Source organism: Anolis carolinensis, chromosome 6, assembly GCF_035594765.1.
Source record: "Anolis carolinensis isolate JA03-04 chromosome 6, rAnoCar3.1.pri, whole genome shotgun sequence".
NCBI classification, from domain to species: domain Eukaryota; kingdom Metazoa; phylum Chordata; class Lepidosauria; order Squamata; family Dactyloidae; genus Anolis; species Anolis carolinensis.
This window is the reverse complement of record NC_085846.1, coordinates 116240309-116500083: the sequence shown is the minus strand read 5'-3', so window position 1 is coordinate 116500083 and position 259775 is coordinate 116240309. Positions and strand designations below refer to the sequence as shown.

At 41.9% G+C, this 259775-nt stretch overlaps 1 protein-coding gene, 1 long non-coding RNA gene and 1 other non-coding gene across 4 annotated transcripts; 1 reads left to right on the top strand and 2 right to left on the bottom strand.

Annotated features, from left to right (window-relative positions):
* Positions 1–16489: 16489 nt before the first annotated feature.
* pth1r (parathyroid hormone 1 receptor) lies at positions 16490–180881 on the bottom strand. Of its 2 annotated transcripts, XM_062984114.1 has the most exons (13): positions 180388–180881; positions 71496–71601; positions 56038–56148; positions 55538–55656; positions 50771–50865; positions 49007–49193; positions 44724–44877; positions 36324–36384; positions 34385–34451; positions 31501–31595; positions 21931–22072; positions 19957–19998; positions 16490–17118 (listed from the first exon to the last, which is right to left on the bottom strand). In XM_062984114.1, the coding sequence occupies exons 1-13, from the start codon at positions 180463–180465 to the stop codon at positions 16702–16704; spliced, it is 1674 nt and encodes a 557-aa protein (XP_062840184.1). In that variant the 5' UTR covers positions 180466–180881; the 3' UTR covers positions 16490–16701. The 2 variants fall into 2 exon arrangements, with proteins under 2 accessions (XP_062840184.1, XP_062840186.1); XM_062984116.1 differs by lacking the exons at positions 50771–50865; positions 56038–56148; positions 71496–71601; positions 180388–180881 and having other exon boundaries at positions 55538–55629.
* On the bottom strand, positions 37439–37522 carry mir460a (microRNA mir-460a). The gene has a single exon (NR_129977.1). It is a non-coding gene; the product is annotated as a microRNA mir-460a (primary transcript).
* A 13322-nt stretch (positions 180882–194203) lies between the features above and the next one.
* Positions 194204–205705, top strand: LOC134292545 (uncharacterized). Its single transcript, XR_009999790.1, has 4 exons — positions 194204–194283; positions 195422–195491; positions 201540–201600; positions 204305–205705. It is a non-coding gene; the product is annotated as an uncharacterized LOC134292545 (long non-coding RNA).
* The last annotated feature ends 54070 nt before the right edge of the window (positions 205706–259775 follow it).

Sequence of the window (259775 nt, the reverse complement as noted above, 5' to 3'; positions counted from 1 at the left end):
CCTCCTTTAGCAAAGAGTGCTGGGACATCACCAATCAACAACCTCATAGATTCCAAAGCCTTGAATCCTAGCAGTTCAAGTGGTGCCAAACCGCATTCACTTGGTGGCATAGATGCAGCCATAGTCGGCGTATGGTGGTGTGGACAAATGAGTCTGGAAGCCAATTCCATGCTGCATGCGCTTTGCTGGGCTTTCCCTAATGAATGGCTCCTGCTGACCAGCTGCCTTTGGATCCAGGAAGGGAAGCATTTTGTGTTTCCATCCGGCTGCAGCTGTTGAAATGGGAATGCTTGCCAGATCGGTAGCTCAAAGGTCTAAGCGGAGTTCAAGCACATGGCTTAGATGTCAGCTTCTCTCTCCAACAGATTCACATTCAAATCTCTGGTCTTCTTTCTTTGCACCACTGGCCATTTGGGGTGTTGGATGGAGTGAAACAAAATCCCCCCAATTACACCATTACTTGTGCCAAAACTATGCCATAATGTTGGAAAATCAGAGTTTAATCATAAGACTACAGCTAATCCTTTTTTAAACACTACAATAAGAGATGGTAGCACACAACAAGGGATAGACATATGTTTAGCTTTTAAATCCTGCAACAAGTGAGCGGAGGAAATGCGCCTTTGTGAACACTACGAGGACTGGGAACAATGTACAGTATTTTTAAAACATTACAACAAATGATAAATAATAATAATAATAATAATAATAATAATAATAATAATAATAATAAAAAATCTTTATTTATATCCCGCTTTTCTCCCTCACAGGACCCAAGGCAACTTACAACATATTAAAATCACATAAACAACCATCAGAGTGCATCAATAATACAAGCATAATAGGATAAACAGATTAAGAAAAACAACTGCAGTATACATTCAAGTTAATGAGACATCATATCGAGACCTATATTGCGCTCTACTCCAGTCCATAACACATGATATTCCTGTCATTCCTGATTAATTTTCTTTGCTAAATGCCTGATTAAAAAGGAAGGTTTTTAGTTGGTTCTCAAAACAGACAAGGGAGGGAGCTGTTTTCATTTCTTTTGGGATACATCATTCGCATATTGAGTGGCAAAGAGAAGTGGGTAATACATTTATCATCATCATCATCATCATCATCATCATCATCACAACCATTATTATTTGATACACAACAAACAAGATCACTATTCTGGCTTTTGTATTGGATCACACATTGGACACTTCTCAAGTGTCTAGGACTGTGTGATGTATTGGCTAATAATGCGTGTAGATCCGAGTAGGGTGGCCATTTGCAACTGACAGGTGGTGATTTTGTCAGCACTGATTGTTTTCAAGTGCAGGTCAAGGTCTTTAGGCACTGCATCCCATGTGCCGATCACCACTGGGACCACCTTGACTGGCTTGTGCCAGAGTCTTTGCTGTTCGATCTTTAAATCCTCATATCATGTCTTCTTCATCTTCTTCTTCTTCTTCTTCTTCTTCTTCTTCTTCTTCTTCTTCTTTAGTTTTTAAACACAACAAACTATGTAAAGGCATTTTGAGTTCATCTACACTGTAGAATGAGTGCATGTGACACCACTGCTCAATGCTATGGAGTCCTGGGAGTTGTAGTTTGACACAGTCTTTATCCTTCTCTTCCAAAGAGATTCCCAAGACAACATTGCATTGAGCCGTGGCAGATCAACATTAGTCAAACTACACTAATTTTATAGTGTAAACTCATACAAAGTCTTCCAAAACTGTGCCATTTAGGACTATCCCCAAACTGTCCCCTAGACACAGAAATAGCATTTTCTGCTCAAACATTTTGCAGTTGGGAAATTATTCAGTGTAAAATTCAGGTGAGCTATTATTCGTGCAGAAAAATAGTATCTTTCTGAGCAGAAACGTATATTCCTGCACAGAAATACGATTTGCTGCACCTCCCCAAACTAAAAATCTCAGAATGGAGTCATGGCAGTTCACGTGGTATCAAACTGTGCTAATTCTACAGTGTAAACACACTGTTTCATTAAGGAGCAAGCAATGAAAACAAATTAATTGGGAGGCACTGTGATGTGCATCAGAAACAAACCACTTTTGGACAGTAACTCTCTAAGCCCTGTGGAAAGTTGGACAACCAGGTGGACAATTGCTCTTGCCGTGAGTTGATTCTTAGGATGGAACAGGATACCAATTTCTGAGAGACGGCAACAAAAGCACCCCGAATGCAATGGCACAGGAGATTGCTAGTATGCCTGGGTTAAGGTCAGGGAGCGGATCTGTCATTCAGCCCAGCAGTAGCCATATCATTACAGGGTTTCTTGTGCATGGGCAGAGTTGGAGGGACAGCTGCTGGATCTCATGCTGCCAGAATCTGCCTCACTATGCATTGAGGTCTGGACAGCATTTCAGATCATTGCCAGCTCTGATGTGATCCAGTGCCTCTGACCGGTGAGAAAAGAATTCTTGGAATAATAGAATTCTAGAACTGGGAGAGAAGAAACCCCAAGGGCCATCCAGTCCAACCCCATTATTCTGCCAGGCAGGAAGACACAATCTAAACACTCTTGACAGATGGAAATTTAGGTTCTGCTTCAAAACCTATGGAAATGGGGTTGCCACTGAATTCCCAGGCAGAAGATTTCACTGTCAAACAATGTTAACAGTAAGGAAATTGGGTTGCTGTGGGTTTTTCGGGCTTCCTGGCTATGTTCCAGCAGCATTCTCTCCTTACATTTTGCCTGCATCTGTGGCATTCTCTGAGGTCTGTTGGAAGAGAGGCAAGTGGAGTGCATTTCTGTGTTCTCAAAATAGTAATTGATAACCCACCTGGACACAGAATATTATTGGAGAACATCGAAATGCTGGGCCACTCTGACAACCATTATGTCAGACGACACAGAGAAGCCATTGAAATCCACATGAAGCACGCAGACAATTTCAACAGAAAGGAGGAAACCATGAAAATGAACAAAATCTGGTTACCAGTATTAGAAAACACCATAATTAAGACAGTAAATAAAGAACACCACTCCGAAGACCGGGGAACACCAGATAGCAAACAATCAAGTGTCAGTTAGCACCTCTCAAACAGAGGATGTCTCCAGGCAACAACAGCCAGGCAACCTCTATGCAGATACCCTCGCAGCTCAATGCTATTCAAGTTTGCTAATTGCAACATTCACACTTGCTTTAAAGAGATATATACACACTCCACTTGCCTCACTGCCAACAGGCCTCTGAAAATGCCAGTCGCAGATGCAGGTGAAACATCAAGAGAGAATGCTGCTGGAACATGGCCATACAGCCCAGAAAATTCACAGCAACCTGGCCATGAAAGCCTTCAACAATACAACAAGGAAGTTCTTCCAAATGCTTAGGTGAAATCGCTTTTTCTGCAGTTTGAATCCAAGGATGCATCTAGGCCAATGATGGCCAACCTATGACACGCGTGTCAGCACTGACACGCCTAGCCATTTTTGCTGACACGCTGCCGCATGCAGATTGATTGGATGACTAATGTCTTTTGTGGCCAAATTTGGTGTGATTTGGTCCAGTGGTTTTGTTGTTTACTCCATGGGAATTATGCACATTACACACACACAGACACAGACACACGCACACACACAATCATTCTATTATTATAATATTATTATTGTAGTATATTATTATATTATTACTATATTATTATTATTATTATTATTATTATTATTATTATTATTATTATTATTATATTATTCATTATTCATGACTACATTGAAACTACAATAGAGAGAAATCAGTATAGAAATTGCAAGAGGTACCATAGATTGTTGTACATGGAAATACAGTAGAGTCTCACTTATCCAACACTCACTTATCCAACGTTCTGGATTATCCAATGCATTTTTGTAGTCAATATTTTCAATACGTCGTGATATTTTGGTGCTAAATTCGTAAATACAGTAATTACTACATAGCATTAATGTGTAATGAACTACTTTTTATGTCAAATTTGATGTATAACATGATGTCTTGGTGCTTAATTTGTAAAATTATAACCTATTTTGATGTTTAATAGGCTTTTTCTTAATCTCTCCTTATTATCCAACATATTCGCTTATCCAACATTCTGCCGGCCCGTTTATGTTGGATAAGTGCGACTCTACTGTATTACATCAATCCTATGTTTTGGGAGAGACAATCGCAGCAGGAGCTTAAGGTACTGTTGAAGGCTTTCATGGCTGGAATCACTGGGGTGTTGCATGTTTTGCAGACTATATGGCCAATGTAGCAGCATTTGCTCCTGACATTTCTCCTGCATCTGTGGTTAATGGCATCTTCAGAGGATCTGATGGTTGTCAAGCAAGTGGAGTACACTACATCATTGATCTAGGTCACAGTTCCCCAAAGTCCCATTTCCAAGCCTTATTCTCCCCGCTCTCCCCTTTAATGGGTAAAATGAGCCTAATGGGGAAGAAAATGCCCCAGCTGGCAGAAGAGTCTCCAAACCGTCTTTTCCCAGCTTCTGGAGATGCTTGAATGGTGCTTTCCTGCCCTCAGGCCTCAAGAGGATCCTTGAAGCAGATGGCGGAGGAGAAAGAGACTATTCAGAAAAGAGCTCTGTCCCAAGGCTGAGCTTGTTTAGCTTATGTGGGAACCATGTCTACTTGGCTTCTCCACCAAAAATGCCCCTGGCGAGAGGCAATGGGTTTCTGTGTCCTCCCAGGCACAGAAATGGGTCACAACCACAGAAAACTGGTCCTTTTCCATTCCAGATCAGGCCAAGAATGACCCCTTTGGTCCAGAAGTTGGAAGTCTACAGGAAAAGGCCATCGTGACCCAGCAAGAGTCAGGGCTATGGGAGGCAGAAATGTCCTGAAAGGGGGGCAACTCTGTGTTGTGGTCATCTCTGAGCGGTTAGACTCAATTTAACCCTCTCTGGGGGAGATTCCACCAAAATGCAGCAGAGTAGCAAAAGCAAAAACTTTCAAATGCAGCAGGGCTGTGGCGCAGCTGGCTAGTAACCAGTTGCTATAAATCACTACTGACGGAGAGGTCATGAGTTCGAAGCCCGGGTCGGGTTAAGCCTCCAACCATTAAAAAAAAATATAGCCCCGGCTTGCTGTTGACCTATGCAGCCCCGAAAGACAGTTGCATCTGTCAAGTAGGGAAAATTTAGGTACGCTTTATGCGGGAGGCTAATTTAACTAATTTACAACACCATAAAACTGCCAGCAAAACATGGGGAAAAGAATGAGGAAGAACAGCCACCAGTGGACAGTGAAGCAACAGCTCCCCCTGTGGCCGGAATCGTGAAGCTGGAAAAGATGTTAAATGCCTCTGTGTCTGTCTAAACTGAATGTTGTTTGTCTGTTGGCATTGAATGTTTGCCATATATGTGTTCATTGTAATCCGCCCTGAGTCTCCTTCGGGGTGAGAAGGGCGGAATATAAATACTGTAAATAAATAAATGTAAATAAAATACTTACACACGGTGAGCAAAGCGAAGCCTTTGACCATTTAGGATTGCCATGGACTGCAGAGTCTCAATAAAAGTTCAAAAAGTATTTATTCAGGTAAAAAGAACTCCATTGTAGATAGAAAGGCTTGGGAGCTGTCTAGTCTACTCTAGACTGGTTTCTAAGGAAAAATAAGAAAGGAAAAATAACAAACATCTAAATAGTTACATCTTGCCAGGAGAGATGACAGGACGTGTTGTTAGCTTGAAGAACAAAGGGAGAAGAGAGAACCCAAATGGTTCCAACCTCATGGTCCAGTTTATTGGGGCCATAAAAGACATTCTGACCAATGAGAAGTTAGTGTCCCTGGAGAGTCACATTTCTACTAACTTCAAAGTAAGGGATGTGACGTAAACAGGATAGAGTGAAACACAGTAGAGCCTGTCTAGGCATGCTTTGGAAACAGGGAAAGGATTCCCTCAATCTAACTCTATCATCTATCTGACTACATCTAGACTTGAATAGTCCAGGATGATTCCCAGCACTCTGAACACTGGCTCGCAATCCCATTCAGAGCTTCTGCCTCTTATCACACTTTGCCCCCATCTTTACAACTGAAAAGCAGGTGGGATGGGAACCATCAAAGTTTCCTTGTCCTGTTTCATTGCCCAATTGTCCGCAGTCTTTTGTATCCTATAGAGTTTCATGCGGAACAGTAGTATCCCATGGAAAGAAATGGCTGTAACATAGATCACTGTCTTTTATATCCTACTAGCTTTGCCTGGCCACGTGTTGCTGTGGCTTATGGGAATCCTTCGTTGGCCAAGTGGAATAGCAGTGGATAGCCTTGCAGCCTCAAAGCCTGGCCGTTTTCTGGAGTAGCTGGAGTAGCACCCTCGATTAAAGAGCTGCTGTGAAGCCTGGCTACTTCCTTTGTAGGGGAATCCTTGTTTGGCCAGCTTGAGCTGCACTGAATAGTCTTGCAGCTTAAAAGCCTGGCTGCTTTCTACATAGGGCATCCTTGCTAGGCCATATTTGGTGTGATTTGGTTCAGTGGTTTTGTTGTTTACTCCATAATAAAATGAACATTACATTTTTAGCATATTGAAAATACCTCATTCCCACACCTTCATCATGAACTTTATGTAAATATTGCTTAACATGTTTATGTTTTATGGCTTATAGTTTCAATGGTTTAATTTATAGTCCTATGTTATTGTTTTAGATGTGTGATAATACTGTTTTTAATCGTATGTGAGGCATTGAATTTTTGCCATTTATTTGATGTGAACCGCTTTGAGTCTCCCAGGGGTGAGAAAAGCGGTATATAAATGAAATAACAAATAAATAAATAAATAAATAAATAAATAAATAATTTTTTTATATACAGTAGAGTCTCACTTATCCAAGATAAACGGGCCGGCAGAACATTGGTTAAGCGAAAATCTTGGATAATAAGGAGGGATTAAGAAAAAGCCTATTAAACAGAAAATTACATCATGGTTTTACAAATTAAGCACCAAAACATCATGTTTTACAAGAAATTGACAGAAAAAGCAGTTCAATACACAGTACTATTATGTAGTAATTAGTGTATTTATGAATTTAGCACCAAAACATTGCAACATTTACTACAAAAATAATGACTACTAAAAGGCAGACTGCCTTGGATAATACAGGACCTTGGATAAGTGAAGCTTGGATAAGTGAGACTCTACTGTATATAGATGGGGTTTGGGGCAGAACAATAGGATCCCATGGAAAGAAGTGGTTTTGAACTGGTGTCAGTCTCCTTTAATGTAAGGAGCTTTGGTCAGGGCAAGGGATCTCTTGGTTTTCGGATATTATTGTTCCTCCTTGATTAATAACAAAAAGTCATACTGACCTTGTGATGAATGTAAGAAGAATGTATTGTTAGCTCTTAGGTTTCCAAGTGTGGGTGTGATGGGGAGGCAGAACTTGAAAATGATATAAGTGGAGTGATTCTCTACTCTTAAAGGGACAGTCACCTATGCTTTCCCCTTTCAATGTGATGAGATGGCTTGGTCTAAGTATTTGAGAAGGTGTCACATTGAAGAAGGAGGGCACAACGGAACCATGGATTCAAAGAGCAGGAAAAGAGATCACACTTAACATTAGGAAGAACTTCCCAATGTGTTGTCGAAGGCTTTCATGGCCAGAATCACTGGGTAGTTGTGAGTTTTCTGGGCTGTATCGCCATGTTCCAGAAGAATATGGCTTCTGGAACATGGCCATACAGCCCGGAAAACTCACAACAACCCAACTTCCCAATGTCCATGTAAGGAGCTAATAACGACTGCCACCAATTTGTAAAGATGCAACCGCCAAAGACTCAGGGAGGAGACCTTTTACTTTTTTCATTCTTTCTTCTTCTTATTCACTTTAGATGGTAGCATAACTTGGTTTATAATATATGCGACAGAGGCTTAGATGTTGGAAGAACAATAACAAGTTTATTCAGGCACAAAGCTTAGTGGTTACAATGTTGTTTCTCACTTGAAGGTATTTTTATTAACAGTTACAATACTAGAATGAGATGAGTCAAACTCCCTAAAGTGTCACTTCTTTTACTTAATGTAGTTAGAACTTCTTTTTCGGGAACTTTTAAACCGCAGTCACCCCTGTGATATATGATCACAGATTCTCTGTGCCTTACCAGGACACAGACTACATTAAATAAGTCACCAAACTTATTTTAAACCAACTCAAAATGAACAATTGAGTCTCCTTGATCCCCTCAACCTAGGATCAATCTTCCCTGTGCCTCAACAGAGCACAAACTGACTCTCTTTTTAAAACTCTGCACTTCTTCAACAAAACGGCAGTTGGCTCCGCCTACTTCTCCATGGCAACCAGCCTCTGAGTGCTGAGAGGCAATAACTGTAATACTTACCCTTTTAAAACACAGACACACAATTAAACATAACATCTGTAAACCAAAAATTCGTACTTCATTACAGTCCAGAACTGTATGACATTGCAATATGCTACTGGCATATGTCTGGCAGAAGGGACCTTTGGGGGTCTCTTCCAACTCTAGGATTCTATGATTGTTGGCTGGATGGGCCTCTGTCAGGAAAGCTTGGGTTGCGTCATCCTTCCAGCCAGAAAGGGGTTGGACTGGATGGTCTCTGGGGGTCTCTTCCAACTCTAGGATCCGATGATTCCACTCTTATGACTGTGAACCAAATGGGGATGCTTGACATCATACCAAAGAACCATCTGCTTCTGCGGAGGAGACACCAGAAGCCTTCTGACCACAGCAGGACTGTGGTTTATTGTGAAAAGAAACTAGGGATCTCTTGTGTGCCTTTCCACCCATGGAATCTATGACACACACCAAGCTTTCCCCAGCAAAGTCCCTTTGACTCCAAGCCCATGTCTTTGGATGAATTTAATCTGTTTTCTGAACCCAAGGATTTGTTTTGAGAACTGAAATGTAAACAGAGCTCGCAGCCTGTCCACCTGAACATCCACACCTGTGGATGGTCTATTGGAAAATATACACAATGAATCATTTTAGAAGTTTGGTACCACTTTAGTTGCCCCTAGTTCATTCCTGGGAATGGTGGTTTTGTGAGGGCCTTAGAAGTCAAATGCAACCCCTCTCCCCCACCAGAGCTGTGGCCATTGAGCTTCTGGCAGGGAATTGTAGGTCTCTTGCCAAACTACAAATCCCAGAATTACATAGGATTTAACTATAATAGTTATAGTAATATTTTGGGGTACCTTGACACAGTAGAATGAAAGCAGTTTGGCACCTCTCGAACTGCTATATGCCATAGAATTCTGGAAGTTGTAGTTTGGCAAGTTATTTATTATTTCTTAGTTTGACAAGTTTCTGCTAAAGAATGATGAGGCTTTCAAGCAGAGGCTGGATATCATCTGTTGGGAAGGTTTGGATGGTGTCTTCCTGCACAACGTGGCCTGGAAGACCCTTGGGGTCTCTTCCAGCACTATGATTCCACCAAACTATAAATCCCAAGATTCCATATTATTTAGGAATAGTAGTTGAAGTGATATTTTGAGGTCTATCTATGCTATTGAAGAAATGCACTGACATACAGTAGAGTCTCACTTATCCAACATAAACAGGCTGGCAGAATGTTGGATAAGTGAATATGTTGGATAATGAGGAGGGATTAAGGAAAAGCCTATTAAACATCAAGTTAGGTTATGATTTTACAAATTAAGCACCAAAACATCATGTTATACAACAAATTGGACAGAAAAAGTAGTTCAATACGCAGTAATGCTATGTAGTATTTACTGTATTTACAAATTTAGCACCAAAATATCACGATGTTTTGAAAACATTGACTACAAAAACCTTTGACTACTAAAAGGCAGACTGCGTTGGATAATCCAGAACGTTGGATAAGCGAATGTTGGATAAGTGAAACTCTACTGTACCTCAAATTGCTATGACTCCATGCTATGGAATCCCAGGAGTTGTAGTTTCGCAAGGTCTCGAGCCTCAGCAAACTACAAATCCCAGGGTTCCATAGCCTTGAGCCATGGCAGTTCAGGTGGTATCAAACTGCATTAATTCTTCAGTGCAGATGCATCTTAGTCATTGTGCTGTATGGACACACTTTGGATTTGCTTTCTGTCTGAGTCCAGATTGAATTTATTTCGGTCTGCCATTTATTTTTTTCCTCTCCTTAAGTCTATCTTGAAAAGTGGGCATCCAACTAACAAAATTTTTGTTTCATTTGAAGCGAGAAAGTGTAGTTAGGCTCCAATTCGAACAGCATGGCAACCCACTTTTATTTTTATGGACGAAATTCACAAAAGCATGATACTTTCCAAGCTTCTTCCAGTTAAGAGCTGGCCTTCCGTCACGGAAACCCATTTAGGCAAAGGCACGCTTTTGACAATTTAATAGCCTTGCTCATTTGAGAGGTCGAATTTGGCTGCGTTTTTGGGTCCTGATCAGGAACAGCCTGCAAATGGACATCACCCGCACCTCTTTCACAATCGAATGACATTTCCTCCAGCAAGCGAGCAATATGGTTCTCATCTAAAGCTGGAAACAGGTTCCTCGTGGCAATTACCAAAGAGAAATCCCTTCTTTGTTTTTATTTATTTGTTTTTAGCAATCTTTCTTTCTCTCTTGAGGAACAAAACTTTGTAGATGTTCACAGATGATATTTCGGGATGCTTTGCTCCAGGAAAAGGATGCAATTCAATTGTGGTTTTCCAATGACACGAAAGCTTCTATTTCATGAATGAAACAATGGATTGAAATATTTAGGGGTGCATCTACACCATGCATGGGCAAACTTCGGTCCTCCCTCCAGGTGTTTTGGACTTGAACTCCTACTGGCTGTGGGAATTGTGGGAATTGGAGTCCATAACACCTGGAAGGAGGGCTGAAGTTTGCCTGGATCTACACTGTAGATTGAATGCAGTCATCATAGAACACAAACCGGACATGAGCCATCAGTGTGATGCGTCAGCTTAAAAGCCCAATGCAATTCTAGGCTGCATCAAGGAGAGTCTGGTGCAGGCATGGGCCAACTTGGGCCCTCCAGGTGTTTTGGACTTCAACTCCCACAATTCCTAACAGCCGGTAGGCTGTTAGGAATTGTGGGAGTTGAAGTCCAAAACACCTGGAGGGCCAAAGTTGGCCCATGCCTGCACTAGTGTCTTGATTGAGGTCAGACTTCACCTGGAAACAAGATTATAGTAAGTCCCCATGACCTTCTTGCAAGCAAATTAGTCCAATGTGAACTAGACAATGCAACTATTAGGTGGATCTAGAATTGGTTAAGCAACCGAACCCAAACGGTTCTTCTCCCCAATGGTTCCTCTTCTTCATCCTGGAAAGAAGTGACCAAGTGGAGTGCCATGATGAGGGTCCAGTCCTGGGCCCGGTTCTGTCCAACATCTTTATTAATGCCTTGGATGAAGGTTTAGAGGGCAGGCTGATCAAGTTTGCAGATGGGACCAAATTAGGAGAGCGAATACTCCAGAGGACAGGATCAGGATTCAAAAGGACCTCAACAGATCAGAGAGCTGATTGACCAAAACTAACTCAGTGAATGTCAACAAGGACAAATGTAAGATAGAAAAAATGAAATGCAAAGATATAAGATGGGTGATGCCTGGCTCTACAACAGAACATGTGAAAAAGACCTTGGAGTCCTCGTGGACAAGAAGTTGAACATGAGCCAAGAGTGTGATGCAGCATCTAAAAAAGCCAATGTGTTTTTGGGCTGCATCCCAAGGAGTCTAGTGTCCAGATCAAGGAAAGTCAAGGTGCCTCTCTATTCAGCTTTGGTCAGACCTCTTTACCAGGAATCACACTGAATCCAGTTCTGAGCCTCACAGTTCAAAAGAGATATTGACTCTAATCTGGAAGGAATCCATTTGAGGGCAACTAAAAGGATACAAGGTCTGGAGACCATGAATCCCTCTGAGGAGCGTCTTAAAGATCTGGGCATGTTTATCCTGCAGAAGAGAAGGTTGAGAGGAGACATGAGAGCCATGTATAAATATGTGAAAGGGTGTCACAAGGAAGAGAGAGCAGGCTTTGTTTCTGATGCCCTGGAAACTAGGACTTGCAACCATGGGTTCAAATTACAGAAGAAGAGATTCCACCTGAACATTAGGAAGAACCTCCTGACCATAAGAGCTGTTCAACAGTGGAACTCTCTGCTTCAGAGTCCAGTGGAAGCTCCTTCCTTGGAAGCTTTTGAACAGAGGCCAGATGGCCATCTATCGGGGGTACATTGTGCTTTTCTAGTATGGAAGAAGATCGATACCTATTGATCAATGTGAGTAGATCAATAGGTACCACTCCGGTGGGAAGGTAACGGCGCTCCATGCAGTCATGCCTATGGCCACATGACCTTGTAGGTGTCTATGGACAATGACGGCTCTTCGGCTTAGAAATGGAGATGAGCACCAACCCCCAGAGTTGGACACGACTGGACTTAACGTCAGGGGAAACTTTTACTTACCTTTTAGCATGGATGAAGAGGGTTGGACTAGATGGCCATGTGGTCTCTTCCAACTCTATGATTCTATGATTCTATGAATAATAATAATAATAATAATAATAATAATAATAATAATAATAATAATAATAATAAGTTTATTTATATCCCGCCTCCATCTCCCCCGAAGGGGACTCGGGGCGGCTTACAGCAAAATCGGATACAAAACAATACAAAATAAAGTATAAAACATCAGAGAACAAAACCAATAATAATATATACATAGCCCTTTGACCGGTTCTGGGCAAAACAATTCAAGAAGGAGATGGATAAGAGGGAAGATGTTGGACTGAATGGCCTTTGGGGTTCCCTTCCAACTCTAGTAGAATATAGACTGCCTTGCACAGTGGCGGAGTCTCCTTCTGTGGAGGTTTTTAAGAAGAGGTTGGATGGCCATCTGTTGGGAAGGCTTGGATGGGGTCTTCCTGCACGACTTGGACTGGAAGGCCTTGGGGTCTCTTCCAGCGCTATGATTCCACCCATGATAGGCCTTTGCAGTGATGGTGCCCTGTCTCTATGATGCTCCTATTTTCTCTCCGGCAATGAACATTTCCGTAATTCTCTCCAGGGAAGTTTATACCATCCGAATCCAATGAAGGAACTTGACCCGTAAACATTAAGTCGTGGGAGGTGGGAAGAGACCGTATTGTGCCAATTTGTGATATTTGGACACATAAAAACAATGGTAATAGGCATCGTAATGTTGATAAACACGGGGCATAATCAAGAGAGGCATTCGCATGTCTTCATCCTTGGAGCTGAACGGTCCCCCAGCTCCGCGTTGTTCCATTGCCTCAGTCCTTGCATCACTTTGTTCCTTTTTAAACCTGAGTGTCAGCAGATTCCTTGCGCAGAACCCGCAAACAACAGCCCCCCACATTGCTTTGCTTTATTACCGATGGATGTCACGGGTTTGTAAACAATTCTTGGTGTGTTTCGCTCAATCCTTTCCAGACACATGTTGTTCATTGCAAATCATCGCCTTGCAAAAGAAGGGAGAAGAAAACCCACCGTGAGTCACGAGTGTCGCATCGCTGCGGCTGACCGAAACATCCTTTGCCTTGAGGGATCCTTCCGATGACATCTTACCTCTGTTTGGGGTGCAGCCATAACCCAGGCCACATCTACACTGTAGAATCAATGCAGTTCGATACCACTTCAGCTGCCGTGGCTCAAGGCTATGGAGTCCTGGGAGTTGTAGTTTGGAGAGGCACCAGCATTATTTGGCTGGCAAGGCTAAAGAGGATTTAAAACCATGACTTCTAGGATTCCATAGCATTGAGCCATGTTGGTTTGAAATGATTTCAAACTGCAACAACTCTATCTATCTATCTATCTATCTATCTATCTATCTATCTATCTATCTATCTATCTATCTATCTATCTATCTATCATGTATTTATCCATCCATCCATCCACTTATTGTATTATTTCATACTGCAACATATCTATCTATCTATCTATCTATCTATCTATCTATCTATCTATCTATCTATCTATCTATCTATCTATCTATCTATCTATCATCTATCTATCTATCTATCATCTATCATGTATCCATCCATCCATCCATCCATCCATCCACCCACTTATTGTATTATTTCATACTGCAACATATCTATCTATCTATCTATCTATCTATCTATCTATCTATCTATCATCTATCATGTATCCATCCATCCATCCATCCATCCATCCATCCATCCATCCATCCATCCATCCATCCATCCATCCATCCATCCACTTATTGTATTATTTCATACTGCAACATATCTATCTATCTATCTATCTATCTATCTATCTATCTATCTATCTATCTATCTATCATGTATTTATCCATCCATCCATCCATCCATCCATCCATCCATCCATCCATCCATCCATCCATCCATCCATCCATCCATCCACTTATTGTATTATTTCATACTGCAACATATCTATCTATCTATCTATCTATCTATCTATCTATCTATCTATCTATCTATCTATCTATCTATCTATCTATCTATCTATCTATCTATCTATCATCTATCATCTATCATGTATCCATCCATCCATCCATCCATCCATCCATCCATCCACTTATTGTATTATTTCATACTGCAACATATCTATCTATCTATCTATCTATCTATCTATCTATCTATCTATCTATCTATCTATCTATCTTGTATCCATCCATCCATCCATCCACTTATTGTATTATTTCATACTGCAACATCTCTGTCTATCTATCTATCTATCTATCTATCTATCTATCTATCTATCTATCTATCATGTATCCATCCATCCATCCATCCATCCATCCATCCATCCATCCATCCATCCATCCATCCATCCATCCATCCACTTATTGTATCATTTCATACTGCAACATATCTATCTATCGATCGATCTATCTATCTATCTATCTATCTATCTATCTATCTATCTATCTATCTATCATGTATCCATCCATCCATCCATCCATCCATCCATCCATCCATCCATCCATCCACTTATTGTATTATTTCATACTGCAACATAGCTATCTATCTATCTATCTATCTATCTATCTATCTATCTATCTATCTATCTATCTATCTATCATGTATCCATCCATCCATCCATCCATCCATCCACTTATTGTATTATTTCATACTGCAACATATCTATCTATCTATCTATCGATCTATCTAGCTATCTATCTATCTATCATCTATCATGTATCCATCCATCCATCCATCCATCCACTTATTGTATTATTTCATACTGCAACATATCTATCTATCTATCTATCTATCGATCTATCTAGCTATCTATCTATCATCTATCATGTATCCATCCATCCATCCATCCATCCATCCATCCATCCATCCATCCATCCATCCACTTATTGTATTATTTCATACTGCAACATATCGATCTATCTATCTATCTATCTATCTGTCTGTCTGTCTATCTATCTATCTATCTATCTATCTATCTATCTATCTATCTATCTATCTATCTATCATGTATCCATCCATCCATCCATCCACTTATTGTATTATTTCATACTGCAACATATCTATCTATCTATCTATCTATCTATCTATCTATCTATCTATCTATCTATCTATCTATCTATCTATCATCTATCATGTATCCATCCATCCATCCATCCATCCATCCATCCACTTATTGTATTATTTCATACTGCAACATATCTATCTATCTATCTATCTATCTATCTATCTATCTATCTATCTATCTATCTATCATGTATCCATCCATCCATCCATCCACTTATTGTATTATTTCATACTGCAACATATCTATCTATCTATCTATCTATCTATCTATCTATCTATCTATCTATCTATTATGTATCCATCCATCCATCCATCCATCCATCCATCCATCCATCCATCCATCCATCCACTTATTGTATTATTTCATACTGCAACATCTCTGTCTGTCTGTCTGTCTGTCTGTCTGTCTATCTATCTATCTATCTATCTATCTATCTATCTATCTATCTATCTATCTATCTATAATCTATCTATCATGTATTTATCTAGCCATCCATCCATCCATCCACCCACTTATTGCATTATATCCAGGGTAACTTATCTAAAGGGCAATCATGACCAACCCTTGGCTCTTTCAGTGCTGAAACATGGCACATAGACAACCCCCTTCTCTTTGAAGATTGACTATAATGAATGGCTTGTAAACCCAGTATTTCCTTCATTTTCAGCCGGTATGGCAAACTGTGATGGGGCCTGGAGATGCCACCACCATGAACACCTTGGGGTGGTGGACCATGGAGCAAAATGTGTGATCATCAGACAGCTGGCCTACATTCCTCCATAAAGCTTGATTCCTGGTTCCAAAAGACAAGGGAGGAAGAAATTATTGTCTATAGGCCTTTTGTTGATTTGGTTGGATGTTCCTTTGAACTTCTTGAGAAGCTCTTACTTGAACATCTAACCGTGTTCCTCTCTCTCTCTCTCCCCAAACCCCATTGACATCACTGTCTCCTTCTCTTTGGAAGCTCCTAGCAAGTAAACAGCACTCACACCTCAGGTGGACGTAGCCAGTTTTATTGCTACAGCACACACAGAAAGAAAATAACACTACTAATTTCCCATGTCCCTCCAGCCCCTTTCCTGGTGCTCATCCCTCCTCCCCTTCCAGTCCCTTCCACAGCCTTCTCCAACTCCTGTGAGGGATTTCTCCTGATTGTGGCTTCCTCACAGGACGGCTCTCCTCCTTCTCCAGGTTCTCCTTCCTCCTCCTTCAGGTGTGTTCGCAGGGGCAGGAGTCAAAGGCTTGCTCTTCCAAGCTTTGAATTGTGTCCTGACACTCTTCTTCCACAAGTATGGTCGGTTTGTCTCCGTTGTAGAGTCCCGAACCGTTGAGGTACTCCTCGTCTTTGTTATACTGTTCCGGCCCAGAGGAAGGCAAGGAGTTCTCGGAAATGGAGCCGTTTTTGACGTATCCGGGCAAATTCCGGTGTCCGTTGACCGAGCCGGGGAGGAGCCTGGTGTTGAGGTGGAGGGCAATGCTCCCGCCCCCACGGGTGGTCACGTTCGTGATGCTGGTGTGCGAGACCATGGGTCCGTAGCTGTAGGTGGTGCTCCCGCTGCGGGCTTTGCGCTTGAAGTCCAGCGCCAAGGTCCACCGGCTCCACGACTTCTTGATTTCGGCTTGAACCTGACAAGGACAAGAAAGAGAAAGCAAGGTTGTTATTATCAGAGAATCATGGGGCCGGGCTGTGGCGCAGGCTGGTGAGCAGCCTGCTGCAATAAATCACTCTGACCATGAGGTCATGAGTTCGAGGCCAGCCTGTGGCGGGGTGAGCACCCGTCAATTTTTTTAAAAAATAGCCCCTGCTCGTTGCTGACCTAGCAACCCAAAAGATGGTTGCATCTATCAAGTAGGAAATAAGGTGCCACTTATAAAGCGGAGAGGCAAATTTAACTAATTTATGACGTTGGAATGAGGAAGTGCCGTCAGAGTGGATGATGAAGCAGCTGCTCCCCCCTGTGGCCAGAATCGAACGTCCCCTCAGGAGAAGGTTAAATTGCCTCTGCGTCTGTCTCTGTCTCGGTTCTATGTGTATATGGGCATTGAATGTTTGCCCTATATGTATATAATGTGATCCGCCCTGAGTCCCCTTCAGGGTGAGAAAGAAGGGCAGAATATAAATACTGTAAATAAATAAATAAATAAATAAATAAATAGTGTTGGAAGAGTCCAACACACTTCTCTCACTCAAGAAAATTGTTGCACCCCAGCCAGAATTCACCTTGCTCTCAACACTAACCAGGAAACTAAAATAATAGTAAAACAGTTTATTGACAAAACACATATAAAAAGGAAAAATCACCATAAGAAACAGGAAAGGCAAAATCCAAGAGTTAATAGGGGGAAAATAGTCAAAAAAATAGTTAGCCAAACCAAACTGGCAATAGAAAAATTCTCCAAAGGTAATAATCTAAACAGTTCAAAGCTGCTTCATAAAACAAGGTACAAAATGTCAAAATCCAACATGAGCATAAATCCCAAGACACAAGGACCAAAACATGAACATGAACCCAAAAGGCAGACCATAAAAACTTCTTAAACAATGCATCCAAACTCCCAAGATCTTGGACTAAGACATGAACTGGAAACAAGGCTTGAGATCCTCACTGTTATGCAACGTTGCCTGATCTGAAGTCCCAAAGAGACACTTCTCTGATTTAAAGACCGCAAAACATGAAGTCACTTCTGTGACCTTGACTTCCTTGCCTGTGAGATTGTTTATGTTTTTCTTTCTCAGGATGTCTTCTCAACCTTCTCAGTTTGATTGATTCCTCCCTAAGATCAAGTCTGATACACCTGTCAATCACGGGTGTTCTCTTGGGCAAGCTTTCTCGCCCATCTATTTCTTTATCCGGAGTTGCTATGCTACCAGTAGGTGAAAGGTCTCCACCAGGCGCTGCATCTCCCTGTCTGATTTCACTTTCAAGCCTACTCTCACAGACAGAATCTTACTCTAAAATCCCCTCATTTTCCTCACTGACGGAACTATCCACCATTCTCAGGCTCTGCAATACCAATCCCCTTATCTTCGGCTGGCTGAACCACAACAAAGACACAATTCAAGCACTCTGGACAAATGGCCATCCACCCTAAGGGACATCCAGTTCAAACCCCTGCCATGCAGAAAGATTAAGGGGGGTCTATGTTCTACCTGAGTTGGAAGAGACCCCCAGCCTGACTCTCTCTGCCATTCAGGATGACACAATCCAAGCCCTCTCAACAGATGGCCATCCACCTCCAGAGAAGGAGGCTCCATCAAACTCCCAGGCAATCTACGTGCCATGATCAAATAGTTTTTACTATTAGGAAGTTCTTCCTAATGTTTAGATGGAATCACCTTTCTTACAATTTGAACCCATTGCTCTTTGTCCTAACCTCCTGAGCAGCAGAAAATAAGCTTGCTCCATCTCAATGTGACCTCATTTCAGATATGTAAACATGGCACTCAGGTCTCATCCTTATTTTCTCCATATTAAACACCTCCAGCTTCCTCAGAGGGAATCACAGATTCACACTTGGCCATTTTGGTGGCCCTTCTCTGAACACCTTCTGCCTTGTCCATCTATCTTCTTCTTGAAGTACGGTGCCCAGAACTGGATGGGATATTCCAGGTGGGGACCAACCAAATTATGGGATGCTGAGCAGTGGAAAGATTGGATGGTGGTGCCAAGTTGGAAAGAAATTGGGAGATGAATGATTTTTTTTCCTATCATTGTTTTACTTTGGCCATATCATGGGAAGGGTTGGCTCACCAGAAATGTCAACAATCCTCAAAATGGTGGAAGGGAGCAAGAAAATGGAACTCTTTTACAGATGGATAGACGCCACTAAGAAAGCCACAGGTGCCCTGAGTTTGCAAGACCTGAGCAGAGCGATGGAGGATAGAATGAGTTCCTCATTCATGGCTTGAAGTTGACTTGAGAGAAGTTAAGCACAACAATAAGGCAGAAGGCACTCAAAAAAAAGAAGACCGCATGGCAGGCAGATGATTCACCGAGACTTTGTAAGACCTTAGTAAAGGTTGAGGAAAGGGAGACTTGGAAGTCTCTATTCATGGAGTCACCATAAGTTCATGGCAACTTGGAGGGAGTCAACAACAAAAGTGAAATGTCCAACAACAACCTGGAAACTAGGCATATGATTTTGCATTCCTGCTTGCAAGGATGAATACACACAACCCTCCACATTTGCTGGGGTGAGGAGCACACGACACACATGAAAGTGAGAAACTGCAAACAAAAGGCTATATTTCTAGGTCTTCCAGTATGACTTTCAAAACGTTTGCCTTTATCTTCAACAGTACACAATATCCTATATAATAATAATAATAATAATAATAATAATAATAATAATAATAATAATAATAATAATAATTCAAAACATCCAGTCTTGCCTTCCTTTGCTCCAGGAAGAGAAGACTGCATGTTGGGTTGCAATACTGTGTTTGGCTTCAAAGACACTTACCTCCCCATTGCAAAAACAATAGATAATGGCGACGAAAAATCCCTAGAAAGAAGAAGAAGAAAATTAATATTTATTTAGTATTTTTGGAAAATTGAAATCTCCATAATCTTTTGGAGATTTTATGATCTTTGGAAAGGCATGACCTTGTTAGAAGTCATAATCTTTTGAAAAATGATGCCATAACCTCTTGGTAAAAGCACGACCTGTTAGAGTTATAATCTTTTGGGAAAATGGCATTCGTGCAAGGCAACTAGGTTTCTCAGTTGTTAAACTGATGTACCTAGGTATGACTTTGAACTGTTAGCTATGCCAATGCACAAAAACACAGAGTTTCAGAAGTGTTCTTTTAGTGGCCGCAAAAAGTATCTACTCTTTCTTAAAATATATTTGCCTTTACATCATGCTATCAAGACACAAAAATAAGCAGACTTTTAAAAAATTAACATAGTTGGTTTACTCACAAACTTCATGTATTTAGCATACAGGTACTTTGCATATGAATCCAGTTACAGATAGGGCTTGAAGTAGGTTCTCTGTGTAAGTAACACAGGGCCTCTTTCTTGTAATTAAGAGTCCATAATCTAAAGCATCTCTCTGTTCTGGGAGTCTAATAGAGTCTCTGTCTAGTCTGAAAGTCCAATGGAGTCTAAACTGTCCTGCTTCTACTGGCATCTGAAAGCATCCTGTTCCTACGGAAGCCTAAGGCATCCTGTTTCTAAAATGGAGTCTGAGTCCTGAACAAGCCCAGATCTGGTCATGTGGTCTGCAGCTCCTCCCACAACATAGAATTAAGGAAAATTACAAACCAATACACACATCTACAATACAGTAAGCAATTTGAATTATATACATAACAAACAACTAGTGGAGGCTGGGGAAGGTTGCTATTTCCAACAAGCATGACCCAAAGAGAAACTCCAACAAGAAGACAGGAGTGAGAGAGTAGGAAATGTTAGGTAGGGCTTTCTCTCTCTCTCTTTTCTTAACTTTTCTATCTTCTTTGCTTTAATTCAATCTACACCCACTTTTCTATCTTAGTTTAGATAAGGAAAAATAAACCCCCTTTTAACGTCATAGAAAACTTTTCTGTATTAGATAAATCCTGAAGAAAACAATAACAAAGGATGTTAAAAACATCTACATTCTATTAATTTTTGTGACAGACAGTCCATTTGTATTAGATCTAACCGTTTTAAAATCCAATAATCAGCTCCCAACTAATCTTGCAGCTGTGCACATAAGAAAAAACATTTTATCTTGATTTGCATTTAGTTTTGCACTTGTTATGCCCAGTAGATACATTTCTGGTGCCAAAGGGAATTTGGTTTTTAATATTTTCTGTGTTATTAAATGAATATTGTTCCAGTATCTTTTAATTTCTTTACAAGTCCACCACTGATGGGGAAAAGTTCCTATTTCTTTCTCACACTTCCAGCATTTGTTGGATAATCGCTTGTTAAATGTTGCTAATTTAGTGGAGGTGTAGTACCATCTGAACAACATCTTATACCAAAGAGATGCTAAACAGAAAACAGATTGGACTGGTTTCCAAGATTTTGTGCAAAATAGAGGAACAACATTAACAATAAACCTATCCGATGTATGAAAAGCAAAGCAGAAAGTGAACTCGAAAGAACAATAGAAGATATTTTTTCCCCTTTTTTATGGAATCTGTCCTTCTTTTCTCAAGAGGACAATGGGAAGTCAACCTTGCCCCCCTTTTTTCTCCATCTCCTTTTTTCCTGTTTTTTTTCTTTCCTTCTCTCCCTTCTCTTCACAATGTTCTCCCCCAATTTCACTGTAAATATAACTTATAACACAATAAAAACTATTATTTTTTAAAAAATCTACATTCTAGACCCATTCTTTTATCCTTCCCTATACTCTAACACAGAAGGAAAGAAGAATCCTGGAGGGCAAGACTTTTCACAAATCAGGGCTTTTCCTCTGCAAAAATGTGCACACCACCCATACCTGGAAAGAGTTGAAGAGCATTTCATAATGCATTTGGATTTGCCAGAGGATCCCTGACACTTCGGTGTACGGCATCGCCATGAAGACAATGTAATGGACTCCGAAGAGCGGCATGAGGACCAGCGTCGATTTCAGCAGCTTCCTGCAGAAGGGAACACAAGGAGGAGGAAGAATGAGAGACTCTGGGTTAGTCTGTTTTTGTTATTTACTAGGTATCTTAACCATATGCCTCTCTTCAAGAACAAGAAAAAACAACAACAACATGTCAGAGTATTTGTAGCGCAGCAGTAGTTGGATGGAAGCAGTGGAACGCAGAACGAAGAGACACTCAGAAACATTGGTAAAACTATTTACAAAGTTTTACTGTATGCAGCAATAATCAACACAAACAGACTTGCAGACGACAGACGAACACAGGACTGTTCTGTTCTCCAACAGAACTTGATTCGAACTCTAGGCAGACAGAACTCAACTGAACTGAACTGAACTGATGCAATCGTTATGCACAAACACTAGTGTCTGGATACTCCCTAGTTCCAGCCACAAATCAAGATCATCATAGCTTCTTGGCAATTAACTCTTTCCACACTATGGTACAATCTGGATGTTGCAATCAGTTGCAATACAAGCATGGCACACATTGCATTTAAACACTATCAATACACAATTCCCACATTAACACAACAGACACAGAGAGCTCATAGTATTGTCTAGATGGGCCCCAGACAAAGCAATTTTGCTGTAAAATTGTGCCTTTTTGCAAGGTTTGCATGCAGGAAAACCCAGGTTGCATCCACACTGTCAAAAGCATGCAGCTTGGCACTGCTTTAACTAGCATGGCTCAAAACGCTGGAATCCTGGGAGCTACAGTTTCAAGAAGTCTTTTGTCTTCTGTGTCGAACTATGAATCCCATTATTTGTGACCCAGCCATCAGAAAGATAAAGCTGGTCATTGCGGTCAGGGAGAGATCTGGTTGGTTGGTAATGCCATTCGAGGTGCCTTTCTCCATACCTTGAACTTTACAGAAAATAGCAAAATGTACTATAGCTAGGAACCATAATGATGTTAGTAGTTGAGTGCTGGTCTCTGGAGACTGGGATTTGAAACCCACTGGGTGGCCCTTGGGCAGAGCACACTCTCTCAGCCTCAGAGGAAGGCAATGAAGAACCTCTTCTGAGCAAATCGTGCCAAGACAACCTTGCCATTGGTTTGCCTTCAGCTCACCATAAAGTGGAAACGGTTTAAAGGCACACAACAACAACAACACTATAGGTAATACTAGATAATCAATCAATAAGCAATGAAAGCCATGCTTTAATGATCTGCGGTATCCAATGCTTGCTTATCATTGAGTCTATAAGCTTGGCAAGCTGCCTTCTGGAAGCAGAGAAATAATTCCCAGTGTGATTTGGTTAAACCAAGGCACTTTGGTTAAGTGAACTGCATGTAAAAGATTTTAAAATTTCCCCATACTTCTCCAAGAAACATATGCACGAATAAGGCATCAAGAGAGCCATGTGTTGCCCATTCATCTGTCTATCACCTGCCTGTCAATCTGTCTATCTATCCTCTCCCATCTCTCGTTTACTCAACAGCCAATTAAATCCTATCGTAGTTTCCCTTCTGAATGTCCTCCTGTCTATCAAATGCAGAAAAGGCTTACTTTCCAAACACTGGGTTTTATAAATAGCGCCTTTGGCTTTGCAATTCTCCTCTGCCTTCAATATAGATTATATATATTTTTTGTTTCCAGCACTTTACTGCCAGCAGACGAACATTGCAAGGGCATGAAGGTAGCAATTGCTTTGATTTGACTATCTTTACCAAAACATACGTTCGGCATAAATATATTTAATGCAAGATCAGAGCGCTTTCAGGAATCATCCCGAACCAGGGCCAAGGGTTGTCTGGAGGGGTTCCTGCCCGTCCTGTCTCCCCGGGCATCTTCCAGCAAAACCTTTATGATGAGAAAGTGGCAAGTCTTTTCTTTCTAACAAGCTCTGGACAACTGCCAGTCTTGCCTTGGTTGCCTCCAGGCATTCATTCATAGCACAGGAGGCTTCAGCAGGTGAGAAATGCCTCCTAATGAGCCACAGCCATTGGAGAGAGTGCTCTTGTTGCAAGAGAACCCGCTCTCCAATTTGGCTGGGTTTCGGAGCTCAAGACCCCCATGAAAGTGGGAACAATTGTGAATAATCCCCTTCTTTTTAAACCTGGAATCAACAGGTCTTCCAGTGGTCAACATCCGCTGGACAACGGGAGCATACAGTTGACCCTCCACATTTGCAGGGTTTGCCAATTTGATTACACTGTGTAACCCAGGGGTCCCCAAGCTAAGGCCCAGGGGCCCTCCGAGGTCATTTACCTGGCCCCCGCCCTCAGTTTTATAATATAATAAATTGTATATACATATAATATTGATAATAATATTATAATGTAATACAATATAACACTAATAATAATACCGTATAAGAATATTAATTATATATTCTATATTACATATAATACTAGCTGTGCCTGGCCACGCGTTGCTGTGGCATTGTCTGGTGGTGTTGGTGAGAAATGTTGAGGTAGTGGTGGTAATGAATGTCTGTTGTATGGTTGTCTTTATGTTTAGTATGCATTTGGTTGTTTGTGTACTGTGAAAGTGGTGAGGATAGAGGGGGTCTATGTCCCTATGTAGTATTGTATAGTATTTATACGTTGTCCATGTGTTGTGAATGCTTATTATCCAACACATTCACTTATCCAACGTTCTGCCGGCCTGTTTATGTTGGATAAGTGAGACTCTACTGTATATTTAAAATCTTATATTATCTGCTTAGAACTGGATTATATGAGACCCCCTTCTACACAGCTGTATAAAATGCACACTGAAGTGGATTATATGGCAGTGTGGATTCAAGAAAATCCAGTTCAAAGCAGATAATATAAGATTATAAATGGGTAATATAGCTGTGTGGAAGGGCCTTGAGTCTACACTGCCATATAATCCAGTTAAAATCAGATAATCTGTATCTTATAGGCAGTGTGGAAGAGGCCTGAGGCCTAACTGTGCCTGTCCCCTGGGCTGAGTAGGTTGCTAGGAGACCAAGTGGGCAGAGCTTAGCCCTCTAACTGGCATAAAAACAATAATTCCTTTCCCTCTAATTAGGACTTTATTTTTCTTTTCTTTTTGTTGTATCAACCTAGAGCCGTGGATGATGGGTTGTGTTGTCAAATTTTGAGGTTGGGGGGCCTGTAGTTTTGTTGTTTTGTCCGCTGCCCTGATGCCATCACTCTTTTATATATATAGATTACTAATAATATTACAGTATAGTGGTATAGTTCAATATAATAATTATATAATGCTAATATTGTGCTATGCTAATAATATAATATATTGTATGTACATATAATTTGTAAGCCACTCTGAGTCCCCTTTGGGGTGAGAAGGGTGTGATACAAATGTAGTAAATAAATGCAGTAGATAAATAAATAATAAATAAATACATTTTAGACTTAGGCTCGCCCAAAGTCTGAAATGACTTGAAGGCACACAACAACAACAACAACAACAACAACAATCCTAATTAACTTGACTATCTCATTGGCCAGAAGCAGGAGCACACTTCCCATTGAAATCCTGATAAATGTATGTTGGTTAAAATGGTTTTTATTTTTAAATATTGTATTGTTCTTTCATTGTTGTTGTTGTTGTTGTTGTTGTTGTTTTTTAACTACAAATAAGACATGTGCAGCGTGCACCGGAATTTGTTTGGATTTTTTTTTCAAATGATAATCCGGCCCCTCAATAGTCTGAAGGATTGTGGACTGGCCCTCGGCTTAAAAAGTTTGAGGACCCCTGGTGTAACCCATTTTTTGTTCCTGGGCACTAAATGTCATATCCTAATTCGTTCCTTCACAAAAACATGGGAAAAGTTTATTAAACTGCCAAAGTTTTGTTCTTGAGGGAGTGACATCCTTCTACAGCACATTTTGCGATACTTTTTCAATGAATATCTCACAGCGTCTCAAATAATTCGACCTAGTTTGTGGCAGCCACAAAAACGAAGTTCCTGGAGCAGAACAACTACAGTAGAGTCTCGCTTATCCAACCTTTGCTTATCCAATTTTCTGGATTATCCAACGCAGTCTGCCTCCTGCCCGGATCCACAGCTGTTTCTCTAGGCAGCAAGGACTGATCTTTTTACACATTTAATTTCCGACAATGTTGTTACTGTGAGTTCATTTTATGAAAATCTATCTTTATTTGTAGTCAATTTGTTAGTAGCCAATGTTTTGTAGTCAATGTTTTCAATACATTGCGATGTTTTGGTGCTAAATTCATAAATGCAGTAATTACCACATGTTACTGCTTTTTCTGTTGATTTGTTGTAAAATCATAACGTAATTTGACATTTAATAGGCTTTTCCTTAATCTCTCCTTATTATCCAACATTTTCGCTTATCCAACGTTCTGCTACCCCGTTTATGTTGGATAAGTGAGACTCTACTGTACTTTCAAAGGAAGGACCATATTTTCAAATCAGGAAGATTAAATTATTCACATTTTGTTACACAGTGTTATTCATGGATTTGATTAATAAGTTGTCTTTTTTGGCTAATGTTATTTTACAGCTTTACAGGAGAAATGAAGGAAGATGGATACCTGGAATATCATTTGTTAGCTTCATGTGTAAGCAATAACTCTAATTCTTGATGGAAGAAACCAGTCTTTGGAATGGAATAGAAGTAGAAGTTCATATTGAATATGCATATTGAATATGCACATTGAATATGGATCAAGATGTGAGGGGAAGTCCTAGGGAGGAGGGAGCAATCTTCCTTTTTGCTGTCCTGGAGAGTAGGATGCAATGGAACAAGGGCTTCAAACTACAGGAAAGGAAGGAGATTCCACCTGAACAGACGGAAGGACTCTCTCTCTAACTGTAAGGAGGGCTGTTCAGGAGTGGAACTCTATGCCTCAGAGTGTGTTGGAGGCTCCTTCTTTGGAGATTTTTAAGCAGAGGCTGAATGGCCATCTGTCGGGGGTGCTTTGAATGCAATTTTCCTGCTTCTTGGCAGAATGGAGTTGGACTGGATGACGCATGAGGTCTCTTCCAACTCTAGGATTCTATGAATGCTCATTTGAAGCACAAGTGAGTACCAGAGAGAGTGAAAGCCAGGAGCGGTTCAACCGCCAGGCAAACTAGGCACTTGACTGTGGCGCCATCTTGTAGGGGGCACCATTGAGGTGCTCCCGGGTGCGCGCGCATGCATGCGCACATGCATGTTGAGGCGCACGCGGGAGCACCTCAATGGCGCCCCCTACAAGATGGTGCCACCTTCCAGCTCGCTTGGGCCTCCCGGGCGGCGCTCACGCTCTCAACCTGCTTCAACTGGTGGAAGGAAGCCTCCTTCCACTGGTTGCCGCTCACGCCACCCGGAAGGCAGGCCCATGCTGGCATGTGCTTGCCCCGCGTGCTGGCGTGCGCGCTCTCCAGAAGGCTGCCGTGGCCTCACCCACAGCCGCTGCTGCTGCCTCCTCCTCAGAGGTTGTGAAGTCTGTATGAAGCAAGGCAAGTGGGGTTTATTTATCTGTGGAATAATGTCCGGGGGGGGGGGGGGAGAAAGAGCTCTTGTCTGTTTAAGGCAAGTGTGAATGTTGCAATTGGGCAGCTTGATTAGCATTTAATGGCCTTGCAGCTTCAAAGCCTGGCTGCTTCCTCCCTGTGGGCATCCTTGGTTGCGGGGTGTTAGTTGGCCCTGATTGCTTCCTGTTGTTCTTTATTTAGGCTTTTCCTTAATCCCTCCTTATTATCCAACGTTTTCGCTTATCCTACGCTTTTATTTTTCAGTGATTGGTTTGGTGGGGGGGGGGGGCAAAATTTCTGTTCGCCTACACTTGAAAATTACCTTGGGCCAACCCTGGTGAGAGCACTTAGTTTGTCACTGCGAAATCCCATGCAAATGCCACAGACCCCTAAAGTATATTTCAGAAAGCATAACATGGGAGAACTGGAGTCTTTTGGGTGGAATGGAGATAGAAATTCCACACATGGCCGCAAATTGCCATTAGAAGCCCAAGTGAGTGCCAGAGAAAGTGAGGCCACCCAGGAAACTGTACGCTTGTCACTCTGAGATTCCAATGGAGACAAAGGCAAGGGCTGCATGCGAATGCCACAGACCTCCAGAGCGTGGATCAGAAAGTACGGCCGGAGGAGAAGGAGGAGGAGGACATCTGGTAGCGTTTAGAAGCGGTGCTCCCCGAGGGGACGGGATTTGACTGGAAATGATGCTGAGGAGGAAGAGGAGGAGGAGGGAGGGGATGCCAACGGCTGCCGTGGCACCGCATGGAGGCAATTACCGAGGGGGCAACCACCGCCTTTAGGGCCCTTCGTTGGCAACTGGCCGTCGTTCGGAGCCGGAGAGCTGGAAAAACACTGTTCAGGACCAACCGAGTGCATCCAAACCATAATTAATAACAAGCCTCAAAGAGCATGAAATAAATCGGTAGGTAAATAATAGTCCTCCTGACCACGCTTGGGCTTTTTTCAAGGCTGGTTGCAAACTGCAATCTTGGGCATTTTTCAGATTGCTGCCTCCCTCCCTCTGCCCATCCGTCATTCTCCAAATTAAATCCTTTCTTTGCAAATGCTCAAGGTTTGCTCCAAGCCCCTGGCTTTCTTCTCCCGCTAAAGCAGCTCGTCACATTTGACAAAATGGAGCTTTTGGCATGGATGTGGCCCAACAGAGGGGTTGTAGGTTGGGTCCTAGAAATGCCACGTTCCCGACGTCAGCGGCGTCTCAAAGCCAGAGCCGGCGGAGATCTGAGAGGCCGATGACAGGTGTCGCTAGACATTCTTGCAGCGCTGTGTGGCGTCTCGAGGGAGGCCAAAACCACTTCTGAAGAAGCCAGCGTTCTGTTTTGACCAGGGCCTGGCATTGGGGAATCCAGAGCCAAGGGTTTGGTCGCTCAGCCTGTTTGTGAAGCCCGTTGCTTTCTTCACAGCCTGCTTTACCTCCACTCAGAGTTTCCAAAGGCTGGATTAGTCTGAGAGAATTCCTGGGTTTCTTCAAATAGGGAACAATTGTGCCAATTGAATGTCTCTCTTCTGTAATAAACTCCAAAATAACCAGCCTTGTGACCATGTTGTTGCGTGCCTTCAAGTCATTTCTGATTTATGGTGAACCAATCCCTTGGTTTGCTGAGGCTCAGTGCACTCAATGCAGCATGAAAGCGGCTGAGATGGAAATGGATGATTCCGTGTGAAGACCGAGAACTGGTTCAAGACCTGAATGGTGCCAAGATGCACCAAAGTTTGGCGCTGACCCTGTTTCAGGATCTGCAGTATCGTCACGGCTGCGGGGGATTCTGGATTTCTTCCCACTCTTTTGCTGCAATATGCATATGTAGATCATTGAAGTGGTTTTGCCACATAATGTGTTTTACACTTAAGCATCCCAATGCACATTACATCTATTTTGGAGAATTGCACAGTCTTGCCTATCCCTAAAGTGTGTTCCTGTGTGTGTTTGCACCGTGCATCATTTGAATGCCATGTTTTTCGAGATGCCTTCAATCCACATTATGGATTGACTTGCCCAAGGTTACCCAGTGCTTGCCAGTAGTGGCAAAACATCCTGGATTCATCTGGGCTCAGGCTGTGGTGCAGGCTAGAGAGCAGCTGCAATGAGTCACTGCAATGAATCACTCTGACCAGGAGGTCATGAGTTCGAGGCCCGCTCGGAGCCTATGTTTGTCTTGTCTTTGTTCTATGTTAAAAGGCATTGAATGTTTGCCTATATGTGTAATGTGATCCGCCCTGAGTCCCCTTCAGGGTGAGAAGGGCGGAATATAAATTCTGTAAATAAATAAATAAATAAATAAATAAATAAATAAATAAATAAATAATAATTAATGGATCACTGTTTGTCCACACAATGCATAGCAGCTTCCAGTGAGTATCCAGCCTTTGTCCTACTTTGAGCAAAGTTGGGAGATGTTTCAAAGTTTGCTGGAAGCTCCGGAGTAACTCACAACTTTGAGGCACCAGTCAGTGGGATTTGGGTCTGATTCAATCCTTTCTCCGTGGGTTTGATTGTACCTGCGTCACCGCTCCTACCCAGACCATTGCAGGGGTCTCTGTCAACACCAGAATGGGGTAACCATGGATCTGTGATGAATGGATTGAATGAATTGTATCCTTAGGGTCTGGCTGGGGCCTGTCAAGGTCTGGCAAGGCTGAAGATACCATCCCAAAAATGGAACTTGGAAAACTGCATTATGGAGAGCAAGGGAAGGGAAGGATTTTATGAACTGTGGCAAGAAAGGTGCTGATGAGAACTGAGCACTTTGGGTGCAAACAACATATGTTTATATAATCAAAGACAACAGCTTTTTAAGTTAAAGAAATTAAACTTCTTTAACTTCTTTAAGACCGGGCTGTGGCACAGCTGGTTAGTAGCCAGCTGCAATAAATAAAGGTTTTTGAGTTCTGTTATTGATGTTTTAAAAGGTGCTTTTAGGATGTTTTTAAGATGTTTTTTAAAGATGTTTTTAAGATGTTTTAAAGATGTTTTTAAATTGTTGATTTTAGCCGGTTCTTGTAAGCCGCCCCGAGCCCTAGGAGAGTGGCAGCATATAAGTTTGAAAAATAAATAAATAAATAAATAAATCACTACTGACTAAGAGGTCATGAGTTCGAACCAGCCCAGGTCGGAGTAAGCTCCTGACCATTTAACAGTCTAGCTTGCTGTTGACCTATGCAGCCAAAAGACAGTTGCATCTGGCGAGTAGGAATTTTGGTACCACTTATGCGAGGAGGCGAATTTAACTAATTTACGACGCCATAAAATCTCCAGCAGCGTGCAGAAGAATGAGGAAGTATTCCATCAAGGACTCAGTGTCACAGTGAAGCAGCAGCTCCCCCTGTGGCCGGAATCGAGCATACCCTCATGAAGCCGGAAGTTGGAATGTTAAATTGCCTCTGTGTCTGTCTATATATGTCGTATGTCTAGTGGCATTAATGTTTGCCATGTATAGGTGTGCATTTGGGGTGAAAAGGGCAGAATATAAATACTGTAAATAAATAAACAAACACATATCTGTTTTGGAATTGATGAAGCTCCATCAGGTCTGAGTTGAATGACAGAGGTTATCCAAACAACCAAATAATGGATTACCAAAAACTCTACATAAGAGACCCTTTTCTTTATCAATTGTGTGCCAGATCTGCAGGGATGCAGCATTTGAACACTCACCTCTCTTTAGAGCATTAGGCCTGAATGGAGGATGATGGTGAATATGAATGTATGGATGAATGTTGGAGTAAATGTGATGTTTCCCCTTTATCTGTGTAACTAACTAATATATAGCTATTATAAAACCAGTGCTACTTTGGATATACCATGCCATCTTGTAATGTCACCATCTACAGCCATTTGAATGTATGAAGAATATGCAACTACACTGATGAATTGATGCAGCTTGACACTACTTAAAACAACCACGGCTCAATGCTCTTATCTCAGGCATAATTGGGACCCTTGGGAATCCCTGCCAGCTCCACAATCCCACCACTTACCTATATTGTTGCCTTGTATCACATCTCCCTGCATTGGTTTCCCGGAGTTTGGTTGCAAGGACCCGGATGATTTTGATAAAAAGGATAAAATTTGCCTGGAAGAGAACAACAGAGAAAAGAAGAAGAAAAGGAGGTCATTAGAGTTGGAGAAGATCCGTATAAACTGCATTTCAGGTTATGTTTATTCACGGTCCTTCCAATTTTTTACTGCTCTAGACATAGAACGGGGAGTGCACAAAGTATTAAAATAACTGCAAACAATAAAACAATGGGGAGCTAGCCAAACATAAATCCAAAAAAAAAAATCAAACAATTATTAATTTTAATAATAAAATAAGACCACTTCTTTTAAGGGTTTTTTCAGCAGAGGCTGGATGCCCATCTGTCGGGAATGTACTGGATGACCTTTGGGGATCCCTTTCAACTCTAGTGGATATAAACTGCCTGGGAATGTGTTGTCTCCTTCTCTGAAGGGTTTTTAAAGCAGAGGTTGGATGAATGTCTATCCATCAGGATGGATCGGATTGTACCTTGGCAGAAGGAGTTTGGACTGAATAGCCTTTGGGGTTCCCTTCCAACTCATATGATTCAGGGTATGTTGGAGTCTCTCCTTCTCTGGAGATGTTGAAACAGTGAATGGATGGCCATCTGTGAGGAAGGCTCAGATTGTATCTTCCTGAATGGTAGAAGTGGGGTGGATTGGATGACCTTTGAGGTTCCCTTCCAATGCTATGATTCAGAGTATGTTGGAGTCTCTCCTTGCCTGGATGTTCTTAAAGAGAGATTGGATGGCCATCTGTAAGGAGGGATCAGATTGTGTCTTCCTATTTGACAGAAGGAGGTTGGACTAGATGACCTTATGGTTCCCTTCCAACTATAAGATTCAGCATGTATTGGAGTCTTTCCTTCTCTGGAGATGTTGAAACAGTGAATGGATGGCCATCTGTGGAGAAGGCTTGGACTGTATCTTCCTGAATGGCAGAAGTAGGGTGGACTGGATGACCTTTCAGGTTCCCTTCCAACTCTTATGATTCAGAGTGTGTTGGAGCCTCTCCTTGCCTGGATGTCCTTAAAGAGAGGATGGATGGCCATCTGTAAAGAGGGATCGGATTGTGTCTTCCTAGTTGGTAGAAGGGGGTTAGACTAGATGACTTTTGGAGTTTCCTTCCAACTATGATTCAGGGTGTATTGGAGTCTCTCCTTCTCAGGAGGTTTTGAAACAGTGAATGGATGGCCATCTTTTGGTAGGGATCAAATTGTGCCTTCCTGAGCAGCAGAAGGGGGTTGGACTGGATGGCCCTTGGGGTTCCCTTCCAACTCTTGAATTCTATGCCATATAGGACCTCCATGATTGTGGTTGGCTTGAACAGCAATGTCATCCTTTGGTGAAGACAATCCCCAAGAGACGTGCCCAGGAATTGTTTGTTGAGAGTTTTCCAAAAGCAAATGAGTGACTGAGGAGGAGCCCTGTGGCAAGCACTTTGTTTAGTCTCTGAGCTTTTTTCTTCATTCCCAAGTGGGCCTGTCATCTCCCCCCCCCCCCCCCCCCCGCTCTCCCTTCTTTTCAGGCTCCAGTTCTTTTGCATGGCAAGATTTTCCTTTGCATCCTTTTCTTTGGGGTTGGGGAACACAATGCTTTTGCACCGAAGCAGAGAAAGAAAACGAATGCTGAGCTCCGTACCAGAGTTTGGCAGTTCTGCGCTCGGGTGAAATGAAGCAAACGCAAGCAAGATATGAAAATTACACCTTGCCTGCCCTTCTCAATTGCAAATTTCAAAGAAGGACTGAATTTGGAGTGAGTCGATGCACTACAAGAAGGGCCACCGCACCCCAAAACTCAGAAAAGTTTCTTCTAGTTGCAGGATTTGGAGAATCTGGTGCATCTAGATCAGTCATATAGGCAAACTTCGGCCCTCCGGGTGTTTTGGACTTCAACTCCCACAATCCCTAACAGCCTCCCGGCTGAAAGAAACAAGGCACCCTTTTTCAAACACTTCTTTCCATGAGACCCACATGTTGGGGTTTGTAGATGACTGATAGAAGCTCTTACATGTGCCCGTGAATCCAGAGTTGCCGTGCAGAATGATGCACCACTCAGCCTCGCAGAACAAATAACACAGGAACTTTTACTGATTCCAAGAGATCAACAGAACAATGGTATTTACATTAGTCCCTCTGTTTGCTTAAAAAAATCAACAGTTATAGGCAATCCTTTCTTAGTCCACGAGTCTGCTTCAGTGAAGACCAGCAGCAAACAAGGCCTCAGAAATAGTCAGGCCTCTCTGAGTACAGAGCCATCTTCTTTCCAGCAAGTACTCAGTCGACTCAAGCACACACACAGAGAAAGCTGTTCTAATTGGTTCTCCAGCAGCAGGATAGAAACAGTTACAAAACCAATTCCCCAGGTCCTTGCAAACTCAGCTAATCGGCTTCATGCATTTGATTTTCCAGTTAATACACATATCTTTGCAAACCATGACATGTGGAACTGTACAGCACTGCACATGTCAATGAATGGGTGTTGTTGTGCAATGCAAATATGCAATGTACAACTGTGATGCAGAACTCCTGTGCGCAACATTGTTATTTCTGCTATTCCTCTTCTGCTAGCAAAATCTGTGTGTTGCACTATGATGCATAATTCACCCCACTTGCAGAACAAATAACACAGGAACTTTTACTGATTCCAAGAGATCAACAGAACAATGGTATTTACAATAGTCCCTCTGTTTGCTTACAGAAATCAGCAGAAATAAGTGTAAGTAATGTCATGAAAATGTATTAAGAAGCAACCATAAAATAATGTAAATTCTATTTTTTTTTAAAGTGTGTAGAAACGGGGGCAATCCAGTATGCGACGAGGTCAAGAGCCTGGGCTACTCACCATCACAGCTGCAAGGATGGGCACCTGAATGAACCACTTGAAGTAGCCAGCGCTCAAATCCCAGCACCTGTGGAAAGGCAAACAACCACACAAAGTTTGTAATCCGTGCTTTCAAACTATAGTGTGCAACAATACTGGGGACCCAAGCCCATAACCAAGGGGTCAGTTTAGGGGTTCAAACCACCCACCAAAATTTTAAGGTCAGGTCAAAAAAAAATCTGGTTTACTCATAAATTGTCGAAGGCTTTCATGGCTGGGATCACAGGGTTGTTTGTGTTTTCCTGGCTGTATGGCCATGTTCCAGAAGTATTCTCTGTGGGCGAAACGTCAGGAGAAAATACTTCTGGAACATGGCCATACAGCTCGGAAAACATACAGCAATCCTGTTACTTATGAATGTTAATTGGTGAACCAAATCTCCCTGACAAGTCTATGAGAAGCAAAAATGAGAGTCGTTCCAGAACTGCAAGCACGATCTCAACCAAATTTGGATTGTTCACACTGACATTACATACCTTTCTACCAATTTAAATTGCAATAGTAGCAATAGCTGACATAGTGGAAGCAATGATAGTGGAAGCTGCCAAAATGTAAGAGCCGGAAGGCAAAGCCTAAGGCACAGGATGGGACAGGATTTGACCTGAATTGGAGGAAACTGTGGAAACTGTGACATTTGCCACTGGTTCATCTAATCCAAGGAAACCATGGAATAGGGGCAAAGAGAAGGAGCTGTGTCACTAGACTTTCTATGAAAAAGACTGTTTCTGATGAGCAAGTGAAAGCTCGATTAGTGCAAAATTTACATGCTCCATGGTCAGGGTATCTATTTCCTGTGGATAAGAAGAGGCATCTAAGGTTTCAACCCAAATGGTTCAGCAGATTTCCATGTCTAGCTTGCTCATTGCATGTACAAGGTGCGCTCTGTAAGTACGGTGTGGTGTTTGGAGAAGTTGGGGATAAAGGTGCTCATCAGAAGCTTGGTGCATGGGTTGCTAAACCATTGGTGCGATGGAAAGATGTAATAGAAATCTTCAACATATACCAAAACACAGTGTTCCATCAGAACAACTAGTGCTTGGCCGAAAACTTCTTTCTAATTCACATTGGAAAACGTTTTGATGGAACCCATCATCATGATAAAGGAAATGAGAAGAAAGCAGAAAGAAACAGAAATAAACTTCTGCTAATTATGGAAACTATTGTCCTTTGTGGCCCACAAGAATTGGCTTTAAGAGGGAACAATGATTTAGGACCTAACACCTTTGCACAATGAGGGTCATTTTGGACTAAATGGCCCATGAGGTCTCTTCCAACTCTACTATTCTATGATTCTATGATTTCAGAGCCTTGTTGAGATCTCCTGCCAGATCAGGAGACACGGATCCAAAAAGTCATCTCAGGGAGGAAAAAGTTTCAAGCCATCCCAATTTTTTTTTTCTGACTACGGACCTATTCCTTCTGTGACTTTCTAGTTACCCAGGGCACCATCAGAAGGACAAATCCAGTCGTTGCTAATGGTTAAATTGTGAAACTTGTTGCCACAAGTTGTAGGGAAAGTTGCCAACTTGGATAGCTTTAAGAGGAGACTGGATAAACCCATGGTGAAGGGGACACTAAGGATTGTTTCAGGGTATATAGCAGGCATGGGCAAATTTTGGCCCTCCAGGTGTTTTGGACTTCAACTCCCACAATTCCTAACAGCCGGTAGGCTGTTAGGAATTGTGGGAGTTGAAGTCCAAAACACCTGGAGGGCCAAAATTTGCCCATGCCTGGTCTATAGGACCCCTTTGTTTGGGAATCTCTCTCTTCATTTTTAACAGGGATGTTGTTCTCTTTTGCTCCACTCGAGAAAAACTTTCAAGGATTCCCCAAGGAAGAAGGAAGCAGGAACTTAAAAGTTTTTTTTTTCAAAAGCAAAAATTAATTTACAAGGACTTACTCTGTATCGGCTACCGTTGCCCGTAAGGTGGCCCAGACTAAGACGAACACAGCTGGCAGCCCTGGAAAGAAATGGAAAGAGCATCTGTGAGTATCCATCGTTTTCTTTTACCTTGTCTTTGGTTGCTCTCTCAGCCCTAAAGTAGTATTTCTTTTTGCACATTTTGTAGCCCTCCCCACTGTTGCTTGGAAGTTACACTGATTTTTGTCAAAGTTGGTAGAATTCGGAGACTTTCCGGAATAGCAGAGGGTTTAAAGAGTCGCAAAAGCAGAGTCCAGTCCATAGGCTGCCCTTTGCCAATCCCTATATAATCATGTTAGCCGGACTCCTATTGATATCTTTTGCATGGAATAATAATAATAATAATATTAATAATAATAATAATAATATCCTGGGTGCTCACTTGGGAGCCGTAGAGGGTTTAAGGGACCATAAAAGTGGTGTCTAGAGGCCAAATGGCTTGCATTTCGCTCATTGTTGGCATAAATGCATTAGCCAGAATCCTGCTGGTATTTTCTGCATGCTCAATATCATCATCATCATCATCATCATCATCATCATCATCATCATCAATCTTGTATGATTAATATATTATATCTAATGCACACAACAACAACAGTATCATCATCAATATCTTGAATGCCAAGTGGGAATAGTAAAGGATTTAACAGACTACAAAAATGGAGTCTAGAGGGCAAATGGCTTGAATTTTGCCCATCCCTAGTATAAATGCATGTGCCAGAATCCTGTCACTATTTTTTGCATTTTCAAGTCGTAGTAGTAGTAGTAGTAGTAGTAATAATAATATCCTGCATGCTCAAGTGGGAATAGTAGAGGGTTTAAAGGACCACATGCCCAGAGACCGTTTTACTCAGCTGCACTCTGCATATTTTTGCCCAGTCATGCATTGACTTCCACACGTGAGCAATGCATACACCCACAATTGCACAACACTGCCATTCAATGTAACACTTGCATAGCACAGCCAATGGGTAACTTGGTTGTGGAGTTTGAAGCTGTGTGACCCCGATGTAGGACTCAATCCAACGCTCTGCATCACACACAAATGCAGAGACCGCCAAGCAGAAAAGATCTGACAGTTGTGCCGCCGATGTTGACTTCTATAGCATCCACATTGTATGCGCTGTGCACCTCCAGTCCATACACACAGTGTGTACAATGCAGGTCCTATAAGGTCAGGAGATCTCGGAGGAGAGAAGCAGGCACCACATTACAGAACTGGATGGCTGTCTCACAATTTTGTTTCCCAGGATTGCTCTCTACAGATTTGGGAGGAAGATCTGAAATGTGGCTCTGGAGAAATGAAGAAACAAATTGATAGGATCTAGAGTACATCCAGCCTCAGTTTCCTTTAGATTCTTCTATGAGGGCATGGGATCCACTCCCTTTGGCCCCTTCCTTCTTCTTGGGTGTGTGGGCATCTCTTCTGTTGTGGGCACAGGACACCAGTGATGACCAGGCACTTCCTGTGGTCATCTGGGAATGAAGATCTCAAACAGATGGTAAAGTCCAGCGGGGCCAATGAAGTCTCGTCCTGGGTGGACCACAAAACTCTGACCTGTTGTTGCTGTGGGTTCATGATGGTGCCTTTGGTCATCTATGGGGCCCGTCCAGAGCATTTCTGCTCCAGACAACATCGGATGAAGACTTGCTCTAAGATGACTAAACAGTGGTTGACGTTCTTTGGATACAGTATATCATGAGATTGTTAGATTGACAATGCATTGTTAGATAGAAAGAAATGCATTGGCAGTGATTCCATTGTGTAAAATACAGTTCTAATGGACATGTGGTCACACATCTGCAGAATGTGGCTAATGATGTATTTATTATTTAAGGGACATGCTGAAAAGGCTGAGTCATGACCATGTGGCATTCATGACAAAGGATTGCATCGTTCATTTGTTCCTGGCTGATAACAAACCACCAGACAGGTATAAAAGAAGGCAAGAAATGTTCATTCTTTTTCTTGCCAATTTCTCTTGCCATCCGTCTATTGCCATTGTGTCTCTTGACTGTGTCTGTTGCCAACGTTGTGAGTATATTGCTGTATATGCCAGTGACTGACTAGATCAGGGATTCCAGATGGGTGTACATATCTGTATATAGAGCAACGGGTCAAGATTAAAAGCCTTCTGGTATTTTGGATGAAAACTGAACCTGTGAGTTTTTCTAAACAGTGAGTGGAACAAGGTCAGACTGAAGGGACCATAAGCCAGAAAATAGTAAACTTTTGCCTATGTGGCTTTGCCTCTGCATATGCCCCTCCCTTCCTGTGAGCTGGTGCCTTTCTCCAGAAAGTTCTAAGGAGAGAAGAAAGCTCAGAATAAACAAATTAGGTCACTAGTATCACTTGTGCCAAAGTAGGTGTGGAAGGTGAGGAAGACCCTCAGCCATTGGTCAAGTTTAGATAAGCCAAGGTATATATTCTTTGTTAGGTGCAACACACATTGTGGTAGCCATTTGCATTGAAGTGGGTGTGTGAGAGGCTGTTCTGCCTTCTCATAGTTATGGTAAAAATAAATTTTGCTTTTTACATCTCTCACGAGACTGGGTTTTCTGCCTGATTTCCCTTCTGAGCCAGGACCCTTTGAAGGTAATTGTCTTACAAGACGTCACAGTTATACTCTGCTGATATGGTTGGTGCTCATCTCCATTTCTAAGCCAAAGAGCCGGTGTTGTCCTCTGCAGTATTTGTATTTTCTTGCCTCTGAAGCATTCAGTCCAGTGTGCAGGGTTTCCAGGGAAGGTGTGATTGGAGAACTATTAGTCACGCACCTATCCCAGGAGAGAGATGGCATGACTTGTTGGAAATAGATAATAATGCCTTGTAAAATGAAAGGAGGTAGGAAAAGTGAAAGGATATTTTGCTAGAATCCATCAACGAAACCAGAGTCCTGAGTCTGTAAGATATGATGATCAAGAGTGGAAGTCTCCTTCTGAAAGGATATATTTTCTAACATTTTGCAGAAGAAAACCAGGACACAGATAGCCATGCAACATCAACGTGCAATCATGGTAGTAAAGGTAAGGTCAAAGATTTCCCTTGACATTAAGTCTAGTCATGTCCGACTCTGGGGGTTGGTGCGGTCTCTCCTCCATTTGGGCCAGAAATTTCAGAGACCTGGAAACCTTAGAAAGCTTTTCGCTCCTCAGTTTCCCACCCCAATTCTTAAAGAGTTTGTTTCCCTTGTGAAGTCCTTGCCAGAGATATAATCTGCACAAGGCCTGCACAGGGATGAGATAAATGGAGCTCCTTCTCGGTTTTACAGCGGGATTTTCACCCCAGAACCATCTGCCAAAAACTGGCCTCAAATGTGACAAGAGTGCAATTAGTATTAAATGAATGCAATTAACACTCATCTCCCTTTTTTATGGAGACGTGGGTGTCACACCGGACAGTAGCCAAGAAGCTCTGTATCTGGCATATAGCCTTCAATAAACAGCTTATTTGCTTATATTTTGGGGCTCCAGTGTGGTTCTGAGGTGCCTATGTAGCCTAGGGGTGCAACATTCAGGGAGATAAGGCAGAATATAAATAAAGTATAAGTAAGGTAAAGGTTTCCCCTGACGTTAAGTCTAGTCACGTCCAACTCTGGGTGCTCATCTCCATTTCTAAGCCAAAGAGCCGGCGTCGTCCATAGACACCTCCAAGGTCATGTGGCCGGCATGACTGCATGAAGCACCATTACCTTCCTGCCGGAGCGGTACCTATTGATCTACTTACATTGGCATGTTTTCGAACTGCTAGGTTGGCAGGAGCTGGAGTTAACAGCGGGCGCTCAAGCCGCTCCCAGGATTTGAACCTGTGACCTTTTGGTCTGCAAGTTCAGCAGCTCAGCGCTTTAATGCACTTCGCCACCAGGACTCCTATATTATACTACTAGCTGTGCCCGGCCACGCGTTGCTGTGGCAAAGTGGTGGTGGTATTGGTTAAAAATTGTTGTGGAATTTTTATTTGACGTTATTTGTATTTTTAAATTATTTGTATTGTAAGTTATCTTTTTATTTATTATATTTTATTATTTTCTTGTATTGTTTTTAGTTATTTTCTGTTATTATAGTATTTCATTGTATTAATTTTTTAGTGTTTTTAATTATTTTTAGTGTTTTTTATTATTTTTTATTGGGTTGCTAGGAGACCAAGTTGGAGGAGCTTAGCCTTCTAACTGGCAGCAATTGGCTAAAAGCAATTATTCCTCTCCCTCTAATTAGGACTTTATTTTTCTTTTCTTTTTGTTGTATCAACCTAGAGGCGTGGATGATGGGTTGTGTTGTCAAATTTCGAGGTTGGGAGGCCTGTAGTTTTGTTGTTTTGTGGGTCGCCATGATGCCATCACTCTTTTATATATATAGATTATTATTAGTTTTCAACTGTCCTGATTTGTCAGGAACTGTTTGGATGAATCCTCTGCCATCATGTTTAAAATGTCCCAGTTCTTCTCTTCTCCTTCCACCTTTGCCCTCAGATTGCTTCAATTGCTGCCAACTGAATTCAAAAAGCAAAATACTCTTTCCCTTCCCTGTAGGTTTAGGCAAAAGCAAACTGTTGCAGCGTCTCCTTGCTTTTGTGTTCTCCTTCATTCGTAATGTTTGGCTCCAAAATGGTATCGATTGCCAACATGTGGCCCGGTTTTCATCTGTGAAATGTTGGCGAATATTGAAATTGTTCTAAGATTCGGTCAATTGCAAGGAGGGCGGATTTAGCAACGGCTGGCTACGGACCAAGCCGCTGTGTCCTGGAGCCGAATCTTGGATTCCCAGATGGCTGGCAAGTTAACAAAGATGTTGACATTTTCTCGGTTGAAATCTGAGCACCAAATTCTGGCGCTGGAGTTGTTTTCATTCGGGGGATTTGTTGACAAGGTTAGATACAGTTTCCTGGCAGGGATCCTAAGCCAGGCTTGCAGCAGGTTTCTTTATAGCAAATGCAATTTGATGGCTGGGAAAAAAGTAATTGTTTTAGTGGATATGAAGAGGGTAAAGTGGCCATCTGTCACACCCCAATTGGTGGCCTTCTCAGGAACATCCATTTGGACTGATCTTGGAGAACGGATGCAAAATCAGGTTGGTTTTTGACCCGATTTGGAACAGCAATACTTTAATTCTTAGGCAACTCTTCCCTTTGAACAACATCCACTAAACAAGGGAAGGAAAAAAAATCTTCCATACAGCCCCAGGGTCCTTTTCTGATTATTTCATTTTTGGCATGGTTTGTGCCTCCAAAACAAAACAAAGCCCATCCAAAACATTCTCCGTCATCCCTTAGCCTTGTGTTATATGTATTTTATGTGTTTTCTTGTTCTGTTTTAATCCTGTTGTACCTTGCCTTGAGCGCAAGAAGGCAGGTAATTAATAATAATAACAACAATAATGATACTTACTTCTCTCCTCAATGTTGAGTGGTACAATGGGTCACTGATATTAAAAACCCCTGGTAGATACCCAAAATCTGTGTATGCTCAAGTCCCATTATATATATACAGTAGAGTCTCATTTATCCAAGCCTCACTTATCCAAGCCTCTGGATTATCCAAGCCATTTTTGTAGTCAATGTTTTCAATATATTGTGATATTTTGGTGCTAAATTTGTAAATACAGTAATTACAACATAACATTACTGTGTACTGAACTGCTTTTTCTGTCAAATTTGTTGTATAACATGATGTTCTGGTGCTTAATTTGTAAAATCACAACCTAATTTGATGTTTAATAGGCTTTTCCTTAATCCCTCCTTATTATCCAAGATATTCGCTTATCCAAGCTTCTGCTGGCCCGTTTAGCTTGGATAAGTGAGACTCTACTGTATATTCATTTCTACAGCATAGGAATGGATATCAGATGAGATTTTTTCAACTTTATTGAATGTTTAAACTCTTGTTGTGTTATCTATTAATTATGTCGTGGCCAGTTTTATAATTTTTAAATTGGATATGTTTGTGGTGGGATGATTATGATTATTTTTATGCTCTGCAATGTTTTTCGTTACCTGTTTGTTTGCCGCTTTGCGTCCCGATAAAATAAAACAAACAAACAAATAAATAATATGGTGTAAAGAATGGTGTTCCTTATATAAAAATAGAAAATATATATCAAAGTCTTCTTTTCTTTCCACTGAGATATTTTCTTTTTTTGGGGGGTGGGGAGCAACTTGGCATTAACTTTATTTTATCTTCAGTATAATTTTAAGTACATAAGAATGCCAAGTTCTTGCATGGGAGACCACCAATTAATCTGGTGCCGTAGGGGCCGCGGTGGCACAATGGCTCAAACCCTTGTGCTGCTAAACTGCTGACCTGAAGTTTGGCAGTTTGAATCCGCTGGATGGGGTAAGCTCCCGCTGTTAGCTCTAGCTCCTGCCAACTTAGCAGTTCGAAAACATGCAAACGTGAGTAGATAAATAGGTACTGCTTTGGTGGGAAAAGGCAAAAAGACACTCCAAGGAGTCATGTCAATGAAATGACTAGGAGGTGACAGCATGGAAATGGAAATGGAGAAGAGTATCTCCCCAGAGCCAGCGATGAGCATCGCTCCCAAAGCCGGAAATGAAAGGAGAAGCCTTTGCCTTTGTCTGTGTATGTGTATCTCGTTGTATTGTAACAAGGCATTGAATGCTTGCCTGTATCTGTTTACACTGCTCTGAGTCCCCATGGAGAGAAGGATGGGATATAAATAAAGTGTTGTTGTTGTTGTTGTTGTTGTTGTTGTTGTTGTTGTTATTATTATTATTATTATTATTATTATTATTATTATTATTAGGTGATATTTCAGAAGAAAGAATGGGCAAAACCAGTTCTGAGTCTCCCTTGCCTAAGGAAACCCTATAGAATTCATTGGATCCCCATAAGTCAACAGTTTGAGTTCAAGACAAGACTGTGTCCAGACTATCAGCAGCATTCTTTCCTAAAAGGGAATCTTGTCCATTTTAGTTCTCATCTTATTGTTACTTTGCAATATTCAAATCCCCGTTTTCATGCAGCTGCACATTTTTGGCCATGGAGTAATGTCTATATTAAGTCCACATAAGATGAGTTCCATATGAGTGATGGCTGTAGATTTGGGTGTAGGTTCTCAGGCAGTTACATATCACCACCTCCAATGTAGCACTTGGCAAAATTGAATTACGGAAACAGAGCTCATATTGACAAATACGTTCTTAGATGAATAGTATTGGGGTTCATCATAAGCATGGTGCAACACAAGCAACACTTGATGACATAGAAGATGATCTAGCGCATGGCCATCCCGCTGTCGTCCTACATTGCCATTTAAGTCTCTTCCAAGGGTGGAATTAATTGCAAGCATGCATCCAGCTTGTTCCAGAACTCATCTTTTTTGGTATCAGTGCAGCCAATCTGTGGTGCATAGCATGAGATGATATGGGGCCAGGCTGTGGCGCAGCTAGTTAGTAGCCAGCTGCAATAAATTACAACCAACCGAGAGGTCATGAGTTCGAAGCCTGGGTCAGATTGAGTGCCGACCATTAGATAGTCTAGCTCGTTGTTTACCTAAGCAACCCGAAAGACAGTTGCATCTGTCAAGTAGGAAATTTAGGGACTGCTTATGCAGGGCGGCTAATTTAACTAATTTACGTCAGCCTGTGTGCCGGCAGATGAGGAAGTACTCCATCAAGGACTCGGCGTCACAGTAGATGATGAAGCAACAGCTCCCCCTGTGGCCAGAATCGAGCATACCCTCATGAAGCCAGAAGCTGGATTGTGTTAAATAGCCTCTGTGCCTTTGTCTGTGTGTGTCGCATGTCTAATGGCATTGGAAGTTTGCCATGTATATGTACATTGTGATCTGCCCTGAGTCCCCAGTATTAATAAATGCTGCAAATAAATAAATAAGATAGTATGCAATATCTGAGTTGGATGTTTCTTGAAGTCCATGTGTTAAGCTCCACATCCAAGTATTAAACATCCCAGTAAAGTCACGTGAAATGCTTTGACCTTGTCAGAGTAATTCGCAGCGTAGCAGCAGTTGTATGTTGTCAATGGAGCGCAGAACGAAGAGACGTCAGAAACGATGTTAAAAATATATACAAAGCTTTACTTTACAAAACAAACAGAATTGCAGACGAACACAGGCTTGGCTTTCACTCTAGGCAGACGCAAACTCAGAACAGAGAAAGATCTCAAGTGAACACAATCAGTAATGTACAAACACACTTGAGTCTGGATACTCCCAAGGTTCCAGCCACACATCAAGGTCAACACAGCTTCTCAGTCATTAACTCTTTACAGATTATAGCATACTCTGGATGATGCAACCTGTATGCAATACATGCCAGACACAAATTTCATTTAAACACTAACAAAACACAAATCCCACATTAACAGACCTATTGATAAGGACGGAAGGTGAACGGAGACTCACCCCAACCGAAGAAGGTTAATCCCCAAAGATACTTCTTCTCCGAGAAGAATGCCATGAAGATGAGGCTGTGGAGGTAGAGGCCTTCCACCAGGATCCAGTAGTAGTTGGTGGCCAGGAAGTAAAGGAACAAGGTCACGGCTACCTTGCAGCCCACCTGCGGAAAGAGAGGGAGGGGTCAGACACATAGTCTCTGGGCATAGGAATGCTGCTGTATGTCTATGCAATGTCACAGACTTATGGAGATCTTGGGAAAGTCACAGTCAAACCCTTCTGAACCAATCTTGTCAAGACATCCCCAGAGTTGCCTTAGGGCAGTGATGGCCAACCTATGACACGCGTGTCAGCACTGACATGCCTAGCCATTTTTGCTGACACGCTGCCGCATGGAGATTGATTGGATGACTATGTCTTTTGTGGCCAAATTTGGTGTAATTTGGTCCAGTGGTTTTGTTGTTTACTCCATGGGAATTAAGCACATTACATATATATATATATATATATATATATATATATATATATATATTCATTCTGGAGCCTCCGGTGGCTCAGTGTGTTAAAGCACTGAGCTGCTGAACTTGCAGACCAAAAGGTCCCAGGTTCAAATCCGGGGAGTGGAGTGAGCACCCGCTGTTAGCTTCAGCTTCTGCCAACCTAGAAGTTCGAAAACATGCAAATGTGAGTAGATCAATAGATACCGCTCCAGCGGGAAGGTAACGGTGCTCCATGCAGTCATTCCAGCCACATGACCTTGGATGTGTCTACGGACAACGCCGGCTCTTCGGCTTAGAAATGGAGATGAGCACCAACCCCCAGAGTCGGTCACGACTGGACTTAACGTCAGGGGAAAACCTTTACCTTTACTAATATCATTCTATTATTATTGTAGTATATTGTTATATTATTACTATTATATTATTATTATGTTATTCATTATTCATGACTTCATTGAAACTACAACCGAGAGAAATCAGCGTGGAAACTGCAAGAGGTACCATAGATGGTTGTACATGGAAATAATTTTAGTAAACAGTTTTTGATTTATTAAATAGTTATATATTACAATTGTATATTTTTGTTATTTAAACTATATATATTGTGAAATTATGGTTTTACTTCTCAAAGTGACACACCACCCAAGTCATGCTAGGTTTTTTGGTGAATTTTGACACACCAAGTGCAAAAGGTTGCCCATCATTGCCTTAGGGCAGAGGCGGTTCTACCACCAGGCAAACTAGGCACTTGCCTGTGGCGCCATGTTGTTGGGGGCGCCATCGAGGCAACTCCTGTCTCCTGCAGCAGAAAGGAGCCTAGGAAGACAATATGGTTTTTGGAAAGCCTGTGAAGTAAGTATTGCTTATCTTACCTAACTTGGGTGAATTAATTTAATGCATACACACTTATTTAATTGAATGTTCATTTTCTACTGTTACTTTTTAATTTATGGAGCTTGTTTTAATTCATAGGTGAGCCACTTTTGTCCCCATTTATGAGAAAGGAGGGAAATTGTTAAATAAGTCCTAGTACCTTCATTTATAAGTAGAGTTTCCCGAGGATTAAAGTTTTAACACCTGTATGCAACTATTTAGTTTAGCAAAGATATAGAATCTACACTTTCTAATGGATGTGCAAGGCAGAGATGGCAGTAATGAATGTCCAGCACTTCTGGAAAATGTCAGTTTGAGAAAATCTGACATACATTGTCAGAAATAGTTGTACTGATTCAGACTACTGGGTCATCCAACTCCTCCTCTGTAGGAAGTCTAGGAAGCAAGGCAAGTGGGGCTTCCTCCCTGGGGGCATCCTTGTTTGGGGGGTGTTACTTGGCCCTGATTGTTTCCTGTCTGGATTTCCCATTTTCAGAGTGTTGTTTATTTAGGCTTTTCCTTAATCTCTCCTTATTATCAAACATTTTTGCTTATCCAACACTTTTATTTTTCAGTGATTGGGTTTTTGGGGGGGGGGGGAGGGCGCCAAAATTTCTGTTTGCCTACACTTGAAAATTACCTTGGACCGGCTCTGCCTTAGGGTCACCATATGCCAGGAATGACTTCAAGGCATACAAACGACAAATACATAGAGGAACTTGAGGCATGTATGCTTGGAATGTCAGGCTCTAAATACATACAAATCAAGCCATATTATGCATTGGATAAAAGAAGGATGGAAACAGGTTCACCTAAAAGCAGCCGAGAAAGAAGTGTGAGATTTGATCCACAGTGCCACCTAGCGGTGAAGGCCACTGGGTATCAATTGATGTTGGGTATAAAATATTACGTATTTAAGTAACGCTAGGACTGGGTTGCTGTGAGTTTTTCGGGCTGTATAGCCACGTCCAAGCAGCATTCTCTCCTGATGTTTCACCTGCATCTGTTGCTAATGGCATCTCCAGAGGTTCTGTTGGCAGTGAGGCAAGTGGAGTGTGTATATACCTGTGGAATGTCCAGGGTCTCTGTTTAAAGCAAGTGTGAATGTTGCAATGACCAAGCTTGAATAGCATCGCATAGCCATGAATTTGCAAAGCCAGTCACTGAAGGAATCTGCATAGAGGTTGCCTGGCTGTTGTTGCTTGTAGACATCCTCCGTTTGGGAGGTGTTAACTGGCCCTTGATTGCTTGCTGTCTGGAGTTCTGCTTCTGAGTGGTGTTCTTTATTTACTTGGTCTTGGTTCTGGTTCACACTTGCTTTAAACAGGCAAGGTTTCTTTCTTTCTCCCACCTTGGACATTATTCCACAGGTATACATAAAACTCCATTTGCCTCACTTCCAAAAGACCTCTGAAGATGCCGGTCACAGATGCAGGCAAAACGCCAGGAGACAATGTTACTGGACCATGGCCCTACAGCACAAAAAACTCACAGCAATCCTGTGATTCTGGCCATGAAAGCCTTCGAAATAATAATAATAATAATAATAATAATAATAATAATAATAATAATAATAATAAAGAAAAAAGTTTGGATCATTGATGTCGCCATCCCAGGTGACAGTTGCATTGACGAAAAACAACAGGAAAAACTCAGCCACTATCAGGACCTCAAGATTGAACTTCAAAGACTCTGGCAGAAACCAGTGCAGGTGGTCCCGGTGGTGATGGGCACACTGGGTGCCGTGCCAAAAGATCTCAGCCGGCATTTGGAAACAATAGACATTGACAAAATTACGATCTGCCAACTGCAAAAGGCCACCCGACTGGGATCTGCACGCATCATCCGAAATACATCACACAGTCCTAGACACTTGGGAAGAGTTTGACTTGTGATTTTGTGAAAGGAAATCCAGCATGTCTATCTTGTTTGCTATGTCATACAATAAAATAATAATAATAATAATAATAATAATAATAATAATAATAATAATAATAATAAATCACACAATCCTAGACACTTGGGAAGTGTTTGACTTGTGATTTTGTGATATGAAATCCAGCATATCTATCTTGTTTGCTGTGTCATACAATAATAATAATAATAATAATAATAATAATAATAATAATAATAATAATAATGTTTATAAACCCTTTCACCGTCTCTGCCAAAGAGTGATTGTTGCCTCACTAAACTACAACTCCCAAGATCTCATAGCATTGAGTCATCCAATTCAAGTGGTATCATGCCGGTCACAGATGCAGGCAAAACGTCAGGAGAGAATGCTACTGGAACATGGCCATACAACCCAGTACTTCTGGCTATAAAAGCCTTCGACAACACTAGTAAAAGGTAATGGTTTCCCCTGACGTTAAGTCCAGTCGTGACCGACTCTGGGGGTTGGTAGTCATCTCTAAGCCGAAGAGCCGGCGTTGTCCATAGACACCTCCAAGGTCATGTGGCCATTGGCATGACTGCATGGAATGCCGTTACTTTCCAGCTGGAGCGGTACCTATTGATCTACTCACATTTGCATGTTTTTGAACTGCTGGGTTGGCAGAAGCTGGTGCTAACAGCAGGTGCTCACTCCGCTCCCCAGATTTTAACCTGGGACCTTTCGGTCTGCAAGTTCAGCAGCTCAGTGCTTTAACACACTGAGCCACCAAAGGCTTCGACAACACTAGAACTGCGTAATAGTTTCAATTGTATGTCTGTGACATTTTCTGCCCAAGAATGGTGGTGCATCCATAGCATTGAGTTAGGGTCATTAAAGTCGTGTCCAACTGGATTGATTCTACTGTGTAGATGCACCTTTGGATCCAGACTATGGGTTTATCTGGGGATAAGTTTCGCACCGTTGTCCCCTTCTTGTTCTATCCATGGCACTTGGGTTCAGGGCAACAGGAAGGTGACACTCACAAGGGAAGATTTGTCTGCCGGAGGCGCCTCGGTGATGGACTTAAAGTCCTCTTCTGAGATGCGCTCCGTCTCCTCCAGCGCGGAGCCCGAGTAGAGCACGGCGTCCTTCACGAAGATGCTGATGGCCCGGAGCATGAAGGAGACAAAGAGGTGCATGTGGATGTAATTCCGTGTACAGTGCAAGCGCCTGGAAGGAGGAGAGAAGCGGAGAATCAGCATCAAAAAGGACCACTCAAGGTGTCCCTTAGTCATGAATGTCACAACCCAAAAATGCATCCATAAGATTTCTAATCCTGAGATGGACAACTTTTGCTTCTGTGGTTCACATGGCCCATGTCCATCTTGTTCAGGCATAGGCAAACTTGGTCCCTCCAGGTGTTTTGGAATTCAACTCCCACAATTCCTAACAGCCTACCGGCTGTTAGGAATTGTGGGAGTTGAAGTCCAAAACACCTGGAGGGCCCAAGTTTGCCCAGGCCTGAGCTTATTCATATCCTTCTTGAATTATCTTGTCCAGAACTGGACACAAGGTTATTCTAGATGAGCTCTAACCAAAGCAGAACAGAGTGGGACTAAGACTTTTCTCCATCTAGACACTATACAGCCTGGGTTGCTGTGAGTTTTCCGGGCTGTGTGGCCATGTTCCAGAAGCATTCTCTCCTGACGTTTCACCCACATCTATGGCAGGCATTCTCAGAGGTAGTGAGGGTATATGGAGAAACTAAGCACGGAACGTCCAGAGTGGGAGAAAGAACTCTTGTCTGTTGGAGGCAAGTGTGAATGTTACAATTAATCACTTTGATGAGCATTGAAAAGCCTTGCAGTTTCAAGGCTCAGCTGATTCCTGCCTGAGGGAATCCTTTGTTGGGAGGTGTTAGCTGGAAATCTTTTATAGAGAGGTATTATCACCAGATAATACCTCCCAGAAAAAGGATTCTCCCAAGCAGGAATCAGCCTGGCCCTGAAGCCGAAAGGCTATTCAATGCTAAACAAGGGGGCCAATTGCAACATTAATACTTGTCTCCAACAGGCAAGAGTTTCTCCCACCCGGGACATCATTCCACAGATATACAAACCCCACTTGCCTAGTTTCCAGCAGACCTCAACAACCTCTGAAGATGCCTGCCATTGAAGTGGGTGAAATGTCAGGAGAGAATGCTTCTGGAATATGGCCATGAAAACTCACAGCAACCGACCATGAAAGCCTTCGACAACACACTATACAGGCTGTCCCTGAGTTACAAACAAATCTGGGGAGCGGGATGAGCTCCCGCTGTTAGCCCCAACTTCTGCCAGCCTAGCAGTTCGAAAACATGAAAATGTGAGTAGATCAATAGGTACTGCCTTAGCGAGAAGGAAGGTAACAGTGCTCCATGCAGTCATGCTGGTCATATGACCTTGGAGGTGTCTACGGACAATGCCGGCTCTTCAAATTAGAAATGGACATGAGCACCAACTCCCAGAGTCAGACACAACTAGACTTCATGTCAGGGGAAAACCTTTATTTTTACCTACATATATGATTAAAAATGTACCTGTTAAAAATGTACTTAAAAATGTACCTGTTCTGACTTACATACAAGTTCAACTGAAGAACAAACCTACAAAACCTCTCTTGTTCGTAACTGGGGGACTGCCTGTACTTTTATTGATGTAGCCTAGAATCGCATTGGCCTTTTCAGCTGCCTCTGCCTTTGCCATAGATGTGCACACATCCGCATACATGGATGAAGAAATGATGGAGACGGAATTGAAACTGCTTACCTGAAATAGCCCAGGATAAGAACAGCAATGGTTAGGGAGGTCAAGGAGATGGAGTAGCCCACAGTATAAATCACATAGAGGCGGTGGAAGATTTCCTGCAGGAGACATGAGGGCAGTTGCTTGTTTTTTTGTGACTTCAAATCAACTCCAACTGTGGCTCAGTGCTAAGGAATCCTCTGAGTTGTAGTTTGGCTTTCATGGGCACAGAAGGCTCCAGACCTTATCAAACTACATCTCCAAGGATGGAAGTGCATCAAGCAGTGTCCAAATACACTAATTTTACCTGGCAGATGCAGATCAAGAGACTTCTAAATGGACCATAAGCCAGAAAATAGTAAACTTTTGCCTATGTGACTTTGCCTCTGCATATGCCCCTCCCATCTTGTGAGCTGGTGCCTTTCTCCAGAAGGTTCCAAAACCAAAAGTTAGCTTGAAATCAACAAGTGAGGTCACAGGTATCACTTATACCAATGATGGGCAACCTTTTGCGCTTGGTGTGTCAAAATTCACCAAAAAATCTAGCATGACTTGGGTGGTGTGTCACTTCGAGAAAAAACCCGTAATTTCACAATATGTATAATTTAAATAACAAAAATGTATAATTGTAATATATAACTGTATTTAATAAATCAAAAACTATTTACTACCATTATTTCCATGTACAACAATCTATGGTACCTCTTGCAGTTTCCACACTGATTTCTCTCTATTCTAGTTTCAATGTAGTCATGAATAATGAATAATATAATAATAATATAATAGCAATAATATAATATACTGCAATAATAATAGAATAATAATAGAATGATATAATGATAATCTCTCTCTCTCTCTCTCTCTCTCTCTCTCTCTCTCTCTCTCTCTCTCTCTATCTATATATATATATATATATATATATATAAATGTAATGTGCATAATTCCCATAGAGTAAACAACAAAACCACTGGACCAAATCGCATCAAATTTGGCCACAAAAGACATAGTCATCCAATCAATCTGCATGTGGCAGCGTGTCAGCAAAAATGGCTAGGCGTGTCAGTGTTGACACGCGTGTCATAGGTTGGCCATCACTGACTTATACCAAAGTAGGCGTGGAAGGTGAGGAAGACCCTCAGCCATTGGTCAATTTTGGATAAGCCAAGGTATATATTCTTTGTTAACTGCGCACATATTGCGGTGGCCATTTGTATGGTACGGGATGCATTGAAGTGGGTGTGTACGGCTGTTCTGCCTTCTCATGGCTATGGTGAAAATAAACTTTGCTTTTTGCATCTCTCACGAGACTGGGTTTTCTGCCTGATTTCCCTCCTGAGCCAGGACCCATGAAAGGTAATTGTCTTACAAAATAATATTTCTGGTGTTGTATTGGCGCTGGAGGAGAGCTCCCCACACTCGGATATCTAACCTCAATCCGATTACATCAGAATCCCCCAAACCTGGGAAGTAGGAATGTTTTCCTGGCCGCATTCCCTGCCGGAGCATGGAGTTTGCCAATGTTAATCTATTCAGAAACTAAATAAACACTGGAGGCAGCAGCTACAGCCGGTGGAGCTTGAATGGTGCATGTGAGAAAGAGAGAAAGAGAGTATGCTTTCTCCTCATCCAGTTGCTGATCCTTGAGCATTGCAAAAGACTACTGAAGGCGGGTGCAAAATCTATTAGGATTGGCCCATGAAAACTGAAGAGCACTCCTACTCCACTCATGGTTGTGTAGAAAAAAAGAAACATAGGATCATAGAGTTGGAAGAGACCCCCATGGCCATCCTTTCTAGTCTATTGTTTGATGCAGCATCTCTAACCAAAGCATCCCCAGCAAACATTTTAAACATCAAATACTTGTTGAAATAAATAAGTATTTACTATCAGCAGAAGGAGAATCCGAAAACCATAGTTGGAAGGGACCAACCCCATCTTGCTCTGTAGGAATGCACAACCTAAGCCCTCCCAACAGACGGCCATGTAGCCTCTTTTCAGAGAAGGAGATTCTGTTGGACTCCAAAGCAGAATAGAGTGGAGTTATGACTTCCCTCAACACGGATATTATAATCCCATGAATGTAGCCTAGATTCGCATTGGCCTTTTTAGCTGCTGTATCACAATGTTGACTCATGATCAACCCGTGGTCTACTAAGACTCCCAAATCTCTTTCACATTAATCTATGTGCCATAAACTGGAATATCTCATGAAAATTATATATATAGTAGAGTCTCACATGCAGTCATGCCGGCCAAATGACCTTGGAGGTGTCTATGGACAATGCCTGCTCTTTGGCTTAGAAATGGAGATGAGCACCAACCCCCAGAGTCAATCATGACTGGACTTAATGTCAGGGGAAACCTTTACCTTTATCTAGAGTCTCACTTATCCAACCTTCGCTTATCCAACGTTCTGGATTATCCAACTCAGTCTTCCTCCTGCCCAGATCCACAGCTGTTTCTCTAGGCAGCACGAACTGAACTTTATATGAATTTAACTTCTGACAATGTTGTTATTGTAAGTTCATTTTATACAATTCTATCTTTATTTGTAGCCAGTTTTTAGGAGTCAAATGTTTTTGTAGTCAATGTTTTCAATACATTGCAATGTTTTGGTGCTAAATTCGTAAATACAGTAATTACTACATAACGTTACCGTGTATTGAACTGCTTTTTCTGTTGATTTGTTGTTGTATAACATGATGTTTTGGTGCTTAATTTGTAAAATCATAACATAATTTGATGTTTAATAGGCTTTTCCTTAATCCCTCCTTATTATCCAACATTTTTGTTTATCCAACATTCTGCCGGTTGTTTATGTTGGATAAGCGAGACTCTACTGTGTATATTATATATATATAAATATTGCACTTCATACTTAATCTGCTAAGACTCCTAGACTCTTTTTACATCCCCTTCTCTCATCCAAGTTAAACACACCCAGGGCCAGAATATCAAAGCAGAAAATCCCACAATGTGTGGTTTGAACTGGGTTATCTGAGTCCACGCTGCTATATATTCCAGTTCAAAGCACATAATGTGGGATTTTATTCAGCTGTATGGAAGGACCCCCAGTTCTCTTAGTGATCTCCATCACACTACAGCATCTATCCACTTTAAATCTAGTTGCTATTTCCTCCAGAATTCTGGGGTTTGTAGTTTAGTGAGGCCTAGGACCTCTTTGGCTGAGCATTTTAAAGGCCTTTTTCTAAACTACAAGTCCCAGAATTCTGCAGGAGGCAGCAACCTGATTTAAAGTGGATAGATGCTCTAATGCAGGGGTCCCCAAACTAAGGCCCGGGGGCCGGATGCGGCCCTCCGAGGTCATTTACCTGGCCCCCGCCCTCAGTTTTATAATATAATATATTGTATATACATATAATATTGATAATAATATTATAATGTAATACAATATAACACTAATAATAATACCATATAATAATATTAATTATATATTCTATATTACATATAATATTACTAATAATATTACAGTATAGTGGTATAGTTCAACAAAGTAATATATAATGGTAATATTGTGCTATGCTAATAATATAATATATTGTATGTACATATAATTTGTAAGCCACTGAGTCCCCTTTGGGGTGAGAAGGGTGTGATACAAATGTAGTAAATAAATGCAGTAAATAATAAATAAATAAATAAATACATTTTAGACTTGGGCTCACCCAAAGTCTGAAATGACTTGAAGGCACACAACAACAACAACAACAACAACAACCCTAATTAATTTGACTATCTCATTGGCCAGAAGCAGGACCACACTTCCCATTGAAATCCTGATAAATTTATGTTGGTTAAAATTGTTTTTATTTTTAAATATTGTATTGTTCTTTCATTGTTGTTGTTGTTGTTGTTTTTGCACTACAAATAAGACAAATGCAGTGTGCATCAGAATTTGTTTGCATTTTTTTCAAATGATAATCCGGCCCCTCAACAGTCTGAAGGATTGTGGACCGGCCCTCAGCTTAAAAAGTTTGGGGACCCCTGCTCTAATGTGATGAAATCCTCATGAGTCATAAAGTCTTTAATTACACAAGGTAACATGATTTTTGTTCCTGGGTTATAAATGTCATTTCCTAATCAGTTCTATCATAAAGACATGGGAAAAGTTTACTAAACTGCAAAAACTTTGTCTTTGTGGCAGGGACATTATCCTGCAGCACATTTTGCTCTAGTTTTTCATTGAATATTTCATCCTTGAGTCTCACCCAATTCAACCTAATTTGTGGCAGCCACAAAAACAAAGTTGCTGGAGTAGAATAACTACTTTCAAAGTAAGTAACACACAATTAAATTGGAAATAAGACTTTCAAACCAGGAACAGAAAATGTTTCCAATATGATGAATCTAGGATGCCAGATAACAACAACAACAACAACAACAACAACAACAACAACAACAACAAACCCAATAAAAAATCTTGGTTTTTAGGCTTGTTTCTGGGGTTCTTTGGAACCCAATTTAGAAAATGATATTAGACGGATCACATCAGCTCTAGTTTTTCAGATAAGGTTATCATGGTTTTCTATGGGCAAGCCGACACAGACTGATAGATACCATATGTTATGTATCTCAAAAACTAGAACAGATGCAGGAAAACTGGTGCCATTTTTGGAATCAGCAGATCAAATATACTCAGAAACAGGGATAACATTGGAGGTACCAAAATGTGTGTTGGCCATTGTAGCAGTAGTAGAAGTAGTAGTAGTAGTAGTAGTAGTAGTAGTAGTAAAATGCACAATGGGAATATTGCATTTCCATTTCCCATACCTTTTGCCTTGTGTCAATGGGGAAGAACTTGGCACATTCACTGTAGTTGGCCCAGGTGAGGTTGACGCTGGGCACCTGGACCCAGCTCCCATTCCGGTCACACTGCCGGTGGGCATGGCCTAAGGAAGGAGGCAAGAAAATGAGAGTTTAAACATGGCAATGGGTCAGAGATTAACTTCCTGCTAAAGCTTGGTCCATAAACACAGCAGAATTTGGTGGGCAGGAGCCAATGGGATCTCAAAATGGAAGAATGGTGCCTTTTCAGCCTACAAGTATCCAAGTGTACTAATATGGAGTCATGGTTTGGGCATTGGACTATGACTCCGGTGACCAGGGTTTGAATCCTTGCCCAGCCATGGAAACCTATGGTGTGACCTCAGCCACAGAGGAAGACCATGGCAAAGGTCCTCTGAACAAGCCTTGCCAAGAAGACCCCATGATAGGTTCATCTTCTTTGGTCTGGCTGGGTCAAAATATCTGCCCCACATCGAGGGATTCACCTTTGTGGTTGAAGTCAAAGATGTAATCTGGGCACGGCATGGAGACCAATGTCCCTGGAGCACTTTCCGGCCAACAGATGAGGGTGTCCCATTCTGGAACACAGTACCCTTCTGCAAGAGAAAAACAGAGAAGAAACAACTGTGATGATAGAACATGGACCTGAACCAGAGTGGAAACGTCTTCAAATTCACTACAATAGCCAACTGTTAGGAAAGAAGGGTAGCCACGGAATCAGACATTTTTGGCCACTCTTGATGTACAGTTGGCCTTCTGACTTGGGAGTTCCACTTTTGTGGACTTATTTATTCATGCATTACAGTCAAATGTTCTCTAGGTCCTTCAGTGTGACTCTGTGATTAATTTCTGGTGGAAACTGAGCACAGAGTTGTGCAGGAGAACCTAGCACTTTCACAGAGAACACTTCTGGTTATTTGGCACAATCTTGTGATCAACTCCCAGAAAACCTTGACCAAACAGTTGTGCTGGAGGATTTAGAGATCCCTATAAAACAAAAAATGCATTTTTATTTGCAAGTTTGCCACTTTTATGGGGAGCTTTTGCCCTAACTCCAGTGAACACGGGGACTGAGTGTATTTCATGAAGGAATTACCACGAAACTCATTCACTGGTGAACAGGTGAAATTCAGCCTAGCATTGAAGCTTAGAAAATATAAGTTTTTGGATGAGTGCTTTCAGAATCTTCTAGTTTTCCAGGGACTGTGGGTCTTGCAGTCCCCAAATGTAACATTTCCAAGAGTTGCTCCCAGTTGCTGTTTAGAGGGTCGGATGCTAATGGGGTGCCTTATTCCAAGAAGGTTTCCTTTTCCGAGAAGGGCGGCTGAAGGCTCTGTTTAGCAGCCTTCCCCAATTGCCTGGAAATGACGATGGAGGCGGATGCCCTGCGAGATAGAGTGAGGATGAGGTTTGCAGGAAAGGGTACAGAGAGTCTTCAGGAAACACTGCCCTCCTGTTCCCCTTCTCCGCAAGGTACCCTTGGCTTGGCAGTGCCCACGTCTTCCCACTTTTGGGATGCGAACAGGAGGGCAGTGTTTGGGTTCTCAAGATTCCTGAGGAAGACGTCGCTGTCCGCAGCCATTGCCTTGGGCCAGATGTTTGTTTTTTCAGATGCTCATTGCTCTCCTGGGCTCTCAAAAGCAGCTGGTGAAGGGACAAGAAAATTCTTCCCCGCACCCTGTGCTGGATAGGAAGGAATCGCTGAATATCTTACGGTAATCTTCAGAAGCTTTGGGGCGCTTGAACCCATCACCAAAAGTAGAGCTGGTTGGGTCTTTTTTGTGTTTTGGCTCTGAGATTGGAGCGTGGTGTAAATATACCCACATTTGGAAATATACAATACACAATAAACTATTTAGAACCAGAATTTGCAACCATAAGTGGAAGTATAGGATGCATAACTACAATGGTAAAGAATGGGAGGCACAAACACAATGCAAACTATGGGACGTGCAACTGCAATTGCAAAGTATGGGATGCCCAAGCACAATGCCAACTATGGGATGCATAACAGTAATGCAAAGTATAGGATAGACTACTGCTTCTTGAACTGTGGGTCCCAACCTCAAATGGGGTCCCCTTCATTCAATGTTAGGGTCACCCTCACAATAAAATATTTCTGTTTTGGATATTACACATATCTGTTAGGAACAACATGCAGTGTTTGCAGTGACTCTGAAGAAGATGCTTCAGATGTACTTCATAAAAAGTAAAATCAGCCTGTTTAGCAAGCCTTGCCTATGCTGGTTTGATATCAATACATGATTGATTTTTATACCTATTTTATATACAGTAGAGTCTCACTTATCCAACATTCACTTAGCCAACATTCTGGATTATCCAACACAGTCTGCCTCCTGCTCAGATCCTCTAGGCAGCAAGGACTGAACTTTTTATGGATTTAATTTCCTACAATGTTGTTACTATAAGTTCGTTTTATGCAATTCTATCTTTATTTGTAGTCAATTTTTTAGTAGCCAATTTTTATAATCAATGTTTTCAATACATTGCGATATTTTGGTGCTAAATTCATAAATTCAGTAATTACTACATAACATTACCATGTATTGAACTGCTTTTTCTTTTGATTTATTGTAAAATATGATGTTTTGGTATTTAATTTGTACATTTAATAGGCTTTTCCTTAATCCCTCCTTGTTATCCAACATTTTCACTTATCCAACGTTCTGCTGGCCCATTTATGTTGGATAAGTGAGACTCTACTGTACCTATATATATATATATATACGAAGTCATGTGAAGATTTTTCAGGCAGAAAGGGGTTGTGAGTAGAAAAAGTTTTTAAAGACCTGGAATAAACAACAATACAAAGAATGCAGTGCCCAACTGTAATGGAATGCCGAACTGTGATGCAAAGTATAGGATAGACAACTGCAATGTAAAGTATGGGATGCACCGCTGTATATGACGGACATTTGCAATACAAATCGTATGATGCACAACCAATAGCACATAACGCACAAAATGTATCATGCAGTCTTTTGAAGTGTCACTGGCTTCTTCATCAGGCAAAACACATGATCACAATTTTGCACTTTCCATTGGGAATAACAAATGAGTTTGGAGAGGCTGCAAATAATTGCAGCCTCTCCAAACTCATGTGTTATTCCCAATGTTATTGCCTTCTTGACTATACTCTTCTTGTTGCCTGACGACAAGTCATCTTTGAAGTGCTGAAGGCTCTCAAAGAGACATCCAAATGACAGTGAGATATACAATACGAAGGCAGTCCTGTTCCCATTAACAGGATTTTCTAGCAGCTCGGGCTGTGGCGCAGGCTGGTGAGCAGCCAGCTGCAGCCAGCTGCAACAAATCACTCTGACCAAGAGGTCATGAGTTCGAGGCCAGCTTGGAGCCGCGTTTGTCTCTGTCTTTGTTCTATGTTAAGGCATTGAATGTTTGCCTCATATGTGTAATGTGATCCGCCCTGAGTCCCCTTCGGGGTGAGAAAGAAGGGCGGAATATAAATACTGTAAATAAATAAATAAATAAATAAATAAATAAATAGCAATGTAGAAAATTGGACTCTTGGTTGCAACACTGACCACTGACAACAGTTGCAACTCTCCGGAGCTGTGCTTAGGATGCCTTTACTTAGACATCTCTGGTTTTGCCTATTTACTGAAAAGAACTGATCCTCCTTTGATCCTTTCTTTCACTTAAATGAGATATATTGGATGTGTGGTCAGGGTAGCAGTCTCCTTTTTGGATCCCAACCCCAGCCTTTGACAGACAGCATGGCAGCATTTGAGTCTAAATTGGGCCATACCATAAAACAGCAGGACGGGCCCCTTTGTTTGCTCTGTGCCTCTTCCCAGCCCGCAGTTTGTACTCTTCCCTGCGCCATCTGCGCATTAAGGCCAGCTGCCCAGAGTCCTTTTGGCTGGGAAACAAAGTGCAAACAAGGTTCCAAGGTGTTTATCTAGGAGCGCAGAATATAAATCATCCCCAAGGTTGTTCTGGCACCGGCAGCCAGGCATTTGAAACCGCAACTGTGGTCACTCCATTACGGGAAGGACAACCAGCGGCTTGGAACAAAATAGGCGAGAGGGACCTAAAATATTCTAGGTGGGAGAAGGGTTTGTGTATGTGAGTGTGCTCCAGGGAGGGGAGGGAAGCTCAGCCACAATTGTGGGGCTTGATTTAGACCCACAAGAAACCCCTCCTCCCAAGCAATGGAGGCACCCTTGCTGCACCTTTCTCCTCTGACTTCATATCCTTTATTTATTTTATTTTATTTTATTTTATTTTATTTTATTTACAGTATTTATATTCTGCCCTTCTTTCTCACCCCGAAGGGGACTCAGGGTGGATCACATTATATACATATAAGGCAAACATTCAATGCCCATAAACACATCGAACCGAGACAGAGACAGACAGACGCAGAGGCAATTTAACCTTCTCCTGAGGGGATGTTCGATTCTGGCCACAGGGGGGAGCAACTGCTTCATCATCCACTGTGACGACACTTCCTCATTCCAACGTCGTAAATTAGTTAAACTTGCCTCCCCACTTGTATAAGTGGTACCTTATTTCCTACTTAATAGATGCAACTATCTTTCGGGTTGCTAGGTCAGCAACAAGCAGGGGCTAATTTTTATTTTTAATTGATGGGTGCTCACCCCGCCACGGGCTGGCCTCGAACTCATGACCTCATGGTCAGAGTGATTTATTGTAGCAGGCTGCTCAACAGCCTGCGCCACAGCCCGGCTTTAATAGGGTTCAGGATTTGGGGAGCAGGGGATTGGCATAAAAAAATAAGTGTAGACCTGAAGGGACCATAAGCCAGAAAATAATAAACTTTTGCCTATGTAGCTTTGCCTCTGCATATGCCCCTCCCTTCCTGTGAGCTGGTGCCTTTCTCCAGAAAGTTCCAAGACCAAAAGTTAGCTTGAAATCAACAAGTGAGGTCACAGGTGTCACTTATGCCAAGTGGGCGTGGAAGGTGAGGAAGACCCTCAGCTATTGGTCAATTTTAGATAAGCCAAAGGTATAAATTCTTTGTTTTCTACGCACATGTTGCAGCAGCCATTTGCAAGTACAAATCTTTTGGGGTGTACGGCTGTTTGCCTTCTCACAGCTGTGGTGAAAATAAACTTTGCTTTTTGCATCTCTCACAAGACTGAGTTTTTCTGCCTGATTTCCCTCCTGAGCCAGGACCCATTGAACGTAATTGTCTTACAGACCTACATAATGCAGCTTGCACTGCATTGAATTGTATTATATGGGTCTATAGAGACCATATAATACAGTTCCAAACTGCATTATATGTTGGAAAAAAAACGGTGGGATAAGTATGTGATTTGTAGTTTTCTCCTTTCTCAATCACGCCCTCCCTAATGCTGTGCACTGGACTGATTGTCTCAGACGCAAGCTATAAAATCAACCCACGCATAGAAGAGTCCTTATCAGTCGTCAGCAGAGTTTTACTGCACAGCCTGACCTTGTATCGCTCACTGTTTAAAAAAACTCTTTAACTCAGTTTTCATCCAAGTCACAGTGGAGTGACTTCTTAGTCTCTGATAAATTCCCAAATCAAGCAGCAGTCTTACTTCAGAAAAAGAAACAGCAATAAATCCTTAGGAGCAGTTTCCCAGATGCAAACTCAAAGCAGGCACAAGGGGAGCGAAGACTTAGGCATTAGAGTCAGTTTGTTACCAGCAAGAGCTGGCTGCACCTGCTTCTGATTTATAGCCCTGAATTCCCCCACAGCTGCTAGAGTGGTTCCCAATTACTCGGCTGCATTTCCAGCAGCTATTCTAGCTGAACAAAGTCTCTCCTCTGTTTCCTTTCGCCTCTCCTGAAAAGTGGGTACTTGCAAAATCTCCTCTTCAGATTCCAACTCACCCTCAGATTCATGAACACTTTCCTGCTCCCCTTTCTCTTCTGAAGAAGAGGAAACCCTAACAGTCACCCTTCTTTGGACACCTTGTCAATATGCTTCTTGATTTGTGGGGCCAAGAAGTGGGCACAGGATTGTTTTAGATCTGACCAAAGCACAATAGAGTGGGACTACTACCTCCCTCAATCTGGACATAGCTATCAATACAGCTGGGAATCACATTGGCTTTTTAGTTGCCACATCACACTCTTGGCTCATTTTCCACTTGTGAATCCCTTTCCCATGGACTGTTTCCAAGCCAAGTGTCCCCCATCCTATATCTGTGCATTTCATTTTTATTCCCTAAGTGTATGTATGATCGTACATTTCCCTCTGTTGAAATGTGTTTTGTCAGTCTTGGCTCACAGCTCTCCAATCTGTGAAGGTCATTTCGGATCCTGAACCTGTCCTCTGGGGCATTGTATGTATGTATGTGCAAGAGAGACAGAGAATGCACAAACTCAGGCCATGACGGAGGTGCCGCTAGCAATAAAAACGGTGTTCCTATTTTAATCAGTCCCCGTTGGGGAGTAAGCTGGCCTGAGCAAATAAATAAAAATGTATTTACGGGGAGGGTGGGACACTGCTAAACGGGGGCAAGCTAACAACACCTCAGAATAGCCAAATGGCGGTGGCAAATAACAGCCTTTTGTGCGGTCTCTCTCTCTCTCTTCTCTGCAAAATGTCCTCTTTTCTTTTCCAAACCATGGTCAACACAAGCTCCTGATTCATGGAAGCCAAGAGCTGGGTGGACGGAGCAGAGTGCCGAAGGCGGACCTTTCCTCTTTTAGGGCTTTCCACCTCTTAATCCCAGGTTTTGGGGTGACTCCGCTTCCACACAATGTCCTTGTGGAAACTTTGTGTTTGTCTAGTTCCCAAAGAAAATGCTTCAGGTTTCCTTCTTCCTTCCACCTGAAGGCTAAATTTAAATGAAAGAAAGCAAACCACAGGCTACTAGACAGAGGGTTCCCCCCCCCCCCATTTCTCTTTTGTAAAATCTTTTTATTTGAATACGGGAAGGGAATTTTTCAATAGAGTTACAAGCTGGGTAGATGCAGAGAATGCCGTGGATGGAGCGTATCTGGATTTCAGGAAGGCCTTCCTTCCTTCGACAAGGTCTCCCATGAGTTGAAGGCTTTCATGGCCGGGATCACAGGGTTGGTGTATGTTTTCCAGGCTGAATGGCCATGTTCCAGAAGTATTCCCTCCTGACGTTTCACCCACAACTATGGCAGGCATCCTCAGAGGTAGTGAAGGTCCGCCATGACCTTCTAGCAAGGAAATATCAATCCTTTCCTTCATTCTCCTTCCTTCCTTCCTTCCTTCCTTCCTTCCTTCCTTCCATCCATCAATCCATTCTTTCTCTTCCTTCTCTTTCCATCCATCCATCCATCCATCCATCCATCCATGATTTCTCTCTTTCCTTCCATCCATCCTTCCATCCATCATCTCCTTCCTTCCATCCTTTCTCTCCTTCCTTCCCCATCCATCCATCCATCCATCCATCCATCCATCTTTTCTCTCCTTCTTTTTCCATCCATCCATCCATCCATCCATCCACCCGTGATTTCTCTCCTTCCTTCCATCCATTCTCTCCTTCCTTCTCCTTCCTTCCATCCATCCATCCATCCATCCATCCATCCATCCATCCATCCATCATCCATGATTTCTCTCCTTCCTTCCATCCTTTCTTTCCTTCATTCTCCTTCCTTCCTTCCACTTCTCCTTCCATCCATCCATCCATCCATCCATCCATCCATGATTTCTCTCCTTCCTTCCATCCTTTCTCTCCTTCCTTCTCCTTCCTTCCTTCCTTCCTTCCTTCCTTCCTTCCTTCCTTCCTTCCTTCCTTCCTTCCTTTCCCAAAGGAGGAACTTTCCGCCCTGAGGAAGAATCTGGAAGACTCGGAGCTCCATCGACAGAATGTGGAATTACTGGAAACAAAGGTAAACAAAACAGGAAAGCCGGGGTCGTGGGAATATAATGTGGGCTAGGCAAGACCACGGTGAGGTGGATCTGGAATGGGTTAAGTGAATGAACCCAACTGGTGCTTCTCCCCAATGCTTCCTCTTCATCCTGGAAAGAAGTGATGAGTGGAGTGCCATCAGCAGGGTCCCGTTCTGGGCCCGGTTCTGTTCAGGATCTTTATTAATGGCTTAGATGAGGGGTTAGAAGACATGGCCATCAAGTTTGCAGATGACACCAAATTGGGAAAGATAGCCAATACTTCAGAAGACAGGAGCAGAATTCAAAACGATCTTCACAGATGAGAGAGATGATGGGCCAAAATGAACACAATGAACCTCAACAGGGACAAAGGCAAGATACTCCACTTAGGCAGAAAAAAGGAAATGCAAAGATGCAAAATGGGAAATGCCTGGCTCGACAGCAGGACATGTGAAAAAGATCTTGGAGTCCTCATGGGGAGGAAGGGGAACATGGCCCAACAATATGATGCAGCAACTAAAAAAGCCAATGGGATTTTGGCCTGCATCAATAAGAGTCTAGATCCAGGGATGTTATTCTTCCCCCTCTATTCTATTCTGCCGTGATCAGACCACACCTGGAATCACACTGTGTCCAATTCTGGGCACCGTAATTGAAGGGAGATGTTGACTCTAAGCTGGAATGTGTCCAGAGGAGGGCAACTAAAATGATCAAGGGTCTGGAGAACAAACCCTATGAGGAGCGGCTTAAGGAATTGGTCATGTTTAGCCTGCAGAAGAGAAAGCCGAGAGGAGACATGATGAGGGTCATGGATTATGAGTTGAGAGGAAATCATAGGGAGGAGGGAGCAGGCTTGTTTTCCGCTGCCCTGGAGACTAGGACACAATGGAAGAATGGCTTCATCAAACTACAGGAAAGGAGATTCCACCTGAACATTGGGAAGAACTTCTTCACTGTGAGAGAGAGAGCTGTTCAGCAGTGGAACTCTCTCTCTCTGCCCCGAAGGGAGTGTGGTGGAGGCTCCTTCTTTAGAGGTTTTTAAGCAGAGGCTGGATGGCCATCTGTTGGGGCTGCTTTGAATGAGATTTTCAAAGAATGGGGTTGGACTGGATGGCTCACAACCTCAGGACATTGTTCCAAAGGTAATATATACTCCACTTCCTCCACCTTCAACAAACTCCACATTAGTCACAGATGCAGGCAAAACATCAGGAGAGAATGCTACTGGACCATAGACATACAGCCCAAAAAACTCACAGCAACCCAATGTGTTCCTGACTGCAAGATTTTCCCACCTGCTCCGTTTCGCCACCCTATGAACTTCTTCTCCATCAACTTTCTATCCTTTTCTTCTATTTTTTCCCCTTTTCTCTTGCATGAACATTCCCCTTTTTGTTCTCCATACGGTCCTAATTCAGCTCCAAACTCTCATTTCATAAAACTTTTTCCGGCAGCAAATTCTTGCCTGTTTACGTTTGGCCCTTGAGAAAAGGACGGAGGTGGCCACCGGCGTTTTATGGGCACAGAGGTGGAGTCGGCAACGGTTTAATGAGAATAGGGACTCACTGTCCCACCCCTTTGCTGAGACACAATCGCTTCCATGTGGCTGGTCTCAAACTGTGTTGGGATTCTGGATCCCTTGCCTTTCATTCCCTCTCTTCCCATGGGCCGCTTGGCTTAGATACTTCAGTCCTCGGCCCCAGTTGCAGTCTTATATCTCCTGTTTGCTCAGCCTTTCCAATTTTGTCTTTTTCACACCATTATCAACATTCCTATTTATAAGTGCCTCGGGACAGAGGCCAAAATGGTGCATTCATCCATACGCAAACGTCAGCTCAGTTTTGGCCACCTTGCAACGGACATCTCGAGTTCAAGGTTGCCTTAGTGGAATTTCACAAGTGTAACCATTTCACTAAACTTTATTGCTAACGTTCATCTACTCCAGGCATGGACCAATTTTGGCCCTTGAGGCATTTTGGACTTCGACTCCCACCATTCCTAATAGCCTCAGGCCCCTTCCTTTTCCCCCTCAAAGGGGGAAAAGGAAAGGGCCTGAGGCTGTTAGGAATGGTGGGCGTTGGAGTCCCAAACACCTGGATGGCCAATGTTTGCCCTTGCCTGATCTATACTGTGGAATGAACGCAGTTAGATACCACTCAAACTGCCATGGCTCAAATGCTATGGCATGCTGGGATTTGTAGTTTGGTGAGGCTCCAGCACTCTTGGGCAGAGGAGGCTAAATACATTACAAAACTACAATTCCCAGGATCCCATAGCATTGAGTCATGGTGGTTGAAGTGGTGTCAAACGGCATTCATTCCACAGTGTAGATGCACCCTTGGTGTTGCAGTTCAGCCCATGATTTTGCCTAATGTCAACGAGGAAGTGGATCATGGGATTTCTGAGCCTGCTGGGCCTGCGAACCAGGATGAGATTTTAAGTCCTGAAACTGAGCAGTCTCTGTCTCCAACTATTCGTGAAGGCCACATTCTAGAGCAGGATCCAGATGCTGTTGACAAGCTTTTTTCTAGGGAAGCAAGTTCAGGTGGAGGGGTTAATGAGCTGATAGATAGGAGGCTTAGTTTTCGTAAACTTCGGGCTGCTGAACAGACCAGGCGAAGGTGACAGTGCTTGTTAGTGAAAAAGCCGTTATCAGGTATTCAGGGAAGACAGCATGATTTCATGGCTATATTAGGAAAACCAGAGGGAATTTCCAACAGCCTGGTCAACGTTGGAGTTTGAAGCAACATCTCTTAGCAAGTTCTAGTTAAGCCTGCTAAGGGAATTCAAGTTCCATGTCTGTGTTCATTCCTGTTTCATGCTTTCAAGTTTGAGTGATTATTCCTGGATTTTTATAACTGGATTTCATGCTGCCTTGTGTATCCTGATTCCTGTTTTTTGATGCTACTCTTGTACCTTGAATTTTGTGGATTATTTCATACATTTAGACTTTGATGTTTTTACTATTTTTGCTGAACTGCTTTTAATATAATCTTCAATAAACTGCCTTGCTGATTTAACCTGGTGGTTAAGTACAGAGGTGCTTCCTGCCCTGGGGTACAACACTTGGAAACATATCTCCCCATTTGTTTTTGCATGGACTCTGTTGTGTGCTTTCCATTATCCATCTCTTCTCCTTATGTTAAAAAGAACCAGTGGCATGAAAATGAAACTGTCAAATGATGATCCTGTTCTGCAATTTAATTACTTTTCATGTAAGTGTCAAATTCCTTATCATGAAACATGACTGGAGAATTGTTCCATTTGTGACCGTTCAACCAGCATGCTTTGTTTTCTTGGCCATATCACAATGTGTTCATATTTTTATCACCAGTGTGAAACAAGCATCGAAGGAAACCAACTGCTGCTGGCGGCTTCCCTATCAGTGAATCCACTCCGGCTTTTAGTCCAAACTTTAAAGAGTGAACCTGTCTCCATAATAGGTTAGTGTATCCACCTTCATTAAACTGTTGGGTACATCTACACTGTAATATGAATGCCACTTGACACTACTTTAATTGCTCTGGTTCAATGCTATGGGATACTGGGATTTGTAGTTTGGTGATGCGCCAGCACTCTTTGGTGGAGAAGGCTAAAGACCATGTAAAGCTACAACTTCCAGGACTCTTTAGCATTTCAAATGGTGCCAAACTGCACTCATTCTCGAGTGTAGATGCACCAATCACCGGCACTAGATTCCATTCTGGAAAGGCTCCATGCCATGGAACCCTCCAAAGCCACTTCTGAGCCTTCTTGTGCTGTGGCTTTATATTCTTTTAATTAAGCATGACTTCATCCCGGCATCTCGTTAATTAAAACTAACAGGATGCAGATTGCAGGCTTAGCAGACCCAACAGCTCTTACAAGTTTGGGAAAGCAGTCAGAAAAGAACGTCTAGTTTGATGTTCCCCTTTCTCTCTTTGTTTTGAAAGCTGCATTGGTTTCAGGCAATTTCACCTCAATTCATGACATTAAGAAGGAAATTTTTTGTGGGAGGTAAACTGAGCTAGGGGTGTCTACACTGAACAATTAATGCAGTTTGACACCACGGGAACTGGCACGGCTCCATACTATGGAATTCTGGGGTTTGTAATTTGGTGAGGCCAGTCTGAATGGGTTCCTGAGTCAACTCAAACACAAATGACCAAATGACCTAACTCTATATACAATTGAAAATAAACCAGTTCAGTAAACACTATGTCTGGCAAATTAGTTATACTGTTTAAATTCACAGTAATAACAAACAACATCAAATGGATTGTCCACTGCATTTCAATGTATATTGGACAATCCATTTGATGTTGTTTGTTATTACTGTGAATTTAAACAGTATAACTAATTTGCCAGACATAGTGTTTACAGAACTGGTTTATTTTCAATTGTATATAGAGTTAGGTCATTTGTGTTTAATTTGGTGAGGCACCAGCACTCTTTGTAGAGAAAGCAAAGAACCTTGCGAAACTGCAACTCCCAGGATCTCATAGCTGAATGTGAATGAATGTAAAAAAGAAAACGAGTACGACAAGACCATTGCTTTTCTGGGCACCCTTTCTTGTTGTTGAATTCCATGTACAAATTATTGCATTTGGAACAAATTACATTTTGTGCAACACTTGGCATTTTGTGCACAGAATGATTTCTATTAGGCACAAAAAGCGCCGTATTTTGGGCAAAATGCAATGGCCTAAATTCTTGTGGTCAATCCAGTTAGTACACTCATTGAATCAATTGTGGATCAGGGAGTCAAGTATGCAGGTAAATCCTACTGATTCAACAGTGCTGACTCTGTTCTGACCACTTCTATAGGGTGCTTTCTGCATGCAGAACACACCAATGAGATTCCAGTTTCTGAAGTACTGCTAGCTGTAGGAAATCAGCTGACCGGAGAATTAACAGTTTGAAGCTACGAGTTGGGATGAGTTCCCGAGTGTTAGCTCTAGCTTCTGCCAACCTATCAGTTTGAAAACATGCAATGTGAGTAGATCAATAGGTACCACCTCGACATGCAGACATGCCGGCAACATGACTGGAGATGCCTACAGACAACAGGCTCCTCGGCATGGAAAAATGAAACAAGAGCACCTCACCACAGCCAGAGTTGAGCATCGTCTCCAAACGCCGGAGATGAAAGAGGAAGGCCTTTACCTTTGTCTGTGTATTGTATGCCGTTTTGTTCACTGTGTAAAAAGGCATTGAATGTTTGCCTTATATGTGTATCTTGTAATCCACTCTGAGTCCCCCCGGGGAGATAATGCAGAATATAAATAAAGTGTATTATTATTATTATTATTATTATTATTATTATTATTATTATTATTATCTTTTAGAGCTAGCATGCCATGTCAAGTCATTTTGCAAACTTTGCATCCAATGCTTGTGGAGCAATCTGTCTGGAAGCTCTTTCAAGAGCTGATTGTGCTTTCAGCTTAATGCACCACCTCAATTTAATTCCTTCCAATGTATACATTGCTCCTCATTCTCCAAGTCCCAGTTTTCCCCCCCTGGAACAATCATCCAGCTCCGAGAATGGAGTTGTTCTTCTGAGAGCCCTCCATTCTATGACTTTGGCACTGAGCAAGTTTGCAAATATGTGGTAAATTACTTCTGGATTTTCTGAACACACAAGCACTGCCTCTCCAAACACATTAAATGGCGAATAAAAGAATTTTGCAATTCCCAGTCTTTTTCTTATTTGTATATTTTTCAGGGCGAGGTGCACTGCTTTGTTTTGAGTTTTTACAAGAAAGAAACCAAAAGTCAAAATTTAAGATAATGCAATCCTATGCATGCCAGGAATTACCTACGAAACTGCAGTTACCTGGATTTTTAAAAAAAGTTTAAGAATGGGTTAAAAGTGGGAAGTTATAGCTATATAGCCATAGGATCCTTTCTGTCTGCTCACCAGATGGAAGTGAACTGGGACAAAGTGATGCCCACAACATGTCTCAAACCATATCTATTGTCTTAATAGTGCTGCAACAGCGTTAGCAACTTATTGCACTCATGTCAGCACTGGAAAAAGTGCTTTCTGCAGCCTAAAGAATGGGAGTCCTTTATGCAGAGAAAATTACTTGCAAACTGTTTGAAATGTGTTTGAGATAATATTATGCAACCAGGAGCATTTCGAATCATTGTTAGGGAGCTGCTGGTGCACATTTCAACCCTTGTGCGATAATCTCCTATGCGCTGGAGCAGGTTCGTCACCTCTGTGATACCTGAGTCCCAAGGATTGCGGAAATTGCTGAAAGCTGAACAAACATTGAACATGGCTAGTTTAGATGTGCCTAGAAGGCTAGTAAGGGGTGTTGAGTTTTGGAGAGGTGTGTTTGGCTACAGCTCCACTGAGAGGTGAAAAGGACAGGAAAAACCTCTCCGAACGAACGAACGGCAAGGGGATTCCAAGAGGTGTTAATTGGACCTTTGGGCCAGTGCAACCGTGAACCTTTCCGGATGCAGTTTGGGTGGGTGGGTACGCCTCGAAAGGGAGCGTGTTTTTCTTTTCCTTCTAAAAAGCACTTGTTTTTCCAAAAGGATGTTTGTGCATTACAATGAAGACTCAAGCTCACCCCACAGCTCCCATAAGGGTTTCTTTGGGTGGGTTGTTGAAAGTGCTCTCCATGGTTTCAATAAACACCAGCTGTGAAATGGATGGGGGGGGGGGGGGGGACTAAGACTTTGTCTTTCTCTCGCACACAAACTCTACAAACTCTCTCTCCCGGTACATCTGGTGCCAATTAAAAGAAGCTCAAAATAGAAAATAAATGAGAGAGTCTGAACCAACCTTATCCTTATGGTGGGAGGAGGGACCTGGGGAATTCTGGAGTTGGGCCCCCGCCCCGTCCCCGGATCACCCACTTGGATCGATGTGTGTGGGAGGAGGACAACAACAACAAAGCAAAAGGGCTTTCTTTGCATGGGCTGCTAACTGCATTTGGGGTTGTAGTCAATGGGTGCATCAACATGATAGAAGTAATGCAGTCTGACACCACGTAAACTGCCACGGCTCAAGGATATGTAATCCAGGAGGCTGTAATTTAACAAAGCCCGCAGCCTTTGCTGCCAAGAGTGCTGACAGCTTACAAAATACTATTCCCAAGATCCCACAGCAAGTTAAAATGGTGTCAAACTGCATTCATTCTACACTTTCGGTACACCCAATGGCACCTGGCAGGTCATGTGTCAGGAAGAATCCACCCTGGTTGTTAGTTCGAACTTTAAAGGATGGCAAACTCAATGCTGTAAATACATTTAACTCCATGGACAGCTCTTTTAAGTTTAGACTAAACGCCAAAGTGGACTTCATTGTTGTATGGGCCATGGCTTAGAGAAGTATGATTTCATGCTTTCTGCAGTTAGAACTACATTAGGTATGCACATTTTGCGAAGGATCCATTACATAATACAATTGGAACCTTACTTTTCTTTATCTAAAATTAACATAGTTTTAGGCTTGCAGTGTATTCATGTGTGGGTTTGAACAGAACTGAGTAACTGTACCAGGCTGAAAATAATTTCAATTGAAATATTGGATGGAATTCACCACCACAGTTATGAATGTCTAATTTAGAGTTTGGCATTCAGGCCTGATTTGTATTCGTAATCTCTAAGTATTAGGCAGAGGACTGTGTAGGGATTGTCAAAGTCTCCCAGTTCCAACTTGCTGGGCAGCAGCCATCGTGAGTGACAGGGATCTGTTCTCCTGCCAATCAGAAGATGGAAAACTGATATGTCCACCCCTTTCCATGGATGATCTTCAAGTTGCAAAGGAATTGGAATAGGGATCCTGTTTGCAGTAGAGATGGCTAGAGGAAAGGGAGTGGATCCCAATCAGCTGCATCTTGATCAGTAGGAGAACAGAGCTCTGTTGCTCGCAGCAGCTGTCACTCAATCAATTTAATTGGGGTTTAAATTGAGAGAGTCTACTTAGCTATGCCACTAAGGTATTTATGTAACTAAGCAGCACATACTGAGTTCTGGCCATCCTCTTCTTTGGTATTTGACTATTAGCTTTGCATTATTTTTTGTTTGGAGTCGTCAGAAGAGGAGATGTCAACAATGGCATCAACTTGGTGGCCAAAGGGCCTCACCTACCTTGTGGTTTGGCTCCTTTGGCTTTCAAATGCCGCTCGCACTTGGCTTTGGCTTTCCGCAGCAAAAACACTTGCTCCTCCACCGTCAAGACATCATCGTTATCCACCTGAAAGAAGAGAAACAAACAAGGTCAAGCTCACATTTGTTGCCGTAGACTTTGTCAATAGGAAGAGATAGCAAAAGGATCTCACCGAATTTGTGCAATTCTGACAATTGTTTATGGAAAGCTCTTAATAAAATGTGCTTGTTGGAATAATTTCGTTTCATCTACCTTTTGGTCATTGGGATCTCCATGCATAAGGATCTTGAAGCACCTTTGAGACTGAGAGGGATAAGATTTTATAGACTTATGATCTAGTTAGTTAGAGACTATAGGTGCATCTACATTGTAAAAATAATGCAGTTTGGCAGTGATTTAACTGCAATGGCTCAAAACTTTTGACTCCTTGGAGCTAGTTTCGCAAGGTGCTTTGCTTTCTTTGCCAAAGATTGCTGGGACCTCACCAAACTACAAGAAAATCCTAAGATAGGATTGCTATAAATCGGAGCTGACTTGAAGACGTGCACAATATTATTATACAGTCTATTATCATCAGTATCAACATCAAAAAGCAACAATATACTGCATAACAAAACAATGCATTGGTGTACTGACATAGAGGACCTACTTATGACAATCCCCATAAAGATTCCCCCAAACACCCAGAGTTACATCGCTGTGTATCAACCAACTTATTCTAGAAGCTTGCATTTCTACCAGGAGTAAGTCTTTTGCAAAGTCAGTGGCTCTTAACTATTCATTTGAGATCATTAATGGCTTTACATTGCAACAGATAGCTCTTAGCTTTAACTCCATATTGTTGCTGGAAAAGTCAATTTCAACTCAGCGAATGTATGACTAGCAACTAAACTCAGATAATCAATGTGTTTGTCTGAATCAGAAATACCAATAAACTTCACAAAACTTCCAGTTCATTTATTTTATTTATTTACAGTATTTATATTCCACCCTTCTCACTCTGAAGGGGACTCAGGGCGGATCACATTGTACACATATAAGGCAAACATTCAATGCCATATAACATAGAACAGAGACAGAGACAGACACAGAGGCAATTTAAACCTTCTCCAGCTTCCAGCTTCCTGAGGGTGTGCTTGATTCCAGCCACAGGGGAGCAGATGCTTCATCATCCACTGCGACGGCACTTCCTCATTCCAACCGCGGCTGGATGATTTTTTTATGGTGTCGTAAATTAGCCTCCCCACATATATGTGGTACCTAAATTTCCTACTTGATAGATGCAACTATCTTTCGGGTTGCTTAGGTCATCAACGAGCAGGGGCTATATTTTATTTTTAATTGTCAGGTGCTCACCAAATATGGGCTGACCTCAAAGTCATGACCTCTTGGTCAGAGTGATTTATTGCAGCTGGCTGCTAACCAGCCTGCGCCACAGCCCGGCCCCATTGTACTTCCGTCGGCATCTCAGAAAAGCACAGCTTCAGGACAAAAAAGCAGATGCATTTTAATTCTGCTTAATTAATCTGTAAAAGGTCAGGGGAGTAATGGGACTAGAAAATCCTCTAATTATTTGGTGGCCCCGAATGAATATTAATGAGGCAAATGACTAAGAGGGTGACTCCACCGTGGATGTGCCTTCTCACCTCCCACCTCAGGTTGACGTACGTGGGTGCTGCTGACATGCATCTAAAATGAGATGTTAATGGGAAGAGCCATGAGTTTGCTCCTTTATATGACCAATAAAATATCAAAATAGATCCCAGGGAAAGAGGGTTAATTCTTGCATCCTCTGTAGAAAACACCTGTGGTCTCCTGAGATGCAGAATCATAGTGTGCATCTATCTACATTATACCATTTGAGCAGTCTGAGATGGTTTAAACTGGTTCTACTGGACAATAATTTGGGTTTTGTAGCTGGGTGATAAGCTGAAAATGTTCTTGCAGAGAATTCTCAGTACACCATCGAACTGCAGATCCCAAGATGCAATTAGATTGTTGGCATCAAACTGCTATACCAATATAATGGAAATATATTTGTAGGATAGAGAAAGTTCATTTAGTCAGACTCTAGGATTCTGTAGCAGTGAGCCATGGCAGTCCAAAGTGGTGTCAAACTGCATTAATTCTACAATATGGTCACACCATTAAAGGTTGAAGCAATGGCTTTGGAGACATATCTAATGCACTTTATCTATTTACGAATTGGTTACTCATAATGTGCACCTTGCTTTATCCACTATTGCAACCTCATTGTTTTTAATTTGATGTTTTAATTCTGTGTTGTGTTTTTTCACCTATGGTGTATATTTTATTATTGGTTTTTGTTTTTGTCCTTTGATGTTTTATATTTTATCATTGCTTGTATTTTGATTTGCTATAAGCCGCCCCGAGTCCCCTTCGGGGGAGATGGAAGCGGGATACACATAAACTTCTTCTTCTTCTTCTTCTTCTTCTTCTTCTTCTTCTTCTTCTTCTTCTTCTTCTTCTTCTTATTATTATTATTATTATTATTATTATTTTATTATGACACAGCAAACAAGATAGACATGCTGGATTTCGTATCACAAATTCACAAGTCGAACACTTCCCAAGTGTCTAGGACTGTGTGATGTATTTTCGGATGATGCGTGCAGATCCCAGTAGGGTGGCCTTTTGTCAATGTCTATTGTTTCCAAATGCCGGCTGAGATCTTTTGGCACGGCACCCAGTGTGCCCATCACCACCGGGACCACCTGCACTGGTTTCTGCCAGAGTCTTTGAAGTACAGTCTTGAGGTCCTGATAGCGGCTGAGTTTTTCCTGTTGTTTTTCGTCAATCCAACTGTCACCTGGGATGGCGACATCAATGATCCAAACCTTTTTCTTTTCCACAACTGTGATGTCTGGTGTGTTGTGTTCCAGAACTTTGTCAGTCTGGATTTGGAAGTCCCACAGTATCTTCTTCTTCTTCTTCTTCTTCTTCTTCTTCTTCTTCTTCTTCTTCTTCTTCTTCTTATTATTATTATTATTATTATTATTATTATTATTATTATTATTATTATTATTATTATTATTTCCAGACTTTGGCCATCCAGCTCTTCCCATTAGACAGCACTGTCTCCCAAGGTACGTTTGCAGCGGAATGCAAAGCAAATTGAAACACAACGGCATGTGTTCACTCATGCACTGCACAATTCCTTGGCAGGTGATTGTTTGCACGCGCTATTTGAAGAATGGCATTAACCGATACCATCCCGGAGGCCTTTCAATGTTGGCACCGGAGTGCCACGGATCGCCTATAAATACAATGCAAGACAACAGCTGGACGTGACGGTTTCCGAATGGAAGTTAAAATATCGTCGGGGTTAAAAATACGAGGGTCTCCCCCTGTCTTTCTGTCTGCCACCAGGAATTCCACTTTGCATGTGGCATCGCCCGTCCGTCAACAGCATCCCAGACAAATCCCAAAACAAACATTGACGCTCCGGGACGGAGAGAGAAGCAGCGCTGCCAGCTTCTCTCTCTTGGAGACAAGGATGCCGTGGAATCATAGGATGCTACAGTTGGAAAGGACCCCAAGGGCCATCCAGTCCAACCCCCTGTCATGCACGAAGGCACAATCAAAGCATTCCTGACAGATAGCCATCCAGGTAAAGGTTTTCCCTTGACATTACGTCTAGTCATGTCTAACTCTGGTGGTTGGTGCTCATCTCCATTTCTAAGCCGAAGAGCCAGCGTTGTCCTCAGACACCTCCAAGATCATGCGGCTGGCATGACTGCATAGACCACCACTACCTTCCCACCAGAGCAGTACCCATTGATCTACTCACATTTGCATGTTTTTGAACAACTTGGTTGGCAGAACCCAATGTAAATAATGTTTCGGCCACAGTGGATCAAACTGCTAGCTGCAGGAAATCTGTTGACCGGAGTGTTGGCAGTTCAAAACCATGAGTCAGGGTGAGCTCCTGCTGTCAGTCCTAGCTTCTGCCAACCTAGCAGTTCGAAAGCATGAAATTTGAGTAGATCAATAGGCACCACCTCAGCCATCCAACCTTTGCTTAATAATCTCCAGAGAAGGAGACTCCACTAGACCCATTGCCCTCTCTTTAAGTATGAAGACTGGATTCTGGGTTTTGTTGCCAACCACATCTGGGCTGCGTCCGCACTGTCATATTAATGCAGTTTGGTACCTCTCTGGGCTCAATGCGATGGAATGCTGTGAGCTGTAGTTCATGAGGCCCCAGAATGTTTGACCAAGCCTTGTAAAACTATAACAGCCAGGATCCCATAGCATTGAGTCATTGAGGTTCAAGTGGTGCCAACCTGCCTTAATTCTATAGTGAAGATGCATCTTGTTCTGATACATCCCCATTGGCCAGCTTTGTGCTGAACGTTGCATTTCAATAGGTTTTATTTTTATTGCTTTAATACTTTTGCAAGGGACACCTTTTCCAAACAATGATGATTAATAAGTCACCTTTCCAATTGGATCTCATCCCAAACATTTCCATCTGCATTTTAGTACCTTATAGAGTCCATTCTCCACTCGCACAAACTAAGATTGCTCCCTGCATGCAGTAACTTTAATCATCGAAAAGTGACAAGATATCCTTGGGTATCGGCAAAGACCATCAGAAAACACATATTAATTCACAGTGCTCTCCGGAGGTAGGTGAACTACGTCTCTCCTAAATCACTGTCAATTCCACTGTCAAATCCCTCCAGTATTTTCTGTTGATCATGGAGGTTCTGGGTGGGAAGTTTAGTCCAATTCTATCATTGGTGGGGTTCAAGGCGATCTTTGATTGTAGGTGAACTATAAATCCCTGCAACTACAACTCCCAAATGTTAAGGTCTATTTTATCCAAACTTTACCGGTGTTCACATTTGGACATATTGAGTATGCCCAAGTTTGGTCCAGATCCATCACTGTTTGAGTCCACAGTGCTCTCTGGATGTAGGTGAACTACAACTCCAAAACACAAGGTCAATGCTCACCAAAATCTTCCAGTATTTTCTGTTGGTCATGGGAGTTCTGTGAGCCAAGTTTGGTGGAGTTCAGAATGCTCTTTGATTGTAGGTGAACTATAAATCCCAGCAACTACAACTCCCAAATGACAAAATCGATCTCCTCCAACCCCACCAGTATTCAAATTTGTGTGTATGGGGTATTTGTGCCAAATTTGGTCCAGTGAATGAAAATACAGTACATCCTGCATATCAGATACAGCAGAGTCTCACTTATCCAACACTCACTTATCCAACATTCTGGATTATCCAATGCATTTTTGTAGTCAATGTTTTCAAAATATCATGATATTTTGGTGCTAAATTCGTAAATACATCAATTACTGCGTATTGAGCTACTTTTTCTGTCAAATTTGTTGTATAACATGATGTTTTGGTGCCTAATTTGTAAAATCATAACCTAATTTGATGTTTAATAGACTTTTCCTTAATCCCTCCTTATTATCCAACATATTCGCTTATCCAACGTTCTGCCGGCCCGTTTATGTTGGATAAGTGAGACTCTACTGTATTTACATTCTGCTTCATAATAGTAGCAAAACAAGTTCTGAAGTAGCAACAAAAATAATTTTATGGTTGAGGGTCATCACAACATGAACTATCTCAAGGGGCCGAGACATTAGGAAGGTTGAGAAAAAACACGGTTATGTGCCAAGCTTTTGATGAGTAAATGACAAAGTTGACATAGCCTGATTTAAGGATGAAGCATGAGGATCTCGGATTAATGGAATTAATTATACAGTAGAGTCTCACTTATCCAACACTCGCTTATCCAACGTTCTGGATTATCCAACACATTTTTGTAGTCAAATGTTTTCAATACATCATGATATTTTGGTGCTAAATTTGTAAATACAGTAATTACTACATGGCATTACTGGGTATTGAACTACTTTTTCTGCCAAATTTGTTGTATAACATGATGTTTTGGTGCTTAATTTGTAAAATCATAACCTAATTTGATGATTAATAGGCTTTTCCTTAATCCCTCCTTATTATCCAACATATTTGCTTATCCAACATTCTGCCGGCCCGTTTATGTTGGATAAGTGGATACTGTATATACGTTTTTAAGGTTTTTATAATGTGTTTTAACAATGTTATTTATAGATCTGTTTATATTGTTTTGTTTTTATGATTGCATTTTGGGCATTAAATTTTGCCAATTTTTGTAAGCCGCCCTGAGTCCCCTCGTGTGAGAAGGGTGGGGTATAAATGTTGTAAATAAATAAATAAATAAATAAATAAATAATTGAGAAGCCCTGATCTACACTGTGGGATTAATGCAGTTTGGCACCATATCCATCGCCATGGTTCAAGGCAATGCAATCCTGGGAACTGCAGATAGAAGTGGTTTTTAGCCTTCTCTTCCCAAGGGTATTGTTGCCTCTCCAAACTACAACTCTCAGGATTCCATAGCATTGAGCCAGGGCCCTTAGTGGTATACAACTGCATTAATTCTACAGTGTGGATGCAACGCTTGGTGCTTCTTTTCAGATGCTCCTTTTGAGGCCTCAAGAAGCAAACGTTCTGCCGCTTTCTCCTTTCCCGCACGTAGAAATTCATATTTGGAGCGCTTCAAAGTTTCTTCCCCTGTTCTTCTCACACCATTTTTCAAAAATGCCTGGCTTCAGCGCATGGCGTTTTTCCTGCCAAAGGGATCTTTTTTTTTTTTCTAATTTGCAAAAGAGAATGTCAAAAACGTAATTCTCCGTTGTTTGACACAATGCAGAAACGTGCGCTGAGGCTGGCCAGGCAAATGAGGAATGGCGATTATTATAGCGGGCCCGTGGAATCTGTCACATTAGTTTCCTTCTCTGCTTTTCCACCCCTTTCCCCATCAACTCCCACCTTTGGATAATTATGATAATGGTTTTCGGTCTTTCCATTCGCCTGGCCGATCTCCCGGCCGCGAAAGTAAACCCCAAATCTCCAAGGAGAGATCGGGTTCGCTCTTGTTTACGGGACTCATTTTCAGGAATAACATGGCCCTTCTCCGATCCGGATTCTCTGGCAAAGGGTCAGGCATCGGAAAGAAAAATTAAAACAAAATAAAAAGTAAATAAAATAAGAAAGCTGGGGCAGTTGCTTGGGGCATCTCACCAGCAAAGGTGAGAGTTCTAGCTCTGAGCAATTCTTAAAGTCTCTCCTTGCAAAGCTAGAAATCCAGGAACTCAAGGGGAAAATTTCACTTAGGGAGGCAAAATTCTATTTGAAGGAGGCAACACTTTCATATTGTAAGGCCCAGCGAACATTTCCTAATAAAGAATTCCCCCAGGCAGAAAGCAGCCAGGCTTTGAAGATGAAAGACTATTCAATGCTAATCAAGGTGACCAATTGCAATATTCACACTTGCCTCAAACAGACAAGAGTTCTTTCTCCCACCCTGGACATTATTCCACAGATACATAAAGCCCACTTGCCTAGTTTCCAACGCGGGATGTGGGCGAAACGTCAGGAGAGAATGCTTCTGGAACATGGCCAAACAGCCCAGAAAACTCACAGCAACCACTTCCATATTGGGTTGTTGTATGTCTTTCGGGCTGTGTGGCCATGTTCCAGAAGTATTCTCTCCTGACGTTGAACAGAAAGGAAGAAACCATGAAAATGAACAAAATCTGGCTACCAGTATTAAAAACCTCTAAAATCAAAACAGTAGGTGGGAACCAACACTCTGAGGGCAGAGGACAGCTAATGACTGAACAAAGGATGCCCCCAGGCAAGAGACAAAACCTTTCCAATGCTAATTAGGGTGATTAACTGAAACATTAATGCTGGCTTCCCAGTGACAAAGAACTCTTGCCACACCTTGGACTCTACACAGATATATATTCTTTCCTTTCCTTACTTAGTTTATCCATACCTCACAACCTCTGAGGATGCCTGCCATAGATGTGGGCGAAACGTCAGGAGAGAATACTTCTGGAACATGGCCACACAGCCCGAAAGATATACAACAACCCTGTGATCCCGCCATGAAAGCCTTCGACAACACACTTTCATATTGTTTCTTCTCATGAAATCATCCTTGATTGCTGGCAGAAGAAGGTATGTATATGGATCCCTGACGAATAGGACATGACCCCTAAGTATTAGTAATTGAGATGAAATACCTGACCAGTTGTTTAAGGAAGTATATGGATCTCTGAGTAGTTGCATAAGGTAAAAGATGGATCCCAAACTAATGAGGATGAGATCCCTGATTGGTTGTATAAAGCGGTATATACGGATTTATGACTGGTTATGACAAGACGTACAGCACTACGCTTAGGCTGAAGAAATGAAATGCACAGATGTAGAATGATTGGAAAACAGTCCAAGTGAAAAGGATCTAGGAGTGTTTGCAGACCACAAGCTGAACCTGAGCCAAGAGTGTGATGCAGCAGCTAAAAAAGCCAATGCAGTTCTAGGCTGCATCAAGAGGACTCTAGTGTCTAGATTGGAGAAAGTCATAGAATCATATAATAATAGAGTTGGAAGAGACCCCAAGGACTATCCAGTCCAACACTGTGCCATGCAGGAAAGGAAGCATCAAAGCACCCCTAACAGATGGCCATCCAGCCTCTGTTTAAAAGCATCCAATGAAGGAGTTTCCACCAGACTCCAACGGAGAATTCCATTGCTGAACAGTTCTTCTTACAGTCACAAAGATCGATTAATGCAGGCCTTTGGTGCATCACATCCCAGATACCTCATAGAATCATAAAATAATAGAGTTGGAAGAGACCACATGGGCCATCTAGTCCAACCCCATTCTGCCATGTAGGAAAAGCACAAAGTACCCCCGACAGATGGCCATCCAGCCACTGTTTAAAAGCTTCCAAGGAATGAGCTTCCACCAGACTCTGAGGCAGAGAGTTCCACTGCTGAACAGCTCTTGTTACAGTCAGGATCATCTCATCAATAACCACATCCAGTTTGCCCTGGCTCATAGATCTTACATTCCAGGTTTCTATAGTGTGTTGATCTCTAGAACATCGGATTCGTCCTTCACCTCCAGCACAGTCGGGAAGTTCTTCCTAATGTTCAGGTGGAATCTCCTCTCCTGTCATTTGAACCCATGGCTTCATCGAGTCCTTCAGAAAACAAATCTGTTCTCTCTTCCTTATGACATCCTCTCACATATTTATACATGGGTTTCATGTCTCCTCTCAGCCTTCTCTTCTGCAGCTAAACAGAACCAAATCTTTAAGATGCTCCTCAGAGGGATTCATGGTCTCCAGATCTTTGATCCTTTTAGTGGGCCTCCTCTGGACACCTTCCAGCTTAGAGTCAATATCTGTCTTATGATTTAGTGGACCTCCTCTGGACACCTTCCAGCTTAGAGTCAAGATCTGTCTTAAATTCATATATCGTGTGGAATAATCCTATGTCCAGTTCTGGGCAACACCATCCAAGAGAGGTATGGCCAAGGTGGAGAGTGTCCAAAGAAGGGCAACCAAAATGGTCAAAGGTCTGGAAACCATGACCTTTTAAATGTTGCTCTACAGCTGGCATGGGCAAACTTCGGCCCTCCAGGTGTTTTGGACTTTAACTCCCACAACTCCTAACAGCCTACCGGCTGTTAGGAGTTGTGGGAGTTGAAGTCCAAAACACCTGGAGGGCCAAAGTTTGCCCATGCCTGCTCTACAGACTAGGACATGGAGCACTAGAGTTACGAGTTGGGTTGATACAGGGAATGCTGTGGATGTAGCCTACCTGGAATTTAGTAAGGCCTTCGACAAAGTCCCCCACGACCTTCTGGCAAGGAAACTAGTAAAATGTGGGCTAGACAAAACTACGGTTAGGTGGATCTGCAATTGGCTAAGCGAATGAACCCAAAAGGGTGCTCACCAATGCGTCGTCTTCATCATGGAAAGAAGTGACAAGTGGAGTGCTGCAGGGCTCCGTCCTGGGCCCGGTTCAGTTCAACATCTTTATTAACGACTTAGACGAAGGGTTAGAAGGCACGATCCTCAAATTTGCAGATGACACAAAACTGGGAGGGATAGCTAACACTCCAGAAGACAGGAGCAGAATTCAAAATGATCTTGACAGACTAGAGAGATGGGCCGAAACTAACAAAATGAAGTTCAACAGGGACAAATGCAAGAGACTTCACTTCGGCAGAAAAAATGGAAATCAAAGATACAGAATGGGGGACGCCTGGCTTGACAGCAGTGTGTGCGAAAAAGACCTTGGAGTCCTTGTGGACAACAAGTTAAACATGAGCCAACAATGTGATGCGGCTGCTAAAAAAGCCAATGGGATTCTGGCCTGAATCAATAGGGGAATAGCGTCTAGATCCAGGGAAGTCCTGCTCCCCCTTATTCTATTCTGCCTTGGTCAGACCACACCTGGAATCACACTGTGTCCAATTTTGGGCACCTCAGATGAAGGGAGATGTTGACAAGCTGGAAAGCGTCCAGAGAAGGGCGACTAAAATGATTAAGGGTCTGGAGAACAAGCCCTATGAGGAGCGGCTTAAAGAGCTGGGCATGTTTAGCCTGCAGAAGAGAAGGCTGAGAGGAGACATGATAGCCATGTACAAATATGTGAAGGGAAGTCATAGGGAGGAGGGAGGGAGCTTGTTTTCTGCTGCCCTGCAGACTAGGACACAAGGGAACAATGGCTTCAAACTACAGGAAAGGAAGGAGATTCCACCTGAACATCAGGAAGAACTTCCTCACTGTGAGAAGGGCTGTTTGACAGTGGAACTCTCTGCCCCGGACTGTGGGTGAGGCTCCTTCTTTGGAGGCTTTTAAGCAGAGGCTGGATGGCCATCTGTCGGGAGTGCTTTGAATGCGATTTCCTGCTTCTTAGCGGGGGTTGGACTAGATGGCCCATGAGGTCTCTTCCAACTCTACTATTCTATGATTCTATGTACAGAGTTGTTCAGTATTTAATATGCTTCCCCTATTGAATGGGGTTGGACTGGATGGCCCTTGGGGACCCCTTCCAACTTGAGGATTCTATGTCCCTCTTCATCCCCGGGATCCTTTGGTTGTTCTTGGCTTGGCGTTCACGGCAGACGCTTTCTTGCTACCGTTGCCCTCGCCGGTCCAGTTGGCTCGTGGCGATTTATTTATTTTAAAACCCTTCCAACCATAACTTTACAGGAAATCTATTTTTAAAAAATGATGAAAATAATGTCTATTCAATATATTTTTCCCAAGCAATGGTAGAAGAAAAAAAAGAAGAAGAGTACATCCTTTGTTCCTTGGCTTGTTCCTGGCATTATTGTGAGCCAGAACAGAAATACAATAACCCGCAAACATCCACTTGGACAATGATTGTGGTTTTGAAAAATACATGCAATGATGGAACAGAGGTATTTACTTATTAATTGACTATCGTGCCTTTTTTTTCCGCCAGCTTGATTTTTCAGTTTGGAATGAAAAATCATTTTGCCATGGTTACATACGATTCCAGCATAATTTTACTGATGTTATTTTATATTATTATTTCCAGACTTGGAAGGGCAAAATGAAGGTATTGTCTCTGCTACTAATGAGAATTGTGTTAATCTAAAATATTAAAAGGTTAAACCGCTGAGCTGCTGAACTTGCTGATTGAAAGGTCGCAGGTTCGAATCCAGGAAGTGGGGTGAGCTCCCAATTTTAGCCCCAGCTTCTGCCAACCTAGCAGTTTGAAAACATGCAAATGTGAGTAGATCAATAGGTACCACTCCGACGGGAAGGTAACGGGGTTCCATGCAGTCATGCCGGCCACATGACCTTGGAGCTGTCTAAGGACAATGCCGGCTCTTCGCCTTAGAAATGGAGGTGAGCACCTCCATTTGGTACTAAATTCGTAAATACAGTAATTACTACATAATGTTATCATGTATTGAACTGCTTTTTCTGTCCATTTGTTTTGGTGCTTAATTTGTAAAATCATAACATAATTTACTGTTTAATAGGCTTTTACTTAATCTCTCCTTATTATCCAATATTTTCGCTTATCCAACGTTCTGCTGGCCCATTTATGCTGGATAAGTGAGACTCTACTGTATTGCCAAGCAACCCTATGATATGATAGGGTTGACTTTGGATTGTCATAATCTGGAAACAATTTGAAGGCACACAACAGCAACAAAGAGCAAGAGAAAAACAAATGCTGTTGGTCTCATATTATCCATCACAAAGTTGTGGAATACACCTCTGTATGTATTTGCACATGGACAGCCAGCATAACATGGTTTAAACATTAGACTACAATTCTGGAGATCTGAGTTCGAATCCCTGCTCAACCATGAAAATATAAAGGTGACTTTTGTGAGTCACAGACTCTCAGCCCCAAAAACCTCATGGTGGATTCACCTTACAATTGTCATGAATCAGAGATGTCCTGAAGGCACACAAACAACAACAAGAAGAGATGCTCCATCAGCATGATGTATGCGGTGTTGGGGTATGTAGAGGATAGATAAAAGCTCTTACGTGTTCCCGTGAGCCCAGAGACACCCTGCAGAATGATGCACCACTCAGCTTTGCAGAACAAATAACACAGGAACTTTAACTGATTCCAAGAGATCAACAAAACAATGGTATCTATTTACAATTACAGAAATCAGCAGTTATAGGCAATCCTTTCTTAGTCCATGAATCTGCTTCAGTAAAGATCAGCAGCAAACAAGGCCTCAGAAATAGTCAGGCCTCTCTGAGTACAGAGCCATCTTCTTTCCAGCAAGTACTCAGTCGACTCAAGCACACACACAGAGAAAGCTGTTCAAACTGGTTCTCCAGCAGCAGGATAGAAACAGTTACAAAACCAATTCACCAGGCCCTTGCAAACTCAGCTAATCGGCTTCATGTATTTGATTTTCCAGTTAACGCACATATAGTATCTTTGCAAACCATGACATATGGAACTGTACAGCATTGCACATGTCAATGAATGGCTGCTATTGTGCAATGCAAAATGCAATGTATAACTGTATAAGATGTATAAATGTATAATAATGTATAAGATGCAGAACTCTTGTGCACAACATTGTTATTTCTGTTATTCCCCTTCTGCTAGCAAAATCTGGTTGTTGCACCATGATGCATAATCCACCCCAGTGCTTTCTGTATGGAAATAGATGACATTTTCTGCACAAAATATAACGTTAAAAATGTGGTTTCCATGCAAAATAAGCACCTGTGGATTTGGTATCCAAAGCTGCTCCAACTGCAAAGATTCTCAACAATTTCAGGTTCGTCCAGGATTTCTCAGTGCTCAAGAAACACCTCTGTTAAGTGCTTTTGGCTATTTTCAGTTATTACCTCCATTGCTAGGCACAGTATTGTGTTTAAAGCTTGGCATCTCAATCAAGAAATAAAAGCAGGATATTAGTGGCAGTGGTAATAATAGTAATGGGGATGATAATGATGCCTGCCCTGCTGATATTTCCACAGACTATCTCTGAGCTGGTGCCTGGCTTCCAAAAATCGAACGGGTGGCTGAGTGGCTCTGTCTGAGCAGCCAAGGTGCTTGAATGTCATTTAGAAGCCATCAGTTCTATTATTCCGTCCTCTCGTTCCGTTCTGCACTCCAAATGATAGCAACATTGTCTTTTACAAGGGCCTGGGGCCATAGATCAGTGGCTTGCTGGCATTTACAGCCTCCTCTGCTCGGGGACGGATGCAAACCCTCCGGAGCATCTGTCTCATTTCCCTTTGAAGGACGCAGAGCGGGTCCAAACTGCCGGCATTTCTGAGAATTGCAAGCAGGCATCTCTCTCCATGCTGTCTGTACAGCTAGGCACAAAAATGATCTTTATGGGTTGTCGAAGGCTTTCCTGGTCAGAATTTTTATGGGCTTTGGGCAGGAATCTGTCGACTCCAAAAGTGACATGCAATGATACTCGAACCCTTACACCTTATAGAATCATAGAGTTGGAAGAGACCTCGTGGGCCATCCAGTCAAACCCCCTGCCAAGAAGAAGGAAAATTGCATTCAAAGCACCCCTGACAGATGGCCATCCAGCCTCTGCTTAAAAGCCTCCACCACACTCCGAGGCAGAGAGTTCCACTGCTGAACAGCTCTCCCAGTTATCAGGACCTCAAGATCGAACTGCAAAGGCTCTGGCACAAAATAAGTACAGGTGTTCCCGGTGGTGATGGGCGCACTGGGTGCCGTGCCAAAAGATCTCAGCCAGCATTTGGAAACAATAGACATTGACAAAATTACGATCTGTCAACTGCACAAAGCCACCCTGCTGGGATCTGCACGCATCATCCGAAAATACATCACACAGTCCTAAACACTTGGGAAGTGTTCGACTTGTGATTTTGTGATATGAAATCCAGCATATCTATCTTGTTTGCTGTGTCATACAATATAATAATAATAATAATAATAATAATAATAATCATCATCATCATCATCATCATCATCATCATCATCATCATCATCACCTTATTCTTGTATCCTGCCCCATCTCCCTGAAGGTACTCGGGACGGCTCACATGGGGACCAAGCCCAAAATACACCACAACATACAAAATGTTCAGTGCTATGGAGTCATGAGAGCTATACTTTCACATCTTCAGCCTTCTCTACCAAAGAGTGATGGTGCCTCACCAAACTACAAATCCCAGGATTCCACAGCTATATGGGATAAATAGCAGTATAGTGTCTAGATCCAGGGAAGTCCTGCTCCCCCTTATTCTATTCTGCCTTGGTCAGACCACACCTGGAATCACACTGTGTCCAATTCTGGGCACCACAGTTGAAGGGGGATGTTGACTCTAAGCTGGGATGTGTCCAGAAGAGGGAGACTAAAATGATCAAGGGCCTGGAGAACAAGCCCTATGAGGAGCGGCTTAAAGAACTGGGTGTGTTTAGCCTGCAGAAGAGAAGGCTGAGAGGAGACATGATGGTCATGTATAAATATGTGAGGGGACATCGTAGCGGGGAGGGAGCAAGCTTGTTTTCTGCTGCCCTGCAGATTAGGACGCGGAACAATCGCTTCAAACTACAGGAAAGGAGTTTCCACCTGAACATTAGGAAGAATTTCCTCACTCTGAAAGCTGTTCAGCAGTGGAACTCTCTGCTGCGGAGTGTGTTGGAGACTCCTTCTTTGGAGGCTTTTAAGCAGAGGCTGGATGTCCATCTGCTGGGGGTGCTTTGAATGCGATTTTCTTGCTTCTTGGCAGAATGGGGTTGGACTGGATGGCCCATGAGGTCTCTTCCATTCTTTATTATTCTATACCTTCCAGTGTGGCAGAACCCTGTCATTGGTTCAAAGCGCTGTCCGGCACGTGGAGCGTCAGAGCCACCTCGCTTGATAATCTGTCGAAAGGCAATGCTAAACAAGAGCAGCCAGCCGGTCCCTGGAGCCGTCCTCGTTCTGTTTGCTTTGGCTCGTGCCTCTGTTTCCCTTCCGTGCTTCCCTGACGGCAGCCTCCCCTTCCTTGGAGTGGCTGCTCAGGGCCTGGACTTCTTAGAAACAACATTCTGCTTTTAATCCAACTGGCTTCTAGGACGTGTTTTCAGCCTCCTTCTCTTTGTTAAGACAGATGTTTGGTGACTTTATGGGTCTCGTAAAACCCTATCTGAGCAATCATCTTCTCTCTCCTCTTCCTTCCTCTGTCATTTTCCCTCTTCTTTTTCTTCTTCCTTCCTTACTTAGGCAATCCCTCATTGTCCGAGTATGACAGCTCCCACAATTCCTAACAGCCTACCAGATGTTGAAGTCCAAAACACCTGAAGGGCCAAAGTTTGCCCGTGCCTGTTTGAGTTTCTTGGTTGCACACCCAAACCCATAAGTCCTTTCACATGCAGCAATTTACCCCCCACCACCTAGGTCAGTGTTTCTCAATCTGGGGGTCAGGACCCCCGGTAGGGGGGTCATGAGGAGGAGTCATAGGGGTCACCAAAGATCATCAGAAGACACATATTTCTGATGGTCTTAGGAACCCCTTTGGCAGAGAAGTCTGAAGATCTCTCGGCCTGTTCTTCTCGTCCTTTTTGGAAACAGACATCTAATCCTCCCAAATTTGTGCCAAATTTGGTCCAGATACATCATTGTTTGAGTTCACAGTGCTCTCCAGATGTAGGTGAACTACATCTCCTCTAAACCACTGTCAGTTCCTCCCAAATCCCTCCAGTATTTTCTATTGGTCATGGGGGTTCTGTGTGGGAAGTTTGGCTCAATTCTATCACTGGTGGGATTCAGAATCCTCTTTGATTTTGGTTGAACTATAAGTCCCAGCAACTACAACTCCCAAATGTTACGGTCTATTTTCCCCAAACTCCACCAATTTGGACCTATTGAGGATTGAGGTAGGTGAGCTACATCTCTTCTAAATCACTGTCAATTCCACTGTGAAATCCCTCCAATATTTTCTGTTGATCATGGAGGTTCTGTGTGGGAAGTTTGGTCCAATTTTATCATTGGTGGGATTCAGAATGCTCTTTGATTTTAGGTGAACTATAAGTCCCAGCAACTACAACTCCCAAATGTTAAGGTCTATTTTCCCCAAACTCCACCAATGTTCAAATTTGGGCATATTGAGGATTTGTGCCAAGTTTGGTCCAGATCCATCATTGTTTTGAGTCTGCAGTGCTCTCTGGATGTTGGTGAACTACAACTCCCAAACTCAAGGTCAATGCCTACCAAACCCTTCCAGTATTTTCTGTTGTCGTGGGAGTTCCGTGTACCCAGTTTGGTTCAATTCCATAGTTGGTGAGGTTCAGAATGCTCCTTGATTGTAGCTTAACTATAAATCCCAGCAACTACAACTCCCAAATGACAAAATCAATCCCTCTCTCCAACTTCACTAGTATTCAAATTTGGACATATCAGGCATTTGTGCCAAATTTGGTCCAGGGAATGAAAACACATCCAGCAGATCAGATATTTACATCACGATTCATAACAGTGAAGGGACCATAAGCCGGAAAATGGTAAACTTTTGCATATGTGGCTTTACCTCTGCATATATCATATTAGCTGTTTATATAGACAATGTAAGTTCTTTGTATGAACCAAAGTAGTACATGTGACACAGGGTCCCTTTTTATGGGCTGGTGCTTTTCTCCAGAAATTTCTGAGTAGAGAAGCTAGCTCAGAGTAAACAAGTTAGGTCACTGACATCACTTGTGCCAAAATAGGTGTGGAAGGTGAGGAAGACCATCAGCAATTGGTCAAGTTTAGCTAAGTCAAGATATATATTTTTTGCTAACTGCGACATGCTTCACAGTGGCCATTTGCATGGTACAGACCTTTGAGTGTGTACGGCTGTTTTGCCTTATCATAGCTATGATAACAATAAATACTTTGCTTTTTGTACTCTCACGGGACTGGTTTTTTTTTTTTGCCTGATTTGCCTCCTGAGCCAGAACCCTTTTGATAAATTGTCTTACAACAGTAGCGAAATTACAGTTATGAAGTAGCAACGAAAATAATGTTATAGTTGGGGGTCACCACAACATGAGGAACTGTATTAATGGGGTCGTGGTATTAGGAAGGTTGAGAATCACTGACCTAGATGCTCTCTCTCTACCACAGTTGTACTCCTCTGCTCATCTTTTGGCAACGGTGACCATGTTTTGGATCATTCAACAAAGAAGTCCATTTGAGAGGTGTGGGAAGTGGGGAGACGTCCAGACAACCGTCTCTAGTTAATCTCTCTGTGGCCTTCTTGACAAGAGAAAAACGCAGAAAAGGAGCAAACTCTGGAACCTCTTAAGGAAGACTCACAACCACTTAAGTGAACACACATCGTATAAGCATCTGGCCTTTTATTGACCATTAACAGCCGAGGTGTGATTGGATTTCACCCAGCGGAGCTCTCTCTTTCTCTCTGAGTGTGATATATGTCTTCTATTGTCATCTGAGCCACATTACATTATGGCTTCACGCGCATTGGGTTTCTCCAGAGAGAGCTGGAGAATCTTTTTCTCCTGTTGTAATCCAGACTTTATGTCCAAACATCTGGAGAGGGTCTCCTCAAGGAGACCTGGTCGTTTGGCTGTTGGCAAGGGGATGTAAACACTGGAGCCATACAAAAGGAAACATAGTCTTCCTTTCTAATCTTCTCTTTCTCTCCGTCTTTGCTCTATACTTTGCGTCCAAAGATCAGAGGAAAGAGCTATGATGACACCAGCTACACTGTAGAATGAATACAGTTTGACACCACTTTAATTGCCATGGCTCAATGCTATGAGATCATGGAAGTTGTAAGTTTACAGAGGTCCAGCATTCATTGGCAGAGAAAACCACTGACCTTGGAAAGTTACAACTTCCAGCATCTTATAACAACAACAACTCTTTATTGATTAGTCAGTTTTGACCATATCAAAACATGTAAAACATACAAAACGTACACCCTTACCCGTACATACAGTAAAATCATGTAAAGCAGTAAAACCATGTAAAAACAACGCATCCTGGCCTACTAGCCTACCAACCCACTCCTTGGTAATTGTGCAAGTACAGAATAAAAAATAAAATTAAGATTAATTATTCCCTTAAGGTAAGGTTTAAGTGGGGACAAGGGTAAGTAAAACTAGTGGCTTGTCCTTAGTAAAATTTTAAATTTGGATTTTGTTATTGGCATTAATATCACAGTTGTCCGCTTCCATCTTCTCGTGGATGGCCAGCATTGAGCCATGGCAGTTAAAGTGGTATCAGACTGGGTTCATTGCCCAGTGTAGACACATCTCTTTTGAAGCTAAGCACATGAAGAGAGAAACAACAAGCACAAACGAACAAAGGGTACATCTACGTTGTACGGTGAATGCAGTTTGGCACACTTTGGTTCAATGGCATGGAATCCTGGGAGTTGTATTTTATATAATGATTATATATTTTTAGCTATGTTGTAACCTGCCTCAAGCCACGAGGAGTGGTGGGTAAAAAATTAAATTACAGTCGAGTCTCACTTATCCAACATTCACTTATCCAACATTCTGGATTATCCAACGCAGTTTGCCTCCCGCCCCAGTCCACAGCTGTTTCGCTAGGCAGCAAGGATTGAACTTTTTATGGATTTAATTTCTGACAATGTTGCTGCTGTAAGTTCATTTTATGCAGTTCTATCTTTAGTTGTAGTCAGTTTGTTAGTAGCCAATGTTTTTTAGTCAATGTGGTGCTTAATTTGTAAAATCATAACGTAATTTGACGTTTAATAGGCCTTTCCATAATCCCTCCTTATTATCCAATATTTTCGCTTATCCAACATTCTGCCGGCCCATTTATGTTGGATAAGTGAGACTCTACTGTATTATTGTACAGTAGAGTCTCACTTATCCAACACTCGCTTATCCAACGTTCTGGATTATCCAACATATTTTTGTAGTCAATGTTTTCAATACATCATGATATTTTGGTGCTAAATTCGTAAATACAGTAATTACTACATAGCATTACTGCATATTGAACTACCTTTTCTGTCAAATGTGTTGTAAAACATGATGTTTTGGTGCTTAATTTGTAAAATCATAACCTAATTTGATGTTTAATAGGCTTTTCCTTAATCTCTCTTTATTATCCAACATATTCACTTATCCAACATTCTGCCGGCCCGTCTATGTTGGATAAGTGAGACTCTACTGTAATTGCAATTTGTCAAGTCGCTCCTGACACGAAAAAAAAAAGTTGTTGTAGTAGTAGTTTGGAGAAACCCTAGCTGAGAAGATGAAACATCTAACAAAACCACAACGCCCAGGATTCCATGGGAATTGCTTTGCAAACATGCCCCGACTTATACATGAGGTAGACTTATACATGAGTACATATGGTAAATAATGCATCTATGGAGAAGGGCCAAAAGGTAGGCAACATTCTTGGTTCCAGTATTGCAAGCAGGGTTCTGGGCACTTGGATAGTCTCCTCCACCCGGCGTCTGGATGCGTCTCGGATCTTTAACGAACTCCATTCCCATCTCTCCAGAAATGGAGCCGAGCGCAAGCCGAACAGCTGTCCGATGACAATGGCTTTTGGTCATCCCCTAAAGCTGGAACTGAACCAGTGACCTTGGGGTGAACATTCCCCTCGGTGCTCCCGCCCTGCAGCCGCGAAGGGCTGAACGTGAGCTCAACCGTCCGCAGCGTGCCGGCGTTTCCTCTTTGGCATGCGAGGCGGCTGTCACCTGCCTATTATAGCCATGGAGGTCACCGAGCCATGAAATACAAGGACCTTTTGGAATTCGCTCATCAAACAAACATCCCCTGATAGAGCCCAGCTGTTCCTTGGCCTTATGGCTTCCCAGTCTCAGGTGGGTCTCAGGAGGGGACCTTGGGCAGGGGACACCCACGACTCCAGACATCGGGGGCCAATGAGGCACCTCGGTTGTTCTATCTGCTAATAACACTCCATTTCCAGCGCTTGCTTCTTAATCTCATTACCTCCTTCCAGCTATTCAACAGAAATACTAGGTATTCCCACCGCTCCTCAAATGTCTTGCTTTCCTTGGAATTAAAGCTAGATTGCATGCATAGTTAATCCATTTAGCAGATGGTACATTATGTGGTTTTGCAGACGGGTCACAGAATCATAGAATAATAGAGTTGGAAGAGACCACATGGGCCATTTAGCCCAACTCTCCTCTGCCATGAAGGAAAAGCACAATCAAAGCCTTCCAGACAGATCATCATCATCATCATCATCATCATCATCATTTAATTACTTATTAATCGCCCTCCATCCACGATGCTCTAGGCGATTTACAAGATAAAATTGTAAAACATAAATGGCCATAAAACAGATGGCCATTTAAAAGCCTCCAAGGAAGGAGTTTCCACCAGATTCTGAGGCAGAGAGTTCCACTGCTGAACAGCTTTCCTTACAGTCAAGAAGTTCTTCCTGATGTTTATATATTTATTTTATTTACAGTATTTATATTCCGCCCTTCTCACCCCAAAGGGGACTCAGGGCGGATCACATTATGTACATATAGGGCAAACATTCAATGCCCATAAATGAATAAATGAGACTGCCAATGAATATCAGGTGTTGCTGGATATATTTCAGAGGAAAGAACTGGCAAAACCACACCTGAGGTTACCTTTCCTAAGAAAATAATATGAAATTCATGGGGTCATCATAAGTCAATAGGGTAGAAAATTCTTGCCTTCAAGTGCCATTTTTGGATTGTCATTCTCCAAATCTCAGCTGTGGATTCTGGGAGTCGCAGTCCAAAAAGAGGAACCTTCCCTAAGCTTAGAAGGATTGTCAGGTAATCCCAAATGTATTAGCATTATTGCAGACGAGACAATTGTCAAAGTCACCTCTGAGCATTCTTTGACGAAGAAAATTCTGAAATTCACAGAGTTGCCATAAGGTGACCTGAAGGCACGTCTCAATAAAGAAAAGAGAAGCCAGGCTTGATCAATCCTGGGTCTGATCCAACGCGGGTTATCATAATATCTGTATTTGATGCTCTGCCTATAAAAAGGGCCATGAAAAGTAACATGAAATCTATATGTTGATTTTCCCGTAAACTCACCCTCTTATAACTTTCGGGTATCCCCCCCCCCCCCCCCCCCGCAGAATTTTATTTCCATTTGCTTTGCTTCCTTTTTAAATGGCATGACTGTCAGGAGCGCTTGAGCTGGTTATTAGTCAAAAGAGGACATGGCTGTTCTTAATGGAAGCATCATAAATGTGCACTGTCGCCACCCATCCTAATAGCTTTTCTGCCTTTTCTCTTCCCTCCCTGGATAAATACCCTCATTCATTTGTTTCTGAGCTGCCTCTTCCTGTGGAGGATTCGGCATTCCATGCTGATCGGATGCGGAGTAATCTGGCGCTTATGCTTCCTGCCAGGAGAAATCCCCGGGATTGAGCTCACAGACTTCCATCAAGAGCTGCACTTTTTTTTGGGTAGAGATGGGAAGGATAGTCCTTGAAAGGTTGCATTTCGCCAGAATCTTTTGAGAACATGGGTGTTTTCCAATAGCTCCCCTTTATCCTGGAGAGAAGTGACTTTTGGGGTGCCTTGGGCAGTTCAGTCCTGGACCCAACACCATTCAACACCTTTATCAATGACTTGGATGGTGGAACAGAAGGCAAAATGATCATATTTGCAGATGATACAAATTGGGAGGATGTTGCACCTCAGCCTTGATTCACCTTGCTCTAGCACACAAAGTCCACAGCAGGTTTGAGTCTTTTTAGTTTGTTAAAGATCGATAATAACAAGTTCTTTAAAAAGCAAAAGTAAAGCACCAAAAGTAAGTTACATATGTAATCTTGGGGCCGGGCTGTGGCGCAGGCTGTTGAGCAGCTGCAATAAATCACTCTGACCATGAGGTCATGAGTTCGAGGCCAGCCTGTGGCGGGGTGAGCACCCGTCAATTAAAAATAAAAAATAGCCCCTGCTTGTTGCTGACCTAGCAACCCAAAAGATAGTTGCATCTATCAAGTAGGAAATAAGGTACCACTTATAAAAAGTGGGGAGGCAAGTTTAACTAATTTACGACCTGGAATGAGGAAGTGCCGTCAGAGTGGATGATGAAGCAGCTGCTCCCCCCTGTGGCCAGAATCGAACATCCCCTCAGGAGAAGGTTAAATGGCCTCTGCGTCTGTCTGTCTCGGTCTCCGTTTGATGTGTTTATGGGCATTGAATGTTTGCCCTATATGTACATAATGTGATCCGCCCTGAGTCCCCTTCGGGGTGAGAAGGGAGGAATATAAATACTGCAAATAAATAAATAAATAAATAAATAAATATAAGTCCAGAGCTTACAAGGAATAAACAACATCCAAGGAAAACATGACACAATCCAAGAAACTTGGGTACATGGCCTGCAATATAATCCAAAGCACAGCAGGAAAACTGGAGCTTGCTTCTCTGGTAGCGAGAAAGTTGCTTTGACAAAAGCTTTTCCCCAAATGCACCCCTTTTAACACTCTTTGCAATACATGAAAGCATTTCTCTGCTCTCTCACCTCTCCTCACTTGTTTGCAATTCTTACACTATGCCATAGACTCAATTCCAAACGCTCAGCTCTATCTAAGGAGTCCATCCCATCAAGGTCAGCTGGCTTGTCATTTCGCTGAGACTCATTAGTAAGCTGGGAACCTTCTATCCTCCCTTCTTCCTTTCCCATGTCAGTGTGCACCAGGCTGGCTTCAGTCGTTTCAGGGTCATCCACTCCAACCCTCCCTGTGGGGCCGGGCTGTGGCGCAGCTGGCTAGTAACCAGCTGCAATAAATCACTACTGACCGAGAGGTCATGAGTTCGAAGCCCGGGTCGGGTTAAGCCTCCGACCATTAAAAAAAAATAGCCCCGGCTTGCTGTTGACCTATGCAGCCCCGAAAGACAGTTGCATCTGTCAAGTAGGGAAAATTTAGGTACGCTTTATGCGGGAGGCTAATTTAACTAATTTACAACACCATAAAACTGCCAGCAAAACACGAGGAAAGGAATGAGGAAGTACAGCCACCAGTGGACAGTGAAGCAACAGCTCCCCCTGTGGCTGGAATCGTGAAGCTGGAAAGATGTCAAATGCCTCTGTGTCTGTCTAAAACTGAATGTTGTTTGTCTGTTGGCATTGAATGTTTGCCACATATGTGTTCATTGTAATCCGCCCTGAGTCCCCTTCGGGGTGAGAAAGGCGGAATATAAATACTGTAAATAAATAAATAAACTGAACCTACACTCTCTGTTCTTCATCTTCCAAAGCTACAGGCCTTTCGGGGAGATTCTGAACCTGAATCCCTCTTTCCTCATCAGAGTCAATCCCAGATTCAAGCTGAGTCACAACAGAGGAATAGATTATACCCCAGAGGACAGTTTCTGAATCCAAAATGACCTCAAGGATGATCATAACAGGATTTGTGGACACAAAATTATATGACTGTATTTTGTACTTTAAAACACAAAAGAATTAAGATAATTGTTGGGTTAATTGTTTGAATAACATATTAGCAGTGAACTGAATTTCAATGATGTAGATGTTATAGAAACACACATACCGTGTTTCCCCGAAAATAAGACAGTGTCTTATATTATTTTGTTCTCCCAAAGATGCTCCAGGTCTTATTTTCAGGTGATGTCTTACTTTTCCATGAAGAAGAATTCACATTTATTGATGAACAAAAAAAATGAACATTTATTATATCCTGTACAGTAGTTGACATCACAAACCAGCATAACCAGACAAACCGTGAATCCTATCAAGAATTTCTTGTTACTACCATTATTTCCATGTACAACTGGTATGTACATTTACCAATCCTGCATGCTCTGGTGTTCTGTTTGGCGGGCATGCTTCCAAACACAAACGGTGCTAGGTCTTACTTTCAGGGGAGGCCTTATATTTAGCAATTCAGCAAAACCTCTACTAGGTCTTATTTTCTGGGGATGTCTTATTTTACGGGAAACAGGGTAGATAGATATGAAGACACATATCTACAGAATCTGTATAGAAGATACATTAATACAATAAGTACTTGTAGTATACTAGTACTAGTATACTAGTACTTGTAGTATACTAGTACTAGTATACTAGTACTAGTATAAGCCTAGTTTTTCAGCCCTTTCTCAGCTTATACTCGGGTGAGGGTCCTGGTTGGCTTATATTTGGGTCAGCTTATACTCAAGAATACATGGTACATTTATTATTTTTCTCTATTATTATTGGTATTATTACATTTATTATTTTTCTCTATTGTTGTTGCTACTATTATTTTACTCTATTATTATTACATTTATTATTGTACTCTATTATTGTTGCTACTATTACATTTATTTTACTCTATTTTATTATTATCAATAATACATTTATTATTTCACTCTGATCTTATTATTATTACATTTATTAGTCTACTCTATTTATTATTACATGTATTATTTTCCTGTATTTATTATTATTATTATTACATGTATTATTTTACTCTATTATTATTAAAAGGATACATAAGCACATTTACATTGAAGAAGATGAGAATAATGATTTAATCAAAGCTAGACAGTCTTATCTTAAATTAGAGCTTGATGTAAATATTCAAAAACATTTAACCTGCTGATGCCTCAATTAATGTAATTTTTTGGTATCTATTTTTATTTCTGAAATTTCCCACCTTTGGCTTATACTTGAGTCAATGATTTCCCAGTTTTTTTGGTGGTAAAATTAGATGCCTCAGCTTATATTCGGGTCGGCTTATATTCGAGTATATATGGTATTTATATTATTTACAGATACATTACTAATGTATTAACAAAAGTGTTTCACTCCAGCCTTGAGACACCTTTTCACCCAGTACCACACCAGAGTCCAATAATACTAACTACATCGGTTTATTATGAAAAACATGTACAAAGAGGCAAATGGCATTTCCCAAAAGAGCAGTAGAAAAGGAACTGTAAAACAGCAGCAGTCTATATACAAAAGAGCAATAGTCAAAAATGACAAAGTACATGAAGTCAAGAGAGTCAAAATCACAGGCATAAATCCATGAGCATGAAAACAGGAGCTTTTCCCAAGGCAAAGTCTTCCAGGAACATAGGCAAATGCAGGAAAAATGAATCATGAACTTGAAAGCTTAGACAGGAACCTGAATCTTCTCTGGCAACGTTGTCTCCTCTGAGAAACACCAAGTAAACATCACTTAGTTGTTGTGTGTTTTCCGGGCAGTATGACCATGTTCCAGATACCTCACACCTCTGAAGATGCCTGTGAAGATGTGGGCGAAACGTCAGGAGAGAATACTTCTAGAACATGGCCAGACAGCCCAGTAATATATATTGTACTAGCTGTGCCCGGCCACGCGTTGCTGTGGCAAAGTGGTGGTGGTATCGGTTAAAACTTGTTGTGGAATTTTTATTTGACGTTATTTGTATTTTTTAAAATTAATTTTATTGTCAATTATCTTTTTTATTTATTATATTTTATTATTTTGTTGTATTATTTTTAGTCATTTTGTTATAGTATTTTATTGTATTAATTATTTTAGTGTTTTTAATAATTTTTTATTGTATTATTTGTATTTATTTTTTTATCATTATTTTATTAACACTGGGCTGAGTGGGTTGCTAGGAGACCAAGTGGGCGGAGCTTAGCCTTCTAACTGGCAGCAATTGGATAAAAACAATTATTCCTCTCCCTCTAATTAGGAATTTATTTTTCTTTTCTTTTTGTTGTATCAACCTAGAGGCATGGATGAGGGGTTGTGATGTCAATTTTCGAGGTTGTGGGGTGTTTACTTTTGTTGTTTTGTCCGCTGCCGTGATGCCATCACTCTTTTATATATATAGATATCTGTGGAATAATGTCCAAGGTGGGAGAAAGAACTCTTGTCTGTTTGAGGCAAGTCTGAATGTTGCAACTGGCCACCTTGATTCGCATTGAATAGCCTTGCAGCTTCAAAGCCTAGCTGTTTCCTGCCTGGTGGGAATCCTTTGTTCTTTCTCCCACCCTGGACATTCCACATTCTTAGTTTCCAACAGACCTCACAACCTCTGAAGATGCCTGCTATAGACGTGGGCAAAATATCAGGAGAGAATGCTTCTGGAACATGGCCATGCAGCCCGGAACACTCACAGCAACCCAGTGATTCCAGCCATGAACGCCTTGGAAAATACAGACATAATTTGTCAATTAAAAAAATAAAAAATAGCCCCTGCTCGTTGCTGACCTAGCAACCTGAAAGATAGTTTCATCTATCAAGTAGGAAATAAGGTACCACTTATAAAGTGGGGAGGCAAATTTAACTAATTTACAACGTTGTAATGTGGAAGTGCTGTCACAGTGGATGATGAAACAGCTGCTCCCCCCTGAGGCCAGAATCAAACATGCCCTCAGGAGAAGGTTAAATTGCCTCTGCGTCTGTCTCTGTCTCGGTTCTGTGTGTATATGGGCATTGAATGTTTTCCCTATATGTATATAATGTGATCTGCCCTGAGTCCCCTTCGGAGTCAGAAGGGCGGAATATGTAAATAAATAATGAAATCATAGAATCCTTGAGTTGGAAGATGCCCCTAAGGCTACTGAGTCCAATCCAGGCAGGAAGACATCATTCAAGCCCTCCTGACAGATGGCCATCGGGTCTTTTTGCAACCTCACAACCTCTGAGGATGCCTGCCATAGATGTGGGTGAAACATCAGGAGAGAAAACTTCTGGAACATGGCCATACTGCCCGGAAAACACACAACAACCCTGTGATCCCAGCCATGAAAGCCTTCAACAACACATTAAACATCACTTAATTTAAACCCAAGCCCAACCAAGAAGCCATCAAATCATGTCTCACACACCTGGGTTTCAAGGACTTCTAACGGAGTCTCTCGGAATGCCTAATTAATCTATCACTCTCTCCATCCAGAGACCTAATCTGATATCATGGGAAAACTCCCCACCGATTCCCAAAACAAATGGACCTTTCACCAGTTTCCTTTTCCTCTGTTACTAAGGAACAAACATCGGAATCCAAAACATTCTCGGTCTCATCTTTGACTGCTTGCACTTCTCTCTGAACTAAGGCCTGCAATTCTTTCTGATCACACACAGACTCCTCAGTTTGCTCAGTTTGAAACCCATCATCCCCCTCGTCCTCTGAGAAATCCCCTGTCCCGTGCTGAGCCCTAACAAAAAGAACCGACTATGAGATATGTTAATAGATGGATATTATTAAAACTAGGAGGAAAATAGAGCATGTATAAGTAAACAGATAAAAGAATAAGGAGGAACACTTATTACTCAGGCTTAGAGGAGAAGATAAGAAAAATGATGGAACAGTATAAGAAGACAGAAAGATCAAGGTGAACGCCAGATTTGGAGTAAATAATACTTTAGTTGGAACCTCTTTATATGTTAGAGAATATGTACAATAATTTCCTCCCTCTTCACACCCCCGGTGTTACAACAGATTCATGTATAGAATTAATTTACTAACAAAACTCCGTGACCAACATATCAGATGTTTTACTATCTCCAATTTTTCCCCTTCCTTTGTTCCCCTTTCCTTTATGTCATAAAACTGTGAAAATTAAAAAAATCATACAAAATGACCTCAATGGATGATGATTATTCCTACGCTATGTAACAAAATGTGAAAGATTTTCTGTTCCGGGTTTGAAAGTATTATTTCCTGTTTAATTGTGCGGTCCTTACTTTCAAAGTAGTTGTTATGCTCCAGAAACTTTGTTTTTGTGGCTGCCACAAACTAGGTTGAATTGGTTGAGATTTTATGGGATATTCATTGGAAAACTATAGCAAAATGTGCTGCAGGATGTCCCGCTAAAACAAAGTTTTTGTAGTTTAATAAACTTTTCCAGTTAGGAAATAACATTTATAACCCAGGAACAAAAAATGTGTTACAAAGTGTTATCAATTTCCACAGCAAAAGGATTAATTCTGGCTAGCCTACTTTTTGAATGAGCTTGTCTGGTTGCTTATCTCCCTATCTTGTGTTGTTGTTGTTGTTGTTCTTGTTGTTGTTAAGCTGGGCCAAACCTAACAAAATAAATTTCTACACTGACATATAATCCAGTACAAAGCCGATAATCTGGATTTTAAATGGCAGTGTAGAGGGGGCCTGATCTGCATTCAGAAACTGTATTCAGAAACGGTACAATATGGCAGTGGAGATGGGACCTCCGTGATCTGGAATCCTAGGTCTTTATTGTCATGGTTTGCAAAGGTACTGTGCTATATGTGTGTTAACTGGAAAATGAAATGCATGAAGCTGATTGGCTGAGCCTGCAAAGACCTGGGAATTGATTTGATACTGTTTCTGTTCTGCTGCTGTAGAATCAGTTTGAATAAGTTTTTTTCCAGTGCTGACTGAGTACTGCTGGAGAAGAGAGCGATGTACTCAGAGAGGACTTGCTATTTTTGAGGCCTGTTTGCTGCTGAGAAAAGAGGGCGAAGAACCAGGACTGTATTCTTCTTTAAAGCAGATTTGTGGACCTAGAAAGGACTGTTTATGACTGTGGACTTCTGTAAGCAATCAGAGGGACCATTGTGAATACCACTGTTCTTCTGATCTCTTGGATTAGTAAAGTTCCAGTATTTTTTCTTGTTCTGGAAACCTGAGTGTTACGTTATTGTTTTGTGGGTGGCTCTGGTTTATTTATTTATATTGTGTCAAAAGCATTGCATAATAAATAAATTTAAAAGTGATGAAATAAAGGAAATCACGAGCAACTAAATAGTTTTAGACCAAAAGCGGGCAACAGCGACTGCATTGTCCGTAGCTACGGTTCTGGGTTGCGGGCACTCGTAAGAGCTTCCTGTTAATGTGGGATTTGTGTATTGATAGTGTTTAAATGCAATTTGTGTCTTGGTTTGTATTGCATACTGATTGCATCATCCAGAGTGTACTATAGTCTGGAAAGAGTTAATTACTGAGAAGCTGTGATGACTTTGATGTGTGGCTGGAACTGGGGAGTGTCCAGACACAAGTGTGTATGCTTTACTGATTGCATCAGTTCAGTTCTGTTCTGCTGACTGCTGAGAAGTCAAGTCCTGTGTCCATTGTCTGCAAGTCTGTTTGTCTTGTACAATAAAACTTTGTATACCATCGTCTCTGATGTCTCTTCGTTCTCCATTCCACTGACTCCATCTACTGCTGCGCTGCAATTACTCTGACACTTCCATCATCAACAATCTGCAATATTTATAAGGTCTTTAGCCTTTCCTGCCAAAGAGTTCTGGTACTTCACTGAACTACAACTCTCGAGGTTCCATAGCAATGGCCCATGGCATTTAAAGATGTGCAAAACTGTATTAATTCTATAGTGTAGATGTGTCCAGAGGCAGTGAGAAGCCGTGCCGCACAAGCAAACCGAATGCCCCATTGCGTCATAAACGGAAGAAGAAATGGCATAGGACGGGCAGTCGAGGAAGGCCACCTCCCACTCCAAAGAGTAATCTATAGCGTTTCTTTAACTACCCACCCACACATCCAAAAACAGGAAACCTGTTTTTCCATCCTCTCTTTCTCTCTCTATAGATGAGGATGTCAGCTGAAACCACAAAAGCAAATTATCTTTGGAGAGGAGCAGGGTCACACAAACCAGAGCCGGAAGATGTGATGGAAATGGGTTCCAGGTGGCAGGGAGCAAGAGAAGGCAGGAAGAACATCTCCAAGTCTAGAGACAACTTGCATTCAAAGGCATACAATCTTGGTGCAGGTTTCGGCACAAAGGGAAAACGTTGGTTCAGCCAAAAGGGATGGTATTTTGTTTTTGTTTTTGGTGGGGATTGGGTATCTATTGGACGCCGTTTAGAAAGCAACTGCAATGCTATGGGAGTTGTAGTTCTACAAGGTCTTAAGACTTACTTGCCCAAGAGTGTTGAGCCTTAGCAGACTATGATTTCCAGGATTCCATCACATTGAACCATGTATTTATTTATTTACTACATTTATATCCCCGAAGGGGACTCAAAGTGGCTTACAAATCAAATGTACATACAATATATTATTAGCATAGCACAATATAAGCATTAAATTAATATATTGTACTATATCGTTATATGGTAATATAATTAGTAATATTACATTTAATATATAATATATAATTAATATATTATATTTATTATTATTACTATAATATTGTATTACATTATAATATTATTATCAATATTATAAGTGTATACAATATATTATATATATTATATATATGTACAGTAGAGTCTCAGTTATCCAACACTCGCTTATCCAACGTTCTGGATTATCCAATGCACTTTTATAGTCAATGTTTTCAATACATCGTGATATTTTGGTACTAAATTTGTAAATACAGTAATTACTACATAGCATTACTGCGTATTGAACTACTTTTTCTGTCAAATGTGTTGTTAAACATGATGTTTCGATGCTTAATTTGTAAATTTGATGTGTAATAGGCTTTTCCTTAATCCCTCCTTATTATCCAACATATTCGCTTATCCAACATTCTGCCGGCCCGTTTATGTTGGATAAGTGAGACTCTACTGTATATATATATATATATATATATTAATAACCATGGAAGTTAAAGTAGTGCCAAACTGCATTAATTCTACTCCACATTTAACTTCCATGCGTCAATGTGATAGAATTATGGGAGCTGTAGTTTGGTGAGAAACCAGAACTATTCGGCAGAGAAGACTTTATAAAACTACAAATCCCAGGACTCCCTAGCATTTTGCTATGGCAATTAAACAGTGTCAAAATGTTTTCATTCTACAGTGCAGAGGCACCTTGAGAAAGAAGGCTAAACTAAGGATGCATCTACACTGTAGAATGAATGCAGTTTGGCACCACTTGAACTGTCATGGCTCAAAGCAATGGAATCCTGGGATTTATAGTTTGATGAGGCACCAGAACTCTTTGGCAGAGAAAGCTGAAGATTTTATGAAACTACGGCTCCCATAGCAATGAGCCATGAGAGTTTAAGTGGTGTCAAACTGCATTTATTCTGCAGTGTGGATGCATCTCCAGGCACCTTTACAGATCAACTTCCCAGTGCTCTCAGAATCCAAGTGCTGAAGTCAAAGCCAAGCCAGTGAAGCAATGAAAGCTAAGGACAATCTGCTTTTTGCATACTTTCAAAAACCGTTCCATGCCAGCTAATCAAATATCATGGGATGCCAAACACAGATCTCAAACGTTCAAGCGATTACAGAATACTCTGCACAAGCAATGTTTTGGATGCAATTCTGCTTCGGCTCCAAGTCCCATGACATCTGTAAACGGAGCCAAATCGGATTTACTCTGTTGTCATGTTCTGTTTCTCTGCTCCTGCCAGAGAAACAACGGTCTGCGTTCCAGGGAGGAATTAAGAAGAGCAAATTGATAACACAGCTCCATGTGGCTTCACTCAGTTCGGGCCCATCTCCGAGGGTATTTGCGCATTCCAGGGCCAAATGCTTTGGCAATTAGCTCTGTCATTGCTCTCGGGCTTAGCCGTGTATGTGAGCGCATTTGTGTGTGTTTTTAAAAAAAAAAAACAGGGGCTGCTTTTGATTATGCATATGGCACATGGCATTGGCACAAAGATACTAATTGAATGCAAACCTCTATTTGGATCAAAACTTTGAGAGTTCACAGTGTAGACGGCGTTGGAAAATCTCACATTGGAGGAAACCTAGACCCCATCTACACTGTCCTATAACCTAGTTTCTGAAATGAGATGATCTGCTTTGAACTAGATTATATGACAGTGTAGACTCATATAATCCAGTTCAAAGCAGATGGCATGGATTTTCTGCTTTGATAATCTGGATTATAGGGCAGTGTAGAAGGGGCCTCCTTCGCTGCAGGTCTTTCAATGGAAATTGGATGGACGTCTGCTGGGAGGGCTTGAAAATTGGTTCTTCCAACATGGTAGAATGGGATTGGACTGGATGGCTCTTTGCATCTTCCAACTCTAATCTAGTCCAACTACACTCCAAGGCCCTTTCTACACTGCATTATAATCCTGATTATCAAATCAGATAATCCACATTATCTGCCTTGAAGTGAATTATATGAGTCTACACTGCCATATAATCTAATTCAAAACAGATAATCTGGATTTTATATGGCAATGTAGAAGGGGTCTGATATAATCCAGTTCAAAGCAGACAATATAGAATGTCTGCTTTGATAATCTGGATTATATGGCAGTATAGAAGAGGCCCAAATCTACTCCAACCCGAATCCCAAGAGATGGCCATTCAAACTCTATTTTAAAAAGCTTCCAATGAAGCAGAGTCAACCAGCTTCCATCAATGAGAGACTTCAAACTCTTCATATTTTCAGCCTGTTCAGATCTTGCAAATTCAGGGGAGCAGTGGCTTCAACCTATGGTTAACCAATACATGAGAGAGTTCCATGTCTCCTTATTCTCAACTGCTCTTGCAAATATCACCACGACTTCCTTCATAGAGTCTCTAAACCTTAAATGTGTTCTTCTTCTCTTTCACCACCTTCTACCTTACTGCTGTTCTTAACTTCTCTCAAGTTGACTTCAACCTATGGTTAACCAATACATGAGAGGGCTCCAAGTCTCCTTATTCTCAACGGCTCTTGCAAATATTGCCATGACTTCCTTCATAGAGTCTCTCCATCTTGAATGTGGTCTTCCTCTCTTCCTACTGCCCTCTGCCTTACTGTTGTTCTAAGTTCTCTCCAACCTATGGATAACCAATGTACAGAAGGCCTCAAAATCTCCTTGTTCTCAACAGTCCTGCTCAGGTCTTGCAGACAATATTGTCTTGGCTTCCTTGATGGAGTCTCTCCGCCTTTAATGTGGTCTTCCTCTCTTCCTACTGTCTTCTGTCTTACCATTGTCCTAACTTCTCTCCAATCTGTGAAAAGCCAATGCATGAGAGATCTCCAAATCTCCTTGTTCTTAACAGCCCTGCTCAGGTCTTGCAGACTTATGATAGTCTTGGCCTCCTTGATGGAGTCTGTCCACTTTGAATGTGGTCTTACTGCCTTCAACCTTACTGCTGTCCTTAACTTCTCTCAAGTTGACTTCAACCTATGGTTAACCAATACATGAGTATTGTCTCCAAGTCTCCTTATTCTCAACGGCTCTTGCAAATATTGCCATGACTTCCTTCATAGAGTCTCTCCATCTTGGATGTGGTCTTCCTCTCTTCCTACTGCCCTCTGCCTTACTGTTGTCCTAACTTCTCTCCATCCTATGGATAACCAATGCACAAAAGGCCTCAAAATCTCCTTGTTCTCAACAGTCCTGCTCAGGTCTTGCAGACAGGATTGTCTTGGCTTCCTTGATGGAGTCTCTCCATCTTGAATGTGGTCTTCCTCTCTTCCTACTGTCTTCTGTCTTATCGTTGTCTTTAACTCCTCTCCAACCTATGGATAACCAATGTACAAAAGATCTCAAAATCTCCTTGTTCTCAACAGTCCTGCTCAGGTCTTGCAGACTTAGGACAGTCCTGGCTTCCTTGATGGAGTCTCTCCATCTTGAATATGGTCTTCCCCTCTTCCTACTTTCTTCTGCCTTACTGCTATCCTTAACTTCTCTCAAGTTGATGTCAACCAATGAATAACCTTAAACAATACATGGGAGACCTCCAAGTCTCCTTGTTTTCAACTACTCTTACAAAGATAGCTTTGACAGAGTCTCTCCTTCTTGAATATGGCCTTCCTCTCTTCCTATTGCCTTCTCCCTTACTGTTGTCTTTAACTTCTCTCCAACCTATGGATAACCAATACACGAGAGACCTTCAAGTCTCCTTGTTCTCAACAGCCCTGTTCAGATCTTGCAGACTTAGGACAATCTTGGCTTCCTCGATGGAGTCTTATCAATCCATAATTTGGTCATCCTCTTTTCAGAATGTCTTCTACTTCCAAAAGCTACATCTGTTGTAGCCAGAAAGTAGCCAGTGACACTCTTTGGAGGTGCGAAAATGGATAGAGGGGCCATTCTGTATCCCTTTTTTCCTTGGCCTGAGCTGGATGTCACCTCTTTCTCCAGCGCTTCATCCCAGTACATTTCCTGACCCACAATTTCGAACCCTCGTTTCAATTTCCCAACATCTGGATATGTAGGACATGGCCGGTTACTATTAAAGAGATTAATCCAAATGACTAATAATGCAAAAATATTCACCACCGCTCTATTTTTAATACTTTTTCCCACTTGTGATTTGTTAATTTTGTCCCTTCCCTGTAATAAAGGTTGGAATTTTTCACAGTCTTGTAAATCTATAAATGACTCGAGCAGCTGTTACAATGCCAAATGATTCTGGGTGGTAAAAATGAAACGGGATTGTCAAGAGCTCCTCTGGGATCTTTCTGAAGCCAATACAGCTGAAAGGCTCCATGCCAGTGCATCTGTTCCAGGTTTCAGTCCGAACTTTGAAGAATGTGCTGTACTGTTTATTATGCCCTTCAAGAATAGCACAAAACCTAGAAGAGAGTCACTTCTTCATTGATAAGGCAACCATCAGCTTGTTCTATTCCAGGATTGCATCTGCACTGCAGAATTAATGCAGTTTGATTCCACTTGAACTGCCGTGGCTCCATGCAATGGGATCCTGGGAATTGTAGTCTGGAGAGGAATCATCACTTTTTGGCAGAGAAGGCTAAAGACTATGTCAAACTGCCACTCCCAGGATTGTGTAGCACTAAGCCATGGCAAATTTCATTCGTAATTTAGAAAACAATGGTATGCTACTATTAGGAGCCCTACCTAATTCCAATGCAATGTTTCATCGGCTGCTTTAGAATCAAACATCTAGAATCCAAGACTTCTGTTTTCTCAACCACTGTATTGTCTGGCTTGTTATATTCTCAGTCTAATCAATTTACATTTTAGGACTTTATCACATCATCATCATTATCACCTCGCTTTTTCTCTCCACAAAGGAGACACAAAGCCTCTGTTCCACTGCAGTGGCACTATCATTGATAGAGGATACATAGTGGGTTGAGTACCTTCAATATACAATAATGCAATTGCACTATTACAGGGTTGGTGAGTGTTCTACCTTGCAGGGCTGGTGTGTAGCCATTTTGCAGGCCTTGTTTACAAAAGCTCAGCAGAGCAAGGGGAAGGAGCGATCAGGCAGTCATTATTGTCAGTGCAGTCTGATTAGCTGATGCAAATGGAAGAAGTTGCTTAGCAACTTGAGATGGGCAGAGCCAAAGTGACAGTTGAAGCTAGGCAGCCAAATCATTCTTTTTCCGTTGGGGGTTGGAGTTTGAAATGTAAAGATAGAGATATGGTTTTGGGAACTGTATTTTGAAAAGGAAGCCTCTTTGAGGAATATAGTTAAAGGCCTTCAGGAAAAGAAGGGCTGAGAGCTATATTGTGACTCTATAGTCTTGTGTGTTGGTGTTAAATCCCAGGAGAAGTGGATTTAAAAAGTTTAAATTGTCCTGTTTGTGTTTCCTTGGTGAAGGAACATATTTACACAAAATCCAAGTTATAAAACCATGTTTTATAAGAGAAAAGCCTAACTTGTTATTGAAACCACTATGAATCTTTACTGTTATTGAAACTGCTACGCTTCTTTACTGATCAAATACAAAATAAGCAACAACTTATTGTATTCCTCACATAAAATGCCTCATTTTACCCTTTCTCAATATTCTAATTACAGAGGAGGATCCTGAATATATCATTAGTGGCAGCATTAGTAGAGGTAGTGAGTTCGAATCCTCCATATTTTTGGTGGCAGCTGAAATTTGAAAAATCCTAAATTCTATATATGTTTTGAACAGCAATCCTCCATACACTGATTCAGCAATTAGTAGTTCTTTGACTGTACTTCTGGATATGCTCATAACCCTGCCTTGTGCAATAAAGTCCTTAAAGTCCCATAAGATTTCTGCTTTTATCATGTTTCCATTGTTCTTATTCTTGTTGTCTTTATATCTCAACTTTTCCCTTTAAGTAGGTCTCTAAACTGTAAAGCCCCCGGAACAGTGGGAGCAGGACGAGAACAATGGAATAGTCCAACACCACGATAAGAAATAGCATCACGCAATGATTTTTTTAATAGAAAACATTCAAAGAGCCCATGTACAACCAAGGGAAGAGCTCGACCAACGCACGTCTTTGGTTATATATAGAGAAGGGCTAATTTCTCCTGGCCCGATTTGGAATTGGCTCTGGGTTTACGAGTTTTCTCTGTGAGGATTCAGTCAAAGCTCATCTGTTTTCGGAGCACTGTCTCTCGCCTCGTAATATTCGGTGCACACATTTGCAATAAATTGTCCAGAGACCTGACCCAAATAGTGAGGCAGAGGGGAGGGAAGGACAGACCTTTGTACCGTCAAAAATCATCTCTGGATTGTGCTGACTTTTCAATCAACCCACATCTTGTTCTTTTTTTGCTGAACTGCACAAAGTCAGCATGGATTTCCACAGAGAAATGTTGTTGTTGCGTGACATCAAGCCATCTCTGACTATGGTGATCCTATGATAGTTTTTTTTTTTTGCAAGATGTGTTCAGAAGGCACCTGTCTTTGCCTTCCTCCGAGGCTGAGAGAGTGTGTCTTTCCCAAAGTGGGTTTCCATGGTTGAGTGTGGATTCAACCCTTGATTTCCAGAGTCATACCCAACACTAAAACTATTATACATTGACAAAAATCCTTCCTGATTTGCAGTGGCATTATATTGGATTTTTGCTAGGGATGTAAATCCACATTTATTTTCTTCTTGATTGTGGGGATGAATAATTATGGTTTGCTGTGAGTTTTACGGGCTGTCTGACCACGTTGCGGAAGCATTCTCACCTGACATTTTGCCCACATCTCTGGCAGGCATCCTCAGAGGTTGTGACGTCTGTTGGAAACTAGGCAAGGGAGTTTCATATAGCTAACACCTCCCAACAAAGGATTCCCCCAGGCAGGAAGCAGCCAGGCTTTGAAGCTGCAAGGCCATTCAATGCTAATCAAAGTAGCCAACTGCAACATACACACTTGCCTCAAACAGACAAGACATCATTCCACAGATATATAAACCCTACTTGCCTCGTTTCCAACAGAACTCACAACCTCTGAGGATGCCTGCCATAGATGTGGGCAAAATGTCAGGAGAGAATGCTTCTGGAACATGACCATATAGCCTGGAAAACTCACAGCAACCCAGTGATTCTGGCCATGAAAGCCTTTGACAACACAATAATTATGGTGCTTTTCTCCCTACTACTGGAAAAAACACTCATTGCAATATAGTCCTGTTTTCACATATTATGCATGTTGTGAAGAAATTGCTTTTTTTCTGCACAAAAATTGTCATTTTCTGAACAGAAAATACATTCTCTGCATAGAAGATAGGGTTTTCTCCAGAGAGAAACAGGATAGATGCGTCATTTCTCAATCATTCCTTTCCTGGATACACTGCACACTGGATTGAATGTCTCAGAGGCAAGCCAGAAAAATAAACTCATACACAGCAGAGTGCTTATCGGTTGTCAATAGAGTGTAACTCCACCATCTGACCTTGTGCTGCTCACTGCTTAGAAGAACCTCTGATTCTGTTTTCATCCAAACTCACAGGAGGCTTTTAATCTCGACATGTTGCTCTATATACAAATATCCACACACAGATAAGGATCCCCTGATCTCCTATCAGTCAATGACATATACAGCAATATACTCACAACACAGGCAAATAGATTCACGAGGAACAGATATCAGCAACAGACATACATCAAGTAGCCGCTGCTTGCTCATCATCAGCCAAGGACAAAAATGAATGATGTAACCCTTGTCATGATTGTCACATGGCCATGACTCGGCCTTTTCAGCATATAACACACCACCACCCACTTAATTATTCTGCAGGTGTGTGACCACATGTCCATTAGAACTGTATTTTCATGCCATTCTGCACAATAGGATTGCAGCCAATGCATTTCTGTTTGACAATGCACTAACAAAAGCCAGGATTGTTTCTTCTGCAGAAGAAACCATTTCTTTTGCCCAGAAAACCTTTTTGTCTGCAACATTTCGCTGGGGGACTTTTTGCACAGAATATTTTGCTCACAATGGTCTGATACAGACAGAAAATTTCACCAGACTCCCAACAGGGTGTGTATCATCTACACTATGGAATTAACACATTTTGACACCACTTGGAGTATCATGTCTCAAAGTTATGGTCTCACGGGAATTGTAGTTTTGCAAGGTCTTTACAGGGGCCGGGCTGTGGTGCAGGCTGGTTAGCAGCCAGCTGCAATAAATCATTCTGACCAAGAGGTCATGAGTTCGAGGCCAGCCCATTTCGAGGTGAGCACCTGATAATTAAAAATAAAATATAGTCCTTGTTTTTTGCTGACCTAAGCAACCCAAAAGATAGTTGCATCTATCAAGTAGGAAATCTAGGTACCACTTGTATGTGGGGAGGTTAATTTACAACACCATAAAAATCACCCAGCCTCTGTTGGAACGAGGAAGTTGCCGTCACAGTGGATGATGAAGCAGCTGCTCCCCCTGTGGTCGGAATCAAGCATACCCTCAGGAAGCTGGAGAAGGTTTAAATTGCCTCTGTGTCTGTCTATGTTTCTGTTCTATGTTTATATGGCATTGAATGTTTGCCTTATATGTGTACAATGTGATCCGCCTTCGGGGTGAGAAAGAAGAGCGGAATATAAAAACTGTAAATAAATAAATAAATAAATAAATAAATTCTCTGCCCAAGAATGCACCAAACTACAGATCTCATGATTTTATAGCATTGACCCATGGTAGTTAAAGTGGTGTCGAACTGCATGAATTCTACAGGGTTCCCAATCACCGAGAATCCCATTTTTTTCCCCCAACCTGGGAATGCACAGTAATGGATTTCTTTCCATCCTAAGTTATGGCATTGCAACTGAGTAACAGGATGCCAGACATTTGTAAGACTTAAGTAAAAAGAGGAGAAAAAAAGCACATAGCAGAAGTAACGGGCAGGTGGAGCTCGGGCACTCGAGCCTTTCCTCAACCCTACACTTTTCTTAATTGGAACCAAATGCCCGCTCTCCCTTTTCCATCGTTCTGGTTTTACAGCTTCTTGCAATTAGCTGCACAACCTCCTTCCCTTCCAGCCTCATCAATTCTTGGCCTAATTATAGAGGAAGCCACACATAGGGAACCACAAGCATTTTTTCCTGGGCAAATGAAGGGGAAGCCGAGGCCGAAGAGCCGGTTCGGTTTCGGTCTCCACCCGACGCCCACCCTTTCGCCCTTCGCGGGCCATTATTTGGCTGGAACAATAATTAGAGGCCTGTGTCGAGGGAAAAATGACTTGGCCCCGGCTGGGAAAACATAGAAATGAGAGATCAATGTTGGGAAAATCATAAGAGGGGCTAAAATAAACCCGTGGGAGAAGGGCAGAGGAGCCCGAGAAGCATCTGCGTTCAGGAGTCGGTGGTTTTGACTCTGGTCTCCTTCGACTTGAAGTGTTCCCATCCATCTCTTTTTTAAAATCCCATGCAAAAAAGAGCCACAGTTTTGCAAAGCTAGCTTGATTTGTACAATTTGTTCTTTGTGGTTTTAATTCTTATTCCTTTTCTCACCCCGGTTTTAACTTAGTGTTCACGTGGCCCGCCCTTGTTTTTATTGTTCTTCTGATTTTGCGTTGTAATGTATATTATCATTTATTGTATTGTTCAATGTGTTATGATTTGTTGCTCTTTTTATATTCTGTCAAATTGTATTGTTCTGGGCATGGCCCCATGTAAGCCGCCCCGAGTCCCCGTTGGAGAGATGGTGGCGGGGTATAAATAAAGATTATTATTATTATTATTATTATTATTATTATTATTATTATTATTAATTGCTGCATGAAAAAGAGAGGAAAAACTGGTAGCTTGCCACCTTGGAGGTGGGTATTTGTGGGGAAATGACGTGTTCTTATCTTGCTTTGAATCCTTGTTTTAGTTGCTAGTGATATGACAAGAGTTAAACAAAGGCCTGGCTCCTCTTGGTAGCTCTCATATACATACATACCGTATATACTCGAATATAAGCCGACCCGAATATAAGCCGAGGCACCTAATTTTACCACAAAAAAACTGGGAAAGCATTGACTCCAGTATAAGCCGAGGGTGGTAAATTTCAGAATAGATACCAATAAAATTACATGAATTGAGGCATCAGTAGGTTAAATGTTTTTGAATATTTACATAAAGCTCAAATTTAAGATAAGACTTTTTTTTTCGTGTCAGGAGCAACTGAAGTTGCTTCTGGAGTGAGAGAATTGGCCGTCTGCAAGGACATTGCCCAGGGGACGCCTGGATGTTTTGATGTTTTTACCATCCTTGTGGGAGGCTTCTCTCATGTCCCCGCATGGAGCTGGAGCTGATAGAGGGAGCTCATCCACGCTCTCCCCGGGTGGGATTCGAACCTGGCAACTTTCAGGTCAGCAACCCAACCTTCAAGTCACTTAGTCCACTATGCCTGTCCAACTCTGATCAAATCATTATTCCCATCTTCTTCAATGTAAATGTGCTTATATATCCTTTTAATAATAATAGAGGAAAAAAAATACATGTAATAAAAAATAGAGTAGAATAATACATGTAATAATAATAATAAGATCAGAGTGAAATAATAAATGTATTAATAATAGGAATAAAAATAATAGCAATAGTAATAATAATAATTATTAATAATTGATAATAATAATAATAGTAAAAGTAATAAAAATAAGAGTAAAATAAATATAATAGTAGCAACAATAATAGAGAAAAATAATAAATGTAATAATACCAATAATAATAGAGAAAAATAATAAATGTACCATATATTCTCGAGTATAAGCTGACCCAAATATAAGCCAACCAGGACCCTCACCCGAGTATAAGCCGAGGGGGGCTTTTTCAGTCTTAAAAAAGGGCTGAAAAACTAGGCTTATACTCGAGTATATATAGTATATATACAGTAGAGTTTCACTTATCCAACATTCACTTATCCAATGTTCTGGATTAATGTTCTGGAAACAATGTTCTGGAAACAACTTGTTTCCCTATTTGGGGTTGGATTTCCCCCAATCCTTCGTCCATTTCATGTTGCTGAGGTTGAAGATGGCTTTCTTTTTTAGTCTTCTCACAAAAAGAAAGCCATCTTCAACCTCAGCAACATGGAATGGATGAAGGATTGGGGGAAATCCAACCCCAAATAGGGAAACAAGTTGTCCAGGAACACCTGGCCGCTCTAAACGAATTCAAGTCCCCAGGGCCAGATCAGCTACACCCAAGAGTACTGAAGGAACTAGCGGAAGTTATTTCAGAACCACTGGCAATTATCTTCGAGAGTTCTTGGAGAACGGGAGAAGTCCCAGCAGATTGGAGGAGGGCGAATGTGGTCCCTATCTTCAAGAAGGGAAAAAAGAACGACCCAAACAATTACCGTCCGGTCAGCCTCACATCAATACCAGGCAAAATTCTGGAAAAGATCATTAAGGAAGTGGTCTGCGAACACTTAGAAACAAATGCGGTCATTGCTAATAGTCAACACGGATTTACCAAAAACAAGTCATGCCAGACTAATCTGATCTCTTTTTTCGATAGAGTTACGAGTTGGGTCGATACAGGGAATGCTGTGGATGTAGCATATCTAGATTTCAGGAAGGCCTTCGACAAAGTCCCCCACGACCTTCTGGCAAGGAAACTAGTAAAATGTGGGCTAGACAAAACTACGGTTAGGTGGATCTGTAATTGGCTAAGCGAACGAACCCAAAGGGTGATTCTCACCAATGCATCGTCTTCACCATGGAAAGAAGTGACAAGTGGAGTGCCGCAGGGCTCCGTCCTGGGCCCGGTTCTGTTCAACATCTTTATTAACGACTTAGACGAAGGGTTAGAAGGCACGATCATCAAGTTTGCAGACGACACAAAACTGGGAGGGATAGCTAATAGGCTTGCTCAAATAATTCGTTTTCCCCGTTAACCGTTATTAATTCGTTATTTTCGTTTGTTTTGAAGCAATTTTGAAGCATTGGTTGTCACACGTCTGGATATCGCGGTTTTGAATCGCGAGAGGCCGTTTTTCGTTATGTCGTCGTTTTTTTCGTTAGGAAAAAAAAGCTTTTGCAAAGCACCCAAACTCCCACCATTCAGGCCCTTTCCTTTTGCCCCTCAGCAAAAGGGGCGTCACGGGCTCAGCCAATGGGAGGGGGCGAGGGGGAAGGAGGCCGAGGAGGAGGAGGAAGACGGAGGGGGGAAATGGCCGCCGCCGCCTCGCCTCAGCAGCTGATAATAATTTATTATTATTACCTCCCAAGGGTGATCTCCCAATAGCCTACCGAGGAAGGACTGGGCCAGGTTTCTGTCTTCGGGAGGGAGGCTCTCGCGTGTCAGCGCCCAGGAAGGCGAGGCCCGCACGTCGGAAAGGAGGCGCGTCCACGTGTCTTTCCTTTCTTCTTCCAGGAGGGAAGGAGGGGGAGAGGGAGGTCCCCCCTTGGTTGCCCTCTTTCCCTCCCGAAGTGGCTCTTGAAAATGGGGCGCTTTTCCCCTTCCCCTCCCGCCCTTCCCGCGACCTTCCCCAAGGTCTCCCCCAAAGAGCCCACCGACCTTTCCTTTCCTTCGGGCGGCGTCCTCTCCTCCTCCTCCTCGGAAGCCTTGCGGGGAGGATGGGGCTGGGAGGGAGGGAGGGAGGGTCGCTTAGGAGGCGGAAGGCGAAGGCGGGCGAGGGGCGCAGGCGGCGCTGCTCATGCCTCCCTCACTGCCTGCCTCTGCTTCTCCCTCTGCCGCCCCCTCCTCCGCTTCCTCCGCCTCCTCCTCGCAAGGCGCATCCAGGCGGGCGGAGGCGGCGGATCGAGACCCCTTCCCCTCTGCTTCGTCCTCCTCCGGCGGCTGTCCTCCCTTCGCTCGCTCGCCCTTCCCTGCCTGCCAGGCCTGATACTCAGAGGTTTTGACGTCTGTGCGAAGCTAGGCAAGTGGGGTTTATATATCTGTGGAAGGTCCAGGGTGGGAGAAAGAACTCTTGTCTGTGGGAGGCAAGTGTGAATGTTGCAATTGGTCACCTTGATTAGCATTGAATAGCCTTGCAGCTTCAAAGCCTGGCTGCTTCCTACCTGGGGGAATCCTTTGTTGGGAGGTATTAGCTGGCCCTGATTGTTTCCTGTCTGGAATTCCCATTTTCTGGGTGTTTCTGGGAAGGTAATGGCACTCCATGTAGTCATGCCGGCCACATGACCTTGGAGGTGTCTATGGACAACACTGGCTCTTGGGCTTAGAAATGGAGATGAGCACCAACCCCCAGAGTCAGACATGACTGAACTTAACGTCAAGGGATACCTTTACCTTTACCTTTACCTATACACACACACACATTATGCAGGGACTATATATTATATATATATACACAGTATATATCACACACACACCAATTTAACAAAGTTTCAGCCACAAAAACAAAGTTTCTGAAGTAGAACAATGACTTTCACAGTAAAGACAACCCAATTTAACAGGAAATAAGACTTTCAAACCAGGAACAGATTTCTGCAATTATTAAAAAATGGTTTATTATAAAAGCTATGAAAATTCGCCAAAAATCAGAGGATAAGGGAAACGTTCCAAATTTTGGTGAGCTATCAGTGTTAAATGTGTTCTACCACTGTACCAAGTTGGAAGAAGATCACTCAAAAAATGAGGGTGGGAGAGTCCTGTAAAGTCCTCTCCCTCTGTGCTGTTTTTGGGAATTGCGCATGCGCGTCCGCCATTAACGAATTAATTTAGAAAATAACGAATTTTCGTTAATTTCGAAAATTTTGGGGGGCCAAATTCGTAAATAGCAACAAAAACGAAAAACTGCCCCCTCTAGTTTTGAAACGAGTTTAGAATCAAATTTTTCATGGATCGATCAAGCCTAATAGCTAACACTCCAGAAGAAAGGAGCAGAATTCAAAACGATCTTGACAGACTAGAGAGATGATTGGCCAAAACTAACAAAATGAAGTTCAACAGGGACAAATGCAAGAGACTTCACTTCGGCAGAAAAAATGGAAATCAAAGAGACAGAATGGCTAGACAGCAGTACATGTGAAAAAGATCTTGGAGTCCTTGTGGACAACAAGTTAAACATGAGCCAACAATGTGATGCAGCTGCTAAGAAAGCCAGTGGGATTCTGGCCTGCATCAATAGGGGAATAGCGTCTAGATCCAGGGAAGTCCTGCTCCCCCTTCTTCTATTTTGCCTTGGTCAGACCACACCTGGAATCACACTGTGTCCAATTTTGGGCACCTCAGATGAAGGGAGATGTTGACAAGCTGGAAAGCGTCCAGAGAAGGGCGACTAAAATGATTAAGGGTCTGGAGAACAAGCCCTATGAGGAGCGGCTGAAAGAGCTGGGCATGTTTAGCCTGCAGAAGAGAAGGCTGAGAGGAGACATGATAGCCATGTACAAATACGTGAAGGGAAGTCCTAGGGAGGAGGGAGCAAGCTTGTTTTCTGCTGCCCTGCAGACTAGGACGCAGAACAATGGCTTCAAACTACAGGAAAGGAGATTCCGCCTGAACATCAGGAAGAACTTCCTCACTGTGAGGGCTGTTCAGCATTGGAACTCTCTGCCCCGGACTGTGGTGGAGGCTCCTTCTTTGGAGGCTTTTAAACAGAGTCTGGATGGCCATCTGTCGGGGGTGCTTTGAATGTGATTTCCTGCTTCTTAGCAGGGGGTTGGACTGGATGGCCCATGTGGTCTCTTCCAACTCTACTATTCTATGATTCTATGATTCTATGATCCAACACATTTTTTGCAGTCAATGTTTTCAATACATCATGATATTTTGGTGCTAAATTCGTAAATACAGTAATTACTACATAGCATTACTGCGCATTGAACTACTTGTCAAATTTGTTGTATAACATGATGTTTGGGTGCTTAATTTGTAAAATCATAACCTAATTTGATGTTTAATAGGCTTTTCCTTAATCCCTCCTTATTATCCAACATATTCGCTTATCCAACATTCTGCTGGCCCGTTTATGTTGGACAAGTGAGACTCTATTGTATGTATGTGTGTGTGTGTATATATATATATATACATACATACATACACACATACAAGTTCTTCTTTCTCTCTGCTGTTATGAAATGGAAGCACAATCGCCGTTCCAAATCTGTGGTTTTTGGTTTTGCGGATTTGATTATTCACAGATTTTAATAAATATCTTCCCTTGGAATCTCTAGATCCTTCATGTGACTTTACAGCTGGGTCTACAGTATCATATAATGTTGTTTGAATCTGTACTATATGATCAGTATAGCCCATATATAGTTCAACTGTATTGATATATATATATTAGGCATGTGCAAAAAATCGGAAAGGGTTGTACGTTGGATCACTTTAATATGTTTCGTACTTATGGCACGATATCCAAGGTGCATGTGCGGTCTGCACCAAAAATTAAGAAATCAAAACTTACCCCATACTTTTTTGTTGTAATTTTGTAAATTTTGGAAGACTCCCCAAGTCAGTTTCATATTCAGTGTAAGGAAGTGAAGCTCAAAAAGCAAAGCCAAAGAGGCTGCCTTAGTACCTGCCTTGCCTTTCCTCTGTAAATTAATTGCCTCTCTCTCACAATTAGGTGTTTTCTGGGAACAGCATAGAACTCTGGGAAATGTAGTTTGGGAAGGGAGGAGCCCTATGCCAGAGAATTAAAAAGGCCCTGCCCTAAACTACATTTCCCAGAATGCATCAGCATCAGAAAGCACCAATCAGAGTAGCAGAGAGAGAGATTTGTCCCTCCGTAACAACAGCCAACGAGAGCTCCAATGAATGATGAAATCTGCAAAGAGGAGGACTGATAGATACTTCGAGTAAGTCAATCTCTGTGCCCTCATACCATAGGGGAAGCATATTAATTAGTTTAGAGGCTGAATGGCCATCTGTCAGTAGAGTTTTGATGGTGCCCTTTTGCCTGGAAGAATGGGGATGTACTAGATGGCTCTTGGGGGTCCTCTCCAATTCTAAGATTCTCTAAAATGTAGAATTGGTTAATATTGGTTTGTTCTGTTGGTTAATATGAGAGACATTCAATGTTGTGGCTTAAAAAAAGGTTTTGGTCAAAACCTTTAAAAATGCCCTAAAATCAGTAGATGTATGAATATTTCTAAAAGTTGGGGGAAATGATCCCCTGTTACCTTGTTTCATTGTATAGAAAATTCAAGGATTTAACTCTTATAGTTTTTACAAAATGTTGTTTATAAAAAAAATGAAAATTCCCCAAAATCCATAGATCAGTGAAGTTTGGTGGGCTAAAGTATTAAATGTGTTCTACCAATGTGTCAAGTTTCACCTCAATAGCTTTAAAAATGAAAGAGATAGGAGCCCCTAAAGTTTCCCCAATTATAATAATTATGCACATGCATGATAACTATAATGAAATAGTAACAAAATTTCATTACTCTCGTTATAGTAACAAATGTTTCAGTAAGTATGGAAACACTTTAGAAATGAAGCACCAACACTCCCAGTTTTCTAATGACTTTTGAACCTTTTTTAATGGATCACGCATTCCTATTAGCTACATACATGAAGCATTCACTTTTTTTTGGTCTGGAGCGACTTGAGAAACTGCAAGTCACTTCTAGTGTGAGAGAAATGCAAGGATGTTGCCCAGGAGACTCCCAGATGTTTGATGTTTTTACTATCCTTCTCTCATGTCCCCAAATGGGGAGCTGGAGCTGACAGAGGGAGCTCATCTGCTCTTTCTCCGGATTCGAACCGACAACCTTCAGGTCAGCAACCCAACGTTCACGTCAGCAGTCTTGCCAGCACAAGGGTTTAACCCATTGCACTACCAGGGGCTCAATGACCATGGCATACAGATCTAAGAAAGGGTTATTTCCCAACATAGGGATTTGTTTTCAACAAGTCGTGTCTCTCTTATTCAGAAATTCCCAAATCAAAATACCCCAAAAAACAGAAATTCTTTGCTGTGAGCTGCTTATGGAGTGCTGGGTGTCTGAGTAACCCCTTCTCCGCTCCATCACCATTCACTATACATGTGCAATTACAGGCATTCCAAAATAAATGAAACCTAAAATGCTAAAAAAAACAAACCCTTTTAATCCCAAGCGTTTCAGATAAGGAGGACCCAACTTGATTTATTTTATGCTTTGTTATCTCAGTTGGGGATGAAACCAGTTCATTTCCTGCTGAACAAGCAGGCAAGGGAATCAACCCGTAAATACGATGTTAGCCAAGATAATATCCAAGCCTGGGCAAAAGTGACTCAACTCAATGAAGCAGTGAAAACAGACACCGAAAAGGACGGAACGACTCTCTGAAGCAATCACAGGGAAGTCTGTTCTGTCCCCCCAGAGCTGGTTGAGCTTACACAGTCCTTGTTATATTAGTAACTGAAATAGTATTTGGCAATATTTGAAAATTTGTCATAAACATGGTTTTTTTTAGTGTTAAAAACCCGTGATGAGAAGATCCGTAGACTGGTGGGAATCTCTGTAATTTGGAACTTAGAGTGCACCTGTACTGTTGAATGAAGGCAATTTGACACTGTTTTAACTGACATGGCTCAATGCTATGGAATCTTGGGAGTTGTAGTTTAACAAAGTCTTTACTCTTCTTGACCAATGAGTACTACTCATGCTTTTCTATACTACAACTCCCATTTAGTGCTACCATGGCAGTTGAAATGGTGTCAAACTGTATTCATTTGAGATGCATCCTCTTAGACTTCGTAAAATTTGCACAGTTGTTTTCTGCAGTATTTTGTGCACAAAAAAAATACACTGATGTTTACAAATATTGACTCATGTGCAGCACAGTTTGTTTCCAGAGGATAAAAGGCTGTTTTTAAAGGTTTATATTCTGCACACAATTCAGAGATGGGTCTGTTTGCATTCAAAATAGCATTTTCATTAGATAACAAACATTTCTAAAATTTTCACAAACATAACCCCAAATTGCGAATTGGTTTCAAAAAGTGCATAGATTTCAAATACTCTCTTGTAGGGGGAAGAAAAGTAGTAAAATGACTTGTTGCTTCCTTGGACAAAAAATATTCTTTTGAATTATGCCCCTATTCTTACATTCCACTTTTAAGGGTTGGGCAATTAAATCTATTGCACAGAAGGAAGAAAATGGAGAGGAAGTTGCTTTGGGGTAGAGCATCAGCCTCTCAAGAAATGCAATAATTTGAATGATGATGTGCAATGACATTGGGAAATGCAATTGGTTTTTTTTTGCTTTCACTTTAATTAGGATTTCTGAACACTTGTGAAAGTGGAAGATGACTGTAGAGTTGCACTGGAGGACTCAAAGATTCCCAGAAAAATCAAAATAACCAAATCCTCAAAAGGTAAACCTGAAAATCTGGAGGATCAATTGTGACTGTACCTTCAGCCTTTTATTACTCCATATTCACAGTACCCTGGCACTAACTGCAATGCCCAACTGACCGGCATTTTGTTTCTCTTTTTCCACTTCTTTTTAGACCAATGTCCCACCAATTCATAAACCAAGTACAAGAAAACAACTCTCGAGGAGGTTTTGGTTGCTTGCTTAAAAATAAATGTCCTGTTGATGCAAGTCCCCACAGTACTTTTTGCTTGTTTGTTTGCCTTCTTCTTTTGTGCTGCAAGCATTTTTGCCTGGAAAAATGAAAACAACACCTTTGCGGGAAGGGAAGAGTCCTAGTTAACAAGGGATCAGGATCCCTAGGAAAGAGGGCAAGACCAACAAACTAATGAGATTGCACCAGCAGAATTTTTCACCAGCTGTTTTGGAAGAAAAAAGGAAACATAGTGTTATGGGAGAGAACATGCTGGGGTGCTGTTTGTGTTCGAACAGAAATGCCATTAAATTGCAAGGAAAAAAGCAGAAAAGGACAACGTGAGGGACAGAGTCTCACAGTGAATTTGTCTTGTCCAAGAAATGCCATCTCTGGAAACCTATATAAAGCACATTTTGCCAGGAAGCATCTCTAGACCTTTCAGCACAGGCATGGGCAAACTTGCCGGCTGTTAGGAATTGTGGGAGTTGAAGTCCAAAATACCTGGAGGGCCCAAGTTTGTCCACGCTTGTGCCAGCACAACTATATGGGCAACTTCTAGCAGAAGATCTAGAGATTCCTAGAAAGATAATTTCTCTAGGAATTTGTAGCTCCTCCAGCACAAATCTCCAGGTCTTCCATTACAACCTTATAGTCAACTGCTTCTAGACTCTAGATTAATTAAATCTATGAGGAGTCAGGTCAGGATGGAGGTCCAAAACCGAACTTTATGAAACACATTTTGCAAATGTGGAGTGCCTTCCTTCCAAGGAGCATCTCTAGATCTTCCAGTTCAACACTATTGTCAATTTACAACAGAAGTTGATCATATGGTGACTCTAGAGCAATGGTTCTCAACATGGGATCTCCAGATGTTTTTGGCCTTCAACTCCCAGAAATTCTAACAGCTGTTAAACTGGAAGGGATTTCTGGGAGTGATAGGCCAAAAACATCTGGGGATCCCAGGTAGAGAACCATTGCTCTAGAGGATCTAGAGGTTCCTAGACAGAACATATTAATCCAATCTGCAAACGTCAAACCTGCAAATGAGGAGGCCAACTGTATATCCTATCTTTCTCTAGGCATTGATAAGTCCTAGAATGAAACTCTATGGTCAATGTCTGCCCTCTGAGCCCTCTTTGTGGCATATCATAGTTGCCCAAAGATTCCTGAGACGCTCAATTGTTGTATCTGAATTAAGGCAAGATTTGGACCCCAAAACCATATCAAATCACAATGTAAACATGACAATTGGCCTTCCCTCCAACCCCTTCCCCCCAAAGCATTTTTTGGCCCCTATGTTGACGAAAATGGTAACTGGAAGTGATCAAATGTTGCTTCCATTATGTCTGGTTGCACAGTTTGTGGTTGTTGTGTGCCTTCAAGTAACTTCTGACTCATAGTAACCCTAATCAGGGGTTTTCTGGGGATAAGAGTGTATGACTCACCCTAGTGTTATGGCCAGTCGCAGGAGAGGATGGGAGTTGTAGTCGTAGTGGTAGAGTTCTGTTTTTCATGGCTATCAAGCTGCCATCACAGCTAGCCAAGTGGCCGGTGGCCAACTCTGAAGAGCTTTTACTTCGGTATGAGTTTTTTTTCTCAAAATTGCTGTGGCGTCCCAAATTGCAACATTTTTAAAGTATTTTGGAAATCTGATGACGGGTGATGTCATGCGCAGATGTTTTGTGGTCCAGAGAAAATGAAAAAAATATAGCATGTTGCAGTTGAGTGCATAGTTTGCAGCTAACGTCTCGGCATCCCTTGGGCAAAGGAGCCTCTTGCCAAACACACACAGAGATTCCCTCTCTCACAAACACTCATTCTCTCATACGGATCCTGGCTCATCTCAACATCTCTTCATTCACTCGTTCTTGCTGGGTGGACCGCTACCACGTCACTGAAAAAGTTAATACTTTACATGTGTCAAACAATGGAGATATAGGTTCATTGGGTTCACCGATAAACAGGGACATTACATGACTTCATTGTGGTCGCACTAGACTTCAATGATAAATGCCACAAAGGAAGACGGAAAGAAGATTTGCTGTATCCTGGTGTTATCAAGAAATCAGACTCCGCTACCCAACAATAGGAATTATATAAAATACTAGCTGTGCCCGGCCACGCGTTGCTGTGGTGTTGTCTGGTGGTGTTGGTGAGAAATGGTTGAGGTAATGGTGGTATTGAATGTCTGTTGTATGGTTGTCTTTATGTTTAGTATGCATTTGGTTGTTTGTGTACTGTGAAAGTGGTGAGGGTAGAAGGGGTCTATGTCCCTGTGTAGTATTGTATAGTATTTATACGTTGTCCATGTGTTGTGAATGCTTGGATTGTGTCTTGCTGCATAGTAGAAAGGGTTGGGCTGGATGGCCCTTAGGGGTCTCTCCAAACTCTTTGCCTGTTCCCTGGGCTGAGTAGGTTGCTAGGAGACCAAGTGGGCGGAACTTAGCCTTGTAACTGGCAGCAATTGGATAAAAACAATTATTCCTCTCCTTCTAATTAGGACTTTATTTTTCTTTTCTTTTTGTTGTATCAAACTAGAGCCGTGGATGATGGGTTGTGTTGTTAAATTTCGAGGTTGGGGGGGCCTGTAGTTTTGTTATTTTGTCCGCTGCCCTGATGCCATCACTCTTTTATATATATAGATAGGAATTATGAGATGTGGCTCCATTTGAAAATATAGCCAACCACATGGACATTTCTAAATGTACTAAAAAGTAACATTTCTTTGAAATTCCTTAGCAATTCCCAAGAATGTGAATTCACCTCGTCCTTGCCTCACACTCACCCAGAGAAGATCACCATCATACAGTTTCCTTTATCTGTCTGGCATGATAGGATCTAGGTTAGCCCTGGGAATATTGCCTCATCTATAGCACCTGTTAATCCTCCATTGTATGTAATTGTGCGTCGGACACCTTTTGTCCATTGGCCGGCAACTCCTTTGTCCTTTGGACCATCAGATCCATCAGTCACCCATCAAACTACATTACATCCAGATGCACCCACTTTCTGGGACGGACTCACAACAGACACAAGACTTCAAATCCACAAATGACAGCTTATTCAATTTTCAGCCTCGCTTTTAATTGGCTCAGAGGCAGAAGCAGACTCGTGCCTCCTCCAATGAGCCTGCGGATCCTAGTCAGCACCTTCCAAGAACCAATGGGAAACCAGCATGACAATTTTTATTTGTCCTATATTGCTTCTATGTTCTGTCAAATAAATAAACCCATGTGTTCACAGTTGGGGTATGTGCATACTTTGGAGTGCTTTTCTCTGCTGACATCCTTTCTGGACAGGAAGAATAAAAACCTCTGCTTTTGCCTTCAACCCCATCTGTGTCTGATTTGGCCTTCTGCATTAGCTAGACACGCTGGGCTCCCTGAACCCGTGATTTCAGTAGAGCAGAAATCAGATAACATTGAGTTGATCATCCAGTCAACTTGTCTTAGTTATAAATAGTACAACCCAATATTCATGGAAGATATGTTCCTGGACTTCCTGTGCCACATTGTACAGTTATATGGTGTTATTAATGGGGGGGGGTTGCTTTGGGTTGACCCCTGTCTCTGTTGGACCAGGACCCGTGGTTTGACCTATTTGCATCCAACAAAATATATCCTAGGTCCTCCATGTGATTCAATGGGATGCTTCCAATGGAAGAGTCGTTCTGGAGGACCAAACAAATTCCAAGAGAGGATACTTCTCTAGGAGTTTTCTAAATGTTATCATGAGTCTATGGTAACATCTGATGGAAGTTGTTCATTCAACAGGGTCTGCTGTTATCCATGGCTTCCTGTTTCCACTGTAATTTCAGAATATATCCTCTGCAGATACGCAGGTTGTGATTCCACGTTAAATCTCATGGCAACATCCTATGCAATCTTAGGGTTTGCCTTTCTCGTGCAATAAAGTTCTAGGGATGTAGAATACAGGCCAATGTTTTCCAAGCTGAATAGAAAACTACCCGACAAACACATACACACCCCATAAAGAGCATCAGCATTGCCAAGGAGTTGCTTTCATGCGCAGGCCAAACATTGTGCAATGCTAATAAAGAGGGTTAACAGAGTAGGAATGCTTCCGTGCTTCCAAGCTGTTTATGGGTCAAGCTCATGAGCCCAAATGCTCATTGACGACATGGGACTCAAAACAAACAGCTGTCACTATCCAGCTCATACCTCCTTTGCACAGTTATTGCAGAGGTTTGCATTTCAGACTGGAGATGTTACTCACAGCTACTTAACATGTGCATGCCAAATTTGCTAAGGACCTTCCATATATGCTTTCAGATGCATTTCTTGAGGCACACTCTCTTGCAGAAAGTCAGGCACTGGTTAGCTAGAGGTTCCTTGTTATTATATTATTGCTTTTCCCAAAAGAACTTTTCTGCAACCTCAAGTTCTTACCACCAATTCTATTCAACAAGGATCCCATGGCTAATGATGTTGGGTAGGACTACCTCCTTAAAGAAACACCGAGCTAGATTGAGCTCCAAAACGAAGATGAACAGACACCAAACACTAAATTTGCCCAAAAGATCTACCAAGTCCCATCACCACTTTCAGTCCAAACAAATAACTGTCCTGCTTGAGATAATAATGGCATGCTTTCTCTACATTGTCCTGTATATTTTCTCCTTCCTTTTTCCAATATCTGTCCTTAGTTCCAGCTGTTTGCTTAACCAACTATCCTGAATTGTTTATCTATAAAGCCCTTGTAGGCATTTCTTACTGATGCCCATTTCTGAGATCCCCCATCATGACAGAATAGGATATTTTTATTTTTTAAAAAATATATTTTTATTGAACGTGTCTATACATAAAAATGCACATTAGAATACGTAGATTCGGGTCCAACCAGCTGCACATCTGCAAGCACTACACTCTGGAATTGGCAACCTGGAAAAATCTCCAATATTTTCCACAGCTGAACGTATACATTTATAAGACAGGGTTGTTGTATGTTTTCTGGGATGTATGGCCATGTTCCAGAAGTATTCTCTCCTGATGTTTCACCCACATCTATGGCAGAGGCGAAACGCCAGGAGAGAATACTTCTGGAACATGGCCATACAGCCCGGAAAACATACAACAACCCTGTGATCCCGGCCATGAAAGCCTTCGAAAACACATTTATAAGACATCAGTTGGTTTCCAGACTATATGTAGCTCAGTAAATGCTTTCCCAGCAGAAGACCTCACAATTCAATATCTACATCATTCAGGTAAGAGTCTAAAATAATGGAGATCAGCCAACATGATTCAGAGTCCCTGCGTTGCAAACCAAAGAGCACGTCCAATTAATAGCTTCCTAATTTGGAACTTGGAGTTCCTTTCCATGTGTCAGCTTCCCAGGTTGCAAGCCAGAGCTCCTTTCAATGCTATTCAGATGCACATCATGGCTTAGTTCTGTGCAACATTTTTGTTGAACTTTGCACAGCCTCTTATCTGTGATTATTAATCAGATATATGTAGCATTCAACAACAAGAGCAGCGACTTGCAAACCAGATGGAGACCTACATGGAAGTTGCATCTGGACCACAGACTAAAAATTTCCATTTGTGGGGTAGGCAGACTGAGCTTGGTGACAGTACTGCAAGACGGGAAAAGGCAACTTTTTAGATGCTCAACCACTGAACAAAGGATAGGATGGGCATGCGAGTGGCTTTTGGAGAAATGCATTTAGTATCACTAGTTACAACCTTGGCTGCATTGGGGTTGTTTGGATGATGGGAGTTTGTGTTTTGGTGGTGCAAAGGTGGAGGCAGGACTTGTCCCTCCAACCTGGGAAGCCACACATTTTTCTATCCAGGATTCATCTAAACAGACAGGCGCATTCAAGGCAGCTCCAGACGTGGCAAATGTCTCAGGAGGTTGTGGTATTTGTCACTAGAGTCGGGATTTTTGAAAGCAGCCAATTGACATTTCTCTCGTCTTGGACTTTTGGATTTCCCTGCTCTCTGTTAGTTTAGCTGAAACTCACACAGAAACTGGAGGGGGAATTGAACATTTCCAGCAGTAATGTATTTTCGTAAGCGGTCTCCAGGCTTTTCCAGATGTCAGGAAGTTTGCTGTAGTTTATAGCCTTTTTTTAATTTAAAAAATCAAACATCATTCTGCATTGACTTGGTAGTTCCCTGGCCTAGGGGCAACCTTTCACCTCCACCTTTGAATATAGGCTTCTTTTAATTCTGAGACATTGATTTTCCTGTCTCCTCCTTTCTTTTTGTATTGCTACAGTCATGCCTCCACATTTGCAGGGCTAAGGGGTACAGAAACACAACAAAACTGGAAAAAACAGTATTGTTGTTGTTGTATTATTATTATTATTATTATTATTATTATTATTATTATTATTATTATTATTATGTGAGAACACCTCTCTAGGAATCTCTGGGTGACCTTAGGCAAGTTATACTTTCTCAAGGAGCCACGGTGGTGCAATGGGTTAAACCCTTGTGCTGGTTGAACTGCTGACCTGAAGGTTGGTTTGCTGACCCAAAGGTTGCCAATTTGAATCCATGAGATGGGGTGAGCTCCCACCTATAAGCTCTAGCTTGCAGAGAGAAGCCTCCCACAGGACGGGAACACATCTGGGCATCCCCTGGGCAACGTCTCTGTAGATGGCCAATTCCCTCACACCAGAAGCGACTGGCAATATGTTCTCAAGTCACTTCTGACATGATAAAAAAAAGCCTCAGAGAACAGCAAAAGTAAATCAGCTCAGAACAAAGCATGCCCATGAAAGCTTTGCTTTAGGATTGCCATAAGTTGGATATGACTTGAAAGAAATCATCCCAAAACAATGACAACAATAGGAAACGGAAGTTATAACAACCATCAAATCTGAAGAGCTATGCTTTGAGAACTCATGTTTCTTTTTAGACTAAGCTGGAAAAGCCATAAGTTAAGGTGAGGAGGAAAAGGCACTTATATTGTGGCATGAACAACTTGGGCAAGTTAGCACAACTCTTCCAAAGTGTTTCTATATTGGGTAATTCCTTTCCAATTGGAGAAATCATTTTTTTAATGCAGTGAGTTAATTTTCGGAACACTGAACGGGAAAAAAACTCTTGTTTTTCAGAGTACATAAATCTATTTCACAATAGATTACACAACAATCTAATTGACTCAGCAATACAAAGGAGCAATGTCCACTGATTGTTTGGATAGGTAATGGTGACAATTCACTCCATCCGTTGTCCCAGTCATTCATCAGAATGGAGATGGCAGTCAAGAAATCAGAAGAAGACAAGGCCTTTGAAGGGCAGCTGTGAAGGAAGCAGACAGGAATCTGAAGTATAATTGAATAGTAAAGTTACGATGGTCCATGCCATTGTATTCCCCTCTCTATGAATGGTTGTGAAAGCTGGACAGGGAAGAAGGCAAATAGGAAGAAAAACAAACAATTGGGAATATGGGGATGGAGAGAGTTCTGCAGATAGTGTGGACTTCTCAAAAAGATCCCGGAGCAAACCAAACCTGAACTCGCCCTAGAAAACAAGGAGATTAAACTGAAGCTGTTGCAGTTTGACCATACCATGAAAAGAGATGTCAATAATGCTTGGGAAGGTCATAGTAAAAGAGGAAGGCTGCATTCCTGTTGAATAGAATCAATGAAGAAAGCTACGACTGGTTTGAGTTTGCAAGAATGGAGCAGGACTGTTGAGGGCAGAGGGACTTGGGGAGTCTCTTATTTATGGAGTTGCCATAAGTCAAAGTTATGAATGAAACAAGATAGAAAGCAGTTGGAATAGAAGGAGACTCTATTCCAGATGGAGAGACTCTTTCAAGTCCTAGGTTTACAAGGCCTGAGAATGAAAGTTGAGGAGAAGGGCAATTGGAGATCTCTCATTGATAGTCACCATTGGTTGTAGTCAACTTGACCGCAGGTAGACAACAATGAGACTGTCATATGTTGTCATGAGAAGAGATTACACATTGGAATAATAATAATATTTAATAAGCAAGAAAAAGATGAGGACTACATTTGGACAGATGGAACCAATCAAGGAAACCATGGGTGCTCTGAGTCTGCAAGACTTGAGCAGGACTTTGGATGGCAACGTGGAGGTCCCTCATTCATGGGGTTGACATAGACCTCAACATATTGCATCTTCATCTGGATGCAAACACAATGCTCAGAAAAAAAAACCTTCTTCTTTAGAAAATGATATTTCACACTTGTGGGTAGGAATTTCCTAAAAAGCTGGGAAATATAAGTGAAGGGATCGCCTGTAACCAGTTGCTTTTGGGGTCATAAAGATACATTCAAAAGCAATGCAACAGGCCACAGCAAAGTAGTACGATGAGCAACCTCCTCGAGCTATTTTCTGAAGTTACACTGAAAAGCCAAGCCTTTCAAGTTGCATATGCAATCTAAGAAGGTTCTTTTGGTACAAAAAAGTAACCAAAGACGACAAAAAAGTAACCAAAACCGATGAGAAAGCAACAGTTGGTGGAAAAAACATGAGCAAGTTCATCTGATTCATTGTTACAATGAGTAATAGTAACAACATACTCTTCAGAGTGCTGGGGCAAATTATTTCCGGAAAGTAACTTTCCACACACGAAAACAGGCAATGCCAATGTTCCTTTTTGACAAGATCTAATAGGCTATGGGAATAAGTGGAAACACACGCTTATATCTCTCTAATACTATTCTTTTTCCTAACTCTCAATGCTGCTACTTCCTATTGCCATTTTCATGGTTTTTGCATTGATTATGTCAGGCATGGGCCAACTTGGGCCCTCTGGGTGTTTTGAACTTCAACTCCCACCATTCCTAACAGCCTACCGGCTGTTAGGAATGGTGGGAGTTGAAGTCCAAAACACTCGGAGGGCCCAAGTTGGCCCATGCCTGGTCTATGTGCATTTGAACGATTGGAGCCATAGGGAAGAAGAACTCAGCAAGTTCCTGGACCACCTCAACAGCATCCACCCAAACATCCAATTCACCATGGAAAAGAAAAGGAAGGAAAACTGCCATTTCTAGATGTTCTGGTCATCCGCAAACCCAATCAACAGTTGAGCCACACAGTTTACAGAAAACCTACACACACAGATAGATACCTTCATAAAAACATCAACCATCACCCAAGTCAAAAAAGAAGCACAATCAAAGCCCTGACAGACCGTGCACAAAGAATCTGCGAACCTCACCTCCTCCAAGGTGAATGAAACCACCTAAACTGGGCTCTACAGGGCAATGGAGACTCCACCATGGACATCAGAAGAGCTGCAAGGCCAAGAACAAGCCACGAGAGTCAAGACAAAGACCCACTCAGAGGAAAGGTGTTCTTACCCTACATCAAGGGAACCACTGACCGCATAAGCAAACTGATGAAGAAGCACAACCTACAAACTATCTACAGACCTACCAAGAAAATCCAACAAATGCTACGGTCAGCGAAGGACAAGAGGGATCCTCTCTCTTCTGCAGGAGTCTACCGGATACCATGCAGCTGCGGACACGTCTACATAGGGACCACCAAACGCAGCATCATTGCCCAAACACAAGTCAAAGAACATGAAAGGCACTGCAGACTCACTCAACCAGGGAAATCAGCCTATGGCAGAGCACTTGATGAACCAACAAGGACACAGGATATTATTTGAGAACACAAAAATGCTGGACCATTCCAACAACGATCACGTCAGACTACACAGAGAAGCCATTGAAATCCACAAGCATGTGGACAACTTCAACAGAAAGGAGGAAACCATGAAAATGAACAAAATCTGGCCACCAGTACTAAAAAAAACTCAAAAATCAGAACAGTAAATAAGGAGCAACACTCTGAAAACAGAAGAGTTGCCAATCAGAGGCAACTAATGACTCTGAACAAAGGATGCCCCCAGGCAGAAAGCCAGGAGATGAAGCTATTCAATGCTAATTAAGGTGATTAATTACAACATTCACACTGGCCTCCAACTGACGAGTTCTTCTCTCACCCTGGACTTTCCACAGATATATAAACCTTCCTTGCTTAGTTTCTCTATACCTCACAACCTCTGAGGATGCCTGCCATAGATGTGAGTGAAACGTCAGGAGAGAATACTTCTGGAACATGGCTCACAACCTCTGAGGATGCCTGCCATAGATGTGGGTCAAACGTCAGGAGAGAATGCTTCTGCAACATGGCTCACAACCTCTGAGGATGCCTGCCACAGATGTGGGCGAAACACCAGGAGAAAATACTTCTAGAACATGGCCATACAGTCCAGAAAACATACAACAACCCTGTGGTCCCGGCCATGAAAGCCTTTGACAACACATCTTCCAAGTTAGTTGGGCAGTGGATCCACTCCAGGCTTTAGTTCCACCTTGAAGGAACTGCCCAAGGTGCTGATGGGATTTAGCACCTTAAATACCTCTTCATAAGGTTCAAACTAAATCCTGGAGTGGATTTATTGACTTAACTGAAGTGGAAGCCATCCGCTGCTAACTACCTGGAAGAAGGCTGGGAAGAAATGCTACTAGATTTGGTCATCTCAAGAAATGACTCCATTGTTTTGCAAATGGAAGTTACTAGAAATACCATTAAAAGAACAATGGCTAGGAAAACTAGATGATATTTATGATATGGATAGACTGACCCTATTACATACAACAACCTTGTACTTTATTTTGTTTGCAACCTTTGTCCGGAAAAATGAGAAGGAAGAAGAAGGAATAATTTGAGAACTACTCAGCATCCTTATTGTTTCCAGAGGCCTTATTTTTCCTTGGGAAAATGAAGTGTTTCTTGGTTGTGCAGCCACTACGAGATGCTTTTTCGGACACAGCAATGGTCCCTGATCCTCTCTATGCAAAAGTGAGCACAAATCCAACGTGCCCGCCTTTGCTGTTCCCGGGCTCCTCGGCGGAAATCTTCTTCCAGCCGCGACAGCCGCCGTTGCCGAGCGGGTGTTTGTCCTGGCACGGTGACAACCAGGTTGTGAAGGCCCTCGAAAGAAAGTCAGTTGAACTGCATAAATTCCTTTCGGGGTCAGGTTTCGGAGGTATGCAGCTGGGGATGCCCTGGCTGCATATTTCCAGGCTCCCCTCACCCCTTCCACTGGGTTCAAGCTGCAGGAAAAGAGATTCCACCTAAACTTTAGGAAGAACTTTCAGATAGTTAAGAGCTGTTTGACGGTGGAATATGCTTCCTGGAAGTCCGATGGAGCCTCCTTCTTTGGATGGCCATCTAACAGGAAGGCTTGGATTGTGTCTTCCGAAATAGCCCAATAGAGTTGTTACTGGATGATCCTTTTTTTAAAAAATATTTTTTATTGGTGCTTTTCCAAAATTGTAATGAACATAGACAAAAACAGAACAACAAATAATAATAACCAATGAAGTAAAGACTCATACAAAACTTGATAAAATCAATAGAGAGAAGAGCATACAAGAAAAGAATAGTAAAGAAACAATACCAAAAAAGAAGAAGAAGGAAACCCACCCCGATAACATCCTAGTGCAAACATCTATATATATAAAAGGGTAATGAAATTTTGGCCTAGGACAAAACAACAAAACTACACATCCCAGAAACACTAAACTTGGCAACACAACCCCTCATCCATGCCTCTACGTTCATACAACAAAAAGAAAAGAAAAATAAAGTCCTAATTAGAGGGAGAGGAATAATTGTTTCTATCCAATTGCTGCCAGTTAGAAGGCTAAGCTCCACCTACTTGGTCTCCTAGCAACCTACTCAGCCCAACAGATGGCCACCCAGCCTCTCAATAATAATAATAATAATAATAATAATAATAATAATAATAATAATAATAATAATCCTAAGGTTAGCAGATACCCCTAAGGATCATCCAGTTCAACTTCCTTATATCATGCAGGAGGACACAATCCAACCACTCCTCACAGATGGCCATCCAATATCTGCACAATAATAATACACATTGAATCATAGCATCAGACAGTTAGGAGACACCCCTAAAGGCCATCCAGTCCAACCCAATTCTGCCATGCAGGACACAATCCAAGCACTCCCAACAGATGGCCACCCAGCCTCTCAATACTAATACTATTACTATTACTACTAATAATAACAACATCATCAAACAATCCTAAGGTTTGGAGTGACCCCTAAGGATCGTCCAGATCAACGTCCTTCTACCATGCAGGGGGACACAATCCAAGCACTCCTGACAGATGGCCATCCAGCCTCAACAAGTTCTCACCAACACCACCAGACAATGCCACAGCAACGCGTGGCTGGGCACAGCTAGTAAAATATAAAAGTGACTTCCATCTATTGCGTGATGTCTTTGCATATTTACAATTTCTTGTCATAACAGTCTTTAACTGGGAACACAGTCATTTCTTGTTCCTCTGTTCAGGTATTCTGGTTCTTAAAAATCATCCCTGTGATAAATGAGACTCTATTATAATATGAAATAATTACTGTGGTATAATAATACAGAACAATACAATCTCTAAAACCAGGACAGTAAATAAAGAGCAACACTGTAAAAGCAGGGAAATTGGGAATTCCAGAAAGGAAACAATCAGGACCAGCTAACACTTCCCAACAAAGGTTTCTCCCAGGCAGGAAGCAGCCAGGCTTTGAAGCTGCAAGGCCATTCAATGCTAATCAAGGTGGCTAATTGCAGCATTCATACCTGCCACACCGAGACTATTAATTGCTATTCAAACTGGCCAACCAAGGATTACACAAGGTAGAAAGCGGCCAGGCTTGCAAGCAGCAAGGCTATTCAGTGCTGTTCAACCTGGCCAACCAAGTTTTCATTTTTTAGGTAGTTCTTGATCTCTTCCCAATTTGTTTGTTTGTTTGTTTTGGTCTGCCTTGATTATTTGTTAATAAATATGTCAATCTATCCATATTCATAATTTCGAATACCTTGTTGAGCCAGCAATTTATCTCTGGGGTTTCTTTGTCTCCCCAATATTTAGCATATGTCATCCTTGTAACGGTGACTAGGTAATTGAATAATATTTCCTTGTTTTTATCTCTCTCAATATCTAGCATTCCTAACAAGTAGTATTTAGGATCCATTTTTATTTTGATTTGTACTGGATGGTCCTTGAAGGTCTCTTCCAACTCTACGTTTCTATGATTCTCTTCCCTGAATGTTTTGCAACAGAGGGAGAAATAAGGCCGAGCAAAATATTTACGAATCCCTCTCTCATTTCTTTGGGCACAAATGATGCTCACTCCTTGCTCTCCAGCATTAACAATCCTGCTATTATGCAAAGAGGCACCGCTGGAGCAATTTTGGGCCTCCACGCCCTGCAAGAGTCATGGAAAGCGGAGAATCCAACCGGTGGAGAGATTGACGACAGGGATTACGAAATCTACGCCTTTTAAAAACAAAGAAAAGTTAGGTTCGGGAAAAAAAATATTAGACTCCTCTTCTAAGGGTAAGTCTATATTGTAGAATTAATGCAATTTGACTACACTTTAACTGCTTTGGCTCAGCTATAGAACCTCGGGAGTTGCAGTTTTACAAGATGTTTCGCCTCCTATGCTATACATTTCCAAATGTCATCTCCAATGATTCCACAGTATTGTGCCACAGCCGTTAAAGTGAGGTCAAACTGTGTTAATTGGACACTGTAGACGCACTGGGTGGGACTCCTGGTGGTAGCATAAGGAGGAGGCATCTGGGAGGGATTGGAGAAAGGTTCACGTCAACTTCTTTTTGTTATGAACTGTTGAATTCATGTTTTATGGTACTACTGTTTTATTTTTTGTATATTGCGAACTGTATTTATGCTGCTGTTTTGCTCACTTATGCTGTTTGGGCTTTGCCCTATGTAAGCCGCCCCAAGTCCCCACGGGGAGATGGTGGTGGGGTATAAATAAAATTTTGTTGTTGTTGTTGTTGTTGTTGTTGTTGTGCACCTTCAAATCATTTCTGATTTACAGTAACCCTAAGATGAATCCATCACTGGGTTTTCCAAGGAAAGATTTGTCCTGAGAGGTGCTTATCTTTCCCTTTTTGCGATCACATCACAGGAAGTTTGCCTTTGAACTTTTGAAGCTGAGAGAGTGTGGCTTGTCCAAGGTCACCAGGTGGGAAACTATGACTGAGTGTGGATTCGAACCTTGGGCTCCCAACTACAGTCAACCATTCTATCCCATTTGATAAACTGGCTATTTTCAGACTGCCAGGATGGTGCAATGTTTCCAGAGTTGGACTATGACTTTGAGGACCTGGGTTCGAATCCTTGCTCAGTGATGCAATTACACAATGTGGCACAGCAATCTGAGCCTTGGACAACGACTCTGGAGACCTGGGTTCGAATCCTTGCTCAGTGATGCAATTACACAATGTGGCACAGCGATCTGAGCCTTGGACAACGACTCTGGAGACCTGGGTTCGAATCCTTGCTCAGTGATGCAATTACACAATGTGGCACAGCAATCTGAGCCTTGGACAACGACTCTGGAGACCTGGGTTCGAATCCTTGCTCAGTGATGTAATTACACAATGTGGCACAGCAATCTGAGCCTTGGACAACGACTCTGGAGACCTGGGTTCGAAACCTTGCTCAGTGATGCAATTACACAATGTGGCACAGCAATCTGAGCCTTGGACAACGACTCTGGAGACCTGGGTTCGAATCCTTGCTCAGTGATGCAATTACACAATGTGGCACAGCGATCTGAGCCTTGGACAATGACTCTGGAGACCTGGGTTCGAATCCTTGCTCAGTGATGGAATTACACAATGTGGCACAGCGATCTGAGCCTTGCCTGGGGCTGTGGCACAGACGGGAGAGCAAGCCAGTGTAATTAACTGCAATGAATCACTGACCAGGAGGTCATAAGTTCGAGGCCCGCTCGGAGCTATGTTTGTTGTTTGTCTTTGTCCTATGTTAAAAAGGCATTGAATGTTTGCCTGATGTGTGTAATGTGATCCGCCCTGCGTCCCCTTCGGGGTGAGAAGGGCAGAATATAAATGCTGTAAATAAATTGGACAATGACTCTGGAGACCTGGGTTCGAATCCCTGCTCAGTCACGGAGGCCCATTTCAACGAGCCACACTCTCTCAATTAACAACAGCACCTAATGGGATGAACAGAATGTCAGTCTTAAGCTTTCATTGAAAAAGGAGTTGGTGTCATCCAGAAGAAGTCAAGGCATGGCTAGCTGGGAATAGAACAGCCTTCTCTCTCTTTTGAGCCTGAGCAAGAGAGAGACAATGAAGGCTGTTTTGCTCTTCTGACAGGCATCGCATTGGATGGAGGCAGAGAGCAAGCCAGCCATTGATTTCCCACGATTCCTCCCTTTGCTCCAGGTAACGACACCAGGCAACGGAGCACAGAAACAGCTTGTACAGCACTGCTCTGTCGAGGGCATGCTCCAGCAGACAGTGAGGAAAAACAGCTGTGCAGAATTGCACTTGATCCAGTTTTACGACTGTTCTGCTTTCCTGGAACAAGAGCACAGCAGGAGAAAGAACAGGCAGGCGGGGATATCAGGGAAGAACTTTCCTAGAAACATCCAGGTGCCGGCGTTCATCTCCCATTTGGACACACTTCCTAAATGGAAGAACCTTTGGGAATGGGGAGAAGAGAGAAGGCAGGGAAGGCAGCAGTTTTATCTCAGTTGGCCATCGACAATGCTATTGACGTTCAACAGGCTTTGCATTTTGCTCTTCCAGGGCTATCTTTGAGCCAGATGAAAGGTGGCATCCCTTGCCATCCATGAAGGCACATGGGCAACAATGTGAAATACACAGGCACAGGCAACGCTGAGTGCAGAGTTAAAACTGCAGTGCAATAAATGAATGTAGAATCTGTGCAATGACACTTGGAATAGCCCTGGATTACCGATTTGGATTATGTGATTTTAATAATGGATGAAGGTGTTTTAATTCTCTGGTTTGTAATGTAGATGTTTACCAATTGGTTAAGGATTGCCCATTTATTTATTATTTATTTACAGCATTTATATTCCGCCCTTCTCACCCCAAAGGGGACTCAGGGCGGATCACATTACACATATAGGCAAACATTCAATGCCTTTTAACATAGAACAAAGACAGACAAACATAGGCTTCGAGCGGGCCTCGAACTCATGACCTCCTGGTCAGAGTGATTCATTGCAGCTGGTTGCAGCTGGCTTGCTCTCCAGCCTGCGCCACAGTCCATCTCCATGATAAATCTTGCATCTGTGACCACTTTCTCATCTATTGCACTTTCCTGGTTATGTCAATTTGATATAGCCACAGGGCCTATTCCCATCCCAAGTTGCTCTCTCACGAATCTATAACACTTTATCCACTCCCTCATGTCTACAGATTTATACGGTGCACTTTACCCAGCATGTTTTTATAACTTTTCTGTGTTTCAATCATGTTTCATTAAGTTGCTATCTTATCTCTATATGTTAATGTTTATAATTTTATAATTGCACTTGTCTTTTTCATTTGGTGTGTTTTACTTCGTTATTGTTTTTACCTGGGCATGACCCCGTGTAAGCCGCCCCGAGTCCCTTTGGGGAGATGGTGGCGGAATATAAAAATAAAGTTGTTATTATTATTATTATTATTATTATTATTATTATTATTATTATTATTGCTGGTATGTGAGGCTGCTGTGAGTCCCTCTCGGAGTTGAGAAGGTCAGGGTACAAATATGGTAAATAACAACAACAACAACAACAACAACAACAACCACAACATGATCTCAACCAGCATTTGGAAACAATAAACACTGACAAAATTATGATCTGCCAACTGCAAAAGGCCACCTTACTGGGATCTGCACGCATCATCTGAAAATACATCACACAGTCCTAAACGCTTGGGAAGTGTTTGACTTGTGATTCTGTGATACGAAATCCAGAATATCTATTTCGTTTGCTGTGTCATACTGTGTCTTTGTGTCAATAATAATAACATTCCTGGACAATGCACAATAATGCATAAATGCAGTTGTACATTTGCAGATGTTGGAGTGCATTAAGCACAAAGACAAGCACGAGAATGCTCATTGCATGTGTGCACATTGCACTTCACGATTGGGTTATGGATTGTCGCTAAGTGCTGTGACCATTCATTACAAGTTGGACTGTGCTGCTATTTGGAGTAAAGATGATAGAATGTAACTTTGCCGGTGACAGCAAACTGTATTCGTCCTACAGCAGGCATGGGCAAACTTGGGCCCTCTGGGTGTTTTGGACTTCAACTCCCACCATTCCTAACAGCCTCAGGCCCCTTCCTTTCCCCCTGAGACTGTTAGGAATGGTGGGAGTTGAAGTCCAAAGTACAAATATAATAGCCTGACCCAAGCCCAACCAAGAAGCCATGAGATCATGCCTCACACACCTGGCCTTCCTTTTCTCCCTCAGCTTAAGTGGCTGAGGGAGAAAAGGAAAGGGCCTGGGGCTGTTAGGAATGGTGGGAGTTAGGGTTAGGAATGCATGGTGAAATGGGCCCAAAATGTGGGTTACTCGATTCAATTAAAAAGTTGGGAGAAGATATGGAATCAGGGCCCTAGTTATACTTATGCATATGATATGTGCGAGAACTGGTTAAAAATGCAATATAGATGGTATATAACCCCCTATAAAATTTCGAAATGTTATAAAAATTCCTCAGATAAATGCTGGAAGTTTGAGCATCAAACGGGCACGTTTTTTCACTTATGGTGGACTTGTCCAAAAGCCCAACAATACTGGAAAGATGTAAATGAAGTTATACAATCAATTTTAAAGATAAAAATCAGAAGAGAACCTGAATACTTTCTACTCGGAATGTTAGACATAGAATATGATAAAGACAAAGAGATTCTGTTCAACTATCTGGTTATTGCGGGGAGAATAACATATGCCAGGCTGTGGAGACAAAAAGAGATCCCAAATAAGGAGGAATGGCTGATTAAAGTCATGGACGTGATGAACATGGATAGGCTCACTTACTGGTTATCTCCAAGTCAAGGCCTGCCTAAGAAAGAAACTAATTGGGACCTGGTAAAGGATTATTTAAAACAAATGAAATTTAATCCTATCTGCTGAATAAATACAATCTTAGAAACTGATGTGGACGAAGGGGACACGGATTTGACTGACTTTCAGAATTTTTTCAGAACCAGTTAAAGGAAGATGGAAGTCAACAATTTTTTATTATTTTTATTTTTATTTATTATTATTATTATTATTATTATTATTATTTGTTTTTTTCCCTTTTCTCTCTCCTCTTTACTCTTTTTTCCTACTTTCTAATAACAGCAAATGTTCCCCCACTTTCGATGTGAAAATATTATCTTTTTACTAAGATATTTTTTCTTTTCTCCTTATTTTCAATATATAAAATCTTCAATAAAGATATTATATAAAAAAAAGGAATGGTGGGAGTTGGAGTCCAAAACACCCTCAGTACTGATACTCACACTGAGTCACACAGGAGAGAGAAAGAGGGATTATTTCATGCTCCTTGTATTCCTAAGGGCCTGAGGTTGTTGGGAATGGTGGGAGTTGATGTCCAAAACACCTGGAGGGCCAAAGTTTGCCCATGCCTGATCTCCAGCGTGACTGCACCCTCTCTTACTTTTTGCTGTGCAAATATTGCTACCCGAGATGTTAGCAAAGCCAGCAATGAACCAATTTTCCGAGCTTCAGAGGATGGAAGAGGAGAGAGTGGAAAGCCCAGGGGCTCCTAAACACCCCATGCCCACCTTCCTTGAAGCCCAGGAGCAACGGCAAAGAGGTGGTTCTCCTCTGTCCTTTGCAGCCCATGCGTAACCCCTTCGCCCGGCCCCCTGGAAACAGGGGCCGAGCGGATCTTTAATCAGCCGCCTTGGGTTTTATGACCCGAGCGATATTTTACTCTCCTGGCATGCCCCGAAACCACAGGTATCTGACCCCAGTCTCGAGGCCCATAACTGTGATTAATGTCTTCATTCACGGCTGGAGTTTTATAAACACGCCCAGAGCCTTTTGGGCACACGCATCTGATGTGGCCAACCTCAGCTCCCCTCCTCTCCGTTCTGTCCATGCCATTCTCTATTTTTACCATCTCGGATTGCTGCCACCCTCTCCCAAAAAACGATAAAATAAGATACAATTTAAGCTGGAGTCGCACAGAAAAGAAGGGTGGGAGATGGTCCCAATAGGACCTGGGGAAGGGAGAATTGCATCTGTGTATGTGTTGGGCCACGGGGAAGGAAATTTCGAAATTGGCTCCGGATAACAAGGCTGTCACTGTGTGGACGGGCACATGAAACCCGCAGTGTAATTCAGCGGCCGGGTGATGACGTCTCCACTCAGGGATAGTCAGCTTCGTTGCCGAATTTCCCTGGAGCAGGATGTGGGGAAGGAGAGAGAGGGAGCCAGCCTGATTTACCCACCATTCGATCAGATGTAAAAATAAAAATAAAAATAAAGAAACAGGCTGAGAAAGAAGCCAAACCCGCCAACATTTCGCAGCAGAAAGCCGGGGCTAATACGTACAAAATTCGCACAAGGTTGTCTTGCTCAGAAAATAACATTTTTTGCATTATTTTTGAGCAGATATCTATTTCATTCTATATGAGTTTTTACTTTATACCTGTTGACTGAACATTACTAAAACATATTACTGTATTTGTGGGTATCTAGTACTTTGGTGCATAACCAGGAACCCATTTACTTATTACTACACAAAATTCCCACATTGTCGATCAGCACAGGGAGTCACATTTTTGGTGCATAGTGCAGCTTCTTCAAGTACAAAATTCACACAAGGTCGTCTTGCTCAGAAAATAACATTTTCTGCATTATTTTTGAGTCGATATCTATATTTCCATGCAGCACAATTACTTTCTGCACTGAAAAAACTGCAAGGGAGGACTTGCTCTACGCAAAATTCCCACATTGTCGATCGCCACGGGAAGCCACATTTTTGGTGCATAGTGCAGCTTCCTTCAAGCCAAGTAGGAACATTTCTAAATTGGAATATTATTCCATGCAGAAAACCCATGAGCAGAAAAGGCCATGAATTTTGTACAGAATCTGACCGGATCTGCGAACAGGCTTCAATATTATTTTCCATGCAGAAAACAGTTTTGTGCACAAAACAACCATGTCTCTTTTAACATCTATATATATAAAAGAGTGATGGCATCAGGGCAGCGGACAAAACAACAAAACTACAGGCCCCCCAACCTCGAAATTTGACAACACAACCCATCATCCACGCCTCTAGGTTGATACAACAAAAAGAAAAGAAAAATAAAGTCCTAATTAGAGAGAGAGGAATAAATGCTTTTATCCAATTGTTGCCAGTTAGAGGACTAATCTCTGCCCATTTGGTCTCCTAGCAACCTACTCAGCCCAGGGGACAGGCAGACTTAGGCCTTGGCCTGTTCCACAGATTATCTAATTTGCACTGGATTATATGGCAGTGTAGACTCAAGGCCCTTCCACACAGCTATATAACCCATTTATACAGCTGTGAAGAAGGGGCCTCATGTAATCCAGTTCTAAGCAGATAATATAAGATTATAAATATAATATGTAATAATTACTGTGATATAGAATCATAGAATCATAGAATAGTAGAGTTGGAAGAGACCTCATGGGCCATCCAGTCCAACCCCATTCTGCCAAGAAGCAGGAAATCGCATTCAAAGCGATTAATAATAATACAGAACAATATAATCTCTAAAATCAGGACAGTAAATAAAGAGCAACACTCTGAAAGCATGAGCCACAGCAACGCGTGGCCGAGCAAAGCTAGTATATATATAAAACGGTAATGAAATTTCGGCCTAGGACAAAACAACAAAACTACACATCCCAGAAACACTAAACTTGGCAGCACAACCCCTCATCCATGCCTCTACGTTCATACAACAAAAAGAAAAGAAAAATAAAGTTCTAATTAGTGGGAGAGGAAGAATTGTTTTTATCCAATTGCTGCCAGTTAGAAGGCTAAGCTCTGCCCACTTGGTCTCCTAGCAACCCACTCAGCCCAGGGGACAGGCAGAGTTAGGCCTCACTTAAGCCTCTTCCACACTGCCTATAAAATACAGATTATCTAATTTTAATTGGATTAAATGGCAGTGTAGACTCAAGGCCCTTCCACACAGCTATATAACCCATTTATAATGGACTTAATGTAAGGCAAAACCTTTACCCTTTACCTTCACTACCACCAATTCCTCAATACTTTTATTTCCCATACCACCAGACTTCGCCACAGCAACGTGTGGCCGGGCACAGCTAGTGTATTATATAGCAAAACATTTTAATAAGTGCATTTGTAGTATGTTTACAATGTTTATGTGTTTTAATTATTCTGTAACCTGCTTCAAGCAACAAGGAGAGGTGGGTAAAAAACAACAACAACAACAACAACAACAACAACAACAACAACAACAACAACGTGCAAATATTGCACTGTATATGTCATTAAAGGCTTTCATGGACAGAATCACTGAGTTGCTGTGAGTTTTCCATGCTGCCTGGCCATGTTCCAGAAGCATTCTCTCCTGACGTTTCACCCACATCTATGGCAGGCATCTTCAGAAGTTGTGAGGTCTGTTGGAAACTAGGCAAGTGGGATTTATATTTCTGTGGAATAATGTCCAGGGTGGGAGAAGGAACTTTTTTCTGTTGGACACAAGTGTGAATGTTGCAATTGGCTCCCTTGATTAGCACTGAATAGGTTTGTAGCTTTAAAGCCTGGCTGCTTCCTGCCAGGGAATTTTTGGTTGGGAGATGTTTACTGGCCCTGATGTTTAAAAGCAATGCAATGCTAAGGACAATGCGATTGCTGTTGCCCGCTTTTGGTCCAAAACTATTTAGCTGTTTGTGATTCCTTTATTTTATCACTTTTTAACTTATTTATTATGCAGTGCTTTTGACACAAAATAAATAAACTGGCCCTGATTGTTTGTTGTCTGGGATTCCCCTGTTTTCAGAGAGTTGTTCTTTATTTGAATGTTGCAACTGGCCAGCTTGATTAGCATTGAATAGGCTTGCAGCTTCAAAGCCTGGCTGCTTCCTGCCAGGGAATTTTTGGTTGGGAGGTGTTTACTGGCCCTGATTGTTTCTTGTCTAGGATTCCCCTGTTTTCAGAGTGTTGTTCTTTATTTGAATGTTGCAATTGGCCAGCTTGATTAGCATTGAATAGGCTTGCAACTTCAAAGCCTGGCTGCTTCCTGCCAGGGAATTTTTGGTTGGGAGGTGTTTACTGGCCCTGATTGTTCCTTGTCTGGGATTTCCCTGTTTTCAGAGTGCTGTTCTTTATTTGAATGTTGCAATTGGCCAGCTTGATTAGCATTGAATAGGCTTGCAGCTTCAAAGCCTGGCTGCTTCCTGCCAGGGAATTTTTGGTTGGGAGGTGTTTACTGGCCCTGATTGTTCCTTGTCTGGGATTTCCCTGTTTTCAGAGTGCTGTTCTTTATTTGAATGTTGCAATTGGCCAGCTTGATTAGCATTGAATAGGCTTGCAGCTTCAAAGCCTGGCTGCTTCCTGCCAGGGAATTTTTGGTTGGGAGGTGTTTACTGGCCCTGATTGTTCCTTGTCTGGGATTTCCCTGTTTTCAGAGTGCTGTTCTTTATTTGAATGTTGCAATTGGCCAGCTTGATTAGCATTGAATAGGCTTGCAGCTTCAAAGCCTGGCTGCTTCCTGCCAGGGAATTTTTGGTTGGGAGGTGTTTACTGGCCCTGATTGTTCCTTGTCTGGGATTCCTGTTTTCAGAGAGTTGTTCTTTATTTGAATGTTGCAATTGGCCAGCTTGATTAGCATTGAATAGGCTTGCAGCTTCAAAGCCTGGCTGCTTCCTGCCTGGGAGAATCCTATGTTGGGAGATGAAAACAGATCAGGGGGATTCCAGGCATGAAACAATCGGGGGCAGCTAATACCTTGAAGGAAGGCCAAAGTTTGCCCGTGCCTGGTGTCGATGCACCCTGTGTTGTGGGTCTGACTTTAAGACGCTTTCAAGAAGCCGCTACAAAGCAAGGCACAGACGGGAGACATCAGAAAGGAGACATCAATATTTATCCATGACATTCAGGTCTGAGCCTCTTCCACGGGGGCCTAAAAATCAAAGGTAGAGAGCCGAACGCAGGGAGCCGGATTTTGATAGCTTTTCGGCGTCACTCGGCAGGGTGTTCCTTAGAAGGCATTACCTCCGTCTCCTCTCTTCACATCACTTCTTTGTGACCTCACTGTTTTCATCCTTCCTTCCAGCCGCATGAGTTTATGCCTGTAGCTTCGGCTAATGATTTACGCACCTGATGTAGAAAACACGGTTCCATCAAAACCGATGGCCTAAGACATATATTAGTGCTGCCTCCAGACTTATCTCATGGATGTTGTCTAGAAGCCTGTGGGGGTCCTTTTAGTGTGCATAAGCTCTCTGTGGGTTTAGCTTTTGCCAATGAACAATATCTGCATTCGGTACAAAATTGCACAAGTGTTTGGCATGCTGTGCCATTCCGCTCACTGCAAATTCAGGCGTGTTTTCCATTGCAAAGCAACGCTGTTCAATACAAAGGTTGTGTCGCACAAACAAGCCAGTATCCCATAGCCTTTAATGGTCCTAAATTGGGAGCCGCTGCCCCCAAATCATCATGTCGCCCCACTTTTTCCACTTCTGTTGACATGTTCCAATTTATCTCTCCTTTTCCAATAAAAGAGATTAAATGAAATCAATTTTAGCTGCCATAGCAAAGTGCATTCACAAAGCTGTTTCTATAATGCAGTAAAATGGTGTGAGATTGAATTGGGTTGCTGTGGATTTTCCAGGCGATATGGTCATGTTCCAGAAGCATTCTCTCCTGACGTTTCACCCACATCTATGGCAGGAATCCTCAGAGGTTGTGAGGTCTATTGGAAACTAGGCAAGAGGGGTTTATATATCGGTGAAATGATGTCCAGGGTGGAAGAAAGAAAGAACTCTTGTCTATTTGAGGCAAGTGCAAGTGTTGTAATTGGTATGGCCATGCTCCAGAAGCATTCTCTCCTGATGTTTCGCCCACATCTATGGCAGGCATCCTCAGAGGTTGTGAGGTCTGTTGGAAACTAGGCAAGAGGGGTTTATATATCTGTGAAATGATGTCCAGGGTGGGAGAAAGAAAGAACTCTTGTCTATTTGAGGCAAGTGCAATTGTTGTAATTGGCCAGCCATGGTTGAGAGGTGTTTACTGGCCCTGATTGTTTCTTGTCTGGGATTTCCCTGTTTTCAGGGTGTTGTTCATATCTATCTATCTGTCTATCTATCTATCTATCTATCTATCTATCTATCTATCTATCTATCTATCTATCTTTTTATTGCAAGGTTTGCAAGCAACATTGTTACATTTTCTTTAACAACCAGATACCATCTTTTCTTGATATAATAAAAACAAAATAAACAACGAAGGATTAAAGAGGAAAAAGGGGGGAGAGAGGTGGGTTAGAGCAAGGGACAAGAAAGAAAGGGAGAGAGAAAAAAGAGAGAGAGAAACTATATATATAGTAGCTATAATTTTCCTATTACTTCCAGAGCCTTTACCATGGACCTTTATCATTTTATTTTTCCCCTATACTTTGTAATTGCATAGGTAACTATACATTTATCTTTTAAGATCGCCCTGGGCTTCTCAATAGTCAAATTTTCTATCTATCTATCTATCTATCTATCTATCTATCTATCTATCTATCTATCTGTCTGTCTGTCTGTCTGTCTGTCTATCTATCTATCTCTTTTTGTAGATAATCTATCAGTGGTTTCCAGTCAGTTCTATTAACTGGTGTTCTATCCTGGGCCAGTTTTTGTGTAAGGAAGTCCATGTTCATTATATCCAACACTTTAGAGATCAATTTGTTCTTTATTTATTGTCCTGATTTTAGAGTTTTTTTAATCCTGATTTTTTTTTCATTTTCATGGTTTCCTTCTTTTTTGTTGAAATGTGGGTGAAACGTCAGGAGAGAATGCTTCTGGAATATAACCGAACAGCCCGGAAAAGTCACAGCAACCCAGTATTTTAGAAATGTCCAACTATCTCCACACAGGAAGTTAACGTCACATATCGAAAGAAGTCTGCATCTTGCGGTATGAATTCATTCAGGAATTGTGTGACTGCATAGACAAACAAATCCCATATTTTAAAGCAATACAAAAATGTGTGCATTCCAGAAAACAATCCAATGCATTCTTAGGGAAAGGCTGCTTGCAAAATTGTATATATAAGGACACGAAAATGCACACGAAAAGGCATATGAATCTGAAAATAATTCCCCTGGCTCCTCCTCATCCAGATTGAACCCTTATCTTTGACAACCTTGGGAATGTTTATTCCTTTTTCGCAATAACAATAACATTGGGGGCAAATGTCACTTGAAGGATTTATGAATTATTAGATGAATGTTAGAAGTGTGGGCATATATCTCTATCTAAAGGGAATAGATAAGATAAAAATCAGCAGGCAATGAGTGTGAAGATTATAGAATTGTCTCTGTATTTCAGTGTTTATAGGTTAGCATAGTTTGTGTGAGTGTGTGTATGTGAATATAGGTTTGCAGTTGGATTGTATGTTTGCTTTTGATTTAGTTTTGCAGAACACTGTAGTTAGGTGCTTTTAGCAACGTGGATTATAAAATCCACTCTTTTGTATTATTCTTGTTCTTTTGCTGCAATTTTCTTTATTTCTGAATACAAAAATTAGCAAACAGATCAAACCCTTAGCTTTTAAATTACTACGAGGGTTGAATGAAAAGTAATGCCTCCACCTTCGTAACTCCTCAACAGATGGCATTCCTGGTCCTGGCTTGTTCAGTAGACTCTCCTCTACAGTTCCATTTGACGGGAAGCCTTAGCATTGAACGGTTGTGTTGTTAAAGTGTGAAGTATGGAACCCTGCGCAGACAATCAGTCAATGTGACTTTAGCAGTGTGCGGTCATTGGGGATTCATTGGAGATTCCCAAAGGAGATTCATCGGAGAATGCATGCTATTTATGGTGATTGTGTTGATGTGAGCACTGTGCATCATTGGGTAAGTAAGTTTAAAGATGTTGAGGTGGAAACATCTGATTTGCGTGACAAACAAAGAATTGGACGTCCTGTGACCGCAAGCAAAAGGTTGACAGATTGATTCAGGACAATCGTCGTATCACTCGGAGAGAAATTTCAAGCATAATTGGCATTTCACAAGAACGTGTGGGTCACATTATTGCTTTGCTTGGCTATCAGAGGATCTGTGCACGATGGATCCTGTGAGACGCCGGTTGCGGAAACAGAGTGTCGACTTCTTCCGTGACAGCTTCGGAAAACTCATTCATCGTTGGCAGAAATGTATCCAATTGTCTGGTGATGATGTGGGAAAGTGAATAGTGGTCGTTAAAGAGCACATTCTAAGGATTATTTCTGCGTTTGATTTATTAAAATATTCCCATCCAAACCCAAGTAACGAAGGTGGAGGCATTACTTTTCATTCAACCCTCGTATGTTTGCTTTTGATTTAGTTTTGCAGAACGCTGTAGTTAGATACTTTTAGCAATGTGGATGATAAAATCCACCCGTTTGCATTACTTTTGTTCTTTTGCTACATTTTCTTTATTTCTGAAAAAAGAATTAGCAAACTGATCAAACCCTTAGATTTTAAACTACCGTATATACTTGAGTATAAGCCGACCCGAATATAAGCCAAGGCACCTAATTTTACCACAAAAAACTGGGAAAACATTGACTCCAGAATAAGCCGAGGGTGGTAAATTTCAGAAATAAAAATAGATACCAATAAAATTAATTGAGGCATCAGTAGGTTAAATGTTTTTGAATATTTACATAAAGCTCAAATTTAAGATAAGACTGTCCAACTCTGATTCAATCATTATTCTCATCTTCTTCAATGTAAATGTGCTTATGTATCCTTTTAATAATAATAGAGTAAAATAATACATGTAATAATAATACAGTAGAGTCTCACTTATCCAACACTCACTTATCCAACATTCTGGATTATCCAACGCATTTTTGTAGTCAATGTTTTCAATATATCATGATATTTTGGTGCTAAATTAGTAAATACAGTAATTACTACATAGCATTAATGTGTAATCAACTACTTTTTCTGTCAAATTTGTTGTATAACATGATGTTTTGGTGCTTAATTTGTAAAATCATAACCTATTTTGATGTTTAATAGGCTTTTTCTTAATCTCTCCTTATTATCCAACATATTCACTTATCCAACATTCTGCCGGCCCTTTTATGTTGGATAAGTGAGACTCTACTGTAATAATAAATACAGGAAAATAATACAAGTAATAATAAATAGAGTAAAATAATAAATGCAATAATAATAATAATAATAATATCAGAGTGAAATAATAAATGTATTATTAATAATAATAAAAATAGAGTAAAATAAATGTAATAGTAGCAACAATAATAGAGAAAAATAATAAATGTAATAATACCAATAACAATAGAGAAAAATAATAAATGTACCATATATTCTCGAGTATAAGCTGACCCAAATATAAGCCAACCTGAGTATAAGCCAAGGGGGCTTTTTCAGTCTTAAAAAAAGAGCTGAAAAACTAGGCTTATGCTCGAGTATATACAGTACTATGATCAACACTCCCAAGTTCATTGTGTGCCTATGGCAGAGGAACAACCCTGTACCCCAATTCAGCCTATTGTCTGAGTTAGAGACGTTAGGCACAGAAATACATTTGGTCCAAGTTCTTGGACGGATGCCACTTGAATGATATCAGTCCCGGTGAGAGATTTAAAGGCTGCAACATCACGGGCTGCTCTTGCTAGGAATGCCTGGATTAGCACTGTACGTGATTGTCCGTACGGAAGGCAGCCGTGGCAAAGGACCATAGTCAACATTGCATCTCGGCAATTTACGACCATTTCCATGACTGTAAGAACCACTAGGGGGCAGTGTTTTCAGCAAATGCTGGAAGTAAGAGAGGGCCCCGGGTTCAAGGCATGGTGCTTCCAGTGCTGAAGGCCAAGTTGCAAGAATGCAAGAAATTTATTTATTTACAGTATTTATATTCCGCCCTTCTCACCCCGAAGGGGACTCAGGGCGGATTACAATGAACACATATATGGCGAACATGCAATGCCAACAGACAAACAACATTCAGTTTAGACAGACACAGAGGCATTTTAACATCTTTCCAGCTTCACGATTCCGGTCACAGGGGGAGCTGTTGCTTTACTGTCCACTGGTGGCTGTTCTTCCTCATTCTTTTCCTCGTGTTTTGCTGGCAGTTTTATGGTGTTGTAAATTAGTTAAATTAGCCTCCCGCATAAAGCGTACCTAAATTTTCCCTACTTGACAGATGCAACTGTCTTTCGGGGCTGCATAGGTCAACAGCAAGCTGGGGCTATTCTTAATGGTTGGAGGCTTAACCCAACTTGGACTTCGAACTCATGACCTCTCGGTCAGTAGTGATTTATAGTAGCTGGTTACTAGCCAGCTGCGCCACAGCCCAGCCCCAGAAAGTCCAACAGAAAGTTCCAACAGAAATTTCCTGTTGGAGACCCTGGAGGACCAAAAGGACTCCATCTAGGATGGTGACTTTCTAAAACAGGCCTGGGCAAACTTCGGTCTTCCCTCCAGGTGTTTTGGACTTCAACTCCCACAATTCCTAACAGCCGGTAGGCTGTTAGGAATTGTGGGAGTTGAAGTCCAAAACACCTGGAGGGCCCAAGTTTGCCCAAGCTTGTTCTAGATGTCTCCAAGTCTTGGTATACTCAATTATGGATTTGGTGTACAATTAATATATCAGGAGATAAGGCTGCATCCCATATACTATTTTTAACGATAGGCGTAGTCAAAGGATATGGAAGACACATGGAAAGTTGATGCAGTGCAGTGGATAATGGGTTTATCATGAGGAGGAAGAGTGAACTGGATCATGGGAAGAGTCTTCCTTGCCCCAAAACTCCTTTCTGTTGAAGTTGTCCACATGCTTGTGGATTTCAATGGCTTCTCTGTGTAGTCTGACATGATCGTTGTTGGAGTGGTCGAGCATTTCTGTGTTCTGTGTCGAGCATTTGTGTTCTGTGCTCGACCACTCCAACAACTATCATGTCAGACTACACAGAGGAGCCATTGAAATCCACAAGCATGTGGACAACTTCAACAGAAACTTCAACTATGAAAATGAACAAAATCTGGCTCCCAGTATTTAAAAAACTCAAAAATCAGAACAGTAAATAAGAAGCAGAAAACAGAGAAGTTCCAGACATGAATCAACCAGGGACAGCTAACGACTCTGAACAAAGGATGCCCCCAGGCAGGAAGAAGCCAGGAGATGAAGTTATTCAATGCTAATCAAGGTGATTAACTACAACATTCACACTGGCCTCCAACTGACAAGAGTTCTTCTCTCACCCTGGACTTTCCACATATACAGTAGAGTCTAACTTATCCAACATAAACGGGCCGGCAGAATGTTGGATAAGCAAATATGTTGGATAATAAGGAGGGATTAAGGAAAAGCCTATTAAACATCAAGTTAGATTATGATTTTACAAATGAAGCACCAAAACATCATGTTAGACAACAAATTTGACAGAAAAAGTAGTTCAATAGGCAGTAATGCTATGTAGTAATTACTGTATTTACAAATTTAGCACCAAAATATCACAATGTACTGAAAACATTGACTACAAAATGTGTTGGATAGTCCAGAACGTTGGATAAGTGAATGTTGGATAAGTGAAACTACTGTATATATAAACCTTCTTTGCTTAGTTTCGCCATACCTCACAGCCTCTGAGGATGCCTGCCATAGATGTGGGTGAAACATCAGGAGAGAATACTTCTAGAACATGACCATACAGCCCGGAAAACATACAACAGCCCTGTGATCCCGGCCATGAAAGCCTTCAATGACAAACCTTCCAAGTTAGTTGGGCAGTGGATCCACTCCAGGCTTTAGTTCCAACTTGGAAGGAACTGCCCAAGGTGCTGATGGAATTTACCACCTTAAACATCTTTTCATAAGGTTCAAACTAAATCCTGGAGTGGATTTATTGACTTAACTGAAGTGGAAGCCATCCGCTGCTAACTACCTGGAAGAAGGCTGGGAAGAAATGCTACTACATTTGGGCATCTCAAGAAACGACTCTATTGGAAGTTACAAGAAATACCATTAAAAGAACAATGGCCAGAAAAACTAGATGATATTTATGATATGGATAGACTGACCCTATGGTTAAGGGAAAGTGAAGGGAAAAGAAAAGAAAAAAACACAACAACAACAGACTGGAAGGGATATGAGATTACAGGGGGAAAAAACTTAAAAGATTTGGGAAAGTAAAAACAACAAGGAGGAATTCCCACATACAAAATGTGGAGGAGTCTAGAGAATTTGAACAACATAAAAAATATAAGTGAATTGAAAACAACATGAAGAACAAAGAACGGAAGACAAAATCAACCTATTAACTCCATAACATCGCTACATTCCTTTTATTCTTCCCTTTTCCCCAAATTAACCTTAGTATGCCCATAGTTACTTCTGTTTCTTTTTTATAAGGATCGTATCCTGCCCCTTTTATGTAACCTCCTTGAAAACTTCAATAAAAATTATTTTAAAAAAGAAAGAAAAGAAATGACTCCATTCTTGAACTTCCTGGCCTGGTTGTAAAGGAATATGGACTCGATCTCAAGCCCTGGCCCTTTTTTTATGGTTGGTAGGTTGCTTTTGGTGGAAAAAACCAAGTACATATTGGAAAAGACGAATGTTCCAAAGGTACAGAATTGGAGTGACGATATGCACGGACACACTTTCGTCGGGAGAGGAAACCAATTAGGCGAACGACACAAATAAAGCGGCACTTTCGGAACAATCCATTAAACTGTGTGTGACTTTCAGACAAAGTCATGCAACTGGAATGAAAGAAGGAGGGAAGGAAAAGGCAGGAGGGGGGATTTAGTGGGGATTATGGTGATGGAAACCAAGAGGTCTTCCTGTCACTCAGGCCACTTCTCTGAATGCTGTTTGAAAACAGTCCTTTGTCCAGCCATATTGACAATTCAGAGAAGATACAGTTATCTGTGTCCACCAGAAACTGTTGGCTTTGATGTCAGCCAGGCAGCAAATCTAGATTATAGTCTGAACTTTAAAATCGCTTTTTATGATATTGACCTGTTATCCTCACTGAGAGTCTTTGGAGACAAGGAACCACATTGAAGAACAGTGCATGCAATCTGATCCCATTTCTAAGGGCAAGACAAAGCTAATTCCAAGCAAGGCATGCACAAAACAAAGTTAATTCTGAGCAGTACAGTATAGAACAGGTATAAACAAACTTCAGCCGTCCAGGTGTTTTGGACTTCAACTCTCACAATTCTCACCGGTGATAGGAATTGTGGAGTTAGAGTCCAAAAGGCAATAATCAATGGAGATTTGCATTTAGCTAATGCCTAGAATCCTTTGGTTGACATGAGCTGGTTTATGTCACCAAGATGAGAGCACTTCAGCCGAGCTTCTATTTCCAATATACAAGTACTTAACACTGGCCTTTGTCATGAATGAAAGAATACTTAAGAGTAATATATGTTTCCAATATAAGAGTACTTAAAGTTGGCATACATCACAGACATAAGTGTATTCAGTATACATAGGCCACCAAGGGTGCATCTACACTGTGGACTGACTGCAGTTTGGTGCCCCTTTGACTGCCATGGTTCAATGCTGTGGAATCTTAGGAGTTGTAGTTTGATGAGATACAAATACTTTTTGGCAGAGAAGATGAAAAGATAACTCCCACAATTCCTTAACAAGAACTTTTATGGACCATGTGGTTGGAGGATTCTGGGAGGTGGATTCCAACAATACTCTAAAGCAATGGTTCTTAACCTTGGGTCCCCAGATGTTTTTGGCCTACAATATCCAGAAATCCCAGCTAGTTTACCAGGTGTTAGGATTTCTGGGAGTTGAAGGTCAAAAACATCTGGGGACCCCAGGTTGAGAACCATTGCCCTAAAGGGACCAGAACCTGTTTCTTCCTAGAAGCTCATCAGCTCTTGTTAGAACTTGGATGTAGACCACCAACAAATATCATTTGCTGAAGTCTATATTTCAAAAGGAACTGTCTATGAGTTTTAGGGGGTCACCATGTGTCAACAGGTGAGATGAAGGCATACACGGGCCGGGCTGTGGCGCAGCTGGCTAGTAACCAGCTGCAATAAATCACTACTGACCGAGAGGTCATGAGTTCAAAGCCCGGGTCGGGTTAAGCCCCCGACCATTAAATAGCCTGGCTTGCTGTTGACCTATGCAGCCCCGAAAGACAGTTGCATCTGTCAGGTAGGGAAATTTAGGGACGCTTTATGCGAGAGGCTAATTTAACTAATTTGCAACACCATAAAACTGCCAGCAAAACATGAGGAAAGGAATGAGGAAGTACAGCCACTAGTGGACGGTGAAGCAACAGCTCCCCCTGTGGCCGAAATCATGAAGCTGGAAAAATGTTAAATGCCTCTGTGTCTGTCTATAATGTATGTTGTTTGTCTGTTGGCATTGAATGTTTGCCATGTATGTGTTCATTGTAATCTGCCCTGAGTCCCCTTTGGGGTGAGAAAAAAGGGCGGAATATAAATACTGTAAATAAATAAATAAATAAATACACACACACACACACACACATATGCATAAGGCATCAGATCCTGTTTCATCCTAGAAGCTTATCAGCATCAGCTCTTGGTAGGACTTGGATGGAAGACCACCAATAAATACTGCTTGCTGTAGGTTATATTTCAGAGGAGTTTTATGAGTTTTAAGGGGTCACCATGAGTCAACAGGTGAGTTGAAGGTATACACACGCACACACATGCATAAGGCATCAGATCCTGTCTCATCTTGGAACCTAACCAAGGCCATCCTTGGTTAACACTTGGATGGGTGATTGCAGAGAAATCCCAGCTACTGGAGGCTCTATTTCAGAGGAAGGAACTGGCCTAACCACTTCTGAGTATCCCTTGCCTGAGAAAGCCCTACAAAATTCATGGAGTCACCACAAGTCAACAGATGACTTGAAGGCAGATAAATCACACAAGGTCTCATCTTGATCCCTTGTTGCCAAATGCTGTTGGGTAGAACTTCTAGAGCAGGGGTCCCCAAACTTTTGAAGCCGAGGGCCGGTACACAATCCTTCAGACTGTTGAGGGGCCGAATTATCATTTGAAAAAAAAAATACAAACAAATTCCTATGCATACTGCACATGTCTTATTTGTAGTGCAACAACAACAACAACAACAACGGAAGAACAATACAATATTTAAAAATGAAAACAATTTTAACCAACATAAACCAATCAGGATTTCAATTGAAAGTGTGGGCCTGCTACTGACCAATGAGATAGTCAAGTTAATTAGGATTGTTGTTGTTGCGTGCCTTCAAGTCATTTCAGACTTTGGCCAAGCCTAAGTCTAAAATTAATTATTTATTTACTGCATTTATTTACTACATTTATATCTCACCCTTCTCACCCCGAAGGGGACTCAGAGCAGCTGTATAATACAAGATATTATATTATTAGCATAGCACAATATTAGCACTATATATTACTATATTGAACTATACCACTAATTATCTATATATATAAAAGAGTGATGGCATCACGGCAGCGGACAAAACAACAAAAGTAAACACCCCACAACCTCAAAAATTGACATCACAACCCCTCATCCATGCCTCTAGGTTGATACAACAAAAAGAAAAGAAAAATAAATTCCTAATTAGAGGTAGAGGAATAATTGTTTTTATCCAATTGCTGCCAGTTAGAAGGCTAAGCTCCGCCCACTTGGTCTCCTAGCAACCCACTCAGCCCAGTGTTAATAAAATAATGATAAAAAATAAATACAAATAATACAATAAAAAATTATGAAAAACACTAAAATAATTAATACAATAAAATACTATAACAAAATGACTAAAAATAATACAACAAAATAATAAAATATAATAAATAGAAAAGAAAAGTGACAATAAAATTAATTTTAAAAAAATACAAATAACGTCAAATAAAAATTCCACAACAAGTTTTAACCGATACCACCACCACTTTGCCACAGCAACGCGTGGCCGGGCACAGCTAGTACTATTATATAATATGTAATATATAACATATAATTAATATTATTACATGGTATTATTATTAGTATTATATTGTATAACATAATATAATTATCAATATTATATGTATATACAATATATTATATTATTAAAACTGATATAAAAATATTATATTATAAAAATGAGGGCGGGGGCCAGGTAAATGACCTTGGAGGGCCGCATCCAGCCCCCGGGCCTTAGTTTGGGGACCCCTGCTCTAGAGCATGGGCAAAGGTACCTTTGGGGATGCCGCTCATAACTGGGTGAAAAATCCCAAAACGAAGAACCTTCCCTAAACCAAGAAGGACTACCAAGAAATTCCAGGCACCACAAGCTCTATCTCAGAGGAAGAAACTGGCCAAACCATCTAAGGAAAACCTATGAGATTCATGAGGTCACCATAAGTCTATGGACAACTTGAAGGCACAGAGAGAGAGACACAGAGACAGAGAGTCCAACTATGTTCTATCTTCAATAATTTAGAAAGTCTTCAAATGTTTCAAATGATTCTGAAGAATCCAGAAATGATCTTAGACCAATGTGGCCGTTGCCACGAACCAGAGTAATTCCTCGCTCCTCAGAACAGAGCGGTTTCTTTTATGACCCAAGGCTGGCAGGAGGCCAGGGAGCAGTTGGTTCATTCTTTTGCTTACTTGGCTCTTTGGGGACCTTTTATCTCTCCGGCCTCTGGAAAGCGCTGATTCAGCCCCAGGGTGAACGGGGTGGAGGCGTCCTCTCCCACCCCCTTTCCCTCCTCCGCAATCTAGATCTTGATTCTGCACAAATTGCTGGCAATAAGGACACCGACCGATTGGGATGCCAGGAGTCAAAGATCAGCCTGCTTTCTCCCCTTCGGTCAGGCATGGGCAAACTTGGGCCCTCCAGGTGTTTTGGACTTCAACTCCCACTATTCCTAACAGCCGGTAGGCTGTTAGGAATAGTGGGAGTTGAAGTCCAAAACACCTGGAGGGCCCAAGTTTGCCCATGCCTGACTTAGTTGGACCAAGACTAGGCAAAGTGGAGACTCCATTACAGATGGCCTTTCATACACTGGTTCACCATCAGTTGTAAATAATATCAGTAGCAATTAAAGGTAGACTAAAGGTCTGAGATCAGATCTACGGCTCCATCTACACCGCCATATAATGTAGTTTCAGAATGCGGAGTAACTGCATTGAACTAGATTATATGGCAAAGCATTTGGAAGAATTTCCTGATGGTTTGTTGTATGTCTTTTGGGCTGTGTGGCCATGTTCCAGAAGTATTCTCTCCTGACGTTTCGCCCACACCTATGGCAGGCATACTCAGAACCTCACAACCTCTGAGGATGCCTGCCATAGATGTGGGCGAAACATCATGAGAGAATACTTCTGGAACATGGCCATACAGCCCGAAAGACATACAACAACCCTGTGATCCCGGCCATGAAAGCCTTCGACAACACAATTTCCTGATGGTTCGAGCTGTGCAATTGTGGAATAAGTTGCTGCCTTTGTTTCTGATGGAATCTCCTTCCTTCTCTGGAGGTTTTTAAGCAAAGACTCGATGGGGTGGTTGTATGTTTTCTGGGCTGTCTGGCCATGTTCCAGAAGTATTCTCTCCTGACGTTTCGCCCACATCTATGGCAGGCATCCTCAAAGGATGTGAGGTTGCACAAAGACTCGATGGCCATCTGTCAGGAGGGATTGGATGTTGTCTTCCTGCCTGGGTTGGACTCAATGGGTTGGACCTAGGGGTGTCTTCCAACTCAAAAGGATTGTATGATTTCATTATGACAAATTATGTATGTATTGTCCAAGGCTTTCATGGCCGGAATTACTGGGTTGCTGTGAGTTTTCCGGGCTGTATGGCCATGCTCCAGAAGCATTCTCTCCTGATGTTTTGCGAGGTTGCGAGGTTTGTTGGAAACAAGGCATGTGGAATGTCCAGGGTGGGAGAAAGAACTAAGGATTCCCCCAGGCAGGAAGCAGCCAGGCTTTGAAGCTATTCAAAGCGAATCAAGGTGCAAACCCAATTGCAACATTCAGACTTGCCTCAAACAGACTAAATTTCTTTCTCCCACCCTGGACATCATTCCACAGAGATATAAACCCCACTTGCCTAGTTTCCAACAGACCTCACAACTTCTGAGGATGCCTGCCATAGATGTGGGCAAAACGTCAGGAGAGAATGCTTCTGGAACATGACCAGAGCAGATAGATGGATGGATAGATAGATAGATAGACAGACTTCACCTGCCTAGTTTCCAACAGACCTCATGACCTCTGAGGATGCCTGCCATTGATGTGGGTGAAACATCAGGAGAGAATACTTCTGGAACATGGCCACACAGCCCGGAAAACTCATAGCAACCCAGTGATTCCGGCTATGAAAGCCTTCGTTAACAGATTTCTAAAATATTCCCTTTCGGCTCAAAGCAGGGGAATGAAAAGTGTGCATTTGTGTGCAGAGTTGAATTATATTGGATATTTTATTGTGCATTTGATTGTACACAACACTGCTGTGCAACATGAGGGCTATGTAGATTGGTCAAGATCCTCACAATTCTGAAATTGGTTAAAATCCATACAGGTCTGAAGGATATAGATGTGGGCAAAGTGTCAGGAGAGAATGCTTCTGGAACGTGGTCACACAGCCCGGAAAAATCACAGCAAACCAATTTATGTATGTGTTTGTAACATTTCTGAGGATTTGGTTTAGCCTCCGGTTTGCTAGTAAAACCGAATTACTGTGTAGCGAAATGATGCATGTCTGACAAGTGTGTCACCAACACGAAATGATTGGAAAGCTCTGCCTTAGTGATTGTGTCACTTATGAGGGTTTGGTTTAACCTCTGGTTCGCTAGTAAAACCGAATTACTGTGTAGCAAAATGATGCATATCTGACAAGTGTGTTACCAACACAAAATGATTGGAAAGCTCTGCCTTAGTGATTGTGTCACTTATGAGGGTTTGGTTTAACCTCTGGTTTGCTAGTAAAACTGAATTACTGTGTTGCGAAATGATGCATGTCTTAAAAGTGTGTCCCCAAGACGAAAGGATTGGAAAGTTCTGCCTTAGTGATTATGTCACTTCTGAGGGTTTGGTTTAACCTCTGGTTTGCTAGTAAAGCCGAATTACTGTGTTGTGAAACGATGCATGTCTTAAAAGTGTGTCCCCAACACAAAAGGATTGGAAAGCTCTGCCTTAATGATTGTGTCACTTATGAGGGTTTGGTTTAACCTCTGGTTTGCTAGTAAAGCCAAATTACTGTGTTGTGAAATGATGCATGTCTTAAAAGTGTGTCCCCAACACAAAAGGATTGGAAAGCTCTGCCTTAGTGATTGTGTCACTTCTGAGGGTTTGGTTTAACTTCCGGTTCGCTAGTAAAACCGAATTACTGTGTTGCGAAATGATGCATGTCTTAAAAGTGTGTCCCCAAGATGAAAGGATTGGAAAGCTTTGCCTTAGTGATTGTGTCACTTCTGAGGGTTTGGTTTAATCTCCGGTTTGCTAGTGAAACCGAATTACTGTGTAGCGAAATGATGCATGTCTGACAAGTGTGTCACCAACGAAAGGATTGGAAAGCTCTGCCTTAGTGATTGTGTCACTTATGAGGGTTTGGTTTAACCTCTGGTTTGCTAGTAAAACGGAATCACTGTGTTGCAAAATGATGCATGTCTTAAAAGTGTATTCCCAACATGAAAGGATTTGAAAGCTTTGTCTTAGTGATTGTGTCACTTATGAGGGTTTGGTTTAACCTCCCATTCGCTAGTAAAACCGAATTACTGTGTCACGAAATGATGCATATCTTAAAAGTGTGTGACCAACACGAAAGGATTGAGAAGCTCTGCCTTAGTGATTGTGTCACTTATGAAGGTTTGGTTTAACCTCCGGTTTGCTAGTAAAACCGAATTACTGTGTTGTGAAACGATGCATGTCTTAAAAGTGTATTCCCAACACGAAAGGATTTGAAAGCTTTGTCTTAGTGATTGTGTCACTTATGAGGGTTTGGTTTAACCTCCCATTCGCTAGTAAAACCGAATTACTGTGTCATGAAATGATGCATGTCTTTAAAAGTGTGTCCCCAACACGAAAGGATTGGAAAGCTCTGCCTTAGTGATTGTGTCACTTCTGAGGGTTGGGTTTAACCTCTGGTTTGCTAGTAAAACCGAATTACAGTGTCACGAAATGATGCATGTCTTAAAAGTGTGTCCCCAACACGAAAGGATTGGAAAGCTCTGCCTTAATGATTGTGTCACTTATGAGGGTTTGGTTTAACCTCTGGTTTGCTAGTAAAGCCGAATTACTGTGTTGTGAAATGATGCATGTCTTAAAAGTGTGTCCCCAACACAAAAGGATTGGAAAGCTCTGCCTTAGTGATTGTGTCACTTCTGAGGGTTTGGTTTAACTTCCGGTTCGCTAGTAAAACCGAATTACTGTGTTGCGAAATGATGCATGTCTTAAAAGTGTGTCCCCAAGATGAAAGGATTGGAAAGCTTTGCCTTAGTGATTGTGTCACTTCTGAGGGTTTGGTTTAATCTCCGGTTTGCTAGTGAAACCGAATTACTGTGTAGCGAAATGATGCATGTCTGACAAGTGTGTCACCAACGAAAGGATTGGAAAGCTCTGCCTTAGTGATTGTGTCACTTATGAGGGTTTGGTTTAACCTCTGGTTTGCTAGTAAAATGGAATCACTGTGTTGCAAAATGATGCATGTCTTAAAAGTGTGTGACCAACACGAAAGGATTGAGAAGCTCTGCCTTAGTGATTGTGTCACTTATGAAGGTTTGGTTTAACCTCCGGTTTGCTAGTAAAACCGAATTACTGTGTTGTGAAACGATGCATGTCTTAAAAGTGTGTCCCCAAGACGAAAGGATTGGAAAGCTCTGCCTTAGTGATTGCGTCACTTATGAGGGTTTGGTTTAACCTCCGGTTTGCTAGTAAAACCGAATTACTGTGTCACGAAATGATGCATGTCTTAAAAGTGTGTCTACAACACAAAATATTGGAAAGCCTTAGTGATGGTCACCTTTCCTCTATGGAAGTCTACAAGCAACCTTATCTCTCAGAAGTATTTTTCACTAGGCATGCCTCCCTGGCAGGGTTTGACCTAGATGGCCTTTGGGTTTCTTTTCCGTGATGCGACGTTTCCCAGCTTGAAACACATGAGCCTCTTTTGGCTCGGCCGCGGTTTCTGGCAGGAAGCTCATCATCCTTTGTGCCCTCCGGGTCTTAGGTACAGGAAGGAGAAACCAACACAAGCAACTTAATTGTGGCCTATGGAGCAAGAGGAGAGAGACCAAATCATGACTGGAAATGAGGCAGAGCGTGTGCCCAGGAGTCATATGATGGGATGGTTTCGGCTCATTCATGCGCCGCGTCATGTGACCCTCGGCAGGAAGGTAAACACACTACGGAGATGCTTCATGTGCTTAAAGCAAGGTAGGCTGGAAGTGGATGATGCATTTGGACCAGGCATGGGCCAACTTGGGCCCTCCCTCCAGGTGTTTTGGACTTCAACTCCCACCATTCCTAACAGCCGGTAGAAAGACATAGATTGGATGACTATGTCTTTTGTGGCCAAATTTGGTGTGATTTGAACCAGTGGTTTTGTTGTTTACTCCATGGGAATTACGCACATTACATTTATATATACAGTAGAGTCTCACTTATCCAAGCTAAACGGGCCGGCAGAACCTTGGATAAGCGAATATCTTGGATAATAAGGAGGGATTAAGGAAAAGCCTATTAAACATCAAATTAGGTTATGATTTTACAAATTAAGCACCAAAACATCATGTTGTACAAGAAATTTGACAGAAAAAGTAGTTCAATACGCAGTAATGTTATGTTGTAATTACTGTATTTACGATTTAGCACCAAAATATCACGATATATTGAAAACATTTACTACAAAAATGGCTTGGATAATCCAGAACCTTGGATAAGCGAGTCTTGGATAAGTGAGACTCTACTGTATATAGATTGTTCTTATTTCTTTACTATGGATAGTAGACTCCAAAACCACAACCGGTTTCAACTCAAAAGAGTCTTCATCAGGTGGATTGTAGTCTATTCTTTAAGTTGTTTTTTTGAGCTTTTCAAATAATAATAATAATAATAACTTTATTTTTATACCCCACCCCATCTCCCTGAAGGGACTTGGGGCGGCTTACATGGGGCCTTGCCCGATACAACAATCAAATATCAATAATAATGCAATGGATCCTATAGGGAACAAGTGCCAGTTAACACACCCCAGACAAAGGATGACTCCAGGCAACAACAGCCATGCTACCTCCATGCAAATATCCTCACTGATTGACTTTGCAGCTTCATGGCTACTCATTGTTATTCAAGCTCATTAACCCTTTGGACCATGCATGAGTCTATGGTTCAATACTTGTCATGCAAAACATTCACATTTTGTCTTTCTTTACCCAAGTTCCTCTGTTTGTTACTCTAATTTAAGAAAGCCGCTCAAAGGAAGGGACCGAAACAGGTTGGCATTCCATCCTAAACAACCCACACAATCAATAACACAAACACAGAGACACCTGAGCTTCTCTGGCCACCTCTGCTTGTTATCTTCCCATGCTTAGGCTCAGCCTTCACGGTCCAGGACTCCTTGTTCATCCCCAAAGGCGACACCGAGAACGGCTTCTCTCACCAGAAAGAAAGCACCTGGGCTATTCAGGTGCATAAGGTGAGCCTTTAATGAGCCTCAACAGATCTCAGAGATGGGTGAGATAGTGCTCAGTGTTGTTTCTTGGCTTCCAAAATAGGGACGAGCCAATGTCCAGTTTTCACCAGCTTTGTCAGACTTTGGCCAAGTTTTAAGGGGAAAAAAAAAACGCAGGAAAGTAACCCAGAGAAGTCAAGGAAGGAGGCAATGACATCCTTGGGTATTAAGATGCTTGGGTTCTTCCTCCTCAATTCCAACCAAGATAGAATTATTTACCTAGAGAATTGGCAGGTATATCCTCTCTGGGTTGCTGTGAGTGTTTTGGGCTGTATGGCCATGTTTCAGTAGCATTCTCTCCTGACATTTCGCCTGCATCTTCAAAGCTTCTGTTGGAGGTGAAGCAAGTGGAGTATATATATACCTGTGGAATGTAGGGTGGGAGTAAGAACCCTTGTCTGTTTGAAACAAGTGTGAATGTTGCTATTATTATTATTATTATTATTATTATTATTATTATTATTATTATTATTTATTTATTTATTTTATTATGACACAGCAAACAAGACAGACATGCTGGATTTCGTATCACAAAATCACAAGTCGAACACTTCCCAAGTGTCTAGGACTGTGTGATGTACTTTCAGATGATGCGTGCAGATCCCAGTAGGGTGGCCTTTTGCAGTTGGCAGATCGTAATTTTGTCAATAATAATAATAATAATAATAATAATAATAATAATAATAATAATATTGACACAACGACGTTGTATGACACAGCAAACAAGATAGATATGCTGGATTTCGTTTCACAAAACCACAAGTCGAACACTTCCCAAGTGTCTAGGACTGTGTGATGTATTTTCGGATGATGCGTGCAGATCCCAGTCGGGTGGCCTTTTGCAGTTGGCAGATCGTAATTTTGTCAATGTCTATTGTTTCCAAATGCCAGCTGAGATCTTTTGGCACGGCACCCAATGTGCCCATCACCACCGGGACCACCTGCACTGGTTTCTGCCAAAGTCTTTGCAGTTCAATCTTGAGGTCCTGATAGCGGCTGAGTTTTTTCTGTTGTTTTTCGTCAATGCGACTGTCACCTGGGATGGCTACATCAATGATCAGCTTTGAACTGGATTATCTGTGTCCACACTACCATATATTCCAGTTCAAAGCAGATAATGTGGGATTTTATTCAGCTGTGTGGAAGGGGCCTCAGTTTGCGAAGGCTTATGCTCCAATTTCTTAATAATCTTCTTCATAAGCCTGTATCTTGATGCCTATTATTATTATTATTATTATTTGTACTCCGCTTTATCTCCCCAAAGAGGACTCAGTTAGCGGGCTTGAATAGCAATGAGTAGCCATGAAGTTTGCAAAGTCAATCAGTGAGGATGTTTGCATAGAGGTTGCATGGCTGTTGTTGTCTGGAGTCATCCTCTGTTTGGGATGTCTTAATTGGCCCTTGATTGTTTGCTGTCTGGAGTTCTGTTTCTGAGTGTGTCTTGCTCTGGTGTTCTTGAACAGTGATCACCAGATTTTGTTCATTTTCATGGTTTCCTCCTTTCTGTTGAAATTATCCATGTGCTTTTTGCGGATTTCAATTATTCTGGCCACGAAAGCCTTTGACAACACATACAGTAGAGTCTCACTTATCCAACATTCGCTTATCCAACGTTCTGGATTATCCAACGCATTTTTGTAGTCAATGTTTTCAATACATCGTGATATTTTGGTGCTAAATTCGTAAATACAGTAATTACTACATAACATTACTGCCTATTGAACTACTTTTTCTATCAAATTTGTTGTATAACATGATGTTTTGGTGCTTAATTTGTAAAATCATAACCTAATTTGACGTTTAATAGGCTTTTCTTTGACCCCTCTTTATTATCCAACATATTCACTTATCCAATGTTCTGCCGGCCCGTTTATGTTGGATAAGTGAGACTCTACTGTATATCTTCTCTGTTTAGCAAATGAAATAGAGAATCATAGGCTTTTGAAGAATCCTTGAAAGTTGTGGTGGGAAATCCAAAGCTAGAGTGCTCCCAACACTTAATGATAAATAATCGTAACTCGTATATCAAGGGTTTAGTAAATCCACTCCAACTCCAACATCGAAGGAGCTCTCCAGGCTGTTGAACCTACTTTGGGAAATGGGTTCTACGCCTGTAAAATCCAGACCGAAAAAGTAGGTTCAGCACCATAGAGAGCTCCTTCAAAGTTGGAGTGGGTTGGCCAACTAAAACTTGGAGCGGATTCACCGGAACACAACATCTCCCAGCGTTCCCCAGAGAATATGACCATGCCTAATATGGAATATGGGGCGTTGTGGTCCTGGGAATAAAGATGCAAAATCAGAAACGAATTGTCTGGTTTCAGCAAAAAGGCAAAGCATCTTGATGGAGCAGGAGAAACAGTGGTTGGGTCATCTATTGAGACTCCGTTTCCGCCATATAACTGCAGTTCAAAAGTTGCTTACTCTAAATCAGTGTTTCTCAACTTGGGGGTCGGGACCCCTGGGTGGGTCGCAAGGGGGCATCAGAGGGGTCTCCAAAGACCATCAGAAAACACTACAGCTCCCAAATGTCAAGGTCTATTTTGCCCAAACTCCACCAGTGTTCACATTTGGGCATACTGAATATTCGTGCCAAGTTTGGTCCAGATCCATCACTGTTTGAGTCCACACTGCTCTCTGGATGTAGGTAGGCTGTTAGGAATTGTGGGAGTTGAAGTCCAAATCACTTGGCAGGCCAACGTTTGCCCATACCTGAGCTATACCCTCTTCAGTGTACTTCTGCCATTTATCCCATTGAAATCAATGAAGCTGTTGTGTGTTTTCTGTTCTGTATGGTCATGTTCCAGAAGCATTCTCTCCTGGTGTTTTACCCACATCTCTGAGGTTGTGAGGTATATTGGAAAAAACTAAGCAAGGAAAGTTTATATATCTGTGGAAAGTCCAGGGTTTGTCTGTTGGAGGCCAGTGTGAATGTTGTGATTAACCACCTTGATTAGCATTAATGGCCTTGCCAGATTCATGTTCTGGCTTATTCCTGCCTGGGGTAATGTTTTTGTTCAGAGGTGTCAGCTGGGAGGAGGAACTCTTGTCTGTTGGAGGCAGTGTGAATGTTGTAATGAATCCCCTTGATTAGCATTAACGGCCTTGCCAGATTCGTGTCCTGGCTTCTTCCTGTCTGGGGGAATATTTTGTTCAGAGGTGTTAGCTGCCCCTGATTGATCCATGTCTGGAATTGAGAGGAGGAACTCTTGTCTGTTGGAGGCCAGTGTGAATGTTGTAATTAACCACCTTAATTAGCATTAATGGCCTTGCCGGATTCAGTTCTGGCTTATTCCTGCCTAGGGGAATCTTTTGTTCAGAGGTGTTAGCTGCCCCTGATTGATCCATGTCTGGAATTGGGAGAAGGAACTCTTGTCTGTTGAAGGCAGTGTGAATGTTGTAATTAACCACCTTGATTAGTATTAATGGCCTTGCCGGATTCATGTCCTGGCCTCTTCCTGCCTGGTGGAATCTTTTGTTCAGAGGTGTTAGCTACCCCTGATTGATTCATGTCTGGAATTGGGAGAAGGAACTCTTGACTGTTGGAGGCAGTGTGAATGTTGTAAATAACCACCTTGATTAGCATTAATGGCCTTGCCAGATTCGTTTCCTGGCCTCTTCCTGCCTGGGGGAATCTTTTGTTCAGAGGTGTTAGCTGCCCCTGATTGATTCATGTCTAGAATTGGGAGGAGGAACTCTTGTCTGTTGGAGGCAGTGTGAATGTTGTAATGAATCCCCTTGATTAGCATTAATGGCCTTGCCAGATTCGTGTTCTGGCCTCTTCCTGCCTGGGGTAATGCTTTTGTTCAGAGGTGTTAGCTGCCCATGATTGATTCATGTCTGCAATTCCTGAGTGTGGTTCCTTAATTACTGCTCCTTGCTTAGTTTTTCCCCCAACAGACCTCACAACCACTGAGGATGCCTGCCATAGATGTGGGTGAAACGTCAGGAGAGAATGCTTCTGGAACATGGCCAACAATCCTGTGATTCCAGCCATGAAAGCCTTCGACAACACATTAATGAAGTTATGACCCATGTTTTGACGTATCCACATGAAGGCCAGGGATGTATCCATGTGGATACTTAGGCTGTGGTGCATTGATTTGATTTGAGCAGCATCACTGCAGAGATGGGATTCCTGCAGTCAATTTATTCATTCTCTATCAGGTTCCACAACACAGATATCGCTTGTTAGATTAAAAGCCTTAATTCCACTCCGTGTAAAGAACAAATCAAACTGGGTATTATATATGAATGACACACGCACTGATATAATACACCAAGGGAAGGGAGAGGGTTTGTTTTGTGGACTCCGAAATCCGCCCCAATCAGTGTTGGTGATCTGCATTATTGATAATTCTGATTAAATATTCAAAGGAGGATTAAACCTGAAGCCACGAGCCTCGGGGAAAACGGTGGTGACTGCCTGGAAATTACCTCCTCTCTCTCTCTCTCTTATTGGTGTTTGGCATTCTGCTCAGATGTAGAGACTCATTTCCTTAAGGAGAGATTGCAAATTCACTCTTAATTCAATTACAGAAGGATCTTCTTTGAACCTCAAGCAGCAAGGAGCTCTGCCGCTGTGCACTCAGTTTTGACTTCAGGTCAATTACACGTATTTCAAAAAACTCCTTGAGCTTCTGCTTTGAGCAACAGGTTGGCCAGAGGAATGCATTGCAAAATGCATTTCAAAGGAGAAGGAAATTCATAGAATTCTAGCAGTGGAAGGGACCCCAAAGGTCATCCAAACCAACCCCCGTTATGTTATGCGGGAAGACACAATCCAAGCCCTTCTAGCAGATGGCCATCCAGCTTCTGCTGAAAAATGACCACAGAAGGAGACTCCACCATGATATATTATGCTAGAATTGGAAGACACTTCTAGAGGTCATCTAGTCCAACCCCATTCCGCCAAACAGGAAGACACAATGCAAGCCATCCCGACTGACAGCCATCCAACCTTTGAAAACCTCTAATTGTGTTGTCAAAGGATTTCATCGCCGGAATCACTTTGTTGCTGTGATTTTTCCAGGCTGTATGGCCATGTTCCAGCAGCAAGGCTTTGAAGCTGCAAGGCCATTCAATGCTAATCAATTGCAACATTCACATTTGCCTTAAGCACACAAGAGTTTTTTTCTCCCACCCTGGACATCATTGCACAGATATATAAACCCCACTTGCCTAATTTCCAACCTCTAAGGATGCCTGCCATAGGTAGGGGTGAAACGTCAGGAGAGAATGCTTCTGGAACATGGCCATACAGCATAAAAAAAAACTCACAGCAACCCAGTGATTCTGGCCATGAAAGCCCAGAAAACTTACAGAAACATCTAAGAAACCATGAAACTGAACAAAATCTGGCTCCCAGTATTTAAAAAACTCCAAAATCAGGACAGTAAATAAAGAGCAACACTTAGAAAACAGTGAAATTCCAGAGAAGAAACAATCATAACAAAGGATTCCCCCAGGCAGGAAGCAGCCAGACTTTGAAGTTGCCACGCTATTCAGTGCTAATCAAGCTGGCCAATTGCAACATTCACACTTGCCTCAGGCAGACAAGAGTTCTTTCTCTCACCCTGGACATCATTCCACAGATATATAAACCCCACTTGCCTAGTTTCCAACGTCTAAGGATGCCTACCATAGGTATGGATGAAACGTCAGGAGAGAATGCTTCTGGAAAATGGCCATACAGCCACAGCAACCTCTAAGAAACCATGAAAATGAACAAAATCTGGCTCCCAGTATTAAAAAAAACCCTCTAAAATCAGGACAGTAAATAAAGAACAACACTTTGAAAACAGTGGAATTCCAAACAAGAAACAATCAGGGCCAGCTAACATCTCATACCAAAGGATTCCCCCAGGCAGGAAGCAACCAGGCTTTGATGTTGCCAGGCTATTCAATGCTAATCAAGCTGGCCAATTGCAACATTCACACTTGCCTCAAGCAGACAAGAGTTCTTTCTCCCACCCTGGACATTATTCCACAGATATAGTATATATACCCCACTTGGCTAGTTTCCAACAGACCTCACAACCTCTGAGGATGCTTGCCATAGATGTGGGTGAAACATCAGGAGAGAATGCTTCTGGAACATAGCCACACAGCCTAGAAAACTCACAGCAACCTCTGATCATGTTTCTAGATAGCCACGAATGCTTTTTGTGCCAGACTGTAAATACAAAGTCATGTTGAGATCTTCTTTTTATAAGGCAACCTTCTATAGCCAGAGCTTTGCCCACGAATAACGTTGCATAAAAAGCCCCAGCAATATTGACCAATCAAGAGAAGGACCTAGATACAGGATTTGGTTGTGTAAGGTATTTTCTGTGCAAAGCCTTCTTTGTGCAAGACGTTTTGTTGTGCAAAGTTCCTGCTTTGTGGGTAGGAAACAGCAATCTTTATTTTAAAAATGGCACACTGTTTGCCATAGGTTGCTTTGTGTTAAAGAAAATATTATTCCGATGCAGTTTTCTGCATTTACAGCAGACATTTGCAAACTTGGGCTCTCCAGGTGTTTTGGACTTCAACTCCCACAATTCCTAACAGCCTACCGGCTGTTAGGAATTGTGGGAGTTGAAGTCCAAAACGCCTGGAGGGCCCAAGTTTGCCCAAGCCTCCTAACAACCTCAGGCACTTTCCTTTTCCTCCTCAAGCCACTTAAGCTTGCCCATGCCTGATCCACACTGTAGAATTAATGCAGTTTGATGCCACTTTAACTGCCAAGGTTCACTGTTATAGGATCATGGGATTTGTAGTTTGGTAAGCCACCCAGTGGTGCAGCAGATTAAACCACTGACCTCCTGAACTTGCTAACCAAAATGTTGGCAGTTTGAATCCGGGGAGTGGGGTGAGCTCCCACTGTTAGCCCCAGCTCTTGCCAACCTAGCAGTTCGAAAACATTCAAATGTGAGTAGATCAATAGGTACTGCTCTGGCGGGAAGGTAATGGTGCTTTATGTAGTCATACTGGCCACATAACCTTGGAGGTGTCTACGGACAACGCTGGCTCTTTGGCTTAGAAATGGAGATGAGCACCAACCCCCAGAGTCGGACACGACTGGACTTCATGTCAGGGGAAAACCTTTACTTTTACATTTATTTAAGGCACTAGCATTTTTTTTGGCACAGTAAGTTCAAGACCTTGTAAAACTACAATTCTTAGGACTCTATAGTATTGAACCATCGCAAACTGTGTTCCTGATACAGTATAGATGCACTATTTGGGAAGCCTGAATTATACCAGGCAAAAACGATATATCTAATGGATTGTTGTATGTCTTTCGGGCTGTGTGGCCATGTTCCAGAAGCATTCTCTCCTGACGTTTCGCCCACATCTATGGCAGGCATCCTCAGAGGTTGTGAGGTATGGAGAAAACTAAGCAAAGAGGTTAATATATATCTGTGGAAAGTCTAGGGTGAGAGAGGTCAGTATGAATGTTGTGTAGTTAATCACTTTAATTAGCATTGAAAAGCTTATCTGCTGTCTTCTTCCTGCCTCTGGGGCATCCTTTGTTTAGAGTCGTTAACTGCCTTTGGTTGATTCATGTCTGGAAATCCTCTGTTTTCAGAGTATTGCTTTTTATTTACTGTTCTGATTTTTGAGTTTTGTAATACTGGTAGCCAGATTTTGTTCATTTTCATGGTTTCTTCCTTTCTGTTGAAGTTGTCCACGTGCTTGTGGATTTCAATGGCTTCTCTGTGTAGTCTGACATGATAGTTGTTAGAATGGTCCAGCATTTTTGTGTTCTCAAATAGTATTCTGTGTCCAGGCTGGTTCATCAAATGCTCTGCTATGGCTGATTTCTCTGGTTGAATTAGTCTGCAGTGCCTTTCATGTTCTTTGACTCTTGTTTGGGCGCTGCGTTTGGTGGTCCCTATGTAGACTTGTCCACAGCTGCATGGGATCCGGTAGACTCCTGCAGAAGAGAGAGGATCCCTCTTGTCCTTCGCTGACCGTAGCATTTGTTGGATTTTCTTCGTGGGTCTGTAGATAGTTTGTAGGTTGTGCTTCTTCATCAGCTTCCCTATGCGGTCAGTAGTTCCCTTGATGTAGGGTAAGGACACCTTTCCTCTGGGTGGATCTTTGTCTTGACTCTCATGGCTTGTTCTTGGCCTTGCAGCTCTTCTGATGTCTGTGGTGGAGTATCCATTGGCCTGTAGAGCCCAGTTTAGGTGGTTGAGTTCACCTTGGAGGAGGTGAGGTTCGCAGATTCTTTGTGCACGGTCTGTCAGGGCTCTGATTGTGCTCCTTTTTTGACTTGGGTGATGGTTGGAGTTTTTATGAAGGTATCTATCTGTGTGTGTAGGTTTTCTGTAAACTGTGTGGCCCAATTGTTGATTGGGTTTGCGGATGACCAGAACATCTAGAAATGGCAGTTTTCCTTCCTTTTCTTTTTCCATGGTGAATTGGATGTTTGGGTGGATGCTGTTAAGATGGTCCAGGAACTTGCTGAGTTCTTCCTCTCCATGGCTCCAAATTGTGAAGGTGTCATCTACGTATCTGAACCAAACAGTTGGCTTTTTTGGTGCTGTTTCTAGGGCCTGTTTTTCAAAGTATTCCATATAGAAATTTGCTACTACTGGGCTGAGAGGGCTCCCCATGGCCACTCCATCCTTCTGTTCATAGAATCCAGTGTCCCACTGAAAGTAGCTAGTGGTGAGGCAATGGTGAAACAGGGCTGTGATGTCTTCTGGGAAGTTTTGTTTGATTAGTGTGAGGGTGTCAGCTACTGGGACTTTGGTAAAAAGGGACACCACATCAAAGCTGTTCAGGATGTCCTTGGTGCTTAGATTGAGGTTGCTGATCTTTCTATAAAGCTTTTCAATGCTAATTAAAGTGATTAACTACACAACATTCATACTGACCTCTCTCACCCTAGACTTTCCACAGATATATATTAACCTCTTTGCTTAGTTTTCTCCATACCTCACAACCTCTGAGGATGCCTGCCATAGATGTGGGCGAAACGTCAGGAGAGAATGCTTCTGGAACATGGCCACACAGCCCGAAAGACATACAACAACCCTGTGATCCCGGCCATGAAAGCCTTCGACAACACATATCTAATGGATCTCCATAAGGAGGCTGGAGCGCCTGTGGTACAGTGGGTTAAAGCCTTGTGCTGGCAGGGCTGCTGACTTGAAGGTTGGGTTGCTGACCTTAAGGTTCCCTGCTCGAATCCAACTCAGGGAGAGTGTAAATGAGCTCCCTCTATCAGCTCCAGTTCCCCATGCGGGGACATGGAAGAAGCCTCCCACAAGAATGATAAAAGCATCAAAACATCCGAGCAATGTTTAAAATTGTGTTTTATTCTGTTTAAATTTCTTGTTAATGATGCGTGTTTATGAATGTATTTTATCCTGTTTTATTGTGATTATCTGGGTTTGACCCCATGTTAGCCGCTCCGAGCCCTCTCCAGGGAGATGGAGACAGGGTATAAAAATAAAGTTGTTGTTGTTGTTATTATTATTATTATTATTATTATTATTATTATTAATGTCCCCTTGCAAACAGCCAATTATCGCACACCAGAAGTGACTTGCAGTTTCTCAAGTCACTCCTGACACAAACACACAAATAAGGATGTTGGAAATTTGAGAAAATGATTTTACTTGATTTAGATGCATAAGGGGCAAAGTGACCAATTATTTTGGAAGTTAAAACACAGGAATGTAAATGGCACTTACTAGCCCTGAAGTTCATGCAAAGCGTTAGAGACAAATTGGAGGAAGAAGACCTAGGAATAAATTCAATACAGATATATTTTTCCCTCATGCAAAGCATTAGAAACAAATTGGAGGAAGGAGACCTAGGAATAAATTCAATACAGATATATTTTTCCCTCATGCAAAGCATTAGAGACAAATTGGAGGAAGGAGACCTAGGGATAAATTAAATGCAGATATAACATATTTTTTCCCCTTTATAATGCTTGGATTTTGGTCTGAAATTCATACTTTTTTTTGCAGAAAGTTTGTCTCCAAATTTGGCCTTTTCTGCTCTAGGTCCATAAGCTTTATATTATCACAGGCTGGTAATGCATTGAGGGGCTAAACTGAAATAAAACAAATCAACAGAATCAAAATTCTGCAGTGTAGATCAGGCCTGGGCAAACTTGGGCCCTCCAGGTGTTTTGGACTGCAACTCCCACAATTCCTAACAGCCTACCGGCTGTTAGGAATTGTGGGAGTTGCAGTCCAAAACACCTGGAGGGCCCAAGTTTGCCTAGGCCTGGTGTAGATGCATCTTGCTACTTTACTTGAGGGAGAATCTTATGATAATTTCTTTAAGAAAGCGGTAGCAAATGCGACAAGTGTTCCAGAGAAATAAACGCTGCCAAATGCGGTTTTGCAAATGCAGTCCCCGGGAAATTTCATTCCGGTTCTGCAAAGGTGTCCAACTCTTTGCAAATCCTTCCAGCTGTGGTTTCACTGATCCAAGCTCACAATCTGGTTTTGCATGCAATTTAGGATGAGGTTTTGCACACCTTAGAGCCAGCAAAATGGTCAGGGTTTGATATTTGCAAGAAAGGTAGGTTATGGTCACAACGATCTGCATATTGCAGAGGAAGAAGAAAACAGGATAATGGAATCCAGAGATGGTCAAAGCACAAAGATCCTCGAGAAGGTAAAGAAGAGACTCTTCTCCAAGCATTCTTGTCCTACCGAGCCCTAAGATGCATCTACATTGTGGAATGGATGCAGTCTGACACCACTTTAATCACCACGGCTAAAAGCGATGGGATCCTGGGAGCTATAGTTTTATAAGGTCTTTATTTTTCTTTGCCAAAGAGTGCTGCTGTCCAGCAAACTGCAACACCCAGGATCCCATAGCAATGAGCCATGGCTGTTAAAGTGCTATTGAACTGCATTTATTCTACAGTGTGGATGCACCCAAGGAGTCCCGCTTTGATGAAAAGACGTATCAGATTTCGGGCTAAAAGTTTCTATCTGAAAGAAAGATCATATACAGTCAGCCTATGGATTCTGCATCCATAGATTCAACCATCCACGGTTTTAAAATATTCAAAGTATAATTCCAAAAATCCAACCTCGATGATGCCAATTTATATAAAAGGATGCTATAGGCATTTAATGTTTCCCTCTTTTATTGTAAACCGGGTTACAAGTAAAGTATTATTATTATTATTATTATTATTATTATTATTATTATTATTATTAGGTTGCTGTGAGTTTTCTGGGCTGTCTGGCCATGTTTCTGAAGCATTCTCTCCTGATGTTTTGCCCACATCTATGGCAGGCATCCTCAGAGGTTGTGAGGTCTGTTGGAAACTAGGCAAGTGGTGTTTATATACCTGTGGAATGATGTTCAGGGTGGGAGAAAGAACTCTCATCTCTTTGAGGCAAGTGCGAATGTTGAAATTGGCCACCTTGAATAGCCTTGCAGCTTCAAAGACTGGCTGCTTCTTGTCTGGGGGAATCCTTTGTTGAGAGGTCTTAACTGGCCTTGATTGTTCTTGTCTGGAATTCCCTGTTTGCTGAGTGTGGTTCTTTATTTACTGCCCTGATTTTAGAGTTTTTTTTTTCATACTGTTAGCCAGAATATAGAATACAGGAAGCAGCCAGACTTTGAAGCTGCAAGGCTATTCAATACTAATCACGGTGGCCAATTGCAACATTCACACTTGCCTCTAACAAGCAAGAGTTCTTTCTCCCACCCTGGACATTATTCCACAGATATATAAACCCCACTTGCTTAGTTTCCAAGAGACCTCACAACCTCTGAAGATGCCTGCCATAGACGTGGGCAAAATGTCAGGAGAGAATGCTTCTGGAACATGGCCAGATAGCCCGGAAAACTCACAGTAACCCAGTGATTCCGGCCATGAAAGCTTTCAACAACACATTATATGTATTTCAATCAGTCTAAAAAGTGGTAAATAAATAACTATATTAAGTAAATCATATAGTTTGAGGATTTGCAATTCTGAAATCTGAAATACCCAAAAATCTGGAATTATCTACATTGTTTAGTTGAGATCGTGACACTTTTGCTTTCCGACGCTTCAATGTACACGCACTGACTTTGCTTCAGGAACGAAATTAATAAAAATATTACGAATACAATTGCCTCCCAGCTATGTATATAGGAAATGGGAATTAATTTCAGGTTTGGATTTAAGTGAAAGACATCTCATTATGTAGGTAGAAATACTCCAATATTGGAACCAATTGCAAACTTTTCTGTCCCCGAGCATTTCGGAGAAGGAATCCTCAACCTGAACATGTTTCATGCGCAAAGTCCAGACTTGGTTAACTGCTCACCGGTTCCATCAATAAGTAATAGGGATGGAAATTACATTTGAAACTATTAGGGAAACGGTTGAAATAAAAGTGTCAAGAAAGTCTGAAATATTACGAAATATCCTGGACCGAAGTTAGTCGTTGCAGCTTGGATTCTGTTCGATGCAACATTCATAAGCAGTTGTTTTGCACAGAGATTTGGGATTTTTTTTTCTAAATAGAGAACAGCATTGTGCATTCGATTCGGCACAGAAGAGACAGCCGATTTCTGCACAAAAATGCAAAAATGCAAAACAGGACGATAGATCAGGCATGGGCAAACTTGGGCCCTCCAGGTGTTTTGGACTTCAACTCCCACAATTCCTAGCAGCCTACCGGCTGCTAGGAATTGTGGGAGTTGAAGTCCAAAACACCTGGAGGGCCCAAGTTTGCCCAGGCCTGGGATAGATCGATAGAAAATGATGGATGGATGCATAAAAAGATAGATACTGGTAACAAACTTTAAAGCATTGAAAATTCAGAAGCTGGAGTTGAAAGAAAACTTTAGAAGAGAATCAGAACAATACCAATTACAGGAAGCCCTTTATTCTAGGATAGATGATAATAGTAATAATAATAATAATAATAATAATAATAATAATAATAATAATATCCCAGGGGTTTTGTGTGTTCCAGAAGCATTCTCTCCTGACGTTTCACCCACATCTATGCCTGCCATAGGTGTGGGTGAAACGTCAGGAGAGAATGCTTCTGGAACATGGCCATACAGCCCCGAAGACTCACAAAAACGCTGTGATTCCAGCCGTGAAAACTTTCGACAACATATTTATATCCCGCTTTTCTCCCTCACGGGACCCAAAGCGGCTTGCAACATATTAAAATCACATAAACAACCATCAGAGTACATAATCAATAATATAAGCATAATAGGATAGACGGATTAAGAAAAACAACTACAGCATACATCCAAGTTCATGAGGCAACATATCAAGACTTATATTGCAGTCTACTCCAGTCCATAACCTATGATATTCCTGTCATTCCTGGATAGATGGATAAATAGAAAAATGGCTAGATGGATAATAGAACCTATTAATAAATCTTAAAGCATGGAATTAAAGCAGTTAGAACAAGGAACTAAGTGAAAATTTATTTATCGCGTCAGAAGCAATTTGAGAACATACTGCAAGTCACTTCTGGTATAAAAGAATTGGCCGTCTACAGAGATGTTGCCCGGGGATGCCAGGATGTGTTACCATTATGCTGGGATGCTTTTCTCGTGTTCTCACAAGCTAGAGCTGACAGATGGGAGCTCACCCCATCTCGCAGATTCAAACTGGCAACCTTCAGGTCAGCAACCCAGCCTTCTGGTCAGCAGTCCAGCCAGTACAAGGGTTTAACTCAGTGGTTCTCAACCTGTGAGTCCCCAGGTGTGTTGGCCTACAATTCCCAGAAATCCCAGCCAGTTTACCTGTTGTTATGATTTCTGGGAGTTGAAAGCCAAAAACATCTGGGGACCCACAGGTTGAGAACGACTGGTTTAACCCATTGCGCCACTGCAATAATAATAATAATAATAATAAGAAGAAGAAGAATGTTGCAATCCCAGATGACAGCAGAATCAGCGAGAAGCAACTGTAAAAGCTGACATGATACGAGGATCTAAAGATCGAACTGCAAAGACTCTGGCACAAGCCAGGCAAGGAGGTCCCAGTGGTGATTGGCACACTGGGTGCAGTGCCTAAAGACCTTGTCCTACACTTAAATGCAATTGGCGCTGACAAAATCACCACCTGCCACCAGCAATAGGCCACCCTACTTGGATCTGCACACATTATTCGCGGATACATCACACAGTCCTAGACCCTTGGGAAGTGTCCGACGTGTGATCCACTGCAACAGCCAGCATAATGATCTTGTTTACTGTGTACTACTCTTACTGTATATCAAACAACAATAACAACAACAATAAAAGAACATTAAAGAGTATAGGAACCTTAGATGATAGACAGATAGATAGATAGATAGATAGATAGATAGATAGATAGATAGATAGATAAGGAAAGAGATTAAAAAATAGACGGAGGTAGCAAATCTTAAAACAGGGAACTGAACAGTAAGAAGATGGAGTTGAGAGAAAATGTTAGAAGAGAATCAGAAAACTAAGACTATAGGATCCTTTCTAAAAGATAGATAAATAGACAACCAGATACATAGATAGATAGATAGATAGATAGATAGATAGATAGATAGATAGATAGAGGTTGCAAACCTTAAAAGAGGGCATTAAAGAGTCCGTAGACGGAGTTGAAAGAAAACATTAGAAAAAATCAGATAGGATCCTTGCCTTCTAGAAAAGATAGAATGATTTTTAAAAATTGTATCAGAAGCAATTTGAGAACATACTGCAGGTTGCTTCTGGAGTGAGAGAATTGGCTATCTACAGAGACGTTGCCCAGGGGATGCCTGGATGTGTTAGCTCGGAGGCTTCTCTAATGTCCCCGCAAGCTAGAGCTGACAGACGGTAGCTCACCCATCTCACAGATTCGAACTGGCAACCTTCAGGTCAGCAACTCAACCTTCAGGTCAATAGAGTTTAACCCACTGTGCCACTGTGATAGACAGACAGACAAATGGATAGATAGATAGATAGATAGATAGATAGATAGATAGATAGATAGATAGATAGATAGATATTGGTAACAAACCTTCAAGTGGCAAATTAAAACAGTTGGGAAACCAAGATGAGAGGAAACTTTAGGAGAGAATCAGAACAATATGGACTACCAGATCCTTTCTTTTCACTGAGGGTGTTTAAAAATAAAGCGTGTTTTTCACTCGGCACCGTTTCGGGTGGGAAACAGACGGTTGTGTTTAGCTATTTTCCATTTTTCTAAAGGCTTTCTCTCTCTGAACTCACAACAAACCAACGTGTCAGAAAAGAAAGTCGTGCCAGTCCAGCCCCGAGTGTACAACCAAAATACCAATTCAGATGTCATTCCAAGAGTTCCCCCCAGAATGGCATGTTGTTGCTTCTTGTTGTGGGTTTTTTAAAAGATGGCCTGAGTTGAAAGCTTTCTACAAAAAGGATAGCTTTTGCTCATGTCCCAGAGGAAAGGACCAATATAAATCTTTCTCCAAACAGAGAGTCCCGACGGCGGAGAGATCACGACCATGCGTTTTCAGGCGCTTGGAAATATGCACGATGTTTGTTCTGCTGTCAAACCTCAATCCATTTTAAAAGCACAAAACAGGATCTGTTTATCAGGAGAATGTGTCGGGGAGGAGAGCATGCCGCAACTGCAAACACACAAGCCCAGACTCACGTCGGTGCCTTCTGCTCAAGAGGTTTGATGGATCGCAGACAGGACAGCCCAAATCTAGCAACTCCGGGTGCATCTACACTGCGAAATTAATGCAGTATGGCACCACCTTAAATGACATGGCTCGGTGCAATAGAGTAATGGGCTCTGTAGTTTTACAAAGCCTTTGCTCTTTAGCCTTCTCTGTCAACAAAAACTACAACTCTGACCACAACTACAATTCCATAGCATTAAGCCATGGCAGTTCAAGTGGTGTCAAACTGCCTATAGATACAGTAGAGTCTCACTTATCCAAAATAAACAGGCCGGCAGAACGTTGGATAAGCAAATAATAAGGAGGGATTAAGGAAAAGCCTATTAAACATCAAATTACATTATGATTTTACAAATTAAGCACCAAAACATCATGTTTTACAACAAATTTGACAAAAAGCAGTTCAATACACAGCAATGTTATGAAGTAATTACTGAACTTACAAATTCAGCACCAATGTATTGAAAAGATTGACTACAAAAACATTGTCTATTAAAAGGCCAACTGCGTTGGATAATCCAGAACGTTGGATAAGCGAATGTTGGATAAGTGAGACTCTACTGTACATCCCCAGTCTCTAATATTGTCAATATTCTGTTTTATTTACTGGGAGTGGAAAACTATTTCATAACTTTCACAAAACGACAAAATGCCAACCATCAACCCAAACAAGAAAGGTTCGGGTTTCTCCAGAAAGTGAAGATGAAGCCAGAAGGTGAAGGAGATGGGAAGGATAGATGGAGAAGTGAAGGACAGATCGCATGCCTTTGGGAAGACATTGCTGGGAATTAACATTAATGCATGGTAGTGATCCTCATTGGAAACAACCCAGGATCGTCTATTATATTTTGGACTGCAAATTTTTCCAATTGGGTCATTTTGTTCTAAGGCTTGCGCATTCTCTCTCCCGTGTTTCTGATTTTGGTTGTTTTTAACCAGCAACTTCAGAGTCTGGTGGAGCCTCCATCTCTGGTGGCTTATGAATAGACACTGGGTGGGCATCTGTCAGGAGGGCTTGGATTGTGCATATCTGTCTGGCAGAAGGCTGTTGGAGTGAATGGCCCTTGGGGTTTTTTCCCAACTCTCTGACTCTGTTGTAGTTTCCTGGGAAAACCGAGCATTTGTTGGAGTGGAAGGCCACTTTTCCCACCTCTCCAATTCTATTGTAGTTCCCTGCGACAACCGAGCATTTTTCATATGCTCTAAGCTACACCTTACTTACAACTTTCTAGAACCCGAGTCCAGACTTCCAAGGGACCAAGTGGAACCTTCTCCCCAAAGGAGACGGCCGTTGCTCAGCCTCAACCCCATGCCAGATGGTTTAGTAGTTAAGTCCTCGGCATTAGGTTGGGTTTGTGCCCTCAAGCAGGTGTTTACGGTGGCAACCAGGCTTTTCCAGGAGGGCAGAACTGATCAGACTCATTGAGTAGTTGTGACGATGGACCACAAAGCCATCCTTCTATACAGTACAGAAACCAAACTTTTAAAAAGAGAATGGTTTTGTGCCTGACAAAACTCTTGCTCCCAAATATGCATTAGGGGCTATTGTTTATTTGGAACACATTTGACTTGTGGGCGAAAACTGACCATTATAGTTGTGCAGAATTTATTGTGTCATTTGCTCCAGGTACGTGACTGGTTGAAATGTGCAAAGGCGCATGGCCAATGCGGATCTGTGTTTGGAAATGCACATTATGTTTGTCCTGTTGTCAAAATCAGATCAAACGGACAATTCCACATGGACTGCCAAGATCTTTTTTGATTAGTGACTTTTAAAGGAACAACCGATATAAACATCACGCCAACTTTATACTAATGATGATTAAATCATGAGGACAGAGGATCCTGATTTAAGAAAAATCCAATGAAATGTATGGGGTTGCCATAAGTTGACAGGCAACCTGAAGGCATCTACACGCACAAGATCTCGCTTTGGTTTCTTTTCTGTAAATGCTGCAGACTAGAACTCCAAGAGCATGAGGAAGAAGTGCCTTTTGGGACTGTCTGGATAAGCTTTTGGGGGGATTCTGGGGGTGACACTCCAAGCCTAGAAAGACTGCCAAGGAATCCCAAGTGCTGTAGGCTCTATTTCAGAGGAAACCAATGTCCTCACTGTGGAAGAACATGCAGATCACCTACGTACCCACCACCAAGACTTGGCTCTTGGAAGGCCATCATACTCTTACAACGAGGGATCGCCTAAGTAAGTAATTAAGTATTTCAGAGGAAGGAACTGGCAAAACCATCTCCAGGTAGTCCTTGCCTAAGCAAAGCCTACAAAATCCATGGAGATGCCATAAGTTGGCAGGCATTAGATTCTATTGGAAGCTGAGGTTCTACTGACACTTTCCAAGTTGGTTTCTTACAGCGTAAACATTGTAATTCTGCGTAGTTTGGATAACAGCACCATCATCCCTACTGGGATGCCTCCAGTGTATACACTTTGGAGTTATACCAGTTCCTTCATTCGTCAGAATGGGAAAAAGTAGAGACAAGGATGAAGAGTGAAGGTTAAAAGTCATAGCAAAAAGTCTACAGAAGGAAGGAGAAGGAAGGAAGACGGAAAGACAGAAATTTGTAGGTGAGAACAAGGAAGGAAGGAAGGAAGGAAGGAAGGAAGGAAGAAAGGATGGAAGGAAAGAAGGAAGGAAGGAAGAAAGGATGGAAGGAAAGAAGGAAGGAAGGAAAGAAAGAAGGAAGGAAGGAAGGAAGGATGGAAGGAAAGAAGGAAGGAAGGATGGAAAGAAGGAAGGATGGAAAGAAGGATGGAAGAAAGGAGAGAAGGAAGGAAGGAAGAAAGGATGGAAGGAAAGAAGGAAGGAAGGATGGAAAGAAGGATGGAAGAAAGGAGAGAAGGAAGGAAGGAAGGAAGGAGGGAGGGAGGGAGGGAGGGAGGGAGGGAGGGAAGGAAGGAGAGAAGGAAGGAGAGAAGAAAGGAAGGAAGGAAGGAAGGAGAGAAGGAAGGAGGGAAAGAAGGAAGGAAGGAAGGAGAGAAGGAAAGAAGAAAGGAAGGAAGGAAAGAAGGAATGAAGGAAGGAAGGAAAGAAGGAAGGAAGGAAGGAAAGAAGGAAGGAAGGAAGGAAGGAAGAAAGGATGGAAGGAAAGAAGGAAGGAAGGATGGAAAGAAGGATGGAAGAAAGGAGAGAAGGAAGGATGGAAGAAAGGAGAGAAGGAAGGAAGGAAGGAAGGAAGGAAGGAAGGAGGGAGGGAGGGAGGGAAGGAAGGAAGGAGAGAAGGAAGGAGAGAAGAAAGGAAGAAAGGAAGGAGAGAAGGAAAGAAGAAAGGAAGGAAGGAAAGAAGGAATGAAGGAAGGAAGGAAAGAAGGAAGGAAGGAAAGAAGGAAGGAAGTAAAGAAGGAAGGAAGGTTAGGAGATGGAACTTTGTGGCCCTGCACTTTCTGATCTCTCAGTGGTGGATTCACTATTTGTTGAGCCACATGTGTAAATACCAGCCTGCAGAAATATGCCTCTAGCAATGTTTAGTTTTCTTTTTTGGGAAAGTCAACACGAAATCTTGACAGGGCGCGTTCAGCAAGGCCACCTCTCCGCTTGAGGGAAAGGCAAGGCTCAAGGGCTGGGGAGGGGCAGACCCAGCAGCATCCTAAAAAGAGAGAGAAAGGCCAAAGAGAGGCAATGAAAGCGGGCCACTCACCATGGCGTAGACGGCACTCAAGGCGCAGCAGCAGACCATCAGCCCCAAAGTGTGGCAGAGCAGCAGGTGGGGTCCCATAGCCGAGGCGAGAGGGTCCCAGACAGAAGAGTAATCCTGGGGCGCTTTGGGGAAACGGGTGCAAAGCCCCCCAAATTCCTGAAGTTGTGGGGAGAAGGGAGCCAGTAGGGAACCCCCAAGCTAGACGGCCAGGGTGCCCAAGGCTTTGGCCCGCTTCCTCATGGCGAGAGTGTTGACAGCTCCCCAAAAGCAGCTCAAGAGGAGAAAAGGGGGGAAAGGAGGAGGAGAGGGTCCATGGGGTGGGGAGACCCTGGAGAGGCTCCCCAAAAGAGATACTGTCCGAGAAGATGCTGGTGGCTGCCTTTCTTTGGGGCGCACATGGGTCCCACAGCCAGGCGGGGAGGGAGAGAAAAATCACATCCACATGTCCAAGCTTCAGCTCTCCTCCTCTTCTTCCTCCTCGTCTGCCTTCTTCTTTTTTGAAACAGGAGGAAGTTCAAGCCCTTTCTTTGTCAAACCCAACACCCCCAAAAGGGGAGGGGCAGGAGGGGGAGGGAGGGGAAGAGAGAGAGAGAGAAAGGAAGGAAGGAAGAAGGAAGGAAGAAAGAGAGAAGGGAAAGGAGATTTATTTTTAGCTCCGCGCAGGAGAGCCCAGAGCGCAAAAGCCTTCCCACTTTATTCTCGTTTCTGCAAGAAAGAAAAGTCCGGGTTTTGCAGAGAATCCAAAGGTGGGTCTTGGAGACACGTGTCCGCTTGTGTCGGGATTCAGACGTTACCATGCGCGTCGCTTCATGGATGGATGGAGCCCGATGGAGAGGAGTCGGAGGCGAGTGCTGGAGATGCCTGGCTTTCCTCTTTCTCTTCCCAAACTTCTCCTTTTCAACATCTGGACAAGAAACGCGTGGAGTCCCGGTTCTTTTCCTTCCCAAGGAGCGACTTTGGCTTTTTTGGAGACGGAAAGAAAGAAGGAATCAACCCAGCAGGAATCTCTCTCTCCTTGGACTTTCCTCTCCTGTTCCTGGCGTTCTTTTGGGAGGCCAGAAAATATGCCAAAAGCAGGGGTGGCGGAGGGAGAAGCAGCGCGTAAAGGGAGCTCTTTCGCCTCCTCCTCCTCCTCCTTTGCTGGGTTTTCAGGCACAGGCTTCCTTTTAGTGCTTCTTTTTTTCCAGGCGAAGCTTCGCTCGCGCTGACAGTTCTGTTGACTTCCCAGCGCCGTCCAAAAAGGGGAGGGAGGGGGGGGGAGAGGGAGGGAGGGAGGGCTCCAAGGGGGAGAGAAAGGGAGAGAAGGAAAGTCCGCTCCTGGAGTTGGAGAAGGAGGAAAAGAAAAAGGAGGAGGAGGAGGAGAAGTCGCGGAGGAGTCTCTCCAGAAGTCCGTCCGAATGGGAAGCCCGAGGGAGAGAGGGATGGAAGGAGGGAGAGAGGAAAGGAAAAAGAGAGAGGGAAGGCAGGAGAGAAAGAAGGAAGGAAAGAGGGAAGGAAGGCAGGAAGGAAGGAAGGAAGGAGGGAAAGAAGGGAGGGAGGAGAGAAGGAAGGAAGGAGAGAAGGAAGGAAGGAGAGAAGGAAAAAAGGAAGGGAGGAGAGAAGGAAGGAGAGAAGGAAAGAAGGAAGGAAAAAGAGAAGGGAGGAAGGAAGGAAAAAAGGAAGGGAGGAGAGAAGGAAGGAAGGAAGAAAGGAGGGAGGGAAGGAAGGAGAGAAGGAAGGAAGGAAGAAAGGAGGGAGGGAAGGAAGGAGAGAAGGAAGGAAGGATGGAAGGAAGGGAGGAAGGAAGGAAGGGAGGAAAGAAGGAAGGAGGGAAAGAAGGGAGGGAGGAGAGAAGGAAGGAAGGAAGGAAGGAGAGAAGGAAGGAAGGAGAGAAGGAAGGAAGGAAGGAAGGAAAAAAGGAAGGGAGGAGAGAAGGAAGGAGAGAAGGAAGGAGAGAAGGAAAGAAGGAAGGAAGGAGAGAAGGAAAGAAGGAAGGAAGGAGAGAAGGAAGGAAGGAAGGAAGGAAAAAAGGAAGGGAGGAGAGAAGGAAGGAGAGAAGGAAAGAAGGAAGGAAGGAAAAAAGGAAGGGAGGAGAGAAGGAAGGAGAGAAGGAAAGAAGGAAGTAAAAAGAGAAGGGAGGAAGGAAGGAAAAAAGGAAGGGAGGAGAGAAGGAAGGAAGGAATGAAGAAGAGAAGGAAGGAGAGAAGGAAGGAAGGAATGAAGGAAGGAAGGAGAGAAGGAAGGAAGGAAAGAAGGAAGGAAGGAGAGAAGCCGCAGGCTGGTGAGCAGCCAGCTGCAGCCAGCTGTAACAAATCACTCTGACCAAGAGGTCATGAGTTCGAGGCCAGCTCGGAGCCTGCGTTTGTCTCTGTCTTTGTTCTATGTTAAGGCAATGAATGTTTGCCTCATATGTGTAATGTGATCCGCCCCAAGTCCCCTTCGAATCCAGGGAGCAGAGTGAGCTCCTGCCGTTAGCCCCAGCTTCTGCCAACCTAGCAGTTCGAAAACATGCAAAAGTGAGTAGATCAATAGGTACTGCTTCGGTGGGAAGGTAACGGCGCTCCATGCAGTCATGCCAGTGGCCACATGACCTTGGAGGTGTCTACGGACAACGCCAGCTCTTCAACTTAGAAATGGAGATGAGCACCAACCTTCAGAGTCGGACACAACTAGACGTAATGTCAGGGGAAAACCTTTACCTTTATTATTAATATTGTTATTATTGTTACAGGTTGATACACACAGCTGGGAGCCAAACTGACACACAATATTGTTTACTTATTGAATTGAGATGCTTTGGAGGGCACTGGGAGATATCTTGGAGATGGGAGCTAAACAAGAAGTTCATTTATGTTCCAGATACACCTTATGAACAAAGTTATTATTATTATTATTATGAATATTTTTGTGCATGAAGCAAAGTGTGAGTCCATTTATGTTTCAGGTATACCTTATGTATAAAAGTATTATTATTATTATTATGAATAATTTTGTGCATGAAGCAAACTTTTAAGGCATCCAACCATCAAGAATGCAAATCGTTTTTTTTTCCTTGTGCATCATAGTGGAATGTTTTGGATGTTGGAAGAAAAGGTGCTGGGCTTGTGTTCCTCTTATTATGATCTATTAAAAAACCAGGCGCGGAGGTGGCCCCATCCCTCCCCTGTCCCGGTGAATGGACGCCTTGACCAGACTTTATGAAAGGGGTCTCTTTCTCTTCCAGGCCAAACCCAAGGAAGGTTTCCTGTGGAAGAAAAAAAGAGAGGGAGAGAGAGAGGCCAAGCAATGCAACCTCCCTCCTCCGGCTCTTGCAGGCGGAATGTGGAGCCAGAGCAGCAAGCTATAAAAACCCAAATGAAGGTCCCTCCCCATTGGCTGGCAAGGCTGGTCATGTGGCTCTCCGGCCCAGCCACACCTCCCGGCTGAATGGGATCTGGATGCATTTATCTGTGGCAATCCAGGAAATAATAATGATAATAATAATAATTCTCAAAAATTCTCAAAAGCAAGCTCAATGGAGGCAAAACCATCAAGGCCATAAACACCTGGGCCATACCTGTCATAAGATATACTGCTGGCATCATAAACTGGACACCAGTGGAACTGGACAGTTTGGAGAGAAAAACAAGAAAACTCATGACCATTCATCATTCACTGCACCCTCGCAGTGATGTTGACCGGCTATATTTGTCTCAAAGATCAGGGGGCAGAGGATTGTTGCAAGTAAAACAAGCAGTCAAAGAAGAATATGTCCTGGCAGAATATGTAAAGCAGAGTAAAGGACCTGCTTTGATTGAAGTCAAAAATCAGAAACTCCTCAAAGCACAGCAGACAAAAAACCAGTACAAGAAAACCGCACTACAAACTAGAGCTGACAGCTGGCACAACAAAACATAGCATGGAAAGTTCCTTGACAAAATTGAAGGAAAAGCTGATAAGGAGAAGACCTGGCTCTGGCTCACGAATGGGACCCTGAAGAAGGAGACAGAAGGCCTGATCCTTGCAGCCCAGGAGCAAGACATCGGGACAAAGGCCATTAATAATAATAATAATAATAATAATAATAATAATAATAATAATAGAAGACCTGGCTCTGGCTCACGAATGGGACCCTGAAGAAGGAGACAGAAGGCCTGATCCTTGCAGCCCAGGAGCAAGACATCGGGACAAAGGCCATTAATAATAATAATAATAATAATAATAATAACAGAAGACCTGGCTCTGGCTCACGAATGGGACCCTGAAGAAGGAGACAGAAGGCCTGATCCTTGCAGCCCAGGAGCAAGACATCGGGACAAAGGCCATTAATAATAATAATAATAATAATAATAATAATAATAATAATAACAGAAGACCTGGCTCTGGCTCACGAATGGGACCCTGAAGAAGGAGACAGAAGGCCTGATCCTTGCAGCCCAGGAGCAAGACATCGGGACAAAGGCCATTAATAATAATAATAATAATAATAATAATAACAGAAGACCTGGCTCTGGCTCACGAATGGGACCCTGAAGAAGGAGACAGAAGGCCTGATCCTTGCAGCCCAGGAGCAAGACATCGGGACAAAGGCAATTCAGGTCAAGATCGAAAAATCAGCTGATGACCCAAAATGCAGACTGTGCAAGGAAACCGACGAAATCATTGATCATCTCCTCAGCTGCTGTAAGAAAATCGCACAGACAGACTACAAACAGAGGCACAACTATGTGGCCCAAATGATCCATTGGAACTTATGCCTCAAGTACCACTTCCCAGCAGCAAAGAACTGGTGGGATCACAAACCTGCAAAAGTCTTGGAAAATGAGCATGCAAAGATACTGTGGGACTTCCGAATCCAGACTGACAAAGTTCTGGAACACAACACACCAGACATCACAGTTGTGGAAAAGAAAAAGGTTTGGATCATAATAAATAAATAATAATAAATTTATTCTTATATCCCGCCCCATCTCCCCGAGGGGACTCGGGGCGGCTCACAACAATAATAAAAACAGTGACAAATTACACATTGTAAAATCAAACATGAAAAGCAGTCATACAATCAATACATACATCACATGTTAAAAACAAGGAGATAAAACAGTTCTAGGCCGAAATAGAGGGCTTCTGTAGCTTCGTGGCAGAAGTATTCAGCAAGGTATCAATAATCATGGCAGAACACTCTCTAATTAAATTGAATGGGCAGACAAATCAAATCATTGATGTTGCCATCCCAGGTGACAGTCGCATTGACGAAAAACAACAGGAAAAACTCAGCCGCTATCAGGACCTCAAGATTGAATTGCAAAGACTCTGGCAGAAACCAGTGCAGGTGGTCCCAGTGGTGATGGCACACTGAGTACCGTTCCAAAAGATCTCAGCCGGCATTTGGAAACAATAGACATTGACAAAATCACGATCTGCCAACTGCAAAAGGCCACCCTACTGGGATCTGTGCGCATCATCCAAAAATACATCATAGTCCTAAATGCTTGGGAAGTGTTTGACTTGTGATTTTGTGATATGAAATCCAGCATATCTATCTTGTTTGATGTGCTGTATATTTTTATACCCTGCCTCTATCTCCCCAAAGGGACTCAGGGCAGCTTACATGGGGCCAAGCCCGAATAAAAACAATAACAATATAAAACACGACAATAGACAAGTAACATGCACAATTAAAAATTTAAACCTTAACCAATAAAGTAAATGACAAAAACTTAATAAAAACACGGATTAAAATGGAGAGGTTGTAAAAATAGACTGGATAAAGTGCACCATATAAATATTGTAAACACGAGGTAACTGATAAAGTGCTGCAAATTCTTAGAAGTGCAAATTGGGATGGGAGTAGACCCTGTGTCTATATCAAGTTGACAAAAGTAAAAAGTGCAAACTGGTACGAGAATGGTCATGGATACAAGATTGCTATGGGGATGAGCAATCTTTATCCAAAGGCCTGAGTGAAGAGCCAGGTTTTCAAGCTCTTCCTGAATGCTACCAGAAAAGCAAGGAAAGGTCCATGCAAGCACCTTTGCATTTGATTGCAACTAAACAGACAGTCACTAAGCACTGCAGATTAATCCAACCGGAGATGTCAACCATAGCAGAGCACCTGATGAACCAACCTGGACACAGAATATTATTGGAGAACACAGAATTGCTCGACCACTCTCACAACCATCATGCCAGGCTAGATAGAGAAGCCATCGAAATCCAGACGCATGTGGACAATTTCGATAGAAAGGAGGAAACCATGGAAATGAACAAAATCTGGCTACCTCTATTTAAAAAAAACAACAACACCAGAATAAGCTTGATTAGCATTGAGTAGCCTTGCAGCTGCAAAGCCTGGCTGTTGTTGCCTGGAGGCATCCTCTGTTTCTTGATTTAAGGCATTGGTGTGCTGGCTGATATCTGAACAAAGGATGCACCAGATAGGTCACTACCTTGGTCCTTTAATTATTGGCTGCTACTTCCCAGCAGATGTCAGGTGGTTCAATTACTTATTTATTTATTTGCAGTATTTATATTCCGCCCTTTTCACCCTGAAAGGGACTCAGGGCGGATGGCAATGTACATATACATGGCAAACATTCAATGCCATTAGACATACAATATACAGACATATATTAGACACACAGACACAGAGGCAATTTAACATTTTCCAGCTTCTGGCTTCATGAGGATATGCTCGATTCCGGCCACATGGGGAGCTGTTACTTCATCACCCACTGTGACACTGAGTCCTTGATGGAGTACTTCCTCATTCTTCCGCACACTGCTGGATGTTTTTATAGTGTCATAAATTAGTTATATTAGCCTCCCCGCATAAAATAGTACCTAAATTTTCTACTTGACAGATGCAACTGCCTTTCGGGTTGCTTAGGTCAACAACGAGCCAGGCTATTTAATGGTCGGGCGCTCAATCCAACCTGGGCTGGCTTCAAACACATGACCTCGTGGTTAGTAGTGATTTATTGCAGCTGGCTACTAACCAGCTGCACCACAGCACGCAGAAAACAGGGGAACTCCAGATAGCAGATAGAGTTCAAGTGTTTGCATTTATGGAAAACATTCCTTTTCAACACTGCAGCCCCCAAATACCATTATCCTCTATCAGTGTCAGTTTGGCACAAATGACTACAATTAATCCTTTGCCTTTCCATTTTATTTTCTGCTCTCGAAATGTCCCAGTTTCTCTCCCTGCCTCCCGCTTTCCCCCCGGTCTCCCTTTCTGATGCTGCAAATAAATTCCAAGTGAAAAAGTATTCAGCACTCAATGGAAAAGCTGCTTTTGAACACTGCAACTCCAAATTCTCTTGGATTTTTTGTTGTTGCAGGCAACTTTTATTGGATATTTAGAACTTGAAAATGTACAAGTACAGTAGAGTCTCACTTATCCAACCTTCGCTTATCCAAAGTTCTGGATTATCCAACGCAGTCTGCCTCCTGCCTAGATCCATGGCTGTTTTTCTAGGCAGCAAGGACTGAACTTTTTACGGATTTAAGTTCCGACAGTGTTGTTACTGCAAGTTCATTTTGTGCAATTCTATCTTTATTTGTAGTCAATTTGTTAGTAGCCAATGTTTTAATAGTCAATGTTTTCAATACAGTAGAGTCTCACTTATCCAACATAAATGGGCCAGCAGAATGTTGGATAAGCAAATATGTTGGATAATAAGGAGGCATTAAGGAAAGGTCTATTAAACATCAAATTAGGTTATGATTTCACAAATTAAGCACCAAAACATCATGTTATACAACAAATTTGACAGAAAAAGTAATTCAATACGCAGTAATGCTATGTAGTAATTACTGTATTTACGAATTTAGCACCAAAATATCACGATGTATTAAAAACATTGACTACAAAAATGCGTTGGATAATCCAGAACATTGGATAAGCGAGTGTTGGATAAGTGAGACTCTATATTGTACATTGCAATGTTTTGGTGCTAAATTGCTGTTTTTAAATTGTTTAGATTTTAGCTGTTTTTGTAAGCCACTCCGAGCCCTGGGGGAGTGTTTTTAAGATATTAAAAAAAATATTTTAAAAATGTTTTTAAATTGTTAGATTTTAGCCTTCTTGTAAGCCGCCCCGAGCCCTAGGGGAGTGGCGGCATATACGTTTAAATAATAAATAAATAAATAAATTACTACATAATGTTACCGTGTATCGAATGGCTTTTTCTGTCATTTGTTGTAAAACATGATGTTTTGGTGCTTAATTTGTAAAATCATAATGTAATTTGACATTTAACAGGCTTTTCCTTAAACCCTCCTTATTATCCAACATTTTCACTTATCCAACATTCTGCCGGCCCATTTATGTTGGGTAAGTGTTGGGCCCGGGCTGTGGCGCAGGCGGGAGAGCAAGCCAGCTGCAATTAACTGCAATGAATCACTCTGATCAGGAGGTCATGAGTTCGAGGCCGCTCAGAGCCTATGTTTGTTTGTCTTTGTTCTATGTTAAAAGGCATTGAATGTTTGCCTTATATGTGTAATGTGATCTTCCCTGAGTCCCCTTCGGGGTGAGAAGGGCGGAATATAAATACTGTAAATAAATACATGAATAAATAAGTGAGACTCTACTGTATTTGCATTGCAAAATCCCATTGGTTCCAATATATATGCATCAGATTCAATTGTGGCCAAAAGTTACTTCTTGACTACAATTCCCATCATCCACAGACAGCATGCTATGGGGAATATGGGTACTGTAGCAAAAAAAAAAAAAAAAAAGAAGCCAATTTCCCCAACTTCTGGTGTGGAATGATTTATCTTTCCCTAGAGAGGCTGAGCTGTTCTGGGAATCCATTGCAAAACAGCCCCTTTTCCAAGCTCCGGTTTGGCTGGGAGTTGTAGTCCCCCCAAGAAGGCAACATTTTCCAGCTGTGGTTTGACCCTCCGTCAGGACAGACATATGCCTTTGCTTTTCCTTCCTAATATTCTGAATGTGGAGGCAAAAAGGGCTTTGACGCGAAAACTGGGCTGCAAAAGAAAGAGGAGCCCTGGCATGGCGGCCAGCCATCGCATTTCATCCCTGCTGCTGCTTTCCATCCTTTGGCACATTCCTGGTAAATTTGGGAAAGCCGCATGGATTAATTCAGCCTTAATTCCTTCTGAAAGCCATAGGGTTATTTAATGCCAGTGCAAAACGGAACGAGATCCATATATATGGTTGTGATTTTAATGTTGTTTTTAAATATATATATTTATAATAAATAAACCCAGCTTGCTTTGAAATCAATCGTCGGGTATTTTTAAACCGACATATTTTTGCAATTCGGGATAGCAAGGGGAGGGGAGGGAGGGCTTAATGCCTTCAGAAGAACCACAAATGCATCTATTTCAGGCCGGGACAACCTCAGTCAATATGTACTTAAGAAACCAGGGTTTCATCAGATGTGAGCTTTCGGTTGAGATAGGCGAAGCCCTTCCAAACCACTTGCTTAGAGGAATCCCATTGACGTCAATGGGCAGGCACGGGACCAAATATCCCACCCTCCCCTCAACACCAATATCTCCTGGCTTCTCTTTTTTTTACTTTAGGTTATAATTTTTTCCATCTTTCTTCTCTCTCACAGACATATACCGCATATACTCGAGTATAAGCCGATCCAAATATAAGCCGAGGCACTTAATTTTACCACAAAAAAACTGGGAAAACATTGACTCCAGTATAAGCCGAGGGTGGTAAATTTCAGAAATGAAAATAGATACTAATACAATTACCTTTAGGCCAGCAGTCCAAGGGTTTAACCCATTGCGCCACCGTGGCTCCAAGTAACCAGAAATGACTTGATGTGATGTCTCATGGGTCTCAGATTTCTGATCCTAGCGCCATCATGGATAATGATGACGAAAACATGGGTTTTCTGCCGTCTCAGCAGGAGACGGAGTTCTTCCAGATGCCTGTTGTTGATGACTCTACCCAGGACTTAATAAAAAAGGACCTTGAACAGGTTTCTCCCAGTGACTCCCCTCCCTTTTCGAGAAAAGATTCCTATGCGGCGAGTCGGGGCGAGAAAGAAATAACAAGGAGAAGCCTTAGATTAGCAGCTAAACAAGACGTTAATTAGCTATGTTTCCCCTGGGAATTTCTAGGGAGGAACGCATCTGGAGGAAGATGTGTTTCGCTTCTCTTTCCCTTGGAAAGGAAGCTCTGGACACCTGCTTTGCAGGAAGATTGAACTTGGTTAAAAGTGCCCGACACGTTGGATTCCGTGCGGAGTCAACTGATCAACTTCAGGAGTAACTTTGGCTCCATTTCCAGTGTGGACTGTGTTTAAGTCTGCAAATCCAGTTACCTTGCCTTGCCGTGCCTCGATTTACCTTGTCAAGTTTTCAAGAACTATCTAGTCTCGTTTCCAGCCTTGGATTTTGTCTCAAGTATCTAGCCTTGTATCCAGTTCTTGCTTTGGACTTATTTTGAACTTGAAATTGCCTTGGAAGTTTCCCCACTCTACTGCTTGGAAGTAGAGTGTGTTTCGGTTTTGGGATTACAACTTTGAACTCTAATATTATATATTGGACAATATATTTCTGGACTAAATTTGACCTTCCCTGGAAGGTCTTTTGCTGGACTACATTTTCTACTTGTTTTTATTCTACTTTAATATTTCCTTAATAAAGATATTAGATTGTTTTTGGTCTCCGGGTCTGGTTCTTAGTGCTCCGTTGCCTTGGGCGTGACACTTGAAGGCACAAAGCAGTAATACAGTTGCATTATATTCAGTGCATTTGACTGAGTCAATACAACAAAATTCATACTGAGACAAACAAGAGCCAGAATTCTTGGGTCCCTTTTTATTTATTGCAGCGAGGGCAGTGGAAAGTGACAATGTTCCTCCAAGTATCTCTGTGGATCTTAGGAAGCTGTATTCAAATTTGGGCGTATTGGGTATTTGTGCCAAATTTGGTTCAGTGAATACATCCTGCATAAGCAGGGCAGGCCCAAGGTAATTTTTAAGTGTAGGCGAACAGAATTTTGCCCCCCCCCCCCCACCAAACCAATCACTGAAAAATAACTGCATTGGATAAGCGAAAATGTTGGATAATAAGGAGGGATTAAGGAAAAGCCTAAATAAAGAACAACACTCTGAAAACAGGGGAATTCCAGAATGGATACAATCAGGGCCAGCTAACACCTCCCAACCAAGGATGCCACCAGGGAGGAAGCAGCCAGGCTTTGAATCTGCAAGGCCATTAAATGCTAATCAAGCTGGCCAATTGCAACATTCCCACTAGCCTCAAACAGGCAAGAGCTCTTTCTCCCACCCTGGACTTTCCATGGATATATAAACCCCACTTATCTAGCTTCCAACAGACCTCACAGCCTCTGAGGATGCCTGACATAGGTGTGGGCCAGGCCCCGGAGGCCGGGCACAGGCCTCGAAGCCTATCAGGCCCAGAGACCGAAGCTGAGAGGAGGCAGGGGGTGCATGCCCGGGTGCACACGCATGCGTGCATGCTTGCGCACCCCCCGCCTTCTCTCGGCTTTGGTCTCTGGGCCTGATAGGCTTCAGCCTGTGAGCGAGCCCAGACCAAAGCCACGCACCTGGGAGCGCCTCAACTGCGCCCCCAACAGAATGGCGCCACAGGCAAGTCCCTGGTTCGCCTGGCGGTTGAACCGCCTCTGTGCATAAGTACATATCGGATATTTACATTATGATTCAGAACAGTAGCAAAAGTAGTTATGAAGTACCAACGAAAATAATTTTATGCTTGGGGGTCACCACAACATGAGGAACTATATTAAGGGGTCGCGGCATCAGGAAGGTTGAGGACCACTGATCTAGATTATATGGCAGTGTAGAATGGGCCCGATTGGGTCACTCTGTTGCACCCAGTTTCTTTTCCACTCACTTTGGAAGCCCCTCAATTCCGGATATATATCCATTTCCAGCGCCTGGCTATATATATCTCTGCACCGGGAGAGGCCTTGCTGGGGCCGGACGGAATCCCGAATGCACAGCCTCTTAAAAAGGGGAAAGAAAATAAAGGGGAAGAATTGGCCCAGTATGCTGCCGAAAGCAAGAACGCCTTTATGTCTCGGAAGCGAGGTGGCTCGCAAGGCAGGGTCAGGAGCCTGTGTTGACTTGTGTATTTTTAGGCACCGAAGGCACCTAAGCTGGCCGAAATGCTCCCAACGGGAGTGGGGAGACATAGGGTGCATTTACACTGTACAAGGAATGCAGCTTGACACCACTTGAACTGCCAGGACTCCATGCTATGGAACACTGGGAGTTGTAGTTTGGTGAAACACCAGCACTCTCGCCCAAGGAAAGCTAAAGACCTTGTAAAACTATAAATCCCATGATCCTATAGAACTGAGCCCTGGCACTTTAAGTGGTGCCAAATGACATTCTATAGTGAATAGTAAGATAATGTGCAAGCAAGTCTTCCAAAATTAGCAAAACATTGAAATACAGTATGGAATGCTTCAGGTCCCAAGCATTTTGGGTAAAGGAAACACAACCTGTATTCTCATTTGATTCTTTCTTTTTAAAATCTTTAATAAAATGAGAATTTAATGGAATCTTATTAGAAGTTATTAGCAATTTTCTCAATGCTATCGATTTCTGGGATGCAAGAGCCTGCAAAACTACAACATGTAAAATCCTATTGAATAGAGCTATGGCAGTTAAAGTGGGGTCAAACAGCACTCAATCTATAGTGTAGATGGCTGTATTGTGCATCGTGAAAACGCTTGGATCCCATCATAGGAGACACATAGGTTATGTTAGGATTTTCCTGGGTGTTATGAGGGAAAACTACCCCAAAACAGTAGAGCATCCAAAAGATACAAAAACAGGATAGTTATAGTTGAGCATTCAGCTCACAGCAAGCAGAGCGTGAAGTGCCATGTGGCTGTCAAGAATCCAGGGCTTAGGAGGCAAAGATCCAGAGTTCAATCTTTAAAATCACAAAAAGTTTATTTACAAAAACAGTATCTACATTTCTTAATAGTAACGAAACTACACTAACTAACTAACCCCAAAAGAGAGGAGAAAATCACCAAGCACACATCTCTCCTGACACGCAACCAGAGAGAGATCTCAACACTCACAGCACACTACCAAGATGTAAAAGTAGAAAGTCAATGACAAAAGGCATGCACTTGCAAAGCATCCATTCTACACAAACAATCAGAATGAGAGCAGAAGCAGAGAGGAGAGAAGAAATAGATACATTATAATTGTCATTCAGGAGACGGGGGGTGCAGCAGGTTAAACCGCTGAGCTGCTGAACTTGCTGACCGAAAGGTTGGCGGTTCGAATCTGAGGAGTGGGGTGAGCTCCTGCTATTAGCCCCACTTTCTGCCAACCTAGCAGTTCAAAAACATGCAAATGTGAGTAGATCAATAGGTACTGCTCTGGCAGGAAGGTAACGGCACTCCATGCAATCATGCTCTTCAGCTTAGAAATGGAGATGAACACCAACCCCCGAGTCGGACATAACTAGGCTTAATGTCAGGGGAAAACTTTTACCTTTACCTATTCTAAGCTAACTAACTACTTCTCATTGAGGACTGCAGACTTGGACAGTGTGGCGTTGAATTCCAACAGGTTATATATCCAATAAATCAACCAACCAACCAATCTATCAATCAAGGGAAGCTTTCTCTTCTTTCTGCCAAACATTTTGGAGTGACAAAACTTCCTCTCTGTTGGAGTTGAACATCTTGGCTCTTTCTCTGGAACGGAACGGTTCTGCCCGTGCCTTGAACCCGGAGCCAAAGGGCAGCCTTGCCTCCGGGACAGTCCCTGCCAGATGTTCTCCTGCTTTGGACAGAACAGTTGCTGCAACATTGCAATCATTAACTCGACAAGTTTCCCTTTCTGTGTTTCCAAGACCAACGAGGTTAAGAAAGGAACCTTCTCTCCGCAGAACAAAGAAAGAGGCCTAGAAACCAATGAAGCAGCCGACACAGTAAGAGTGCATTGACACTGAAGAATTATTGTAGTTTGACTCCATGTAAACTGCCATGGCTCAATGCTATGGAACCCCGGGAGTTGTAGTTTGGGAAGACTGAAGACCTTGTAAAACTACAACTCCCATGATTCCATAGCATTGACCCATGGCAGCTAGAATGGTATCAAACTGCCGGGCTGTGGCGCAGCTGGCTAGTAACCAGCTGCTATAAATCACTACTGACCGAGAGGTCATGAGTTCGAAGCCCGGGTTGGGTTAAGCCTCTGACCATTAATAGCCCCGGCTTGCTGTTGACCTATGCAGCCCCGAAAGACAGTTGCATCTGTCAATTAGGGAAATTTAGGGACGCTTTATGCGGGAGGCTAATTTACAACACCATAAAACTGCCAGCAAAACACGAGGAAAGGAGTGAGGAAGTACAGCCACTACTGGACGGTGAAGCAACAGCTCCCCCTGTGGCCGGAATCGTGAAGCTGGAAAAATGTTAAAAATGCCTCTGAGTCTGTCTAATGTATGTTGTTTGTCTGTTGGCATTGAATGTTTGCCATATATGTGTTCATTGTAATCCGCCCTGAGTCCCCTTCGGGGTGAGAAGGGCGGAATATAAATACTGTAAATAAATAAATAAATAATAATTCTAAGCACATTGTCCTCTTTGAACTGGATTATATGAGTCTACACTGCCATATAATCCAGTTCAAAGTAGATAATCTGGATATGTGCGGAAGAAGGTGTTAGAAAGAACGTCCTTATGGTAAGAGCTCTTCAACAGTGTTACGTGCTGCCTGGGAGTCCAGCTGAGTTTCCTTCTCTGAAGGTTTTCAAAAAGAGGTCTCACAACCTCTGAGGATGCCTGCTATAGATGTGGGTGAAACATCAGGAGAGAATGCTTCTGGAACATGGCCAGGCAGCCCAGAAAACTCACAGCAACCCAGTGATTCTGGCCATGAAAGCCTTCGACAACAGTGTAAGAATTTCTGATACCGAGGAAAGATTGGTCAGCATGAGTTAGGATTTGCAAGACTTTTTTTTAAAAATGAGTTTTCAGCAATGTTCCCAGGAAGAGGAAGAACAAGGAAGTGGTCAAATGCTGATGAATGTGCATAATATTTAATATTTCATATTGTTCTTTTAGGTTATCCCTGGACTGATTAAGCTCTTGCTTTTCGCCATGCAACTCCGAGAAGGGGATGGTTCCTTTTTTGGTAAGAGTTAAAGTACAGAACTCACATTGACCCATGGATAAGTCAAGCCATTTTGGGTGGGTGGGTGGGGGGGAAGTGCTGATATTTTGATTGACATTTCTAGACTTAGACATTAGTTTTCTATACACGTGTCTTCTAGTCTGACATCTCTAGACTTGTAAATGGTTATTCTAATGTTATACATGAGTCTTATAGACTTGTACATCTGTCTTTTAGACTTACGAATTGTCTAGACTTATAGATTAGTATTCGAGATTTATGCATGTGTCTTTTAGATTTATACATGAGTCGTCTAGACGTATACAAACATCAGCCTTTTAGACTTACGAGTTGTCTTGACTTATACGTTAGTATTCGAGATGTATACATGGGTCTTCTAGGCTTATACATCGATCTTCTAGACTTATGAGTACTCAAGACTTTTACACCAGGCTACTAGATATATACATCAGTCTTTTAGACTTATGAGTCACCTAGACTTATGCATTAGTATTCAAGATTTATACATGAGTCTTCTAGATTTATATACCAGTCTTCTAGACTTACGAATCATCTAGACTTATCAAGATTTATACATGAGTCTTCTAGATTTATACACCAGTCTTCTAGACTTACAAATCATCTAGACTTATCAAGATTTATACACAAGTCTTCTAGATTTATACACCAGACTTCTAGACTTACGGGTCATCTAGACGTATACATTAATATTCAAGATTTATACATGAGTCTTCTAGATTTATACACCAGACTTCTAGACTTACGAGTCATCTAGACGTATACATTAATATTCAAGATTTATACATGAGTCTTCTAGATTTATACACCAGTCTTCTAGACTTATGAACCATCTAGACTTATACATTAGTATTCAAGATTTATACATGAGTCTTCTAGATTTATACACCAGTCTTCTAGACTTATGGATCATCTAGACTTAAACATTAGTATTCAAGATTTAGACATGAGTCTTCTAGATTTATACACCAGACTTCTAGACTTATGAGTCATCTAGACTTATACATTAGTATTCAAGATTTATACATGAGTCTTCCAAATTTATAAACCAGTCTTCTAGACTTATGAGTCATCTAGACTTATGCATTAGTATTCAAGATTTATACATGAGTCTTCTAGATTTATATACCGGCCTTCTAGACTTACGAATCATCTAGACTTATCAAGATTTATACATGAGTCTTCTAGATTTATACACCAGTCTTCTAGACTTACAAATCATCTAGACTTATCAAGATTTATACACAAGTCTTCTAGATTTATACACCAGACTTCTAGACTTACGAGTCATCTAGACGTATACATTAATATTCAAGATTTATAGATGAGTCTTCTAGATTTATATACCAGTCTTCTAGACTTACGAGTCATCTAGACTTATACATTGATATTCAAGATTTATACATGAGTCTTCCAGATTTATACACCAGACTTCTAGACTTACGAGTCATCTAGACGTATACATTAATATTCAAGATTTATAGATGAGTCTTCTAGATTTATATACCAGTCTTCTAGACTTACGAGTCATCTAGACTTATACATTGATATTCAAGATTTATACATGAGTCTTCCAGATTTATACACCAGACTTCTAGACTTACGAACCATCTAGACTTATACATTAGCATTCAAGATTTATACATGAGTATTCCAGATTTATACACCAGACTTCTAGACCTACGAATCATCTAGACATATACATTAGTATTCAAGATTTATAAATGAGTCTTCTAGATTTATACACCAGTCTTCTAGACTTATACACCAGACTTTTAGACTTACAAGTACACTACTTGTACACTACTATTCAAAATGTATACATCAGTCTTCTAGACATAAAAATAGTCTAGACTTATTCATGAGTCTTCTAGACTTATATACTAATCTTCTAGACATATACATCAATTATTTAGATTTATGAGTCTACCAGACTTATATATTGAGATGTATACACCAGTCTTCTAGATATACGAGTAGTCTAGACTTATACATGAATCTTCTAGACTTATATGCTAGTCTTCTAGACTTATGAGTCATCTAGAGTTATGCATTAGCATTTGAGATTTATACATGAGTTTTCTAGACTTATATATCAGGATTGTAGACTTATACATCAATGCTCTAGATTATCCATGAGTCTTCTGGACTTATACACCAGTTTTATAGATGTATACATAAGACTTTTAGACTTTTATGAGTCGTATAGACTTATACATCAGCATTCGAGAGTTATACATGATTCCTTTGGACTTCTACACAGGTCTTCTAGATATATGCATCAGTTTTGGATACACATGTCACCAGTCTTCTAGACTTATACACCAGTTTTTTTGACTTACAAGTTGTTTAGATATTTTACAAGAGTATTAGAGATTTATACATGTTTTCTAGACTTATACACCAATTTTCTAGATTTATACACCGCTCTTCTAGACTTGTGCATCAGTTTTGGAGACATATGTTTCCTACACTTATGCATGAATCTTCTAGATTTATACACCTGTCTTCTAGAGTTATGAATTCATGAGTATATAGCCCCTAACCAAAAAAAATTGTGCCATGATGAGACTCCTCGCCTGCTCAGCTATCAAATAGCACTGGATTATCTGTAAGAGTCCTTTCTATTCCACTTGCCTTCGAAAACCTATTATTCATAGTCAACTGATAACACCAAAAGCTGGCATGCTGAAACCCCCAAATCCCCATCTTTCCCAGCCTGTGTCAAGACGATTAGAATAATTCAAGGCAGATATGGTGTGTGCGGATGTGTGTGTGTGTGTAGCACAAGGCCTGCAGGCGACAAATCCTGCAATTAAATGACTTTATTCAGAAGTCGTAATGATTTCCTCCCTGGCTTTCTACCTGACTCAGCAGGGATGTTTTTATCTGGCGATGGAGATAGAACACTCTACACCTTTTATCCCCTTTCTTGTTAACAATGGAAAAAACATATCATTGTTGACAAAGTGAAAATTAGCTGGGTTGGTTAGTTCCAACTCAGGTAGTAGATGCCAACATCCCCAAAACAGAACCCCAGGAACCAGGCAAGTGAATCTTCCCAAAGGGATGAGGCAGAATTAATATTTACCACTCTAAACTTCATCCGTGAGTGTAATCATTGATTGCCTTGATTTAACAGGAGAGACAAAGTACAAAGGTTTACGGTTCGGAGGAAAGAGGTTGGATGCCGGTGGGAGTTAGATCCCCAGAAGGAGTGAAATTCAGGAGCACAGAGAATAATATGAATGAAAGAAGCCTCTATACCCATAAAATTACAATTATTTTGATCCCAATTGAACTGCCATAGTGCAATCTGGGAATTGTAGTTTTACAATGTCTTTCACTTTCTCTGACCAAGAGAGTGGGTCCCTTACCAAATTACAACTCCCAGGATTTGATAGCACTAACCCATTGCAGATTATAGGATGGAGGACACTGGGCTTGAAGACAGGCCACATGAAAGGAATCTAGGAGCCTTAGAGGACCACAAATGAAAGATGAGCCAATTGTGTGATGCAGCAGCAAAAAAAGCCAACCCGATTCTAGGCTACATCCATCATCTAGTGTCTAGAGATGGCGGGAAGTCATAATCCCACTCACTTCTGCTTGGAATAGGTCTGGGCAACACAATTCAAGAAGGAGATGGACAAGAGGAAAAGGACCAAAATGGTCCAATATTGGAAATGACTCTGGGCAGGTATCCCATTGGAAAGAAATGGCAGTCATAACCTTATTGAAAAGGAAAAATGTTGCCATATCCATTTGGCAAATGTGAATCTCCATTTACATGTGGAGACCACCTTTTGAAAACCAGTAGTCAAGACTTTGTTAGAAGTCAACCCTTTGAAAAAGTAATATTTATAAGCGTTCATGTAATGGCACATAGGTAACTCAGCTGTTAAACTGAGGAACCATGTCTTTAAACAGCCAAGGACAAAGACACACCACTACAAAAATATATTTGGTTAGCAGAGGATGGTTGTTTCTTTGAAGCTGAAATTGCAGTTGTAATTGCCCAAAAGATATACACTCCCTTGAAACGTCTTAGTTTGAAATATGCATTCAGAGATAAAAAAAGCAAAGTCTTCTTTGAAAAGTAACATATTTTGTTTATAATAATAATAATACCCCGCCTCTGTCTCCCCGCAGGGACTCAGGGCGGCTTACAAATGCAAAACAAGCATACATTCATAAAACATCAAATACTCACAAACATCTTGAATTAATTCACCATACAGGGACATTTCTTATATAAGTTCAGTTACAGATAGGATGTAGTTCTCTCTGTATGTTGAGCAGACAGGGTATGATTCTTAATCAATAGTCCATAGTCTTTAGGTATAGTTGTATTCACTATACCTAAGTCATACTTCTCTACTGTAGTCCAACAGCAACATGCATCCACCTCCACTGAGGTCTGATGCAAATATGCATCTACCTCCACTGAGGTGTAAAGCAGAGAGACAGAATACAAAATGGAGTCCTGAGTCTGAATATGTTCAGTGTACGATCACATGTCAATAACCCCACATCAAAGAGGTACAGCCAAACTGGCAAATCAACGTACACATAGAATACAGATTAGTAGATTAACAAATAAATAGTGAAAGTGTTGTCGAAGGCTTTCGCAGTAGGAATCGCAGGGTTGTTGTATGTTTTCCGGGCTGTATGGCCATGTTCCAGACGTTCTCTGGAACGTTTCCCCCATATCTATGACAGGCATCCTCAGAGGTTGTGAGGTATGAACTCTCTTCCTAGAGAGATCAGGCAGGCCTCTACCCTCCTCTCCTTTCGTAGGAGCTTAAAAACCTGGCTCTTCCAAAAGGCCTTTGACACCTAATTTGATGTTGGACTGATCCATCTGCCCATTTTGTAATAGCCCCTATTTCTGAGGTGTTGCCAATGCTATTTTGCACTTTATTGTCCATTTCTACCGGCACATTCTGTTCTGGATTTTATGAATTAGTCTCCTGTTTTAATATTGTATGTTTCTTGTATGCTTCTTGTCGATTTTAACAATTATTTTATTGATATTGATGTTTTACTGGTATAATTGTTTTATAGTTGTGTTACTGATATTTGATTGTTTTATCGGGCTAGGCCCCATGTAAGCCGCCCCGAGTCCCTTCGGGGAGATGGGGCGGGGTATAAAAATAAAATTATTATTACTACTATTATTATTATTATTATTATTATTATTATTATTATTATTATTATACGATCACATGTTAGTAACCCCACAATAGTGAAAGGCTTGGGAGGTTGCTATTTCCAACACGCACAGTCTGGAAATGACAAATCCCTATGGGGAGTGGCTTAGGGAGATTGATATGCTTAGCCTGGCGAAGAGAAGATAGAGGAGACATGATATCTATGTTTAAATATTGAAAAGGATGCAATATTGAGGAGGGGCAAGCTTTTTTTCTGCTGCTTGAAAGACTAAGACATGCAGTAATGGATTTAAACTCCAGGAAAATATTCCACCTAAACATTAGAAAAAAATTAGGAATTAGACAGTGAAATATTATGTCTGGGAGTCTATGTGAATCTCCTCTGGGGATTTTTGAACAGAGGTTAAATGTGTTGTCGAAGGCTTTCATGGCTGGGATCACAGGGTTGTTGTATGTTTCCTGGGCTGTATGGCCATGTTCCAGAAGCATTCTCTGCTGACGTTTTGCCCACATCTATGGCAGGCATCCTCAGAGGTTGTGAAGTGAGGTGAGGATGCCTGCCATAGATGTGGGTGAAACGTCAGGACATAATACTTCTGGAACATGGCCATACAGCCCGGAAAACATACAAAAACCCAGAGGTTAAATGGCCATCTGTCAGGAGGGCTTGGTGTGGGGTTAGACTGGATGGTCTTTGGAGATCCCTTCCAACCCTATGGTTCTGTGGGAAAGCAGGAAACATCTACATAGCATTGCCAGTGTCTCTGCTGAATGTTGTTTGTCTTCAACCATAGGAATGTTTGTCACTAGACAATTCTATAATGACATATTTGAATGTGTTTGCATCTACTTCCAGATAATTGTGGAAAAAGCAATCTCTCCAAAGCTGGAGTGGGACCCATTTGCTAAATGCAAAGGTATGCTCATCCGCCACCACTTGCCACATTATTTATAGACTCAAAGATATCTTGTGTTTTGGACGCTAAGTGTTCTTTGTGTTGCCCACAGGAATCACAATGTATGATTAGCATTGCCGGCCAACCTATAGCTAGGAGCTGCTTTCTCCTTCATTACTGCCTTCATTTCCTTTGTAAAGGAAATAATCATAGAGCACCACGGGAACATGTACATCAATAAGAAGATGCATTTAACATCGGATATAGACGGAGACGGAGGTCAATGAGGCCACATCTACCTGCGAGTCTCCAAAGCAAAGTGTTTTGAATGTGTTTTGCTTTTTGTGAAAACAAGGGGTGCATCTACACTGTAGAATAAATGCAGATTGATATCACTTTCACTGCAATGGGTTAATGCTATGGAACCCTAGGAGATATAATTTATGGATTTACCAGCACTCATTGTCAGTGAAGGCTCAAAACCTTGGAAAACTACAATTCCCAGGATCCCATAGGCTTAGGAGATAAAATTTATGAAGATACCAGCACTCTTTAGCAGCAAATGCTTGGGTCTTTGGAAAACCACAATTCCCAGGATTCCATAGCCTTGAACCATGGCAGTTCAAATGTTCTCAAACTGCATTTATTCCACAGTGTAGATGCACCCTTTGTTTTCAACAGGAGAAAAACACAGATATGTCTTTCATAGAAGCCACTGTACTTTGGAGACTCTTGGATGGGTGCGGCCTTATTGACATCCATCTCTGTCTATGTGATGTTATATGCATTTATTTTAGAGAGAGCAAGGAGGATTAGAAGCCCAATTTTGTCTGTGTCTCAGATGAAAATCCGAGCTGGAGAGGGATTCTTTGTATAGCCCCGTTTCCTTCCTGTGTTGTTTCTAAGGACGTAATTTGCTAATTTCATTCTCAAAGGAAGCAATGAGTAATTTTGGCACTTTTCTTCCTGCTGCAAGGAAGACTTCAAAAACCAGGGAGATTTCCAAAGACTGTTTGCGCTTTCGGACTTAGGGATGCACCTTCACTGTAGAACGAATGCAGTTTGGCCCCACTTTATTTATTTACTTATTTATTTACAGTATTTATATTCTGCCCTTCTTTCTCATCCCGAAGGGGACTCAGGTCAGATCACAATGTACACATACAAGGCAAACATTCAATGCCATATGAACATAAAGACAGAGACAGAGACACAGAGGCAATTTAACCTTTCCCAGCTTTCAGCTTCCTGAGGGTGTGCTCGATTCCGGCCACAGGGGGAGCAGCTGCTTTATCATCCACTGTGACGCCGAGTCCTTGGATACTTCCTCATTCCAAATGTTGCTGGACGATTTTTATGGTCTATGCAGTCATGCCAGTGGCCACATGACCTTGGAGGTGTCTACGGACAACGCCGGCTCTTCGGCTTAGAAATGGAGATGAGCACCAACCCCCAGAGTCAGACATGACTGGACTTAACGTCAGGGGAAAACCTTTACCTTACCTTAAATTAGTTAAATTAGCTTTCCCGCATAAGCGGTACCTAAATTTCCTACTTGATAGATGCAACTATCTTTCAGGTTGCTTAGGTCAACAACGAGCAGGGCTATTTTTTATTTTAATGGTCTGGTGCTCACTCCGACAAGGGTTGGCCTCGAACTCATGACCTCTTGGTCATAGTGATTTATTGCAGCTGGCTACTAACCAGCCTGCGCCACAGCCTGGCACTTTGACTGCCATGGCTCAATGAGGTGGGATCCCAGGATTTGCCATTTGCAGAGGCCCTGGCATTCTTGGGCAGAGAAGGTGAAAGACCTCGTGAAACTACAGCTCCCAAGATTTCATTGCTCTGATTCATAGAAATTCAAGTGGTGTCAAACTGCAGTCATTCTACAGTGCAGATGCGCTCCTCCTTTAGTGGCAAAGACACAAAAGTATCAGAAAGATATGAAACTGAGGCCCCATCTACACTGTCATTATAATGCAGATTGAACTGCATTATATGATCAGTGTAAAATATTATAATGCAGTTTAACTACATATATGAGTCTACATTTGTTGCGAAACCACAATGACCCCTTCCCCCAAGACTTATAGTCTGCCAAGGGCTCCTCAATAAATATATTGCTTTCTTAATTAAAAAGAAATATTTTTGCAAACCTTCACAATTTTGTAGTATTAGGGCTCAAGAACTTCTTTAATTTTTAAAAATAGTTTTTCAAACGTTTGCTATTTCAAAGCATCAGGGCTCAATAATTGACCAGTGGCAGCTTCAACCCCTCAAAGACTTTACCGTTCCAGCCCTTTAATAAATTCTATCTGTTTTCCTTGACTTTTTATGTAACTTGTATCTTTCTGCGTACTGTTTCTATTACTGTTTCTATTACATAAAATGTATTAAGTTCTTTATTAAATGTAGCAAGATGTAGCACAGAGACAATCATCTCCCGTTAACCCAGCTGAGACATTTTCCTGAGAACAGGAAGGTTAGGCAAATCCCTCTGGCTGTTTCCCAGACAGGCAATAATCATAATCCATTGTTCATGTATGGGGAGATAGATAAATTCCCGTATCAGCCCAGAATCATTTGTCTAGCTAAATAGTCCACTCAAGGCTGAGAGATTGCTGACCACAGACACAGAGGCTCGGAGTAAGTATATTGGTTAAACTTCTTTATTGATAGCCCAGCCCTTGATTGCCGAGATCATCACTTTTTTTTGTCTTAGGAGCCTGGTACCTTTGCTAATATGGCACTGGACAATTGACCTCATTATAAGCTCATTATCATTTTCTTCATCTTCATGGATGACGTCTCCTCTCAGGTGTACATTCCACCAGCTTGTTGGTTCCATGATATCACCTCTGTTCAATGGCCATGCTTTTACTCTGTGTTGTAGAGTTGATATATTAATCTGTTGTGATTGTTATGTATTTTATATTCTTGTATTTTATATTGTGTATTTTATACCGCTGTATTTTATTGTATGTTGTTGGGCTTGGGCTTTTTGTTGGGCATGGGAGCAGCCCTGAGTCTACTCGGGGAGATGGGGCGGGATACAAAAATAAAGAAGTTGTTGTTGTTGTTGTTATTATTATTTCGGTTCTCTGGCCAATCTTGAAGTGTTGTTTCTCCGAAAAACACCTGGAGGAGGCAATGTCAGAGGTGCTCTCAGCCAATAAGGGACGGGAGTGGGTGTTTTGAGTAGCTGTCAAACTGTATAAGATGTCTTGCTTTCTCTGTGTGTTATATGAGGGTTGAATGAAAAGTAATGCCTCCACCTTCGTAACTCCTCAACCAATGGCAGTCCTGGTCTGAGGCAGGTCCTGGCTTGTTCAGGAGACTCTCCTTGACAGTTCCATTTGGTGGGAAGCCTTAGCATTGAACGGTTCTGTTGTTAAAGTGCGAAGTATGGAGCCCTGCGCAGACGGTCAGTCAATGCGACTTAAGCAACATGCAGTCATTGAATTCTTGACAGCAGAAGGTGTCACCCCAAAGGAGATTCATCAGAGGATGCAAGCTGTTTATGGGAATTGTGTGGCTGCGAGGACGATGCATCATTGGGCGAGTAAGTTTAAAGATGTTGAGGTGAGAACATCTGACTCGTGTGACAAACAAAGAGTTGGACGTCCTGTGACAGCAACCACTGAGTTTCACAAGCAAAAGGTGGACAGATTGATTCAGGACGATCGTCGTATCACTCAGAGAGAAATTTCAAGCATAATTGGCATTTCACAAGAACGTGTGAAAGAACAAGAACATTTCACAAGAACATTATTGCTTTGCTTGGCTATCAGAACATCTGTGCACGATGGGTCCTGTGAGACGCTGGTTGCTTAAACAGAGTGTCGACTTCTTCTGTGACAGCTTCGGAGAATTTGTTCATCGTTGGCAGAAATGTATCCAATTGTCTGGTGATTATGTGGAAAAATGAATAGTGATAGTTAAAGGACACATTCTATGGATTATTTCTGCATTTGATTTATTAAAATATTCCCATACAAACCCAAGTAATGAAGGTGGAAGCATTACTTTTCATTCAACCCTCCTATGTTTGTACTTTGAAGCATCTGCTTGTACTTGCATCCATTTTGGCTGAATTGAATAAACCTCTGTGGTTTGTCTTCAACCTGGTGAGTGTTTCTCTGTCCTCACCTATTTGGTTTAGCTTGCACTCACCAGGCATGGATCCTTTTATCTGTGGTCCTCGTTATCCACTTCTTATTGACTATATGCCAGTAATGCAGTTTCAAAGCGCATTATAGTGGCAGTGTTGATGGGGCTTGAGATTTCAAAGGGAGTATAACCTCATCTGGCACAAGCTATGTACTTATTCTCCAATCAGATATAACTGGCTCATTTCTTTTCTTGCTGTATGTTGTCAGATTATTATCATTATTATCATCGTTTTTTTTCAGATATCCAAAAGATATCACACTATTGGGAGCAAAATCAAGTTTTAAAACTCCTAGGTTCACAAATGGGATATTCTCTGAGCGTGGCAATTGTGCTTTTGTGGTCGAAAGATGCCATTATTTTTGTTTCTAAAAATAAAAAATGGGGAACCAAAGTAAAATGTACTTCACTGAGTTACATCTACCAAAGCCATAGCAACATATCACCCAGAGGAAATGAAAATCTTCTCGTCAGCGCTGTTTAGACTAAAGCTGGGAGGCTGAGTTTCATTTGGGTTTTTTTCCACTTCAAAGGGAAGGAAAGATGAACTTGGGAGATCCCATAAGGCAACAAGATAGGGCTTTAGGAAGAGAGAAGGAAAGGTTGCCACTCTGAAGGGGGATCCGAAAAACCGGGTATCATTCAATGAAAATGAACTATACATTCTGCAATGTGGGTGGCCATCTGTTGGGAGGGCTTGGATTGTGCCTTCTTATATCAGAATGAGGTTGCACTTCATGGCTTTGGGGCTTTCTTCCAAGTTTGGTTAATTTTTTATTTTTTTTGTTATTTACGGCACTTTTACCTCACCTTTCTCAACTCCGGAGGAGACTCAAGGCAGCTTTCCAACATAGGCAACAATTCAACGCCTTTAAAAACAGTATACTATAAACAACCATTTAAATAAAATAAAAACAATGGAATACAATTAAAACAATTAAAAGCATTTAACCCAATGCAACAGGGTAAATCGTGTGATCCATAGGCATAGTCTGGGCCATTCCAGTTATATATTACTAGCTGTGCCCGGCCACGAGTTGCTGTGGCGAAGTATGGTGGTATGGGAAATAGTCAAGATAATCCAGTTCAAAGCAGATAAAATAAGATTATAAATGGGTTATGTAGCTGTGTGGAAGGGCCTTGAGTCCACATTGCCATATCATCCAGTTAAAATCAGATAATTTGTATTTTATAGGCAGTGTGGAAGAGGCCTAAGGCCAAACTGTGCCTGTGCCCTGGGCTGAGTGGGTTGTTAGGAGACGAAGTTAGCCTTCTAACTGGCAGCAATGGAATAAAAACAATTATTCCTCTCCCTCTAATTAGGACTTCATTTTTCTTTTCTTTTTGTTGTATGAACACAGAAGCATGGATGAGGGGTTGTGTTGCCAAGTTTGGTGTTTCTGGGATGTGTAGTTTTGTTATTTTGTCCTAGGCCGAAATTTCATTACTCTTTTATATATATAGATTAGAGTACAGTCTCGCTTATACAACATTCGCTTATCCAATGTTCTGTATTATCTAATGCAGTTTGCCTTTTAGTAGTCAATGTTTTTGCAGTCAATTTTTCAATACATTGTGAAAATTTGGTACTAAATTCACAAATACAGTAATTACTACACAGTAATTACTGTATTTATGAATTTAGCACCAGTAAATACATAGTAATTACTGTGAATTGAACTGCTTTTTTGGTCCATTTCTTGTAAAACATGATGTTTTGGTGCTTAATATATAAAATCATAATGTAATTTGATGCTTAATAGGCTTTTCCTGAATCCCTCCTTATTATCCAATATTTTTCCTTATCCAACATTCTGCCAGCCCGTTTATGTTGGATAAGTGAGATTCTACTGTGTTGTTGTTGTTGTTGTTATTGAGTCCTAGAGATGGAAGAGACCCCAAAAGCCATCCAGTCCAATCTATGAAAGAAAACACAATCCAAGCCCTCCCTACAGATGGCCATCAACACTGCCACATGACTGAAGTTTGACACCATTTATAATGCCATGGCTCAATACAATGGGAATCTCTCAAGTTGTACTTTCAATAGCTTTTTAGACTTCTCTGTCAAAGAATGCTGTAAAAACTATAATTTCCAAGATTCCATAGCATTGAGCCACAGCAATTCAAGTGGTGTCAAACTAGCATTAGTGTAGATGCACCCATGGACTCCATGACACCGCCATGGAATTAAGATAATATATAGCTTGGAGGATCAAAGTTCCGTATAAATGAGAGCTAATAAAGAGATAGGAGGGAACTTTGCCCGGCCTTATGGGAGCAAACCCGTGATTTATGGTTCTCTGTGTTGGGGAATGTTGAGCAGGTCACGATTTCCCTGGAGTTCAAAGTAATTCTGGCTGAGTAATGAACCAAACGACCCGGCAACCGGTGGGCAAAAACAATGGCCATTTTTTTTGCAAAGGAATGAAACTCTTGGCTCGCTGTGAAATGCAGAAACACGGCTGGCTTTTTGGGCCCTCGCCCTGTAAAAGCTGGATTGCTTTTCCCAGAAGCAACTTCTGGGTGCATCTACACTGCAGCATTGATGCAGTTTGATGCCACTTCACTTGTCATGGCTCAACGCTATGGAATTGTGAGAGTTTTGCAAACTTTCACCCTCTGTCAAAAAGGGCTGGTGTCTCGCCAAACTACAACTCCCACAATTCCACAGTATTGAAACATTGAAATTCAGCTGGTGTCCAGTTGTGTCAATTATACAATGTAGATGCAGCCTTGAGGTCTTAGGGTGAATCTACACCAGGCATGGGCAAACTTGAGCCCTCCAGGTGTTTTGGACTACAACTCCCACAATTCCTAACAGCCGGTAGGCTGTTAGGAATTGTGGGAGTTGTAGTCCAAAACACCTGGAGGGCTCAAGTTTGCCCATGCCTGATCTACACTATAGAATGAATGCATTTCCACTTCCAAGACTCAAAGTTAGGGAGTCATGGGAGTCATAGTTTGGTGATGTACTGGCACTCTTGGATAGAAAAGGCCTTGTAAAACTACAACTCCCGGGACTCTATAGCATTCAGCAGTGGCAAGTGGTATCAAACTGCATTATACTGCCATATAAAATCCAGATGGTCTGCTTTGAACTGGATTATATGACAGTGTAGACTCGTATAGTTCCATTTAAAGTAGATAATGTGGATTATCTGCTTTGATAATCCGGATTATATGGCAGTGTAGAAGGGGCCTGGATCTACACTGCTCAATATCCAGGATCTGATTCCAGATTATCTTCTTATCCCATATTATCTGGCAATGTAGAGCAGAGCTGGCCCTAGGTATTTTTCAAGTGTAGGCGAACAGAATTTTGCCTCCCCCCCCCAAACCAATCACTGAAAAATGAAAGCGTTGGATAAGCAAAAATGTTGGATAATAAGGAGGGCTTAAGGAAAAGCCTATTAAACATCAAATTACATTAAGATTTTACAAAATAAGCACCAAAACATCATGTTTTACAAGAAATCAACAGAAAAAGGAGACTCAACTGCGCCCCTGTATGTTTTGCGCCCCAAGCGACCGCTTAATTCGCCTCATTGTTGGACCGGCTCTGATGTAAAGTCATATAATCCAGTTCAAAGCAGTTAATCTGGGATCAGATCCTGGGATATAGGGCAGTGTAGATCCAGGCTAAATTGGCAGTGTGGGTGCGTTCTTAGAGTCATGGGAGTTGTAATTGTTTTACAGGCATTTTGCCTTCTCTGCCAAAGAGTGCTGGTGCTTCTCCAAACTACAACTCCAAGGATTCAATTGCATTGATTTCAAGTGGGGTCAAACTGCTTTATTTCTACAGTGTAGATGCAACCTCAGAGTGTCTATTTCACTTCCTCAAAAATAATAAACCTACCGTATATACTCGAGTATAAGCTGACCCGAATATAAGCCGAGGCACCCAATTTTATTACAAAAAAACTGGGAAAACATTGACTCCAGTATAAGCCAAGAGTGGTAATTTCAGAAATAAAAATAGATACCAATAAAATTACATTAATGGAGGCATCAGTAGGTTAAATGTTTTTGAATATTTACATAAAGCTCAAATTTAAGATAAGACTGTCCAACTCTGATCAAATCATTATTCTCATCTTCTTCAATGTAAATGTGCTTATGTATCCTTTTAATAATAATAGAGTAAAATAATACATGTAATAATAATAATAAATACAGGAAAATAATACATGTAATAATAAATAGAGTAAAATAATATATGTAATAATAATAATAATAATAATAATAATAATAATAATAATATCGGAGTGAAATAATAAATGTAATAATAATAATAATAATAATAATAATAGAGTAAAATAAATGTAATAGTAGCAACAATAATAGAGAAAAATAATAAATAATAATACCAATAATAATAGACAAAAATAATAAATGTACCATATATTCTCGAGTATAAGCTGTCCCAAATATACGCCAACCAGGACCCTCACCCGAGTATAAGCTGAGGGGGGCTTTTTCAGTCTTAAAGAAAGGGCTGAAAAACTAGGCTTATATTCGAGTATATACAGTAATCCATTTTTTCCTGCACAAAGAGGGAAAAAAGCATCTTAAAGTCAGTGGCTTTCAAACTTAGTTCTTCCAGATATTTTGGACTTTAGTTTCCATGTTGGCCATGAATCTACACTGTAGAATGAATGCAGTTTGATGCCACTTTAACTGCCATGACCCATTGCTATGTAATCCCGAGATTTGTAGTTTGGTGATGCTCCAACACTTTGTGGCAGAGAAGGTAAAAGACTTCACCAAACTACAACTCCTAGGATTGCCTAACATTGAGTCTTGGAGGTTCAAGTGGTGTCAAACTGCATCGTTTTGACAGTGCAGATGCACCAAGAGCAAGAAAGAACATTTGCCCGGCAAAGGGTTAACTCTGCGTCCGTCTCTCATCCCGGCAGCTGCTTTGCATTAAAAAAATTGGTTTGGGAAAAGTTATATGGAACTCAGTGTAATGTGTAATTTGGCTTCAACGAGAACAAGCTGTAACAGGGAACCGATTGTTTAGATGTGTCTTGCGACAAATGAAACACACTCGCTCCTTAAAAGAGACTTCTAAATTTAGACGCTGCCAGCATTGCCGGGGAAATTACACATCTTCGTATCTGATTGTTTTAGGCCGTATTGAAGTCCAGAGAGAGACTTTCTCTGTCTTCTACTACACAATATTGTCAAAACTCAAAATGTTTGGAATGCGAAATCGAGATTTCGGCTTATGCCCGCTGTTTTTCTTCTGGGAGTGATTTCTCAAATTAATTCCAGCTCTAAACACTGGCCTCGCAAACAGGAGGAAAGGGATGGATGGATGGATGGATGGATGGATGTGCCCCCATTCGGTCGAAAGAAAGTAATGCAACCCCATGCTTCAGAGTCTGAAAAACCCAACATTTATAGTATAACTAGCTTGGGTACCAGGCCTTGCCCGGGTTATGTGAAAAAGTCAATTATTTAATTATACAAAAATGCATAAAGTTGTGGATGAAGTACAACGGACATCATGCCAGGTTCACCTCAAGAAACTCCATCAGTACTTGATAATAAATAATAATAAACTTTATTTTTATATCCTGCCCCATCTCCCCGAAGGGACTCAGGGTGGCTCACAACAGGGACAAGCCCGAAACAACGACACAACATTTTTGACAAAAACTTAAAACATTTCAATGATACAATAATATTACTAATAATTACTAATAATACTACAATATAGTGTTATTCCAAGAATTTGCAGCACTTTATCAGTCACCTTGTGTTTACAATATTTATATGGTGCACCTTACCCAGTCTACTTTTACAACCTCTCCATTTTAATCCATGTTTTTATTAGTTCTTGTAATTTGTTTTTATTGGCTAATGTTGAAATTTTTATAATTGCGCATGTTTTTTTGTCTATTGTTATGTTTTCTATTGCTATTGTTTTTATTCAGGCTTGGCTCCATGTAAGCCGCCCTGAGTCCCCTTTGGGGAGATAGAGGCGGGGTATAAAAATAAAGTTATTATTATTATAGCAATATAATGCTTATATTGTGCTATGCAAATAATATAATATATTGTATGTACAAATGACTTGTGAACCACCCTGAGTCCCTGAGAAGGGTGGGATACAAATGGCACTAATAAATAAAATAAATAAATAATAAATAATCTATTATTAAAGTTTGTTACGTTGGGGAAATTTGCTCTGGATGCATCTTCAGTGGGGTTCAGTGTTCTCCCTGGCTATAGGTTGAACTACAACTCCCACTATGGTGAGTCAGTCTCCTGAAACCTCTCCAGTAGGTTGAGATAGTCATGGGGGTTCTGTGTGCCAAGTTTGGTCCAGGTCCATCATTGGTGAAGGCCACAGTTTCTCTGGGTGTGGATGAACTACAATTCCCAGAAAGGAAGGTCATTTCCAAATCCCTCCAGTAATCAAATTTCAGCATATCAGGTCTGTGTGCCAAGTGAGTGTGTCCAGATCCATTGGTGTTTGGATTCACCGTGCTCTCTTGATGTAGGAGAACTACAACTCCCCCAAATCAAGGTGAACTTTCCACAAAGACCCCCAGTATGTTTTGCTGGTCATGGGGCCTCTGTGTATCACGTTTAGTCCAGGTCCATCGTCACTGGAGGTTACAGTTTCCCTGGTTGTGGGTGAACTACAACTCCCAGAAAGGAAGGTCAGTTCACCCCAAATCCCACCAGTAATCAAAACTTCACCATGTCAGGTATGTGTACCAACTTTGTACAGATCTATCAGAGTTTGGGTTCACAGTGCTCTCTGGATGTAGGTGAACTACAACTCCCCCAAATCAAGGTGAACTTTCCCTAAAGACCTCCAGTATTTTTTGCTGGTCATGGGGGCTCTGTGTACCAAGTTTGGTCCAGGTCCATCATCGGTGGAGATCACAGTTTTCCTGGTTGTAGGTGAACTACAACTCCCAGAAAGATTTCCTCCCAAATCCCTCCAGTAATCAAATTTCAGCATATCAGGTATGTGTGCCAAATGTGTCCAAATCCTTTGGTGTTTGGATTCGCAGTGCTCTCTGTTGGGAAATCATCCTGGACTACTCAAGTCCAAATGTAGTTAGATAGATGATAGAGTTAGATTGAGGGAATCCTTTCCCTGTTTCCAAAGCATGCCTAGACAGGCTTTACTGTGTCTCACCCTATCCTGTTTACGTCACATCCCTTACTTTGAAGTTGGTAGAAATGTGAATCTTTAGGGACACTAACTTCCAATTGGTCAGAGTGTCTTTTATGGCCCCAATAAACTGGACCATGCGGTTGGGACCATTTTTGGTTCTCTCTCTTCTCCCTTTGTTCTTCAAACTAACAAGCAGCATCCTGCCATCTCTCCTGGCAAGATGTAACTATGTAGATGTTTGTTATTTTTCCTTACTTATTTTTCCTTAGAATCCAGTCTATAGTAATCTAGACAGCTCCCAAGGCTTTCTATCTACAATGGAGTTCCTTTTACCTGAATAAATACTTTTTGAACTTTTATTGAGACTCTGCAGTCCATTGCAATCCTAAAAAGGCTTCTCTTGCTCGCCAGTGTAAGTAACTGTTGCATTTGAAAGCTTTGTTTTTGCTACTCTGCTGATTTTGGTGGAATCTCCCCCAGAGAGGGTTAAATTGAGTCTAACCGCTCAGAGATTACCACAACACTCTCTTGATGTAGGAGAACTACAACTCCCCCAAATCAAGGTGAATTCCCCCCCAAAGATCTCCAGTATTTTTTGCTGGTCATGGGCGCTCTGTGTGCCAAGTTTGGTCCTATTTTATCTTTGATGGAGTTCAGGGTGCTTATTAGTTGGAGGTGAACTATACATCCCAGTACCTACAACTCCAAAATGTCCAGGCCAATTCCCCTTCAAACCCATCAGTATTCAAATTTGGGTATATCGGGTCTGCATGCCAAGTTTGGTCCAGATCCATCATTATTTTGGGTTCATAGTATGCTCTTGATGTAGGTAAACTACAACTCCTATAAATCCCTTCAAAGACCTCTAATATTTTTGTTTGTCATGGGGGTTCTGTGAGCCAAGTTAGTTCTAAGTCCATCATTGGTGGAGTTCAGAGTGCTCTTAGATTGCAGGTGAACTATACATCCCAGTCCTGAAAACTCCTATAAATAATGGTGAATTCTCCCCAAACCTCTCCAGTATGTTCAGTGCTGATCAATTCCTCTGTTTGCTGTGAAAAGAATAGGAAAGGGTTATGAGAAAGGCAGTGGGTGGGGCCATGCAAATTCCACACCAATGGAGAGAGTAAGGAACACTGGGATGTCTGTGGTGGAGGGAAAACAAAAAATCTTGGAGACAATTGTCCCTGTAGGAAAGCCTTCACTTGAGTGGCGTTTGTGGAGGACATTTCTAGGGCTCCTGGACATGTTCACGGCACTCGTTATAACCTGCAATGTATCTTCTGAGTAGTGGGAGCTAGAGCTGTTTGTGGAAGTGGGAGTTTATCTGTGGATGTGGACACCCCAGCCACACACAGACATACATATTATCACTTTTATTATGTGTATAGATTTAGAATATTTCTACACTGTAGAATGAATGTACTTTGATGCTACTTTGAATGACATGGCTCAATGCGATCAGAGCTTGGGAATTGTAGTTTGGTGAAGCACCAATTTTCTTTGGTAGAGAAGGCTAAAGACCTTATGAAACTACAACTCCCAAGACCCCATAACATTGAGCCAAGGAGTTCAGATGGTGTCAAACTGCATTCATTCTACAATGTAGATTCACCCAAAGATTTTCACTCCAACATTCCTTGACTATTAGGTATTGGGAATCCATCTACACTGTAGAATTAATGCAGTTTGACATCACTTTGACTTCCAGGGCTCAATGCAGAGGTTGAAAATGGTTCACCCCAGAGATTCTTCTATTTGTTCACCTCCCTTCCTCCCTTCATCTGTCCCTTTCCTTTGGATGCTTAACATGTATTTATGATTTCTTGACTGAAGTCATCCGTTACTGCAATGCTAGGAATTTGGGAACAGAAGGAACATATCATTGCGGTGGGAGGATGGAAGAATGATTATTGAGGACAATGCTTTTGCTTGGAACTTGGAAGTGGAATCATAGAATCATAAGTGCTGGAGGAGACACCAAGGGCCATCCAGTCCAACCCCGTTCTGACACCATCCAAACCCTCTTGACAGATGGCCATCCATCTGTTGGAAACCTCTACAGAGAAAGGGACTTCATTGGATTCCCAGTCAGCATATTCCACTGTTGAACAGCTCTAACCTTCAGGAAGTACTGCCTAATGTTGAGGTGGAATCTCTTTTCTTGGAGTTTGAAACAATTCCTCCATTGTGTCCTAGTCTCTGGAGAAGAAGAAAACAAGCCTTCCCCTTCCTCAATGGGATATCCTTCCAAATATTTAAGCATCACTCTCATGCCCCCTTCTCTCAGCCTTCTTTTCTCCAAGCTTAACATTCCCAGCTCTCTCAACTGTTCCTCATAGGGCTTGGATTCCAGGTCTTCAACCCTTTTGGTGGCCCTTCTCTGGACACCTTCCATCTTGTCCATCCTTCTAGAACTGGATCTAGCATTATTCCAGATCACGTCTGACCAAAGCAGAATAGCATGGGACTTCCAAGCTCCAAAGCTGTGAATAAATTGTGGGGTTGTCATTAATTGCTGTTCTCTTTGATATATGGTGACCTCATGAATGGGAAACCAGCTCCAAATTCTCAATAGCTCTGTTCAGGTCTTCCAAAGTCATGGTAGCCATGGCTTCCTTGGTAAAGTCTCTCCACATCATTGTCCTTAACTTCTCTCAAGTCAACTTCAACCTATGGTGACTCCAAGAAGGAGACACCACAAAGGCATCATGTATTCCACAGTCCTACTTGCAAGTCAGATGTGCCTTCCTTGATGGAGTCCCTCCACCTGGAGCAGTTTTCCCCCTTTTCACCTGCCTTCCACTTTACCAAGCATCATTGCCTTTTCCTATTGAATTATCTCTTCGCCTTAACTGGCCAAAGTGTGACAGCTTCAATTTAGCCATCTTGATTTCTAGGGAAAGTTGAAGCCTGATTTATTCTAGGACGTTTATTAGTTTTTTTTAATTAGTAACCTGGTATCTATAGAGCTCTCCTCCCACATCTTAAATGAGTTCATTTCCCTCCTGTTAACAATCTTCATTGTCCAGCTAGAAATGGGAGATAGAATACCATGGATGATCCCAACTATAGTGTTCAGTGAAATCTCTTGACACTTGAGGAATCTTGCCTTGTTTCCTCATTGCTGTCCTTCCAAGTTGTCTTATTTTGGTTTCCTGACCAGTCTCCATTTAGATTAATGATTGAACCAGGGCATGGAGAATCTCCAATTATTTCAATGTCTTCATTGTCTGCTTTCAAGTGCAGTAAATCATCTGATCATTATTATCTTAATGTTCAACTGTCGATCTACTTTTGGACTCTCTTCCTTGACTTTCTTCAAGTATTGTTCCAAGTCTCTCCTGTTCCTTGCTAGTAGTGTGGTGTCATAGAGGCTTCAAGGATCAACTAATCCAACTTCCCACCAGTTGGGAATCCATTGTTAAAATAAGTTGTCCTCGTAATCTTTGCTGAAAAACTCCAATGAAGGAGAGTCCACCCTGGAAGTTGTGGTTTTACAAGATTTTGGCCTTTTTCAGCCAAGAGTGCTGGTGCTTCACCAAACTATGACTCCAAGGATTCCATAGCATTGAGCAACCAAACTACATTAATAGACACGATTGCTCCTGAGCGTCCCCTCTCGCTGCGTGGAGTTGCCCCAGCTCCCTGGTTTACTGGGGAGCTGGCGGAGATGAAACGTGCAAGAAGGAGACTAGAGTGCCGCTGGCGGACAACTCGTGACGTATCTGACCGAGCACGGTCTAGAGCCGCTATTAGGGCCTATTCCGCGGCATTGCGGGCAGCCAGGAAAGTTTTCTCGACTGCCCGCATCGCGTCTGCAACAAATAGATCTTCAGAGTTGTTTCGAATTGTTGGGGAGCTCCTCCACCCTCCTCAGGTTGGGGGAGCACCCGACATCTCATCAACTCGGTGTAGCGAGTTCGCTCACCATTTTGCAGACAAAGTCGCTCAGATTCGTTCCGACTTAGACGCCGGCCTTGATGCATTGCCAGGTGAGGTAACCGAGGCATCTGTCTGTTCGATCTTGTGGGATTCGTTTCGGCTTGTGCAGCCTGATGATGTGGACAAGATTCTTGGAGCGGTGAGGGCGACCACCTGTGCCCTTGACCCTTGCCCATCTTGGCTCTTAAAACAAGCCAGTGGAGGGCTAGTTGATTGGTTTGTGAGAATAATCAATGCCTCTTTGGAGCAGGGCATATTTCCATCTGGCCTAAAACAAGCTGTGGTGAGGCCTGCTTTGAAGAAAGCCTCCTTGGATCCGGCTAACCTCAGTAACTACAGACCAATCTCTAACCTTCCATTCTTGGGCAGGGTCTTGGAGCGGGTGGTTGCTTCCCAGCTCCAGGGATTCTTGGAAGATACGGATTTTCTGGACCAATCGCAGTCTGGTTTCAGACCTGGCTACAGTACCGAGACGGCTTTGGTCGCCTTGGTGGATGACCTCCGCAGAGAGCTGGACAGGGGGAGTGTGACCCTGCTGGTTCTCTTGGACATCTCAGCGGCTTTCGATACCATCTACCATGGTATCCTTCTGGGACGTCTCTCCGGGATGGGCCTTGGGGGTACTGTTCTGCAGTGGCTCCAGTCCTTCCTAGAGGGCCGTTCCCAGTTGGTGAAGCTGGGGGACACCTGCTCGGACCCCTGGCCATTGACCTGTGGGGTCCCGCAAGGTTCCATTTTGTCCCCCATGCTTTTTAATATCTACATGAAACCGCTGGGTGAGGTCATCCGGAGTTTTGGAGTGCGGTGCCATCTCTACGCGGATGACACCCAACTCTACTACTCCTTTCCACCTAATTCCAAGGAAGCCCCTCGGATACTGGACCAGTGTCTGGCCGCTGTATTGGCCTGGATGAGGGCGAACAAGCTGAAGCTCAATCCTGACAAGACAGAGGTCCTCCAGGTCAGTCGTACGTCTGATCGGGGTATTGGGTGGCAACCTGTGCTTGACGGGGTTGCACTCCCCCTGAAGGCGCAGGTCCGCAGCTTGGGGGTCCTCCTGGACTCTGCGCTGACACTTGAGGCCCAGGTGTCGGCCGTGGCTGGGAGGGCCTTTGCACAACTAAAACTTGTGCGCCAGCTGCGACCATACCTCGAGAAGTCAGATCTGACCATGGTGGTCCATGCCTTAGTTACCTCTAGACTGGATTACTGCAATGCGCTCTACGTGGGGCTGCCTTTGAAGACGGCTCGGAAACTACAACTAGTACAACGATCGGCAGCCAGGTTTCTAACTGGGGCAGATTACAGGACGCGCTCAACGCTGCTGTTTAAAGAGCTCCACTGGCTGCCATTTATTTTCCGAGCCCAATTCAAGGTGCAGGTTATCACCTACAAAGCCCTTAACGGTTTGGGACCCACCTACCTTCGAGACCGCATTTCCCCCTATGAACCCGCACGACCTCTTCGCTCATCGGGGGAGGCCCTCCTCTCGCTTCCACCAACTTCGCAGTTGCGGTTGGTGGGGACGAGGGAGAGGGCCTTCTCCGCCGTGGCCCCCCGGCTGTGGAACTCGCTCCCCAGGGAGATTAGGCAGGCCCCTACCCTACTCTCATTCAGGAAGAGCCTGAAAACTTGGCTATTCCAGAAGGCCTTCGTTGACTGATCCTTGTGGGATCATGTTATTTACCTATTAAGCAGTAGACCCTCTGGATTGTTTTTAGGATTCATTCAGCACTTTAAGTATTACACCTGCTGTATAATTATCCCTCCCTGATAACTTGATATTGCTTTGCACCTTGGCCTGGATCTTTTGACCCAAATCGGGATTTTAATATTATTGTGTATATTGACTTTTATGACTGTTTTTAATCATGTTGAAGTTTTACTGCTCGGTTTAATGTTTTATCTGATTTGTGCTGTCGTGTCTGGGCATGGCCCCATGTAAGCCGCCCCGAGTCCCTCCGGGGAGATGGGGCGGGATATAAGAATAAAATTATTATTATTATTATTATTATTATTATTACATTAATGTTCCAGTCTACCCCCTCTGACCATCAGGAGGCTCTACCTAATGTTTAGGTGGAACCTCTTTTTGTACCAGTGGATACCATAGTTTTGGGACTCTCTCTCTTGGAGAATTTCCATGTCCACATGACAGCCTTCCAGATATTTAAAAATGACTATCCCTGGACTTAGTGGACCAAGGGACTATATAGGATCCAGATTCTTATAAAGACCAGTACTTCAAGACCTTGGTGGACCAAGAAACTAGATAGGATTCATATAATGGCCAGTAATCCAAGACAGTGGAGGACCAAGGGACTAGATAGGATTCATATAATGACCAGTAATCCAAGACCATAGAGAACCAAGGGACTAGATAGGATTCATATAATGACCAGTAATCCAAGACCATGGAGAACCAAGGGACTAGATAGGATTCATATAATGACCAGTAATCCAAGACCATGGAGAACCAAGGGACTAGGTAGGATTCATATAATGACCAGTAATCCAAGACCGTGGAGGACCAAGAAACTAGATAGGATTCATATAATGACCAGTAATCCAAGACAGTAGAGGACCAAGGGACTAGATAGGATTCATATAATGACCAGTAATCCAAGACCGTGGAGAACCAAGGGACTAGATAGGATTCATATAATGACCAGTAATCCAAGACCATGGAGAACCAAGGGACTAGATAGGATTCATATAATGACCAGTAATCCAAGACCGTGGAGGACCAAGAAACTAGATAGGATTCATATAATGACCAGTAATCCAAGACAGTGGAGGACCAAGGGATTAGATAGGATTCATATAATGACTGGTAATCCAAGACCTTGGAAGACCAAGGGACTAGATAGGATCCATATAACGACCAGTAGTCCAAGGGCTTGGAGGATCAAGGGACTAGATAGATCCAGATATAAAGACCAATACAAGATCGTGGAGAACCAAGGAATTAGATAGAATGCAGATACTTATAAAGATCAGTAGCATACGATCTTGGAAGACCATGGGACTAGATAGGATCTAGATACTTATAAAGACCAGTAGCCCAAGATTCATAGAATCACAGAATCATAGAATAGTAGAGTTGGAAGAGACCACATGGGCCATCTAGTCCAACCCCCTGCTAAGAAGCAGGAAATCGCATTCAAAGCACCCCCGACAGATGGCCATCCAGCCTCTGCTTAAAAGCCTCCAAGGAAGGAGCCTCCACCACGGCCCCGGGGAGAGAGTTCCACTGTCGAACAGCCCTTCTCACAGTGAGGAAGTTCTTCCTGATGTTCAGGTGGAATCTCCTTTCCTGTAGTTTGAAGCCATTGTTCCGTGTCCTAGTCTGCAGGGCAGCAGAAAACAAGCTCCCTCCCTCCTCCCTATGACTTCCCTAGTGGTGGACCAAGGGATTAAATAGGATCCAAATACTTATAAAGACCAGTAGTCCAAGATCCTGGAGATTGGAGCCATATAAAGACCAGTAGCACAAGATCTTGGAAGATCAAGGGACTAGATAGGAGCCATATAAAGACCAATAGTCCAAGATCCTGGAGGATCAAGGGATTAGAAAGGATCCAGATCCTTATAAAGACCAGTGGTGTGACACCTTCTCTCCAGGGAAGAGTGGTGTTACTTGGACTCTTGACTCAAACCATTTTCCTATTTCCAGAGCATCTGGGGAAAGGAAGGCGAGGCAAAAAATACTTGACTCTGCAGGCGAGTTCTAATTTTAAGCCATCTCCCCTGGTTTTTCTTTTTATATCTGGTCCAGAAAGGGGCCCCTTTGTGTTTGCTGAACTCCGTCGCCACACCATGATTATAGCTTTCTGTCTTGGGAAAACAAACTGGTTTTATTTCAGCTGCGGACGAAAGGGAGAAGAACAACACGGGCTTTCAGGCTGGAACAAACAGGAAAGGAGGGCAGATACCAAAAGCGTCCCATCCTCTTCTCATTTGGGGCTGTGGACTTGAGCAAGGGTCAAGTCAAAAATGCTCACGGATTTTCAGGGGTCGGTGAGTCCATGCCAGAGGTCCTGACATGTACTGACCACAAGAAATATTCATGGATGGAATATTTCTGAGCATACGTGGCCAAGGGTGCAATTACATTGTTGAATAAATGCAGTTTGATGCAACTTTAACTGCTGTAGCTCCATGCTATAAAATCCTGGGAGTTTAGTTTGATAAAGTTTTTTGCCTTTTTGGTCAAAGAGTGTAGGTGCTTCACCAAACTACAACTCCCAGGATATGAAGGTTCTAATTGTGTACCTCTAAGTACAATTATGATCTTTGTACCCACACGGTGAATTTTCCTAAATGGATCATTCAAGAAACTATAGATATTATAGCAGATCATATTGACATGACCCATTTTTGCTGGCACTTCCCAAAGACTTGCTACAGAGAACTTGGAACATTCAAACAAACAAGTCTGATTTTATGATATGCTCCTATTGGAAGTCACCATAGAGTCACCTTGGAGGATCTGGATACCTCTCTGTCAAGGGATTATCTGGGTTCTCCAGATAAATCATCCAAATGACTTGGAGAATGCCTAGATTGGGCTGATTTCAGCTCTGCTAAAACCACGTGTTTGTGGCCCTGTGTGTCAAACTCTTAGACCAGGGGTCCCCAAACTAAGGCCCGGGGGCCAGATGCGGCCCTCCAAGGTAATTTACCTGGCCCCCGCCCTCATTTATAATATAATATTTTTATATCAGTTTTAATAATATAATATATTGTATATACATATGATATTAATAAGAATATTATCATTTTATACAATATAATGCTAACAATAATACCATATAATAATATTAATTATATGTTCTATATTACATATAATATTACAGTATAGTGGTATAGTTCAATATAGTATAATGCTAATATTGTGCTATGCTAATAATATAATGTATTGTATGTACATACAGCTGCTCTGAGTTCCCTTCGGGGTGAGAAGGGTGGGATATAAACGTAGTAAATAAATGTAGTAAATGAATAAATAAATAATTTTGGACTTAGGCTCACCCAAAGTCTGAAATGACTTGAAGACACACAACAACAACAACAACAACAACAACAACAACAACAACAACAACCCTAATTAACCTGACTATCTCATTGGCCAGAAGCAGGCCCACACTTCCTATTGAAATCTTGATAGGTTTATGTTGGTTAAAATTATTTTCATTTTTAAATACTGTATTGTTCTTTCATTGTTATTGTTGTTTTGCACTACAAATAAGATATGTGCAGTGTGCATAGGAATTTGTTCGGTTTTTCCCCCCAAATGATAATTTGGCCCCTCTGTTTTAAAAGTTTGAGGACCCCTGTCTTAGAGGATCGAATGAGACACAGGCAAGTGGAAGGCACAATCAGAGGCATTTCTTTCACCCTGGCCAAAGTGGATGTTTTTGGAGTATGTGCTCCAAAAACTGACATAAGCACAATTGCAAACATATAGATTTATTTATAGCATTTTGACAGCTATTCAAAACCAGCCATTGCTTGGTTCAGATCAGTGCCGGCTAGCAATCATTTGTTGTTAGGTGCCGGAGTGTGCTATGTTATTGTTGCACATTGGTTGGCAGATGTGACCAGAAATGTAATATACCGTCATTGCTTGATTTGAAATCTAGCAGCTGCTTTTTGGCCCACCCCGGAAGGGGTGCAGGAGGAAAGGAATGCGACCTGGGTTGGAGTGAATGGGATTGATGGCTCTTTTCTGGAACAGAGCAATGGATTTCAGCTGGCAAGACAATGGGTGCTAGGGGTGTTGGCACAGACTCAATGGAGACACCAGGGAGGGGTCTGATTTGGAGATCAGGATGAGGAAATGTTTCTGGAAATAAGGCTAGATAAAATCTGGAAAAATCCTGTGGTCCTTCGTAAGCCCATTATGTGTCTCCCAGGGCATTGCGAAGGGATTATGTCTTTTCTTTAAACTCAATGTAAAGGAATTCTTAACATTGGGGCCAGGCTGTGGCGCAGGCTGGTGAGCAGCCAGCTGCAATAAATCACTCTGACCAAGAGGTCATGGGTTCGAGGCCAACCCGTGGTGGGGTGAGCACCCGATAATTAAAAAAATAAAAAATAGCCCCTGCTCGTTGCTGACCTAGCAACCCAAAAGATAGTTGCATCTATCAAGTAGGAAATTAAGGTACCACTTATAATTTAACTAATTTATGACTCCATTAAAAAAATCATCCAGCCGACGTTGGAATGAGAAAGTGCTTGTCGCAGTGGATGATGAAGCAGCTGCTCCCCCCTGTGGCCGGAATCGAACATTCTCTCAGAAGAAGGTTAAATTGCCTCTGCATCTGTCTCTGTCTCGGTTCTATGTGTATATGGGCATCAAATGTTTGCCTTATATGTATACAATGTGATCCACCCTGAGTCCCCTTCGGGGTGAGAAAGAAGGGCGGAATATAAATACTGCAAACAAACAAACAAACAAATAAATAAATAAATAATTCTTTGAGATGAAGAGTGTGTTTATTGTGATGCTTATACAACTTTAGCAAGTTCATTGGGAAGTCATCTGAAACTGGGAAGAAGGTTACCATGGACTCCATTGCTGAATGCCTATGGTTCAGGATTCTGATTTTCAACAACATAATTCCCCACTTTGAGACAAGGCCTGTGGTTGACATATATTAAGGGACATGGCTAGGTTCCATTGGGATCACTACTGTGTGTGCATTAAGAGAAAAAGACTCACCCAAGTTGATTATAATCAACAGGCTGAGTAATTGGAGTAATTAAGGTCAACAAGGTTTGGGCCGCTCCTGGGGGGTATAACTGGGGAGAGTTCATTGTATGTTTTTGGGCTCATGGAATTTTTTCCTCTGAGCTTACTCGGCATAAGATCCTGGCTTGCAGCAGGTTGTCTTCCATGCTCATCTCCATGAACAAGAAATGAAGATTGGGAGAAGACATATCTTCTGATGAAAAGCATTGCATGAATTAAATGCAAGGACCAAATGTGAGTTTGATACTCCAGAGCAGGGGTCCCCAAACTAAAGCCCGGGGGCCACATGCGGCCCATCCAAGCCATTTATCCGGCCCTCCTCCTCCTTCACCTGGTGCATGCCTTCCAAAGCTTTGCTTATTTATAATGGCATTTTTATTATTAATTAATTAATTATTAATTATTAAGGGGTGCTTTGCTAGTGTTTTTGGTGCACAAAGGCAGAAGGGGGTTGGACTAAATAGCACAAGGGGGCTCTTCCACCTCTCTTTGTTGTTGTTGTTGTTGTTGGCACAAAGACATAGTATAGCACAGGAAATGAGATCTATATGCTGGATTTCGAATCACAAAACCACAAGTCGAATGCTTCCAAGCGTTTATTATTATTATTATCAACAACATTGAGGCTGGATGGCCATCTGTCAGGGGTGCTTTGTTTGTGCTTTTGGTGCACAAAGGCAGAAGAGGTTGAACTAAATGGCCCAAGGGGTCTCTTCCAACCCCCTTTATTATTTTGATGATGATTATGATGATGAGGCTGTATTTGTTCCCATTTTGTTTTTCTTCTTCAAAATAAGATATGTGCATATGAATTTGTTCATAGTTTTTTTTTAACTATAGTCCGGCCCCCCCAACGGTTTGAGAGACCGTGAACTGGCCCCCTGTTTAAAAAAGTTTGGGGACCCCTGCTCCAGAGGAACTGTGACTGTATTATTACTAGAAAGTTTGTGTTGAAGTTGATGTTTTTTTCCATGAACTCTGCTGCACAAGAGTAAACTTTAAGTTTTGCATTTCTTCTACTTGTGGTACTCTTTCTTTGAATATACAAAGGACTCCTTCTGCTGGTCCGCACACATCGTCAAACCACAACAACATAGACCTATTGTCTCATGTTATTTAGAACAGCCAGTTGAATGAGAGGAATTTGGGCAGGGGTCTGTGGTGAGGCAGGGGTCTCTCTTAGGGGGCATCGCTTCCAGAAGCAAGACCAACAACAGCCACAAGCCAACAAAATAAGCAAGACCAACAGAAATATTACAAAACCCTGCCTCGGCCATCAAAATGAGGAAGGTCAGTCCACTAGCCATGATAAATCCAACAAATTTTGTTGAATCTAAGGAGGTGACATACATGGAGCGAGAGCTGCCAGATGTCCAAGCTGGGTTCAGAAAAGGCAGAGGAATGAGAGACCAAATTGCCAATATCCGCTGGATAATGGAGGAAGCCAGGGAGTTTCAGGAAAACATCTACTTCTGCTTTATTGACTACTCTAAAGCCTTCGACTGTGTGGACCATAACAAACTGTGGCATGTGCTTGGTGGTCTGGGGAGACCAAGTCACCTTGTCTGTCTCCTGAGAAATCTGTATAAAGACCAAGTAGCCACAGTCAGAACAGACCACGGAACAACAGACTGGTTCCAGATTGGGAAAGGAGTGCGGACATCAGGGCTGCGTCCTCTCACCCTCCCTATTCAACTTGTACGCAGAACACATCATGCGACATGCGGGGCTTGACGAATCCAAGGCCGGATTTAAAATTTTTGGAAGAAACATTAACAACCTTAGGTATGCAGATGATACCACTCTGATGGCCAAAATCGAGGAAGAGCCGAGGAGCCTTATCACCAAAGTGAAAGAAGAAAGTGCCAAAGCTGGGTTGCAGTTAAACATCAAGAAGACCAAGATCATGGCAACTACACCTATTGATAACTGGCAAATAGAAGGAGAAAACGTGGAGGCAGTGACAGACTTTGTATTTCTAGGTGCGAAGATCACTGCAGATGCAGACTGCAGCCAGGAAATCAGAAGACGTTTCCTTCTTGGGAGGAGAGCAATGGCCAACCTCGATAAAATACTGAAAAGCAGAGACATCACACTGGCAACGAAGGTCCACATAGTCAAAGCTATGGTATTCCCCATAGTCACCTATGGATGCGAGAGCTGGACCATCAGGAAGGCTGAGCGAAGGAAGAGAGATGCTTTTGAAGGAAAATCCTGAGAGTGCCTTGGACCTTAGCAAGAAGATCCAACCAGTCCATCCTCCAGGAAATAATGCCCAATGGCTGCTCACTGGAGGGAAGGATATGAGAGGCAAAGTTGAATTTTGGCCACATCATGAGGAGACAGGAAAGCTTGGAGATGATCATGATGCTGGGGAAAATGGAAGGAAAAAGGAAGAGAGGCCGACCAAGGGCGAGGTGGATGGACGGCATCCTTGAAGTGACTGGCTTGACCTTGAAGGAACTGGGGGCAGCCACAACCGACAGGGAGCTCTGGCGTGGACTGGTCCAGGAGGTCACCAAGAGTGGAAAACGACTGAACGAGTGAGACGACGATGAAGGAGGTGACACCATGGGTACTGGCCCCATGGATAGGATGGGCATTTTGTAACCATCTCTAGGGCAGGCATGGGCAAACTTCTGTCCTTCTCCAGGTGTTTTGGACTTCAACTCCCACAATTCCTATCAGCCGGTAGGAGGGCCGAAGTTTGCCCATGCGTGCTCTAGGGGTAAACAACAAGTGAAGCAGAGCATCCTGAAAATTCAGCAATATATGTTTGAAAGTTGCTGGAAACTTCACACCAGGCTGGATGGCTTTTGGCATGGTGAATGGAAGGTCAGACTGGGTGACCTTTGGCTGGAGCCTTCCCCTGCAATGATTCCATACATTCCTGGTGGCCTCACACCTTGACCATTTCCTCTGGTTCTCTGTTTCTCCTGGTTACTGTTCCACTCACTCAGACGTTAATGCTGAGCAAATCCGGCCATAAGTTACTCTGTTACAGCCATGTTTTTGTAGCCAGGGGGCAATTTCCTGACCTCTCTCTTTCCCCAACAATAATTAATCAGCCGGAACTGGGAATAAAAATCCGCTTCAATCTCTCCCCACCCAAATATTGGCAAAGGGCCGTAATTGTTGGCTTCATGGCCCCAGAGTGGCAATATTCCAAAGTCCTGTGCATGGAATTTGGAAATTGTTTCCTGATGTCTTAAATTAGGTATGTGTGTGCATAGATATATATACAATTATACATATCCATTTATGGAATGTTCTGCCCCCAATGCATGTCTCATTTACTAGCTAATAATAGCTCTGATGATTATTTGAAGGCTAATAAATGCATTTATACTGGAACATAAGGGTTATTATACAGATTTAATCAATTCCAAATTCCATCTTAAATAGCCATTGGTGAACCAGCTGAACCCCACCTGTGTTCATTCCACCCTCCTCTTCATTCCAGAGAGAATTATTATTATTATTTTATTGTATGACACAGTAAACAAGATAGACATGCTGAATTTCGTATCACAAAATCACAAGTCGAACACTTCCCAAGTGTCTAGGACTGTGTGATGTATTATTATTATTATTATTATTATTATTATTATTATTATTATTATTATTTTATTATGACACAGCAAACAAGATAGATATGCTGGATTTCGTATCACAAAATCACAAGTCGAACACTTCCCAAGTGTCTAGGACTGTGTGATGTATTATTATTATTATTATTATTATTATTATTATTATTATTATTATTATTTTATTGTATGACACAGTAAACAAGATAGACATGCTGAATTTCGTATCACAAAATCACAAGTCGAACACTTCCCAAGTGTCTAGGACTGTGTGATGTATTATTATTATTATTATTATTATTATTATTATTATTATTTTATTATGACACAGCAAACAAGATAGATATGCTGGATTTCGTATCACAAAATCACAAGTCGAACACTTCCCAAGAGTCTAGGACTGTGTGATTTATTATTATTATTATTATTATTATTATTATTGTTATTATTATTATTATTATTATTTTATTATGACACAGCAAACAAGATAGATATGCTGGATTTCGTATCACAAAATCACAAGTCGAACACTTCCCAAGAGTCTAGGACTGTGTGATTTATTATTATTATTATTATTATTATTATTATTATTATTATTATTATTTTATTATGACACAGCAAACAAGATAGATATGCTGGATTTCGTATCACAAAATCACAAGTCTAACACTTCTCAAGCGTTTAGGACTGTGTGATGTATTTTCGGATGATGCGTGCAGATCCCAGCAGGGTGGTCTTTTGCAGTTGGCAGATCGTGATTTTGTTAATGTCTATTGTTTCCAAATTCCGACTGAGATCTTTTGGCACGGCACCCAATGTGCCCATCACCACTGCACTGGTTTCTGCCAGAGTCAAGATAGATATGCTGGATTTCATATCACAAAATCACAAGTCGAACACTTCCTAAGTGTCTAGGACTGTGTGATGTATTTTCGGATGATGCGTGCAGATCCCAGTAGGGTGGCCTTTTGCAGCTGGCAGATCATGATTTTGTCAATGTCTACTGTTTCCAAATGCCAGCTGAGATATTTTGGCACGGCACCCAGTGTGCCCATCACCACCGGGACCACCTGCACTGGTTTCTGCCAGAGTCTTTGAAGTTCAATCTTGAGGTCCTGATAGCGGCTGAGTTTTTCCTGTTGTTTTTCGTCAATGCGACTGTCACCTGGGATGGCAACATCAATGATCCAAACCTTTTTCTTTTCCACAACTGTGATGTCTGGTGTGTTGTGTTCCAGAACTTTGTCAGTCTGGATTCGGAAGTCCCACAGTATCTTTGCGTGTTCATTTTCCACGACCTTTACAGGTTTGTGATCCCACCAGTTCTTTGCTGCTGGGAGGTGGTACTTGAGGCATAAGTTCCAATGAATCATTTGGGCCACATAGTTGTGCCTCTGTTTGTAGTCTGTCTGTGTGATTTTCTTACAGCAGCTGAGTTTATGAGCCATGGTTTCATCGGTTTCCTTGCACAGTCTGCATTTTGGGTCATCAGCTGATTTTTCGATCTTGGCCTTAATTGATTTGTTCTAGACCGCCCTCTCTCCCCAGAGGGACTCAGGGAGGTTAACATACATATAAACGGCAAACATTCAATGACACAATTTCTTCATTAATATCAAAAGTATAAAATGACAATAACATACACAGTATAATTAAAATTCCACATTAGAAAACAATAAATTTAACCATGACAATCAGTAAAAACATCATTGCACAGAGCGAGTGTGTACCTGGACCAATAAAAGTGACCAAGTTGCTGAAGTGCCCAAGGGGGACTCAGGACGGATCACAGAAAATACATATGCGGCAAACATTCAATGCCATTTATACACTCACAATTGTACATAGTAAGGTAAAAGGTAAAGGTTAAGTCCTGACGTTAAGTCCAGTCATGTCTGACTCTGGGGGTTGGTGCTCATCTCAATTTCTAAGCCGAAGAGCCGGCGTTGTCCTCAGACACCTCCAAGGTCATGTGGCCACTGGCATGACTGCATGGAACGCTGTTACCTTCCCACCGGAGCGGTACCTATTGATCTACTCACATTTGCATGTTTTCGAACTACTAGGTTGGCAGAAGCTGGAGCTAACAGCGGGCGCTCACTCCGCTTCCCAGATTCGAACCTGTGACCTTTAGGTCCACAAGTTCAGCAGCTCAGCTCTTTAACGCACTGTGCCACCAGGGACCCCATATAGATGGTGACTATTTATTTTATTATTTACATTATTTATATTACGCCCTACTCATCCCAAAGGGGACTCAGGGCGGATCACAGAAAATACATATTCAGCAAACATTCAATGCCATTTATACACTCACAAGACAGACAATTGTATATAGATAGAGGTATTATAGGCTTTTCCCATCTCTGGCATCTTGGAGGTTTGTGCTTGGTTCAGGCCACGCGGAGGTGCTGTTGTTCCATCTCCTTGCCAAAGAGCTTGTTCGTAAACTTCCTCCTTGACTAAAATGCATTTTTCTGGCATTCCCTTATGGGTGTTGGGGTTTCCTCTTCTTCAGAATAGGAAGGGGAGCAGGAAAGTGCTCATGAATCTGAGGGTGAGTTGGAATCGGAGGAGGAGGTTTTGCAAGTACCCACATTTCAGGAGAGGCGAAAGGAAACAGAGCAGAGATGCCGTTCAACCAGAATAGCTGCCAGAAATGCAGCTGAGTGATTAGGAACTGCCCTAGCAGCTGTGAAGGGACTCAGGGCTATAAAGCAGAAGCAGATGCAGCCAGCTCTTGCTGGTAACAAACTGACTCTAATGCCTAAGCCTTCGCTCCCCTTGTGCCTGCTTCAAGCCTGTATCTGGGAAACTGCTCCTAAGGATTTATTGCTGTTTCTTTGTCTGAAGTAAGATTGCTATTTGATTTGGGAATTTATCAGAGACTAAGAACTGTGTTTGCCCTAAGACTTCCTGGCTTCCTTTTGCATTATTCTACTGAGTGTGCTGTTCTTTATGTTTTGCTGAAGTAAAGCAGTTTTCATTTACTTACCACAGTGTTTTAAGGCTGTTCTTGAAAGACAAAACAGGACAATGGATGCGTTAAAATACAGTACCTCCCTGCTTTTAAGCGGTACCTATTTATCTACTCACATTTTGCTTTCGAACTGCTAGATAGGGAGAAGCTGGGCTAAAGGCTAGGACCTCACCCTGACCCAGGCTTCGAACTGTCAACCATTCAACTGATAAGATTTACTGCAGTTGGTGGTTTAACCTGCTGTGTTAAAGCCTGGCCCTGCTAAAGTCCATTGGAAGTGCTATAAGGTTGCCGTTGTTGTTGCTGCTGCTGCTGCACATTCAAATAATTGCATTCTTAAGGATTTTCTTGTCACTGTTTGTTTAGAAATGATTTGCCATTATCTTCTGAGGCTGAGAAAGTGGACTCACTCAAGATAACTTCTGAGTGCCAATTTGAACTAGGGTCTTCGGAGTCACAGTTTAAGACTCAAACCACTCCTGGCTCTTTTGCATCTTATTTTCATGCATGTTGCAAGCAAGTTTGGGTCTCATATCAGGAGAACGGTTGAGTATATTACTCAATTAATTGACCAATCAAGCAAACTATCAGGAAGCTGAGATCAATAACTATTTAACAAACAAGTGGCTTCGAAAGGGTGAAAATGCATACATTTCTCCCCACCTAGAAATATAACTACAGCCAATGTGATGCAGTGGTTTGGGTGTTGGGATAGGATCCAGCAGACCATGAACAGCCATGGAACCCATTAGATGACCTTGGACAAGTCGCACACGCTCAGCCTCACAAAAAGGCAAAGGAAAAAAAACCCTCTGAACCAATCTTGCCAAGAAAACTCCATAGTAAGTTCACCTTGGAGTTGCCATAAGTTGGGAACGACTTGACGGAGCACGATGACACAAAGATGTTCCCTATGTAATTTCAGTTAAATATTGCCTTGGAAAGGGTCAGGCGTACATGTGGAATCACGTCTTACTAGCAATCTATAATCAACTCTATTTTTAAAACCGGAGCCGGAGAAAGGGTCATGAAGGTTAAAGACACACACACAGGGTGTCCCAGAAATTTACAAACTCTTAAAAGCTTTTAGATTCTATTTTAAATGCATTTTTCCACTGTCAAACAGCTCCTATAATCAGGACATTCTTCCTAATGTTTAGGTGGAATCTCTCTTTTTTGCCATTTGAACCCATTGCTCCGTTGTGTCTTCATCTCCAAAGAATTGAATTGGATTGAACTGAATAACTTTATTGTCATTGTACTATTGCACAATGAAATTAAATGTTTCTCCAGCACATACCACAAAACAACACACCCATCTCTCCATATCTCAACCCAAACTGCACAGCCTCCAATGCCATGTCAGTGTGAAATCATTGAGTTCAATTTTGTTAGTTACAGCTCTAGGGTAAAAGCTATCTCTCAGTCTGTCCTTGTCTTTGTCACCCTGTACCATCTGCCAGATGGCAATGCTTTTTTTAAAAGCATATTCTGGATGAGATGGATCCCCAAGAATGCTCTGAGCTTTCTTAAGACTGTGGGACCTATAAGCAGAAAGCAAGCTAATTCCCTCCTCCGTATGACTTCCATTCAAATATTTAAACATGGCTCACCTTTCCCCTCTCAGCCTTTTCTTCTCCAGACCAAACATGCTTAGAGGGATTCATCGTTTCCAGACCTTGGGCTACTTTGGTCACCTTCCTTTGGACACCTTCAATGGTGTTGCCCATAGTTCTGATGACCAAAACAGGACAGAAGGTTGTGCCAAGGTCTGACCAAAGGAGAATAAAGTGGGATTATGATTTCCCTTGATCTGGACACTAGACTCCTATGGATGCAGCCTAGAATCACATTGGGTTTTTTTGCTACCATATCACACTATTGACTCATGTCCCATTTATGTTCTACTAAGACTCCTGGATCCCTTTGACATGGACTCTTTTCAAGCCAAGTCTCACCCATCCTATATCTATGCATTTCATTTTTGTTGCCAAAGTGTCCTCCGTACCTTTCTCTCTGTTGAAGTTCACATTGGTTAGTTTTAGTTTTGGTCAATCAGCTCTCTAATCTGTGAAGGTCATTCTGGATAATGATAATATCCTCTGGGTATTAGCTCTCCCTCCCAATGTAACACCATCTTCAAATGTGATCAGCAACCCTTTGATTCAATCTTCCAAGTCATTGACATAGATGTAGAATAGCATTGGCCCCAGGTCTAAACCTTCTGCAGCACCTCACTAGTCACTTCTCCCCACTTTGGGGCTTGATCAATTAATCAAGCTGCTTTAAGCCTCAATTAAAAGAGGAGAGTGGGGTATAAATATAATAATAATAATAATAATAATAATAATAATAATAATAATAATAATAATGCAGACTGTGCAAGGAAACTGACGAAACCATTGATCATATCCTCAGCTGCTGTAAGAAAATCGCACAGACAGACTACAAACAGAGGCACAACTATGTGGCCCAAATGATCCATTGGAACTTATGCCTCAAGTACCACCTCCCAGCAGCAAAGAACTGGTGGGATCACAAACCTGCAAAAGTATTGGAAAATGAACATGCAAAGATACTGTGGGACTTCCAAATCCAGACTGACAAAGTTCTGGAACACAACACACCAGACATCACAGTTGTGAAAAGAAAAAGGTTTGGATCATTGATGTCACCATCCCAGGTGACAGTCGCATTGACGAAAAACAACAGGAAAAACTCAGCCGCTCTCAGGACCTCAAGATTGAACTTCAAAGACTCTGGCAGAAACCAGTGCAGTGGTGATGGGCACATTGGGTGCCGTGCCAAAATATCTCAGCTGGCATTTGGAAACAGTAGACATTGACAAAATCATGATCTGCCAGCTGCAAAAGGCCACCCTACTGGGATCTGCACGCATCATCCGAAAATACATCACACAGTCCTAGACACTTAGGAAGTGTTCGACTTGTGATTTTGTGATATGAAATCCAGCATATCTATCTTGTTTGCTGTGTCATAATAAAATAATAATAATACTGTAAATAATAAAATAAATGGTTAGCCACCATCTATACCAGTAATGGGCAAACTTGGGTCCTCCAGGTGTTTTTGACTTCAACTCTCACAATTCCTAACAGCCTACCGGCTGTTAGGAATTGTGGGAGTTGAAGTCCAAAACACCTGGAGGGCCCAAGTTTGCTCATGCCTGATCTATACTATGTAAAGAACCTCTCCAAAGCCTAGTATTACTATCTTACTTTTATAAGAGCTTATGAGCATGAATACAGTCCCTGACCGCAAACGTTTTGGAGAGCATACCCGGCAGAACAACTCCATCAATAAATCATTCTGCAGAGAAAGAAGACCTGGTTCAATGTCAAGGAAACAGACATTATATTGAAAATCCTATGACCGAGTCTGAGATCTGCATGTTAAAGGGAGAGAAATGTATAGCATTGTTTAGGTCCAATGCCTCTTCTCCACCTGACCGCCAATGTGTGGCTCCTGCCATTGATTGAGGGAAGTGGGAAACGTATATAAAGTGCTCCAGTTGCACAACAAGAGGCCAGAAGGTCAGACCGAAATGCAACCAGGGCTATAAAGATATTCTTAAGAGGAATGGATGTTATGCAGAGATTGATTATGTGCCTTTGTAAAAGCTGGGCTCAAGGCGGGAAGGCAGACAGGTTGGAACACTATTTCATTTACCTCCGAACTTCTTTGGCAAACTCTGATGGTGACTTTGAAGAGTCCTTGCAAAATCCTAGTTCCATCTACACTGTACAATTGTTGCAGTTTGGTATCACTTGAGCTGCTATGTCTCAATGCTATGGACTAATGGGAATTGATTTTACAAGATTTTTCGCCTTCTCTGCTAAAGAGTGCTGGTGTCTCACCAAACTACAACTCCATAGTATTGAGCCATGACAGTTAAAGTGGGGCCAAACTGCATTAATTCTACAGTGTAGATCCACCCAGTGTTTGCACCTTAGTTAATATTCAACTGCCTCTTTCCTTGGGGATATTCTCGTCTTGGACACTGCACAACACGCTGCTGTAGATCAGCAGCCTGCATCACACCAACACCACCAAGACCATGATCAGGAACCTTATGGGGAGATCAACTCAAAGGTAGACAACCCTCAGGCTTGGAAGGAGGTCACCCATAGAAGGAGACGCAGGACCAGGCAGCCTCCGCAGAACTCCTCTGCTCAGCTGCATTTACACAACAGATTTGAAATTCTTACATCATTAACATACAATCAGGAAACACATCTTGTGGAGGACCACAGTTTCTTAGATACCACTCAGTGGACCACCCTGGATCAATGCGCAGGGGATAGCCCTGATGGGGACAGTGCATCACCACAGTCACACTTATGTAATCATGCAAATGCTCCATCCCCAATCATAGACCAGGAGCAACAGGAACATCCTCGGGAGAGTAATGGGCTCTCGGATGTATCTCAATGGATTGTCATTGATGAATGCACTGGGGATGTTGAGGAGGAGGACAACACTTTACACCTACATGATTCACTTCAACAGGAACACTCTTCAGGGGACATACACACTGTCTTGCACAAAAGGGACCCTGTCAATCCTCAAAGGAAACAGGTCTTGGTAGTAGGTGACTCCCTCCTTAGAGGAACGGAAGCCATCATTTCCAGACCGGATGGGATGGCTCGAGAAACATGCTGCCTCCCGGGGGCAAAAATACACCATATCACTCAGAGGCTCAGCAGGCTCCTAAAGCCCCATCACCCTCCCCACCTTATGTTGATTCATGTAGGTACCAATGACACCGCTAGGCATACTTTTCAAAAGATCACAAATGATTTTCGAGCTCTGGGAACAAAGCTAAAACTGTATAATGTACATGTGATCTTTTCATCCCTCCTCCCCGTTGTAGGACACGGCTCTACAAGGGCCGGAAAAATAGTACAGGTCAATAACTGGCTCAGAAAATGGTGTCAAGAGGAGCATTTTGGCTTCCTTGACCATGGTCTACTCTTCCAAGAGGATGGACTACTGGCAAGCGATGGGGTGCATCTCACACAAGTAGGAAAACATCTTTTTGCACACAGACTCACAAACCTCATCAGGCGCACTTTAAACTAGATCCACTGGGGGAGGGGAACAACAGCCTGGCGAACACTATATTACCCACGACCACAGGGAAAGGCTAAACGGAGGGCTGGACAAACACAGCAAGGACCAAGTACAGAGAGCACAATAATCCCAAATAAACAGTTCGAGGGGAGGTCACAGGGGCTTACATGTCTTTACACTAATGCTCAGAGCATGGGAAATAAGCAAGACGAACTCCAACTCCTAGCACAGCACCACACATACGATGTCATAGGCATCACTGAAACCTGGTGGGATGACTCCCATCACTGGAATTTAACCATTGAGGGCTATAACCTCTTTAACAGAAATAGAACAAAGGGGAGAGGAGGGGGGGTAGCTTTATATGTCAAAAACAGTTACGTTGCAGAAGAAATGCAAGACTGTAATCCGGGAAACCAGCTTGAAAGCATCTGGATAAGAATCAAGGGAACCGGGACTCAAAAAGATCTTGCCGTGGGTGTCTACTACAGACCTCTGAGTCAGGATGAAGGACTTGATGAAGCCTTCTGTCAACAGCTGACCAAACAGGCACAAAGAAGAGATATAGTAGTCATGGGCGATTTCAATTATCCCGATATCTGCTGGAAAACAAACTCAGCCAAGAGTACAAAGTCCAACAAATTCTTCACTTGCCTTGTAGATAATTTTATGGTCCAGAAGGTAGAAGAGGCAACAAGGGGATCAGCAACTCTTGATCTAATCTTAACAAATGTGGAAGACCTGATCAATACAGTTGAAGTGGTTGGATCCTTAGGGGCAAGTGACCATGTGCTCCTGCAGTTTGCAATACAAAGGAATGCTGAAACTAAGACAAGTCAAACACGCTTTCTGGACTTTAAGAGAGCTGACTTCCAAAAAATGAAGGAATTACTGAGCGGCATTCCATGGACGCCGATATTAAAAAACAAGGGAGTTAAGGATGGATGGGAGTTTTTCAAAAGTGAAATACTCAAGGCGCAAATGCAAACAGTGCCAACAAAGAAGAAAAATAAGACAAGTGCAAAGAAGCCAGAATGGATGTCCAAAGAACTTCTAACTGAGCTAAAGCTCAAAAGTGACATGCACAAGAAGTGGAAAAGGGGAGAAATCACCAAAGAAGAATTCAAATGTATAGCCAACACCTGTAGGGAAAAGGTTCGCAAGGCTAAAGCGCAAAATGAGCTCAGGCTTGCCAGGGACATAAAAAACAACAAAAAAGGCTTTTTTGCTTACGTTGGTAGAAAAAGGAAGAAAAAGGAGGCGATAGGGCCACTGCAAGGAGTAGATGGGGTGATGGCGACAGGGGACAGGGAAAAGGCAGAACTACTTAATGCCTTCTTTGCCTCGGTCTTCTCACAAAAAGAAAGCCATCTTCAACCTCAGCAACATGGAATGAACGAAGGATTGGGGGAAATCCAACCCCAAATAGGGAAACAAGTTGTCCAGGAACACTTGGCCTCTCTAAACGAATTCAAGTCCCCAGGGCCAGATCAGCTACACCCAAGAGTACTGAAGGAACTAGCGGAAGTTATTTCAGAACCACTGGCAATTATCTTCGAGAGTTCTTGGAGAACGGGAGAAGTCCCAGCAGATTGGAGGAGGGCGAATGTGGTCCCTATCTTCAAGAAGGGAAAAAAGAACGACCCAAACAATTACCGTCCGGTCAGCCTCACATCAATACCAGGCAAAATTCTGGAAAAGATCATTAAAGAAGTGGTCTGCGAACACTTAGAAACAAATGCGGTCATTGCTAATAGTCAACACGGATTTACCAAAAACAAGTCATGCCAGACTAATCTGATCTCTTTTTTCGATAGAGTTACGAGTTGGGTCGATACAGGGAATGCCGTGGATGTAACCTACCTGGATTTCAGTAAGGCCTTCGACAAAGTCCCCCACGACCTTCTGGCAAATAAACTAGTAAAATGTGGGCTAGACAAAACTACGGTTAGGTGGATCTGTAATTGGCTAAGCGAACGAACCCAAAGGGTGCTCACCAATGCGTCGTCTTCATCATGGAAAGAAGTGACAAGTGGAGTGCCGCAAGGCTCCGTCTTGGGCCCGGTTCTGTTCAACATCTTTATTAACGACTTAGACGAAGGGTTAGAAGGCACGATCATCAAGTTTGCAGACGACACCAAACTGGGAGGGATAGCTAACACTCCAGAAGACAGGAGCAGAATTCAAAACGATCTTGACAGACTAGAGAGATGATTGGCCGAAACTAACAAAATGAAGTTCAACAGGGACAAATGCAAGATACTTCACTTCGGCAGAAAAAATGGAAATCAAAGATACAGAATGGGGGACGATGCCTGGCTTGACAGCAGTGTGTGCGAAAAAGACCTTGGAGTCCTTGTGGACAACAAGTTAAACATGAGCCAACAATGTGATGCGGCTGCTTAAAAAGCCAATGGGATTCTGTCCTGCATCAATAGGGGAATAGCGTCTAGATCCAGGGAAGTCCTGCTCCCCCTTATTCTATTCTGCCTTGGTCAGACCACACCTGGAATCACACTGTGTCCAATTTTGGGCACCACCGTTGAAGGGAGATGTTGACAAGCTGGAAAGCGTCCAGAGGAGGGCGACTAAAATGATTAAGGGTCTGGAGAACAAGCCCTATGAGGAGCGGCTTAAAGAGCTTGGCATGTTTAGCCTGCAGAAGAGAAGGCTGAGAGGAGACATGATAGCCATGTACAAATACGTGAAGGGAAGTCATAGGGAGGAGGGAGCAAGCTTGTTTTCTGCTGCCCTGCAGACTAGGACACGGAACAATGGCTTCAAACTACAGGAAAGGAAGGAGATTCCACCTGAACATCAGGAAGAACTTCCTCACTGTGAGAAGGGCTGTTCAGCAGTGGAACTCTCTCCCCGGGGCCGTGGTGGAGGCTCCTTCTTTGGAGGCTTCTAAGCAGAGGCTGGATGGCCATCTGTCGGGGGTGCTTTGAATGCGATTTCCTGCTTCTTAGCAGGGGGTTGGACTGGATGGCCCATGTGGTCTCTTCCAACTCTACTATTCTATGATTCTATGATTCTATGTAAAACAAAACAAATCCTCCAGGACTCTTTTAAGTCTTGTAGGGAATTGGGAATTTGTACTAGCTAAGTGTATGGGTTTTATGCTGAGCTTGTGAGTATTGGAAGGAAGGAAGGCCCCAGGGACAGGCCATTAGGAGAAAGAAAAATTATAAGCTTTATTATTCCTGGAAATCCATTCCGAGATAAAGCAGGAGGAAATAGTCTCATTTGCTTTGCGGAAGGCTCTCCGATTTGAAGGTGTGCCAGTTCCTTCATCTAGCAAGACATTACGGAGGCAAAAAAATACAGAAGGAACTAAAGCCCAAGAATGACAATTTACTACTTAATATTATATATTTAATTTATATCCCACCATTGTCTTGGCACAGGATTCATTCAACTCATATCTATTTAAAGCTGAATACAAATAAAAAGAAAACTAATGGGTTTTATGGTTGGGGTGTTGGACTTTGAGACCTGAGTGCAAATCCCGATGTGTGATGTTGAAATTCAGCTACCCACCAAAGGGATCCGATCAAAAGGAGTCGGACATAAAACATGCAGCAAAGTGGGCTGGGATCTGGTGAAGGTTTGAAGGCAACAGGAACAGAGGTTCATAACTTTCATGCCTGAAAGGATGTCTGATATGTGCTCAAAAGGACATAAAGCATGCAACAAAGTGGGCTGTGGCCTGGGGCAAACCGGGTTTGAAGGCAACAGGAATACAGGTTATTACTTTTGGGCGTGAAAGGATGTCTGATACAGAATCTGTGCTCAAAAGGATCAGACATAAAGCATACAGCAAAGTACTGAACATTTTATTCTCTTCAAAATTCAAAACACCTGTGCCTTCCCCTGATTGATCAGAAAACTGGATCAACTAGGATCTGGTCATTCGTTGGCTAGAGAATCCTTCTGACATCAGAGTTGGTCAGGGTTTCCTCAATGGCAGGAAAAATGAACAACTGTTCAATACGTAGGTTTGAAGCTGGAGCCATTTGGAAGGTCCATCCTGGAAAAGAGGTAGGAAGGTGGAATGTTTTGAGGCAGTATAAAAAGCAGACTGTGGTGAGATTAAAGGCTAAGTCCAATTTAGCTTCAGATAACACAATGGGTTTCTTGGTAAACATAAACATAAACAGTTCATCTCCAGACCCCCCTGGAAAGTTGGAAAACTTTATGAGATGAAATTAACTTCCCAGGCTGATAGTCCCACCTCATAGCAGGTGGGGAGCTGGAAAGCCCTTCAGGGATATACGCACAAGCATGTTATATAGTTTTAGTGTCCCAAGAGATAAGCATTGGACTACATGAGCGCAAATAGGTTTCTGCACTCCAGCGCATCTGGTTGCTGTTATTATAAAACAGAGATAAATTGTAAGGGGGGGGGAAGGCAAATATGATGTATATATTCAGTTTTATCATACTGTTGCAGCCCAGCCACCTGTGTGACTCCTTTTCACCCAAACACCACACCGTTCAACAATAAGTAATACGTTTATTAAGAAAAGAGTATATAATAGAAAAAGCAGTTTCAAAAATGAGTACAATAATCCAAAGGTCATTCAAAAATCAGTAGACTAAGCAATCACTAAGGTACATTAAAAAATCAGACTGTGAAAGCATTTTCAAAGTTAGATCCATAAGCTTGATATTTTTGAGCGTAACAAATAGCAGTGATCAACTCTGAATATGAATCCAAAATCCCCAAAAGGTAAAACAAGAAACTGTAATCCAGGCGTTTCAACCCTTAAACCAGAACTATATCTAAAGGTCTGAAAACTTGTACAAACTATATTGAAAGGCTTGAAAACTTGAATCAAAAATTGTAATCCAATCAAGAGGCATTGATCTTAAACAGGAAAGCAAGATACAAAACCAAAGACAAGAACTCCTAACTCAGAGTTCCCAAGACAGGCGACTTAACCCATGGAAATCCAACGTTGGTCTCCCAAGGAATTTTATCTCAAATTGTTTAAGAATCCTAATTCTTACCCATGACATCACTCTTTCTCACACCTGGATTCCTTTTGCTTATGTTTGAGCATCTGGGAACAATGCATTTGTCTCTGCTTAGCACTACCTCTTCATAACTGTAATTGTTGGGTTATAGGCAGCGCTCCTGTCTCCTCCACATTCCTTTCAGAGATAATCCCAGGCAGATTCTCATGAGAACCACTTTCTGTTTACCTAACAACAGATCTAATGAAACATTCCCATCATCAGGAGGAACACGTTCATTTCCCCCCACAGAAGTAACAGGCTCAGAAGTAAAAAACTCAAACTCCACTAAAAAAATTCCCCTCCTCATCCTCAGAGACTTCACAGTCCTCAACACACACTTATTTACTGCATTATTATAAGCATATTATTTAATTTACTACATAGAGTTTTATTAAGTTATATTAAGCATTGTCGTTTGGTTCAGTATAGTGATATGGCTTAAGGGCTAATCAATAAAATGTATTTATGTATTAAACATATATGTAGAGATCCCAAAGAGCTATGAAGTGGACCATGTGTGCTCTATAAATAATTTTTGAAGGAGGGCAAATGTATAGTCTGAGACGTGAGTGAAACCCCTTTTGGTAAAGGATTTAACTTTATAAAATGTAAAAATAAAATAACGACTTCAGAATTCATGTTGAGTCCATCTTTTGTGCGGAGAGTCCCATTTCTTTACAACAGGGACAGCAATGTGTATTTCTCTTTTTTTGCAAGTGAAAATCCTAGCCCATCTTCACTGTATGATTTCCTTAACATGGATCATGTCACAGTTTTGAAAGTTTTTTTGGCAGGGAAGAGATGGACAATTGATCATTCTGATTGAGTTTGTGGCAAAAGGGGAACTTTTTCCATCTCTGGATCCCAGATTGAATGATGTAAAAACCTTTGCTCCGTCAAAACATTTTCAAGGTTGCATAAGGAATGAGGCCAGCAAAATGTCCACACATTTCCAACCAAATTCGATTGAGAAAATGCCATTCTGCTCAACACCCCATTGCCTGCACTTCCAGAGCTCTAAAATATCCTTGACACGGACTTCTATTTGCAGAACAAGGAGGCGGAGTAAAATAAACTGGTTGGATTCTTTATCTTCCTCCACAGGTTTTGCCAGGAGAGATCCTATTATTATAGCATTGGACTTTATTCAGTTTTTTCGGGCATAATTTCAGACCAGGCTGTATTGTGCTGAAGCTGTAAACACATTTCCAGAAGCCAAAAGATCAGCTTTTCATGATCATGAGATACAATGGAGGCAAAGTGTTTGGGAAGGAAAGGAAAAGCTTTGGGGTAGGAGAGAGGAAACACTGCTGCAATACTCTTTATGAAGGACTCAGCATATTATGGTTTGCAGGCTTATGAGGCCCCTTGGCTCCATGTCTTACAGAGCACACCACTCTCCCACAAACCCCACAAAGCATGGGTTCAAATACGTATTTTGACGCAGAGAATAGTAACAATATTCTACCGGACTCCAAGGCAGGATATTGCACAGCTCTGACTGTCAGTAATTTTTTCCTACTTTTTAGTTGGAACCTCTTTTCTAGCAGTTTGAATCCATTGCTCCATTGTGTCCAGGGACTTCATTCCATAGGATAATTAAAATGTTTGAGATTGTAGTTTTTCCCTTAAGCTTTGCCACACCCTGTTTTCAAATTAAACAGATTTTCCTACCTCCACCACACCTAATCCTTCTCTCTACTTTCTTTAAGATTTAACCATCTGATTTGCCATCACATGGTAAAGACTTGTTTCTCCCCGTATCCCTCCCCCGTTTTATTTCTTTTTTAAAAAATAGTCTCTCTTTGTAATCTTGGGAGTTCAACTTACAGCCCAAAAAACTCACAACACATATAGAAGGGTTATTCCTAAGTTGCAGAATTGAAAACAGGAGGGAGGATGGAAATGATGCTTTAGCTCTCTTACATGTCTCTCTCTGCTAGCCTTTTGACAGGCAAAACAAAAATCTGACATCACAGCAGGAGTTTCAGAGAGGCAATTAAGAAAATAGTAGGTAAGAATTCAAAAGGACTTTAACGAGAAGGGAGAGAACACAGGAAGGGGGGGGGTGTTGAAAGAGGGAGCTCAGAGACAAGCGCAGGATTTGCATCCTTTGCTATGTGTTTCACCTGAATGTACTGAATATCTTTGAATGTTTGCTATGCCTCCTCAGTCCCAAAACAGTAATGGTGGAAGAAAGGAATAAATATTGTCCATTTCTGCTCCTCCCTCCATAGTGCAGTCATGTTATGTTTACAAATGGGCAAAGAGGTATTCCCATCACATGTTAAATTGGGCATTTTTACACGTCTCTACACGGGGAATTGAAGGATAAGTCACTTGCCAATTGGCTTAGGAATCATCAGGAAAACCCACACTTTAGAAACAGCAAGATACCTCTTCCCTACATTTGAAGTTTGCATTGTGTGAAGGGCACAGTCGGTTGCGGCTTCTTAAGTGTGTAGAAACACTGATTTTATTGCATGTGATGAAGTCACGAGTTTCCGGAGCAGCAGAAAACAATGCTTGCCCCTCTTCAATGGGATATATTTAAACAACTACCCTGTTTTCCCCAAAATAAGACCTAACTGGAAAGAAAGCCGCTGTTGAACAATTAAATGAAAAAGATGCTTTCAGACTGCATAGACTTTACTATGCAAAGTCAGTTCAGAGGAACAATAATGTCACCCCCATTCTTACATGGCTTTAATGGGATATAGGTGACAAATCCCTTCCTCTCATTCTTGTTTTCATATTAGAGTTCTTGAACATTTTTCTATCATCACACTTTTTTCCTTAATAAGATCTGAGAATCTGGTTCCCGCTGCCAGCTCCAGCTTCTGCCAACCTAGTAGTTCAAAAACATGCCAATGTGAGTATATCAATAGGTACTGCTCCAGTGGGAAGGTAACGGCTCTCCATGCAGTCATGCCGGCCACATGACTTAGGAGGTGTCTACGGACAACGCTGGCTCTTTGGCTTAAAAACTTCCAGAGTCGGACACAACTAGACTTAATGTCAGGGGAAAACCTTTACCTTTACTAAAACTGCATTAATTCTATAGTGTAGACACCCTCCTTGTTTCTTGTAGGCACAACTGCTCTATAAATCTGCATGACCCTCCTATCAGGGTTAAGTTTTTCTCAAATGTCACTGCAAAAGAATGCTGTAAATTCTCCTTGTGCTGGAAATCAACCAAACACTCCTCCAAAATTGGTTTCTGCTAATGGTCTTGCAAACTTAATCCTAACCAAGATTAATATTTCCCTGTTGCTCCAAAAACTGATTTATGCCCAACACTTTTATTATGCTGTATTTCTTCCGCCTCGTTTCAGAAGAAGAGATTTCATTGGGAGCCAATGCGAACGACGCGGGGAATTTTATCGCTTTTGTACCAATGTGAATAATTCCGTTTAATAAAGGGCAAGGCAGATGGGGCACAGCGCTATATTTTTAATAGAAAAAATTAGAATACAACGGAACAGATGGAGGTCTCTCTGCTTGAATTTTAATTAATCTTGGAATTATGGACTGCTTTAAGAATAGGAGAACTTTCCTTTTTCCCCTGGAGTTATCAATTGGCTTGAATTCTTTGGGTACGTCTTCACTGTTCTCTTTTTCTTATTTTATGTGGCCAGTTGCTGAAATATTTATTCCCTCTTCTCTGTAGGAACCTCTCAGAGCAGCAGGCAATAAAACTACACACTTCATTTAGAACAATGGAAACAATTTTAAAAAATGATTTTGGAAGGCTGGAAATGCATGAAGCCATTTAAGAAGTGAAAAGAAGGCAGAGTCAAACCAGTTGAAACATGTGAAATCAATTTGTCATTGAGCCACGGTAACCCCCTCCCCAAAGACTGATAGTTCACCAAGGCTTCGAAACTAAATACTGTATATACTCGAGTATAAGCCTAGTTTTTCAGCCCGGCTTATACTCGGGTGAGGATCCTGGTTGGCTTATATTTGGGTCAGCTTATACTCGAGAATATATGGTACATTTATTATTTTACTCTATTATTATTGGTATTATTACATGTATTATTTTTCTCTATTATTGTTGCTACTATTACATTTATTTTACTCTTTTTTATTAATATTATTAATACATTTATTATTTCACTCTGATCCTCTTCTTCTTATTATTATTGCATTTATTATTTTACTCTATTATTACTTGTATTATTTTCTTGTATTTATTATTATTACATGTATTATTTTACTCTATTATTATTGAAAGGATACATAAGCACAGATGAGAATAATGATTTGATCAGAGTTGGACAGTCTTACCTTAAATTAGAGCTTGATGTAAATATTCAAAAACATTTAACCTACTGATGCCTCGATTAATGTAATTTTATTGGTATCTATTTTTATTTCTGAAATTGACCACCCTCGGCTTATACTGGAGTCAATGTTTTCCCAGTTTTTTTGTGGTAAAATTAGGTGCCTCGGCTTATATTTGGGTCGGCTTATACTCGAGTATATACGGTATATGATTTTTCCATTTTTTCAAATACCCTTTCCAGGCTTGTGCAGGCTCAAAGCATCAGAATATCAAGACCAAACCAGCAACAACTATCATATCTAACCATTTAACAACAAGACCAACAACAAAACAACAAAACTATCAATCTGTAACTGCAATAAAATGAAATAAAAACTCAGAGAAGGAGGTTCTATCAAATAAAATCACCAACATTATTCTTATCAACATCATCAATCCTGGGCAAGTCTCCAATGTCCATTTGGGGTGCATCTACACCACAGAATTAATGCAGTTTGACTCCACTTTAACTGCCCTGTCTCAATGCTATGGAGTCCCGGGAGATGTAGTTTGGTGAGGCACCAGACCTCTTTGACAGAGGATGCTGAAGACCTTATAAAACTACGGCTCCCATGGTTCTATAGCATTAAGCCATGACAGTTAAAGTGCTATCAAACTGCATTCCTTCTATGTAAATGCACTCCCTATATGAAATGCATCAACTCCAAAGGCATTTGGTTTTCTGATTATATAAAAAGTTTTTGCAAAGGGAAAAGAACACAGAAGCAATGAGATGATTCATCTTCCAAGCTGCGTGAATTGCTCCTCAATGAAATCCAGCCCAAGAGGAACACACACAGGCCTGGGAAATACGAGAATTTAATTCCCTCCCCATCCATCACGGAGGAAGACAAGAAAGCAATTGAGTTTTGTTTTTTTGTCAAGCGCTGGCAGAGTCTGACCCGAATGGGCCTTTACCATTTGCTACTTCATAACCGCGGATGACCGTTGTGACTCACAACACAATGCTGCAGCGGTCCAATTTTCTCTCCACTCGCCCCAGCGCAATTTACAACCATCTCACTGATGTGGTCCAAACAGAATATTATTCCAAGTCTTATTACAAATCTCAGCTAGCTGTAAGGGAAGGGAAAGTTTGCATTGGCCAAAACGATGGAATAATAAATCAAAAATCCGGCAATGAGCTTCCAGGAACATCAATGAGGGATCTAAAGATGAGCCGCTTTGAGTCTCCTTTAAGAGAGCAAAGCAAGGTACAAATAAATAATAATAATAATAATAATAATAATAATAATAATAATAATAATAATAATGTGAAATACATACAAAGGGTCAGAAAAATTCTCAAAAGCAAGCTCAATGGAGGCAATACCATCAAGGCCATAAACACCTGGGCCATACCTGTCATAAGATATACTGCTGGCATTATAAATTGGACACAGGTGGAACTGGACAATTTGGACAGAAAAACAAGAAAACTCATGACCATTCATCATTCACTGCACCCTCGCAGTGATGTTGACCAGATCAGGGGGCAGAGGACTCCTACAAGTAAAACAAGCAGTCAAAGAAGAAGAACATGCCCTGGCAGAATATGGAAAGCAAAGTGAAGAACCTGCTTTGATTGAAGTCAAAAATCAGAAACTCCTAAAAGCACAGCAGACAAAAAATCAGTACAAGAAAACCGCACTACAAACTAGAGCTGACAGCTGGCACAACAAAACATTGCATGGAAAGTTCCTTGACAAAATTGACGAAAAAGCTGATAAGGAGAAGACCTGGTTATTGCTCACGAATGGGACCCTGAAGAAGGAGACAGAAGGCCTGATCCTTGCAGCCCAGGAGCAAGACATCAGGACAAAGGCCATTAAGGCCAAGATCGAAAAATCAGCTGATGACCCAAAAAGCAGACTGTGCAAGGAAGCTGATGAAACCATTGATCATATCCTCAGCTGCTGTAAGAAAATTGCACAGACAGACTACAAACAGAGGCACAACTATGTGGCCCAAATGATTCATTGGAACTTATGCCTCAAGTACCACCTCCCAGCAACAGAGAACTGGTGGGATCACAAACCTGCAAAAGTATTGGAAAATGAGCAGGCAAAGATACTGTGGGACTTCTGAATCCAGACTGACAAAGTTCTGGAACACAACACACCAGACATCACAGTTGTCAAGAAGAAAAAGGTTTGGATCATTGATGTTGCCATCCCAGGTGACAGTCACATTGACGAAAAACAACAGGAAAAACTCAGCCGCTATCAGGACCTCAAGAGTGAACTTCAAAGATTGGCACACTGGGTGCCGTGCCAAAAGATCTCAGCCGGCATTTGGAAACAATAGACATTGACAAAATTACGATCTGCCAACTGCAAAAGGCCACCCTGCTGGGATCTGCACGCATCATCCGAAAATACATCACACAGTCCTAGACACTTGGGAAGTGTTCGACTTGTGATTTTGTGATACAAAATCCAGCATATCTATCTTGTTTGCTGTGTCATAATAAAATAATAATAATAATAATAATAATAATAATAATAATAATAATAATAATAATAATAATAAGCTTGCTAGTTGGATCTCATTTGTAGAATCAAAGAAAGTTCAAGCTGGAAAGGGTCCCAATGGTTATCCAGTCCAATCTTCTGCCATGCAGGTATACACAATTAAAGCACTCTTGATAGGTGTCCATTCAACCTCATTCAAGACCTCCTGAAACTGAGGCTCCAGGGTTAACTATTCCGATGTTATACAGCTCTTAGAGGCAGTAGGTTCTTCCTAAGTGGAATGTTTTTTCTTGTTATTTCCATTGATTTGTGTTCTACTTTTTGGAAAGCCAGCATGGTGTAGTGCAGGGGTCCCCAAACTAAGGCCCGGGGGCCGGATGCGGCCCATCGAAGCCATTTATCTGGCCCCCATAGCACAAGGGCAGAAGAGGTTTGGGCTAAATGACCCAAGGGATCTCTTCTTCTCTTAAAACCCTTATTATTGTTGTTGTTGTTGTTAGTATTTGAAACACAACAAGATGAGTCCACAGCAGACACTCTGCTGGCTGTTGTATTGGATTACACATCGGACACTTCCCAAGTGTCTAGGACTGTGTGATGTATCGGCGAATAATGTGTGCAGATCCCAGTCAGGTGGCCTTCTGCAGCTGTCAGATGGTAATTTTGTTAGCGCCGATTTTGTTAAGTGCAGGCCAAGGTCTTTAGCTGATTACCACTGGGACCACCTTGACTGGCTTGTGCCAGAGTCTTTGTAATTCAATCTTTGAATCCTCATATCATGTCAGCTTTTCCAGTTGTTTCTCCTCAATCCTTCTGTCACCTGGGATTGCAACATCGACAATCCATACTTTGTTTTTTAACACGATTGTGAGGTCAGGAGTATTGTGTTCCAAAACCCTGTATTATTATTATTATTATTATTATTATTATTATTATTATTATTAACATTGAGGTGGGGTGGCCATCTGTCAGGGATGCTTTGCTTGTGCTTTTGGTGCACAGAGGCAGAAGGGAGTTGGACTCAATGGCCCAAAGGGTCTCTGCCAACCCTCTTTTTTATTGTTGTTGTTGTTGTTGTTGTTGTTGTTGTTGTTGTTATTATTATTATTGCTCAGTGGCCAACTATAGTCCGGCCCTCCAACGGTCCAAAGGATCATGACATGGCCCCCTGTTTAAAAAGTTTGGGGACCCCTGGTCCAGAGTGTGGCAAGAGTCTTTTGTCACTGGGAAACCAGCATTAATGTTTCAGTTAATCACCCTAATTAGCATTGGAAAGGTTTTGTCTCTTGCCTGGGGGGCATCCTTTGTTCAGTCATTAGCGTCCTTAGGTCTCCTCTGCCCTCAGAGTGTTGGTTCCCATCTACTGTTTTGATTTTAGAGTTTTGTAATACTGGTAGCCAGATTGTGTTCATTTTCATGGTTTCCTCCTTTCTGTTGAAATTGTTCACATGCTTGTGGATTTCAATGGCTTCTCTGTGTAGTCTGACATGATGGTTGTTGGAGTGGTCCAGCATTTCTGTGTTCTCAAATAATATACTATGTCCAGGTTGGTTCATCAAGTGCTCTACTATGGCTGATGCCCCCCAGGCAAGAGACAAAACCTTTCCAATGCTAATTAGGGTGATTAACTGAAACATTAATGCTGGCTTCCCAGTGACAAAAGACTCTTGCCACACCCTGGACTCTCCACAGATATATATATTTTTTCCTTTCCTAGTTTATCCATGCCACACAGCCTCTGAGGATGCCTGCCATAGAAGTGGGCGAAACGTCAGGAGAGAATACTTCTGGAACATGGCCACACAGCCCGAAAGACATACAACAACCCTCTTTGTATTGTGTCCAAAAACCAACTGGTCAGCTAGCAATGCTATTGCAACAAGGGTGTTGTGTGCTCCCTGTAGCCAACCCTGATTTCCAATCTGTTTGCAGTTCTTTGGATTAGACTGAAGTTTTTGAAGCCTCTTACTACCGATCCAATAATCCATAGGTTGGAATAACATCATTTAGAGCAGTGGTGCTCAACTTGTGTGTCCCTCCCCAGGTGTTTTGTCCTACAACTCCCAGAAATCCCAGCCAGTTTATCAGCTGTTAGGACTTCTGCCAAATACTGGAAAGAGAAAGAAACGCCGGAAACAAGGTATTGGATAAATAAGATTTGGGAAATAATGAATATGGATAAGCTAACTTATCTATTAAAAAACAACCAAGGCAGTCCAAAAAAACAGACAGACAGGGAATTGGTTAAAAACTATTTGAAAGAAGAGGAATGTAAGGTGATTATCTAACTAAAATGAGTTTGAGGAAAAGGTCTGCAAAGCAACTGAGTATGTGAATAATAGGTAATATATAAAATAGAGACACTAGATAGAGATGGTTGAGAAAAAGAATGTAAAATTTTCTTTTATGCAGAATACTGTGCAAAAGATGGGAGTCAATTTTATGTCCTTTTCCCCCCTTTTTTTGTAATATATATATATATTCTCTTCCTCTTTCTTTCCTGTCACTGATATTTTGTAATTTTTTTTTCTTTTCTGTATGTGAAACCTTGATCTAATTTATTTTTATGTTGAAAGCACTAATAAAAATTAATTCAACAGGACTTCTGGGAATTGAAGGCCAAAACATCTGGGGACCCACAGGTGGAGAAACACTGATTTAGGGTGCATCCTCACTGTAGAAATAAAGTATTTTGGCACCCCTGCAACCGCTTTAGTTCCATGCTGTGGAGTCATTGCAGGGTTACAAGGTCTTTCCCCTTTTCTGCCAAAGTGTTGGTGCCCCATCGTACTACAAGTCCCAGGATTCCATAGCAAGGAGTCATAACCGTTCAAGTGGTGCCAGACTGCATTCATTTTACGGTGTGGACGCACGAGAGGAACCAAACTATTCTTAGGATGGAAAAAGCCCCTCCGTTGCCCCATAAGCCCCCTGTTGACTAAGAGGTTGTAGCCGGAGGGTTTCAGGGAGGAAAACATCATTTTGGGTCACGGTTCCAGAGTTTATTGCGAAGGGCAACAGGAATGGAACCGCTTTCTGTCCTGGCGAAAACCCTTGCGGTCTTGGCCGGAGCGATCAAAGGAGGCTGGGAACACAGGCTTCTTCTGGCGCAGCGGTCGGGGATTACTTGGTAATACAAAATATGCCACAAACCATTTTCTTCTCTGTTTAATTCCACTTTAGAAAACAAATCCTTGTTATTTACATTTCAACTTAAGTCAGGCGTTTTCTTTTAAGGCCCCAAGGATTTCAAACACAAACTGGCTCATTAGAAAGGACAGAAAGGGAACGGAGAGTGCGTCTAACCTGCAGAATGAAAGGAGTTTGATGCCACTTTTTACAGCCCTGGATCAATGCGATGGAACAATAGGAGTTGTAGTTTGAGCAGGTCTCTAGCTTTGAATATGTTTTAATGGATTTCAACTGTGAATTTTAATGCCGTTGTGTTTAATTCTGTTTTAATGTTTGCATATTTGCATATTTTAAATTATATTGAAGGGACCATATGCCAGAAAATAGTAAACTTTTGCCTATGTGCCGCTGCATATGCCCCTCCCTTCCTGTGAGCTGGTGCCTTTCTCCAGGAAGTTCCAAGGAGAGAAGAAAGCTCAGAGTAAACAAGTTAGGTTATTGGTATCACTTCTTACTATTGATATTATTACTGTTGTATAAACTTTTGTTTTAACTTCTGTGTGTATTGTTTATGTATTTGCGCTGTTACTTTTGTAACATTGTGAGCCGCCCCGAGTCCCCACGGGGAGATGGTGGCGGGGTATAAATAAAGTTGTTATTATTATTATTATTATTATTATTATTATTATTATTATTATTATTATTATTCCTTGTGCCAAAGTAAGTGTGGAAGGTGAGGAAGACCCTCAGCCATTGGTCAAGTTTAGATAAGCCAAGGTATATATTCTTTGTTAACTGCACACATGTTGCGATGGCCATTTGCATGGTACGGGACCCATTGAAATGGGTGCCTACAGCTGTTTGCCTTATCATAGCTGTGATAATAAACTTTGCTTTTTGCATCTCTCACGAGACTGGGTTTTCTGCCTGATTTCCCTCCTGAGCCAGGACCCATTGAAGCTAATTGTCTTACAATATGAGCATACTTTGAATTGTAAGCTGCTTTGAGTTTCCTTCAGGAGAGATAAAGCAGGCTATAAATAAACATTGACATCATAATTTAGCCTTCACCGCCAATGATTGATGGGGCCTTGCCAAACTACAACTCCCAGGGTCCCATAGCATTATTTATTTATTTATTTATTTACAGTATTTATATTCCGCCCTTCTCACTCCAAAGGGGACTCAGGGCGGATCACATTATATACATATAGGGCAAACATTCAATGCCCATATACACATAGAACCGAGACAGACAGACACAGAGGCAATTTAACCTTCTCCTGAGGGGATGTTCGATTCTGGCCACAGGGGGGAGCAGCTGCTTCATCATCCACTCTGACCGCACTTCCTCATTCCAACATCGTAAATTAGTTAAATTTGCCTCCCCACTTTTTTATAAGTGGTACCTTATTTCCTACTTGATAGATGCAACTATCTTTCGGGTTGCTAGGTCAGCAACGAGCAGGGGCTATTTTTTATTTTTAATTAACGGGTGCTCACCCCGCCACGGGCTGGCCTCGAACTCGTGACCTCATGGTCAGAGTGATTTATTGCAGCAGGCTGCTCACCAGCCTGCGCCACAGCCCGGCCCCGTGGCAGTTAAAACTGAAGCCAAGCCTGGGATAGAATGAAACCACAAGGTTAAAGTTACTCACAAGGAAAAGTTTCCAAAATAGAGCACAGACCAGGAAAAAAAATTACATATATATACATACATATATATATATACACACAGAGGGAGAAAAATGCAGTCAGAAGCACAAAGAGAGACCGCATTGTGTTCCGCTACTCTGTAATTACGTTGAAAATATGGGGCAATTTGGGGATGTTTGCAAAACACCCAAATCCTCCACAGTTCTCTCTCTCAGAAGTCCCAGCGTTCGTGGATCGAAAATGGTTGAGGGAGGATGCTTCCCCCACTGCTTCGTCCAGGCTTTTTTGTTTCTTGTGGACTGGAAACTTTGCCAACCGGTTTCATTAAAAATTTGAGGCTTGGGATGGAAGCCACTCTCATTGAAGTGAACGCTCTTATATATATATTTTAAATCATTCACTTTCTCAAGGATTGAAAAAAAATGGCCTGAGGGAAAGGAATAGCTTATTGGAACATTTCGTTCTGCGGATTCGAGGGACACTTGGATTCGTAAACACTTGAATTCAATTGATTTTTTATTTCCACGTTGGGGTTAATAAAGTTTGACCTCCTCCGATTGCTCCGAGACAGGCGTGTGCGAATGCATCACTTCTGTATGGATTGCATTTGGAGTTTTGCAAAAATATTAGCCTGTATTTCACATGTTTTATTTAGTTGTTTATGTGAGTTCGTTACCTGTTCATTTTGATGACATTTAAAGTAAATTGTTTTAATAATTCAATACTAAAAGATGTTTGACAGTGGAATATGTGACTGTGTTGTCATGAAGTGAAGTCTGCTTCTCCGGAGGTTTTGAAACAGAGGCTGGATGGCCATCTGTTGGGAGGGCTTAGATTGGGTCTTCCTTCAGGCAAAATGGGGTGGGACTAGATGGCCTTTGGGGTCCTTTCCAATTGTGGAGCACCTTCCCAAGAAGTGAATGGAAATAGACACTGCACTAATAAAGCATGGAGCCATCTCCAATGGGTGCATCTACATGGTAGAACTAATGCAGTTCAACTACCATTGGCTCAATGCTATGGAATACTTAGATCTGATGAGACACCAAAACCCTTTTGGTGGGGAAGGCTAATACTGATACTCATTGGAAAAGGAAGCTATAGTTTTACAACTATAACTCCCAGGATGCCATAATACTAAGCCATGGCCGTTCCAAGTGGTGCTATACCGCATTCATCCTACAGTGTAGACGATGTAGAGGGGCCACGATAGCAGAGCAGGTTATTTATTTATTTACCTTATTTCTACCCTGCCTTTCTTACCTTGGAAGGTTCTCAAGGCAGCTTACAAAATTTGGCAAAAATTCAGTGCCATGCAGGGTTAAGCCACTAGTTGCAGGAAAATCTGTTGACCAGAGGGTTAGCAGTTCAAAGCCGTGAGTCGAGGTGAGCTCCCGACTGTCAGCCCCAGCTTGCTGCCAACCTAGAGATTCGAAAGCACACAATGTGAGTAGATCAATAGGTACCACCTCAGCGGGAAGGGCGCCCCATGCAGATATGCAAAAACATGCCGGCAACAGATCGGAGAATCTATGGATAGCAGGCTCCTAGGCATCGGAAAATGGCCAGAAGTTGAGCATTGCCTCCAGATGCCAGAGATGAAAAGAAAGGTATATGTGGCTGTGTAAAAGGCATTGAATGTTTGCCTCATGTGTGTTCTGTAATCCGCTCTGAGTCCCTTCAGAGAGATAGAGCGGAATATAAAGTGTATTATTATTATTATTATTATTATTATTATTATTATTATTATTATTATTATTATTATATGTTGTATGACACAGCAAACGAGATCTATATGCTGGATTTCGTATCACAAAATCACAAGTCGAACACTTCCCAAGTGTCTAGGACAGTGTGATGTATTTTCAGATGATGCGCACAGATCCCAGTCGGGTGGCCTTTTGGAGTTGGCAGATTTTTGTCAATGCCTATTGTTTCCAGATGCCGGCTGAGATCTTTTGGCACGGCACCCAATGTGCCGATCACCACTGGGACCACCTGTACTGGTTTCTGCCAGAGTCTTTGAAGTTATTATTATTATTATTGACACAACGATGTTGTATGACACAGCAAACAAGATAGACATGCTGGATTTCGTTTCACAAAACCACAAGTCGAACACTTCCCAAGTGTCTAGGACTGTGTGATGTATTTTCGGATGATGCGTGCAGATCCCAGCAGGGTGGCCTTTTGCAGTTGACAGATCGTAATTTTGTCAATGTCTATTGTTTCCAAATGCCGGCTGAGATCTTTTGGCACGGCACCCAATGTGCCCATCATTATTATTATTATTATTATTATTATTATTATTATTATTATTATTATTATTAGACATACTCTATTTGGACACCAACACTATTGGGATATATTACAAACTTTACGTCTCCACTGCACATAGACCTTTCTTTCACCCTGGCTTCATCTTTATTGCCACATAATGCAGTGTGGCGCAGTGGGTTAAAGTGCTGAGCTGTTGATCTTGCTAACCAAAAGGTTGGTGGTTCGAATCCGGCGAGCAGGGTGAGCACCCACTGTTAGCCCCAGCTTCTGCCAACCTAGCAGTTCAAAAGCATGCAAATGTGAGTAGATCAATAGGTACTGGAGCAATTTACAGAGAGCTAACCAGAGCAGCTTACAGGGAGTGGTCAACCCCCCCGTTTAAGGAGCTCCATGGACTGCCGTCCACTTTCCGGTCCCAATTCAAGGTGCAGGTAATCACCTACAAAACCCTGAACAGTTTGGGACCCGTCTACCTTTGTGACTGCCTCTCTCCCTATGAGCCTGCACAATCTCTTCAATCTTCAGGGGAGTCTTTCCTCACGTTCCCTTCCCTATCACAGGCCTAGCTTGTTGGAACGAGGGAGAGGGCCTTCTCGGTGGTGGCCCCTCGGCTCTAGAATTCCCTCCCTAGGAAGATTAGGCTGGCCCCAAGCCTGTCTGCCTTTATGAAACAGCTTAAAACATGGCTCTTCCAGTGTGCATTTGAACAACCAACAACATGATGAACCCCCATCATTGATATACTGCTTCCTCGCACTTTATTTTCCTTCCTATCCATCTTATCCCAAATCATCTTAGGCAACTCTCCGACACTTGTCCGTGCACTTTAGTAAATGTTCTTGAAATAATGCACTTTTATATGACCGCACCCATTTTATCCATCAGTGGTGATGCTTGTTTTTATTACCTCATTTTTATATAGTAACGATGGTAGTACAGTAGAGTCTCACTGATCCAACACTCACTTATCCAACGTTCTGGATTATCCAACGCATTTTTGTGGTCAATGTTTTCAATGCATTGTGATATTTTGGTGCTAAATTCGTAAATACAGTAATTACTACATAGCATTAATGTGTAATGAACTACTTTTTCTGTCAAATTTGTTGTATAACATGATGTTTTGGTGCTTAATTTGTAAAATCATAACCTATTTTGATGTTTAATAGGCTTTTTCTTAATCTCTCCTTATTATCCAACATATTCGCTTATCCAATGTTCTGCCGGCCCATTTATGTTGGATAAGTGAGACTCTACTGTATATTGTATTCAGTGTTTTAATTGGTTATTTTATTTGGTTGTTGTGTTAACACTGTTTTTAATTATTGATACTTGTTTTAACGTGTTATGTTTTGTTTCTGTTTTGGGCTTGGCCCCATGTTAGCTGCCCCGAGTTCCTTCGGGGAGATGGTGGCGGGATATAATAATAATAATAATAATAATAATAATAATAATAATAATAATAATAATAATAATAACTTTATTTTTATACCCTGCCCCACATCCCCGAAGGGACTTGGGGCGGCTTACATGGGGCCTTGCCCGATAAAACAATCAAATATCAAAACACAGCAATAAAACAGTTATCCAATAAAAACATCAATTACAGTAAAAACAATCGTTAAAATCAACATAAAACATACAATATTAACACTGGAGACTAATTCATAGAACCCAGGCAAAGTGCAACATGTGCCAAAATGGGCCGAAATGGGGAAGGTAATTTCACAGTTGAAATGGACAAAGTGCAAAATAGCATTGGCAACATGCTAATTATTATTATTATTATTGCTCCGGTGGGAAGGTAACGGCGCTCCATGCAGTCATGCCAGTGGCCACATGACCTTGGAGGTGTCTACGGACAACGCCAGCTCTTCAGCTTAGAAATGAAGGTGAGCACCAACCCCCAGAGTCAGACATGGCTAGACTTAATGTCGGGGAAAACCTTTACCTTTACTTAATGTTGCTTGAAAAGGCATTATAGGGTCAGGATAGACTCATATAATGCTGTTTAATTGTATGGTACAGCATTATATGAATCTACATTGAACATATAATGCAAACTGCATGAAATGGCAGTGTAGTATGGTCCCCTGTCCTTTGATTGTGGGGATAACATTGCCATCAACAATAAGTATCAGGAGCACAGAAAACAAAAGGAAGAACTTGTATGTCTTCAGGAGGGATGGCTTCATGGCCTTCCAAGCATCTCCTCCATGCCTTCACAAAAGAAGGAAGGAAAGAATGAGTGAATGAAAGAAAGAAAGAAAGAAAGAGAGGAAATGCACAGCCAGCCAGCTGTTTCCGATCTCTGGGGCTGCCCCAGCTGTGCTCTTATCTCTTTTATCACCCGGGTCAGTGGGACAAATGTTTGGAGAAAGAATCTGTGGGAATGTTGGACTCCATTCACTGGCCCTTTAGCTCTTGGCGGAGATTCAGCATTCGGACCACGGAGGAGGCTTATCTGATATGGAGCCGGGACAGCAAGGAAATGAGCTCGGATAGAAAACACTTCACTGGAGGGGAACTGTCCAGATCTCCACATACTTCACAGGTGATAACCAGCCAAGCAACATCAGCGTTGAGATGGCAAAAGTCATTGCTTCAGAAGAACGGTCGCACACGCTAGGCATCTGCTGGAGTCCCTTTCTCTGGAGGATTTTAAGCAGAGGCTGGATGGCCATCTGTTGGGAGGCCTTGGATTGTGTACCCTTGCATGACAGAATGGAGTGGACTGGATGGTGCTGAGGATTTCTTGGGTAGAAAATATGAAATGGGTTGCTGTGGGCTTTTCAGGCTGTATGGCCATGTTCCAGAAGCATTCTCTCCTGGCGTTCCGCCCACATCTATGGCAGGCATCCTTAGAGGTTGTGAGATATGTTGGAAACTATGCAGACAGCAACTCTGTGATTCTGACCATTAAAGCTTTCGACAACACTTTACAAATAGCCTCAGTGTGTTAGTATACAAACTTAGTTCATGTTTTTCATTTTGAGTAGGGCTTTATCAAGGCACAAACACACATTTGCAACCAAACACAAAACAGAAGTTGGATACAACAGTGTACATAATCTACCCATTTGCTCTTCTTGCCACTATATTTACAGATTGTCTACAAACAGCACATTGTGAAGCACAATACACAGAGACACAAATCACTGGATTTGCAGAAAATGTCATTGTGCATTTTTTCATTACACAATGAGAGAATAAGCGGACACATTGGTAGATGCACAATGGGTTGCATATTGTTAATATTCAGCAGGTGGTTGCTGTTGTACACACTGTTTGTAAATGTGTAATAGATATATATAAAATGTGGCCCTTAGCTTCAAAGAGCATGCAATAGGATCATGTCAAAGTCCAACCCAAACCTGGTATATTTTCCGCTATTTTTGCATTGTGTTATGAATATGCGTGTTCACATTGAGATGAGATGGTGATTGAGCTGAAGAAATAGACAACTGAGACACAACTTCTATAAATCCCAGACAAGATTAGAAAAATAAAAATATTTAAGGATTGGCAGAAAGAATTAATGAAATTTATTTGGAAAAATAAAAGACCAAGAATCAAATATACCACAATGATATCTCCAAAAAATAAAGGAGGATTTGGTGTCCCTGACTTGAGATTATATCATGAGGTTAGCGCTCTTTATTGGGTCAAAGACTGGATCAAACTGGAGAAGATAAAATTATTAACATTAGAAGGCTATAATTTAAGAAGAGGCTGGCATGGGTACCTATGGTAAAATAAATCAAAAATTGAAAAACAATTTGGAAATCATTACATTAGATCAGCTCTCTTTAGAACCTGGGAAAAATATAAAAAATATTTTCATTCAAAAACTCCGACTTGGTTATCACCATTAGAAGCCAACCACAGAAGGCTATTAGGCTGGTTAAAATGGCCCACATACAAAGAAGTATTGGCGATTGAAGCAGGGAACGCGGAAATACCGAAATTAAAAGAGCTGGGAGAAATTCAGAGGTTAAATAAGAACATATCATGGTACCAATATATCCAATTAAAAGAAGCATACAAAAGAGATAAAATTGAAGGTTTTGAGGTGGAGCAGGGTTTTTCAGGAAAACTTCTCCAAATAGAGAATAAAAACATTTCTATTTTGTATAATAAATTATTGACCTGGGCGACAGAAGCAGAGGAAATTACCAATTCGATGATTCAATGGGCCAAAAATATAGGGAGATCAATTTTAATACAGGAGTGGGAATCTATTTGCCGAGTTAAAATGAAATACACCTACTCCACAGATCTGAAGGAAAACTGGTTGAAAACCATACATAGATGGTACCTTACACCCAAGAAATTAGGACAAATGTATAAAAATGTCAATGTTAACTGTTGGAGGTGCAAAGAACAAACAGGCTCCTACATCCATATGTGGTGGAGCTGTAGGAAAATTAAAAAATTTTGGGAAATGATCTTAAGGGAGTGTAACAACAATTTGAACTAAAACCTGAGCTTCTCCTGCTAGGGCTATTTGACCAACAAGAAAAAATTGACTCTAATACAGACAAACTCTTTACCTTCTTTATCACGGCAAGATTGAGATGGGAGATACACTAATAAGCCAAAATCTTTCATTATCCAGCAATGATTCATTACAACAAATCCCAGGTTGTTTCTCCAACATGAAACCTCATTCTTATACAGGAATATTATGCTTAGATAACCTCACAGGAATTTTCATTGTTTGGAAGGTGTGTTGCAACCTCTTATTTTTTTGACAAATTAGTGATACTCACAGCCAAGTGATCCCTTGATGGTTTTCCAAATTTATCTTGGCTTCTTCTATCTCTTTTCCTCCATTGTCAGGACTGAATGTGTTTTGGTATCTGTGTTGGAACAATGTAAGTTGAGGTTCTGTTGACCATCATATCTTTATACAAGACAAGCAGAGTCAACAGTTTTATCTGTGACCATTGGTTTGTCTAAAGGGAAAAGGCCTGCAAACTGATAAGAGAATGCATGCTACTGGATTTCCCCAGGCAGTTGCTGGGGATATCTGCAAGGCTGGATTTTGCAAAAACAGGCTTTGGTGTAATCCCTTGGTAAGCGAATGTTAATACTCTCTTGCTCTTTGAAGTCTACAAGTCTACGCAAAATATAGGAGTTCAAAGGGTTTTATTGGTAGCGACATAGAATTGTAGAGTTGGAAGGGACCCCCAAAGGCCATCCAGTCTCATTCCATTCTGTCAGGTAGGAAGATACCATTGAAGCACTCCCAACAGATGCCCATCTAGCTTCTGTTTAAGAACCTCCGGAGAAGGAGACCCGCCAGACTCCAGGGTAGCTGTGTATTCCAGCATTGAATAGCTCTTTCCTATAGGAATGTTCTTCCTAAGTTTAGGTGCAATTTGAATCCATGTCTCCATTGTGTTGTGGTTCTGCTTAAGTTTTCCTGCAATTTGAATCCATGTCTCCATTGTGTTGTGGTTCTGCTTAAGTTTTCCTGCAATTTGAATCCATGTCTCCATTGTGTTGTGGTTCTTCTTAAGTTTTCCTGCAATTTGAATCCATGTCTCCATTGTGTTGTGGTTCTGCTTAAGTTTTCCTGCAATTTGAATCCATGTCTCTATTGGGTTGTGGTTCTTC

What these genes read in the sequence shown, in the direction of transcription:
- pth1r (XM_062984114.1), bottom strand. Translation starts at nt 180,465, where the DNA reads ATGGGACCCCACCTGCTGCTCTGCCACACTTTGGGGCTGATGGTCTGC. An exon ending in CCATCCTTGCAGCTGTGATG is followed by an intron (nt 31,596 to 34,384) that starts GTGAGTAGCCCA and finishes GTTCTCTTCCAG; the next exon opens with GCAAATTTTATCCTTTTTAT. An exon ending in ATTGTTTTTGCAATGGGGAG is followed by an intron (nt 17,119 to 19,956) that starts GTAAGTGTCTTT and finishes TGTCCTTGTCAG; the next exon opens with GTTCAAGCCGAAATCAAGAA.